Source organism: Schistocerca piceifrons, chromosome X (genome assembly GCF_021461385.2).
Source record: "Schistocerca piceifrons isolate TAMUIC-IGC-003096 chromosome X, iqSchPice1.1, whole genome shotgun sequence".
Lineage (NCBI taxonomy): Eukaryota > Metazoa > Arthropoda > Insecta > Orthoptera > Acrididae > Schistocerca > Schistocerca piceifrons.
In genome coordinates, this window is record NC_060149.1 from 507,243,776 (window position 1) to 507,532,133 (window position 288,358).

The window sequence follows — 288,358 nt, forward strand, 5'->3', positions numbered from 1 at the left end:
CCATTCACATCTCAACCCACTTGGTATTCCCCCTAATACCAAGTGGGGCTGGGAAAATACCAACTAGGCTGATGCGTGAATGGGAACTTGGATCCAGGAGGGAGATATGCTAGGGTAGTCTGTGCAGTTGCGCAATACCATCGTGTCAGGGTGGCATCGCAGGGTTCGGATCCCGACCTTGGTACAAATTTTCATTCATGTACATGTACATGAATTGTACTGATACTGAAATGAATAGGATAGCTGGGAAATGAAACGAACGAAGAACTGCGCAAAACCAACCATGGGATGAAAAACATACTGAATTCCACGATCAGGCCCCGAACGTAAAGCGACATCGACCGGCCGCCGCGTCATTCTCTGACATGTAGCTTCATGCGAATGCGTAATACTCGTAGATGGACATCGAGTCAGCATATCGTTCTCCCACCCGCTGTAAAATTTTGAAACCTCGGAGTCGCCACTTTTCATTCAATTGTGTCGTCATCTGGCATCACCAGGTTTGCACCACCCCATTCCAGTCCTCCCAACAAGGAAAAATTCCTGGAAGTACCGGAAATTCATCCCTGTTCAGGCGTGCCGACTACTCGGCGACGGAGGTGGATCAACCTCGAGATTATTGACAGAAATCAGATGTCAGTATCAGGTAAAATACCTTATTATGAAGATCAGTCAATAAATGATCCACTATCTACTATAGGATTTCGTTGTCATATGTTAGAGAAACAATATTTGTTTGCCAGGGATGGAGAGATGGGGGGCGGATTTCTGACCAGTTAGAGTTTGTAAACGCCACTCGATCGAAAGTTCAGAGATTTCACTAAACTACAGTTTCTTTTCTGAGCAATATGTAAAACAGCGGTGACAAGTTCTGGAGTTTTGATAGCGTTCTTCTTAAAATACCAAGATTGGAATTAGTAACGCTCTCCCAAATATATGGTCCTTAAAACTATCAAATAAATAAGCATCTGACGGTTCTATGTCAGGACTGTACACTGGTTGGGGTAAATTTCGTCAAATGAGACGTATTTTGTGCTTCAAAATCTTGGAGGTTTCATCACAATTTATCGATTTATTTGAGCAACGCTGAGAGATCTGGACATCAGTGTTCCTTAAGGAACTCCCACATTGGGACAAAAGAGGACAACATGGTGTGACGTCACTAAAGATGAAAGTAGTCTCTCTCAACAATACAGGTCGCTGTGGAGGAAGTTTTGTATTTTAAGCAGAATATTTGAGTTTTAAATACCTTGACAAACGCAATCTGTTCAATATACAATCGCGTCAAAAAATGTAATGCAGCAGTACCATCATCAAGGCGTGGATTGATCCTTTTCCCAGTGGAGCGCTCAGATGAACCGTTACATACGTGGTACATATTACTAGTATTGTCTTATTGTAAGACAACTTTGCATACGTGTATTCGAAAATGAGACTGCATGAGAACTATTAGTTTCCAAACTGCTGTTAGAAAACGAGATTTTAGTGTAATTTTGATTTCAGCCTTGACAATTTCCAGAGCAACACAGTAGCCGGCCGGAGTGGCCGTGCGGTTCTAGGCGCTACAGTCTGGAACCGAGCGAACGCTACGGTCGTAGGTTCGAATCCTGCCTCGGGCATGGATGTGTGTGATGTACTTAGGTTAGTTAGATAAAATTAGTTCTAAGATCTAGGCGACTGATGACCTCAGAAGTTAAGTCGCATAGTGCACAGAGCCATTTGAACCATTTTCGAGCAACACAGAATACATGTCATATCCGTATGGAAAATGTGTCATGTGAATATTATTAGTAACACAATATCTACCAAGCGATGGCTTTTCGTGTACATACATAGGTTTCATGTACGCAGGGGAAACAAAATGACCGCAACAGTGTGATCTTTTCTGACGAGTACTTGCCACAGTTTGGTGCAGCACACCATCCCATTTCGGATTTTCAGACACCACAGATTTACTCCCAGGCAACCAATAGCACAAAACACTATTTGTTTGAATCGCATAAAGTACGAATGTGGTTACATCGCGAAGGATGAAAGCACCGTGATCTGACCTTTATAATTAACTTTGGTTTGGAAGATTGCCACCCTTATTTTCCATTTTTATTCACTTCTTTGCCAGTAGACTAGCAATCCAATATGAGCAGATATTTTAAACGGACATGTTTTTATTTTTTTTATTTTTTAGCACAGTCACTTCGACACGAAGTGTTCTCCATAAATTGCCGTAGTTTGACGAATCATCGATTATCTGTGAAATAATAAATTATTTCTTTTCATTCTTCTTAACAGTTATTGGTCCCTTCATACAGTTCTGTGAAACTGATTAACCTTTGAAGTCGACATTTGCCGAGTTTGCTTGTTTCCAAAGCGATACACCAGCCTCTGGGCAAAATTTTCTTTGTTTAAAATCTGTAATCTCAGTGACATTTTTAATTAATGTGTTCTCTTTCCTCCCTCTATCTTAAGCCATCAACACAGCAAGACTCTTACTAACATGGAACAAATACCAAAAGTGTACGTGAAGGTCAATTTTTCAGCTCCTAGACTAAGTATTTTCGTTATTCCCCGGTACACTGGACATCGTCCGCACACGTAATGTGGGAAAATAATGAACTGAATGAAATAACTGTTTTTGCCAGAAATTAATTGGCAATCATTCGTTCTGTTCGGCCGCCAGACAGTAAGTGCTCGCGCATAGCTTGACAACGACAGGCCATTATGAATGCAGCTCCTCCGGACACATCGCACCTGTGCAGGAGAAATTGCTCTTTGTTCGCTCATTTGTGCCTCCGCCCTCCGTCCTCCGCCACGGTAGTCGGCAGAGAACGCACCACGCCCACGGTCGGTGTGGGCGCCAGCCAAGTGGACGCGTGGATGTGGGAATTATTATACACATCTCATCCTCAAGCTCCTGCCAGCACGCACGAGTCCCTTATCCGCAACTGCAGATGTTAAAATCTTGTAACCCACCTTTACCCGTTAGGACCGCTATATCTCTGACGATTTGATTACCCACGGCTTGAGTTTTCGTCAGCTGGATTCGGACCCCGTAATTTACAGTGCGCCAAAGGGTTAAAGGGTCGCTTCTTGAAATCACGGCATTTCCCCATTGCGACACAGAAAGTTGGACTTTGGCTCAGAGGTGCCTACAACCTTTCTCTGCAAAGGCACAAAAGCGTGGCGCCCTACGGCGTCCCCCTCGAGCTCAGATATGTTATAAATAGTAAGGTATCTACACATGCGAAAAAAGAAACGCTAGAGATCAGACATTCATTTGTCATGTAAGGAGGGTTAATGATGATACATTGGTACCAAATTTCACCACATTCCTCCCACCGCCTACGTGGACGTGTTACATGATGAGAAGGTCGTCACACAGTTTTACCCACATCTTACCTCTTCTTTTGATTCCTGTGTGGTGAAGGTCAGAAACGCGACGCACAGTGGTGAAATCACACGGTTTTCATATACGTGGCTGAGAGAAACATATGAAACACACCGACACTCAGAATCGACACGAAAAGGCCTCAGAAATTGGCATAATGGGCGTCAACGAAAAACCCCTTACCTTGGGGCGTTCATTTCACACCTTTCGCGGCCGAAAACGACGGCTTGTAGTGCGATGTGCAACAGAAAGGCGTTCTTGACAAACTTTGACACTGCCGCCACCCCCCAGGCGATTCAACTTTTCTCTAAGGACACTGTGGGGCTGCAGGTTCATTGAACGTGATCCGACCCCTTTTTGGTGTAGTGCGACAGTAATTTTTGCTCTGGTGCAAAAGGTGGAACCACTAGGGACCGTTCAAGACCGTATGACGAAATTTGAACGTCATTCAAAGCAGAAAATGGTGTTTGTGCTTTCTCAGCCCTGCTGTTACGCACTCTCTTGTGGTGAGGACAAGGCGGTGGGGGTTGGGGGGAGGGGAGGGGAGAGGGGAGGATGCGACAGACCCATGCGTGAATAAAAAAGGAAAGACACCTCGTCCCTCCGGCCCTTTCCAGTTCGACAACATACCTTGGTGCCACTCATTCACCTTTATTGAGCACTGGAAAAATCTACCTGTACAGAGGCAAATTTTGACCGATTCCTAGGCGCCTACGTACAGGTAACCCTTTCGAGCACCCTCAGATTCTGCGTGCCCAGGAGCAAGCACTAGAGGAATGGCCTAGCGCCACTCAGCTGAAAGATGTCGAAGGGGTTGCCTGCAGACATCTAGGTACCAGTCAAGGGTTGTCCTTCTATAGACGCATTTTTAGAGTGCTTAACAAAAGTCTGTGGGTGGCACCGATGGTGTTGTCAAAGTTGGGGTATTAGAAGGATCCTTTGGCAATTTATTTTTTCACACGTGCCACTGTCGCCTCTCCCCTTCAACACGCAAAAGGACGGCGCAAAACAGGAGCGCTGAGAAAGCAAACACAATTAGCTGCTTCGGATCACTTTCAGATTTAGTCGAATTGTTTTCAACAGTTCCTAGCGGTTCCACGCTATATACCTGAGCAAAAATTATGGTCATGCTACACTCCAAAGGAGTCAGATTACGTACAGTGGAGTTGCAGCCCCACGATGCCCTTAAAAGTAGGGTTGAAACGTCTGTGAGATGTCAGTAGGGTCAAAGGCTATCAAGAACGTCTTCCTGCTGCACATCTCATTGCAAACTGTCATTTTCGGCCCAGAAATGTGTGTAAATGAAAGCTCCAAGGGAATAAGATGTTTTATTGACACTCTTTAAGATACCGTCTGAGGCCTTGTCCGTATCGATTCTGAACGGCGGTGTGACTGATATTTTTCTTTCGGCCAGCCATAGGAAAGCCTTATGATTTCACTGCTGGGGGTCGTGGTTCTGAAATCGATCACCGAGGAGTTAAGAGAAGGGGAGTGATGTGGGAAAGGGGTGTGTGACGACACATTTCCATCGTGTGACACGTCCGAGGTGACGTTGGGCACAATTGTGGTTAAATTTGTCGTTCGTTCGTATCGTCATTAACACACCTTACATATCACATGAACTTCAGAACTCAGGCTTCTTTTTTTTTTTCGCATGAGTGGGAATCTCTTTATTTGAAGCATCGCTGAGCCCGAGGGTGACGTGAAGCACGCCACGTTTGTGCACAATTGCTCGTACAAAGGGGGGTTGCAGATGCCTTTGAGCCAAATTTTAAACTTCAGCGTCGCAAAGCAGGAAAATGAGGGGATTTAAACAAAATGTCAGTTTAATTCAGTTGCGCAGTGTATATATCACTGACTAAGAAGGAAAAAGGGCGATAATGACCTCATATTCTTGATGCGTTCTTTAAGCTACTACTTTCTTCCGTGATTACTGAAAAAGAGTTTGTGAAGTGTTTTGTAAAATATTTGGGAAGTCAAATGAAGTCTTGTTACAAGCTATCAATTTTTTCGTAGTTTTATTAGTTATTCAAATGTTCTGTTTATGAAATTGACCATAATGTTAAATCATGTTAACTTGTTACGCTTCCCAGTGTGTTAAGCATTCCATTGCGTACTTGTAAATATGTTTAAGAGAAAAGTTGATAGACTGACTTATTTTACACTGAACCTGATTAACATCGTATGTGACACACAAACTGGATTCCTGCTATGATGCACCTATTCCAGTGGATGGAGTGTCTTAAAACAGCTTTTCTCTCACTGTGTGGCAACTTTCGATAATTACGTTAGTGAAAGAGAAATGGTTCAGACGTAAGGCAGCAGCTGGTATCAAGGATGTACCCGTAATTTTGCGAGAAACCAGAAAGATGGGCTCGTCGCCATCTTTAGCCATTACATACGCTATCCGATCAAATGTATCCAGACACCCCTACGTAATACGAAACTGACCACTAGATGTCACTAGAGGCGGACCCGCTAGTATAAAAGATGTGGGGAGTACTGTGTTAAATGTCAGTACAGAAGCAGGAACAGCTCCTGCCTCCTCCTCAGGGCTCCCTCTCCTCCCCCTCCCTCCTTCTGAGCGGATTTCCCCTCCTACTCCCCCTCCATCTCTTGTGCGTTCTTTCAGTGTCTCTGCGCTCCCTCCTGCCCTGTCTCCCCTTTTTCTCTCCCGCCCCATGTGTCTCCTGCCTCTTCGTGAACCCACGGTTGCCCCTCCTCTCTTCATCCCGCCGCTTCCCCAGCTGCCCCATGCTCTCCCCTCCTTTTCCATCCTCTCTGACCTTTCCCTCGGCAGGTCTCACCTGGTAGTTTTATTCTTCGTTGTGTGTGCTCCAAGTGGGTTTTAAGTGTGTTGTTTCGGAGTGTTTTTAATACTGTGGCCAACTTTTAACCTGTGCATGCGCATCCAGTGTCTTCTCTGTGTTTTAAGAATCGCCAACTGTGTTTTTTAACTTTCTGGTGACTTTTTTAACTGTCCCCAATGAACGTCTACATGTCGGTGTATTTTTACTTCCATTTTCTCCCCTTACTCTGTTTTATGTTCCCCTTTATTATCTCCTTATGTATGTATTATTTTATTCTTATTTTAGTTGTCGTGTCACTCGGCTGAAGAGCGGCGGATTGTGCTGCTGACAGCCCTCCCCTGCCCATATGGGGCAGAGGAATGAAATCACAATAAAGAAAAAAAAAAAAAAACAGGAACAGCAGGCTGAAGAGCGGCGTACTAAGCTGCTGCCAGCCCGCCATCCTCGGGGGAATCGAATCTCAAAAAAGGGGGTAAAAAACCAGGAACAGCAGAATGGGTCGGTCAGGAGAACTCAGTGACATCGAGCGTGGCCTGGTTACTTAATGCCATATGAGTATCAAATCCGTCAGAGTCTTTTCAAAACTCTTCTAAAGCTGTACAAGTCCACTGTTGGTGTTGTGACTATGAACTGGAAACGCGGAGGAACAATCACAGCTAACCCAAGACCAGGCATACGTATGTACTGACGGCAAACAAGCGTCGAGCATTGTGGAGGGAAGTTGTAAAATGTCGTATAAAGTCAGTGAAAGGAAGCAATTGCGAGTTCCTAAGTGCTACCAGCAGTACGGGTAGCACAATGACTGTGCGATAGGGAATTAAAAACGATGGAGTAGAATAACAGTTCCCCATAAGCCGCAAATTTCATAGTCACTGCTAAGTCACACTTGAAGTAGGGTAAAGAGCGACGACACTGGACAGTGGATGACTCTAAACGAGTTATTTGTAACGCTGAATCATGCTATACCCCTTAGCAATCCGATGGAAAGGTTTGGGTTTCACGAATTCCTGGAGAACTTTACCTTCCATTATGGGTAGTGCCAACATTGAAGTACGGAGGTGGTGCTGTTACGATAAGGCGGTGTTTTTCGTGGTTAGGATGTAGTCCCCTTATTGGGCTTAAAACGCTAGAGATCAGAAATGCGGAAGGATACGAACGCATCTTACAGCTTTGTGTACTGTGAACAGTAGAGGAACAGTTCCGAAACATTGATTGTATCAGCACGACAATGCACCCTTTAATAAAACAGCAAGTGGGAGGTAATGTTTGTAGACAATAACATTCCTGATGTGGTCTGATCTGCCCAAAATTCCGACCTGAACCCAATGGAACACTTTGGGATACGTTAGAACGTCGACTTCACTCCAGAACCCAGTGTCCAACATTACTACCTTCTCTGGTTTCGGCTCCTGGGGAAGCATGGGCTGCCATTCCTCCACAGACATTCAGAAACATGGTTGTAAACATCCCAAACAGAGCTGAAACCATCAAAAATTCGAAGGGTGGACATACTCCATATTAACGTTCACTAATAGGTATCCGGATACTTTTGGTCCAATAGTGTACGGCGTCCAGAACACTGCACTCTCAAGCAAATATAATGACACTTAGAATAGGTAATAATATTGATATATTCAATAATAATCGTTATTGTTGATCATTTGTAAGGTGAGTAGATGAAAATCGTTGTATTAACACCGACTCTTAAGTTTTAACCGCAGAGTAATTATCATTGCGGACTTCCGCAGATTTGATCGTGGATATCCACACTAGTTCTAACCATGACATTCCGTATGCACCATGTCCATCCCACAAAACGCTCACCGTTACCTATTTTATACGTAACCATATTTGTGAAGGCCATTCCCGTATTTGCAAGTTTCAACGTAATAGCGTAAATACATTCACTAAAATTTATATTTGTTAATAACGGTGAGTTTCGGAGTAACTTCTTCGTCTACACGAGACAAATATAGATTTTTAGCTTGTGAACATATTTCTCAAAAATAATGTCGTTAGACGTTGTAGAGTGTCGTCCAATTTTCGCTATGTATTATTCTGGTGAGATCTGCGTCAGAGGTGAACGGCTGAAGTGAGCGATGTGGCACGGTTGGAAGACAGTGGACTCACATTAGGGAACGTCTTGATGTATATTTTCCGTGGTTTCTCACAGTCGCTTAAAGCAATCGCCGTGATGGTTCCTTTCACAATGACACGACCGATTTTCTTCCGCATCCTTCCCCAGTCTGAGCTTCTACTCGGTCCCTAACTACCACGTCGTAGACGGGCTGTAAACCCTAATCTTCCATCCTTTTAAACGGTTTAAAGGATCCATATCGTGTGTGACGACATGATCAATGCTTGTGTATTATAGAAAGGAAATAATGGCGTGGTTGAATCCAGGTCGTACTCTTTTTTGCTATAGACTAATACCGTTCTAACTAGTTGACGCCACTGACGATATGTCATAACATATGACGCTGAACCATGATTACAATGAAAAAGTAACCAACTTTCCCAACGGAAACTTCATTAAGAACGAAAACCGAAGGAAACATTACACATTCGATTGAAAATCAACTTCCTCCCCACTGGTTTCATCGGTGCCGACACTAACACTGTTGAGGACCGTCGTATAAAAAGTCAAATTTAGGAAACTGATCAATCGCTGTTCCACGTAACATCATCTCCTCCTATTTCACACTGCCAGGTCTCTTCCAGATGTCTCCATGCATTACGTACTTCTGCCATGTGCCTTCATGCCGCTCCTTTGCGTTTTCTAGTGTTATACACTTATATTCAGTTGGCTCGTCGTATCGGTATTATATCTGGGAATCCATTCATTTTCATTACAGTCACAAACACGCCTAGCATTCCAGTCTCTTCACTATTGCATTTCTTTGTGTTCTTCTCACTCTTAGGTAGTATCTTGGTTTTGCGTCACAGGAAGTTTTTACTCTTGAGTTTATTTCTCTTACTGTGTATCGAGTCGTCGCACTAAACTGCCATAAATCCAAAAACTCCTCAATTGCTTGTATGGCTTCATTGTTAATCTGTTCTATTTTCCCTTGTCGCTTGGTGCTGTTTTATTGGACAAAGATTAATGTTCGTTTTAGGAAAAGTATGATGCTTCTTTTTAGAAGAGGAGTCTTCTTTGTTACAAAAGACGAGACTTGTTTGCTCTAGAAGAAGAATTTCCGGGAGTTACTGCAACCAGACGACTTTTATTTTACTCTTCAATTTTTATTTTCCATCACCGGTTTCGTGTCGTCTAGCGATTCATCATCAGGTGGTACATATTTATTGCATGTTTGCAGCATTGTGGGGGTCATGAAGCTGTGGCAAAACGTGTGAACGGTAACTTTTAAGCACTGAATATGGCAAGAATTATTCACCGTATGAGATCGATTTCGTTGCGTAACTTACATTTATTAGTATCTGTTGGTTTGCTCTTGGTGCACACGTTGTTTTGTAAACGTAACGTATGATTTCTAGGGGCATTAATTTTACACCACTTCACAAATTTAGCCACAGGTAGCAACTTCCATGTGCTTTACAAAACGTAAATAAAGAAAAGGGCATGATTAAAATAATATTCTTAGAGTCTGTGCTGGAGCAGAGAATTTCTTTGTTCAGGACTTACATTGCATATTGGCGACAGTAAGGATATACCTACTTATATTATATTCATTATTGCAAAAGTAACAAAAACTCGTATTTACATTCCAGACGTGATATGTACTGTTTAAAAATGTATTGAACTACGAGTTTGGATGGTATCTGACCTACAGTTTTAGTGCTTAAATTACGTTTGACATTTATCTTTCTGTTTAACGAACATTGATCATCACTTATGAAATAAACATTAGAGCTCTGCATGAAGTTTGTGTGTGGGTGTTGGGGGGGGGGGGGATTTCTCTGGGTCGTCTAGTTTTTCAAGTTTAAAGATTCTTTGAAATTTCAAAAGCAGTGGGTTGTTTGCTAAATCACTTTCTTCGTTTATGATGGTGTGAGGTGATTTATTGTTATGGGTGAAAATCTGTAACTGTTCAAGGAGATACGTCTTTAATTCTTTGTCTGTAGTGTGTAGGAAATTTAGGTTTGTTTTGATGTTTGTAATTGAATGACTGTTGTGTGCTAGATGGACTGCAAAACTTCATTTATTTAAATTTTTTAAACGGAGTGTGTTTGTGTGCTCTTTGTATCAAATTGCAAAGTCACTTCCTGTTTGCCCTATGCAGTAGCAGGAGCAGCTGCCACAGGCTAATTTATATAACCCAGATTTGTGGAAAGGTCGGTTGGCTGTTTTAGTACTGTGAACTATTTGTTGTACTATGTTGTTTCTTATGTTGAAACTTATTTTGTCTTTGTGTGGTTTAAATAGTTCTGGATGTTGATATGAGATGTTACCGAGAAAAGGCATGGAGATACATTTAGATTCTTCTACTAGTGAGGACTGTGTTGTGGATGCTGTTTGCTTGGTTTTTATTTCTTCATCTAAAAAAATGGTTCAAATGGCTCTGAGCACTATGGGACTTAACATCTGAGGTCATCAGTCCCCTAGAACTTAGAACTACTTAAACCTAACTAATCTAAGGACATCACACACATCCATGCCCGAGGCAGGATTCGAACCTGCGACCGTAGCAGTTGCGCGGCTCCGGACTGAGCGCCTAGAACCGCGAGACCACCGCGGCCGGCTTCTTCATCTAATTTGCCAACTTTGGATGGGTCATAAACATTGTTGTGGGCTACTGGAAATTTCTGGAACCCTTTATTCATCACAGTCGCAGTGTTCTACATTCATAATGGACAAAAATCTTAAAATTTGCTTTGGAAAAAGAATCCCGTTTGTTTTTTGAAAAAAATTATCCTGTTTGATATTTCGAATGTAAATCGTGGTTGTTATCTTACGTTACAAATGAGTACTACCCGTCAAACTTGAGAAACTAGCTATACAGGGAATATTCGTAAAGAGGCAGTATGAACTATAAAAGGAGATGAGAGGACTATAAAACGATAAAAGGCGGTAAAATGCCAGACTGAGAATCCAAAGGTCTCGGGTTCAAGCACCAATTAGCTGTAAAAATTTTATGAGTCACTTTTCACTTATTTCAGGTCTGAAAATATTTGTGAAAAATGCCAAGCTAGACCATGGTTGGGAGCTCACATTAAACTGTAAGTTACCGAACAACTGGCCAGGTAATTTCATTCAAAAGTCGGAGGAAAGCAACAGCATCTAACCTCTTATGGGACCATGCCTAATAGAGCACTGTGATGTTCAAACCAACTTCGAGTTGATGGCAGTTTTACTTTTTGCTTATATTGCTTATAAGTTACTGTAGTCTTATTATATTTGATTTTATGGTCTATTGTCAGACTTGCTCTGTTATAGTCGTACGTGAGTTGTAATTTATCGGAGCTGGATATAAACAGTGTATGTCATCAGCAAAATGAAGCTGCTTCAGCTACGCGACGTGAGTCGCAGCTTTATGATACACGCAGGACTAAAGCAACGTTTAGTGGCCAGATGCGCTCTTTGCAGGACACTAGTGTTAGCATATGCAGCCTCGTCCTTAAATTTATGCGTTTGCGCAACGTCTTAATCAGGATTGCATTATGGTAACGCGGTTTCCTGCGTACGAGATGAGGCAGTTCCGGAAAGGCGACTATTGCGAGCGCGATTCTCATTTCCATGAGCCCCGGCTGCAGTGGCGCATTGTGGACTGCGTGGCGCAGCGCGCGCGTGGGAAGCACGCTTCGACAGCGCCTCGTATATTTGATCTCACCTTTAGCCGCGGAAACCGGGGGGGCCTCGGTGCATACTGCATGCGGCGCAGATTAACCATCAGTTGCTGCGTCCTGGCGCCGTTATTGATGATCCCGCGGACGCGCCCATAAATTCGTTTTGGCCGGCGTACTTTACGATCTCGCGGTCTCCCGCCGATTGCTCTATAAATTTAGGATGCACCGTCGAGCGTGTCTTCTGCCATACAGCTCTATATAAAAGTCCATGTCGAAAGTTATAATACAATAAATATGGTTATGAAGTGAAATTGATTTTCAAGAGTGATCTAACTAAATATAAAACGGCGGGAAGAAATACGTGCGCGCAGTCTGATGTTTACGATACCCTAAAAACACATAGTCTCTCTCGACTGCAGAAGAAATTTCTTTGTTTTGAGACAGCCTTCCGAGTCGAGAATTCTTTTCTTCTGTTGCATTTAATGCCTCTTTACTTCCTTCGGGGGAGTTCATGATTGTAGATACATATACGTAGAATATCTATGGTGGCCTTCAAACCACATTTCAGTATAGACAGGAGAAATGGCTATATACGAATACTGGAGGGAGAGGATCAAATTTGAGATAACCGAGAATAGTAGACACCTGTCTTATATCATACTTTTCGACTTCATGCTATATCTGTATGAGCCATTACGTTGGGACTATACTTCCTCTTCCATATCTCATCTCTGATGGACATAAGAAACATATCGGTTACCAAAGAGCTCGAATTTTTATTCGACAATACAAAGCTAATAATCTCGTGTTACTTTTTACGTTTTTTCTGTTTACCTGTGTCCACAGACCAGCAATATCATAGAAAGGACGTTTTACGCCTGGACTTTTATTGAAAGCGTTTATTCACCACGATCGCGATTTCGTTTTGTTTTGCCATTTTGAATTGATAGCTCACTATAAAGCGAGTCAATGTATCGTTCGTTGGACACTGTCCTTGTGTCAACCACATTTAAATGTGCCATTTTTATAAAAAGATAGAGGTCATAATTTATATAACGGAACGTAGCACTTCATGCAATAATTGCTGTAGAATTCATGTCCCTCCACCACATAATTTCCACTGTGCGTTTACAACGTGAGACGTTTGTCAAATACCGCACTAGGGCTAACTGATGGAGTATAAATATTTTATTATTTATTATATATAGCCAACGGCTTTGCCGCAGTGGGCGCACTTGTGAGGCTAACTGAGGAGCTACTTGATTGAGAAGTAGCGGCTCCGGTCTCGTAAACTGACATACGGCCGGGAGAGCGGTTTGCTGACCATGTGCCCCTCCATATCCGCATCCAGTGACGACTGTGGTCTGAGGATGACACGGCGGCCGGTCGGTACCGTTGGGCCTTCATAGCATGTTCGGAAGTAGTTTAGTTCTCTCTCTCTCTCTCTCTCTCTCTCTCTCTCTCTCTCTCTATATATATATATATATATATATATATATATATATATATATATATATATATATTTATTGTTTTCAACTTAGTTCTGATCGTTCACAAGGATGAATCGCCAGAAACTTTCATCTTTTTTATTTTGTGAATGGTTCAAGATATCGAGACGAGTTTTTCGCCAAATGATGGTACGGAAAAGGCCTCGTAGTCTGATGCGTGAGTAATACTTCTTAACTCTTGGATCAAATGCGATATTGACGCAGGCATGTGTTTGAAACTTGAACGATACATTATTTAATGGCATTTTAAGACTCTTGAAAAGACGTTGGCGGTGACAATTTTCATTAAAATATCTGAGAAATGCGCTAAAATTTAAAAAGCAAGTTAGTCGGAACCGGTTATTGCCTTGTAAACCCTGCTGAATGTGGCTCTCATTCAACGATCCGTCGTTATACGCAGCAAGAAGCTGGGCCAGCATTACTAAAATAAAACATATTCCTTCTTGGTCCTAATTTATATGAGATATAATGTCCGAGACTGATTTTATTCTTGGAGTATAAGTGACGTCAGTGCAGTTACTACGGCGGCAACTTGAACTAACAACAACTGTAAACAACAGGCAGTGTTATGCAGTCGACGTGCGGCTATGGTATGTAAGCATTGTTGTGTCACAGACCGCAATGATGCCACTTCTCATGGTCAAGACATTCTTCATAATGTTTTGAAGAAGGGAAAAGTGGGTGCAGAATTTGTCCTGCACATCTTGACTCCCGAACAAAAGCAATGACGCGTAGACGACTATTGCGACATGATTGAAGTACAAGATGCAGACAGTTATTTTCTAAAAATAATAATCACGGGTGACGAGACTTGGTGTTACCAATAGTAACCTGCCACAAACCTAGAAAGTGCAGAAGGTCACATAAAAGCCAACGCTTTGACATAACCGACAGTGAAGCCATTGCGGCAAGCGAGTTGAGCAACTTCTCAGAAAAGAACTTTTGTGAAAGTTTCACATGGTTGTACGAACTTTCTGGGAGTTGTACTCAAGGGGTGGTGGTGGGGGAGACACACTAGGTTTTCTATTACTCCTGTCTTGAAACTTTTTGGACTGATGGTGTAGACACAGTGGCAACTACAATTACTGTAACTGGAACTATTTGCTAACTTCTATTTTAAATGTTTGTACATGATGTTGCTTACATGAACAGCTTTCGTGGAAAAAAGTAAACAACTGAAAGACTTAATATTGTTGGGGAGTTTACAGGACAGCCCAACTTGGCGTTCTTTACACCGCAACAGCCGATTTTGGTCTCCTAACCTTTCAATTTTAGCATATTTCGCGGATATTATCCGGAAATTTTCAACTACAACATCACTGTACTTGTTTTCAAGAGCTTTAGAATGTCGTTCAGAAATGTTTATTTACAAAAACCATACTTCCTTTCGGTTGATACAAGTGTTAAGAGTACTACTCACGCAACGAAACCGAAAACCTCATTTCGATATGCTGAACCGTTCACGAAATAGAAGCGGTGCAGATGTTAGCAGCATGTAAAATTTAGCGTTGAGAATGGTCGGTGCTTGGCAGAACATGATAATAATATTAAAAAGGACAGCACTTCCTAATGTTCGGCAAAATTATATTTATTTCGTCACGAGCCGGTTTTCTGCTTCTCAGGCCATCTTCAGGTGTTGCGACATTCATTTGTCACAGGAAGATAGCCTGAGTTGCCGAAAGCTGGTTCGTAACCAAATAAATATAATTTTGCAAAGCATTAGGAAGTGTTTCCCATTTTAATAATGGAAAGATCGTTCCTCATGTTTAAAATAGCTCGATTTAAATTAGCAGACATTATTAGTGGGTTTATCACGTTAATTTAATTAATTTAGCATCAGTTAAAATGCACGCATTTGATTATATTCAGATGGGATGTTTTGACACGCTTCTGATGCGCGATATGTAAAAATTATGACCTGAGTCATGCAAATCGCCATATCTCAGAAGTGATTAAGTACCTTAATGAAGCAATCCTCCAAACAGTTCATTAGCTCTCTGTGATTGTTGTATTAGTCTGCTTTCTAATTTATGGTTCGAAAATCTAGTTTGAACGCCAAACAGAGATCAAACATACTTAGTTTGGATTCATTCGCTGATATTTATACATGCAAATGCATTTAGGGTGTATGATGTTAAAGAGCTCAGAACTTCATGGGTAATAATATGCTGAGTATTAAGGATACGTTCTGTACCGTGAAAATAAAGTCTAAATGTGAAGTATATATAGGTAGAAGTAGGGTGATTCTGGTTTGCAGATTTCTGTCGTTAATCAGCCATATGCATGCAATCGATCTTAGCGAATGCCGATACTGCACCACTTAAATCGTACCACAGGTTGCATTGAGTTTTGAGAACCCCCTATAATAGCGAGCTTATAGTTAATTAAACACTATGTAGAAACTGAAAAAAGAGAAATCGGAATACGGAAAAAATTAACAAAACTGGATCTTAGTATCATCTACCACATTGCGTATTGTGGTACCTGGAGGCTAGATGTGCAAGTGGATACTGCTTTTATCCGATGTCTGCTCGTTTAGGGTGTCATGACTAGGTAAGCCACGTGAATGGGAGGCCCTACATCCTCTTCCCCAGGTTTATTATATGTACGTCCCTTGGTACTGCGCTTTATGTATTCAACACCTGTAACCAAACATCAATTAGAAAAAAAAGGTCATAGCCTCATGATTTTCTGAGTTTGTTTACACGTGAAATAAAAACGTGCCGGACCTCCTACTCGATTACTGCTATTCCTTTCAGGGGCAAACCACAAACCAGTCTACGTGAGACCTAGCTTTTACATAGGGTCTGAAACAGGCTCCCATATAAGCACGGTGGCTTTTCAGGCGATAATCGCATAGCGACTATTTCTCCCGGTCCATTCTCCTTTTTCTTTGCCCTGGTTTGTGTACTTATAGATTTTAATCACTCGTCTCATCTGTTTTCCTATTTTTTCTCCTTTCCCCCCAGTTTTTCTCTCTTCCTTCGTGTCGACTGTAGTCCCCACAATCCAAATACACACTGATACTTCATACTGTTTTCTTGGCTCTAACGAAATGTAACTTTTCCCTTATCGCGGTGATACTATCGCTAGTATACCCGCATCTTTTTTCCGTTTTTATTCTCATTATAACCGTTGTTACCGTTATATACGCGTTCCTCCTGCAAGAACAAAATTTCTATAGATTTTGTCGGGTTCAATTAGAAATTGTCGTCTCTGGATATTACATAAAATGTTTCCAAGCCTAGGTCAAGTCGTCCCACTCATTGCCAAAGACTTTTAACATCATATTTGGCCACACAGAGCGCATATCGGTCTTTGCAGATGTCCATAACATTATCGCTAGCTATACAGCAAAATTAAAGTTACAAAGATTACAAGAAACATGCGGATGGTCTAAAAGATTACTTTCTTTGCCGGGGCAACTGAACATAAATCGATAAAACGGCGCAAGAGTTAACGGTTTAATGCCACCTCATCTTCGAGAACAAGTTGCCTTAAACAGTTTTCCAACATGTATTTTGCTTTTTATTACTTATTTAACGACATTTTAGCCTGCTTGCGCTTCATACATCGTGTAATGTAGTAAATACTGACGTATTTTTCACAGAGAGTATATTCGAAAAACAGTACGGTTGGTAACGAAGATCTCAGTTTCATTTTTACAGTGTGACACATTAACTTTGGTATTTATTGTAATATTCAGTTGCAACAGCAGGAGGCGAGTCCTGTGATACCACCTTACATTGAGAGTCTTTGGCAACCGCGCTGTCGGTGGTGCTTCAGATATTGAAAGAAAGAAGTGTGCGTGATACAAATGTTACGATACGTTAAGTTTCAGGTCAAGAATGGATCACGAACCTGCTTCATGAAGTTTCTAACACACTGTTCTCAATACGAATATGTGGTTTGTTTGCTCTGCAATCAGTGGATCGCATGCGCTTAATTGTTGCTGTTTACAGAAAATGTAGTATATATTTACTTTTTCTATGTCTCTAGAGAAAATTGTAACATTTATTTTCGTGCGATACCTTTATTTACATATCCTTCATAAAACTCTTGAGTGAGGTGTGAAATTTTCCAGTGTAGAAGTCCTCAATTTAGAACGCGTCGCAGCAATTGAACTGATATCTTTAAGAGAACTAATGACATGTTTTATTCACAGCGTGGCTTATTCTCAGAAAATTTGCAAATTAATGTGTTTTTTCTTTGCTTTGATCCTCAGGTTTGAAATTAAAGTAATTTTAAGCCATCCTCAACCCGAAGGTTAGTTTCAATACTGCAGTACTTTGTACTTAAGGAAGTCGTATGCCTTCGCTTTCCTCTGACATTCCAAGTGACGTATCTTGCTAATTGTAGGGGGAACAAATATTTAATGTGAACTAATAATAGCTGTCTTTTGATCATATTACAAATACTTATGCCAGTTGTAGTCCAGAACGCTCATCTTTCATCACGTGCTTTTGAGAATGCCACAGGAAACTTCGATGTCCTATGGTAAAGTTTTTCTCCACTTCCAACGTAGAACTAAAAATAGTAAATTGCCCAGTATATCATGTAGAAGGACGGCTACAGCCTTTGCCACCGGACGGAGCAGAAGAGGTGAAATTCCTTCGGTATCAGATTGAAGCTCGTAACTTTCCGTTCCTCTTGTCCGGCGTCGGGTGCCTATCGGCAGGCACTTCAGCGTCAACAGCTTCACTGAGGAGCTATCTGAACGAAGGGTCCGTAGTTGCGCCATCGTACACGCTACACGCCGTTAAGCAGGAGCGCAATGCCTGTTAGCTCATCGGCTGGGAGGACGGAACGCAAAGGTCGCGTGTTCAGATCCGCTCGGCTGCACGCATTTTAATAGCGGACGAGATGTGATCAGCAACAGAGCAGAGAAAGTACCCCGCGAGTGGACAACGGCCGAGATCGGGAAGATGTGTGCTGCAGGGGCGGGGCCGTGTGCAGACTGCTTCTTACGGACCTCAAGGCCGAACCTCTCTGCTGACGGCACAAACATAATTCCAGAAATTTAAAACTTTGATTTACTTAGAAAAAGTTTTTTCCTAGTACCAATCGCATTTGCTGTTTTACTGTGTCTGTGTGTGTATTGCGAATTTTGTTAGTAAATCACTACATAAATGTCATGCAACACATACAAAGTCTTCTATATAGTGCCCGATTAGTCCTAGGATTTTTATTTCGGACGCTACGAAAATGAGCTCTAAACTGGTGAAAAGTGAAAAATAGATTAATTAATTTATTTTCACCTATTATTATCAAAGGGTCACCTACCTACACTGTTCTTTCAGAAAATGTCAAGACTGATTTTATTTTTTGGCCTGTAAGCGACATAGCACAGCAACTACGATGGTAGCTTGAAGCATGAATTGTAAACAACAGACGTTCATTGAAACGGCAGGCCGGCAACGTTAAGTAGTGAACGTGCAACAGTAGTGCGTAAACGTCGTTGTTACGTATCGTGATTGAGCAACAGCTCTAAGTCAAGTGTACAAGACTTTTTCCAGTGTGCCTTGGAGAAGAGAAAGATGAGTGCAAGGTTTGTCCGGCACACGTTGACTCGCGAAGAAAAACAACGACGCATGGACGCCTGCCACGACTTAATTTAAATGCAAAACACGGACAATTCTTTTCTGGAAATCATCATCACGAGTGACGAGACTTTGTGTTATCAATACGAACCTACCACAAAACAAAAAATTGCAGAAATTCACATGAAACGTCAACGCTTTGAAGTTATAATCGACATTCAAGACAATATGAGGCTCGAGTTGGACATCGTCGTGTTGGGTGGGAGACAGGGTAGAACACTTGAAGCACTGAAACTACCATCTTAACTTTTTTTGTTCTTTGTTGAACCAGACTCTAAACTTTTTGATCTGACGGGGACACGAACATGTCATGGAGAACAAGTACAAATTGTCGCAAAATTTTCTCTAATTACAATGTGATCCTTCAATCCTGCACAGAGACAAACACAGAAGGTTCAGATTTCACCTTCTGCTGATGTGTCTAATTGATCAAGAAATGTTGTCAGTAATTATCAGCGCCCGTACGAATTCCCAATCTTTTCGCTGTCCAGTTTCTCCACTTTCCCGACTGATGATGATATGATGAGGACAACACAAACACCCAGTCCCCGGGCGGAGAAAATCCCCTACCTGGCCGGGAATCGAACCCGGCACCCCCATGATCCAAAGCCACTAGACCACAAGCTGCAGACACATCGTGTTAGATAACGGACTTACAGAATGTCTTGAAAAAGTAGTTTACTCGTGAAGCGTGTGTGGAAATTGTCCTGCAAGTAGAGTATATCTCCCTGACAACATTGGATTGACAGAAGAATGGGTGTATCTTCTAATATTCATTGTTTCCTCGACACTGACCACAGCGATGGTTTGCCATACCATGTAGTCCGAAGTTGGGCTCTGTCTGTCTCCGCCTAATGCACTGTTGTAGTTGCCACTGCGTTGACAGCCGATGAACTTGCAAACGAGCGTCACCGGAGCAAAGGCAGAATCTACTCTCAGCGTGATATACACCCATGCATATTTCATACCATCAGTTCCCTTTTTCGCTGCTCCATTGTAGTTGGGCTGCACGGTAATAAGGCATGTGTGGTAGTCCAGCGAGAGGCACCACTGTTGATGTCCCAGTTTACAGCTAAAAATTTGAGGGTCCTAGCTGACGCTCAGCGTGAAATGTTGTCGTTAATGTGTTTCGACGGCGTCGTGCGATCTGCAGTGGCTGGCCCCAACGCAGATACACGACTGACACATTGTATCCACTGTGCTGAGTAATTCAACAAGGATCATCGGGAAAACTATAAGCCCACGACATGATATCACTGAAATTCAATTCATCGCGTGAATTGGGCTCGTTTTTGCAAAGTACGTTAACAAGGCTACTCTGCAAATCACACCTAGGTGCCTGCAGAGAGTTCATTGAATCACATGATGCCTGAAACAACAGATGTCTGTTTCAGCGAGTCAAATACCGCTGTTACAGTCTCAATGTTTTCTACATCTACCTCTACATCTATATACTGCGAATCACTGAGAAGTGTGTGGTAGAGGATACTGTTCGTGGTATTACATTTTACGGCGTCTTCCCTTTTACGCTTGTGTCCAAGCTATTATTTACCTCTATTTTGGTCTGTGTGATCTCTGTGGGATACATTATCTGATCAATAAGTATCCAGACATCTTCTAATGAATAATAATACTGGATGTGTCCATCCTATGCGATTCTGACTGTTTAAAATGGGAATTCCTTATATGAGATTTCTGAATGTTTGTGGATGAACTGGATTCCATTCTTCCCCAGAAACCGACACCAGAGAAGGTGATGACGTTGGACACTGGAATCTGGAGTGATGCCGACGTTCCAGCCAATCTGAAAGTTGTTCCATTGGGTTCAAGAGGGACTCTAGGCAGTAAAGTCCATTTCGGAAGTGATGTCCATAAACCGCTGCCTCCCCGATGCTGCTTTGTAACAGGGTGTATTGTCGTGGTAATATAGTCTTCGTCTCCGAACTGTTCCTAGACTTTACGAAGTACACAATGCTGTAAAATGTGTTCATATCCTTCCGCATTTAGCGTTTTCTTAAACACAATAAGAGAGCCACACCCTAACCACGAAAAAAAAACCCACACCGTAACATCATCTCCTTCGTACTTCTGTGTATGCACTATACATGAGGGCTGATAGCGACCTCCAGGCTTTCTCCAAACCCAAACCCTTCCATCGGATTGCCAGGGGGTACAGCGTGATTTATCATTCCAAATCACTCGTTTCCAGTCATACAGAGTCCAGTGGCGTCGCCCATGACACCATCTAAACCCTTGTTTAGCATTAACTGTAGTAGTGTATCGCTTATGATGAGGTGCTCTACCGCTGTACCCTTTTCTTTTTAACTCTTTGCGCACAGTCTTTGTGACAACTCAACTGTTGGTAGCACTTAGGGACCCACAAATGACTCCTACCACTGATTTCATGTCAGTTTTTACAACCACTCTCCACAATGCTCAACAGCTGTAGTTCGTCCGTACATGAAGTCTGCACGAACTTAGCTGTATTTGTCCCTTCGCATTTCCACTTAAAAGAAAGTTCAAATGGGTTTGAAATCTTATGGGACTTAATTGTTAAGGTCATCAGTCCCTAAGCTTACACACTACTTAACCTAAATTAGCCTAAGGACAAACACACACACCCATGCCCGATGGAGAAATCGAACCTACGCCGAGATCAGCTGCACAGTCCATTTCCACTTCGCAATCACATCACTAATGATTAACTTGGACAGCTTTAAAGAGACTGAAATGTCCCGTATGTATCTGTTACACGGGTCACAGCCAGTAACTGGTCCACGTTCGGTTGCTGACCGACCCAATCTCCTGTTACTGTTTCTACCTGCTTTTATACGGGGGGGGGGGGGGGGGTTACGTGTATTTTTGATCAGACAGTGTAGATATTTAGTTGGCTGTAGAATATTCGTAGTTCCTCCTCAAGGAGACAGTTCTTGAAAATTTCTGAGTACTTTTTCGCGAGATAGACGGCATTTTTCTTCGAGTATCGGCTAGTTAAGGTGTTTCAACATTTAGTTTCCACTCAAACAACCCTGTGACTGTGCGCAACCTTCCTACGTTTCGTATGGAATTTCTTTTGTTGATAAACTGCAGTTTTCCAGTTTCCTACCAGTAAATTGTAGCCCGGCATTTGCTTTACTCACAACTGTGTACACGTGGTCGTCGCACTTCACAGCTCCACAGACTGTTAATCGCAAATAATGTATGACATGACTAGTTACAGCAGTCACATATTGACACTTTTATGATACCAACAGTTTTCGTTTCGTTTAGTGCACAACTTTTCATTTCTCTACAATAAGACTCAGTTACCAGTCTTTCCTCCAGTATGATATTACTGAATTTTTACCACAAAGAATTTCGAAATACGTAAGTGAATCATATTCGAAAAGCCAGCGACACAACTTAACACAAACTGTAAAGTCGTTAACGTAGAACTTGGGGAGCAGCGGTATTACACGAGTGTCCTTGGATGACTCTCCATGCAGAATAACGCGCAACTTCGTCCTTGAACGGAATCTGTCCATTCGCAAACTTGGTAAAAAGGGTCGCTGGAACATTTTTTCCTTACGAAAACGTCGATCTGGTACAGAGTAAAAGGTTTTCCGATGTTACTTTCGTTTCTATGGGACATTCGCCGATTGAAGTAAGGTACTGGATTCTGGTAGTCAAATATTTCTCGAGACACATATTTGCGAAGATACTCAATATTTTTGTTTCTTCGTTAGTAGTCGAATATATGACACAGCGTCGGAAATCTAGGAAGACGGAATCTACGCATTCATCTGCATCTTTTGTTTGCAAGATGTCGCGTATGGAAGCTGTGTTTCACACGACCGGTTTCTCCTGAATCCGTACTGGTCCTGTCAGAGAAGCTAATTTTCCTCCAGGAATGCTATAACGTTCAAGCCTAGAATACTTTCAAGGATTCTACAACAGGCGGACGCCATCAATATTGATCTGTAATTCTATGCGTCCCTTTTTTTAAAACGGAAGTGTCCTGCGCTCTTTTCCGGTCACAAGGGACTATTTGATGCGCCAGAGTATTTCTGTTAATATAAGTGGGGATCAAAAAGTTTTTATCCGAAGGCGTTGCTGAGGGATATATGCAGAGTAGCGCGAATTCGACGCAGGTACGTAGTCACCGACTTGTAGGCAAGGAATTAGCATTCGTGTCCTTCCGACGTGCATGCGGTAAAAGCGCAAACTTGAACTATGGAGACGTTATTACTAAATGGGTCCATACAGGACCAACATGCTGTTATTCTTTACTTGGCAGCCGAAGGACACACACCGGTAGACATTCATCGGAGAGTGAAGAATGCGTGTAATTAAGCCGAAACGTCCGGGAAAACTACGACAAATAGTGCTGCTGCCTCATGATAACGCACGTCCCGAGATCGCAAATGTCATAACTCAGAAATCACGCATATGTAAACTTTAACTGGAATTTATCATGGCTTGTTGCGTTGATCACTTTATGTAGACTTTATTGTTTTTCAGAAATGGGGTATCTAATATCGATATATCTCATTTTTAGTCTAAGGCGCGATGAAACGTTGTAACCACAGTATCCTCTTGCGTGACTAGATGAGGAATTTAAAATTTTTGGGTTTTGTCTGCTTTCTTCAGTTTTAAAACTAGACGGATCCGTGAGAGAGTGAACAGAAGTTTTTGATATGTTCATTGACTGTAAGTGTGACCAAAACTTCCTAGGTTTTTTGAATCGGTCTCCCATATGGATTGTAAGCTACACGCTTATCCTTTCTTGTGGATGAACGAGTTGCTATTAGTTTTTCTCTGTCTGTTTCCATGCAGTGCCTTTTATTACGTGACTGTAGTAGACTCTGTTTTAGCAACATTCTACGAAAAGTACCTTTAAACTGGGGTGGCTCTTTACTGCCTTTTTTATTTCACTTGGAATGTACTTATCAGACTGTAGTTTTTAACGTTTTTCTGCATGAACCACAAATGTTCTGTGTTTACCAGATCTTAAGTAAATACTGCCATATCATCTGTTAAATAAGTCGTTACAGACGGGGGACAGTTTCAGATAGGGAAAGAATGAGGAAGGAAATCGAATGTATCAATTTAAAAGCAACCATCCCAGAATCTACCAAAATTGAAAACAAAAAGCGTAAACGTGTATGGCCACAGGAGATTAGAACTGCCGAGATCCCCGTGATCCCGAATCCAGTGACCTTGCTACGTCCCAAGAGATGACGGATGAGACCGAGAAGCTCTAGGCGTGAATCAAAGGAGATAGATGGCATAGTGGATGAAGAAACCAGGAGTTCTGAGATACAAAAGAAGAAAATCAGAAAGAAAGACTTTGAGCCCCGAGGATCTTACCATTCGAGTAGACGTCTCCTGTGTTACTGAAAAAGGGTAGTTGTGGGCAATTATAAGCTCACTGGAAAGTGAAAAATTCTGGCCACCACGTTAAAAGAGCACACCGATCGATAATAAACTCTGTTGATTAGCGTTTCTAAGCCTTTAAGTATTCGCGACCTGGATGTCGATCATAACTTCGTCGCGCCGCTCCCTCCCTCCCCCCTTCACTGCTTCCTCATACGTTAACAGTATTGACATAATAATGTATTTTGATGCTAAATCCAGAAAGTTACAAACCTTACAAATTATCAGTAATCAAGAATAAGTACATTTTTACTATTTTGCAACATCGATGGCTCTCTATTCCTCTCTGTCTTAGAGGTAGCGCGCGTGAAGTTGATGAATACGTCATGGGAGTGCCGACTGCAGAGGGAAAGTAGAACGCCCACTGTCATCGAAAAACTTTGCGCTGCAAGTCACGCCCAAGGAAATCATTATTAAATATTAAACTTAGTAATTTATTATTGAAAAGCTAATGATCAAGTGTATTCTGCAGTACTGACACTGTTCTATTTATAAGTGCATCATATCAGTGTAAATGTGAATTTCTATGCGTCATTATGTTACAATGTATCTTTTTTGCTCCGCTTTCACTAAATTAATCAAATTTTGAATTTATATCTTTCTTTTCAATGGGCTCGCGCCCCCATTTAGTGTTATCATACCCTCATAGGGGGGCACGTCCCACAGGTTGACAATCGCTGCTGTAGGTGCTTTACCAGTAGTACTGGCACCAGGCTACCATGTGATCCTCCACCATAACAGCGAAATGGTGTGAATGCGCCAGTCGGTTACGTACACATTTTTTCAAGGTCTTTGCGTCAAATGCTTAGGGAGCGGCTTTTGCTTGAGACAAAATTTTCGCTGACGCTTCCCGTTGACGGTGGGCGTCTTTAGTTATTGGTTACTCTCTTGAGAGGCGGCGGGGCAGACACACTTTGAAGCGCGCGTATGCAATGCGTGTTGCCTATAATCCAGTCATCTGATCCTCATGAAAGGTGGTAGGCCGAGCAAACTTAAGTTTCGCTTCTAAATATCTGTCTTTTCTTAGAGAAACTCAATGTCAAGGTTTTCTTGTTGAGAATCACAATGTCTATTTACTGGGAAGATAGTATGCAGCACACCTGGTTAGTAAACGCTGCTAGTCTTATGAAATATCCTCGACCCAGGGCTGCCGAACTCAATAAAGAGACGCCAAGTGCTGCGGGGAAGCATTTAACAAAAGTTGTTCTCCATAACTTGATCTATCGCCCCTGTACAACACACTGTAAAATCAATACAAAGAGACGGGTAGGCGTAGAGACGTGAGAGATCGGTACAGAAGAGTTATCGTGGTTCGACCTGTCCATGACGGCACTGTGAATGAAGTTGCCCGATTTGTTGCTGAATGAACGTGGTCTGCCCAGCATATCTTCAAGAAACACTTTGCTGCTCTCAGCCAGGTTACACGGCGTAATAAAAGTTGTCTCAAGAGTGTCCTAAGTGACAGGAGACCGGAGAACATCGACCTCACAAAAGACCATTGCTCACGGCGACATACAAAACCGTTCGTATTCAGTGGATCAAACAACAAAGGAAATGTACAGCAGCTGAATGAAGGCTTGTATGGAGCTCGGAAAAGCAGAAATTTTGCCACATTTCAAATGATGCGAGGTATGGAGTCCACCGACGGCACTGTGAGGCGTTTAACCTGTAGTGTGTGTGGCGAGTGTAGTTCAAGTCGGAGATGGTTCTCTATATTCTTATTTTTTTGTGGTGGTGGTGGTGGGGTGGGGGGTGGCGGGGTGTTTCGCGTACGAAAATTTGGGCCCAAATATTCCACTTACGTGAAAGTGAAACACGACGTTTATTTCACCATTCTCAGGGACGAAATGTTGTCCTTCCTTCGTCGTCTTCATCATGAGTGTGCTGTGGGCACTCCATTCTTCCAAAGTTACAACAATCGCTTTCTCAGGGCTGCATGCAAACGCCCCAAGTTTGAAGACCTCAACTGGCCCGCTAAATTAACCCATCTAAATCTCGTAGATAATGTTTAGGATTATTTGTAACATCGAGTGAAACGCAGCAGTCAGTATCCTTAGAACTTGGTCGTTGTATGGGATGTAATGATCAATCGGTGGTTTGAGGTGGATGTGGGTTACCTTAAAATCTTTTGACTCAGTTCCTCGCCAAACTAAGTGCAGTATCAAGGCTAGAGGCTGTATTACACGTTTTTCCGTGATGACTCTTGGGGATGTAAATTTTTTTTCCGTTGTGCTTAACTTCGCAGAACCAAGACTCGGTCCAAGCTGTAATCTGTCGATGCGTCTTGTGAATCTACATTTCAGCCATCTTTAACTCGGTAGATGCACGCAAGCACTGAGAAGTTTGCACCACATGAGCGGGAGAAATGTTACGGTTTGGGGCAGCAGAAGCGCGCCGGCCATATTTCACGAGTCGCGGGTTCAGTGGCAGGGGCGGTGCGCCGGTCACGACGGACGCGGGCTGCGCAGGTATTTCGGGCCGATCACGAAGCTGCAACGGACATCCGGGCAGTAAAACATGACTGGCTGCACTCCGCATCGCCAATGAGTGCCTAATGCACTCCCGCGCATGCCCTTAACATGCACGCTGCTGCCGCTGCGTCTTTGTCGCAAAGCTCGCTTCTGCACAGATGTTCCCGACGAGAGGAAGTGGACGCCGCCACCACTGTCCGTGGAACTCAAATTTCACTCCCGTTTACGAGTAGATGCTGCTTCTGTACCATTAATTTCCTTCACCCAACGACTGTAATCACTTAAATATCCATATTATACTGCGGTTCACTTGCACGAAGTTAATAATAACGAAGGGCAACGAAAAAATTAAGCTTTTTGTTTCATAACAGCATAATATTATGGGCATTTTGGTAATGAATCCATATCTGACTTATGTTTCCGGTGTCCCATATAGTTTTTCAGCAATACGACTTCGTTAAAATGCAGAATATAAGGAAAATGGCTGTAACTTAATGAAAAGTCATTTAATTTTTCAGTATTAACTGACGAAGAAACACGAAAACACCCATCCATTACATGGGAATAATTTTCCCATTGAATTAATTTTGTTTTTCTCTTTTATTCAAAGCATCTAATATTGGTTTTCTCCAGTGGATCACATGCTGTATGTGACTTTGAAGCTACAGTAGTCTCCTATCATATAGATTTTCCAGCGATCCTGATACTGTCTGTCCTTCATTTTGATGTCTATATGAAAGCGCTCGCCTTATTCGTCATTTGTTTAGGAAAAAAATCACTGCAACTGTTGAAAAAGTATCTTGAGGTTCATTAAGGGACCTAACTTCTTTAACTTTTCCTGCACGATGGCTGCAACGGTAACATAACGTGGATGTCTTTTGTTGTCTAAAACCCCTAGACACACTATCCCCCCACCCCCCCGCCACCCCCTCCCCACAGCTCTGCACTCAGTTCACCACCACACTCGCAGTTACTTTTGATTCAGAGCCGTAATCGAACGTCATTTATCGAATATCTAATCCAACAATAACGTTTTTTTATTTTTTTATTTTTTATTTTTAATTCCGCTTTTGACAGATGAGAGAACATCTTGTAAAGGTGCTTGAAACATTATCCATCTTTGGATAGGGCATTCAGAAAGTATTTTATTAGGACTTAATGTGTGTAACTGCTTATAGAATTTTTTCGGATGCAACTAGGTTCTTGGGAAATAAGGAAGAGGAGCCAAAGAGCTTATCACAGTAGCTACAACGTGTATCTGTACTAAACAGTACAATCACTGACAACGAAATTGTAACTTCATGTTACTATTATTATTAAAATAGAATGCGAAATACATTTAATTAAAATATTTAAAATGCCTTTTTTTAAATGTTCATCGTTAATTGTATAAAAATGTGAGTGAAAAGACTTCTCTGTATCATATAAGGTTAAGTACATTAAAAACAGAGGATGAAGCCACTTCCATTAAATAAATTTGCCGGCCGACGTGGCCGAGCGGTTCTAGGCGCTTCAGTCCGGAACCGCGCGACCGCTATGGTCACAGGTTCGAATTCTGCCTCGGGCATGGATGTGTGTGATGTCCTTTGGTTGGTTAGGTTTAAGTAGTTCTAAGTTATAGGGGACTGATGACCTCAGATGTTAAGTCCCGTAGTGCTCAGAGCCATTTCAACCATTAAATAAATTTATTTTCCTATGTAAGCACAACAGGAAAAATAGAAATGGAATGATTCTCAAAATTACGGTACGAATGGCAATTGGGCTGTCTGCTGTATATAGGAAAGAGTAATTCAGTATTTCGTATGAGTCAAAGCTGTTAACAAGCGGTACTTATATCCTCCGTCACTGTAAATACAGAATCAATCTAACAGAAAATACAATGCAAGCCAAGAGTATTTTTCGTCAATATCAGCCGCATCCCTTATTTTTTCCTACGGGGGCCGAGGTAATAACGACTATTATGGTGGCACTAATGTTTCAGCGTCATGATCGGCCCCATCTTAATGCTGCTGTTGGGCGTGTTAACACGGGCTGGAGGAGGCGCTGATGGCGGAGGGCATGGCTCACGCTGCAGTGGTACCGGTTGAGCCTGTTAGTAGATCGATGACAGTATAGTGGGCGGTACTGAGATCACTCACGGTAAAATTACTGAGGTAGTCTTCAGGGACCTTGAAAATGGCGTCAGTGCAACGGGTTTTCAACACGTCTGAAATAATCAGCGCTTTTGCTGGACCTCCTACATTCTAGCGGTGCTTTTCTGAAGTACATTACCTCCTCCTTCAGACCGCCTTTGTGAGAATCCAACACCCTCTAGAAGTGCTCAAGCTTGCAAGACACTTGTGTGCGTAGATACACGATTCCTTACGTGACAGTTGCAACCCACGTACCTTTTAATAGACGAGGTGGAGCCTGCTCACATGTGTAACAAATGTTATAATTTAATACTCCGTGATTTTTTACGTTTACGTGCTGCAATTCACGAAATGATTATTTTCGGTGAGTGTCTACACAATCTGAGATTCGTTGTAGCTCACAGAATGCAGCTCAGAGGTTTACTATTAGATTCATCAGTATGAAATTCCAAATTATGAAAGGCGCATCTGTGTTCGTGTTTTAAAACCTAATCTGCTCATAACGTCATACGAACCATTTATACAACATACTGAGGTACTTAGCTACTATGAGTAAGAGACCTTTGGAAGAACACTGCAAGTGGTTCGATAAAAGTAAATCCAAAATGACCTTACGGATTTAGGAAGAAGCATTTGATTGAAGCAGTTTGCTCTCATCATGTGCGATATATTGTGAATCGTGGTGGCAGGCAAACAGATTTCCGAAAGCAAACTGGTGGCACTAATGTTTCAGCGTCATGATCGGCCCCATCTTAATGCTGCTGTTGGGCGTGTTAACACGGGCTGGAGGAGGCGCTGATGGCGGAGGGCATGGCTCACGCTGCAGTGGTACCAGTTGAGCCTGTTAGTAGATCGATGACAGTATAGTGGGCGGTACTGAGATCACTCACGGTAAAATTACTGAGGTAGTTGGTGTTAGAGCTGCACCTTTTTATGGACTGAATTCAGTTGAAAAGTATCCCTGCGTAAGGGATGTCCCACTAACAAAAAAATCACCTTGAAAGGTCAGGTATCGAACTAGTGAAAGAATTAGAATATTTCATCAAAAAATAAAAGGTATTAGAGATAAAGTTAGTGAACTGGTTATAGATGTTGAGTCTGATATTGTTGGTGCATCGGAGCACCACTTAAATAATTTGACAATGCAGAGGCTTTCTTTACCAGGATACAGATTAGCTGGCTGCTTTTCAAGGAGTTCTTTGCGGGATGGGGGAGTGGCCATGTACGTAAAAAATAGTATTTCATTTGAGTCCGTAGACGTATCAAAGCACTGCATTGAACGGGTATTTGAATGTTGTTTGTAGGTTCCATCACTCTGACTTCAGAGCATTTGTGCTCAAGCTAGAGAAGGTTCTCAGTTCTCTTTATAGGAAGTACCAAAAATTAGTTATATGTGGTTACTTCAGTATTAATTTTGTATGTGACTGCTCAAGAAAAAGGATGCTGGAAGATCTCCTAAATTCATTTGATCTGATTGAGATAGTGTTTAATCCAACCAGGGTACAGGGGAACGGTAGCACAGCCATAGACAATATTTTTATTCATTCTTCATTACTAGATGGGCATTCTGTTAGTGAAAGGGTGAATGAGCTTTCAGACTATGTCACGCAAATTTTAACGCTAAAAGGTTTTTGTACTCAAACAAATGTTATATATAATTCCAAACTACGTAGAAAAGGTAATCCATCAGCAATTGATAGTTTTTTAAGCCTCGTTAATGAACAAGAATGGCATGAGTTTTATCGTGCCGATAACATGGATGACAAATATAATGCTTTACGTTAACACATTTCTCATGCTCTTTGAATGTTGCTTTCCATTAGAACGTTCTAAACAGGGTAGCAGCAGTAAAAGGCAGCCTGTTTGGCTGACTAGTGGGATAAGGATACCATGTAGATAGAAAAAAGTGGGAATTATGTTAAAATGTTAGAAGTAGTCACAATCTAGCTACACTAGCCGATTACAAATAGTATTGTAAGGTTCTTAAAAATGTTATTAGGAAGGCAAAGAGTGTCTGGTACGCAGATGGAATAGATAATTTACAGTATAAAATTAAGTCATATGGTCGGTCGTGAAGGACGTGTCTGGTCAGCAGTACAAGGTCGACGATATAAAGTAAAAATATTTGTGTTACTGATACGTCAGATATATGTACAGTATTTAACAATCACTTTCTGAGTATTGCTTGAAATTAACTAAAAACTTTGTTCCTACAGGGAATCATGCAACTCTCTTGGAAAATACCTTTCTGAGACCGATGTCTGTAATACCCTTCTGTGATACTGACAAGGGGGAAATTGAGCCAATAATTAAATCACTGAAGACTAAGAACTCTCATGGATATAATGGAGTACGTAGCAGAATATTAAAGTACTGTGATGCACATGTTAGCCCTGTACTTAGCCACATTTGTAATTATTCCTTTAAGAATGGTCAGTTTTCTGAACGATTAAAGTATTCAGTAGTAAAGCCGCTTTATAGAAAGTAAGAAAGAGATAATGTGGACAAGTTTAGACCTATTTCTACGCCATCAGTGTTTGCTAAAGTTATTGAAAAGATTGTGTATGTAAGGATAGTTGATCATTTTATTTCACATAACTTGGTATCAAATGCAAAAGTGGTTTAACAACTGAAAATGCCATATTATCTTTTCCTGTGATGTACTGGATGTATTAAACAAAAGGTTTCGAAAGCTAGGCATCTTTTTTGATTTAACTAAAGCGTCTGACTGTCTTGATCACAAAGTATTGCTCCAGAAGTTGGACCATTGTGGAGTACAGGGAGTAGCTCACAGTTGGTTCACCTCTTACTTTAACAACAGACTGCAAAAGGTCATTATCTACAGTGTTGAGAATGGTTGTGATGTGAAATCTGAGTGTAGCGCAGTGAAATGGGCGAGTGGGGGCGGGGGGGGGGGGGGGGGGCAGGGATCAGTGCTGGGGCCACTCCTGCTCCATATTTATATAAATGATATGCCCTCTAATATTACAGGCGATCCTAAAATATTTCTGTTTGCTGATGACACTGGCTTGGTAGTAAAGGATGTTGTGTTTAACACTGGCACTGTTTCAAATACTGCATTTCATGACACAAATTCATGGCTTGTAGAAGATAAACTAACGCCAAATCACAGTAACACTCAGTTTTTACAGTTTCTAAACCACAATTCAACAAACCTCAACGTTTTAATTTCACGGAATGGGCATCTGATTAGTGAAACTGAACAGTTCAAATTTCTAGGTGTTCAGATAGATAGTAAACTGTCGTGGAAAGCCCACGTTCAGGAACTTGTTCGAAGACTTAATGCTGTCATTTTTACTATCCGAACGGTATCTGAACTGATTGATAGTTCGACACGAAAAGTAATGTTCTTCGCTTATTTTCATTCGCTTATGACGTGTGGTATTATGTTTTGGGGTAACTCTTCTCATTCTAAAAGGATATTTTTGGCTCAGAAACGGGGAGTTCGGACAAAAAGTGGTGTAATTTCGCGAACTTCATGTTGACCCCTGTTCACTAGTCTGGGTTTTCTGACATTGGCCTCTTGTTAACAATATCAGCTTATTCCCAAGAATCATGAGCTTTCACTCAGTTAATACTCGGCAGAAATCAAATCTGCATTTGGATCGCACTTCCTTGACTCTTGTGCAGAAACGTGTGCAGTATACTGCTGCATCCATTTTCAGTAGTCTACCACAAAATTCAAAATTCTTAGCAGTAATTCACGTGATTTCAAATCGAAACTGAAGAGTTTCCTCATGTGTCTCTTCTTCTATTCTGTTAAGGAGTCCTTGAAAAATTAAGCTGATTCGTGTGTCATATTGCTGATTGCATTTACGTAAGCTTATGGCTTGTCATTTTGTGGTTCATAACATTTTGTTTTATCTGTTATTACTTTTGTGTTGTAATTTCATGTACTGACACGTTCCATGACCTGGAAGATTTTCTCCTCAATATGGTCCTACGGATCTAGACGTGTAAAGTAAAAACAAATAAAAATAAATAAATATCACAATCTACTAGAAACAAAATGCAGTGGGAAGAAAGGAAAGTGCCGAATGAACAGGCAACTTTCAATCTGTCTTAGGAGAGAGGGGGAGGATTAGTCCGAAAGAAATACTCAGTTGAGAAGACTGCGGTAATCGGTATTGGCTTCGCTGGGAAAATAGTTTAAAAATTTGGCTAAAGTCTTTAAGAAAATTAGAAGAAGCTACAGAAAGGTGTCTTGGTGCTGTTAAAATTCCGCTTCTCCAGAGTAATAATCTTTTGCTTGAACTACTGGACTACCTCACTCTTCACCTAAGCATCACTCAGTGGGGAGAATACACCGTACGTTCTTACTTTACTCATGACATCTTATGACAAAGATACTGTTTGCTAAATGTTAGTAAACAGTACGACTTTCCAGTGTATTTATGTTCATGTTTCCACACCTTTAAGGAAAGGAAAGCTCCAAGAGAGTGTAATGAAAGAGAGAGAGAGGGAGATAGCAGAGTGTGTGAGTCACACGACGAAAGGATTTGTGAGAGATACGAGCAGCTACTACGATGGAAAATTTTCCTGGCTCACGATTTGGCATCCGTCCCATCCCTGAAACACAGTGCTTCCTGCCAAGTGGCAAACGTACGATAGCGTGCTACACGCTGCGCCACGTGAGACATTAAGTGACTGCGAGAACACAATGGTGACTATATGAGCTCACGCGCGAGAGGACTTACCGTGTCAGAGTTCTCTCAAGACCTGCAAATGTCGCCTAAAGATTAATTGGAGGGTGCATTTCGTACAATATCTGTACAGTCTAGTGATGTGTGTTCGTGGAATCAGATACAGACTGGATTATTTTTCACTGTTGCTAGGAAATATTAACAAATAGTGCGGGTAACAGATCAAGTACAAGCATCGCCTAGGTAACGAACACACAGCCCATGTATGTGTCCAGGACCACGGTGGCGCTGTGTGGAGGTAGCTTCTGATTTGGAGGAAGCTGTTTCCACTCTACGCCTTGAAGGAAACTTTTTCTCCAAAAGTTGGCCAGAAATTAGATGAGAGGTTTGGCTTATCATCATATTGTGTCTCGGCATAGCTAAGGGATTACACGTAAAATTCAGTTCATACTCAGTTGCGAGCATTGAGAGTGGCAGTCCTCTTCATACTTTACGTGTTGAACGGTGAAGATACATTTCAATGATAGATTTAATATACTCTATTGCATCCTATGCACCAATACGAAAGTAATACTATAGACGGGATGCATTCCTCGTTCGTCGACGTTCGGCAGCTGCACTAGAAATATACACCATGAAGGACAAGGGCAAACGTCGCGAGAAACAATAATCCAGTTTCTTGTCAGTCGGGCCTGTAGCATGAATCAGACGAAATACGGTATTTCATAAGAAGTTAATTCCAGTAGCTGCAATGTAATTTTTGTATTCGTTTTATCTGAAGTAGTGCACAAATCTCTAAATACAAGCAAATAAAAAATTACATTGCAGCTATTGGAATTCAGTTGTTATAACAATAATCCCTTCTAGCCACTGACATAACAATTTAGCCGGCCGCTGTGACAGAGCGGTTCTGGGTGCTTCAGGCCGGAACCGCGCTGCTGCTACGGTCGCAGGTTCGAATCCTTCCTGAGGCATGGATGTGTGTGATGTCCTTAGGTTACTTAGTTCTAAGTCTAGGGGACAGATGACCTCCTATGTTAAGTCCCATAGTGCTTAGATCCATCCACAGAACAGTTTCAAAGCTCTTCAAGCCAATAGTTTAGAGACAATACGCAGCCTCTTTTATAAAGCACGATAGTTGAGGAATGACGAGAAAGTGGAATAAGAGAAATTCTTGATACCACAGGCCTCCATTGCCACAGTCACCAAGCGATTAGATGACTACTCACCGTGTATCATGTGTTTGGCTTCTGTCACTTCGTATCTGTAAATACGATATACGACAATTTTCAATCCTTTTTTGCGAGACACAATAAAACAGCATAGTGCTAAGATTCCTGACAGAAAAAGTAAACCATACCAGCGACAACAGATGATGTGAAATGTCCTCTGGAAAGATTCAAGCAGGTTTCAACTACCACGTGCGCAATATTGGGCTGTTACCTGCTCAAACGAACATTTCACAAGATCAATCACAGATAAGTTTCGCCAGTGAAGGATGGACGGATATACCTATAACAGGTTAAACAAAGAAGTCAGGAACAGCGAAGGGAGAAACATAATTCAATAAATAAAACAAACTGAAAACTGCACTAACTATAATGCGTAGCTTGAGAAGCAGCAAATGATGGCCAGCACGGAGTTAGATAAAGTACTCATCATGTCGCAACCGAGGCACGACAGCCTGCACTGTACCCTGTACTCTGTGCCATCTTAAACCTACTAGTGGATTTCTTATTAATCTAAGTCTCCCTAGCCTTCATTATAAAGCTTTTCCATTCCATTGTTAGTCGGTATTTTCAGCATTATCTTCCCTACTATAGCACAGATCCTTCAGGGAAATGAAGCACAGAAACTTGTAGCAATAAGAACCACAATCTGTAAGGAGTGTCATGAATTTGTTTGCAATTCCTATTTTTCAAAAACACGCAAATTGTAAGAAAAACAATTTTTGTTCCTATGTTTGTATACATACACCTAATAAATAAGTCAATTGGATGAGTTTTTATATAATTTTCACTGTTTCTTTATCATCTCCTGTCAGAAAGTGAGGTAGTCCTCACGGCTCACAATAACAACCTCTTTGAAGATGGTTTCACTTCTGTTGAAGCATTTAGACCTTTCATACATTCGGGACGCACTTCACAACATAAGAACTTATTCAATACGTGGTCAGAAAAAAAATTGTTTGCTTTTTTGGCCAGGGGCGACAACAGCCCCATAAGCCGCATGGCAGCGAAAGTGTTAATGCCAGACTGCGCAGCAGCTGTCGAACGGTTTTACATCCCAAATTGTTTTCTGCTGTAATTTCACGCAGTGTTGCTCGTCTGTCGGCGCTGACAACTCCATGCCGCCGCTCTACGTCGTTAAGTGAAAGCAGTCGGCCACTGCTTTGTCCGTAGGGAAAGGTAATCCATGAAATTTGGCATTCCCAGCACATTCTTCCTCGGTGGATCTATGAATTTGAATTCCCTACCGATTTCTAAAATGGAATATGCCGCACATCTGGCTCCAACTATCATAGCTACCACTACGCGTTCAAAGTCTGTTAGTTCCCGTCGTGCGGCCATAGCCACGTCGGAAAACTTTTCATATGAATTACCTCACTACAAATGATACTTCCACCAACTTGTGTGTGCATATCGCTAGCCCATGACTTGTCACCGCGGTGTACTGTCACGCTGTCCTCTAGCGTTTATTTTGCTCATCGCATCTGTGACGACTTCCCTCATTGTTTCTCTATTTCGTTCTGCTCGGAATTTTCTACGAGTTTCGTGTTAGTACGAGCGAGAGAGAAGCTGTTGGACGGCCAGTAGAACCGACCGAGGGCACGCGCGGGCGGCGAAGTCGGCATTGACCGTGGAATTAAATGCTGGCGCAGAGAAATGGGCTACATCCGCTAGCGACACGCGGCGCCTACTGGTGACTTGGCGCGTTATACGAGTGGCCGGCGCTCATTCACGCTAGCTGCTGGCTGCTAGCCGGCCGCTCTGAGGCCAACCGGTTGCAGGCGCCCAGACCGCGCTATCTCTCTACACGTGTGTCTGTCTGTCTGCACCCGGACCAGCGGGCGCCTACTTACAATTTTGCTTACTGCTGAACACCTCAGTGACGTGCAAAACGGCGCATGCACTCTCCTAAACATGGTTTTTGTACATGATATTACGACGGGTTACAAAAGGAAATCAGAATGCCAGTTTTGTTTTTTAAGTAACGCAAATATGAATCAATAGCATATTGCAAAACTAAAGTACCGAAAGTCGGTGGTAACCTTCTAGCGCCTGGCGGAGGTCAGGAAATTAGTATAGTACGAACTATACAAATTATTAAAAGTCGATTGTCGTTTAGCGCAGCCTTATCAGAATAACTGCGTGGTCGTTGAAGGGCGAGTATTTGAGGAAATTATACAGTAGCACGTATACTCCGCAAGCTACTATACAGTACATGAACGAGAGAACTTTGTAGCATAGCTCGTTATTCCTCTCCCATTTCGACTCGCAAATGGAGAGGCGGAAAGATGACGGGCCTTAAGCCTCTGAACGACCCCTAATCCCCTTTAGTTAGTCCTTGCTAATCCTACTCGAGATGAATGGTGAAAGCAGTAGAATCGGTCTGCAGTCTGTCGCAAATACTGCTTCTTTAAACTTCCTTGTGCCACCAAAAGCTGCTATTAATAATTTATTTTGCTGTGACAAGTATTGACGTAGTGTCATCATCCCGCTGACTATAACGAAACTAGGAACAGCAGAATAAAATACAAATTAATAATAGCCTTTTTAGTATGAAAATGACTTTCGTACAACGTATTGAAGCTGATAGGAACAAAATTTTAAAAAGGCCCCTTAGCAGTTTTTCGCAAAAAAATCGTCCTCTTCCCTCCAACTATTCCCGTTACAAAATATTACTGTAAAACCGTTATACTGATCGACACTACCGATAAAAAGTCTGGCGGCACGCTCCTAAATTGCACCAATGTTTTCTTTTAATGCGGTTTGCTGAAGATCTCAAACACCCGAGAAATACACAAGAATGTGTCACAGAGGCGTCCTGTATCGGATCTGCTTTATAGGTACGTTACACTTTTCCAAAGGTCTCCCGATAAAACCTAGTCGATCACTCGCCTTCACTGCAGGTGGTCTGCTCGTTCTGTTGCGTCGCGTTTCGCAATGTTAAGCATGGATATATAATCGCCATGACTCAGCCAAGCAACACACGATGAATAGTAAGATTATATTCCTAAATTATAGGAATTTTTGTTAAACACTCTCCTATTAACTCACATTTAATCCATATTTAAAGCAAACAGTCATTAACCGTATCAAATAGAAATTTTGGCCAGGTCATCCTCAGTCCCTCCCTATAGTCGCCCAACGACATTTGCCGGTACACAACAGTGTCGTCAGTAGCCTCTGATTGCTGCTCACCCTATCCAGCTGATCGTTTATGTACAGCTAGAGGTCCTGTCACCCGTCACTGGGCACCTCTGTCGTTATCGTTGCCATCTTCAGTGATATCACGAAGGCTACCGATTGTGTACGTTTCTAGGTTTCAGAGTACTCTGCAGTTCTGCAGCGAACGAAGTGGACACCGTGATGGGCACATAGTGGAAGTGATGCTGTGACGAATTATTCTGGATGTACTCCCAGTTCGAAAAACGCTGCATTTTCGAAGAAGCTTCGAACTGTAGAGTTTCGTGTGTCTCCCAATAAATAATATTCCGCGCTCGAGCTCTAGTATTTCGCGATGTCATTCAGTGAAGTGGTGCACTGTTTGAAATATTGAACTTTTATGGAAGAATGTTGCCGAAGCTCCATCTGACAACCCAGTTTAGAATTTCGAGATATTCGTTTCAAGTGAATGCGAGGCGGTTGTTTAAAGGGAGGGCCACGGTCTATTCCTACCTTAATCATCCTCTCCGAATGATGGTTCCATCTCCTAATTACCTTGATATTTATGGGGCATTATTTTGCAACAGGTTTCTTTTCTCGTCTTTGAGTGGCAAACACAGTCGAAGACGTATCCAAACGCATTAGTGAGGGAAACAGAAAAAAAACCGTTTCTTTGGTGTCTGTTACATGCATGTGAGTCGCATGTTGAGAACTGCTAATCTATGACTTTTGCCACATCACTGTATCATCTCAGGGCCTTCCTGTATAAAGAAACGCTATAGATATGAATTTAATACGCCAAGGGAAGTAACACGATCACACGACGCCTTGAGACTGAGTTATCTAAGTCGAACACCGGAAGTGTTCTTTTCGGAAGGACACAGCCGTTTTCTGCTCCGTCCTGTTCGTATTCGAGTTTGTGTCCCACCTCAAATGACTACGTCGCCATGTTCCTTCCTTCGTTTCTTGCTTAAAAAAAAAATGGTTCAAATGGCTCTGAGCACTATGGGACTTAACTGCTGAGGTCATCAGTCCCCTAGAACTTAGAACTAATTAAACCTAACTAACCTAAGGACATCACAAACATCCATGCCCGAGGCAGGCTTCAAACCTGCGGCCGTAGCGGTCGCGCGGTTCCGGACTGTAGCGCCTAGAACCGCTCGGCCACTCAAGCCGGCTCTTACTTTCACATAGCTACGATAACACACGTGTTAACATCACATCAGCAGAGGCCTCGTGTCACAAGTTAACTCACATAACGTAAGAATAAGTGGATACTGGCAAACCGATGCGAAATTTTAAATGCAGTGCAAGAAATAAATCACTTAACGATAACTAAGTAAACTGACACACGAAGAGCAAATCTAGTTAAAAAATACAGTAAGAGTAACAGTAGCCCTTTTTATTTTACAACAGGCAATTGATGATTCAATGCAGTACATGTGGTATCACTTCAGCTGCAGCACTGAGCACTCGATTCGAAGGAGAAAAGGTCGAGTTTGAATATCTTCCCGAATACATCCCAGAGACTGCTAAAGGTCACCGGTACGAGCATCAAAATTTAGCCGTAACCATATATTTGGCTATAAATGTGGTATTAACAGTGTTTTTATTGTGAATGCCAGTTCCGCACTGGATGTCTCCGTTGAATCATTCTTCGTTGCCCATATGCTCCGCCTATCGATACTGAATAGGTACTTGTACGGTATTAATTGCTAGACTCTATGGAACGAGTGGTAAGAGAAACGACTCGGCGAACTGTAATCAATTCCGTTAACAGCACACTTTATAGCGCTGCACTCAACTACATGGCAGTGTCAATGGGCGGCCGTTTAGAACGAAAGGTTTCTCGTTATTGCGAGGTCGAAATTTAAAATCTGTAACTCATTTAAAATCAGACACTGAACTAATGTATCGATGAAGGAAAATGTAAGGAGATATCTTCAGGCCTTTGTGCGTCAATTTAGGATGTGCATTCTTCATGGTGCCCCACGTACTCCAGTGTTTTCTGCCACGAAGAGATATACGTTTCATACCACGATGGCTGTTATTTCCAAGGTTAGACACAACGGCGATATACTCCAGGAGGCTCTCTGAGAGCCTAGTTCAATCAGCATTCTTCGTGTCGGTATCCCCGATGTCCTCATATATGTTTCCGGAACGTTTTCATAGTTCCAGTGGCCTATAGTTTACAGTGCCGCAATTATAGGGAGCTTTGAGCCCCTTTTGCGCTGTTGCCATGGTTAGAGCATCGTGAATTGGCGAACGAGCAAGTAAAGAATATTAAGACAAGGAAATTAATAGAATATGAATTTCAGAACTTATTAATGGCCTAAGATATTGGGTCACGATTAGATATGCGTTCCATATTTTATTTACTGTTTATGGTTAAATGCAGTTTTTCTAGCCATTTCAGGTAATTTATGTCTATCATAGTTGTGGAAAACTGTTTACCAAATTTGTGTCAATTAGTTGCAGACCAAGTGCAACCCTCGACAAGTGAGTATGAATACGCAAACCTTGTCTTGTAAACATGTAGCGTGAGAAACTAAACGAGAATGGCGGAAGCTCGATGTTCCTTTGACGAGGCGTTACAAGAAGTAGATACGAGTTTGTCTCCATACGCAAGAAAGATTTATTGAGATATAAGAAAGAGATCTAACGAGAAATTTCGAACTTGGATAAGCGCGGGACTATCGACTAGTGTCTTTTGGTCAAGCGAGGAGACGTAGAGACAATGTGACTCGAAGACATACTGACTGAGGGTTGCAAGTGCAACGCACAAGTGTACGGTGGATAGTGATTATAGATGAAGCATTTCTTTGCCTTGGCCGGATGATTTCGAGCAAAGACGTCGATTTGCTCTTGCACATTATAAAGTTTTATAAAATGATATGAACTGTTATATCAATCGTTTGCTGTCACTACAACAACAACAACTACAACAATAATAAAAATGGTTCAGATGGCTCAGGTCATCAGTCCCCTAGACTTAGAATTACTTAAACCTAACTAACCTAAGGGCATCACACACTTCCATGCCCGACCCAAGATTCGAACCTGCGACCGTAACAGCAGCGCGGTTCCGGACAGAAGCGCCTAGAACCGCTCGGTCACAGCGGGCGGCACATTAATAGTAATTATTATTATTACTGTAAGCGTAATGACATGTTCCATGATCAAGCAACATAGACACTGATCTCTTACAAAACAAAAATAAATATACGGTTAGTGATCGAAAATTCGATTGGTGTATTGCCGGTTCATAGTGGGCAGCAGGTATAATACTTCGGCAATCAGACATGTCCCATGTCAGCCCATCTGCCGATGGCGACAATGACTCGGCACTGCACTGGTGAACTGTTCGATCAGCTAATACGCTGCGAGAAACTGAAGAACCATAAATAAATAGTTGATGTTTCACTTAAATATATTTCGTAATTTTAGCACTTCTCACCAGATCAGCACGACGAGAAAGATCGCACTAAATGATGTACATGACGTATAATTGTTGTGTTGCAGGGCAAACGAAGCTAATGCCAAGGCGAACAGAATAGTTCAGCGTGCCAGGTAACTGAAATGTTGTCACACTTTGTACTGGTGCCAGGCGTGGCAACCAGGCGAAAGGATGGTCAGCAGAGCGTCGTGTGTGCCCTACACATGGTACCTTCCATCTCCAAGGTTTCAAAGACACTGTGCTTTTTATGTGCCGCTTTGTGAATGGTGTGCCGCGAATACCTCGATTCGACGAAATCCGCACCCGCCAGTTTGAAATGATGCGGTAAACAAAGTGTTGGCAATAAGGGGGTTACCGTGTACTGGCGAGGTCTGTGAGAGAAGATATATGGGCAACAGTGTAGCAAGTAACTTAAAAATTCAAGGACATTAACAGCCAGTGACATATTAAAAATAGCTACCTCCTCGTTTCCGGGTATAAAGCTGTCGTTCCTATACGTCTGCCCGTCGTGGGGCACGGAGATTGGACTGGGCTACAGAACACTACTGTTGGACTTCCAAATGATTCATAATGTTCACCTGGAGCGCTGAGATACCGTACACGTTGGTATGTGCTAATTGCAGACTAATAATACACCCAAAACCACATGAAGGGGTGATTCTTGCTTAGGTTGTGGAGCTATTCTCGAGTAGGGGATGTATAGCCTGCATGTGATGAAACAGGACTCTGTGTACAGGAAGGCAATGGTCCTATCTCATTGCTCCCGGATTTTATCTGAATAGTTTGACGTGCATCTTTATTCCACATGCCATTTTACAATGCGTGCCAGAGGGTACGATTAGAACCACTATCATTTCTCCCTTTCCAATTCTATTCGCAAATGGTGCTTGAGAGGAACGACTGTAGATCAGTCTCTGTATGGTTTCTAATTTATCTGACATGTTCTTCGTGGTCATTTCACAATATGTGAGTGGGAGCAATACATATTTACTTTCCTTGGAACGTAGGCACTCGAAATTTTAACAGTTACCCTCTGCATAATTCACAACGCCTCTCTAACTTCTGCCACTGGAGTTGACAAGCATTTGTGTAATGCTCTTGGGATTACTAAACGCCCCGCGACAAAACGTAACGGTTTTCTTCGCATCTTTCCTATCTGTTCTACTGATTGTGCTTGATAAGGGTCCCAGACTGACCAGCAATATTCAGGAATCAATCGTACGAGATATTTGTAAGCAACTTTGCCTCGTAAGTCATAGAGGGAGATGTGTGCGCGTTGGACACAGCTCAGGCCGTCCTCCGGAATTTGTTGGGGGACACTGAGCGGTGAGAGATCACGATAACTTCCTAGCGCTTTTGGTGTCTCTTGCAGCCCATGCCAGTAGATGAAGGTTTCTACACGCTACTATGAAGATTGATGATGTACACTGCTGGCCAATATAATTGCAACACCATGAACGCAGGATGCAAAAAACGCCTAACTGGCGTGAACTGCACACATGCTTGGATGAGCAAATGGTCATCATTTCGGCGCAACAGCACAAAGTAGATAGGATAACGCCTTCTACATTCCGTATATAAGGAAAGATTACGCAACGGGTTTCTCGTTCATACAATAGCATTTGTATATTGATCGGTTTGAGAAGATTGTGTTGTGTCTCGTGTGAGAACAGGAACGTCTACCAGCATATGTCAGAATTTGGCAGCGGCGGCAGTGTCGTGGCCTTCCGAGACTGCGATTCATCGTTCCACGATGTCGCTGTTCGCACTGGCCGGGATCCCGCGATTTACATGCCACTATGGAATAGATAATATCAGGAGGGCTATTATCAACAATGTGCAGGATCTCAACGGTCCCTTGTGACTACCGCCAAGAAGGGCGAACACACAGTTCGCTCGACCATGCGGGATCGTAGAGCTACGCCTCATACCTTGAGATAGGAAATGGGCTTGTTTGCAGCACAAGAAGCATCCGCACGGAGAGTATGACAACGTAAGGAGCAGTTTGTACTTTTTGCAGGGCGGGCACTGTCGCGGTTTCACTTGACGCGACAGCAGAGCGGCGCGCCAGCGAAACGACAGCATTGAACACGTAGGTGGTACCAGGTCATCTTTTCAGACAATTATTCGTTCTGCATACAGAATCGAGATGGTCTTATTAGGTTGTGAAGGCTCCGAGTAGAACGAACGTTGCGAGATTATAATGGACAATCAAAAAGTTTCCGTTCGAACTCCGTGCAGGCCAGAATCGCTATGCGACTCAGGCAAAATCACCGTGAGCATTGAGGCAACCATCCTACCAACGCACCAGACCGAAGATACCCTTCTGATAAAATACCATGACCTGCTGTGTGAAGGAGTCCGTCACTGCCTGGTGCACATACCTCGTTAGATGGGAATCGTTGACCCTTCGAGGTTTTTCCCAAGCGACCGAAGACGTGATAATCGCATGGGAAGAGATACGGATTATAGGACTGTTGCTAGAGTGTCTCCCACAAGAGTCGGTACGTAATGGATGAGGCTGGCCTCCCAGATCGATTTGTGTCATGTGTCGAATCGTGAGCAGCACTGAACTTGGCACACCATTCCAGAACAGTTTTCGACAGACCACTGCCCCATACACAGTCTTCATTCTCTGATGGTTGTCTACCGATGTTTGTCTTTCGGCAGCCAAGAAAAGCATAACTGCACATCTGTCCTGTTTGGCTGCATTTGATAATGACGTCGCAACAATTCACGTTTCCGCATTTACAACAAGCACGTCGGAAAGCCACGATTTCCGCACTGATCCCTTGCCTGCATGTCGGTGCTTATATACCTGCTACGGAGTCGCTCTGCGTTGCATATACACTGCAGCAACGCTCTCCAACAGAGACATTTTGATTGCTCCCTATACATTATTCATCTTCATACGGGCTCGGCACCTGGCATGGTTTGCCATTTGGTACACAAAAAGATCAAATCTGGTTCTCGTAGCTTGCAATTAGGACGTAGCCGTTACATTTATGACGTGTTAAGACTGCTGTCTTTTCTATTTTCGGAGTCATTATGGCGTCATCTTTCAACGAGATAATGCAAGACCGTATGTTGCCCTTCCTGTCCTAATCTACTTGGATACAGAGAGTAATTGAATGTTGCTCTGGCTAGCACGTTCTCGAGACCTCCCACCCACTGAAAAATTTGATCATGGGTTGCCGCGAGTAGGGTTCACCAGTAATCGTCAGCCACTACGGCTGATGAACTCCGCCAGAGAACTGAAACAGCACAGAATGACTTACTTTTCTGTCATGTAGGCTCAGTTCGACTCGATACTCAGTTGGATTAGAATCATTGCTGCTGCCAGAGTTGACAGCTCTGTGTACTTAAGTTCGCACCCTCTAGGCCTAAATCCTCAAATCATCTACTAGTTTCGTCATGTGTTTTTAGGACTGTGTTTTTCATTCACTATGAGTAACATTTCGTTTTTTGCTACACTTACCGGTGTAGCAGATTCGATGACCAGCAGCGTATGAAGCCAATGTCGTGGTGTTCCAGGTGGTGCTGGTGCAGGGGCACTACCTGTCGTTCCTGCCGCTGTGCTCTCGCAACGAGCCCGTCTTCCTGGCCACGTGTACGCCAGTCGCCATGCCCGAGACACGCGAGTGCGTCGTCCAGGGTGCCACCAACGTCTTCACCTCCATCCACGCCATGGACATGAAGTTCATGCACATCGATAAGAAGTGAGTACCCTCACCACCTCTTCACGTAGGATCTCTCCGCAACGCTTTTCGGCAAACGACGTGCTGCTTGACGATACAGAGATGCTGGCTTCTGACTATACAGGGTGATATAGCTAAATGGGGACACACAGCAGGAAACGATTCCTGAGTTGATAAGAAGCCAAAAGGTCATATGGATATAAGGCTAGAAAAGCGTTCCATGGTAATTTCACCCACTTGAAGGTGAAGATAAAAGATCGCTGACAGTGTAGGTTTCAGTGATTGAAAGTTCACGCAGCCAAGTGCAAATTTTCTGTCTTTGATAGTGCTTTAATGGTATGGAGGCAGCGAACCATCAGCATCGATTCAGCCTCAATGTGTGACCGCGTCGTTGGGGGAGTGAGCCTTCCACTACCTGTGGTTGAACTTGTCTCCCATGCTGGAAGACGTGCCTTTGGTTTTAGGAAGGGTAAAATGGCTACTACATGGTAGAGCTCCGGTTCTCTTCCGCATTTCCGCGCGGAGACATCTCGATACCATCTTCGATGACCACACATTGAGAGAGAACCTGTGCTGATGGTTCGCTGCAACCATACCACTAAAACACTTATGCAGACAGAACATACCCACGTGCCTAGTGTGTTTTCATGTGTGCTTTCAATCACTGAAACCTTTATTGTCACAATCTTTTGTTCCCACCTACAGGTGGGTGTACCTCCCTTCTAATTTATTTCTGTTAATACACCCAGATCACGTTTTCAGCTTATTATTCTGTCAAGGACCGTTTCCTGCTGTTTGTTCCCATTCAGAAAAATCAACCTGTATAGGGTTTAGGGGCATTCAATTTCGAGACTTAACACGAAGAAGGGTCTCCTACAGCGCAATGTTTTGGGGCACGTGATAGGACCTCGAAATTTGTCTCATATTAATGTACTTATAAATAGCTGAAACATCCTAGTTAATATAGTAATTGCTTGCTTTTAATATAAGTCGAAGACACAAACTTTGAATAAGAGAACGTGGTCATTCTTATAGCACTTTATAATAATCCATATCCAAGGCAACAATTATATTGCGCAACGTCCAGAATAGCTAGATTCGGCCTGTGGTCACCATAAGATTCGAGGTGTTATTATCTTCGCATATAAAATGTCACTAGAAAATATGTCACGTTATTATGATACTGAAGAAACCTACCGGAGTAGTATTGGGCACAAGCCGGTCATCAACGGATACTTATATGCAGGGTAGTCCGAAACACTTTGAAAAGCTTGTTAATGTGTTGCTGGGTATGTTGCGATAAGAAATAATTGTTAAGGAAAAAATTTAGTACGTTGCGCCGTTTCCGACTCAATTAATACTGAAGTTAGCCAATCAGGCGGTTGCGTGCGCAAATTCAAGCGGCCCGTCGGATACAAATTAGTGTCATGTCCCCATAGCGTAGATGATAGCGCACGAGACTCAGCCTTTGGCTCGGGTTCGATCCTCACTACCGTCCCAATCCCAATTTTTGTATCACCCTCTTGTTCAATTTTAGGAAACCAAACGAAGAACACGTTTAGCGACACCATCGGGGCGCTAGAATTTGCACGTGCAGCCGCCTGATTGGCTAACCTAAATGCTAATTTACTCGGAAACGGCGCAACGCGTCGAATTTTTTCCTTAACTATCATTTCTCAGCACAGTACAGATTAGCCGGTAATAAACAGAATCTTGAAAACGGTGATGATGTTTTGGATTTAACAAGTCCTTCATTGTTGTTGTGATCCTTAATTTGAGAACTGTGTGTAATGCAGTTCTTAATGCTGATCTCTTCTGTGTAAGTCTCTTGGTCTCTGTATAACTACTGCAAACTTCATGTATTTGATCCTGCTTACTGTATTTACGCTTCGGTCTCCCTTCCGCCAAAAAAAAAAAAAAAAAAAAAAAAAACAATCTTTCTTTTTCGTCACATGGAAGCAAAAGCTCTCTTCTCTCTAACTCAGTTCAGTAGTTTATCAGTTACCCGGTGTACTCAAAATAGTTCAAATGGCTCTGAGCACTATGGGACTTAACAGCTGTGGTCATCAGTCCCCTAGAACTTAGAACTACTTAAACCTAACTAACCTAAGGACATCACACACATCCATGCCCGAGGCAGGATTCGAACCTGCGACCGTAGCAGTCGCGCGGTTCCGGACTGCGCGCCTAGAACCGCGAGACCACCGCGGCCGGCCCGGTCTACTCATCTAATATTAAATATTCCTCTAAAGCAATACTTTTCAAAATCTTCTATCACCTTTTTTTGTCTGCAGTGTTCATCATACGTGTCTCACTTCCATGTAAGAGTACACCCCAAACAAATATTTTCAGAAAATATCGTATGTTAACATATTATTGTATCGATGCCTAGGTCTCCCTCTACAACTGTACCCCGTACAGTCCCTTCCACTACCAAAGCCCTTGATACCTGAGGATGTCATCTTTTAGTCAGATTGTGCCATGAGTTTCTTTTTCTCCTTAATTCGTTGCAGTACCTCCTCATTTGTTATTCGAGATACACATCTAATCTTCAACGTTCTTCTATAGTACCACATTTCTAAAGCTTCCATTCTCTTCTTGTATGGACTGCTTATCGTTCACGTTTCACTTCCATACAAGGCTACGTTCCAGACATATACCATCGTAAATGATTTCTTAACGCTTCAGCTGATATTGGATGTTAACAGATTCTTCTTTTTTTAAAACATCCCTTTCTTGCTATAGCGAATCTGCATTTCATGTCCTCTCAACTTTCGCCATCATTAACTATGTTTCTGCCCCAGTAGTAAAACTCATTTGCCATTTTTAGTGTCTCATTTACTAATATACATCCCTCAGCAACACTTGATTTAATTTGACTACATTCCATTACGCTTGTTTTATTTTTGTGTATCACGAGCGATCTGCCCCGGCTTTGCATGGGGAACTCCCCATCGCATCCCCCTTAGATTTGGTTGTAAGATGGCCCAGTGGATAGCTCGTCCAAAACCGAACACAAATCAAGCATTATAACAGGAAGAATGTGTTCTGAACAGTGAAAACAGAAACAAAATGGAAACAGTGAACGGTCCAGGCGTTAAGATGTGCGACATAGAGCGAACTGCAACAACCACGGCGTCGTCGTTATGTCGTCGCGGTGTTGGACTGCGATGTGGGACATCCGTGTCCAGATTTCTCTCGTGCCCCATATTTTTGTCTTCATAAAATTAAGAACTGTCCGTCCGGTCATTAACGTGTCTGTTCGCTGTATTCAAATTTTTGTCTGTGTCGTGATGTAACGTTCGTTTCCAGTAACGAGGTACAACGAAGGAATCTCCAGACGTACAAACCTCCTATTTGTTCTACAGAAGTGCCACACATTATGACTCTTGCGTTTAGTTTTGGAATTTTGATTCTTAAATTCACTTGTTGTATCATAGTTCACACCCGTTTACTTGCTGTTTTCATTTCTGTGAAGGGTCTATGCGGCGTCCCGCCTGCTCTCACTATTCATCACATTTACTTGTGACAGTAATATGTTCTTATTATGTGACTCACATTAACCAGTGTATACTATGACAATTTCCAAGAAGACAGAAGGAGAACAGACAGGTCAATGGCCGGACGCACAGTTCATAAATTTACGAAGAAAAGGGGCACGAGGGAGACCTGAACGTGGATCTCCCGCTCTGCAGTCCAACACCGTGACCACACAACCACTACACCGTGGTTGTGGCAACACGCTCTATGTTACACATCGTAAGCTGGACCGTTCACTGTTTCTATTTTGCTTCTTTTTTCACAGTTCAATACATCTTCTGCCCGTTTTCATCCTGGATCTGTGTTCAGTTTTTGGCGGGCTATCCACTGGGCCATTTTAGAAATAAATCTTAGTTGGGTGCGATGGGAGGTTTTCCTTGTAAGACGACTTGTATGGCGTAGTGGTAGTAAACTATACACTGAAACATTCCTCGTGAATCAAACTGCTAGTGAACCATTCTACAGTAGTTCCTGACATTACCCTTCAAATACAGCCACAAAAAGGCGTCGCGGGACTTCAAGTAGCTCCAGACAGGTTGAAGTCTTGAGTTTTTCAATTTTTGTTCTTTTTATTGACCTTAATCTACGGAATTTCTGCTCTGAAATGATATAAAATACATTTACATTACTGCCTTATTTCTTGTTTATGAATTCGTTTAAACAAACCACTGTGCTGACTTGACGACGAACGTTTGTCAGTTTTCAGACCGGAATTTGATTTTTTGAATCACCCGCCTCCGAGGGCAATTATTTAGGAGATGGAGACTCAAAAGCTTTCAGATCGGTTGAGGAAGAGAAACCATATACAGAAAATGTAACTATCACTAAATTGGAGTGCAAAGATCATATACAAAAGCGAATGGACACGAGACTGCAATGACTGAAAACTGCAAACAAGGGTAAGAAACTGGAAGATGGGAGACGATAAGATGATAGGAACAGACTCACAGAATTTTTCAGGATAAAATCAAAAATTATTGTAGCATAGTCATCAGGAAAAATGTTAGTAGTGTAGAAGATATGAGAACAGTTATATTGGCAGTTTTGTTTCACCTCTCTTTAACAGACGATACACCTGTTCATCGCCTGTGCCCTCCAGGAAGGAATTTCTAGTACAAATACAACAGAGCACAGCAAAATGTTGAAAAATTTGTTCACAAACCAGGTACGTCTTTTGCCATAGTAGGGTTCTTGAAAGAAACTTTCAAAGATTTGTCATATGACAGGCTATTGAAAAACTCTCTTCACGGCCACACCCAGACTCCTAAGTCCATCAACAGCATAATCTGGATCGTAATTCTCAATACAGTGTTTGTGTCAATTAGTAAACTGAATTTTTGTGTCCTCGATGCAGTAGTAACGTTCATTGAGGGAAATGCTGCAAGGTGTGAAGTCTGAAAAAAACTGATAAAAACTATTGGTTGTTTAGCAGTGAAACAAAAGGTAAATTTTGGTAAAGAAAGATTTAGGCAGTCAGAGGGAGCTTTTGGAGACCGCGGAACAAAATGAAGACAGCGCAGATGATCAGGAAAAAGGAAATTGGAAGATGAGATGGAAGAGGCAGTAGACTGCCGATCATATAGAGCAGATGTGCAGAGACCACTTTAATAGTTGTTTCCCGTAAATTTTATTTTTTAAGGATAAACTACACTTTTTCTCTGCTCCTGTTTGCTACAATATGTTGGCACTTACAGGGAATACGCTTTGGAGTATTATGATTATTTTAACACAGGGGTTTTCTTGTGTTGTAAATCTCCCAGAAGTTAGAGCCATACATACAAAGAAAAGTGTAGACAGTTTTTTATTTGTATGACTACTTTTTACAATAATAAGGATTATCTTTAAACTTCTGAAATCCCTCTGTTAAAGTAGTTATAAATGTGTAGCCTATAAGGCACATTTTTCAAATTTTTATTCCCAATGTTTTGTGAGAAATAAATATTACATTGGTTAAGGTAGAGATTTCCTACCTGTCTAGAGCTCCTTAATTTATAATATATGTAGATTATGACGTTAAATCTGGTAATTACTGAACGAGATGCCACTTCACACATAGGTACGTCACGGGTCTTTAGGTGTGTGTGTATACCGTCCAACAAACAAAGGTAATTTACAGTGAAAGTAGTGTAATGAAAAGAACATATTTTCCCGCACAGTTATGTGAATTCCTTACTTGAGTACCACAGGACACTGGATCCTGGTAGCCACATCCGCTGTGTCCATCTGGCGGGCGGGCAACTGCAGCTCGGACTGCCCAAATTTGTTTCTGTCAGCGAAGCGGCCTTTCCTACGAGAATATTCATTAACAGTGATAAACTGCGCGTTCATGCGAAACCTTAAATATAAGGTTACGCCGCGCACGCCGGCACGACTGGCCGCTAATAACGCGCGACCACACGCTGCTCCGGACGCGCGCTGCGCCAAACTTAAATCAGGGCGACGCGCCGCTCCAATTTAATACCCGGCAGCTCCAGCAAAATAGAATCACGTCACAAACAGTAGACTTTATCAACTTTCTAAAGCAGCTGCTAATATTCTTTTCATCTGGCTCGTTTGTTTGTTCCCGTACACTGATCGCACGCGCTAACGCAATTAGCGGACGCGCATCCGCGTCTTTCGGCGTTTTTTTATTGCTCGTAATATTAATGATCGCGCAAGTCGCAACTTAGCCTCAGTCTTATGCATCTAGTAGCAATACGTATGTTCTTGTCCAGTATCTCAGATACTTGTCGTTTTTCACGATCAAAACAAGTCCGGTAGCGACGAGCGTCTGAGGTTTCCAGGACAATTTATGGATTGAATTATTCTCGCACGTGTGCTAAAAGACGAGACTACTAACTAGGTCATAATTTTAGGGAATTTGTATCTCATCAGCCAATTCAGTTTTCCTGCTGGTCTTATTGGGGAACTGGAATGGATCTGTTTATTTTGTACAGTAGTTTGGTAACAGGCGGTGCCTTGCAAACGCAAGCGTGTAATTAGCTGATGCCGCTAAAGCATATTTTGTGCTGTAGTCCTTTGTGATACATATAGTTATTGGCATGAGGCGTTTCGGCAGCATGCTGACATCCAAAAGGTTTCTGCGGATCCTATTTCATCATTTAAATTTGATTTTTCCTTGTGTTTGCCGCTCACTGATCTCACTGAAAGAAACGTGATGTGCGAGTTGAAAAATTCGGACTACTTTCTATTGAGTTGCTGATATTATGTTACATTCAGTTACATGGATCTGATAATTTGTAACATTGTACAGTGCAGAAGTACAAGTTATTTAACCAGACAATCATGAAAAAAGTACAGCTACATAGATCTTCGCGAAAAAAACTTGAATAGTGCAGGTACAAGAAATGTTCGGAAATTCCCGTTACAAACTTCTATGACTTGTTGAGGAGAGTGAGTATAAAATATTTTGAATTGAAAACCCATGTCCAGAGACATATGGTTTCCGTTCTACGACAGTTTCAATTCAGATGTTTAAATCATCCACTTCTGCATCTAAAATTGAATTAGGCGTGATGTAGTGCAGCTATTAGATAACAGTTGTAAAGGAAACATAACGAAACATCCGTTCATCACTTAAGAACATTTGTTTGTATTGACACTTAAGCATTACATGTTATTACAAAACAAAAAAGAAATCAGCATACTGTAAGTACGGAACGGTACTGACGCATTGCAACATCAGGTGACCGTATGACGTAATACACGTCATCCTGTCTGCTCTGCTGCATACCAGGACAAGTAACTCTGAAACCTTTCTCTTACCTTCAGAAAACGTGGACCCGTAACACATCTTAAATGAAACCTTCGTAGAACGGAAACGTTACGTTTCCGGACGTGGGTTCCAATTCAATATGTTATGCACTCAGTCCCCTCCACTAGTCCTAGAAGTTGTAACGAGAATTTTCGAACACCCTATATAAAATGGTGACATATGCACATATTTTATCCCTAGGACGGTAGCGTGCTAGTGAAATGCATCCTACCAACTTATCTGAAGAATAAAAATTGACCGGAGCAGAATGAATGCGCTATTTTTTAGCGAAGTTCGAAAGTGAAATTTCGGATCTGAACGACTGGAATGTGTCACACGGAAAAAATGAAGTTATAGCCATTCTGTCGCCTGAATATGTACGATAATTCCTTCCAGATTCAGGAATAGATGACGCAATGTAGCTAACCAACCGAGCACCTTTTCGGAGAAACATAGTTCGTTTCCTATTCTCAACACTCTCGCGCTAAGCCTTCACTGCAAACTCATTAAGAGCCAGAGGCAATGCTGCTTCCTTACTAGCGTTCGCTACTTGTTCGACCGTAACATTCATACAGATATTCTGCGCCTCGTGATAATGACACAAATAAAGCAATAAGAATACACACCAGTACCTGGAAGTAAACAGTGTGCAAGCCCACGTCACTGGGTGCTACTGTGATGCCGGAAGTATCTCTTTCTCCTTGTTTCACTTGTTATTATTTTATAAGGCTTCCAAGGGGGACAAATATTTAATTTTATCTATAATTCGCAGTTAAGGATGTTATTGTATTCAATATACGCGAATAATGCATTCTTTCATTCCCAAATATTCATAATAATTATTTCCACACGGAGTCACATTTGTATTCTAAAGTATAAACATAATTATTTGTGGAAATAAAATTAAATTTAGTGTTTATACACCAATAAAAACAAAAATTATTAAAGAAATATAATAATTGCAGTCGTTTCCATAGAACAAACATTTCTTACAAATATTTGTCTTTTATTATAGTACACAAGATTTTTCTGTCCCTCTGCGTCTCTCATTAGTTCCCTTGATTTTGAGACAGATGATGTAGGAAATAGTTTTGGTCCGTACATGCACATGTGCGTCATGATCGTACTGGTGCGCAATTGGGAAGTAGGTTTACATTGTGTAACGGTTAATGTGAATAACTCTTCATAGCTTTTCTGGAGCGTACTTCTCTACATCCCTTCCCTCGAGAGCAAAGTAAGTTTCATAAGAACAAAATTTCACTTCACAATAAGGCCACAGGCACTGAAGTGCATTGTGCAGCACAGTAAATCACGAGTTAAAAAAATGGTTCAAATGGCTCTGAGCACTATGGGACTTAGCGGCTGAGGTCATCAGTCCCCTAGAACTTAGAACTACTTAAACCTAACTAACCTAAGGACATCACACACATCCATGGCCGGCCGGAGTGGCCATGCGGTTCTAGGCGCTAGAGTCTGGAACCGAGCGACCGCCACGGTCGCGGGTTCGAATCCTGTCTCGGGCATGGATGTGTGTGATGTCCTTAGGATAGTTAGGTTTAATTAGTTCTAAGTTCTAGGCGACTGATGATCTCAGAAGTTAAGTCGCATGGTGCTCAGAGCCATTTGAACCACATTGAACACATCCATGTCCGAGGCAGGAATCGAACCTGCGACCGTAGCGGTGGCGTGGTTCCAGACTGAAGCGCCTAGAACCGCTCGGCCACTCCGACCGGCAAATCACGAGTAATTCACACTGAAAGCAGAGGCTACGTCTTACACATCCTGCGAAAATTACCAATTTATTCAGTTTTGTTTAAGTAGCATTATGCATTATGCACTAGCCGTTCTGTAATTTTATCATGACTGTTGACACTTGCATCAGAGGCTTAATAATGAGAACTGGTAGGCTGGCAAAATCGTAATGTAATATACAATGTTGATAATGACTGTTAAGAAATTGACGTCTAGTAGAGCCCTCGTAGTATCAGTATTTTGGCTGCTTTTTGAACTATAGCCATACAATTCATTAAAAAACGATATTTAGTAAAAAGTGAATGTTACTGGGCAAACGTCTGAGCTTTGGGGCATTCTGAATCCTTTTCAGGCAGAATATTTGAAGCATGTGTGGACGGACGTTGATACCAGTTTGTGTGTCCCTTGTACCTCCAAGATCTTTTGCTACTATATCACTAAAAGTAGAGTGCCGTTCTGATATCTGCTTTTATTGTGTCGTGTCGACAATAAGAGCTGTATAGAACGTGTATTGGTTAATTGTTTCTAACATTATGTCACAAGAACTATTTTCTCTCACTACGATTTCCAATTTGCAATAATCTTTTCTTCGTGTAGCCGAACCTACAAAATAATTCGTAAGCAACAACGCTAGAGTTCGCTATAAAAACTGATAAATATATTTCTACTTCGACAAGAATTCGTTAGACGTAAACTAGATATAAAACTTACTGATAGTAGCGTTGAATCTCTCCTCCACACAACACATAACTAAATGAAGATCGTAGATTCTGGAATGTTTCGAGGCAACTTGTTTTACATGGGTGAAAGACGCGGTTATAGGCACATCAAGAAGGCTCATTGTCCAGAGAACTGCCGCGTGTTCCATGTAAATAAAGTCACCGTTATAGTAACAGCCTGAGAAAGGAGAAAATTTCGAAATGTGTTGGTCAGCTAACCTACTGGGCGAAGGCAGTGGGGAACGAGTTGCGTCTGGCGCCAGCTGAGGTTGGCACGGTTCCCGTACACAAGTTAATTGGCAAATAAATGCTTCAGGATGTAGTTTAGGCAAGGATTGTGGCTACCCTTGACTACCGTAGCGGAGGAACCGGAGCGCCAACTCACGTTACGGAACTTTACTCTCAAACTTTACGACGCTCTTTGGTTTTTACCTGCTCGTCGCCAGACACAGCTGCTCAGCAATGAAATTTGGCGAAGAAGATGTTATTTCTGGCCGGCTGATTAGAATGTCAGCCTGTTTAGTAGCTCCCGTGCCCTCTGTAAGCAGCTGTTCCGCGACTTCAAGTGGAAAGTTAGTTCCGTGGATGGAGATATTTTCGCAGTTACTGGCCGGAAATTATAGCACGCTAGACCTGCACAATGTATTCTTGGCAATGCTAAAATAACTTTTTGCGTTTTCAGTAATCTGTGATGTACTCCGGGTGGCTCTGACAAGCACAGAAAAAGTCTGAATTGAAGACATTTCCCATCTGAACTGTAAATTTCTCAATTTACATCAGAAGTAGCCTAGTTTCCACCTTGTACAGTATAGGGTTGGGAAGAAGGCTTAAGGAATGTATCTAAAGTTATATTACTATCAAAAATATTTTCAGTTACATCCGCGTATTAGCATTGTCTACAGCATTAATGCTTTCTTTTTGCAACCACTCTGTATTATTTCCACCCATGTAAAGCACGTAGTGGACCTTCCAATTAAAGACCCAGCGGCAGACTTTTTCGCTAACTAAAATGATCATTAAATATTCTCCGAATCTTGGAGGTGCCATGTTCCCCAGAACATTCGTGTGTACTTGCTACTGAAATAGCCGAATCTACCATCTATACTAAGAATGTTTCATGCTTGTTCCGGTAGCGCCTGAACACTCAGAACAGATCTTCTAGGATCTTCTTTGTAGCCTTAGCTACTGTCTAGTTGGGTAAACAACTTGTCGTATGACGTGTTGCTGATCCTAATTATGATTACAAGAAACAGATACTATCAGTGGAACAGCCCATCATTCACCAGCAGTCGTTTGAAGATGTCTAGTCTCGTTATTAAAAATGCGTGCAGATCGTACAGTTCTATCTGGAGAAACCGTCCAAAAACAATATACCGTATCTGTCAGAAAGTCGCTTGAAAGTAAAGAGCGGTAAATATTTTAAGGACATCTGTAACTGACATGTTACAGTACAAAACAAATTTAAAAATTTATCTGCTTCATTCACATTTTTATTAGCATCAACGACGCCTTTCTACAGTTTTGACCCTCATCTTCAATCGAAAAAAGGGTTTACGTGTGTATTTTCACTTGCTGTAACCAATCGTCGTCTTCGCGTTTTATTCTGAAACTGTTCCTGTAACCTGCAGACAGCAGGGTGTTATCCACACATAGAAAAATCTACGTATGTGATGTTACTGGAACAATATCAAAGTAGAATGCAAAGCAGATGACCGGTGACAGAACGCAAAAATGTACATGTAAACTCATTTTTCACCTGACGATTAAGGCTAAAACCCTTGAGACGCGTCCTGGATGTTACTAAAAATGTGACTGACGGAAATAGCTTTTTTAATTTTTCCCAGATTCGATCTCAGTACAGTCAAGAATTTTCCATCGATGTGGGGATTGGAACAAGAATCATTCAACCTCTTGAGAATACCAGAGGAGCCACTTCAAAAAGAAGTAGTGGAGAGAGTGATGAGTTCTCCACGTGTTCATCCAGAGAGGGCATGAGAGGGACGGAATATGCTACAGCACGATAGCGTAGCTTAGTTTAGAGTATCTCATGTAGACCGCTACTGAGCGCACGGAAGCTTGCAGTTTGCAGGAACAGGAACCTGGCCACAGCACCGCTCACTGTGCCTGGAGAAACCCACCACTAACGTGTTATGGCTGCTTATTGATCAGTCCGCTAAATTACGTCTCCAAATACGCTTTCAGATACCCTTTGTATGTTAAGCTGTTCCCGTTGTAGCCGACAAGTTGCTTTGAGTAATGAGTATCTTGCATCCGGGATTTTTCCGCTTTTAAATGCAGCAACGTGACACTGAACGTTTCCAATGTAGGTGTTCCAGTCTTTCTCATTTTGCACATTGTAGGCACTTACTTTCTTTGGGCTTTTATAAGGAGACTTTCGACTTACCTACGATGCATACATTTTTATTACAATGCGGTGCCAATATTCTGTTTAGAAATAAACTCGTCTCAGTTGTCAGTTTTTTCCAATTAAGCTTCACAAACAATGTCATAATTTCTGTTGGAGACAGTAATGATTAATTGTTAATTAACTCCGTCCGAACGGGCCATGAAGGCGCAACGGTACCGACCGCCGTGTCATTCTCAGCCCCTAAGCGCTACTGGATGTGGGTGTGGAGGGGCCTTTGGTCAGCAGACCTATCCCCTTGTCATTGTCAGCTTTTCTGACTGTTAAATTTTCCAGTAATTTTATTAACTGTCTAGGCCGTATTACCAGGAGAGGTGAAGCAGCGGTTAACAGCCTGAACTCATATCCCGGAGGACGATAGTTTAAATCCGTGTCAGGCCATCCGGATTTAGATTTCCCATGATATCCGTAAATCGCTCCAAGTGAATGCTGGGGTGGTTTCTTTGAAAGGAAACGGACAATCCGAGCTTGTGTTCCGTCTCTAATGACCTTGATGATGTCGACAGGCTGTAAATCTTCTTTCCTTCTTCTTTCTAGTGTATCACTGATACTTTATCATTGCGATCCACGCGGTTAATAAAGTTATTGAAAGTAACTGAGAAACCAAAAGCAGACAGTTAGAAATTAAGTATTGCTAGTTCCTAAGACACTATGGCCACAGTATAGAGTCTTAAGCAGAAAAATTGTTAGAAAATTTTATTGTCTTCCCCAAGATACTTAATGACAACGAAAACACACGTATGGGAAAGACGCAACAAAACTATTTAAACTTTTAAACTGAAAACATCTGTTGTGGTTTTTTAAACGATATCATTACCGTCATTTGACCTTTCTTATTTCTAATTTATTTCACTATCGCGATTCAGGCTGTAAAGCCAGTTTCAAGGGCAGGATGAAAAAAAGCCAGTAACAGAAATTTCTGAATGACATTTTGTCACCACCTTGCACTTGAAAATGTTTCTATAGCCGAAATCACGTTAATAAAATAAATAAATAAGTAATAAAAACTTACAGTCGAGAGGCGGCAATGATGTCATTTAAGAAGTACATTATATGTGTGGTCCCTAACTAAGAAAAAATCGCCTTGTGTTTTTCCTTACTGGTGGTATCTTTCTTTACGACGTCTGCATCTGATGAGTGTATTCATTGTGAATCTGGTGTTAGTTTCAGTCGATGCGCGTCTGTCCAAGTGTCAAGAAGGCTGTTTAGTGTAAGGCAAGATATGTCGCGCATACTGTCATGTTTTTATGTTTTAACTGTTGGTGAATTTTGTGTCAAATACAGAGGTGGAAAACTAGCTGAAACGTAAACTTCATGTACATCACACCAAAACAGACCGCTATATCTGATCAAACGGTGGTTAAACCAATGCGAATCCTGTCTCGCATCCTAATATATACAGGAGGCTGACAGAAGGATGGGAACACAAAAATGAACTTCGGGTTGACATTCAACAAAGCTTCCAGTCCCTTCGGAATGGATTAATTCAAGTCCTGTATGGTTTTAAAGGGAATCTTATGCAACTATTCCTGCAAAATAGTGGCAAGTTGAAGTAACAGGGTTGGAGGTGGTCAGCGATCACATATCCTTCCCTATAAAGCAGACCACAAAGTCTCAATAATACTGAGATCTGGTGCCATGGAAGAAACAGCATTTCTATCTCGTATTCACAAAGCCAGTCCTGGACGATGCAAGCAGTGTCAACCAGGACCCTGCCGTCTTGTAATACAGCATCACAATTGGGCAACAAACATTGTACCTTCGGACGGATCTGATCAACCAAAATGGTAACATAATCCTTAGTAGTAATGCGGTCTTGGAGAGCAACATAGAGCCCATGGAATATCAGGATGTATGGTAGCTGCCCAAATCATCACCTATCCGCCGGCCCCTATGGCCGAGCGGTTCTAGGCACTTCAGTCCGGAACCGCGCGACTGCTACGGTCGCAGGTTCGAATCCTGTCTCGGGTATGGATGTGTGTGATGTCCTTAGGTTAGTTAGGTTTAAGTAGTTCTAAGTTATAGGCGACTGACGACCTCAGATGTTAAGTCCCGTAGTGCTCAGAGCCATCACCTATCCACCGCTATGTTTCACTATGCCAGAAGTTGGAAAGAGTGTGTAACAAGACTCAGCGGACAAAATGACGTTGTTAGATTGCTCTATAGCGCAAGTTTTCTGGCTTTGGCACCTTGTTTCTCTGTCACGAACATTTGAATCACTGATTAGTAGTTCTGGAATTGTATTTCGCCCTGCAAGTCTATGTCTTCGTGTTGTTTACATGCTGACGGAGTCCGCGAGTGCGACATTCAGATCTGCAGTGACTTTTGCAGCTGTCGTCGTCTTATATTTCGTCACAATTATCTTCAATCACTCTCTGACACGAACACTTAACGCACACTTACTTCCAAGTTGTGACTTAGTGAACGAACGTTTTCCTCTTTCCCTGTATGCGGTATAAATCTTCGACACGATGGCCCAAAACTTCGGCTGCCTTGATTATGGAAGCACCCAACATACGAGCGCCAACAATTTGCCCACGTTTTAAGTCATTTAGCCCCGACATAATGCACTCACAACTACACTGAACACTGTTCTGACCACGAGTGACACCTGCAACATACCGAGGACATCCTGCAGATGCCGTTCGTGGCCAATTACAACAGTGTAAGCTACAGACTAGGTTAGTGTCCGCATTTATGTTCAAGAATGCATTTCGCGTGGTGTCTCCATATTTTTGTCCAACCTTTGTACGCCCTGTCCTGTAGAGCAGAACAAATTCCATTAACTGTAAACTTCAAACGATGTATCCCTCTGTGCACACTCTATTTTACACTTGTATTTTAACCATAGTCAGTTGTTTCGTTAGTACCTTTAAAGGGGCTTTTGAAAGCCATATAAGATGGGACAAATTCAGAAGTTGGGGTATTCGGACGATTCCGAGGCAAGGTTTTTTTACTTGTAAGAAATATAGTTTATAAAATGCTAGTGGGGTCCATGGTTGATTAGAGGCTCTCTGGAATATATATCATGTCGAAATGATAGACGAAATTGAAAATGTTGCATGAAAAGTTGAGCGATTTTTATAGCGCTTGCATTTGGAAGACACCGGAAAGCTGTAGTGAAAATGAAAAGTGTATGATTCTGCTGATACTTTAGAACTTCCTATGTTTAGAGACGTAGTAGGATTTAATGTGTGTTCGGAATAATAAAAGCACTCTTACAAAAGTGTAAGCTACAGACTAGGTTAGTGTCCGCATTTACGTTCAAGAATGCATTTCGCGTGGTATCTCCATATTTTTGTCCAACCTCTGTACGCCCTGTCCTGTAGAACAGAACAAATTCCATTAACTGTAAACTTCAAACGATGTATCCCTCTGTGCACACTCTATTTTACACTTGTATTTTAACCATAGTCAGTTGTTTCGTTAGTACCTTTAAAGGGGCTTTTGAAAGCCATATAAGATGGGACAAATTCAGAAGTTGGGGTATTCGGACGATTCCGAAGCAATGTTTTTTACTTGTAAGAAATATAGTTTATAAAATGCTAGTGGGGTCCATGGTTGATTAGAGGCTCTCTGGAATATATATCACGTCGAAATGATAGACGAAATTGAAAATGTTGCATGAAAAGTTGAGCGATTTTTATAGCGCTTGCATTTGGAAGACACCGGAAAGCTGTAGTGAAAATGAAAAGTGTATGATTCTGCTGATACTTTAGAACTTCCTATGTTTAGAGACGTAGTAGGATTTAATGTGTGTTCGGAATAATAAAAGCACTCTTTTCCATGAGGCATCCAGGAGTGGAACAATACTTGTTGATCGTACGTTTCATTGTATGCTTTGCGAGATGCATAGTGTGGATCATAATGAACAGAAAAAACGGACACGGGTGTAAGTATGCATTAACAGAAGCAAAAACTTTGCAGCAAATGTGGATCCGCAAACGCCACTAACTTATTTTTTTTTAATTTACTCATTCCCATCAAGCCCCCATAGAACTGGGGTCAAGTTTCATCTAGGAACCATGGCTGGGGAATGTGGTAAATGCATGATAAGGCACCTGCACATCTAATGCGGCTATATGATCGGAGATGGTGAAGCGTGAGTCCAATTAGATGAAGACTTGGTAGAAATAGTACATATGAAATACCTTTGTACTAACTAGGTTAATACTTCATACTGAGCACAGTGGCGGTTTGTAACACATATTCGCATAATTATCTCTCAAATACCTCGTTTCAGAACCCATGTTCGTTTGAACGTTTGTTTATGCTATCGTATATATTCGGCTGTGTCAGTATTTGGTAGTAATTCTTGTGTACCGTGTTCATATAAATGTAATTATTTAATGTCGGTTAGCCATAGTTGTTTCAAATTCGTATATTAAATTACCAAGTGACTATATACAATAAAATAAGCCCGAACATAGTTGCATGAAGATACTGCATGCTTACATAAAAGAAAGTCATAGTCTCTTTAGCTGTATGAAGATCATCTGTCTTTTTTTTTCTCTGTGTTTATGCATGTAAATAAGGCTCAGTAGATACCAAGTAAAATGTTGTATGTAATTAAAATACACCGATGAATGGAGTATCTCTGTCGTGTGGATGACTATGATGGGTGTCTGTACAGTGTACAGTGTGCGTGCTGTTTAAGATGGCATGCCACCGAGCAATGTGTGGTGGAGGCTACTTCTGGTACTACTGACTGATCTCCCTTCCATTTTCCACTCGTAAACTGCGACTGGCAAGAATGATAGTTGTTAAGACTCGGTGTTAGCTCTAACGTCTCAGATTTTCTCGTAGTGGTCATTTCGCGAGAGGCATGTAGGAGGAAGTAGTATGTTGTCCGACTCTTCCCGGAAAACGCTCTCTCGAAATCTGAATAGCAAACCTCTTCGTGATACACAACGCCTCTCTTGTAACGTCTGCCACTGGAGTTTGTTGAGCGTCTCTGTAACGCTCTCTCCGGACTAAACGATCTTGTGACGAAATGTGTCGCTCTTCTTTGGCTCTTCTCTCTCTCTCTCTCTCTCTCTCTCTCTCTCTCTCTCTCTCTCTCTCTCACACACACACACACACACACACACACACACACACACACCTCAGTCCTACCTGGGAGGGATCTCAGACTGATGAACAATACTCAAAAATCGGTCGAACAAGCGCCTTATAACCCACTTCTTTCGTGGATAAGTTACACTTCCTTAAGATGCTTCCTTGAATCTCAGTCTGTTACCTACTTTTGCTATTCTTTGTTTTATATCGTCAGTCCACGTAAGGTCGCTCTGAATTGTTACTCCTAGATATTTTCCGGTAGATACTGTTTCCAGTAATTTGTCATCAATAATGTAGTTGAACAGTAGTGGGTTCCTTTTCCTATGTATGCTCAATATGTTGCTTTTATTAACGTTCAGGGTCAACTGTCAAAGCCTGCACCACTCAGCAATCCTCTGCAGATCATTCTGCAACTCGATATTGTCTTCTGGCGTTACTACTTTATTACAGACAACGGTATCATCTACGAACAGTTTTGAAGGATTTCTGACGCTTTTCGCTGAATCATTAGTATACATTGTAAACAGTAACGGTCCTATCACACTTCCTTCAGGCACTCTGGAAATTATCTTTACATTTGTCGATTTTGTTCCATTAACAGAGACAGATAGAAATAACTTTATAAATGCTGCCAGTGGTGCCACCTCACCATGAACTTTTTTTTGACGTGGTTGTTCATCTGAAACCAGCTTCGAATAACGGTTGTAGAACGACTTTGAGTGTTTCGAGATCCGTTCAGGATGAAATAAATGTATGATTTGATTAAGCGTTCAGTCTTTAACCAACTGGCAACTGAAACCTACAGGGAGACGAAGAGAGAAGACGGAGGCAGGCATTTAATCGGCACGGCACACAGCGTTGGTCAGCTCATGAGGCGACGGGACAAGCATAAGGCAGCAGTCGCGGGATGCGTGGCAACGAGGGAGGGCTGACCAGATCCGGTATTACGTGTGTTATGTCACTGATTCAAATGCAGCGCGCCTCCCGGTTGCTCAGTAACGCGAGGCTGAACCAAGGCTGGCCGGGTTCACCGCCAAACCCACGACGTTTCCGGCTGCCTTAAGGTCGCCCCGGTACCGGGAGTATTTATAGAGGTTTCGCCTTCTTACTTAAATATTAATTATAGTCTGCGCGTACTCCCCTTCAAGCGTCGCTATGCATTCATAAAGAAGCGTAATCCGACGCGTTATATCACGTCGCAGACACCGTGGGCGTGACCCGCGCCACAGTTCCGTCAGACAACCGAAAAGTGGTATTCCAGGTTTTATTTGTTACACCATTAGTTCGCGACCAGAAAGATTTATTTACGCTTACGACCGCAGTGGTGATCCGTCTGAGCTTTGTTACAGAGCAAGGTGGTGCCGTGGATAACACGCTGAACCCGAAATTGAGGGAAACGGGTTCCAGACGTCTTTTCGACAAAGATAGCATCAAAACCGCAACACGAGCTAGGATTGGATGGGGATGAGACGACTTTGACTATTTCAGAGTATCTGTTCTGATACTTAAACTTCTTATTTTATGAACAAGACAGTCTAGATCAGAGTTTTATTTACTGTTGTGACAGATTTCGGCTGAATTACACCATCTTCAAATTTAAAACTAGAATAAAGAGAAATAAAAACATTAGTTATTCTCTTTTATCTAAGCTATTCATAATAATCCATAGGAGAGAAAAGTACTTAAATGTACGAAGTGACCAAAGATACAGAAGGATTGTTGCTACCGCCGTCGTCAGCTTGTAAACGTCATTACAACTGAGAAGATGCAACTGATTTCCTCCTGTAGAGATATATAGTGTGTCTAGAGCCTAGAGGTCTAAGTTGTAAAGATGGTAGAGGTTCCTAAATTGAGTTCTTCGCGGCAAAGAGCTAATATTTGGAATTTCATGTTAAGTTTTTTATTGGAATCAAAAAGACGTACACCGTACATTGGAAACCCAGGTATTACTGTGGTGTCACCGCCAGACACCACACTTGCTAGGTGGTAGCCTTTAAATCGGCCGCGGTCCGGTAGTATACGTCGGACCCGCGTGTCGCCACTATCAGTGATTGCAGACCGAGCACCGCCACACGGCAGGTCTAGAGAGACTTCCTAGCACTCGCCCCAGTTGTACAGCCGACTTTGCTAGCGATGGTTCACTGACAAATTACGCTCTCATTTGCCGAGACGATAGTTAGCATAGCCTTCAGCTACGTCATTTGCTACGACCTAGCAAGGCGCCATTATCAATTGCTATTTATCTTGTGATGCATGTAACGTCAGACCGATGTTCACCAATTATGGATTAAAGTTAAGTATTCCAGAAGCTACATACTATTTTTGCTACTATAAGGCCTTGACCTGTTCCAGACCTCACGTCAGCCTGCGTGAGCTTAAACGCGTGCCTTTCGGCCTCCCGTCCTAGTGGATTGGCTGTCTTGCCAGTCCACAAAAATTACCATCTGTTCAAAGCGACGCCCGTCAGTTTCACTGTATGTATTACAACATAACTTAGTAACAAGTCTGCGTTCTGTGCTTAAAGTAATTTTACGCTCGAGTTTCTGTATGTTCCTATAGGATCCAAAACATCGTCCTGGAGTCCACTGTGTGGACAGTTCTTTATTTAGAGCCTTGACCAGCACTCTGTAACACAAACGACCCAGTTTCTCGTATTTTTAACAACGGTGATAAATTTGTTTCAGTTAGCATGATCTCTGTTGCGAGACGCTTCTCTGTATTAGTTCAGCTATTCGGGAACCAAATCGTACAGTGCTATACTTAAAATGCATGCTTGCTAGTTATCATAACGATTAATGCCTCATCTTCTGATAGCTGATCATGAACTATAGGTGCCTAAACAGTGGTTAATTCCACTGTAGACGCATCTCAGACGATTATGTAATTTTATTAACGTAAAGACTCTAGGGTCGATGTGGTAGTGAATTGTTTGTTATCATCTTCATCTACATGATACGTACGTAACTGATTTACAAAGCCGTACTTCTCACGACTTGCTCATTTAAGGCGTCATACGTTTTGAAATATTTATTTCCGAGGTTGGTTCCACGTCTCAAAGCACTGTATAAGTCTGATCCTACAGTATTGAGACACCTTCTGCAGGAATCACGAGAAACTTTATTACATCTCCCGGATGGAGGTTTGAACGTCACTCCTCTGGAATACAAGTGAAGCATCATGGCCACTGTGCCACTACGTTCAGTTCAATAATTCACCCAGCTATTTGGAATGACTCTTACTGTGCCTTCCTTAATCAGTTTGTGTAAATCTCGTGGTAAATCGTTCAACAAGACTTTGTCACGTTATTCCCCGTTGCTGTCTAAAGTTAACTAGCGCTTCGACTGAAATGACGTGAAGATAAATTAAACGTTAAACTGTAAACGTCGTTCCTTAAATACGTAGGGACTTCAGAAAGTGAGTTACACCTATTATCCCACGCTAAGACCACCGCGTAACAACAGTGGTGCATTGTCAGGAGAGATTACATGTTCCTGGTTTCCGGCAGAGGCAGTTCTGCTGTGGTAAGGCTACTACGTGTATCACAGTGGGCGACTGAAATGGCCCGACAACTGGAAACGTATTGCAACGTTGAAGTACGCAGGACAGGATGATTCTGTTGGGCGAAACGTTTAAATTGCATACAAATGCACCACAAAATTCTGGCGGTTTGTGGACCAAATGCAATGTCACGTCAAGCCGTATTGCAGTGGTGCCAAAAATTTGGCAAAAGCCACAGTGACATGAGTGATACAGATCCGCCATACAGTCCTGATTTAGCATCATGCGATTTCCGTCTTTTCAGCAAGCTGCAATTTTGTCTTGGGGGGGGCGGGGGATTTTCCACGGATGAGGATTTCACATAGCGCTTCTCGAATGGCTTCGTGACCAAGAAACGGATTTCTATAATCGAGGAACTGAACGACTAGGGGGACGTTCCTACCATTGTTTGCAGAGTCTTGATGACTATATTGAAAAATAGTGTCACGTATCTGTGTCACTTTGAAGTGTAATGCAGCATTCAATAAAAGTTACTTAGCCTACTATAATAATGCAGTATACAATTTTTCGTGTCCCCTGGTACCTGATCGATCGATTAAATTTGAGTTATCCACCTATCAAATACCGTGCATCTTCATTCTCGTCGTTGTCATAGGCAGTCGAATATCGAGAGCTGTTTGACTTGTAGCTCGCTCCTATTCATTTTCTGTGTTTAACTATTGCAGGTGTATAGCCCCTGCTAGTGTTAAACGCCTAAGAAGGGTAAACTAAAAATTCTCGTCGTTAATGAGTTTATTAGAGACGGTGCACTAACTCAGATTGGGGAAAACTGGGGAAGTAATCTGCCGTGCCCATCCAAAGGAACCTTCCAACCATTTGCCTTAAGTGATTTAGGGTAATCACGGAAAACTTAAATCCCGATTGTCAGACAGCGATTCGAATAAGGGTCTAGTGTTTTACCGCTGTGACACCTCGTTCGGTATGTGGCATTCTTGACTGGGTGACACAGAGGAACAAAAAAATATTACGTCCGTTCTACACATTAGTAGTTCTTATTTTCTATATGCATGTACTTGTTAGGGAAGCTCAATGTGACTAGTGTGTACAGACATTAGTATTTTTTTCGATGCCGAAATATGAGTCTGTAACAAGACCGCGTTACATAGCTTAGTGGACTCTCTTAGCACAAAACGGTTTTCAGAGAGTAACGTTCCCATCCGACGGACGGATCGCAATGCACAGTCACCGTGGCTTTAGTCGATGTGTCACTACGAACAATTTTGGCGTTTAATGCAGACCAACGGATCTTTTCACCAAAAAGTCTCTTGTCAGTGGTGGCCTAATAACAAACAGTAAGACTTTTTCTACCATGGGGATTAAGTTGGGTAGATAGAAACAGTGTTGTAGCAAGTTAGAAATTTCTTGTCAGCGGTAAGAGTACAGAGCAGAAAATGTATATATTTGCACTGAGTAATAAAATTCAAAAATTGGTCTGAATGATTGAGAATATAGCAAAATCAAGTACGTGACCTATTTCAGCATGCAACTGTGGTTATCTTCCGTTGCTTGTGCACTGTCAGTATAGCGAAATTGAATACTGAAATCTGTAAGCACCTAACTCCTGTTACCATGCTGCAGATGCGAAGAAAAATAAACAATAGTGTTTCGAGATCACCATGTACATAATTTGTTATAAAATCTTCTTCTTCTTCTTCTTAACATCCTCTTCCACTGCCATGGTCAAGTGTCCCTGTTTTTGCTTTCCACACGACATGAATTCTCAAAATTCATTGTTTTATCCTCATTTCAGTTAATCTACAAATGTACTCTTGCCAGCATAGATACCTTTTAACCTCTCTTCTCTTCCATAATCAGGGCAGTAATCGTATACACTCAGACCAACAAATACATAACAATTACCAACACTCATTTTAATTTCATAATATTCAGTCTAAAGGCTACTGGCTGAGCCCGTTAACTAAAATTGTCATACGTAAAACATTCGTTTACATATTTTAAGAATACGGAAGTTCACAGGATGGGGTCAATAGTCAGTTCAGCAACAATTATGTCACTGCACAAGGATTTCGACCTTTTTCCAAAACCCCAAAAAATTAATATCCCTGCCGCGCTCAAATAAGATTTTGAAATTTTGTGGTGTGAAGTAAAACAATTAAGATCCGGTAATAGGTGCCATTAGCCAAGCTAAAGGGTCGTCTATAGCTCGTCTAGAATTACTCAGGAGGCGCAAGGAGAGCGTGCTTCGTAATAGTACTGAAGTACGTAGATTAGTCACTGTTGTTTCAGAGTCATGAGTTAGAAGCTATCCTCACGACGTGCAATGAATCTGAAAGAAGTTTCATTCAGAAAGATGCGCTCCGGACCGTCACCTTGGCGCTCTGCATGAGTCATAAGACTCTTCAGAAATGAAGGCCGCATATTATGATGCATTCCTCCTCCAGCAATAAACGATGGAAGGACAAGGATACCCTGTCGAAAATCCCAGGTGGGTGTGGAGCTCACCACTGGGCTGCATGTTCTGCATGCATAGCGACTTCTAAGACGCAGTATCGTTTTCGAGTTCCGCTTCTAATGTAGATTAGCTTTTAGTGATGTTGAAATTTTGTCGATAAATCGAACAGTGCGAATGAAACGTAGCTTTCCAGATTTTGCCTCGAGTACGTTTTATGTTGGGGTCATCCGTGGCTCACATTTCTTTTGAATGTTGATTAAAATTAATTGATTTCTGGTTAGGAATTTGCACAGAAAACGCGATAAAGGTCACTGTCATTGCAACAAAACGAGTACGAAATATTAATTTTACTTTTTATGTTTCCTTATAGGTTTCTTCTTAAGTGAGGTACGGGGTGACAATTATTGAACTACAGGAAATAAAACCGTTATCACTTCTGAACGGTTTGCGTTAGGACGTTCAAACTGCAAGGTTGGCCGCGGGGCATGATGGCAATTAGTATGGTTTGGTTTAGCGACGAAGCCCACTTTCATTTGTATGCGTTGGTCAGTAAGCGAAATTGGCGCATTTGGGGGACTGAGAATCCGCATTTCGCAATCGAGAAGTCTCCTTACCCTCAGTGTTCAGTCACGGAATAATCGCAGCGATATTCCTTGACGTTACGGTGTCTACCGAACGGTATGTGAAGGTTTTGGAAGATGATTTCATCCCCACTGTCCCAAATGACCCTTATTTCGACAAGATGTGGTTCATGCAAGACGTAGATCGATCCCATCGAAGCAGGAGAGTGTTTGGTGTCCTGGAGGAGCACTTTGGGAACCTCATTCTGGCTCTGGTGTACCCAGAGGCCACTTGCAAGGGGCTCGATTGACTACCATATTCTCCGGATCTGAAGTCATGCGACTCCGTTTTGTGTGGCTATATTAAAGTCAAGGTGTACAGTAATATCCTCAGACCATTGCTGATCTGAAAACAGCCATTCAGGAAGTCATCGACAGCGTCGATGTTCCGACACTTCAGTGGGTCATGCAGAATTTCGCTATTCATCTGCGCCACATCGTCGCCAGTGGTGGCAGACATATCGAACATGTGATAACCTAAATCCCAATATCTTTAATGACGTTTACATGGTGAATAAAGTGTGTGCACGACGTAATTTGTAAGTAATTTACATTTTTTTCACATAGTACAATAACTGTCACCCTGTATTTCATATCATGAAAAAACTAGCGCGTGCAATGCGACAGCCTACGGGCAAAATACAGCTTGGATACTCTTCTGCAACAATCAGTTCTGATCGACACAGGCATGAGTCAGAATTAATAACTGATTAAGACTGTTAATCCGACCAGGAACCTGGTAATTTTCTGTGAGTATAAATTGGCATCGGAAGTACGATCAGCAAAAATTTTTAGTTCATCTTATTTACTTCGGCGGGGTTTAGTACTCTACAGTTTAACACTGACACTATAATATCATTTCGCCTAAAAATACACATTATTGATTCTGCATAAAATATGAGCTTCAGTTCTTTTTCACCCCAAACCAAGAATCCATAAGGATCTGTGGAACCAGACATGGGAAATTTTGGAATCGGGTACGATATGCGAGATAAGTTCGCCACTCTGATGAGCGTGAGTTTTCGTTACTTGCATCGCACAACATTGAATCAGACGAGTTTTGATATCTTTTCTTTGGAGATGCAGCAACAGACCTCTTGGAAGCTCGAGCAGAGTGTCGATAGTTTACTCGAACTATAACGATCACCTTTTGTTGATACACGCCTTATATCACTGTTATGCAAAAGTATTAAGTGTTTTACTGGTTTAATAATAAACTGTTATTAATAATAATTATTGTAGGAATACTGTCCCACGATAATAGATCTGAAATACTAATGAACAGGAAGATGTATTTACACATGAAGAGAGTTCTTTTGGATAATATATGCCAATAAGAACATATTCCCGGAGAGTCCATGTTTCCCAGACTCAGCGGCTGGTGAAGCGGATCAGTTTCACGAATCCAGTGTTATTCGATCCTTTTACCATTCTCCGGATATCGGGAAAGAGTTTTCGTATTTTCTGCACGGCACTGGCCTCGTTTACATGTTAAGTTTGTCCTGCGGCACAACAGTGTAGCATACGGATTCACAGATAACTGCACCTCTGGTGTGGCTAGGTTCCAGCGCCTTTATGGACTTAAGCCAATGTAGGTCGTAACTCCCACGAGCCGGATTCTGCGCGCCAGAAGTTGTGGAGGCTGCGCCCGCCAGCCTGACGGAATATTCTAACAGTCACAGCAGTTAACACACCGCGCCCACTTTAGCAGTTGTGTGCTTCAGGCTGGTAGTTAATACACGACCGAATACTACCTCTACGGCCGTGCGGTTCTAGGCGCTACAGTCTGGAGCCGAGCGACCGCTACGGTTGCCAGGTTCGAATCCTGCCTCGGGCATGGATGTGTGCGATGTCTTTGTTAGTTAGGTTTAATTAGTTCTTCGTTCTAGGCGATTGATGACCTCAGAAGTTAAGTCGCATAGTGCTCAGAGCCATTTGAACCATTTGAACTACCTCTACGCCGGCACCGCTAGACTAAGAGTATTCCCAGCGCTTCGTTGTTGTTGTTGTGGTCTTCAGTCCTGAGACTGGTTTGATGCAGCTCTCCATGCTACTCTATCCTGTGCAAGCTTTTTCATCTCCCAGTACTTACTGCAACCTACATCCTTCTGAATCTGCTTAGTGTATTCATCTCTTGGTCTCCCTCTACGATTTTTACCCTCCACGCTGCCCTCCAATACTAAATTGGTGATCCCTTGATGCCTCAGAACATGTCCTACCAACCGATCCCTTCTTCTGGTCAAGTTGTGCCACAAACTTCTCTTCTCCCCAATCCTATTCAATACTTCCTCATTAGTTATGTGATCTACCCATCTAATCTTCAGCATTCTTCTGTAGCACCACATTTCGAAAGCTTCTATTCTCTTCTTGTCCAAACTATTTATCGTCCATGTTTCACTTCCATACATGGCTACACTCCACACGAATACTTTCAGAAATGACTTCCTGACACTTAAATCAATACTGGATGTTAACAAATTTCTCTTCTTCAGAAACGCTTTCCTTGCCATTGCCAGCCTACATTTTATATCCTCTCTACTTCGACCATCATCAGTTATTTTGCTCCCCAAATAGCAAAACTCCTTTACTACTTTAAGTGCCTCATTTCCTAATCTAATTCCCTCAGCATCACCCGACTTAATTAGACTACATTCCATTATCCTTGTTTTGCTTTTGTTGATGTTCATCTTATATCCTCCTTTCAAGACACTGTCCATTCCATTCAACTGCTCTTGCAAGTCCTTTGCTGTCTCTGACAGAATTACAATGTCATCGGCGAACCTCAAAGTTTTTATTTCTTCTCCATGAATTTTAATACCTACTCCGAATTTTTCTTTTGTTTCCATTACTGCTTGCTCAATATACAGATTGAACAACATCGGGGAGAGGCTACAACCCTGTCTTACTCCCTTCCCAACCACTGCTTCCCTTTCATGTCCCTCGACTCTTATAACTGCCATCTGGTTTCTGTACAAATTGTAAATAGCCTTTCGCTCCCTGTATTTTACCCCTGCCACCTTTAAAATATGAAAGAGAGTATTCCAGTCAACATTGTCAAAAGCTTTCTCTAAGTCTACAAATGCTAGAAACGTAGGTTTGCCTTTCCTTAATCTTTCTTCTAAGATAAGTCGTAAGGTCAGTATTGCCTCACGTGTTCCAGTGTTTCTACGGAATCCAAACTGATCTTCCCCGAGGTTGGCTTCTACTAGTTTTTCCATTCGTCTGTAAAGAATTCGTGTTAGTATTTTGCAGCTGTGACTTATTAAGCTGATAGTTCGGTAATTTTCACATCTGTCAACACCTGCTTTCTTTGGGATTGGAATTATAATATTCTTCTTGAAGTCTGAGGGTATTTCGCCTGTTTCATACATCTTGCTCACCAGATGGTAGAGTTTTGTCAGGACTGGCTCTCCCACGGCCGTCAGTAGTTCCAATGGAATATTGTCTACTCCGGGGGCCTTGTTTCGACTCAGGTCTTTCAGTGCTCTGTCAAACTCTTCACGCAGTATCATATCTCCCATTTCATCTTCATCTACATCCTCTTCCATTTCCATAATATTGTCCTCAAGTACATCGCCCTTGTATAGACCCTCTATATACTCCTTCCACCTTTCTGCTTTCCCTTCTTTGCTTAGAACTGGGTTTCCATCTGAGCTCTTGATATTCATACAAGTTGTTCTCTTATCTCCAAAGGTCTCTTTAATTTTCCTGTAGGCGGTATCTATCTTACCCCTAGTGAGATAGGCCTCTACATCCTTACATTTGTCCTCTAGCCATCCCTGTTTAGCCATTTTGCACTTGCTGTCGATATCATTTTTGAGACGTTTGTATTCCTTTTTGCCTGTTTCACTTACTGCATTTTTATATTTTCTCCTTTCATCAATTAAATTCAATATTTCTTCTGTTACCCAAGGATTTCTACTAGCCCTCGTCTTTTTACCTACTTGATCCTCTGCTGCCTTCACTACTTCATCCCTCAAAGCTACCCATTCTTCTTCTACTGTATTTATTTCCCCCATTCCTGTCAATTGCTCCCTTATGCTCTCCCTGAATCTCTGTACAACCTCTGGTTCTTTTAGTTTATCCAGGTCCCATCTCCTTAAATTCCCACCTTTTTGAAGTTTCTTCAGTTTTAATCTACAGGTCATAACCAATAGATTGTGGTCAGAGTCCACATCTGCCCCTGGAAATGTCTTACAATTTAAAACCTGGTTCCTAAATCTCTGTCTTACCATTATATAATCTATCTGAAACCTTTTAGTATCTCCAGGGTTCTTCCATGTATACAACCTTCTTTCATGATTCTTAAACCAAGTGTTAGTTATGATTATGTTGTGCTCTGTGCAAAATTCGACCAGGCGGCTTCCTCTTTCATTTCTGTCCCCCAATCCATATTCACCTACTATGTTTCCTTCTCTCCCTTTTCCTACACTCGAATTCCAGTCACCCATGACTATTAAATTTTCGTCTCCCTTCACAATCTGAATAATTTCTTTTATTTCATCATACATTTCTTCAATTTCTTCGTCATCTGCAGAGCTAGTTGGCATATAAACTTGTACTACTGTAGTAGGCGTGGGCTTCGTATCTATCTTGGCCACAATAATGCGTTCACTATGCTGTTTGTAGTAGCTTACCCGCATTCCTATTTTCCTATTCATTATTAAACCTACTCCTGCATTACCCCTATTTGATTTTGTGTTTATAACCCTGTAGTCACCTGACCAGAAGTCTTGTTCCTCCTGCCACCGAACTTCACTAATTCCCACTATATCTAACTTCAACCTATCCATTTCCCTTTTTAAATTTTCTAACCTACCTGCCCGATTAAGGGATCTGACATTCCACGCTCCGATCCGTAGAACGCCAGTTTTCTTTCTCCTGATAACGACATCCTCTTGAGTAGTCCCCGCCCCAGCGCTTCGAGTATTGGTATTATGGTGAGGCTGTTCATCGAGGCTTTACGAGTATACAGCGTGGACCCGATCTCCACCTAAAAAATTTTGAAGGGCCTTCAGGGATATTTCCTGACAGTTTTGGTATAAAGAATTCGTGATCAATGGTTATCCCAAGTACTATTGTTTCTGTGAATATACCTTCCCAACAATTAATAAGCCTGTAACATAAAATTGCCAAAAACTAACAACACAAAAAACAGCGCACATATGCAAAAGTGCAGTGATGCCGTCGCTAGGAAAACAGCTCAACATTGCGGCGTCGTGCCACTCTTCCATTACATTCACGAGGAGAACACGGCAAGTATCCTAACTCGATTCACCGGAAAATTCGCTCAGTGGAGGACGAGTCAAAATAAGCGAAAACGTGCCTCGGCTTATCTATAGATCCGCGACAATTTCTGAGAAAACGACCGTCAAAGTTTGCGACGAACTTTAGATGGCTTTTAGCGTTGGGTAGTCTCAGCCGACATGGTGGCACAGTGGGTAGCGTCGTATCCCATCAGTTTTGCGCCCCGTGTTGAAACCCTATTATTTTATTTATTTTTTTCGTTATCTACTCATGCCCATAGAAGCTTACTAAACGAATGTTTCTCATCAAGTTAGGTCTTATATTACTTGTAAAATTGCAACTGGGTTTCACAAAAGTATAATACATGTATTACACAATAAATGTGTGCTTGGTATTTTCAGGGATTACGATCTTTCAAAATTACTTTACTCTTATATTTCATATTTATATCAATTATTATATTTTACTCTTAAGTTTATGCTTCAGGAAGACTTGATACATTCCTTTGGTCCATACCGATCATAGAAACATTCGAAACAGAAATTCCGAGCACCACGAGCATCGCGTGAAGGCATGGTTACCACAGCTACGTTTCTTCGTATGAATCTCACTCGGAAAAGAAATGTCGGTAACACTGCTGAAAGTTTCACGCGTAGGCAATAATTTCGCGGAAAACAACGCATAATGGATGACTTTACCGAAAACTGACGCTTGAAACTGCTTATAAATGAAGATACACTGCAGGAATTTCACCGAAGATAGTAATTTTAATAATTTTCTCATTCATTTTTTAAATTCATTCACCAGACATACAAATGGTACACGGATAAGGACAACGTTGATTCGGTATACACTGGGGAAACACTTGTGTAGTAATCTTCTAGGGACATGGGTAAATAAATGAAAAAAAGTAAAAATAATAATCTTGTTTCGAACATAGGGCGCAAAAGTGCGAAACCGCGAGACAAGGTATAGTACCAGCTCTTCGGTTGATCAGACGCATAAAGTTTCTCGAAGAATGTTACTGTCGTTCTCTCAGAAAGGGTCGGTTATCTAAAATAAACCAAGACAAGTGTTCGCTTATTTTCACTCTTCATCGACTGAGCGAAGTTTCTGAAACACACTCCTTTTCGGTGAAGCAGTACATAAGGACCATATCGGCTAATAAACCTAACCATACTGCTGTATATGTACAACTAACAATGACGGAAAAAGAAAACCGAGATAGAAACAATCAATACTGAATACATATTTGTAAAGCGTCCGTTACTATTGTCAACAGCAAGGAGGTTAAAAGGAAGGTTAGGATTTAACGTCCCGTCGTCATCGGGTCATTACGGACGGAGCACAAGTTCAGATTGTTTCATGAATGGGGAAGAATATCGGCCTTGCCATTTCAAAGAAATCATCCCATGTGTTGCTTGGAGCGATTTAGGGAAATCGTGGAAAACTTAATGCTGGATGGCCAGACGCGGATTTCACGTCATCCTTCCGAATGCGAGCCCAGTGTGTTACCACTGCACCATCTCGCCCGGTGCAATACGTCAAGTAAATGGAACAAACTTCTTTCCATACCAGACACACGTCACACACCTTCGATATTTGCACCATTTTGTTCATGTTTCCAGTAGAGTAAAGATAAATGGGGTTATGAAATTTAACGATGTCTGATTACTGTGCAACGAGCCACCAGAGGCCAAAAGTCCCTTGTACCAGAATACACATGAAATGTCCCTGGACAATCTCCGAAATTCTGTCCGTGGTAATCACCCTATACAGGAAGGAATGATCCAGAATTTCTTCGCACTGTTCTAACGGAAATGCAGAAAATGCTGATTAGCGAATCAGAACTGAGATCCGGCTGCGCAATACACAAAGAGAACTATCATTTAACACTGCCCAACTAACTTCACGAGCGACAGCGTAGTTGGATCGTGTTCAGAAATAATCAGGATGCCTCCGTAAACGCAGTGATCGGTATTTCAATTATGCTGTTGTGTCAGGTCTGAGTATGAAAACCATTCATATTGACAGTGAATAAAAGGCAAAATAATTTCAGTCAGTAAGCTCTCCGAGCTCTTTAGGATTTTCCAATAAACCTAGAATAAAGAGTAAGCAAGCAACATTGTCTACATTTCTAAACTCTGCAGATACAACAACTGCATGGAATTTGCTACTGAAATATCTATGAAAAACCTGCATCGGGATTTTTATTAGTACTTACGTTTGAGGTGGAACTTATTTTAATGACTTACAATGAACCACTGTTTCTAGCGAGTGTTTGGGCTGTAACGAAACATCCACTTGTACAACAGCGTGGAATAACCGGATTCTAAAAGCACCCAGTTCTCTCTTTAGCACAATATGAGCTTCCACATTCAGATTTTCTAGCTCTGACCTATAGCCAATATTAATTACAAGCGATCTTTGGGAAATCAAATTCTTTTGAAAAGGAAAGTTTAGCATAATTCCAAAATTACGGGACAGTTCCAGCATTTAACGAAAACTAAAATCATATATATTAAAAGACAGTTTTACAGACTTCTTCTCAAATACGTTTTAGAATATATTTCAACAGCTATCCTTTTTGTTTTCGATCTTGATGCGAGAAATTTGGTTGTTTGTTCGTTTTCTGGACTCCAGCAAGCAATATGATTATTAATACCGTATCACACTCCGAAGAATATATGAGGACAATATGTTCTTCAAAAGCACGTCTTGAATGTGCACTTCATAGATCTTAATTCTCACGATTTCCGACCATTGCTGATTTAAACTTTCAACAAAGCATGTATTTTTAGATATTGCCTTTGATTTTAGGTTAGAAGTAAAAGATTTCCGAACAGTCTTTGATTCCGATGTGGTGTAAAAAGTAGCATCTTGAGAGGCCGTGGATATCAGTTATTATGCGAAAGATTGACGTCATCAGTTTATTTAGAACGGGTCATTTTGCAGAAGAATATAACGTGTCTTTGTCTGTTAGAGACGTACCATTGTGACATGGAAGGTGAACCAATACAACTTTCGCATCTTTAAAAGTTCTGCAGCTTAAAAGAGAGTAATTTGGCAGGAAAAAATATAGTTAACGTTCAAGGCTTTACTTTCCAAGTACGAGGAGTGTCTGGATACAAAGCAACAATGGAATGCTAATGGAACTATCCCAACTTTCGTCTGAAGCAGTTTAGAGAAATCTCGCAAAAAGATTAACAGAGACGGCCGGGCGGGTTTTCACTCCACATCTCCCAAATACAAGACGGATAACTTATCAACTGCGCTGTCGCTCTGGGAATGTTTATTAGAGAATATGGTGGGAACATTTCAGTTTCTGGGTAACTGTAGTTATAGATTTAGCAGGCTGGCTGAAAACCCTCATTCTTCACGGAAAAAGCTTGCACGGGCGCTGAAGTTATAGTTCGAATGGAAATCCAGCTGATTTGTGCAGCACCAGCGAACACAAGTCCGTAGTGGAGAGTGTTGGCAGTGACCGCTCTGTGCGGCTGAAGCAGGCACTTCCCGGAAGGCGTAGGCATTCGCCGTTTTCTTCACCAAGAGGGAAGAAATTTGGCTCGATTCTATGTAGTATCTGACAGCACTGCACGAGGTGTTCAAAGATATTTTACGATTTCTGACAATTGCCACACTGAGGAAGATACACGTGAATGAAACTAACTTCACATCGCAGATTAGGTACGCTGCAACACACAAAAAATTAGGTTTACAGTACTGTGCATGATCTCAGCCTTTGAGAAGTCAAGACGATATCAGTAGACTACGCAGTCCGTACCAATAGGCAGATGACGTCATCGACATGGAGGAGACACGACCCACGAGAAAAGACCAACAGATGACATCTTTAACAACATGTCAACTCTGACACAACAAAAGCCAACAAATTAGCTGGACGTCCACGGATATAGGGAATTTTTGGCAGGGATGCTCTTTTTACTAACTCTTTCAAACATATTAAAAACGTGACAATAGCAGACCATAGTGGGAAAAGTAAGGACTTCCATTGGGGAGGCATTTGTAAGTATGGAATAGGCAATGTGTACAAAAATAAGATTGTAATGATATGTTTGCTGACCGTTGGATTCGACAGTTGACAGCCAAACTGTCCATTAACCTGAACCTCGAGCTGCACTATAGACCAATCCCTCAGAAAAACCCTCATTAAAAGAAAAAAAAAAGTTGGTGTGGTGATACATTCGTTGGTTTTACTTATTCACAGCCAGACTGTCAGCTTCCAACCTAGAGTAAGCCTTGGGCTACGCTACAGATCTGTCCGTTACCACAACCGTTGGTCGTATCACGATCTCAAATATGCGCGACATCTCCACTAGGCCTACGTAGGTTTAGTAAGCAAAACGATCCAAATTATCGACCCCTCAGTGGATCGTCATCTCCGCTAGACCAATATTGGTTTAGTGAACAACACGGTTCAAACCACAACCAACGACGAATAAACAAAATGTTTCAAACAAAACGTACGAATATCTACAACTAAAGCATGCAGATACAAACATTGTGTACGCCATCTGCATAAAATATGACATTACGCGTCAAAGAATAGGGCAATGGTTGGCGTTATTTACTAGACCAGAAACACCTTCATTATGTAATCTGAGACTCTAAGCCTTGTGACATGTAACTGCAATGACCTACATACGTTCCTGAGGAACATCCCCCGCGTGACCTGTATGCAGGTCTTCAGAGCATCAAAAGTGTTTGCTGAAGAACAATGATGAAAACTTTGCCTGTCAATAATAACTAAGATATATTCGAAAGTGCAACCATAGGCAAGCTGTGATACCGTCATTCTTCGAAGGTTTGCTCGTCCCTCGTCACGTGGGACAGAACGTTCCCTTGCTGAACTATAAACTCGGGAGTTGCTAGCTGGACGAAGTCCCTTGATACAACGTTTACTCTTCTGATTGTTGTCAGTTCTCACAAACCGAGATTACACGTTGCATCTGAACACGCTCCAAATTATCAAATGCGACGTTTTCCCGCTATTCCACTCAACAAACGAAGTTGCCTAATGGTAGTCGTAACGTTAGCGTCTAACACGCATGCAATCATCATCTTAGATCATTTTCGAATGGGAGTCATGTGAAATCACGGCTTAGAAATCCAACGTCATCTACGTGTCCATTACATTATGAAAATGAAAACCGACAAGTTGACACTTTTTGCCGTATATCCGTGTTTAGTCAGCAGTGTGAACGAAGAAATGTTTGGAAAGAAAATTAACATTTAACGCTTACTCAACGACGAGGTCTGAGAGACGGATCACACGCTCGAATCGGGGAAGGGTATGGAAGGAAATTAGCTATGTCCTTTTCACAGTAAATATCCTGAAATCGCCTTAAGTACTTTAAGGAAAGCGTGGAAAATTTAAAGCTGGATGACTGGCCAGGGATTTGAACCTCCATCCTCCTAAAGGCGAATTCAGTCTTAACCAATGCACCATCCCGTTCAGTAATCTGCACGTAACTTCATGGTCATTTAGGCCAGATTGTGGTCATCTCACGTTGTGATCAGATGCGTGATGTAGTAGCGACTCGGTGTTGTCTACGATCCGCGTCTTTTAAGTGGCTCTGTAAATGCATCATGTAGCAGTATGTCCAGTATTACCCGGAATGTCTCCGAATGACATATCCATTTCCCGGAGACCAACTCTTCTGTCCCACTCGAAATAATCACAGGCGCTTATTGCGCCTTTTGACATCGACGAGAGATACTGGCACGTTGCCACCTCATTTTCTAGGGATTCGTTGAATTGACTTGTAACGCCTAGATTCACGATGACATAAAAAAGGCAACGATTGGAAATATGTGTATACCAGGTTCCTGCAGTTTTAGTTACTTATTGCTGATAACGAGGCACTGTTTCTGCACGTCCCCTGAGGGTGGGCTATTCTTTCTTGGCGCTGTAGCTTTCACGAATGTTAGTCATTTCTGCAGAAATTTTACAGCAGAAGCTTTCCTTTGAGTTGCATTCTCATCTGCTCTATGTTCGATGTGCCCACATTCAATAGTTTTCTACGATTTACCAAGCACTCCTTTCTTACTGTTACAGCCAGCCATAGTATTAGAATTTCCTGTATACTTCTCTGTTTCAGATGTAGAATAGCAGAATTTGTTTCCCAGATGGCACTGTGGTCATTGATACCAGCAGGAGTTTGCCGAACGCCTTCTTTATTCTATTAAATCTCAAAATTTCTTGTTTCTTTTCAGCCAAAAAATAAGTGCCGTTGATGAACCTTAACGTTGCTGTGATATATTCATCTGTGGAATAAAATGGTCTTAACGCTGGACATAGATTATAGGGATGAGGCACCAGAGCAATGTAGATGTAATTAGTACTTTTAAGAAATGGTGAGATGACAAATGGTTGATACGAGAAATCTCGTGGTGTCTCGTGAACAAAACAAAGGGTTTTACTCCTCCTTAATTGAACGTATTAGTGAAAAAACTGCAAAGCGTTTTTTGCAGATGTTAATGATTTTGAAGGTTTGTACATCTGTTGTCTGTGGCTCACCAGAGACATTATTTTAACGACAATTACTTGATAAATTTCTTTTTGTTTTACTATCAAGGAGTTGCAGACAACAAAAGCTACGAACTTCACATCCAGCATCCAAATCGATAATGATAATTTGTAGGACTATTAGATACATGTATGGAGCACGGGGCTAAAGCATATTGGTCGCTGACGCCGTTCATCTAACCAACAAACTAGTTTCACTCTCTAAGGCGTGTGCTGACTGAGTGAGCAGGTCTTAAAATACGTTCATATAGAAATATTTAGGATTTCATCACCAGTCCGTCAATTTTACTTTCCGTGACTTATTTGGATTCATCTTTGAGAGTGCTTTGTGCCTATGAAAATGTCAAGTGGATCGTGATGTGACTTCTGAAATAAACTACACACGCCCATACAACTTGCGAAGTAAATTATAGCCCGGACGAAGGCAATAGGCTAATAAAGCACTGTGGGGCTACAAGTTAAAATAAAGAAAGTAAAAGACAAGATCTGGTTGATGACAGATCCACTAATTACTAAACTATTGGATAGCTTGGCCTGTGACTTCAGAAGAGACACAGATTTCCACAGACTAAAAAATTAACTATTACTATTTCTGTCGAAATAATGTGACCTCATTGTCTACGTCTGATTGCAAAAATACACCACAACTTGTAGTTTGCCAATACTGCCTCTAAGTCTTAGAAACTTTTTAACTCCATTTACTTTTCTTGTGAGGGAAGCGCTAAAGGATGTACTCTTACGTAAACAAATGAACAAATAGGTAAATGTCGTTCTGTCGACCGCGAAATCGGAATAGTTGGATGCTAAGTGACAAATGTGTGGGAGTTACCCAATTAAACCATGCTGAAGTACTACCATATCGTATACTGGCAATGATGTAGGGAAACGTAAGAAAACCACAAACTAGGATTACTCAACTCACATTAGTAGGGAGTTACAATGACTGGAAAAAATGACATCACCAAAAATCGCACCCAGACCGAAACTGCAGGTGTAGGTGAAGTGTGTGTAGCACGCAGACAGGTTGGCTGCAGGCTGTCAGCTGGCCCCCTCATAACCAACACACGGCCATCGTTAGCACCGAAGCAGAACCAGCTCCTGTTTCATCAGAAAACACAAGAGACCTTCACCCTGCCCGCCAGTGAGCTCAAACTTGACAGGAGCTGTCCTTGCAGTAACCGATTTGTAACAGTTTGTTGTGTCACTGTCGTGGCAGCTTCTGCTCATATCGCTGCCGCACTTGCAGTACGACGCACCAGAGCCGTACGCCGAACACAATGGTCGTCCCTCTCGGTAGTGTCGCGTGGTCGTCAACAGCCCGGTCTTCTTTCGACCGTAGGTTCCCGTGACTACCGCTGCCAGCAGTCATGTACATTCCTGCCAAGTCTTACAGTAGTACCGCAAAAGGAACATCCACCTTCTCGTAGTCCTATTACATGATCTCGTTCAGACAAAGTGGGATGTTAATAATGGCGTCTATGTCGCCTTAAAGGCATTATTGAGTAATATCAACTTACCACGTCGAATCACAAAGGCAACGAACGTCCACGATCGTTACAGTGTGTGTTTAAAGCAAAATTGATTTTCATCCTCATAGTAGCGCTATCAGCGCTACTCGTATGCAACTGGTGCTAAATTTGAACAGACATCATCCATCAGATGTAGAAATACGCCTACCAACTTTCGTGTATGTCACATAACTGCTTCTTGATATTGCACTTTTTTGCTTCGATGTCTTTCCTAACGCGATGTCATCGTTGGCTGCAGCAGCTACGTCTTCGAAGGAAATTGGTCCTTAACGCTTTGGCTAGACAGCGCATAGAAAAAGTAGATGACTGTGGACACACCTTTGCATTATCTTGGGGGGGGGGGGGGCGTTTAAGGCGACTACAGGCGGACGATTGCAGGCCGTGGCCGGCCGCCCACGCACGCCGGCCTTGCTGCTGGAAGGCCTCCGAATCCGTCTCCGGATTTGACAATGGGCTCGCGGGGCTTTTTGCGGCTTTACTCACTCGTAGGCCACGGCCGCTGCCAAATCCTGGAGCCGTTGTCCGGCTCGGACGCTTTGGAAATACCGCTGGCCGCTGCTGGCGCCTGCGCGCTCACGCGCTGCGAGGCCTTCCAGCAACACTCCACACTGCTACGATTGTTTCTACACCAGCGGCTTCACTACTTTGATCACCAATCAGGCGAGTCAGTCGCAGAAGCAGCAGTTCTAATTTATGACGACTGCAGTAAAGAAAGGTCAAATCAGAGATTTTTGTTGCCGGGCTCTAGTACCGACTTTCTCCTAATGTACACTGATGTGACAAAAGTCATGGAATGCCTCCTAATATCGTGTCGGACCTCCTTTTGCTCGGCATAGTGCAGCTACTCGACGTGGTATGGACTTAATAAGTCGTTGAAAGTCCCCTGCACAAATATTGAGTCGTGCTCTCTCTACAGCCATCCATAATAGCGAAAGTGCTGCCGGTAAAGTATTTTGTTCACGAACTGACATTTCGATTCTGTTCTATAAATGTTTGATGGCTTTCACGTCGGGTAATTTGTATGGCCAAATCATTGTCTTGAATTTGCCGAGAATGTTCTTCAAACCAATCGCGAACTTTGTGGCTCAGTGACATGGCACGTTGCCATCCATAAAAATTCCATCATTGTTTGGGAAAAGGAAGTCCATGAATGGCTGCAGTTGGTCTGCAGGTGGCGGAACATAACCATTCCCAGTCAGTGGTCGGTTCAGATGGACCAAAGGACCCAGCCACCCCATGTAAACACAGACTACACCATTATGGAGCCACCACTAGCTTGCACAAAGCCTTGTTGCAACTTGGGTCCGTGGCTTCGTGTGGTTTGTGCCACATTAGAACCCTGTCATCAGCTCTCACCAACTGATATCGGGACTTGTCAGACCAGCCCACGGTCGTCTACCATCCAACAAATGTCACGAGATCAGGAGAGGCGCTGCCGGCGATGTCAATGCTTTTAGCAAAGCACTCGCGTCGGTCGTCTGCTGCCATAGAACGTTAAAGCAAAAATTTTCAGCATTTTTCCAACGGATACGCTCGTCGTACGTGCCACATTGATCTCTGCGGTTATGTCTCGCAGTGATGCTATCCTATTAGCAGTGAAGCACTGCTCTCGGTCATCAAGTGAAGGCCGTTGGCCAGTTGTCCGTGGTTGGAGGTAATGCCTGAAATTTGGTATTCTTGGCACAATTGACAATATGGATCTCTGAATGTTGAATTCCCTAACGATTTCCGAAGTGGAATATCCCTTGCGCCTATCTCCTACAACCATTCCGCGTTCAAAGTCTGTTAATTCCCCTCGTGCACCTCTAACCACATCAGAAACCTTTTCATATCAATCACGTGAGTACAATCGACAGCTCCGCCAATGTACTGTCCTTTTATACCTTGTGAACCCGATAGTACCGCCATCTGTATATGTGCATGTCACTGTCCTATGAGCTTTGTCGCCTCAGTGTATGTTAAAAGATTTCTGTGTTCTGTAGTTTACTGTGACATGACGAGTCGTACGTAGTTTACAAATGTACATACAAAACTCGTTATATCTGTTATTTAGCTTCTGTGGCTGTAGGTTTCGGCCACTTGTTAGGCAAATTATTATACACTGGATGAATTTTAGGCTGGTTTCTTATGTGCTATACCTTAAGAACTACCAACCACCTATGTTATTGGCATTTCAGTCGTCGTGGTCTTCCTTTCAAGGATTAGGTTATTGCCTGTTCAGAACTCACAAAAAGAATCATTTCCATTTTTCTGCTGCCTTCCAATATCTCTTTTCCAACTCCGCTTGTAGTTCAGTATCGTCTGGAGAATTCTGTGACCTGGTATTTTCATGAGGTGTTGTCTCTAGTTTTCACGACTCCTTAGAATTTTTGCGTTCGCGTTGAAAATATTTAATTCTGGTCATATATCGTCGTCTCTAATCATGACTGTTCTTGTGCAGACCTGTATCCTCCTCAAGAACCTCATGTATACGGTTAGATTATTATTATTTTTTTATTTGTGTTTTTATTTGTGTTTTCACTTCAATAGGATAAGACAGGAAGGGCCATCACTTTATCGAATTTCATGGTTGTCTCTTTCTGTACTTTATGGTCCAATCTTCTGCCGATGGCACCAAAGACAGCTTGGAATGTGTGTATATTTTTTCAGTGTCGGAGTAAAAATTAAAACTTATATCGCAGCCGAAGTAAGAGATTCGAGAGACTTGTTCTAAAACGGAATTGACTAAAACAACTGGTGAACGACATTTTGTTTGCCTATAAAGACAAGTATGCTCACTTTTTATATTTTTTAATTTACTGGACCCCTATTGAGATACGACCATATGTTTTACTTTCAAGCATTCAGATAAGTTTTGAAGATGTTCTGTTAATTTCATCTGGTTGGCAGACATTATCATATTAGTATCGATAAGGCTAATCGTACTTGATACACCGATATTATGAAGCACGATCAGTTAAATTTATCCTAAAATAAGAATGTGCTAGAAACCATCTGAAGAAACAAAGAATCTCCGAAAATCTCTATGAAGGCTTAAAAATAAAATGTAAGACCACTGATGATGAGCATGTGCTTTATACCGGTGCGGTAAATTAAAAAATAAAGAAAGCAAGCAGCCTTGTTTTTATATGAAAATAAAAATGTCGTTTATCGGCTACATGAAGGCTGCAACAAACCTTGAATACGAAACATTTAAAACAGTTTTTATTTGACTGAATACTTATCTCGGAATGCAGTTAGTTGCGTTTTATCACTAGAAACTTTTAAATTGTATTCCTTTCATACTTCGTTCTGCTGGTACATCAATTTTTGGAAGTAATTTTTATTCTTTTGAATCATAACGATATCATTTGCAGGTAGAAACACTCATCATTTGCTGTCTTAATTCGTTTGTTTGCTTTATATTTTTATTTGCGAAGTATGGCGTCAACGTAAATATTAAAAAGAGTAGCCATAGCCTTACACCTTGATTGATAACTATTTCTTATAATTGATTCCTAACTGTGTTTATTACAGTGCGTGCATTTTTATAAACACTTTTCACTGCCTCTATTAGGTGGTAAGAATATTCGCATTCAGGCATAGTCTGCCAAATGCCGTCATGGCTAACACGATAGAAAACCTTCTCAAGGTCGATAAAGACCATATGGTTTTCAAGATGAAATTCTTCGTTTTTTTTCTATAATGTTCTTAATTACAAACACATAGTCTGCTCACGACATGATCTAAATCAGTTTTGTTCCTCCAAAGTAATAGCTTCTTTGATAATATTCTCCATGCAGTTAGTGACTGTCTTTGAGTATAGTTTGTAGCCAGTGCTTAGAAGACAAGGCGAGACATTTTGTACGATCACTGCGTTTCTCTTCCTTGAAGAGCTTACTTCTGCTGTGTACCAAGATCTTGGGAACTTGCAACTCCTCCAACATTCACTTATTAACTGTAAAAGTCATTTTCGTAGTGATAATCCTCCATGTGCAATTAGTTGTGCATTTATTAGATTCAGCCCGAAAGCTATCCTGTTCTTCATACCTTTCAAAACCTCTTGAAGCTCGTACAGTGTAAATGGATCTGCTGTCTCGTTGTGTTAATACATGTTTTCGCCAGCATTAATCTTCGGCATTCTGTGTGCTCCGTAATTTCGTATAATGATACGTCCATTGTTCATTGGGTATAATGTTCAGTGGGGCAGTATCTTTTTCTTCCTTGTTTAGCGCTTTCATGAATTTGTATGAGAATACATCGTATTTTAGGACACATACGAACGTATCTCATGAAACTTGGTGTGCCTTGCGCGCTGTTTGTTTCGAAGATTCCGTTTTACTTTGCACGTTTCCCATTTCTCCGATGTTACTGTCTATAAAAACTTCAAATAAAGTACATGCTTTGTTTCCTTAATGGCCTCTTTAATTTTATTATTCCACATTATGAATCATATTTTCCCATCGGTTTTCTACCTTTTACCAAGAGCTTTTGATGCTACTTCGATGATGCAGGTTTTAATATTATTCCATTCTATATCGATGTCTTGATATACTGGTTGTGATGCAAGCTTCTCTTGCATTCTGTGCATTTAAAGTTTCTAATATCATGTTCCAAAAAGAGACGTACGTTGAACTATTCACGTTGTGACTTCTATTGAAGCTTCTTTGTTTTCTTCTCTTTTAATAGTAGCTCTATCTTACCTACTAAAGGAAATGGTCATTACCAATGTCACTTACTCATCAAACACTTACAACTTTCATAAGATTCTTCACTTTTTCAGTAATTACTGCATAACAAATCACAGACCTCGATCTTACTGCATTCATTGTAAACTTGTGAACTTTTAAATGTCTTTCTTTTTGTAAAACGTGTTATTCAGTTTAAAGTTATTAAAAGAGGGAAACTAACATGGCTCGTCGTTTCTCCAAATGACGCTACTATTCCTGGCACAGATAGATTTCAAACTTACGCATTAAAACCACCGGCGGTAACAACAAGGTTTATCTTGTTAATTTTGTTCACGCTTTTCTGGATATCGTCATAGAAAGTACAAATATCACCCTCCTTTCACACATCATTTCCGTATACAGCTCTAACTTTTTGATAACCTCTTGAAATTTTAAATATGACTGTCATCTTTCATTTATGATGGTGTGTTCACCAGCATTTCCTATCCATTTATCATCCAGTAGCCCGCAAATCCTTTGTTCATTTTAGTCTTGGCTAATTTTCTTTTATTATAGATCAATGTCTGTCTACCTTCGTCTACTTTCCCTTCTTTGAGTACTTAATTGTAACTCGCTCTCAACGTTTGTGAGTCAACGAACGTTCCACGTTGCCAAAGGTATATAATCTGTAATGCCAAATCGTTTATCATTTAAGATTTACCAATTGTTACCATTTCATCTCGCCCTGTATCCAAGGTTGTGTGTGAGTTTGCCAGTAATTTCACAATCCATCGGCTGCCTCACGAGCACTGCGCAGGTTAAGTCACGTGATGGGCCTGCCACCACTAGGTACCGTGACCTGCTTGTTGGCAGTTCAATAATTAGTATCATCAATAAAGTCAGCTTTTTCAGCTGCGAATTGCACCTTTCTTTCTGCTTCTTATATCGGAAGACTTGAGAGCCTTCCCACATTAGGAAGGTAGTTTTACTGATTGCATCTTTCCCATCCATGGAAAGAATTGATTTTAACATAATTGTTGTTTTATAATTAAACATAATAAATCGAGAAAAAATACTTTTCACTATCATTTATTTACGAAATGTATATCTGTTTATCTACGACGATGCCAGATTCATGTTCAACAATGTCCAATTTATGAGAACGTATGACAACATCCTGAGAGATTCCAGTCTTATGCATGTTATCTCTAGTAGCACCTATTCTTCTTTAAGTGCGATCTCCATAAATAGGATAGAGACTATCATGGAGCATCTTCTATTCTAACCTATGAGCCAATATCTGAGAAGTCTGACTAATCCTACAGAATATACGATCATGAAAGTCTCCTCTATCCAAGTCCTCGTTTTCCATCAGTAGTTCCTTCCACAAAGCTGTAGTTCTCGATTCAGAAGTTTTAAGCAAAATACGATGCTTTCCTGCCTTTGACTGAGGTTACGATTCCAGTATTTTTGGATAAAGTGAAAATAGTGATACTAGGCGCTGGCTTTGACACGTAACGTAGTAAACATTCTTCAAACGACGTAAACAACATAGCAACTATAACGTTATATCATTGGCCACATTTTGAAACCTAAGTAAAACGTGGCACTTTTGCTTACGAGAATTTATTGCATCAGGTAAAGAAATATTTCCATTTAGAAATGCGGTGCTAAGTAGCGGATTAATAAGAGATACATTATAGGGAAGAAAACGAATCAAGTGCTGTACAAAGAGCTCTACATCTGTAATGGGTACCATGACACACGCACTAAAAGAAAAATGCGTGCTAAGTAAATCGAAACCAGCATCGCAAAGTACACTTTAGACATACTTTTCAGGTGGAGGCTGCGATACGCAGTTACGGATTTGCGTAATAGGAGGAAATCGGAATGGTTATCAGAAGAATAATTTTCATTATTTATCGGAAAGAAAACGAACTGAGTACCGCGGAAAAAGCTCTAGGGCGGTAGAAGTAGTAGTAGGAGTTCCCGGCCAAAAAGAAAAGAGTATTTTATTTCTCATACCCAGCAAAGATAGAAAAGATATAATTACTCCCTAAACTATTGAAAATATGGCAATGAATATCCTATAAAGAAACTAAATCAAAATACACATAAAGAAGGGACATCAGAGCAGGATAGTTGCTATACTAGCAATAGCTGCGCAGTAATGTACCTCATCATTCGCAAGATGGTTTATCGATGGGCAATTTAGGATTCTCTCCATACATCACTACCGGTAACACACCGCATTTTGAATTCACCATCGTGTACTACATCTAAGAACGCAGTTACGTGTCATATGTTTAAGGGTTTGAAGTACTGTCCGTACAGTGTGATTTCTATTTTCTATCTCTTCATTGCAATACAATTTCCCTGTTAGACAGTATCCTAGGTATTTGATTTTACTCTTTCTAGCAATTATATCCGACCCAAGTCGACAATCATGTTGACTGTTCTCTTCTTGTTAATGCTTTTGGAAGTTGATATTAGGGTCAAACTCATTACTAGCGATGCTATTACGGTTTAGAATGGGCTGAAGGTATTCTATGTTATCAGCCTTTGCGTAATAGATGTTGCTTAAAAGCCTGTCATCTAATCTGATTCAACTGCATTGTCGTCGAATTCCTTCCCAGAAATAGCTTCAGAATATTAGTTGAAGGGTGTTGGAAATAATATAGTCTTTGTCTGACAATTGCTGCATTTCTCAGTTACGTACAGCGTACACCGATTTAATTAATATTACTTTTCCCAGTAGGCATGCATTTCATTGTATTCTACCTCCCTCCCGAACTGCGATTAGATACCAAAACGTACACCAAATGGAAATAAAAAAAACAGTACAGAAATCGGGAGGCACCCACATGTTTATTTCAAGAGATTGTCGGGAGTTGAAAATTTGTCTGCTTTGTGCCATGGAAGCTGTTCGCAGGAGTCACATCCTACTGATTAAAGCATGGCAATAAATTCGTTGAAATTAAACGAACTGATGATGGGAATGAAATCAGTAAAGACGCAGTGTCATGACATGGTGTTAGCGAAAACCGAACAGAAATGCTATGTACTGCGATGAACGTCAAGAGAAATGAAAATGTGTACCATAGCAGGACTCGAACCTCGATTTATTGGATGTGTGCCACAGCAGGTCTTGATTTGCTGGTTTCCGTGAATGGTCGCATTATTTGTTACACCATCTGAGCATACCTCCAGGCCTGACCGGTTTCTGTTGATATTATTTCATGTTAATGCATCTTCGCTGATGTAATCCCCATAATGTGTTCAGTTCATTTCAGCGGCTCTAATTGCGTTGATAAACATCCCTTGTGGCAAGGCTATACAAGATCCTCCACCGACACTGTTCCCGCACCATTCGTGGAAGAGTCTCTGGTAGTATTGTTCAGAAATCAGTGGTGCAAACATCATTAATAAAACTGATTTGAGTCAGGCCTGGAGACGAACTAATATAGCCGAATCGTTAAACTGACTGCTCGTGAAAATCAACCAGTTCCACCTTTCGTCCTGATGTGACTCAAATTTTCATTATTCACGACATAACCCCTACGTGTGACTCCCTAAAGTGGATTTCTTAATCCAATTTCCCAATACCGCTTCTGGTTTGTCGTGTAAACATTCCAATATCGATTCCGGAAATGTGCTTGTACCTTCCGGGTTTATTCTTCCACACTCGACTACGGCCCATAATAACGCACAACGGGTTTTGAAACGTACGTGAGTTATCAGATTATGTCTTGTTTTTAAAACCATTTGTGCAGTGAACAAGAAGTAGAAATATTAAACTGAGGACGAAGTTGTCTACCTCCGATGTTTGACTGAAGAGAAACAACCATGGCGCTGATTAAATCGGAAACGGCTACAACTAATTTCCAGACGCCATTTGTGCAAAACAACTGACGATCAGAAAACTGATCTTTCACCTGCCTAGCAAAACCACTTCGTGTCTTAACATCTAATTACGACCGCCAAAAACGGTTTCCAAAATTCGGTTTCGTCACCCGGAAGCTGTGTCTCATGTCAACGTAACAATTCAATGCTGACAAACTCCAAGCCATGCCGTACGTGAGATACGATGCAATGGTACTGGACCGTTGTCCGCCTCCGCAATTGTGTTCACTCCTGCAATCTAACCTTGATTGGTGGCGGTCGACAAAGAAGTAGCTGGCTCAAATGGCCCTGATGGAAGACCTCAGTAAAGACAGAATACTTTGTGACGGTTAGGTCGTGAGCACCAGATTGTACGCTATGCGGGGCTAAATGGTTCAAATGGCTCTAAGCACGACGGGACTTAACATCTGAGGTCATCAGTCCCCTAGACTTAGAACTACTTAAACCTAACTAACCTAAGGACATCACACACATCCATTCCCGAGGCAGGATTCGAACCTGCGACAGTAGCAGCAGCGCGGTTTGCGTGACTAAATTGCAACGGTCGCATCAGTGTGTCTGGAAGAGAGGGCATGTTGCACTTTAGGGTAACTCGTACTTCACGAACGTACGTCAGACTTTACGAATCCCTTGGCACTAAGTCTGACACTTGGGTTTCCATTCTCTCCATATCATTAAAATGGAATAATCTGCACATAGTTATCACAGTTGCCTATACTTCATAGCTGCTCTCACACGGTACGTGCGAAGGAAGAAGTAGTTGTCAACATGGCGCTGATAACTGTTCGGTGTCTCAAAGCCAGCAGTGTAATATGACCGTGTCCTACATCATCGTGGAACAGTTGAAACACTCATTTCTGCATGACGAGGTTTAATTTTATACCCTGACCACTTCCTCATTGGCTAACATCGAATTTTTCCGAAATCAACATTAGCACACTCATTTTTCCTTTATGCATTTTATGAATCGGAATAGTTTCAAGACCTGTTTGAAACCGATGAAATACTTATCGAACAGTTATAAACTCCAAATTCACACCAGATAGCAAAGTGTCTCATTAGCGTCTGCCTTTACACCAGAACGCTGCTAATTATGAACACCTGCCAAACAAAAACGATTTTTCAAAGCGGTAGTTTTAATGTTTTCGACTATGGAAGCTGAAATTAAGGAAAAGGGGGACTGAAATTCTGTTAAGTGCCCCACAAATCATGTACGGATAAGTTTAATACAATGAAGTCGTCATAAATCAGAATGGAATACTAATCCCTGTCCTAACTATCTGATTCGGGTTTTTCGCCGGTACCATATGAAAGTTTAGGCCAATGGTTCCTTCCAAATGCCCATAGCCAGTTTCATACCGGATTCTTATCAAACTGAGCTTCTGTACTCTCGTCCTCGATCTCTAAATTTTTTATGTCGTTTTCAATTTGAAAGTGTTTGCAGCATACTTTTTCCATCCCGTACCCTACTTTGTTCTTTTGAGTTCCGTTTTGGACACCGTCTCCCTTAACTATGCTAGTATGCGTCGTTTCCAGCCTTCCTGTTGACATTTGAAAACCTCTCTAATACTGCCTTTAATAGACCCCCATACCAAAATCCACCTACCAATGTTCCATGTGAATTAGCAGCTCTCTGTTCGCTGAAGGATCTTTTTATTCGTTCTTTTCGCTATTAATGTTAACTGTTCGGCAAAAATACAACATCGCAAAATGATCCGTTCTTCTTTATCACTCTTGCATTATTTTTCATGTTTCGCCTCCGATAACCAAAACAGTTTATACACAATTTATAATAAGCTGTTTCCTTAACTCCATATTAATGTTGATTGAGTTGAATATACTCGTCCTTTTGTTGAAAGCTGTCTTCACCTTGTTTAATTGTTTAATCTGTAGTTCGGATTCCAGACTGCGTTCATCTTTAGTAGAGAATGTTATGGTAAAGTAATCGTCCAGGCATCAGTTTTACATTGATCTGGGATTTCTCAGGTTAATACAAGGAAAAACGTAGTTATATATATATATATATATATATATATATATATATATATATATATATATATAATTTAGATATTTCGTGATTTTCGTAAATCGTTTCAGGCAAACGCCGCGTTAGTTGCTTCAACATTGCCACTGAAGACCACGAGCTCTATCCTCGATTTAATATATATATATATATATATATATATATATATATATATATATACTCCTGGAAATTGAAATAAGAACACCGTGAATTCATTGTCCCAGGAAGGGGAAACTTTATTGACACATTCCTGGGGTCAGATACATCACATGATCACACTGACAGAACCACAGGCACATAGACACAGGCAACAGAGCATGCACAATGTCGGCACTAGTACAGTGTATATCCACCTTTCGCAGCAATGCAGGCTGCTATTCTCCCATGGAGACGATCGTAGAGATGCTGGATGTAGTCCTGTGGAACGGCTTGCCATGCCATTTCCACCTGGCGCCTCAGTTGGACCAGCGTTCGTGCTGGACGTGCAGACCGCGTGAGACGACGCTTCATCCAGTCCCAAACATGCTCAATGGGGGACAGATCCGGAGATCTTGCTGGCCAGGGTAGTTGACTTACACCTTCTAGAGCACGTTGGGTGGCACGGGATACATGCGGACGTGCATTGTCCTGTTGGAACAGCAAGTTCCCTTGCCGGTCTAGGAATGGTAGAACGATGGGTTCGATGACGGTTTGGATGTACCGTGCACTATTCAGTGTCCCCTCGACGATCACCAGTGGTGTACGGCCAGTGTAGGAGATCGCTCCCCACACCATGATGCCGGGTGTTGGCCCTGTGTGCCTCGGTCGTATGCAGTCCTGATTGTGGCGCTCACCTGCACGGCGCCAAACACGCATACGACCATCATTGGCACCAAGGCAGAAGCGACTCTCATCGCTGAAGACGACACGTCTCCATTCGTCCCTCCATTCACGCCTGTCGCGACACCACTGGAGGCGGGCTGCACGATGTTGGGGCGTGAGCGGAAGACGGCCTAACGGTGTGCGGGACCGTAGCCCAGCTTCATGGAGACGGTTGCGAATGGTCCTCGCCGATACCCCAGGAGCAACAGTGTCCCTAATTTGCTGGGAAGTGGCGGTGCGGTCCCCTACGGCACTGCGTAGGATCCTACGGTCTTGGCGTGCATCCGTGCGTCGCTGCGGTCCGGTCCCAGGTCGACGGGCACGTGCACCTTCCGCCGACCACTAGCGACAACATCGATGTACTGTGGAGACCTCACGCCCCACGTGTTGAGCAATTCGGCGGTACGTCCACCCGGCCTCTCGCATGCCCACTATACGCCCTCGCTCAAAGTCCGTCAACTGCACATACGGTTCACTTCCACGCTGTCGCGGCATGCTACCAGTGTTAAAGACTGCGATGGAGCTCCGTATGCCACGGCAAACTGGCTGACACTGACGGCGGCGGTGCACAAATGCTGCGCAGCTAGCGCCATTCGACGGCCAACACCGCGGTTCCTGGTGTGTCCGCTGTGCCGTGCGTGTGATCATTGCTTGTACAGCCCTCTCGCAGTGTCCGGAGCAAGTATGGTGTGTCTGACACACCGGTGTCAATGTGTTCTTTTTTCCATTTCCAGGAGTGTATATATATATATCCCGTCGTTTGCCTGAAATAATTTACGAAAATCACGAAAAAACTAAATCAGGATGGCCTAACAGAGCGTAAACCTTCACATTTCTTAATTTGAGTTCAGTGTTCTAACAAATGAATTGCCCATTTGGTTCATGTCTAGTGTACGATACTCTTTTGTTTAAACATCATTTGCACAAGGTGGCTTGATAACATGAAAAATAATTAAATATTCTTCGCTACGTCTCTGAAGACATATGACAGCACACACCATATATACCGCACACTCACCTGCAAATTATTTCAGTTACACGACAACGCTACAACGCCTATTACTCGATTTTAAAATTCCTCTCCTTCCGAAAAAGGAGAAACCCTCTGCATTATTCAGCTGCTCTAAGTCTACAGCTGTATCAGTCTTTTGTCAAAATTACTCCCTACAAGTAAAATGTAACTTTCGTCATGTTTTCATGTTGTAATTAGTGCCGACATCAGGTACGTTGCACTCAACGTTCCTGTTAGGTTTCTTTCACTTACAACGAGAGCTGATATATCTGCGATAAAACGTAACATCTTTATTCTTTCACAATGGAATTGTAAGCTTTTTCATGTGCTTTCATAAAACAGCAATGATTCAAGAAGTATCTGTTTTCTTGCAAGAACACAGTATTATATTTCGTGTGATTCTAAACATGTTTCACCACAGTGCTGGCAGCTTCATTGGGTTGTGTCTTTTATTGTTTCTGGAATATACACACACAAATTTTGTGTAGTTTAGGAATATGTTGATATCATGTTTTCTTGTTGCTTAGATTGCATATTTACTACACCTTCTTTAACAATATGCCCAACAGAAATCCCGCGTGGGGTAGCCCCGCTGTCCAGGGTGCCTTGCCACGGTTCGCGCGGCTCTCCCCGTCGGAGGTTCGATTCCTGCCTCAGGCGTGGGTGTGTGTGTTGTCCTTAGCGCAAGTCTCTATTAATACAGCGTGAAATTTGCAACACTGCAGTGATGGAACAACGCCTGAATTCAAGTTTTGTTTAGAACATAATCTCTAAACAATGTATTCCGATAAAATAGTACCATATGTACCATTTTTATGCCTACCATTGCTATAGTTGACCTGTCCTGAACTGTACGTAGTTATTACTTCCAGTCTGAATGTGTTGTTATTGTTTTTACTTTAAAAGTTACCAGTTGCATCGGTGTAATTTCATATGCTGAACTAATTGGTGCGGTCTGTTATTCAGAGTTTCTGTTGTGGACTTGTAACAGCGATTACTTACTTTTTATCGTACTCATTGTCTAATTGTGGATATTACTATGCTGATGTGGCTTACATTGATTTTTCACTGCACCTGCATATAGGAAAAAAGGTCATCAATCATGAGACAGTACTCAGCAACAGAACCCTTGCACATAAGTTTTCCTCTAAAAGCAAACAGACTGGTTGCACTGATTCCGTCCTGCGGTTGGGGGGGGGGGGCTGAAAAGGAGACCGATGACCTTAGATATATAGTCTTTAAACCCATATCCAGGAGCATCAGCACTTCAACGTCCTAAGCGAACTACCAAACAAGCGCAATAACGTCGCGGTCGCGTTCACGCTCTCTCTCTCTCTCTCTCTCTCTCTCTCTCTCTCTCTCTCTGTCACACACACACACACACTCACACACACACACACACACACACACACACACACACACACACACACACACAAAATTAAAACGTATCTAAAGAAATTTAAACTTCATGTCCACATACTGAAAATAAAACAGTGACCGTGAAACATAAAAAATTAACGTTAAGTGCTAGTAAGACACACCGCCATATTGACATTCAGAATTCGCTACTGGGCACGAGAAAACGCCAGTAATAGCTATTATAAATCAACAAAACTATCTATAAATAGCAAACCACAGAAAATAGTTTTCCAAATCATACCTCACGAAATTCTACCAAAGCCCACAGGTCACTTTAAAAATAAAAATACAGTAACTCCTTTAGCAGGCAAATTATAGCCAAGTACAGCTCAGAATTACAGAAATGGTTGGCGTCAAAAAGGTGCATATGCCACTATTTTATGGAAATAAATGGTTCAGAAGTTATCTCTTAAACAAAAATTCAATTCAGACGTCGCCCTAACATCACTGGTTTGTAGATAACACGCTGTATTAATTTAGACCTGTAGCTGATTTCTGTTGGCAGCCGCAGGTCACAGTTACTGTGAATAAAGATTAAGTACGTACGTTAGCTAATCAACAACAAATCTGATGCCAAAATATCTCCAACCTACATAACATCTGTACAGTAATATTTCAGAAACAATAAATGGACAAAAAAAAAAGAACACTGAAAATGCCACAGCTGTGATGAAACATGTTTGAGTATTAAACAAATTAAAATATTGTGTTCGTGCAGGACGGCAGCCCACCTTTAATTGTCATTTCTTTTTCCTCTAATATTCTCACTCTTTCTGCACGTCACTGATTATCTCTGGCTTTATCTAATAGAAACGTCATCAGCACCTCTGTGTAGATGTCTGGATACTTGTGGCTAAATTCGACGACGTTGCAGTAAGCCCAAATCCTGATGGAGTAATAGACTACATTAAATAATTACATATTGATCTCTCCACTTTTGAAACGAAACATCTACCGCGTCATGTCTCGATAAAAGCAATGGAGATTCAGACGGCAGAGTATACGCTTGGAATGACACCGCGGAGAAGCGCATTGTCTTCTATATGAACGTTACGGCCTCCTCTAAAGGGAGTCAACAAATTACGAGAACTGATCGCTAGCATTCAGAGCACATTATCCTATGTGCAATTGCGCAGAAGGCTCTATTAACAGTCCGGCTGCTCAAGACCAATAATTGTTACGAAAGTAACTATTACCAACAAACGACATCGCATGGTGGTACTGGCCCATTGGTTTGCTAACGTAATAAGAGACTTTCTGCTGTTCGAAATATGGCTTCTACTATTGCAGTATGTTTTATTCATGTTCTTAGATATAATAATGCAGGAGGCAAGATGGAGCAGAATGTCATTATGCAGCCGTAGAGGGTAATTTGCGATTGGCTTTCTAGCTCATAAACCTACCGCATCGGCCGAGATAATAAATAAATATTACAGATGATAATAAGTGTAATGATAGGCTGGTAACGGCAGCTGGGAGATCTCGATACGATTCCCACGGAGGAATGTAAATGGCGGCCATCCGCGGCCGCGGGTTAAAGTTCCATCAGTCCGCCGGCTCTTGTTCTCAAAGGTCAGCGCCGTTGCTCCCGCAACTTTCACCGCACGCTGCCGCTTCCTGTATCACTGCACACACCGTCCGTACTCACCCCCCTCCAGTTTCTGCACCCCCATTCGTCTACTCGGACACCAAGAATAAAGTCCAGCTGCAGTTAACTTGACCGTTGGTTCGGAGTGATGAACCAAGCACTCAGGGCACAAAATTAATCACCCCCAGGAGCCAAGGCGGTTATCTACATCTACATAGATACTCCGCAAGCCACAATACGGTGCGTGGCGGAGGGTACTTCTACTAGTCGTTTCCTTTCCTGTTCCACTGGCAAATAGAGCGAGGTAAAAACGACTCTTTATGTTCCTCCTTATGAGTCCTAATTTCTCGTATCTTATCTTCGTGGTCCTCACGCACATTGTATGTTGGCGGCAGTAGAATCGTTCGATAGTCTAAATTTTCTAGAAAGTGTTTCTAAAAATAAATAAATAAATAAAAATAAAAAATAAAAAGAAACGTCTCCTTCCCTGCAGTGATTCACATCTGAGTTCCCGAACCGTCTCTGTAACACTTATGTGTTCTTCAAACCTACCGGTAACAAATCTAGTATCCCGCCTCTGAATTGCTTCGATGTCTTCTTTCAATCCGACCTGTTACGGATCCCAAACACTGGAGCAGTACTCAACAATAGGTCACACCAGTGTCCTATATGGGGACTCCTTTACAGGTGAACCGCTCTTTCCTAAAAGTCTTATATCGTGCAAAACACCTGTGAACTTGACAACGGGCTCAATTCGGCGAGAAAGGAGAGTCCACAAATTTCTTAAGGTATTTCATATCCAACAGAAGCCACTCACTAATGATTAAATCTGACAGAGATGCCGAACTGCGGGGATGTTGCTACATTTCTCCCGCTGTTCCCATTAGTTCCTGAGATTTTCTGTGAGAGTAAGATTGAGTGGTTTAGTGACAACTTGAGGTGTGACAGGGAGCGTCAGTGCTCGTCAATCAGTAACGTACGAGGTGTAGCTATAAAATAACGGGACTATTGCCATAAAACCTTTTCTTTAATAACATACATATTTAGGTTTTGTTAACCTCAACATACTCCCCCTCGTCTTTTGAGTTGTGTCTTCCGACTGTTTGATGTGGCCTGCCAAGAATTTCTCTCCTATGCCAACGTTTTCGTCTCGGAGTAGCAATTGCAACCTACGTCCTCAAATATTTGCTGGATTTATTCAAGTCTCTGTCTTACTCTACAGATTTTACACACTCTATTTCTGTCCTCGCCGATTCTTTGGAGAATCTCCTCGTTTCCTACCTTATCAGTCCATCAAATTTTCAACATTTTTCTGTAGCACCACATCTCAAATGCTTTGATTCTCGTCTTTTCCGGTTTTCCCACAGTCCATGTTTCACTATCATACAATGCTGTGCCCAAAACATGATAGGTAAGGCGATAAAGGTAGGTGGTCTAATACTGGGGTTGTACTTTGCTAGAAAACTCATAACAGACAATGCGGTATGAGTCAGTGCGTTGTCTTGTTGCAGAACCAAATTCGGTTAGTTCTTTTTCTTATTTTGTCATGGAGTTGGGCAAAAATCTCAAGGCAGTAACGCTGATTATTAGTTTGACCTTCACGAGCCCAGTGAAAATACACAATTGCATGAATATTTAAAAAAAAAAACGAAACATCATCGCTTTGAAACTTGCTCATTCCAGATTTTTCGTTCTAGGACTTTTCCAGTGCCTGGATGGGCTCTTTGTTTCTGGACCATAGGTGAGAAACCAAGATACGTCACATGTTATCACTCTTTCCAAGAGATTAGGATAATTATGAATGAAACACTCAAAGCTCTGGTCTAATATTACACAATATTTGTTACATGAACCGATTTTAGGCTGTTACGCCATCATCAGGTACAAAAGTAAATATGCTGTGCAGTGAAATTTTTTTGGACCAAAGATTTAAAACTAGTGCATGTACAGAGTATCTCCATTTCCAGAGATGAAAAATGTTAATGTTAGAATTAGGAATAAAACAAGTGGGATTATTTCAGTGTAAATGCGATGTAAGATTCAAGAATGAGACTTTCACTCTGCAGCGGAGTGTGCGCTGATATGAAACTTCCTGGCAGATAAAAACTGTGTGCCCGACCGACACTCGAGCTCGGGACCTTTGCGTGCAAGTTTCGCAGGAGAGCTTCTGTAAAGTTTGGAAAGTAGGAGACGAGATACTGGCAGAAGTAAAGCTGTGAGCACCGGCCGTGAGTCGTGCTTCGGTAGCTCAGTTGGTAGAGCACTTGCCCGCGGAAGGCAAAGGTCGCGAGTTCGAGTCTCGGTCGGGCACACAGTTTTAATCTGCCAGGAAGTTTCATATTTGCGATGTAAGATTATTTAACTAAGATAAAATACGTGACGCATTAACTAATGAACTATAGACAAATTATGACAGTTGTTCATAGAACATAATTGAACAATAAACTTCCACGACATATTCCATAGACGTGGCTGAAAAAAAATCGTGTTTTAATATATCCTAAATTACAAACAGATAAGATATAAGAGTGATATTAAGCAGGTGAGAGATGAATCTGTGATTAAACAAAGTAAAATTTTTGTAACACAACGAAAGAAATTATAGTAAATGAAATAAAGCAGATAGGGCATGTCAGTAAGAGGGGTAATTTACAACATAGCCTGGATGTGATTATGACTACCATCTACAGTTGCAAGTGGTGAGTAAGGGAACTGTGTCTGGTCGTTCAGTACTAAGCTTTGGTTGATGGACATGCATTTATTAATTTTCACTATTTTTTAAGGTAGTACATCTTCCATCCTTTGTGGATGTGATGTAATACTTCATGAATCACCGTTTAACTATGGCTTTCTTCAAGCAGGTATTCTACAAAAGTAGAGTCTTCTTTTCTAAGTTTCCAACATTTGTGGCGTTCCTTCAAGTGAGTACATATTGCCCTGCCAGACTGACCTATACAGAATTTGTCGTTGTTACAAGCAATTTTATGTATTCCACTCTTTCGCAAGGCTGAAATGTTGTCATTACCATTGGGAAAAAGTGTCCATCAATATTTTGCGCGGAAAATGTTTTTACATTCGTGGATTTAAGCTTTTTGGCTACATCCAGTGAGACAGGTACGAGCAGAAACTTCAAAAATTCTTCAAGCTACTAAATTCTAAACACAACTGTGTAAAATTCACAGTGGAGTTTGGGGGTAACTGCATACATTATTGAGATCTAACCATAGACATCAGTAACTGTATTCATTCTTCCAAGATTTATAGGAAACCTACCAACACAGATATAGTTATACCGACCAATTATTAACACCAAGTGACCCATAAACATGCTGCCTTTAATTCTATGATTCTTCATATAATATCCGTTCCCATGAGTGAAGATAATTTCCAACTAGAATTAAATGTCATCAAACAATGGCTATCCTCCTACCTTAGCGGACTCCATAATGGAGAAGCGGCAGAAACAACAGGTGTACTCTCTTCTTTACCCAGTCCTTGACACACCACCTCAAGAATGCAGTAAATGGTGCACAATGCCATACATAGGAAAAGTCTCACTGGATGTAGCCAAAACGCTTTAATCAAGCCACGTAAAAATCATTTTATGTGCACAACAGTGTTGGGAACTTTTTGCCCAATGGTAAAGACTACACTCCAACTTCTGAAATCAATGGAATATATAAAATTACTTGTAACTATAAAAAATTCTATATAGGTCAGTCTTGCAGGGCAATATATACGAACTTGAAGGAACACTACAGAAGCTGGAAACCTAGAGCAGCAGGCTCTACTTTTGCAAACCAGCTGATTAAAGAAGGCCATAGCTAGAAGGAGGAATGTGAAGTATTACGTCACATCCACAAAGAAAGAAAGGTGAACTGTCTTGAAATAGTGGAAATTAAGAAACACATGTCCATCAACCAAAGATTAACATTGAACGACTAGACACAATTCCCTTACTCATCACTTACGACTGTAGATATTAGTCATGATCCCATCCAGGCCATGTTGTAAAAGATCCCTCTTATTCACATGCCTCATTTCCTCTGTATAAGTTATTGTAATTGCTTTCGTTTTATTAAAAATTTATATTTTGTATAATCACAGGTGCTACACTCACCTCCTTAATATCCCTATTATATCTTATCTGTTTGTAACTTAGTATCTATTAAAGACATGATTATTTTCTTGAGCTACATCTATGGAATGAGTCGTGAAAGTTTATTGTTCAATTATGTTCTGTATTCAACTGTTTTAATTTGTCCAGAGTTCATTAGTTAATGTGTCATGTATTTTATACTACTTAAATGATCTTACAACGCATTTATACTGAAATGAACCTTCTTGTTTTATTCCTAATTTTAACATTATCATTTTTCATGAATGGAAATGGAGATACTCTGTACACGTACTAGTTTAAAATCTTTGAGCCAACAAAATTTCACGGCACCACATACTTATCTTTGTATCTGTTGATGTCATAAAAGCCGAAAATCGCTTTGTGTAACAAATAATAAATACTGTAGAATAGTATTGTGTGTATTTTCATTCATAATGCATAAAATATTCTACCAAGAACCGACGGAATAGTCAAGCAATGCAAATTAGGATGATTTTGAATGGTATTCGAAGTGTCGTATAAACATTTTCACAAGATTCTTTTTATTCGATCTTGAGAATTTTCTGCTCCATTTGCGCACACACTGATCTCATGTTAAACTATTTAAGTAAAATTTGCCTTACGCTTTATTTGTCAATTTTTACAGTTTCAGCAGTGGATCGAATACTGAACCGACGGTCAAATCGAATCAGATTACCTACTTTTTAAACATTTTTCATCAGTTTTTGGTATTAAAGGGCGTCTCGGGCGTGAGTCACCTTCAACGTCTTCTCGGCCATCTCGGAAACGCTTGAACCACACAAAAACTCGTGTGCGAGGTAAACAGTCTTAGCCATTTTCTTCTTTTAGTAAAATATAGGTTTCAGTAACCGCTTTTCCAAGTTTCATGTGAAAATCCACGACAGTTCGTTGCTCTATTGTTACAACTTACAATTTGTCTGGCAAAACAAAATAACAGCTCTTACACAAACGAAGGCCATGGCCACATTGACTTTACTACAAAATCAGCGATGCAGCATTCGACTTACGAGGCTTCGCGCTTCACAGCTGCTGGTCGTTCATCTTTGGCGCTTGCCTACTTACTTTGTGACAGCATCAGTCCTATTATTTTGTAGCCACGCCTCGTATGCAGGCAGCCCTGTCAACGAGGCTGTTTGTCTTCGTACAAGATGGGAATGTCCACAGCACATTCGTCATGAAAATATAGAAGAAAGGGCAGGACTTTTTCACTGAGAATGTCCGTATAAACGTATGGTTTATGTTAACGGAAAACTGACTGAGTAATCCAAGATGTCGTACGAAAAGCACTCCAAAAACATCGTAGAACCACCTACCGCTTGACCAACAACCTGCACAAATTGCAAGTTAAAAGCTTCATTGTGTCAACGGTGTACTCGAGGGCTTGCATCGTTTGAAAAGAGGCAATATCACGTCTCATCGGACCACTCTACACGCTTCTAATAACATATTGTCCGCCTCTGTGTTGTTTGACGGGAAAATCTATTCCTTCCCTTAATTTGAAGAAGGACGTTGTTCTACCAAGCTGAATTTCAAACTATTTTATTGTGCAGTACCGTTATTGAGCACGACTCATTCTCAAGTACGTCTTAGAACATAAAAACACACCATAGTGAAAGAAGAGGGTAATAGCATCAAAAACAGCACAAATATATTGGATGTAGCGCTACGCACATAGTAATAAGTATTGCAACAGATGTGGTTACATCGTCCTTGCCTCGTCAAAAAATCACGTACCATGCATTTTCGTCAGTGTTCATCATATAAAATATAAGGTGCATGACACGACAGTGCTTACGACAACAGTGGCATTAGCACACTGTTAGAACTCCACACGTAACCAGAAGTACCAAGAAGTATAACACAAAGAAATTTTTAGAAATTTTTATTATACTTATTATTATGTTTTAGATGATGAATGTTGACGATCGTGTGATGCACAGATACACGACATGTGACTTTTTGATGAGACGAGAGCTCAGATGCACTTGAGAGAAACCGGTAGCGCACAATAATCTAACTTAAAATACAGCCTAGTGGAAAATGTCCTTCTTAAAATGTCCACTGAGAATAGAATAATTTCCTTATTTTGATTGAAAAACAGAGGATGAAAAAATTTTCGAGTCCACCCCGTTGCCGTCTACGAACTCAGTGCAACGTCATGTAGGGATGGGAAAAATCGACCGGTTAAAACCGATACCGGTATTTTAGTTCTGGATAAACTGTATTTTTCGGTATTTGTTTGATATCATTTACTAATAACCGGATAAAAAGAACAGCAGAGTGTGGACATGAGCGACGACTGATGATTATTCGATAGATAGGTCGCAAATGTCAAAGTAAGAAAGCAGAGTAGTCTTGATTTTACCCTCACATCGACATCAAGGCTCATTACAGACACACCAGAGCCAAAAAATACGTAAATAATGGTAGAAGAAAATGTTTGCGTCCTTGTTGAAAGAGAATCCGGACATAACCCTGAAATAATTTAAGGTAACTAGTGTGTATATCAGATGAGTCTTAAAACTTGTCAATCGTCGTGTTTCAATTTCAGATGTGGAACCTATGTGCCAGCACAGGGTTTCACGATCTTTCAAATCATTTACAGCTCCAAGGCAATAGATTGTGCACGAGAAAGATACACACTACTTAAAAGAGGAAAAAGAAGTCCAAGATTTTCTTTTCTTAAACGTAACAGCTATCTCATAGGGTTAGGAAAGCAGCCATCTTTGAATACACTCACACACCCGCTCATGCATACACACATTGTATTTTCTTACTGCAACTAATTTCATTGTTTTTCGTATCCCATACGAATGTGGAACAAATAATAAAGGGCACATGTCAAATCCTCATTCGTGTTCGAAGCGGGACTCGAAGCCGTTACTTCTGCTTTATGAGCCTACAACGGTCAGGACACTGCTTCGTCCTCTGCCTGACATTAAAGAGGGGCAAGTGCTGAGTACATCGATCTCGCGCCCATTGATGTTAGCTTTCAAACCGCTGCCTTTCCTTGTCGTTCAAGTGGGCCTTCAGTTGCTATTACCTTTACTGAATGGACTCCTTTTCAAGCCTTCCATCGTGGAAAATACTTGAAAATAGGAACTCCATTATAATTGTGATGAAGGATAGTCCAATGTCAAGGACTTAGCCACTGGGCGACGTGACATTTGGGACTGTCCCATCTCCTACGTTCGAGATGAATCATGATCTAACTATTATTCTTAACGAACATTTATTTGTCCCTACTGTTCAGTATCATGCCCTTTTCTTACATGTTCCTCAACATAGGACAACCTGTCGAGGGTCCTATTGACAACAGTGGGACTTAAAGAACCAGGAACAAAAGCCTTGCGCAGTAGGGATCTAATCGAAAAGTCTGGGGAGAAACCTTGATAGAAATTCCCACTCTAAATCGTGGCTAATAACTAGTTCTTATAAAAGCACTGACACTTCCACTTAATTTTATACATACTTTGCAGCTATGAATGTGAATGTATTCAAAACACAGAAAGTTTAAATAAAAACGCCTTCAGTTGCAATTTCCGTCGTGCATAAATTAAATAATGAAATTTAATAAAACATGAAAAAATTGTGTCTTAAAGCGTTTTTATTCAAACTTTCTGTGTACTGATACTTCAGGTTCGCAGTCTTGTTATATAAAACAAGATGGATCCGCGATGTACGAGACACTGTAAGATCGAAGAAAAGGTAAATGGAAGAAACAAAATTATCTGAGAGCTAACCCAGATAGTTGGTAGTGGTGTAGCGTATGAGACACTGGACTCGCATTCGGAAGGAGTGGGGTTTAAATCACTGTCCGGCGATCCTTGTGGAGGATCTTTTTCCCTATAGGAAAGGCATATCACAAATGTTGACTTTAATGCGGCTCATTTATCGACCTGTTTCGGTCCAGGACCACGTTCGCGATAGTCAGATAGGTGCTTATGAAACCAATATTACATGTCATACTTTTTCGAAATCCAATGTACATAAAGTCAAACAGAAAACTTCTAAACACAATAAAAATGTGAAATGCAGACGCTAATCGCTACAAGTGAGGAAATTAAACCTGCCCAAGATAGTTAATAACAGAATCACATTTCCTACGGTGTATATATGTCGATACCTTCCTAGACAAGATGATTTATTTTCCATCCTCGTCCATTTCGAATTTATAGTTCCGTCTAATGATTTCGTTGTCTATAGAGTGTTAAGCCGTATCCTACTTTTTCTACCTCTATGGGCCATCCATTTTTCAGTCACCCACGCTTACCACTCAGTTACGGTGGCGAATGTGATAATATTTCTTGGTGTGTCCCAGGGACACACAAAAATGTATTATAGCCTTCTGGATACAGGGAATGTCTAGGTACCCTCGGTATTTGTTTGGTAGTATAAATTTCCACTGCAGTGCGAATAGTACTATCTGCAGAGACGCGGGCGAGGGAGACGTATGCAGAGCCGGGCTCTGCCTGGGAGCTGAGAGAGCGGCTGAGAATATAGTCCGAGGCTCGACTAGCTGTCGGCGATACAGGCGTGCAGATAGGCCGCAGCTCGTCTGCTCACCAGGCCTCTGTGTTTCCCTTCCGCGTATGCGCCGCCAGTAAATAGCGTCTCGCTGTCAAGATAAACGGCGAATTAAATAAACATTAGGTGAGCTCATCAGCGCTCTGGTTGCGCGGGTCAGGGTTGACTTCCTTTTGCGGCGGGTCACGCGGCAGGCAGCTCTGCTCCACTTCCCGATGCCTTACCGGAACCTGACGTACGCACGGCCTGCCCGGGTAATGAACCCGCTCGCACACGTGTGCGCCCTTTCCCAGCACCCTGCGCTCTGCATTCCGAGCCGACGCGTCCACCGCGCGGCCCAGACACATTGCCCAAAGTACAAAACACAACCCGAACCGAGAGTATGGAGAGAAATGCAGAACCAACTAGTGAAAGGGAAACGCTGATAGCTGCCGCATCATTGAGGTTCAGTGTCAGTCCACGAAGTAGCATTCTCTCAACTGTTCTAAGCGAATGTTGCTGGCCCACTCCTATAGGTTAGGTCGTAGAATTCTACTGCGAGAAACAGGGAGATGAGCCGTATCCGGTTCGAATGAACGAGCCGGCTGAACGACCGTTGGTTTGGTAACCCGAACAGCTGTGTGGGTGGTATAGGTCAGTTCCCACGACCGTTTAAGAAATTGCGACCTGCTTCCCACTCGCTGTCTCAAAAACTCAAATCATAGTCAGAAAAAGTACGGAAACACTGCATGAACGAGCCGGCTGAACGACCGTTGGTTTGGTAACCCGAACAGCTGTGTGGGTGGTATAGGCCAGTTCCCACGACCGTTTAAGAAATTGCGACCTGCTTCCCACTCGCTGTCTCAAAAACTCAAATCATAGTCAGAAAAAGTACGGAAACACTGCATGTATACGGTTCGCAAGCAGATGGCGAACACGTTTAAAATGATAAATTGGCGAAAGGCAATGCTTTCGCCTTGAAAGTAAAATATTGCCCAATTCACAATTGTAGGGTCCGTGAAAGCACGTTCAGCACAAAAGCGGATATTTATAGTTGAATTGAACCATGACTTCTGTTGAATACTGTCTGAAAATACGCGTTTCATTGGACAGTCAGAATAACTTACTGGTACTCTCTTGCGCAATGGGATTCGAGGAGTATCTATCATGTTGAGCTGTATGGCACAGAACATTCTGTTCGGAGAATATGAAGCCTTGGATTTTTCACTGTCATGGGGACCAGCTAAATCACTCCACTCTATTCTACTGCCATTACAACCGCCTAGCCAAATTCCGGACCAATAACTTGTTCAAATGGCACTAACGCTCCATGTCAAACCATTTGCCTATCGACAGTACTTCAAACGACACAAAAAGGAAAACGGCGAGGTACGGTACTTTGTTTTAGCACGTGACTCCACCTAGATGAAGGCTGTAATCATAAGCGTAAACGTACACGATCTGAATGATATTTAGGAAGAGTGAAAGTTATAGTATCAAACTGGTACCTTTCGGAGCAGAGAGGATAGTCACAAAATAATTGTACTTTTCACACAACATAAAAAGTTGGATGTTTGCGGGGATACTTACTTCTTGGGCAACTGCAGCATATATAATTGGAAGCGTGAATTTATTCCTGCAATTGACGAAGAGAGGCAGTAGTTGTACTAGTTCAGCATAGTGGATAGCGACACGAGACATATTTAACAGTAAAAATACTACCCTTTCAGATCTGTGTATGAGTTTCGAGTGGAGTTAAACGAAAGTACCTATTTAGTGTCTTGAATATGTCGAGTTTTGCAAGTACGAAACAGCATTTGCAGGAAGTGTTACTCTTTTGCTTTCATCTCAAGAAATCTGCTGCGGAAAGTCACCGTTATGGTGTGAACGTGCTGTGTCTGAACAACGTGCACAGCTTGGTTTTGACAATTCAAAGACAAAGAGTTTGAGGTGAGTGACAAAATGCGTCCTGGTCGATATGGTGTCCCATGAGCTGCTGCAGACAGTGAGTACTGAACGCTGTGAAGCACTATTACTAAATCTGAATCGCCCACTTAAAGACAAATGCCCGCAATATGCCAGAGACATGACAAACCCGTTCTGCTTCATGACAGGGCCAAACAACATGTTGCAAAATGAGTGACGTAAACCGTGAAAGGACTTCTATGGGATACTCTTACCACCCACATCATGTTCACCAGACATTGCCCCTTCCGGTTGCCATTTGTTTCAGTCCATGCAATATGACCTTTCTGAACAACACGTCACATTTTTTCACCATGGCGAAAACTGGTTCCATGACTTGATCACCTGAAAAGAACCTGAATATTTTTATCGCGGATCCATTCGTTGCCCGAAAATTGGGAAAAATCTATAGCTGCCGGCGGACACTACTTTCAGTAAATTATTTTACATAATGTTATTAAAACAATCATATGTTTTGTGTGCAGCTAAAAACGAGAATTCAAGTGCCCAATAAATAAGTAAATTAGTTTCTGGTTTCAAAATTACGTGATACCACCATAGCTCCGATAAATAATTTCAAGGACTGTGTGTAGTAGGAAATGTTTCGACCTCAGCCAACCATTCCTTTTCCGGAAAAAAATTATTGCAATTAAGACCTACAGTCCTTCTGGAATCCTCATTCCAGTATTATAATAGGTAATATATGATAATATACATAGCAATAGGATTTATTCTAGTTACAAGAACTGCGAGGCCTGTCGCGAATGGCGTTGCCAACTTCATCATAACCAATTCCTTCGCAACCCGTGAAAAGTACCTGTAGTGGTTATAATGGTACCAGGGAAAGGTGGGTTTCATGCTAGAATTTTCATTCCGATTATTTACAGAAGCTTGGCTAGTGAGAGTTTTTACACAAACGCAAGAAAAATCTTTGGGAATCTTAGTCAGACGAAAATATGATCAAAATATTTTGCCGCATTCTCCTACCTGGTTTTCAAGGCAAGACAAGTCATGTCACGGCAATGCTGACTACACTATTCATGAAAGGCATGTGAAATAAAGCTGGAAGTACCTTTATTTTTAACCTACAGTAATTTAACAGTATTAAGATGCATTAATTCCAACGATTTAATTAAATTTTCCTTCAAGAAAATATTGTACACTATTTTTGCGGAGATCGATTTCTTTCTCTGGGATTTAAGTGCCTTCGCTTATTCAAATATTACAGGAACTACCTGCGTAAGTGCATTAGATTCTCTATGTTGCAATAGTTCTTGAATGTTAATCTTATAAAAAAGATAGACTGAGAATGAATTTGTCACGTAATTTGTTTAGAGTTCTATAATTAAATTTCACGTAATGTGCTCTTCACATTTTACCGTAATTTTCCTGTAAATAAATTCACATGTGATATGAAACTTAACGCTAATCGATATATGACCTTAAAAATATACTATTAATAGGAAACTAGTTCCAATCGCTTTATCCATTTCTTTTAAGTTTTAGTAACGAATTAAAGGTCGGCACACCAATATCTCTTCCTTCTTCACAGCCCGTTGTTGGTTTTCATCCACCAGTGTAAAACGAATGTGTATCGGTGCATATTTTTCAATGCTATTTCACGGATAACGATTTACGTCCCTCAAGATTTGTTGCTTATAAAAGGTTGGGGCAGTGGCGTTCTGATATTCATTTTTATCTTACTCTTCTCCGAGCCACTGGTATCCCTTTGGCTCTTCCTGAGGATTGCGCGCGTTGTATAAGACACCAATCTACTACTGATGACGAGGACTAAATGACCAATATAATCTGTATCGGACACGACAACTTCCAAAGCATAATAGGCCACGAAACACACAAGAAATCATGCTTCATTAGTTTGCGCGATAAAATGGCGAATTTAAAGTGATATCGTGTCTCAGGTTCGACCATTGTCAGGACATTTTATACCACCAAGTGCCAGCTCAATAATTATCTTGTTAAAACACATAGAAGATTTTTGTCGTAACTAATAACTTATAGATCCTTCTTGCTATCTTAGATAAAATATTCCAGGTTTTCAGAAAACGTCGGACCAACGCCAGCTTTTCTTCTGTGTAATAACTACAGGCACATCTGCTGAGCGTGATCTCTAGCAGTATTAATAGTCACGAATATTTATTACACCTCACAGCGTGCTACTCTAACCAGCGTAGATCTGTTAGTAACATTTCCATCTGAGAAAACACGGATTTACTATTTTTTGTTCCACTACTTTTATAATAGCCAGCTTTATAGACTGCTTGGGATACGTTTCTTCCACCTCAATCTGGTGCTCTGCGGCCCCTCATATTTATTATTTTTTATAATTACCCTCCCGCTATACGCTCTGGCCGTGTAGTGAAATATTAATGGTTATCCTCAAACCGGACTGCTCCTATTGTAGTTTAACTGCCGACCTGTGCTTAAAATATATCTACGATTTACGAAGGACAGAATTGAGATAACAGATCAGAGATGCAATGGGTCGAAGTCGGTGTAAGAAGGGCAACGAAGTGCCACGATTCGTACTCGTCCAATATGTTAGGTTCCCGGCAAAGAGAGAGCGAAACTACATTTATAACGAGCGATATCATCTGTTCGGATTAAAAGCGATGCATCTTCGCGTATTACGTAAACCGCACTCTCTTTCCTCGCTTCACGCAACATTTATGCCTTGTGTCAACATACATAACACGACTACAAATATATAATTCCCACTGTGCAACCTAACACTCAGTTCTAGACCCATGTGTTACTCAACACGTTAATTTAATTGGGCCGTTGCGTAACCTCGCAAGCAGCACGGCCCTTGAAGTAACTGCCAGTCGTAAGTGGAAACTAGCTACCACTGGCAGATATTAATTTTTATTTCCACCTCCTTATGTAGCGTTAAAATTACAGATACTAGAACCGGGCACAAAGGCGAATTAACAATGGAACTGGATCTCACGTTCCGAGACATTGAAATTCTGAGATTTATGTGAGGCAAGAGCACAGTTGTACCATTTGATACAGTTTCATGACTCACTCGTGAACTTGTAGTAGGCCAGAAAGAGAGAGCGAGAGACGAAGGTATAATTTAGTGGCATTGTTCTAGAAACATTTTTCTCATGTCGACTGATATTATTTTCTGTTTACTCTCCTCCACACACGCTACCTGACTCTGTATCCCTCCCGCCCAGGTCATAACTTTTTACTTTAATACGTTTGTGCAATGAGCGCGCCGTATCAGGAGTTAAGGGATATCCAGAACGAAAATGCGATGCGTCTCGTAACATATCTTCTATTGACTCACTATATATGCGTAACCATGAACTATCGCGAAACATTAAGAGACAGACATTAAAATACACGAGCAAGTTTCACGTGCGACATGTCAGTATCTCAGCAATATAGTGCCGTACGTTTAGTTTAGCTCTTGCTAAGCTCTCTAATTGCAGAACAGTGCATTACTTGCAGCTACCGTGTAAATGCTAAAGTTCGTCAGCTCTATGAGCACGCGCTCCTAAAGGGCAACTCTGTGTATCCTTGTTAATTATCGAACTTGGCAACGATGTGTTCTGATAGTTGCTCCGTTCTGTAATGACCCATAATTGCACTCAGATGTCTTCCCTTGATATAATGCACTCGTTGAAGCCTACGGCTACACTGAGAAATCATATAAAACAGTTTTATCTTCATGTGCGGTAATGAAGAAACAAGGACACAAACAAATCGGCGTGTCTATTACAATACATCAATACCTATAGATGTAGACTAACGAAACCATGCCGAACAAAAGAGTGAGACAAGGTTGTTATTTATCTTTCACACATTTTAATATTTATGATGGCGACCTTCAGGGAGACGAAGAAACGAATAACGACCGGATTCTATTTGAATACAGACAGAACCCTAAATTATGCTTTACATGCCGACGACATAATTTACAAGGAATTGAAAATGACATGCAAAGCCAAGTGTACACATTACATTTACTCTGGCAAGCTTATGGACAATCAACTTCTAAAAGTAAAACGAAAGTTTTGCGATCCTGTGTACAGACGCTGTATGATAAAATCACTACTAGAAGATCACATGTTCAGACAATACCATCATCAAATATTTAGGAAAGTTGTTAATAGACATACTAGCACCATTAAAGCTTTAAGGTCAATAAAAATAAAAATTATTGTAGGAGTAAGACAAGAAAGTAAACAAAGATCAAGGTTTACAAAACAATGGCTATTTAGATCCTGCAATACGGAAGCGAAAGTGGAATCTCACAAAAAGATTAACGTCGACACTGCAGTCCACTGAAATTAGTTTCTTTTGAGGTTTAAAGTGATACACTTTGGAAGTAATGATCCCAAATGAAGACGTATGCAAGGAATTCAAGTCTGCAACGTACTGAGTAAAGTATAAGAGAACACGGAGCGTCAAGCCAAGTTCATTTTGAGGACGTAAAGAAATGGAACTACCAGCTGGAACTTAGAAAACTGAAGAAATAATGGACACCGCAGCATGTTAACTAACCTAATCTTTGAGGGAAGATGACGAATATTTGTACCAGCAAACGAGTTGGCGCATTGCTAAAACACTAGACTTGCAGTCGGGAGGACGTTTCAAATACCCGTCCGGCTATCCAGATTTGGGTGACATTGTATGCGTACATCGTTTGAGACAAGTGCCAGGATGATAGCTTTTCAGAAGGATGCTGACGAAGTGCTTCTCCATTCTCCCTCAGTCCTTCCTTTTCTTATTTATCGTGTTAGTGATTACAGTTTATATCACATGAACAACTATATCGTCAGATGTAAAGGAAGTTACTGTATAGGTTGGAATATTAATCGGTAAAATGGTTCAAATGGCTCTGAGCACTATGGGACTTAACATCTATGGTCATCAGTCCCCTAGAACTTAGAACTACTTAAACCTAACTAACCTAAGGACAGCACACAACACCCTAATCGGTAAATGTGTTAACTCTAGCTTCTGTTTAAAATATCTATAACACTGATCTTATGTATCGCAGGGAAGCAATTAACGACGTGTAATTGGATGACAAAAAAGTGAATTTCCTTCCTTTTCATTAGTAGTCCCTTTAGAATACACAGCCTTACGCGAAACATTGATGTGTCACAACCGGAAACAAATTTTGGCAGTAGTTCTATTTATATCTCAAACGGTTTTAAAGCTATTTTAAGAAACTCTTCATAATTTTCTTGATATTACTGATAATTTTGTGCTGCTTCACTAATTTAAATGAGACACAACAGTAACGCACGTTTTGTTTGCGCTTAAATAACAGCTAAATCTTCAGCTCTGTGCAAACGCACTTCTATAGGACAGCTCTGTTCATACCTCTAAAGTACATGTACGTCCTTGTGGCATTGACATTTGGGGACGGTTAATACCTTCAGTCGAAGCTGTGGAACTTAACATCTTGGCACTTAAGGAACTTAAGAATGGAGCTGAACTGATGATATTCTCTTAATACACCAACACACAGTTTCATGACTATTTAATGGCAAACGAGCGAAGTTCGCGCAGGAATTTACTCTTTCGGATGGTTAGTCGTTTATCTAGTTACCTTTACGATGCAGGAGTGATATAAGCGATACGTTTGCTGTGAAAGGATCGAACCCGTCACTTTTCCTTCGATGCATCGATTTATTTCTCTGTAACCAATATTAATTTGAGTTCGTTGGCGGAAGATATAAATTACGAGTTTAACATAGGACGCAGACTTTCCTATATGATTACTTACCTCGTTTCTTAGATGTATTTCCGGCCGTGGTGACCTAGCAGTTCTAGGCGCTTCAGCCCGGAACCGCGCTATTGCTACGGTCGTAGGTTCGAATCCTGCCTCGGGAATGGATGTGTCTGATGTCCTTAGGTTAGTTAGGTTTACGTAGTTCTAAGTTCTAGGGGACTGATGACCTCAGCTGTTACGTCCCATAGTGCTCAGAGCCATTTGAACCATTTTCATAGATGTATTCCATACTTAATGATCACCTTTTGATATTGTAGTTCTTCTTAATTTACATGCTTGCATGAAGAATGGACAAAACTGCCATCATATACAAGGAAAAATAATGTGGGTGTAATAATAAAAAAATCGATAGTTAACGAAATAGGATCATTAATACATCTACTAATACAGTAAACAAGCCGATAGCGCCAGAAATTATGGCAACTTGTTTAAGGTATTATGTTTAATGTGACATTGCTGCACAAAATAGCTAATAGGGGTGTGTAACGCAGAATCATACAAGAAACACTGGAGACAGCACATAGTACTAAAAAACGAATGAGTGAATTGAAATCAGTAATGCAGCACTGTTGTATAACGTGGAAAATTTTTCCAGCGTTTATAAATTGTAATATTATGTGCTGAAACATTCTTCTTTACTTTGCTCCATTTGATAGAAGGCACACTTAAAACATCTTAGCGTTTATGATACTATCTGAGGCTGGGATTTATCCCGAAGCGGTGTGGCAAAATAAACCATCATGTCACAGAAAATTAATTTGTTTACTAGCACATATTGTCATTTCACAGTATAAATGTCCAAGGAGGTCTGTACCTCTCGTTCTTTAAGATGGTAAACTTACTGCCACTTGTCTACAAATCTCATGAGATCTGTAACCACATTTGCTGACTCCTATAGCTTGAGAATTTTTTTCTTGTCTCTGTCAAGAATGAAATATCCTTGAACGAAATATCTGTGACCGTTTGGGGAACATCCCTTCATAAACGGCAGCTCTTAATAAAATCTGCATTCTGATATTCGTGCCATCTTTTTACACAAGACGTCCCACGTATTTTGCTTCGCGTCACAAATCTAGTCGCAATCGACTAACGAATCATAACGCAGAAAACGAACACCGTATTGCGTAAGGTACGTTCTTCCCCTTAACTGTTTGATACTATTACCAAAGCATAAATTTTATGTTGTACGAGACACTCAACAAAGTTTAGCACCAGAACTCTGTTATAGTATGTCACAGCAAACAGAATTTAGTGCTTATAAAACCCTTCTGGCAAGTACCCTTGAATTTCAAGTACGTGCCGTAAGCAATATATGTTAATAAGTTAAAATTTATTCACTGAGAAAATATCTAAGATATGATGACCAAGTTCAAAAGTATGCTTAACGTGGAAAAAACACTCTTACGACAGCGGTCCACTGTCAACAACTTTGGTTAATTTAGAGATATACAGAATATGCCCTTCAGAAATAACACATTATAGCGCCGGAATAGCACCACGGATGGAAAATATTCATAAACGAGCATTTATCGCTGACAAAAATCTCTCTGGCGTAGCAGAAAACCAGGAGTCTTATGTTTTAATACGTTTTATAATTTTTTGTATTCCGTAATCCTGTACTGGAACCGGATTAGCATTGGAATGCGTGTAGCCGTTGCGCTTTGTGGGATGTTTACCACGGGTTCATTATAATTTTCTGCAACGACGATGCAGTAAATAACGGAGACAGCAGACAGCGAAGGAACTGCATTGGGAAGTAGAGTTAGATCAATCCAAATCTCATAATACGTAATGAGGACAGTCTCGTTTACAGGCAGATGCACTGCAGCGTTTCAGTATCGCAGCGACAAGAGAAAAATCGTGCTCGCCTATAGCAATCCACTAGACGGCAGAGAATCTATTAATCGATGGAGATCTAAGATTCTTCGGTGTTCAACAGTACGAATTTGAGTGAAAGGGTTGCATTTTCTTGGTAATGTTATTGTAATCCGGCGTATAGCGAGTCATAGGTGACTGTAAGTGGTCAGTCACGGCGTGAAGTAGCAAATACTAATGATGCAAAATTGCAGAGCCTGTTGTGTTCAGATGGACGATGCAAATTTCGTTCGGACGTGCGTGCATGTCTGAAGATACATGCACTGCATCGATTGCAGCCGTTATGAAATACATTAAATGTTCTCTCAGTACTGTATATGGACAACCATAGACTGTATAACAGAATGGCGACAGCGAAAATTTGTGCCGGACCGGCTCCCGAACCCAGATTTACCGCTTATCACGAGCGGGAGATCCGGATTCGAGTTCCTGTCCGCTACGAATTGTCACTGTCGTTATTCCATTATACAACCGATGGTTGTCCATTCTCGCAAATGCGAATGTGTTTCAAATAACAGTGAAGTGTGTGAACTGCGGTGTTGCTTTCAGACAATGATAGACATTCAAAAAATAGGGAGGATCGTGTGTGGGCATATACACCAATACAGGACCGCTATTATTTGCACATAAACAGTCTAAGTAGGTGGCAGAATACAACAAAGCTGTAGCGAGCCGTAAAACAGCAGCAGGGTGCATAACATCAACGCAAACTGTCCGCAGTCGTCTTCGTGAGGAGGTGTCACCCGCAAGGTCCTTTGACAAGGGACCATTAAGAAGACGCGGAGTGGAGGAACATCATGGGTGGCGCAAAATGCATCAACTGCTATTTAGTTCTCTGACGTGTCGTGATTTAATATAAAGTCTAACATTCCTCTTGTTTGTATCAGGAAGGAGCATCTAACTCGAAAACTGGGAATAAGTACAGAAAAATGTGCAGTTCAAATGGCTCTGCGCACTATGGGACTTAACATCTGAGGTCATCAGTCCCCTAGAACTTAGAACTACTTAAACCTAACTAACCTAAGGACATCACACACATCCATGCCCGAGGCAGGATTCGAACCTGCGACCGTAGTGGTCGCGCGGTTCCAGACTGTAGCGCCTAGAACCGCTCTGCCACTACGGCCGGCCAAATGTGCAGTCTTCGACGTCGTCTAAAATAGGTCTACACTGTTTGAACGAATAGTGACGAGATCCTGCTATCTATTAGTGTGCCCCATGCTAGGAACTTTGGTGACTCATTAACTTTATTTACCATAGAGCTCAGTTTAGACATACTAATCTGGAATGACTAAACACTGCCTTTGAACTTTAATCCCATGAAACACGTTTGGGATTCGCTCGGGAGACGCACTGTACCTGGGCCAATACGTTCCATAACACCAGTAGAGTGTAAATCTGCTCTCTCTCTCTCTCTCTCTCTCTCTCTCTCTCTCTCACACACACACACACACACACACACACACACACACACACACACAATGACCAAAAACTGTAATACGGTACACTTACCGTCGTTGTCTCCTTGCTTTCAGGGCTGCTTTGCTTTACAGATCACTTACTCCTACTTGTTATTAGGTTACAAAAACGTAAGTGATAGTATTCATCGGGGAAGCCTTTTAGACTTTCTAAATGAGTTTGGATTGCCTAAGAAACAGGTCAGCCAGCTGAAAGACAGCGTGATACAGACGAAGGGTAAAATGAAACTTGGAAATAAATTAAAGTTCATACTGGTCACAATTTCTGGTCTGAGACAAGGACATGTATCACGTATGATACAATGAAGAAGATTATACTAGAAAACTATAATGTAAATTTTGCTGGAAGGGAAATTGGAGACGAAAACGTCGTACATTTGGCATATATTGACGATGTAACCTTACTTTGCAGAAGGAGGTAAAGGTAATACAACTGCGAGGAGTAAAGGGGAGTGTGAAAGACCAGATCTGGCTACTTGTTAACGAAGCCAAGGCTGAGTATCGCCCAGTCAGTCGCCGACGAAACAATGATGTAGGGTGGCTCCTGATGATGTCAGTCGGGAAGACGTAAAAGAACAGGCTTCAGTGACGACGTATCATTCGCAACAGAGACAGAAGTGAGGATCCATGAGGAAACCATAGTTACTGCATTCTCAACTAAATTGTAAAGTGACACAGGATGACGAGACAATTCAAACTCCGACTAGAAAGCCTATAATCCAACCTGTAGTGTTATATGTATTTGAAACTGGACTATAAACGTCTACTCACATTTGAACGGGAGATTTCAAAGCAAATACTCGAACCAGTGCAGGACATAATTACGGCCGAATGGTATATCGGGCATAATTAAGAACCTGAGAAACAAGATGAAGAACCAGACACAGTGGATCCAATGAGGAGTAAACGCTGTAGGTAGCCATGTCATGTCGTTAGAATCACTGTCTTGCATTGGCCTCTAGTAGAGCGTCGATTATCCGAAGTAATTGGAGGACATGGGTGTTCGGAAAACTGGTTTGTTCGGCTAATCGAACCGTACATGTTTATTTGCCAAAAAGAAGTACTGTACAGTAAATTTATTCATAAAAATAGGCATCTCTTTTAGTATTCAAATGGCTCTGAGCACTATGCGACTTAACTTCTGAGGTCATCAGTCGCCTAGAACTTAGAACTAATTAAACCTAACTAACCTAAGGACATCAGACACATCCATGCCCGAGGCAGGATTCGAACCTGCGACCGTAGCGGTCACGCGGTTCCAGACTGAAGCGCCTTTAACCGCACGGCCACACCGGCCGGCCTCTTTTAGTATTAGAAAGTAACAGACAAAGGTGGTGGTGATGGTTGTTGGGATGTTTAAGGGGGACTAAAACATACAAAGGCACATATAGTATGTGGCATAGTTTATTAAACAAAAATTAATAAAGTGGTTGCAGATTCACCTTCTTTTAACCTTTCAATAATCTCGTACTTGTCCCTCATAGAAAGGACAACACGTTTACGTTTAAACATTTTGTATCGTCAAGTTCACTTCTTCACGCAGCAGTACACAAGTGGTCGTAACAGAGAACAGGTGACTGCACAGTGAGAAGCTCTTCTTGGGGGCGCGCAATCCTGCAAACTGCGCGGAGCGGCACGCCTCAGCTCTAAGCTGGCGCAGCTGTTGCTGTGAACAGCTTTGATACTGCCGCTACTTCTACTGCCAGTGCCAAGCCGACAGAAGTGTGCTGATTGTTGACACACAGCGACTGGCGGCCTAGCCGGTCAGCAGCGCCTTGTGAAGGCCTCATTAGAAGCAATGTTCCTCTAGCGGTGGCCCAGTGCGGCGACTACTGTGGGAAACTTGGTTTGGGAGTGAGGGGGATGATGGACAGTAGGGTGGGAGAGTAACAGGTGCGAGCGAGTACACAGTTCGGTTAAGCGGTCTTCGGTTGACCGACGTTCGGATAATCGACGCTCTACTGTACTAGATTTCATGCCACATGGAAGGAGACCGCCTGGCAGTACAAGAAAAAAATTGAGTAATATAATGCAGGACAGTTTGAGAAGAATGAAAGAATCAAAGGGGAGAAACGATGTAACTGCTTGTAGTACCGTTGATCTAATCGAGGAACGATCGTAATGACAGCTTTACTGGTGCAAAAGTTGTCCCGTCCTATCTTCGACCATTTACACTGTAATTAATGAACTCCTAAATCGCTAAATCCAATACACTGTACTATCTCTGAAATGGCATCTTGTCAGGTATGTTTTCGGAGTGATTAAACATATGCAAGGTGTAATAGGTATGAGTACAGATATTTATACTGGTGACTGAGGACAGTGTAATGAACAACTTTACAACACTACCTACGTCATTTGCAGACTGATAACTATAGCTATTAGAAGTCGTACGTTTTCAGATTAGTTAGTACCTCCAAGTACATGTGGCAAGAACAAGCCATCAATGCTTATTTTCCACTTGCCAGTAGGTAAGATGTTGAAAAGTGGACACGTGGGCGCAAAGCGGTAAGTCTAAACTGAAAGGCATAGTACATCTAGTCGTGCGGTTAAGACAGTGCAGAAAACGTCAAATCGTAAAGCTTGTAGCGTGTTTTTGGGAAGACTGTTCGATGCACAGAAGAAACAACCAACACACCGATATGTGTAAATATTAAGGTATTACATACAGAAATATCTGCACTTACACCTGTTGCGCCCTTTGTTTACATGTAATGACTGAAATATCGTTTGATCATCTACATATTTTGATCATCGTAGCTGTGGGATTCTGTTTTCTACACCCCCAACCGATGACCATTTCTTTCATTATGAAAACAAGAACTGATTAACTTGAGATAAAGAGTCTCTGAAGTAATTACAATGAGTTTCTGATTAACCAACAGATACCGTAGCGACAGCATAAAAGAGAGAACACAACAATAATATCCACAACAGAAGGACACAATTTCAAAGGCCGGCCGGTGTGGCCGTGCGGTTCTAAGCGCGTCAGTTTGGAATCGCGTGACCGCTGCGGTCACAGGTTCGAATCCTGCCTCGGGCATGGATGTGTGTGCTGTCCTTAGGTTAGTTAGGTTTAAGTAGTTCTAAGTTCTAGGGGACTGATGACCTCAGTAGTTAAGTCCCATAGTGATCAGAGCCATTGCCAATTTCAAAAAAATGGTTCAAATGGCTCTGAGCACTGTGGGACTCAACTGCTGAGGTCATTAGTCCCCTAGAACTTTAGTTAAACCTAACTAACCTAAGGACATCACAAACATCCATGCCCGAGGCAGGATTCGAACCTGCGACGTAGCGGTATTGCGGTTCCAGACTGCAGCGCCTTTAACCGCACGGCCACTTCGGCCGGCGACACAATTTCGCTGTCGTTTGAAACAAATGGGCGGCAGCAAGTTAACTAAAGGGATGTCAGGTTTGTAGAGAAAACACCAAAACCACGATATCCTAGCTTATAAGCATTAAAGAAAACCTCCAAACATTAGGAAACGAATTAGGTGATAACTCAGTAGAGAACCCTTCCTAGTAAGTTATTCAACGGAATTAATCCAGATGAACGACCAACAAAAATACTATACAAACAGAGGAGCTCAAGACGTAGATAGTAGAATACCAACAGTAAGTAGTCATTACAGTAGTGGGTAAAGTAACTGTTTTGCCAAACAACTTTTCTTCCATCCACTTACTTTTTGTGTGAATGAATTGTAAATGTACCCTAAATAATACACACATCAAAAAAAGTTTTGCTTCATTCCGGTTCGCAGAACTCCTGCAGACAGACGTTGACTGTGGATATCGTATCACAGACACAGTCCCTTTGACGGTTCAGAGGTGCCGCTAAACCTACCCAAAGATGTAAACAACCACGCATGAGCAGCTCCTATTAGACGTAGGGGGTCCGACAACCGATCAGTTGCAGTCATTCCACCAGGAAGGAGGTACACGGCTCTTGCTGTCTGTAGTTGAACCATGCCTAGACGGTCAATACCACGGTTCAATCGCGTCCGCATTGTTACTTTGTGCCAGGAAGGGCTCTCAACAAGGGAAGCGTCCAGGTGTCTCTGAATGAACCAAAGCGATGTTTTTCGGACATGAGGGAGATACAGAGAGACAGGAACTGTCGATGACATTCCTCGCTCAGGCCGCTCAAGGGCAACTACTGCAGTGGATGGGCGCGCTACCTACGGATTACGGCTAGAAGGAACCCTGACAGCAATGCCACTGTGTTGAATAATACTCTTCATGCAGCCACAGGACGTCGTGTTACGACTCAAGCTGTGCGCAATAGGCTGCATGATGCGTAACTTCACTCCCGACGTCCATGGCGAAGTCCACCTTTGCAGCCACGACACCATGCAGCGCGGGACATATGGGCCCAACAACTTGCCGACTGGACCACGTAGGATTGGCATCACGTTCTCTCCACTGATGAGTGTCGCATATGCCTTCAACCAGACAATCGTCGCAGACATGTCTGGAGGCAACCCAGTGAGGCTAAACTCCTTAGACACGCTGTCCAGCGAGTGCAGCAAGGTGGAAGTCCCAGCTGTTTTGAGGTGGCATTATGTGGGGCCGACGTACGCCGCTGGTGGTCATGGAAGGCGCCGTAACGGCTGTACGATACGTGAATACCATCTTTCGACCGATAGTGATACCATACCGGCAGCATATTGGCGAGGTATTCGTCTTCATGGACGACAATTCGCTCCCCAATCGCGCACATCTTATGAATGACTTCCTTCAGGATAACGACATCGCTCGACTAGAGTGGCCAGCATTTTCTCCAGAAATGAACCCTGGATTGAAAATGGCTGTTTATGGACGACGAGACCCACCAACCACTCTGAGTTATCTACGCCGAATCGCCGTTGAGGAGTCGGACAATCTGGACCAACAGTGCCTTGATCAACTTGTGGATAGTATGGTACGACGAATACAGACATGCAGCAATGCCATAGGACGTGCTACTGGGTATTAGAGGTACCGGTGTGTACAGCAATCTGGACCACCATATCTGAAGGTCTCGCTGTGTGGTGGCACAACATGCAATGTTTGGTTTTCATGAGGAATGAAAAGGGTGGAAATGATGTTTGTGTTGACCTCTATTCTAATTTTCTGTACAGGCTCCAGAACTCTCGGGACCGAGGTGATGCCAAACTTTTTTTTTATGTTTATATATCATTTTGCGTGTTAAGGTTTTCATTCATTCCTCTTACACTGTCTTCGTTAAAATTACTCGAAATCTAATAGACGATAGACGTCGGCCGTGTGTGATGTTTTTGTCTAGAGAGCATTAGGTATTTTCATACCTTCCTGTTTCGTTTTTATTTAACATGCTCGTACATGCAAGGATAAACAGCCATTCGGAAATAGTGCGATACGTACGGAGAGCATCACCAACCAAGATGTCTACCGAGAGTGGAGAGAATGTGTGACCAAGTGATGATGAGACGGTCGCGACAAAGCCGACTGTATACCAGCATTTGCAGTACATAATGACGTAAAGATATAGCTAATTTTCTAGTACAGCACCTACTAAAACATGAACACACCCTTTCATGGCGAGAATGCAAGTACATATTCTAGTATTGCTGGGGTTGCTACTAAAAATAAGAAGCAGGTATATTTGGAACTCAAACAGTTCGTGCAAATACTCTCGTATTTCCAAAATCTTAGCTAAATCAGAGTGAGGAACAAAATGGTTAATGGGCTATGTTGTAAAACGTTTAGTTCCGAGACAAGGAATCTCTTTAACTTGGGGGAATAAATTTAATGTAGAAATAACAGTGACTTTTAAATGCTGATCAACATCACCCACCTAGGTGGCACTCTGGTTAGTGTTAATCTTCCTTATTTCTTCAACGTGTACAATTTTACATCACAGTCCACCGTGTATGACGGACGCATTTTATATTTTACTCCTGTGTTACAATCGTCAAGAGGTTGAGGATGACTGTCTTTACCCTACGATATAAGCCTGAATCGTCAAAATATTCCCGTCTTCGTCAGGAAATTTTAAGAAGAAACATTCTCGACAAACATAACTCTTTTCTTTTTTTGTAACGTATCTGACTGGAGTCTGTTGAGCATTTTTATGACGTACTGACTAAACAAATCCGACGAAACACGGGAAATTCTTTTGTGACTGCTCTCTATCTTTCAGGTTAATCAGATCTGGTAAGGTTCCCCCACTCTCCATCATGCTCTAGAATCGGTCGGTGGAGAGTTTTGTATGTAATCTTCACTGGATTCTTCCAGAGAATCTATATATCATTTATCATCGCCACAATTTTAATAATACTGTTGTTCCACATCAAACAACTCCGGACGGATGTAGCCGGACATCTGGCGGTTTTCCGTAGATCTAGCGATACATCGGTAATGATGTAATCGAACAGCATCAAGTATTCTCCTTTATTTACGCCGTTTAGTTAATTAACACGTCAACTGTAGAGTCACACGGCCCACCAGTGTTTTAGCAGGACAGTTTATGGCAGCAGCCAGTATATAATTTTAAGATGTACCTCCAATAAGTGACCGAGTCAGGTGGTGAAGTGGTGAGACATTGGATTCGCATCCAGCAGAATGGCGGTTCAGTCACCGTCCCATCCACATTTAGGTTTTTCGTGATTCCTCAGAATTGCTTAAGGCAAATGCCACAATGGTCCTTCGGAAAGGATATGGCCAATTTTATTCCCTCGTCCTTCGCAGTCCAAACTTGTGACCATCTCTAATGACCTTGCAGTCGACAGGACACTTGACCATAATGTCCCTTCTTTACTTCGAAAATGTGGGCAATGTGCCAGTACGAATTAGCACTTTTTCTTCGCCCTCGGTTCTATCCGTGAAGTTACGCATTCTTCAAAAACACACACTAGTAACCGTGAATGATTGTATCGCGCTTTATTTAAAATATATTTAGAAAGACTCTCCAGTTATCCAAATTCTGTGTATTAGCGAGGGTCTGAGGTCACATTACGCGTAATCATGATACTAACAAGCTCTGACATCATAAGACATCGTTTCAGATCAACACGATGCCGGTGGTAACATGTGTGAAGGTAGTACCGCGAGGCCACGGAGAAGCGCACACGCGCCTATATATTTACGTTCCGTAGAATCTAGCCGCGAGTTAAGCAATTCTCGAGGGAGACGAGAGAGCCGATTTGAAGTCCTTACAAGGAAGGTAATCAGGCCTCGAAGGCAGCGTGCGGTCGCATGTTTAGGGGCGGTAATGCGACGGAACCACATAAAGTGTCTGGCCGCGAATCTGGGCACCCATCGCTTGAGGGCGCTTCGTTAGCGTGGGCCGCGCCGGCCTTCAGAAGTGGACTCTCTCTTCCTCAAATCACCTTCGCTGCCGGCTTCTTCGCCCCTCGTCGATATTCTCCGGCCGCGTATGAGCGCCTTTATTTTCGCCGCCTGCAGAAAATGTTGCCTAATGATGCGCGGCAGGCTGCGTTTGCGTGCTCGCGCGATGCTATCAGCCGGTCCCGTTAAGACTACCGGCAACGCACAGCGCCGTGCTCGTCCTGGCATATTTTCCCTCCGCCTGCGGACAGCCTCGTCAATGGGCTGATGAGCTGCAGGCGGAGATGGCCATCTCGCCACTAATTAGGTGGCTTTCTGCTAGAGAATACAGACGTTTACGATTCAAACATTGATCAGTTTCACTCCTACAAGATTCGCGCTGGTATGCAGTGTGGGAAAATAGTGCGCGGCTGTTGGTATAACGTTGGCCACATGGCTAGAGGCGACGTTCAAGTAAGGGAGGCAATGAGAGTAACCTTAGTAGCATGTAGCCCCTCTAAAACCACCTGACTTCATATCGAATCGTCTGAAGCACTAAAAACTATACAGTGAGTAGAAGTGCAACGCCGACCTTTAGAAACATCAAAATCTTAAAGACAATAATCACTGCAAAGCTAGATACCCTCTGTGGTCCACGGAAGTAGCACTAGAGAACATTAGGCCAACCTACATCTACTGCCGGAAAAAAAAGTACACCTGGAAAGACGATATCGATTTCGACCCGATGATGGCTTGTGATACCTGGGGGATAGTAGATGTACTGATAATGGTTTAAACGTCATCCGCCAACTTTTAGCGTAGTGGCATAGCTACCAGAGCGCCGTCTGTGTCTACCCTTTACTGTGGATTGGAATGCCCACAGCCAGAAGGCTCAGTGTGGTGGAAACGTGTGAAGTAAGCGGGCAACCATGGCATGGAGATGTACTCGTGCTTCCTACAGGCTATTGAGCGAGTTTAAAAAGATCAAATTGTGGCCTTCCGAGTGGCTGAATGATCCTTTCGGAGAATTTACACACAAGTCGGACGTGCTGCGTCAGTTGTGCAACGATGCTGGTATCAGTGGTCACGTGAACATTCTCACACCTGTACAAGAGGTTCTGGACGCCCACGCAGCACGGACGCCCACCAGGATCGTCGTATTGTAAGGGCTGCAGTGGCAGCTAATACAGCACGGATAAGAGGGCTTGTGAGCCTAGTCGTGTCAGCACGAACTGTTGCGAAATGGTTTCCAGCATTGGGCTTACAGGCAGGCAACGTCTAGCCCGTCCTGCACTCACACCCACCATCGACGTGCACGGCTCGACTGGTGCCGTCAGAGGATCACTTGGAAAATGGAATAGCGCGTTGCGGTCTGTAGCGATGAAAGCAGATTGTGCCTTCAGGCAAGTGATGGTCGTTTTCATGTGTCATGTGCACTACTGGCCATTAAAATTGCTACACCACGATTATGGCGTGATACAGCCTCGAAATTTAACCGACCGGAAGAAGATGCTGTGATATGCAATGATTAGCTTTTCGGACCATTCACACAAGTTTGGCGCCGATGGCGACACCTACAACGTGCTGACACGAGAGAAGTTTCCAACCGATTTCTCATACACAAACAGCAATTGACCGGCGTTGCCTGGTGAAACGTTGTTGTGATGCCTCGTGTAAGAAGGAGAAATGCATACCATCACGTTTCCGACTTTGATAAAGGTCAGACTGTAGCCTATCGCGATTGCCGTTTATCGTATCGCGACATTGCTGCTCGCGTTGGTCGATATCCAGTACCTGTTAGCAGAATATGGAATCGGTGGGTTCAGGAGGGTAATACGGAACACCGTGCTGGATCCCAACGGCCTCGTATCACTAGCAGTCGAGATAACAGGCATCTTATCCACATGGTTGTAACGGATCGTGGAGCCACGTCTCGATCCCTGAGTCAACAGATGGGGACGTTTGCAAGACAACAACCATCTGCACGAACAGTTCGGCGACGTTTGCAGCAGCATGGACTATCAGCTCGGAGACCATGGCTGCGGTTACCTTTGACGCTGCATCTCAGACAGGAGCGCCTGCGATGGTGTACTCAACGACGAACCTGGGTGCACGAATGGCAAAACGTCATTTTTTCGTATGAATCCAGGTTCTGTTTACAGCATCATGATGATCGCATTCGTGTTTGGCGACATCGCGGTGAACGCACATTGGAAGCGTGTATTCGTCATCGCCATGCTGGCGTATCACCGTGCCTGATGGTATAGGGTGCCATTGGTTACACGTCTCGGTCACCTCTTGTTCGCATTGACAGCACTTTGAACAGTGGACGTTACATTTTAGATGTGTTACGACCCGTGGCTCTACCCTTCATTCGATCCCTGCGAAACCCTACATTTCAGCAGGATAATGCACGACCGCATGTTGCAGGTCCTGTACGGGCCTTTCTGGATACAGAAAATGTTCGACTGCTGCCATGGCCAGCACATTCTCCAGATCTCTCACCAATTGAAAACGTCTGGTCAATGGTGGCCGAGCAACTGGCTCGTCACAATACGCCAGTCACTACTGTTGATGAACTGTGGTATCGTGTTGAAGCTGCATGGGCAGCTGTACCTTTACACGCCGTCCAAGCTTTGTTTGACTCAATGCCCAGGCGCATCAAGGCCGTTATTACGGCCAGAGGTGGTTGTTCTGGGTACTGATTTCTCAGGATCTGTGCACCCCAATTGCGTGAAAATGTAATCACATGTCAGTTCTAGTATAATATATTTGTCCAATGAATACCCGTTTATCATCTGCATTTCTTCTTGGTGTAGCAATTTTAATGGCCAGTAGTGTAGACCTGGTGAGCGCTGTCTCGTAGAGTGCAATCGTCCGAGACACACTGGCCCCACTCCAGATTTCATGGACTGAGGTGAGATAAGCTACAGCTCTCGTTCACCTTTGGTGTTTCTGGAGAGGACGCCAACCAGCGCTCGGTACTTGCAGAATGTTGTCTGACTCATTCTTTTGCCGTTCTTGAAACAGGAAGGTGATGTGTTGTTCCGACACGATAATGCTCGCCCACACACTTCATGTGAAACTCAACGTGCTCTGCAAGAGGTGCAGGAACTTCCCTGGCCTGCACGATCTTCAGGCTTGTCTCCAATCGAGCACGTGTCGGATGTGACTGGTTGATAAAGTACTCATGCGAGTCATCAATCAACAACTGTTACAGATCTACGTGAATAGGTCGCGCAAGAGAGGAATAATGTGTCCAGGACAATACTCGCCGATCGACTGGATGTCAGAGGCAGCGGCAACATTTGCGCACATGGAGGCTACGTCACACTACACGTGTTTCAGCATGGCTCGATACATAGTACCTCAGAACATGTGCTATTGATCTCTAAATACAATCATCTCATGTACTCCACATGCACTGTTGCGAGAATGAACCTTGAGTGAATTGTAAATCTCTAAAATGGTGTTCTAATTTCTTTTCTCGGTAGTGTATATGCTCTCCAAACCACTGTCAAGACTGTGACAGTTGCAACTTCTCCCTGTACCACTTTTAAGGGCTTTTCCCAATCAATTCGAACATGGAGCGCGTACAGAATGATGGCTTAAGCGCCTCTGTGACAGTGTAATCAGTCTAGTCTCGTCTTCACGGATCATACGGGAGTCATTCGTTGGGGACTGTAGTATATCTGTAGTTTCCTAACTTGACAATAGTTCCTGAATCCTTTTAAGTAATGTCATGAGATTGTTGACGTCTATCTTCAAGTGTCTGCCACTTCAGGTTTTTCAGCATCGCCGTTACACTCTCAAACGGCGCAAAAAAATCTGTGCCATTCTTTGTATACGTCCAGTATTTCCCCTCTGCTATGGGCGCCATACACTTGAGAAATATTCTAGGATGTGTCGCACGAGTGTTCTGTAAAAAAAATCTCCTTTGTTGACTAACTGCATTTTCCGAGTATGTTACCTCATCAGAGTCTGAAATTTACTTTATCGACGACTCTGAGTACATATAATATATATAACTGGCGATCAAAAAGTTTCCGTTTAGTAGGGGGGGGGGGGGGGGGGAGAGCGGTAACTGGGTTGCTGCAGCGTACATGCAACCTACTGCGACTCCGATGGGGGTATATTAGCAACGACGTGTAGGAAAGGGATTCGTGTGGACTTCGGACGGAAACTGTCTGATCGCCTCTTATACTATCGTTCAATTCCATTTTATATTCCTACAAAGTGTTACATCCAGATATTTGTCTTATGAGGAGAGCACAGCAAGTGCCACAACACGATTTCCCAGAAACTTCACCAAGTGGAAGAGGAGTCAAACTAAGCAAACACTTCTGTCGGCTGCTCCATAGATACTCGACCGATTCTGAGAAAAACGGCGGTCAAAATTTTCGGCGTAATTTAGTTGCCCTTTCGAACACAATTCACTGCAAGCGCCAATTTTCGGTAAAATGATCCGTTATGCGCAGTTTCTTTCGATTTTTGCCAACATCTGACTATTTTAGCAATATTAACGACCTTTCTTTTTCGTGTGAGATTCATTCGAAGAAATGTCACAGTGACAAACCTGTCTTCACGTGATGCTCGTGGTCATTCGGAATTTCTGTGATTCCAATGTTTGTTCGATCGGTATTGTTCAAGGGAATGCACCAAATCTTCCTGAAGAATGAACATAAGAATAAAACGTAAGCAATAATATAAGAAATGACACAAGAGTGAAATATAAGAATATGAGAATTTCAGAAGATTGTATCCCCAAAATGCAATACAGTCGGTTCCCGGTTTCGATTCCCGGCAGGGTCAGGGATTTTCTCTGCCTCGTGATGACTGGGCGTTGTGTGATGCCCTTAGGTTAGTTAGGTTTAAGTAGTTCTAAGTTCTAGGGGACTGATGACCATAGATGTTAAGTCCCATAGTGCTCAGAGCCATTTGAACCAATACAGTCGTATATGAGTATAATAAACGTATAACACTGTGAAATCTTGTTGTAATTCCACGCCCTTGAAACCCCTAACTTGATAAGAAACTTTCGTGTAGTAACCTTCTACGGACAGGAGTAGATAAATAACACAATAAAACATAAAAAAAATAAATTCAATAATCGGGTTTAGAACATGTGGTGCAAACCCGGGAGGTACACTAAAGACTTTATACCGAAAGCAATTTCGAATAATTTTCTCACTCATTTATCGATTTAAAAAAACCATTCATCAGACATACAATTAGTAGACAAATATGACAACAATATTGCAGTATACAGTGAAAAACATTCGTGGGTAGATAAAAATGTTAAAATGTGTGTGAAATCTTATGGGATCTAACTGCTAAGGTCATCAGTCCCTAAGCTTACACTGTACTTAACCTAAATTATCCTAAGGACAAACACACACACTCATGCCCGAGGGAGGTCTCGATCCTCCGCCTGGACCAGCTGCACAGTCTATGACTGCAGCGCCCTAGGCCACTCGGCTAATCCCGCGCGGCAAAATATTTTGCTGTCACTTCCTGTAAACTTCAGGCAAACTGAACCAAAATTTAGTATTCACAACTTAGTAAGCTTGTGTCGCGAGACAGTTACGTCACACAAAGAACCAAGAAGGAAACTTAATTAATTAATAAGTCGCTAATGAGCAAAGATTCGCATAGATATGATAAATTAGTAAGTTGGCTTATGAAGATCAGTGTGCCATATAATAATGCTGTTCTTCGTCACATGTTTTCTCTGTCATCCAAGAGTGGTGTATTTCTGGATAGATTAAAACATTGTTTGTAAAACTAAGTCGTAAAAAGTGGATTGAGTCACTACCGTCATAGGAATTTTATTCCCAAAAATATACCGTAGCATTGGTAGAAGTGTGCACTATCTCTTTTTTTATGGACGAGTGTGTAAGCAAGCACAGCTCACTTGGCCAGCATTCGGAAAATGTTGGAAATGAACTGCAGGAAATTGTTCCGAGAACTGTTCATACATAGACTGGAAGGAGGAAATGAGCGTAACAAACTAGACAGTTTTTTGTTTTGTTTAGAATCCACCGATTTTAAGTTCCAAAATACTGTAGCAGCTCAAGAAAGACTTTTATAGTTTTGCACTCTAGGGAATTCGGAGGTGTGCTAAGGACGCATATATCTATGGTGAAGTTTAGCGTGCGCACATTGATGCGCAGTGGATTTCCGAGAAGTCGCCACCGCCCACTCAGTGCCGGTAGAAATTTAAACAGCGCTGCGAAATGGCCCGCGTTCATTGTTATTCGAATGTAGCGCTTCTGCGCGAGTTTTGATATAAGCCCGTGCCGACCAGGAGCGGCTTTCAAGGAACTTGCCCAGAGACGCTGCCAGACAGCGAACGCTGCATTTCAAGCATCTGCCTTTTGCAAAAATATGTTCAAGCACATTTGTCAACGATTTCTTGTGGAGAAAAGTACTCGTAATGGTAATCCATTTATTATTTTAAATCTCCCCGTCACTATTGCACAATGTAAATATTCTACTTGTTCTCTGTATTTACTTATGAGCTCAAACTGCTCGTAATTTATGTTACCAAACTGTGAACGGAAACTAATGACTGTGGCGGGAATCCGGATTCCAGTACCAGTTAAGGATTTTTTAGTTATATTTCCTGTTTTTCTTATAGATCAGTCCAGGTTAAGCAATTCATTGTGCAACACAACAGAGATAACTCTTTGGTCGACACAACCCTGGTTTTAAATATTACTCGGTTTTATTAAAACAACAGAAGTCTAATTTATAAGAAGGTACAGAAACATTAAAATGTAGCCAGAAGTATTTGTATCACTCAGTATGTAAAAATTTCTTTCATTCAGTGCGGATTTCTCGATGAAAGTAAGCCCATGTTAAGCGTCAGTTATTCACACAGGTCTTCCCTATTTATCATTGGCTATGAACAGATGATGCAGTGGAACCTCCGCTTTGTGAAAAATCTTATACCTTGTCATTTAACGAAGGCAAGCGACTTTCATTTTCAATTTTATGCTCTGGTCTCATTTCCGCGGGTGCGATCCACCTTTATATGGTACTGACGTAACATCAGTGCTAGGCCATTGACTGCAGACATTAACGCCATATTTTCGGACACTGGCTTAACGCAATATTTCATTGTAAGTAAATAAATTAAATGTGTAGCTGTCCTGAAACCAGATATTAAGAAGTTACGTTAACTGATTCTCCCATCGATTGTTTCTAGAACAACTTCATAATTACAAATGAAAAGCACAGTACTGTGTATCTCCTACATAATTAATGTATTTTGTTAACCGATTTTAGACATACAAATCATCATTACACTTTAACTGACTGTCATCGTCAAAGAAGGTACAATATTCGTGAACAGCATTGAAAAGACGGTACACATTAAGAATGAGATTCAAACACAGGTTAAATGTCATCTTTGACAATAACGTGATAAGGCAACTAAAAGTGTTAAAATTAAATATTAAGTAAATATAAAGCGAACAAATCAGAAAGCATCAACACTAAACTCGAAAAATCAGTGCCTATGTAACAATTTAAACTAAATTAACAGTGCTGATAAAATAAAATTACTATGTGAGAAGAGTATCGAAGAGTAGCTAGAAGAGACATTATATATGGAAGGTGATACAGAAACAGATTAAAAGAATTGACACTTGTATCAACAGAATATATGGAGTACATAGACAGTCGCAACAAAATGAATAAATATAGGATAAATGGAGGAATAGAGTGGAACGGGCAGTGTGGGAAGCATTTGAAAACCTCGAGGATTATATGAAGTTTAGGAGAGGGGAACTATTTAGATGTATTTGGTGATTTAATGCTAAATTGGGACTGTGGGCCAGATGATTTTCGATATTCAGGGCTTCCAAGAAATTAAATTTTTGGCCTTTGTTTGCTGTGTAGAGGACATGAGACTGTGGCTCAGAATACGCTCGGTGGTCATAATTCTGAAACCTCCAGCTATGTTCATGTTCAGGCAGCCTAGTTGCTATGTATTTGACTGATTGACCAACATAAAACTTACTACAACAAGGACAAGTCATTTTCTATACCCAACTATTGCCTTGTGTTGGGTCTTACTTTTACTATTGAAAATACACTGCACTGTGCGTTTCTCACATAATAGGAAATACTACAATTTTAGGATTTCACTAATTTGGCTACACTTTCTGGTACATGCATAGGTACGTATTACATGTATATGTAGTACAATTTTCATTTTATTGTTTTGGTGAGCGCTACACCTTAAAGAGTATGGATTTCCAGATCCTCAAGGTCTTTAAAAAGCAACTTTAGCAGTAAGATACATTTGCGACAAAATCAGATAAAGGGAGCAATGTTATGCTTTTGTACAAGATTGATAATTTGAAAAAAATCAATGATTTTCTGACTCTCAATTTCTTCCAAGTCCTTCCGAAGGACTCTGCTAATTTTTTCAAAGATGAGACTAAATTTTTAACTAATTCTGGCAAAATAATAGTTTTTCTTTAAATTTTGAAACAACGCTATGAACAAATATGAACCCTCTGCCTTCTAGGGCTTCCAAAACAACGTAAGCAAGGTGTACCCATCTGTCAATTTATATACTCATTCAAGGCTCCACCCTACAAACCAATAAGTCAGACAAAATTGAAACCAAAGTATGCGTTTAAAACTCAGTTGACACTGAAAATAAAATAGGTTTAATTAACTCACACGGCACTAAATTACGATCTTCTGGCATCTACAGCTTGTTTTCCAGCATACCAGTAGGAGAATGTGTTGATTTTCTAACAAAACTGATGTACAGGTCTAATATCAACCATCTGAAAGTGGATGACTTGAGATTGGCCACTCAGACATGCTTGGCACTAAACTGTTCTCAGCTCGAAGGAACTCTATATAAACAGTTCGATTTAGTTATGGGGTCTCCTCTTATTGTTCTTTTGGCTTAAATATTCATAAAGAGTTTTGAGCAACATTTGTTGAATAAATAATCTTTGAGTATAAACATTAAGAAACTGTTTCAGGTATGTAGATATTGAGTGTGTATGTGTATATGTGAACAGGCACTAAAAGACAGCTCAACATCCTTTTTAATAACAGCAACAATGAACATGTTGATTGCTGAAGTTATTAAAAAGAATGTTGAGCTGTCTTGTAGTGCCTGTCCACATATGCACGTTCACACACACAACATCTACATACCTGTCCACAATGGAGATCTAACCATTGTAACCAGTACACAGAAACGTTGTTTCTAAATTTATAGACAAACTAAAACTACATACACAGCAATGCCTTCTTGCTCACAACGCCCAGTAACCCACAAACATGCAACATTCTTCTAAATGGCGCAACATATTTAAGCTGTTCTAATGTCAGAAGATTTGAAAAAACTTTGTGAAGTAATAAAATTTATTGCCTCAACCAGTAGCTATAATCTTGTTCAGACTGGCCGTATGTTACACAAGAAACAAAAATTGGAATTATACCCTCGTCTATGCTCTCTCTACTGTTCCTTCCAGTGCTACAGGAAGTAATAAACAATCCAAGAACAGGTGTCAGAGAGTGTAACCAAAACAATGAAATTCTAAAACTGTAGGATATCCTACTATGTCAGTAACATCATTGCTCAGTTTATTTTCTTTTGTGTTAGCAGAAGAGCCAACACCGTGTTACGAGTGGAGGCCGAAATGCACGCGTTTTAGTTCACGCAGGGAAGAACTATACTGACGTGAGTCTGGAACATGACAAGGAATGAGAATTCAGAAAGCGGACGTAATTAGTTTGATACTTAACTTTAATCCATTAATGATGAACGCCGCTCTTGACGGTACATGATTCACAATATTATCTGTTCAGAATACATTCTTGACAATAGTAATTATAGTAACTGAATATGGCGCCTTGCTAGGTCGTAGCAAATGACGTAGCTGAAGGCTATGCTAAACTGTCGTCTCTGCAAATGAGAGCGTCTGTAGACAGTGAACCATCGTTGGCAAAGTCGGCTGTACAACTGGGCGAGTGCTAGGGAGTCTCTTTAGACTAGACCTGCCGTGTGACGGCGCTCGGTCTGCAATCACTGATAGTGGCGGCACGCGGGTCCGACGTATACTAATGGACCGCGGCCGATTTAAAGGCTACCACCTAGCAAGTGTGGTGTCTCGCGATGACACCACATTTTCAATAGTAAGGATAAGACCCAATTAGTAGCCAGCAGTGGTGTATACTAAATTACTTGTCCTGCTTGTCATAAGGTTTATTTTGATGAGTCACACATATAAAACTAGGTTTGCTGATCATGAACGTAGCTGGAGGTTACAGAATTATGATTACTTATATGCTAAGCATGTGTTGAGCCACAATCCAGTGTTTCCAACATAGCAAACAAAGACCAAAAACTTAATTTGTTGTAAGCCCTGGAAATCAACAAGCATGTGGCCCACACTTCTGATTTAACATTAAATGACCAAACATAGCTCAATATCTCGCTATTCTAAACTTCATACTCTTCCCACTATGTCGCTTCCAGTTTATTCCTCATTTCTCCTGTATTTATTCATTTTGTTGTGATCGTCTATATATTCCATATAGTCTAATGTTACAAATGTCAGTAAATGTAATACCAGTTCAAGCTACTCTTCAGAACTGTTCTCAGATATAAAATTTATTTTGTTATGAGTGTTAATTTAACTTACTATAGAGGCACTTTCTTTCGAGTCTAGTGTTAATATTTTTATGGTTCGTCTCTTTATATTTATTTGCTGTTTAAAGTTTTTAATTTCATTACCACTGCATTGTTAAAAGTGACATTTACTCTTCGCTTGAACCTCACTCTTGATGTGTATCATCTTTCTCAATGCTGTTCACCAATATTGCACTTTATTTGACGATGCTAGTCAGTTAAAATCTAATGATGGCCTTGTATGTCGAAAAACGTTTAACAAAATTAATTAATTCTGTAGCACATACAGAAAATCGTGCTTTTCTATAATTATGAAGTTACTATACAATTCTCAGCATGAGGCTCTCACTTGGAAAAAATAGTTGACCTTTCGTTACTTCTTTTCTGATAGTATTTAATATATACTTTTTGTATTCTGCCGTGTGTCTGTAGACAGTTTGAGATAAGCATATTTTTCACAGTTTAACATACAGAGATTAAATATATTGTCGATGTATGCAAATTAATGTTAACTCAAATCTGTATATGATATACTGATATTTTTTATGTTCCTTACTTTCAAGTATTTCCTATTTTCTTTTGTGCCTCCTTTGAGGAAGTTCCAGCTATATGGCCTCTCGTGAGGTAGGTCACATGAAATATGTAATTTTGCTTCTCACAGCGTAGTATTTGAGCTTGTCTAGTTGGACTAATGGAGATAATAGTTCTTGCATCTTGGTTCTGATTAATATATCATAATTTTCGTTATGTTCGATATAGATGCTGAAAATGTTTCAATAAAATTTTTCTATAGGTTGCTGTGACAAATTCTCTCACGCTCATACTTTCCGTCTTGTTGTTAAGTGTTTTTCAAGACACTAGATTACTACTCCATAGTAATCATTTGCTTTCAGTGTCTCTTCCTTCTCCATTTCTGTTGCATTCTGTGAGTAATTATTGGTGCTCTTATTGCTTTAACACGTTTTGTATTGTTATGTAGGACAATTTATTTATTTGTTTGTTATGTGTGTATGTAGGAACCTTATATTTTATGATTTATTCTTCTTGAGCAATGGAATAACATAGCATAACAATGAGATTTCATGACTTATTTTCCCGAAAATACAGTAAAATACATTTGTTTGTAAAATATAACTGAGTGATGGAGAAAGATCATCTTTGATGTTATTTGATTTTCGTTTCATGAGTAAGAAAAGCCGGCTGGAGTGGCTGAGCCGTTCTAGGCGCTACAGTCTGGAACCGCTCGACCGCTACGGTCGCAGGTTCGAATCCTGCCTAGGGCATGGATGTGTGTGATGTCCTTAGGTTAGTTAGGTTTAAGTAGTTCTAAGTTCTAGGGGACTGATGACCTCAGAAGTTAAGTCCCATAGTGCTTAGAGCCATTTGAGTAAGAAGAAAACACTTATTAACTGGAAATTTTGTTTATTTAACACAGTCTCGGGGTAGCTGTAGCTGTGTCATAGGCTTGGCTTTCCGCGCTGTGTGGACAGTCTCAGTCAACCAATTATTATAAATGCACTTAACAGAGTAATTGCAGCCACTGTGTGATTTGAAATTCTTCATGTTATTAAAGTTCTAGTCCAGGCGAATGCCACGTCAAGTATTAGACAAGAAAAGAAGTAGGATCAACTTGTGATTTCCAGTACCACTATTTATTCTCCTGAAACACTAAAACACGACATATATCTTCGTCATTCTTAGTTACGTCTTAAATGAAAATGCTTAACACATGTTCCATGCTATTTCGTGTATGATGGCTTTGTAAATTATGCTATCTGGACAGTATCGTAGTTACCTTCCAAACTATTTGCATTACGCAAGAAGTAGATTATTGTAGTAACTCCTATTCACTACATATGCCCTCATTGCAGATTGAGAAAGGTATTGTAGTGCTTGTTCTAAGAACTCTAAAATTTCGTTTTAAAGGGCATTAAATATCAGAGACATGAGATAGATTTGTCAAATTTATGGTTCCTGCTACAATGTTTGCACGTGGAAATAGTTTGGACTAAGGAAAGGTTTTGCTTCACAACCTGTAGCGCGAGAGTTTTGCCTTTCTGAAGTGTAGTAAGTAGCTTGTCTTCAGCTGACTTGAACTTCTCTGCAAAATTTAGACGATCCATCTTTAAATAAAATTTTGACCATACTGCGCGCTCCCCATAGCCTGAATTCCACTGAACTTAGGAACAAGACCTCGGTAAATATGTATTACTACATCAACATACGTGTAAATCTCAATTTTAGGAAACATACGTATAACTGAATTGAACTTTATGCCAAAGATTAGGTACACGATAAAAAGGGATAGGTCATAAACGTATAAATGATCATCCTAGAAAACTTTATTTCGAATTCTGTGTCTCTAGCCACCTATTTACTCACACTACACACCCCTGAGTATCAACTCAATTATCACCCTACTTCCCTCAGTACAACTTAATCCTCCCGTTCAAACCGAACGAGGTGCAGTGGTAACACGCTGGACTCGTTTTCGAGAGAACGGTGGTTCCAATTCCAGAACAATCATCCAAGTTTAGTGTTTCCGAGGTTTCGCAAATCATCTACGGTATATTCCAGGACGGTTCCTTCGAAAAGAAGACGATTGATTTCCTTCCCTACCCTTCGCCAGTTGGTGCTCCGTCTCTAATGACTTGGTGGTCAATGGGACGTTAAACCCTAATATTCCTTCTTACTCCCAGTTTATTATTTTATAATGCGGAACTTACAGTGTAGTGAACTTCAGCGAGAAAATGCCCTCAGTATTTGTGTTTTTAAAAAACAACCAGTTTTAAAAACTTTCGTTGCACAATTGCAATTTTAATAATTTAGTACACATGTAAATATTGGGTCGTTCAAAATTTTAAAACTATTCTTGTGTATTTGATAAATGATTTCAACTGAAAAGTAGTAACTGTAACACTTATAGGCTGTCCCTTAGAAGTTGTAGCTAAGATTATCGTATTCTTCATGTTTGGCGATCGGACCTTCGAAAGGAACTACTTACAACAGACGGCTTCTGAAAAAGAAAATAAACCGAGCGCGTAACTGTTCGTGACGTGTCCATAATTAAATGTCACGTAAAAGAAAGGATGAGATAATCTTCGGTAATAGAAGACGATGTCCGTTTACTTGGTTTATTGAACTTCAAACAATACAACACGCCTCTGTTCTACTCATTCACACTGATATAATTCACTTGTAATGTACATTTATTCAGAAGAAGCCACAGTCCATTCGTGTTAGCGAAGTACAAACCTGATAACAAGTCTCGTTAGTTCGTCTATAATTTATTCCACGCGGCGATGTATACGTTAACATTGACTGTTCACATGAATCTTGTAAGGTCACATCTGGTCCCGTAAATCCACTTTTGTTCGGCTCGAAACACTCTGTAATTCACGTCTCCTCATTCATCTTTACATATCGTCTAAATATAGTCCTCGCCACTACTGATAGGTACTTCCCACTTTAATTTCACGTGCACATTTTCGGCGACTCTTTCCGCAGATTTCGATCGAAAACGACTTCTGACTCACGTACGCTACTGCAAACATTGTCGAAGTGACACGACAATCCACCGCCCGCCAGTAAAAGGCGCATGACAGAAAATTCTGGAAAGTAAGGATCACCGGCAAGCACATGCTGCTAGGTATAAGCACTGTTCAATAAGTAATACAATACAGTTTTTCTCAGCCAGTTTCGGTTGAAAAAGGTGGAATTTTTAGTTTGATGTTGTGGATTGGCAAGAGAGCCAATCCACTATCAGAGGAAGCCGAAAGGCACGCGTTTTAGCTCACGCAGGCTGGCGTGAGGTCTGGAACAGGACAAGGAAGTTAGACTTTAGCAAAAAAGGACGTAGCTGTTGGAATACTTAACTTTAATCCGTAAATGGTGAACATCGCTCTTGACGGTACATGTTTTACAGCATCAATAGTAACTGGTAATGGCGCTTTGATAGGTCGTGGCAAATGACGTAGCTGAAGGCTATGCTAACTATCATCTCGGCAAATGAGAGCGTAATTTGTCAGTGAACCATCGCTAGCAAAGTCGGCTGTACAACTGGGGCGAGTGCCAGGAAGTCTCTCTAGACCTGCCGTGTGGCGGCGCTCGGTCTGCAATCACTGATAGTGGCGACACGCGGGTCCGACGTATACTAACGGACCGCGGCCGATTTAAAGGCTACCACCCAGCAAGTGTGGTGTCTGGCGGTGACACCACATTTGACATCGTGGAATAGTTTAGTTTCAGTCCCTATAGTTTCTTGAAGTTCCGTTAGGTGACGGCGCTCTAATAGTCTTTAAAGTGGGGTCTGTAACCGAGGTGCGTTCCAAGCAGACAGCCGTCATTCAGTTTCTTTCGAAGGACAACCAGAGCATCGCAGCTATTCGTAGCTACTTTCAGAATATCTAGGGAGATCTAGCAGTGAACAAAACCACCATTACTCGTTGGCCGAGGCGTCTGTCATCATTGCAACAAGGTCGTGCAAACATGTCCGATTATCTGCGTGCCGGCCGCCGGCACACAGCTGTGACTTCTGCAATATTGGAACGTGCGGACACTCTTACTCGAGGTAATCAGCGGATCACAATCAAACACTTCGCTGCACGACTGGAAGTCTCTTTTGGTAGTGCTGACACACTCGTTCACCAGTTGGAGTACTCGAAATTGTGTGCCTGCTGGTTCCTCTCCGCCTAACGAAGTCCATAAAGAGCAACGAAGGACCATCTTTGCGGAATTGCTTGCGTGTTACGAGGCTGATCGTGACTGTTTTTCTATCGAAGATCGCCACATGCTATGAAACATAGGTTCGTCACTTCGAACCGAAAAAAAGGGCAATCCACGGAGTGGCGTCACACCATCTCTCCTCGGAAGAAAATGTTAAAAGCCGTACGCTCTGCCGGTAAAGTTACGGCACCAATCTTCTGGGGCTCCAAAGGGGTTTTTCTGTTTGATGTACTCCCTTATGGTGCAACCATAAACTCTACTGTGCTATCCTCAGGAAACTGAAGAAAGGATATCGGCGTGTTTGTCGTAAAAAAAATAAAAAATAAATAAAAAATGAAAAAAAAGAGGAAATACTAACTGCTCCTTCTCCATGGCAACGCTTGGTCTCACACAAGTCCATGCAACCGAGAGAAGCTCACAAAATGCCAGTGGAGTGCTCTTCCTCATCCACCCTACATCCCGGATCACCCACTTCCCGACTTCCATTTGTGTGACCTAATGAAGGATGCAGTCCGTGGGAAGCAGTACGTGGAAGATGGGGGAGTTATTTATACAGCGAGACGTCGGCTCGGACATCGACCAGTAGAGTGGTACCATGTGGGGATACAGGCCCTCCCTGTAACATGGCGTAAGGCTCTCGCATTGAACGGAGGGTATGTTGAAAAATAGTGTTTTGTAGCCAAAAGAGTGAGGAATAACATGACGTAGTGGAATCCAGAATAAAACCAACACGCTTTCAGAAAAAAGTGTTGCATTTCTTATCGAACGCCCCTCGTAAATCGTTGATAAGGATATCGTTAATGGTAGCCTTACACACTGTCAGCCCAAAGTACAATATAGGAAAGAAAAAGAAATGCTGATGAAATACGGTTTTGGAGTTGCTTGAAGGGAAGGTTGTACCTCGGGCACGTCATGTTGCGACTTGTTCAGTTCTTCCCCTCATTTCCGCACTTTTCTTTTATTCACTACGTCGCTCAGCAGTTACAAACTACCTGGATGGCATTAGCACGATAGTGAGGATATGTAAGACAACATCACATTTGACCTCCTAGCCGTCACTGCCTGAACAGTGGGAGCCGATGCAACGTCGTGTGAGCCACCATCCCAGCTCGCAGCGGACAGTGGCCACTACTGTGCACCAAGTTTGGAGATCCTTAAGTCCGTTCGTACGTGATGGCGGTCAAATCGCATTGTGATAACGCTGCATGGCCTAGTACCCTCTTGTCCCACTGTAACTCTTTCAAACTCACGCCAAGGAAGGTTATATGGCATTTCCACATCGTTTTTGAAAGCTCTTCGGTGCGTTAGAGTGGCATAACGGGAGGATGAGGAAGGAAATCGTCAAAAAAATGTTCAAATGTGTGTGAAAACTTATGGGACTTAACTGCTAAGGTCATCAGTCCCTAAGCTTACACACTACTTAACCTAAATTATCCTAAGGACCAATATACACACCCATGCCAGAGGGAGGACTTGAACCTCCGCCGGGACTAGCTGCACAGTCCAGGACTGCAGCGCCATAGACCGCTCGGCTAATCCCGCGCAACGGAAATCGTCAGTGTCCTTTCATCCCAGCATTTATGTTAAGCGATTCCGGGAAATTAAGGGAAACCGAACTGTCAAATGTGGATTTCAACAGCCATCCACCCGAATATGTCCCGTTGTTTACCACTGCACCGCCTTGCCTGGTGCTAGTCGAGCGAAGACGTTTCTTTGTCTATGCCATCAGTCTGCGCTTGTAATAATTCATTACTCATAGACAGTAGTAGTCATTCTCTGTTTATTACGCATTCTGGTCATTATTTCAACCCGATTCCGTTTTACAGCCATTAATATGTTTACTCTTAAAAACAAGTTATTCTGTAAAAAAAAAAAAAAAAAAAAAACCTAGAAGGTTGGGCTTAACTTCATCACAGTGTCTTGCAAGGTGCGGTTGTGTTGTAGCACTGTGTCCCTACTTTCTTCTCGTTGGTAGGCCTATGTGGCCGAGCGGTTCTAGGCGCTACAGTCTGGAACCGCGTGACCGCTACGGTCGCAGTTTCGAGTCTTGCCTCGGGCATGGATGTGTGTGATGTCCTTAGGTTAGTTAGGTTTAAGTAGTTCTAAGTTCTAGGGGACTGATGACCTCACATGTTAAGTCCCATAGCGCTCAGAGCCATTTGAACCATCTTCTGATTGTTGAATCAGTTCCTCCAAACCTGTGACAAACAAGACGTATTGTTGAAAACAAGAAAATGTTTATTTCTGACGTCTATTCAAAAATGCCAGAGACAGACTGAATTAATTAAAAGACTTCGTTCGTTCAGTCCGTACGTTAAAAACTGGTCATGTTTAGATTAAAGTGACGGCTAAGGTGAAATTTTAAGCTACTGCTGCTCTGAAGGAATGAAATTTGTGACAAGTTTTTGCCGTGGAAAACTTACCCGTCAGTCCAAACAATTTCGAAACTGGACTAATAAAGGAGACAGAAAAGTTATGATGGTCGTTTTAAAGTTTCAAGTATTGTACATAGTCTGCCACCGCTGGAGTAAAATGTACAGGATGTCCATCCAATCTTTTTAACCTGTGAGAAAAGTCCTTGTTTGGTAGATTTTTCAACTCGTGCATCACGTTGGCTTGAATGGCGTCAAAACGTTGACAATTTATGTGAATTTCTACACATTTTTGTTTTGTGGTAGGTTCGTATTGATAACACCAAGTCTTGTCATCCGTGATAATTTTTTCCAGAAAAGTCGCCGTTCACGTCCACGCGTCATTTTTTTTTTTTTTTTTTTTTTCGAGCGTCAAGGTGTGCGAGGAAAACTTCGCACACACTTTTCTCGTCTTGAAAACAGCCTGGAGAACATCTTTAACACTTTATTTAGAGACGTCGCTCCACTGAAATTGTGCGCTACTTAACACTGCCTGATCACAGCTTACTGGGGAATGGACATTGTTTACAGTTGTTAGTTCAGATTGCCACCGTGGTTACTGCTCTTACGTCTCTTACACGCCAGAAAGAAATTCAGTCTCGGAACTTTTGGACCTACGATGTGCATCTCTGATGGCTCATCTAGTCGATCTTGCTCACTTTGGGCGTTCAGTCAAACGCCGAAGATGACGCCAGCGAAATATTTGAGGAATAACGCTTGATTTACGCGAAGTGTGCTCAGGGAGATGCAGAACAATGGGAGTTAATGAAGCGTGGAGAGCTGCGGCTACAAACGACCTAATTGCCAGCGCAATGACAGCCGAATAAGTCACCAGCCCTCACGATTAGAGACTACCTCACAGCCCGCGTCACATTGTCTTGTCACCGGGCGCTCGCGCTAATCGTAAATTCCTCCGCTCCGAAAATTAAGATTTTTCCTGGATACGTTTCCACCGGCCAGAAGTAGCTTTAATGGTATGCGCATAATTCCGATGCAAATACCGCTTATGTGGAGCGGGAAGCTCATTGTATATCGGAGCCGGGCTGCGGACTGCCCCTTTTTGGTAAGCTTCCTCTCCCTGTCGCAATTTTTATTCTCGGCAGCTCCGGCCGTGTTGTATTAATCACGGAATTCGTGAAATAGCACATAGCGGCTCTCGGTGGCACTGCGCAGGCCGTGAGTCATGCGACAGCTCAACATGACGAACTGTTTGTAACCGTCCGGCACGTACACGTGGCAAATGGCGCCTTGAATAATGCAGAGAGGCCGTTTTCGGTATGTGGCAGATGGTTCGCTCCGTCGGGCCGGGGCGGTACTCGGCGTCACAACAGTGCGTGCGGTACCGCTGCAGACGTGGCGGAGGACAGCTTCTGTGCCGTCGATGATGTGGCTTGCCCTTAAAATACGATTTCGCTGCAGTAAGCAAACCATTCGCCTTCCAAATGCACCTTGGTTTTAATTAATATTCTGAGTTTTGTTCACATTAGCCTGGTCCGCTTCTGAAGTTCTTCAGATCCACTTTTCCGTATTTATTGTTCCCTCTGCAAAGATGACAATGTTCATCACGCCATTTTTTAGTGTTTTTCGTCGTAACCTACCGAAGATTAATTTTTTGGCTTCCAGTGTACCGGCCAATTCCATTTTTGCGCATAATAATTCGACCACTGTCCTATGTGGTAACTGTAGATTGTACACCGTACCGTGTGGAGCGGAGGGTATACAGTATATCAGTCTCATTCCCTTCCCAAGCCCCACTGACCATTCCTATTCCATTCACGAATGGTACCCGGGGAAGAATGACTTTCTGTATCATCCTATAGGCCTGAATTTCTCTAATCCTAGTGCCGTAGTATGTATCCACGTTGGTTGTTAGACGAAGTAATATATTTCTGGCTCATTCTGAAACATGGATTCCGGCCTTCTTTCTTTATTCATGTCAGAAGTACCAAACAAAATAGATGTTGACAATAAAGTATAGAGAAAAATGGCTCTGAGCACTACGGGACTTAACTTCTGAGGTCATCAGTCCCCTAGAACTGAGAACTACTTAAACCTAACTAACCTAAGGACATCACACACATCCATGACCGAGGCAGGATTCGAACCTGCGATCGTAGCGGTCTCGTGGTTCCAGACTGTAGCGCCAAGAACAGCTCGGCCACTCCGGCCGGCTATAGAAAAATATACATGGACAAATTAACCAACCGAATATTCATAAACAAAGAAATTAAAACAGAAAGATATAAACTATTGTACGGGACATAAATGTAAATAATTAAATATTTACCCTGTACACAATACTTATACTAGTTGTGACAAGCATTTGACTACATCGAAACCATAGCCTTTAGTCAGTTCCGTTTCCAACACTGTGCACGAATACTGATAAAGACAGCACTACAAGAGATGAATAGAAATGTTTTCCTCCCCATATTCGCACTGCGAGTCTAACAAATTAACAAGGACTGAACAGCAGAAATAAAACAAGTTTGTTAAAATAAAAGTGAAATAGTTAAGCTTAAGAGCCACAACATACCTTTGGTACAGAATCAATAAAACTGAGTGACGTTGCTAGAAGTATATGATATGTACGATGAGTTACAAACAACGAACTGTCAAATAGCCAGTCGTACTCAGGATGTGCCACGAAAGTCAACTAAAATGCTGGTGACATGAATGGCATTGTACACGCTTATATATAAAACGAGAACACTGGTGTACGTATAAAATGTAATAAAGTCTGCAACAGTTGAAGCTCAAGTATGCATTAATCGTAAAAACCATACAAAATTATTAACAAAAGTATACTGTTCTGTTTCCTAGGAATTTAGATTCCCGGTACATTCTACAGGGTGGCAATTATTGAACTACACGAAAAGAAAGGTAAATTAGTTGCAAACTACGGAATGCACACACTTTATTCAACATTTAAATGTCATTACAGATATTCGAACTTGGGTTAAGACATGTTCGATATGCCTGCCATCATTAGCAATGATGTGGCGCAGACGAACAGCGAAATTCTGCATGACCTGCTGAAGTATCGGAACATCGATGCTGTCGATGGCCTCCTGAATGGATGTTGTCATCTCAGCAATGGTTTTTGGCTTATTGCTGTACACCATTTCTTTAATATGGCCCCACAAAAAGGAGTCTCATGTGTTCAGATCCAGAAAACATGGCGGCCAATCGAGGCCCATGCACTGACCTCTGGGTACCCCGTAGCCAGAATGCGGTCCCCAAAGTGCTCCTCCAGGACATCAAACACTCTCCTGCTTCGAGGGGGTCGAGCTCCGTCTTGCATGAATCACATCTTGATCGCGAAATAGGGATTCTCAGTCCCCCAAATGCGAAAATTTTGCTTATTGACCAACCCACCAAATGATAGTGGGCTGGTTCGCTAAACCAAACCACACTTCTCATACTAATTGCCATCATAACCAGCGGCCAACCTTGCAGTTTGAAAGTCCTAGCGCAAACCGTTCAGACGTTGTGACGATTTTATTTCATATAGTTCAATAATTGTCACCCTGTATATTCATAAGAAATACAAAACAATCATAGTTGATTGTCCTAGAAGCATACTTGGCACAATATTGTAAATATATATTTTCGCTCTAAATATGCCACACGGACAATTAAATACGACTGTTTTATATTTTATACGAATATTAAATGGATTAGTATCTTGAATTCTTAGGAAACGGGACATTATTCAGATATGAAGACGCTCATTATGGACCGAAATCGATACTTCGACGACACTGAATGAAATTAAAGAAACTAATTCTGCATTTCCAGGATTAATGACTTTATTCGGGGCTATGTAATGCCACTTTCCAGCAGTTCACGACTAGGATTCGTGATATCACTCCAAACACGAATTTTTATGCCCAACTGCGTAATTACATGGGGCCATGGACACAAGAACCAGCTACTGCTTGTTGACGATTGAAAAAAAAATTGTCCAAATGGCTCTGAGCAGTATGGGACTTAACATCTGAAGTCATCAGTCTCCTACAACTTAGAACTACTTAAACCTAACTAACCTAAGGACGTCACACACATCCATGCCAGAGGCAGGATTCGAACCTGCGACCGTAGTGGTCGCGCGGTTCCAGACTGAAGCCCCTAGAACCGCTCAGCCACACAGGCCGGCGATGACAGCTGATTGAGGAGACGTTGTACGATATAGAACTCAGTAATCATCACGAAGAAAGAATATATAATGATTCTAAGTCCCTTAGATATTAATTTCATTAGATAATAAACATTAGCTTAGTTGCAGTGGGAACAAGAAACCTTTCTTACACTCGTTTGTGGGAAAGCAGAAAAGGCATGTCAAGATCTTTCTTAGTAAATTAACTGCTGAAAGTTGAATTTCAGTTAATATATTCGAAATTTCTGTACCGACGTCATATTAAACTACGACCAACCGGACAGAATTTTGCGCTTCACCATGTGACCATTTAATAGTACAGTATTTCGTGAAGGGATGCAAATTGTCATACTGTTCGTATAGATCATGCAGTCGCCAAACTTAATGCTGTCGGTGAAGTAGTAAGATTCTGACATGATAAAGAGTAAAGCGTTTGTGACCCTGTAACGATTAGTGGTTTGTTGGTTTGCAGCGGAGAGTTCCACCTGGGGTACCCACGCGCCGAGCTGCAGGGAGCGTCGTGGTATCAGCTGCTGCACTGGGACTGCATGCGGGAGGCGCAGACCAAGCACCGCCTCAGTGAGTATTCACACTCTAAGTAGCTTCTGTCTTCGAGTATGTGTGTTTCACTTCTTTATTACTGGCATCGTCAGTTGGTTCCCGTTCGCATGAATATACAGTTATTAATCTCAGCTCATTCTCTGTTCCATTCCATATCCTAGGTGGAAAGCTCAAGACACCTCTCTCTCTCTCTCTCTCTCTCTCTCTCTCTCTCACACACACACACACACACACACACACACACACAAACCCGGTAAAAAAATGACGGCACGTAGCTGTTCCATTCCACAAGATATGATGGGTGGAAACAAACAACTAGCTCAAGGACGACCATGCATTGCATGTCTTGGACTGGAGCGTGCACAGGATCCGTCTGTGGCACTTTGAATCTTCTCTGTCTCTTCTATTCTAATAATTAGAATTTATGAGTGTCCCGGCCTGAAGAACTGTGTGAGCTTATAGGTTGCACGATTGTTTTGAAGCGACTTATTTTCTTAACATCGCTCGGAGGATTGAGTTGGATGAGATTAAGAACTGAAAAAAGAAAAAAATCACTTTCATTCCGAGTAACGTCATTACTGATGAGCACTTTCTCTGATCTGTTACAAATTTTGAAGGAAAAATATTTTGTAAAGAATAAATAACAGGACAGTTTTCACAGTTATTAACGGGTAGCGCTAAGTTTAAATGGAGATAATGGGGCATCTTTTGCAACAGAAATATCCTTTATTTGAGTAGTTTATGAGCTTTGGGAAAAATAGTTACCCATACTTGCCGTTATCTATTGGAGATGCAGGGTTGTAGTGTAATATCATTCAGTGTTTCCAATAAACAATGCCAGTAATATGACGAAAATATGAATGAAGGTTTCTCTCTGGAAACAACCCTTGGTCTGTGATTACGCCATTCTTCCTTCTTCCCAGGGACCGTTGAAGTACACATAAGAGGGAGGGGGGGGGGGCAACAATCCCCTTCTCCAGTCTTAGCAGTGGTGTTTCAGTATAATGGAAATTCAGCTACCCGACTAAGGTCAATCATCAAATGTTGTCACACGTGGACGGCCATGGGTTAGTGACCTGAAGTGTAAACAAGGAGCCATCCGTTACCTAAAGCTTCGAGTTGTTCCAAAGAACGCATCATATACTACTAATGGGGCAGTGAAACCGAACAAGTGACCAGTTATAAAAGGCAATAAACTCTGCTGAGAGCGGTGAAGTGGGATGGAAGATAAACATGGCTCCGTCTCACGGGCATCACTTCTGTTTATGTTCAGTCTTCTGACGGAAACATGTAAATAACATATGCGGTAAGTGCTCATAAACTGGTGAAAAAGGATCAGAAGCGAAATTCCGCTGAGTTTTAGAGCTCTGGTGACCATAAAGCGTGAATCTTGCGACAGAGCGGTGCTGTCCCCTTGCAAAGGCGACAAATATCCGCACAGCGGAAGCTCACCCGCTATTACGATGATATGGGCTACGTAGACCCTAACTTGTCGAGAAGTCCCTCTCAAACAAAAGGAAGGCGTTGGGAAACTCGTAAGAAGACTGTAAAGACACCTGAAGCCACGGTTATAAGTGTCCAGGAAGACCAGAATAACTGACTTACGTCGACAGGGCTCTTAAAGTATCGGCCATGCACAACTTGATACGTCTGCTGAGAGCTCTCAGTTGGTAGTCTCGCTTTGTTCTCCGATACACTATACTGCCAACTGCGGTTACTTTTCGTGCGATAAAATCTTCAAAGCATGATAACATTTGTTATATGTAAACCTTTTCGAAAATGATTTTAACGTTACTGTCGACCTTGCAAGAGAACTTACATGAGAGATCGTGCCTTAAACGAAGGGAAACTGAATGAGATTTCAAAGAATAGTAACATCGTTCTGTATTGTGCTCAGATAGTAGGCAAAATTGGCCGAACTATATGGATACACAACGTAACTTTTATGTCAAATAATAGGACGAAAAGTGTAGCTACTTCTTGTGCTGAAAATAGGAAGTAGAACTTTTCTCCTCTGTGGCAAGAAAGAGGAAACAAATTTGAAAGTGAATAGGTGTTCTAAAGTGGGTTGTGCCGCTGGGTCCTGTTCTCGGTCCACTAGTTTTCTTGATATCTGTGATTGATCTATTGCGAAATGTGACAGATGATTCTAAATTTTATCTTTTTTTCGGTGAAGAGGTGCCGTTGTGAAAGGATTAGATTGTAATCTAAATGATTTGCGCAGTAGGGTAGTTGGTAATCTCAGCACACAGAGAGAAAGATATCGCTTAACTGTAACAAAACGCAGTGCGCAAAATATCGACTCAAAACATTCCCAAAAACGATATTTCACTGTCACAGAATGATCCCATAGCCAGCATAGTCGAACAATTTGAATTCATGTTACTGAATATTACTTAATGAGCTTTCTTGACACTATTATAGTCAGTGTCTTCACTATAAAAATAATACCCGTTGTCACCGACACTGAAACGCAAAAGCTTCCTTTGCCTATATCCTTTCTATCATATTTGACAGAATTATATTTTGGAGCAACAATGTTCATTCATAAATAATATTCAGAACTCCGAAAACGACCATCAAAACAAAGTGCAGTTTCAGTTAACGAACTTCATATTGCCTCTTTGTCAACTCAAACAGAGGCTGTATCTGTAGCTAGACCTAAGGCTACTGTCGCTTTGGAATAGAAACTAGGCTGAAATAAAAGCTGACGTACTGAATTTAGTACGTCACAAGTAACGCACCCTGAGCAATTCATGTGTTATAAACCTGTACTTTAAATGACAAAGCGGCCTCCCTCCAGCTGCGTAAGTGGAAAGACGCCGACTGTGGCAGAACGTAGGAATAAACTGCTGTTGCTGATTTCGAGCCTCCGGCGACTCATTCACCCACTGACAAGTAGATTTCTTCTCAACAGCTAACTGATAACCTCAAACGGCCAATACATGGTAGTACATTTTGTCCATTCTGGTAACCCCTTTCAGTTGGGTCTGCTTGCTCATTGAATTGTTACTTAACAGAATGATACTTTCTTCCCTTGCCGGTTTTGTATGTGGAGAGTTTTTTTGTTTTTATGCACCGTCTATTCTGTTGAGTCCATACCGAACCACAAAGGCACTGAAAGAAACGGAGCAGTTGAGAAGATTTGTCCGAGTATCACATTTCGTTCGCTCCAGTGTCCTGAGGATAGTACGGGCATGAGTGTCAACGTGACTCCTGCAGATACTAGCAGGAAACTTACCCTGATGTTGAAAATGTTTCCTTTCCAATACTTACAAGCGTGAATAATGGTAAAAATTCAGTAGTCATCAAAGAATACGTTAAAAAACGCGCTCAAAGAGCACACCGGATCGCAGACAGTTCAGAAGATGAATTACGTCGAATGCTCATTAACCATGTGGTATAGTTGTCCACTGCAGCCGACAGCTCTTAATGTCGCTTCTTTGGCGCTTTTAATCAGTCCTGAGGCTGAAAATGCATGGAGGCACAGCACCAGTAGGAAGTATCCACTGGAGTGGACTCCGTGTATTTGCAGCCTCAGGGGTGATTAAAAACACCAAAGAGGCAACATTAACAGCTGTCCACTCCATAAAATGTAAATAACCCATGTGTTCTTATTAGGGGTATAAGGTTATCGGACAATAAACCAGAAAAAAAATAAGAAACATGGAGTTTGTATAGCAAGAATCACAAGCCATCTCCTCTGCTTATAATTGTAAATATCAAATTGCTCTTCTGTTTATTCAGATCTTGCCTTGCCGAGACAGTGCCTATTCGTTTTGGTAAGCGTTTTATGCCATTCAGCAGTTGGACGCCCTTCCTTTTCCCACAGTAGTCTGTTGACCAAATGGTGGTATGTTGTGTGTGTCATCTGTCTACATCGTGTTTTCTGAGTCTAAGATCGGGAATGTTTATGGCATTTGCCTTGCCGTGGACCTTAGAACCCCACCCTGGTTGTCTGGCGCTCTGCTTCAAGCCGGATCCGTTTAACCTCCAGTCTCACAAACAAGAGTGCTGCGTTATTCGCTGTAACAGTATTTCTGATGTAAATGTCGTATTAATCACGTCAATGTAGAGAGAAACTCTAGCGTCGGCCTTTTCTCCAATTACCATTACGAAAGAAAGAAATGCGCGTGTTGATAGCAAGACAGCAAAAACTATTTATTAAATTTGAAACGATATCGCAGCACCCGGTTGTATTTGATTCTCATTGGGATTGTATCCGCAGTGTAATGCGTGAATCGTGATCTATGGATATACGTTTTCGGGGTAAATAAACACTCCTCAGAAGAAATGGACGCAGCTAAATGTTTTGAAGGGATTCTGGTTACAGTTATGGTCGCGAATTAATCTCACTGGCTCACAAGCTTGAATGGCGTGTGCCTGCACTCCTTTAATAGAAATACTGAGCCATTCAACGGGAAGCATTGGCCCATGAAATTGATCGGCGTGAATCAGACTGTGACCCAGTTATAGCAAAGGGTACCTATCTGCGCGCGCACACTCTTTCACAAAAATCGCGGCTACCTGTAAGCAAGAGACCAAAGCATCTTACACCTTCGATGAGTTGTGACGAGTGCGTTCTGCAGTGCCGTCAGAGCGATACTATTATTTGCAAGTAGTAATTGCTTTAAATGTTACGTTGCAAAATACTAAATACCACCGTTGTCGATCCTAATCGAAGATGTAACCATAGGTTACGGAATGTACCAACTAGTTCCAGCTAGTTGGCGGAACTGGGATGCTGTTGAAGGAGTAATTACACGCAGATTGCCTAACAAAGGATCTAAGTATACGAACTAAGCCGACAGACAGTCCTCTAAAACCAACAACTGAATGACTGCGAACTAAAATAGTCACCTCTCGGCACAATGACACATCTTAATGTAAAACAGTAAGCCTTATTACTGCATGCAACCACGCACCTAGATGGGTTGCCTTCCTACGTCCTTTCTTGATAATACGCGAGGACTGGCGTACAGCGAACGCATCCGGGATCAGTGCACACTCATTCTTTGTTCTCATTCTTCATTTGTGGAGCAATATAGGTAGAGTAAAAATTCAAACAATTACTAGACACTACAAGCCTGACTGTTCAATGGCAATGCTATTTGATGTCTTCGTATATGTCCGGTTATTCCTGTTTATTCTCAGACACGACAGATTTCGCAATATTTGATTGCACAGGCTTGAAAAAAATTGCCGAAGTAAATGTTTCCATCTTCCCTAAGAGAGCGTGCCAAGACGTTCGCGTGAAGAGTCCAGAAAACCAAAGAGATTCTGGTCTACTAAACGCACTTACAGCTTAGCACCTCTATATTTATCGTTTGATGTAGACTTCATATTATAGTTACAGCAGACTTTTGAATATGCTGGACGTATTTTAATGTTACCACTTGTTTTCCCTTTAAAACATTACGGATACTATGTGTTAAAGTATATTTCCTGAAAAAATAATTGCAAATATAGACAACAATCAGAAAAATAAAGTAATGCGTTTCAAGAAACAAAAAAAAAAAAAAAATGGTTCAAATGGCTCTGAGCACTATGGGACTCAACTGCTGAGGTCATTAGTCCCCTAGAACTTAGAACTAGTTAAACCTAACTAACCTAAGGACATCACAAACATCCATGCCCGAGGCAGGATTCGAACCTGCGACCGTAGCGGTCTTGCGGTTCCAGACTGCAGCGCCTTTAACCGCACGTCCACTTCGGCCGGCTTTCGAGAAACAAGAGCTTATCCATACAACAGGTATAAAAACATTTACGTGATTATAAAAACATGAACTAAATTAAAATAAATTGTGGTTGTTGTGATAACTGTGGTGCCGTTTTAATGAGATATAACAGAATACGCGAATAAGAATGTTTTAAATATTAATGTAACGAATTGTAGCTTGGAACAAGCTGTTAACAAAGATATGATTTATAGTGATTCGTATTATCGGTTGCAGGAAATACATGTAATTCTTCACTTTGGTGATATGAGAAATCTTTGAAAGGAATACAATCAATGGGGCTCAGGTTACCTTTTGGTGGAAGCAAACTGTGTTATTACTTCATGTAAATTTTCTTCAGTTGTTATGACTGTGTTTGCTGCTACTGTTACAGCTGTTATCATATGATTACATCAAGCTGAGTTTCAATCTTTGGGTAAAAGCGAATATCACAGATATAGTGCATACCAAATACGTCATCCGGATAACATTAAAAAATTAAAATGTCTCAAAACATTAATAATGATGTAGTAATCCCATATGAAAATACTACTGGCAGTAATAGTTACTGAAAATACAATAAAAAACGTAACTGAAAATACGATCATGTAAAATACTGCTGCAAACTACACTGAGAGTTTTCGTTACTGTTATTGATGTAGCAATGTGTGGGCCTTGACAAGACGAAGCATTTGTTTTTTTCTCGTACATACACGTTTTATTCAATACTGGCTAATTTTCTCGTGTTTCCACATTATCAACTGGAGTCTTTTCTTGTACAAGGAAATGAAATAAACCTTTCTGCGGCATAAAACCGTAACATTTCTACATTATTTGTACAATATACCATTTATATAAGACAATATTTAAAAACCTATTCTAATATAATTTTACATAGTAGTTAACAACTTTTTTGTTTTCCCTGCAGGAGTAAATGTAAACAAAATGTTGGTGCACACGCCTCTTAGTTAGCAACATTGTTCTATATCGAAGACTTGACTATCTCATACCCACTCAGCAGCACTTTATAGATTGCCCCCATCGCTTGTGGATCTTGATCGGGAATGTAAGTCCCAACAATAACTGTAAACTCTTAAACTCGAGGTCGAACAGACTCACCTTCTCCTGTTAATTCTAAAATAGTTGCTTCTATTACAGTATCCTTATAAAGACCATTTAGGAATTCTGTTAAGAAATTTATGAACCTATCTAAGTGTACTCTGGTGCCAGTATACCATCATTCTGCTTACCTAAACGTCCTGCCCGCATTCAGTTCGGTTTCATTACGTCTGGCGCTCCAGATTGTTCACTGACCAATTTGTTTGATTTTCTGTCTCTGATAACCACTACCAGCATGCATCTCTCCTTTACTCACTAAGCAACCATCAAACGTTTTTAAAATTCTCTTCTTCCACATTTTCGTTTTTGTTGGTTTTTGTCTGCATTATATCTTAGTTCTGTCGCTGTTGGTGTTACTATTACTGGTGATTTTAAACAGATATAATTCGTCTGACGAATCGTTACTAATGGCAACGTACCGAGAGTGGTAGTTACTATTTGTTGAACTTTTGTAGGTCGCTTGGTTCTCAAGAACTGAGCTCATAGAAGCTGGAAGGCTTGGGATAGATAATCTCTTGCGCCTAACAATCTTACAGATCCAACAATAACAAAATTGTTCGAAGGACTGCAGTAGCTTCGATGTAGGGAATGCTGTACTGTGGTGTCAGTTTCTTCCTCAGACGCCTCGGGTATCGTTATCTCAGTCTGTTCGTTACGAAGCACATGTTTTCAGGGGTAGTTCCAGAATTCCGTTAAGAAGGCAGAGAATGTTATATAGTCTCCTTATGGAAGTCTATGCACTGGGCGGAGCCAACTTCCTCCACATAACGCGCTGTCTCCTGTTAGCAGTCAACATAAGTTTGACAAATGTATGTACTGCAAGATTGAATATGACACACTGGGAACACTGTTTGTTTCAACATTAACATTTACAGAGAAATATAAGAATGTATGTAGTATTTACTAAGGACTGCTGGGAAAAAATACCACCGTGTTAACGCCTAACCAGCATTTTTAAGCCATTATCAACAATGGCTGCTGTCACTGTTCCGTGTTAAATAATCATCAGACGGTTTATAGCTTATGGCTTTCACATTAATGTGTAAGCTTGTTCCTGTGTTTCTCTGCAGACTGAAGATATTGAAAACATGTCCTGTTATTTTGTATGCAATAAAGCAAACTGCCCAGTAGTGCGTATTCATTGATTTTTATGTTATTGCTGGACTAGTGTTGGACAAATAACTATCTTCAGCGGCATCCCATGTACAGGGTGCTTGTTTTAACTTGAGGCAACTAACTGCCTTGGAAACGACGCATTAGACGAAAAATGTCTTAGGTGAAAATTTGAAATTGGTAAAGGGGACCTCTATCTGTCTATGCTACAACTAGCCTCCTCCTAAACATCCCTCCTGCGTGGGAAGAGTCAATTTTGTATTTTCAAATAGGAAGGCCCCCCCTCTTTTTATTGCATATTCAGTTCCTACACCAAAAATGCGTTCTGTTTACTCTAACCAATGTTTCCCATTCGTGGTAGATGGCGATGTAATCGACAAATACAAGTGTGCCTGCTTTTGAAATTAAGAACGGATGAATTTGATACTTCGTTTAAGATGTAAATGTAAGCCTTTGTGCTCTCACGGCTCATATGGATGTTCAAACGTTACTTGAGTGTTATAAATATGACTGTACAGTGGAAATGATATGGCTACACATTAACATTTCTGGCAAAAAGCCACCTGTACAATAACACAGTTTTCTGTCCCCTGCTGGGTTGATTGTGATGGGTCCCCAAATTATCGGAATACTTGATTTCGATGGTCGTCCTTGAACCCCGTCATCGAGTTGACTGATTTCGGTGTATCTAATCGCTGTAACGCTGGCGCTGGCCGCTGCACATCTACCGGCGGAATACGAATCACTAGCACTGCAATGCATTGTAGTAATGCGAAATAGCCATGAAGTGATAGTGACAGGGCCACCAGTCAAGGACACTCTGCGAAATCTAGCCCCGCCATATGGAGACGCAAGGGGACTCACCGAAATCAAACACTTCAATTGTGAGAGGCACGGGGAGTCAGCGATATCAAGCATTGCGACGGCAGGAGAAAACTGCTACATCCACGTCGTTGTTCTCAGATCACATAGTTTCTAACGAGGCACCGAAGTGGTTAATCATATTGTAATGTACAATCAAATTTGCAACACTAAAGTAAATTTCGAACACAAATATAAAGCGTTAGAAAACAAACGTTTACATTTACATCATGATGAAATGTACAATCAAATGTGTCGGTTCTTAATTGCAAAAACAGTCACATTTGACGTTTGTCAGTAACAGCGCTATGTACCACTAATGGAAAACAATTGTTTCAGTAAAACGTACGTATTTTGTGGCGTAGAATCCGAATATGCTATAACAATGGGTAGATTCCCATTTGAAAATACAAAGTTGACCCCCCCCCCCCCCCCGCATGGTTGAGGTTGTAAGGATGGGCCCAGTTGTACAACAGGCAGATGTTCCCCTGACTAATATTAACTTTACACCTAAACCTTTTATTTTTTTGCGATCGATGCATCGTTTTGGAGATATTTACTGTCTCAAGTTAACACGAACACCCTGTGTATTCAACATATTACACCTTATACATATTTTTAAAATTGTATATATGGTTATTTTAGCTGATGGCAAAGACATTTATTAATAACATTCATATAATGATCCTATTGTATGGCAATAGTACTCGGCATATGAATTTTGGTGTTGTGCAGCTGTATAGTAACATAAAATGTTATCGGCAAATGTCTTTGGCGCGTGTGTTAAAATAGTAATATTAATAGTAATAATATATGGATGTAAAGCACATCGTCATTGCCAACTTACGAATAATGCTGATTGCCATTGCCATTTGGATAATTACATGAATGTTAGCAGCAAATGTCTTCGACATGTGCTAAATAAACTACATGTATAGGATGCGATTAGAGATGAGCCTGTGCTCTATATTATTCCATCAATAAAGTAAGATATATGAAGTTCACTCTATTGAGCATCTTAAGTCGGTATGTGTAAAACACATAACATGTTTTCAGTTAATGTGTAGTGTTTTAATAAGTGTAAAATCGGTTTACGAAGATATGACTTTGGGCCTGACACAAATAGCTAAGTATGGACGGAGGGTGGGAGTGGTGGTGTGTGACGCGTAGCGTTGTGTCGGCAGTCACGCAGTCGGAGCAGGACCGGTCGTGCATCCTGCTGCTGCGGCTGCAGCGGCGCGCCGGCGACTGGCTGTGGGTGCACTGCGTGCTGCAGGTGAAGGACAGCGTCGACAGCAGCCAGCAGCCCGTCATCGTCTGCACCAACCAGGTCCTCAGGTAAAGCCAGCACTAGCTTTAGTCCCAGCATCAGCCTTCCGCCACTTGAAAACGCCATTCATTTACAGAGGTTGTTCAAAAATACGGAAACACCGCGAGAAATGCACGCTTGAACGCGGATGCTAGCCAAGCCTGCAAGTTATGCCGTTGTATTTGACCACGCATGGCGTCTTCAATACGCTTCAAGTGACACTTGGTGACGCCTCGGTCAGAACAGTGTTATGTGTAGTCACGAGTGCGTTATGTTGGAGCCAAGTGAATTCGAATGTGGGCAGATCAATGGTACTAGTGTGGTGGGTGCTTCCGTAACCGAGATAGCCGTCTGGTGTTTCTAGAGGCATCACATGGAGTATTTATGTTGTGAACAGGGATAGCGGAAGAATATCATTACCTAACCAGGGAATGGTCCAGTTCGACATGTCGAAGCCTACTCTGAAATTTTTCACTCAGGAAGAATGCACAGAAACAAATACTCTGTAAAAATTTTAGGTTTCAAGGCGCGCGGAAAGTATTATTATAAGAAATTTAAAGTTACTCAGTCTTCCCATATAACAATGGTTTTTACAGCCATTCTTGCCTAGCGCGCGACCCGCCGAATAAGAAGACAGAGCGATGACAAGAGAACATTGCACGGCATAACGCGAAGTCGACAGTGCGCACATGCTAATTGTACGTACTTAAACCATACCAGAAATGTCTCAAATCGTTAATATTTTGAATGACTTGCAGTTCATATAGACAGCTAAACTGTTGCCGATGTAATTGTTACACAAATGACTGGAAGAGGAAACAAAATCAAGGCGTATATCATATTACATTACACACGTCTTCCATCAATTGGGCCTTTCATTTGATAGAGTGAAACATTTTGTAAAAATTCTTTTAGCGTGGTTCTTACAATAATCTTTGAATAATGCGTTTATTACTGACAATGGAACATTTCCTTGCTTATTTCCCGTAGTCATCACAAAAATGCGACGTGTGTATTGGATGACGAAAACAAACGTTTTCCTTACACAAGGTACACTTGATATAAAGATTTGTGCATTCAGGCGTTTCACAATAAGTTATAGTTTTATTCAGACAGAATTTGGATGGGGATAAGAAATGGTCGTGACCGTTCATCTAAATATTGTGTTGCATACCAGTCATACATGATCAAATTCGGAGGGAGTTATGATGCAAACTGACGATGCACAAATGACTGAAGTTTAACAATATTGTTACGTTGATAAACTTGAAATGAAAAAGAGCTTTCGCAAATTTTTTTCTCTGATAGATTGCTGGAAAGTGCTTTACACTGTTGAAAAGTTTCTTCATTGACTGGCTGATACATACTATTAATTCTTGGTGAAATCCAAATTATATTAACAATCATTCAGTCTTCTCCTAAAGACAGAGGTGTTTTTATGTTCAGACCGAGAGTCCAGTGAAAGTAATACATTATTTTCTGCAACTCGTAAGAAGACATTTCGGATGTAGTACTGAAAAATATTCTCTCCCATTATTTCAGATTTTGCTACGTCGATTACAACATTTGTGAGATTAGACGGTCCTTTTTTTAATTTTTAGCTCTAATCTGCCTTGGTGTTCCTGAAGACAGATATAAAGTAGCGGTAATCGTTATCGACTGATACTTACCATTGGAATTGTTGTATGCGAATGTGTCACAGCATTCATCGACTACACAAGCAACTGCCTTTTTCGCTCAAAATGATATAATGCGGTTTGCATGCAGCTCTTGCTCAAAACCTGTCAGGCTGGCTTTCTATACAGAATTTTAACAGATAACAAGACGCTGGAGACTGGTCCAGAGTCCTACCTATTAATGATACTCCTTTATTTGAAGTAAACGTTGCAGTTTTACGAAATTTCCTGAACATGTTTCACCAGGTTGAAGAACCAGGAAATCAGTAATGTCCAGCTCCTTTGCAATTCAGAGGCCCTAGTGTCGTAGATTTCCCTCCGTAATGGTGCATTGACTCTCAAGAGCAGTTCTAAGTCTTTCGAATAGTTTTTCTTTCACACTTTCGGGAGTTTCATTTTGTGCCTATTTCGTACTGCGTTCAAGTCTTTCTCCCATATATACAATTCACGTTCAGATTTTTCGGAACGTAACCGGCTTTGCAGACAGCTTAACATTACGCATGTTCTCCCTCCATCGTTTGACCAAAAAAATTTACAGGCTTTTCTTTGTTACTGAAAAACTCCTGCTCTCCATGTATTCTATGGACTAGATAGGTACTGTATTTCTGCCCCGTACTTTGATTAGCACAATAATGACTGTTCGAACCACAATTCGTACATTCTTCAGAGTTACTTCCTCTTTCTTCCAATGTTTCCGCAATTTCTAACGAAATGTCGACATTATTCGAATAAATGTCCAAGAAATTAACAAATAAAGTAGGTGATTTCAGTTGCATACCACGTTCTTCTCATTTTTTCATACGAAGATGACAACATTAATTGGATACCTTAATACTGTGAAACTCAGGAACCTACGCAAAGAAAGATGCTTTTAGAAAACATAGCCGGCCTCTGTGACCGAGCGGTTCTAGGGGCCTCAGTTTGGAACCGCGCTGCTGCTACGGTCGCAGGTTCGAATCCTGCCTCGGGCATGGATGTGTGTGATGTCCTTAGGTTAGTTAGGTTTAAGTATTTCTAAGTCTCAGGGACTGATGACCTCAGATGTTAATTACCATACAGCTTAGAGCCATTTGAACCATTTAGAAAGCATATACAAAGAAACTACAATGGAAATTAATTCAGTTTTTCGTCCATTTTTAAAACTTAGCGATATTGGAGAGAGAACTGCTGATATGGATATTAAATGAGCTGCAAATTCGAGCAAATAATATCTGTTAACAACTGTGTCAATTAAACTATCAATGTAAACTGAAATTTCTTTTACAAATAACGATCACGTTGTGGCGTGTTATATGTTTACCAATGTGCCGTCAATCACGGATGTGTCCCTGACGTGTTCCGCATGCACCGCGTGCTACAGCTACAATAGGGGTGTACATTACGCCGGCCGCCTGGATAGCTACGAATTTGGCGATTTTAACTTTTTCAAAAAATACTTGTACTGCGTCTTAACAGCTAAAATTTTGACACTCTGTTTCTTTCAGTGTATACTTCCAGAGTAAAGATTCGACCGTTGCCTTGTAAGTCACATCGAGCACGAAAGTGTGTGCAGAGTGATAGTGATGGATGCTCATTGATGAGGATTGTGACGAAGAATAGGAGGACGGTAAATGGAAAAGTCACTGTAGAACTGAATGTCACACTTGCGAACGCTGACAACACCAAAAACAGCACAAAGGCAGCTCCAAAAGCAGGGAATTGCAGGGGGAGCTGGAATTACAAAACTGGTCATCAGTGACGCAAACGCTCGTAACAGGAAAACAGGGTGACGAAGTCATAAAACCTGGACTGTCGACCAAAGGAAGAATGTCCTTTGGTCGGACGTGTCTTTTTATCACACTGTTTCTGCCACAGTTCACGTCCCAAGAGTGAAACATGGCGGCAGTTCTGTGATGATTCTGGTGGCCGTATCGTGCCATTCCATGAGCGCATGGTTAATCTGCAAGTTCGCATTACTACCAAGGATTATGTGACCACTGTATTGTTCGGGTCCATCCTGTGATACAGTGTTTGTCCCCCAATGGCAAGGCTTTGTTCCAAGACCTCAGAGCCCCCAATAACAATGTCGTTCAAATGGCTCTGAGCACTATGGGACTCAACTTCTGAGGTCATCAGTCCCCTAGAACTTAGAACTACTTAAACCTAACTAACCTAAGGACATCACACACATCCATGCCGGAGGCAGGATTCGAACCTGCGACCGTAGTGGTCTCGTGGTTCGACTGTAGCGCCTAGAACCGCACGGCCACTCCGGCCAGTCCCCAATTACACAGTTTGCTTTTTCCATTACTGGGTTTGTGAGAATGAGGATTAATCGTCGCATCTCCCAGGCCGCCATAGTCATCAGATCTCAATATTATTGGGCCTTTGTGATCTGCTTTGGAGAGAATGGTTCGTGATTGCTATCCACCAGTATGATCGTTACGTGAACCTGCTACTATTTTGCAGAAAGTATGGTATAAGATTCCCTTGAAAACCCTATAGGACGTGTACTTATCCAGTCCGAGACGACTGGAATCTGTTTTGAACGCCAACGGTTTCCCTATACCGTATTATGCATGGTAATGTTTTGTGTTCGTGGTGTTTCCATATTTTTCTCCACTCCCTGCACACACATATCTACATACATACTCCGACAGTCACCGTATGGTGCATGGCGGAAAGTACCTTGTACCACTACCAGACTCTACATTTGTCGCAGACTGCAGAACGATTCTGCAGCCTCTAGCCTTCATGCAGCCTGAGGACCATAATGGCGTAATATGGGTGTGAGGGGCAAGTACAGAGGCTTAACATGTAATAATTTCTTCCTCGCTGCGTTTGTCAGTGGGAAAATGACAAGCAATGGTAGAAATTAACTTACGACATACTGTGACCAGAAACTGTGGGGTACATACCTAGCTTCAGATCTACAACAGTCACGTACTGAACGTGACTGAGCCCACGTGAAAAGAAAACGAGGTTATTTAATTGAATTTCTCTTATTAGACGCAAGCTATAGGCCTTTTTCAGAATTTATGAAACTAGTGCTGCTCTGTTGTGTTTAATTGCAGAATAAGTGAATCAGTGACCAAATAGAGACGAGTAATATGCTACTAATTCATCATTTTACTGATTGAGGTGGCACAGTGTTCAGATAATGAACTCTCATTCAGGAGGACAACGGTTCAAATCCCCATCCGGCCATCGAGCTTAAGGTTATGTGTGGTTCATCAAGAAGCTTGAGGTAAATGCCAGGATGCTTCCTTTGGGAAGGATTCGGTCAATTTCCTTCTCAGTCCTTCACAAATCCGAGTGCGTTCTCTGTCTGTAATTACGCGGTTGATAGGACAATGTGTTTAATTTTCCTCTTCAACGCACGTAAAAAAAATGAAGGTGGATGCCACACCATTATTAAGAGAGTATCGCACTGAGTAAAAAGTAGGTGTTTAAATATAATTTTCTCTACGTTTAAATCAGTTCAAACCCTTGTGAAACATAACTGACAGCACTATATACTTCTGTCTGTACATCAGTTTTAGTTAATAAAAATGTGTGTACCTTCAACACTTTAGTGGAGCGAGATAGCTTCTATCTAAGCAAAAATTTATTTGTTTGTAATTCAGGCAGATGGATTTTACTTGTACTAACAGTATTCTTGCAATAAAGTGTGTGAAAAACGTCTCAGGTAGGAGCGCACTTTCATCCCATGCAGTTAACAGAGCACCACAAGAAGTAGCCTCAAACACTCCCTTACCACACATTCGCATTAGGAGATAAGTGTTAGCTGTCCTCCAGTGAAACTAAACCTTCAAATTTATGTCTCACTGCGCTGGAGAGAATGAGGCCCTCATGGTCACAAGACGAGGCCTGATTATACACAGACAAAACGAAAAGAGAATTTTCACCACTTAAAATGTAATTGCAATATACGTTCAGCAGAGACATCAGTTTTAGCTTCGCACTTGGTCGTCATTCACGGTGTCCGAAAATTCCCGTTACAAATTTCTAGAACTTGTAGAGGGATGTGAGTACATAATATTTTGAATGGGGACCCATGTCCGGAAACGTACCGGTGCCGTTCTACGACTGTTTCATTTCAGATGTTTAACTCGTTCACTTCTACTTGAGAAATTGAAGTAGGCGTGTCGCAGTACAATTATTAGGTAACAATTCGAAAGGAAACGTAACGAAACATCCATTTACCACTTAAGCAAATTTGTTTGTATTAACACTTAAAACATCACGTGTTTACATTATTCCAAAACGAAAGAAAAGCCAGCATACTGTACGTACAGGACAGTACAGATGCAGTACAACAGCTGCTCGATGATCGACCATTAACGTCGTTACAGAAATTGTACCTAAGAAGCATGTGCTGGTACACACTCTCCATCGCCGCCTGGTGTCTCTCCAATTTCTTGTGCAGCGGCCAGAACTCGTGCCAGCAAATCTTCCTCAGTCTCTGATGAAGTCTGGTAAATTAAATTTCGCATACTTTAAGTGACACCAGGTGACCGTCTGACGTAGTGCACGTCACCCTGTTTAATCTACTGCATATCAGGATATCAGGACAAGCAGCTCTGAGACTTTTCTCTTTCTCTCAACAGACGTGGACGCGTTACACATCCGAACTGGAACCATCGTAGAACGGAAACGGCACGTTTCCGGACATGGATTTCTATGCAAATTATTACGTAGTCACTCCTCTCTACAAGTCCTAGAAGTTTGTAACGGGAATTTCGGACATCCTGTATAGACACTTGTTTAAGAAATTCTCTTTTGGACGGCACTGACATGTGAATAATAGTTGATTTCATTCGTAGAACTTCCGCCTCTGTTTCTGAGTGGCCAGCACAGCTTACTACTGTGCGGAAGACCCGGAACTAGTTCCCGGTACTGCCAGGGAACTTTCCTCGGTGGGAGGACTCGAACGGGGCCCACTCAGCTTCGTGATGCCAGTAGAGGAGCTACCTGAATAAGAAGCAGCGGCTCCAACGTTACCAAAACTGACAAAGACCTGGAGAGCCTTGTGCTGACCCCATGCGCCTACATACGGTATCCAAATGACGCCATTGACTGAGGACGACTCGGCTGTCGATCGGTTCCAAATGGCCTGTCTGAGACCAGAATGGCCGAGTTCATTTCTATAACGCTGGATGGTTAAAAATCAAGGGAAAGCACTGGATATGGTGTCGGATGTTGGCTGCTGAAGTTCATGTGGTATACTTGATTCTGTACACTTCTGGTAGAAATGGGTTCCTGACGCCGTATATTCAAATCGATGGCGACCTGTCTCTGAGTGGACCGGTCATCGTCCCGTACGTCTCTGCGGAGGCGATGTTACAGCCCTTCGTCAGACACTAGTGGTGGTCCTGTGCGACACTGAAGAGACACCCTAGACACCGTTGACCTCGGAAGCACGCAGTAGAGTGCAATCTCGGACATACTGTACTTTGACCCATGCTTCTCCTGTTATCATCTCACTTTCAGTCTCGGTTAACTTGTGATATGCTGCCTTGTTCAATACCTGTCGCCTGTAACAGCCTGCTCAGATATCGAGATACTAGTCACGGTATTCGGGTCTCGAAAACGGCACACGTGCAAATGGGAAAATACTTTCCGTGGCTTTGGGCACTCAGTTTAAAGCAAGCACTGCTGTCCTTTTAAGTCTATGAGCAGCTCTTGACATTCTGTATCGAGATAGATAGTGAAATGTTATCAAATTGTGTATATGAGTAGGAAGTTTATTCTATCCACACTTATATGAATTTTATCCTATAGAACATCCTCTTTCGGCATATTTTCTCTCGAGCCCAAATGCCTACAAACACAGTTTCAATGATACCAAGAATGCAATACAAAGGACCCTCAGTACAAATCAGCATCGGCAGTTCGTATTCAGAATTTGGTACTTTTCGAATATATTGCAACCTGTAGCCACATGACCGTACTGCTCGCACTCACAGTGAAGAACGAAACTACTGGCTCCTTCATGATCGAGGAAATACTAGGGGCGTTCAATAAGTAATGCAACACGTTTTTGTCTCGACCAATGTCGGTAAAAAAAAATGCAGAATTTGTTGTGGGACGTCATGGAATATTCTTACTTCAGGTCCCGCAGTTTCATGAAGTTCTGATCGGTGGCGTCCCTATGCATTGCCGTCAAAATGGCGTCTGTAATGGAGGTGCGTTCCAAGCAGAGAGCTGTTATTAAGTTTCTTTCAGCGGAAATATAGAGCATCGCATATATCATAGGGGCTTGGAGAATGTCTCGCTCCGCAACTCGTGGTCGTGCGGTAGCGTTCTCGCTTCCCACGTCCAGGTTCCCGGTTTCGATTCCCGGCGGGGTCAGGGATTTTCTCTGCCTCGTGATGACTGGGCGTTGTGTGATGCCCTTAGGTTAGTTAGGTTTAAGTAGTTCTAAGTTCTAGGGGACTGACGACCATGGATGTTAAGTCTCATAGTGCTCAGAGCCATTTGAACCATTTTTTTGAAAGAATGTCTCGGAGGCCTGGTAGTGAACAAAAGCAAGGTAAGCTGTCTGTCATCATCGCAACAAGATCACGCAAACCTGTCCCATCTCTCTCGTGCCGGCCGGCCTCATTCAGGTGTGGCTTCTGCAGTGTTGGAACGTGCGGAAATACTAATTCGAGGTGCTCGACGGATCACAGACAAACACCTCGCTGCACAACTAGATATCTCTATTGGTACTACTGACATACTCATTCACCAGCTGGGATACTCAAAGATGTTTGTCCGCTGTATTCCGCGTTGCCTAACGGAAGACCATAAAGAGCAACAACGGACCATCTGTGTGGAACTGCTTGAGCTTTCTGAGGCTGACTGTGACAAGTTTTTGTCGATCATCGTCACAGGAAGCGTGGGTTCTTTACTTCCAACCGGACACAGACCGGCAGTCGATGGGGTGGCGCCACACCACTTCTCCGAGCAAAATGTGGAAAGCTGCAGCCTCAGCTGGTAAAGTCATATCAAAGGTCTTATCAACTTTGAAGAAACGAGTTCAGAGTGTTCGTCGCCACAAAAATCCAAACAAACTTCTCCATCTCCATCACAACGCAAGGCCTCACACAGGTTTGCGCGCCCGAGAGGAGCCCATAAAACCTCATTGGACTGTTCTTCCTCTTCCCCCCTAGAGCCATGGGAAGCAGTACATGGATGATGGGGGGGGGGGGGGGTTATAGATGCAGCAAGACGTTGGCTTGGACGTCGGACCACGCGCTGTAGTAGCGTGGTCTTAGGCGCCTTGCCACGGTTCGCGCGGCTCTCCCCCCGTCGGAGGTTCAAGTCCTCGCTCAGGCATGGGTGTGTGTATTGTCTTTGGCGTAAGTTAGTTTAAGTTAGATTAAGTAGTGTGTAAGCCTAAGGGCCGACGTCCTCAGCAGTTTGGTCCCATAGGAACTTACCACCAATATCGGACGTCGGCCAGTGGGGTGGTACCATGTGGGCATACAGGCCCTCTGTGTAAGGTGGCGTAAGGCCGTCGCATTGAAGGAGATTATGTTCAAAAATAGGGTTTTATAGAGAAAATAGTGGAGAATAGTGTGGTCTATTGGAATCGTGAATAAAACCAACCTGGTTTCAGAAAAAAAAGTGTTACATATTACTTTTTGGACGTCCCTCGTCGTACTAATAATGCAGCATTAGTGCCTATTGCTCCCAGATTTATTCTTTAAACATATTGCCGTGTCGAAGACAAATATTTCAATGACGCACAAGCAAAGTCGTTATCATCAGTAATTTCCCAAATTTAGTCTGCTAATTTGGCTATACTAGGAACATGCTCGGACCTCGCACGGATACCACTAAATAACTACTGCCGGACGACGTGTCCTTTGTAGCAGTAATTATGTTTAGGGACCACTCCGTAGCGTTACAGGTACCTGGGCCAGAATGGAAAAGAGTGATTGAGTAGGTACAACCCTAACACTTTAAACATTTATTTAAAATCACGAAGACGCACTAAATTTACTCACTGATAACTCAACACCTGTACTCAATTCAGTTATCCTATAAAGCGTAAACACTTTCAATGAAATTGTTTCCTTAAGGAAACCAATATTTAAATACCATATTACTGCTATACCAATTCCGATAATAATATTTACAATAAAAAATTTAGGAAATTGGACGTTTTATGCAAGTCTCTCAATTGTGGTTCTTCCTTAGTAATTTCAGTTACTCTTAAATAAACCAATAATCAGCAGCCTATTTCCACACTTACTCACGAGGCAAGAATAATCATAACTAAATAGACTGCACGAAGTTAACCGCTCTTGGCAGCGTAGCATCCATCAAGTAAAACCGGCGCACTCGCTTGGCGCCCGTTTTCCGCACAAACTCAGCTTCCTTCCGTCTCCGAGGGTCCGCCCACTCTTCTCACATCAATTGATCTTCCTCCTTTCGAAACCTGCCCATTCCACAGATAAACCCCTTCCAACCTCAGAGAAGTTCCATGTACACAGGCAGGGCAGTCCGGCCAACCCAGATAGCCAGTACCAGCCTAAATCATCGTGTTGAACACGGCACAGTAGAGTTATGATAAAAATTCAGAGAACAGCGTGATGTAACCCGCCACACAACAATTTGCCAAGAGAGACAGAAGCGCCAGGCCGCACGAGCTACTGCGATTACACATAGTTCTCCGACAGATAACATTGTCACCATTTTCACAGCGACTGGGAAATTTATTTCATCATAGTGCAGCCAGTTTGTACTAAATATTTGTAAATTATATACACATACCTTCTCGTAAAGAAATCTGCCTATTAGTGAAAACCGCTTCAAAATCAATATGGTAGTTCCTGAGATTAGAGTGAACATAAAGACAGAAAAGCAGCGGCGGACTATCATTTATATAAAATGGTTCAAATGGCTCTAAGCACAAAGGGACTTAACATTTGAGGTCATCAGTCCCCTAGTCTTAGAACTACTTAAACCTGACTAACCTAAGGACGTCACACACATCCATGCCCAAGACAGGATTCAAACCTGCGGCCGCATCAGCAGCGCGGTTCCGGACTGAAGCACCTGGAACCGCTCGGCCACAGCGGCCGGCTATCGTTTATATGTTTATAGAATAGATAGATATATGTAGGTAGAATATGTATTTTTTTGAACAGACGCTTGAAGATAGTTTAGACTAGGGACACGTTGACACTTATTAAAAATTGTGCATCCACAGTACATTTTTTTTTCCTTTATTGTTATTTTCAAACCCGTACAAACAGGCAGGCTGTCAGCAGCATGGTACGCCGCTCTTCAGCCGTAGAGGAGATAAAGAAAGAACAGAAAGAATACACAAATGTGACATAACGGTGGGTAATAAAACAGTAGACACATAAAGACAAACACGGAGCCGTTCACACTCGACGATAATTCACTACAAACTGTTGTCACGACGCACTGACACTGAAGATGGCGATGGCACAGGTGAACGACGGAGTATGACGGGAACACTGAACACTAAACATGACGGCACTCACGAGACACTGATGGCGATGATCACCGGCGCGCGAATGTCCACTCAGCGTGTACGAGTCCGGGGACCTGCCAAGAGAGGAGGTGGAGGAGGAGGAAGGAGAAATGGGAGAGGGGAGAGCAGAGATGCCATGGGCAAAGGAGAGAGGGGGAGGGAGGAAGGGGGAGGGAAGCCCGGAGGAGAGGGTAGGAGGGAGGGGGGAAAGGAAAGAGAAGGGAAGGGAAAGGGGGGGAGGGAGGGTGCCTGAAGGAAAGGACACAGGAGGTGGGGGGGGGAGGATCAAAGTTAATAGGAGGGGTAGATGCAGGGGAGGAGGACATCATCAGGGAGGGGGAGCTGGCGGAAGCCACCTAGGGAGAGGGTAAGGAGGGTGGAGAGATGGAGACCGGGTGGGACGTGGGAATACAGGCGCGGCAGCGGGCGGGGGTGGGAGAGGATCGGGGACACGAGCGGGTGAGGAGGATCAAGTTTACGGGAGGTGTACAGTATCCGTATCCTTTCAAGGAAAAGGAGGAGGTGGGGAAAGGGGATGAGATCATACAGGATCCGCGTGGGGGAGGGGAGACGGATGCGATAGGCAAGGCGGAGAGCATGGCGTTCAAGGATTTGGAGGGATTTATAGAAGGTAGGGGGGGGCGGAGATCCAGGCTGGATGGGCGTAACAAAGGAATCCACAGTACAGAAGCTCGTATCATGGTAGGTAAAAATTCCCGTAGTTGACTGATGAGTGATATAAAAAAACTCGGCCTTGCAAAAGTCAACAATGCCTCCTCTTTTTACTGGCCAGAGGAAAAGAAATGTTAGCGTAAATGAAAGGGAAAAAATATATACAGGGTGGTCCATTGATCGTCACCGGGCCAAATATCTCACTAAATAAGCGTCAAACAAAAAACTGCAAAGAACGAAACTTGTCTAGCTTGAAGGGGGAAACCAGATGGCGCTATGGTTGGCCCGCTAGATGGCGCTGCCATAGGTAAAACTGGTATCAACAGCATTTTTTGTAAATGGGAACCCCCATTTTTTATCACATATTCGTTAGTACTTAAGGAAATGTCAATGTTTTAGTTGGACCACTTTTTTCGCTTTGTGATAGATAGCGCTGTAATAGTCACAAACATATGGCTCACAATTTTAGACGAACAGTTGGTAACAGGTAGGTTTTTTAAATTAAAATACAGAACGTAGGTACATTTAAACATTTTATTTCGGTTGATCCAATGTGATAAATGTACCTTTGTGAACTTATCATTTCTGAGAACGCATGCTGTTACAGCGTGATTACCTGTAAACACCACATTAATGCAATAAATGCTCAAAATTATGTCCGTGAACCTCAATGCATTTGGCAATACGTGTAACGACATTCCTCTCAACAGCGAGTAGTTCGCCTTCCGTAATGTTCGCACATGCATTGACAATTTGCTGACGCATGCTGTCAGGCGTTGTCGGTGGATCACGATAGCAAATATTCTTGAAATTTTCCCACAGAAAGAAATCCGGGGACTTCAGATCCGGTGAACGTTCGGGCCATGGTATGGTGTTTCGATGACTAATCCACCTGTCATGAAATATGCTATTCAACACCGCTTCAACCGCACGCGAGCTATGTGCCGGACATCCATCATCATGGAAGTACATCGCCATTCTGTCATGCAGTGCAACGTCTTGTAGCAACATCGGTAGAACACTACATAGGAAATCAGCATATATTGCACCATTTAGATTTCCATCGATAAAATGGGGGCCAGTTATCCTTCCTCCCATAATGCCGCACCATACATTAACCCGCCAAGGTCGCTGAAGTTCCACATGTCGCAGCCATCGTGGATTTTCCATTGCCCAATAGTGCATATTATGCCGGTTATGTTACCGCTGTTAGTGAATGACGCTTCGTTGCTAAATAGAACGCGTGCAAAAAATCTGTCATCGTCCCGTAATTTCTCTTGTGCCCAGTGGCAGAACTGTACACGACGTTAAAAGTCGTCGCCATGCAATTCCTGGTGCACAGAAATATTTTACGGGTGCAATCGATGTTGATGTAGCATTCTCAACACCGACGTTTTTGAGATTCCTGATTCTCGCGCAATTTGCCTGCTACTGATGTGTGGATTAGCCTTGACAGCAGCTAAAACACATACTTGGGCATCATCATTTGTTGCACGTCGTGGTTGACGTTTCACATGTTACTGAACACTTCCTGTTTCCTTAAATAATGTAACTAACCGGTGAACGATTCGGACACTTGGATGATGTCGTCCAGGATACCAAGCAGCATACATAGCACACGCGCGTTGGGCATTTTGATCACAATAGCCATACATCAACACGATATCGACTTTTTCCGCTGTTGGTAAACAGTCTATTTTAACACGGGTAATGTATCACGAAGCAAATACCGTCCGTACTGGCGGAATGTTACGTGATACCACGTACTTATACGTTTGTGATTATTACATCGCCATCAATCACAAAGCGAAAAAAAGTGGTCCAACTAAAACATTCATGTTTCTATACATACTACACGAATATGTAATAAAAATAGGGGTACCTATTTAAAAGCCGGCCGCGGTGGTCTAGCGGTTCTAGGCGCGCAGTCCGGAACCGCGAGACTGCTACGGTCGCAGGTTCGAATCCTGCCTCGGGCATGGATGTGTGTGATGTCCTTAGGTTAGTTAGGTTTAAGTAGTTCTAAGTTCTAGGGGACTGATGACCATAGATGTTAAGTCCCATAGTGCTCAGAGCCAGCCACCTATTTAAAAAAAAACGCAGTTGATATCCGTTTGACCTATGGCAGCGCCATCTAGCGGGCAAACCATAGCGCTATCTGGTTTCCCCCTACAAGCTAGACGAGTTCCGTTCGTTGTAGATTTTTCGTTTGATGCTTATTTTATGAGATATTTGGCCCGGACACTATCAATGGACCACCCTGTATATTGCGGAGTATTGGATAGATATCTTCCGTTTGTATGTTTAATGAAAATATTAAGAATCGATACTCGCAATGGTATAAACACAGAATGACGGAGCCGAGAGTATCCGAAAGCAGTGTTAGTAGCACGCAGCTCGCGACCTTAGGCAAGGTTGCTACCGGCTGCGGAAGCCAAATGACTGCCAACGATTCCATTCCGTGACGGGAAGACCGGCCATATAATTTGAGTTGCGCCGGTTTCATCCAGCACTCCGTCGTTTCCGACTTGGAAATGGTGCCGTTCCCCTCCTCCGTGCTGATAATAACTTCGGACCAATTTGGAGCCAAAACTAAAAGCAGTAATTACCGAGTGCACAGTAGGTGGCGGGCTGTTTGAGTGTATGTAATCAGGCTCAAAAGCTTGCGACCCAGCTGCTCATTATGACACGGCATTCTCCATCTGCTGCGCTTCACAATGTCCCACAGAGATTAAAATGCGAATTTCCATCAACGTGTGCCAAGCCGAGTGTGAAATGGTAACCGCAGAAGCTAAGCACGCTGTGGGCACGATTTGTTTTGGGGTTAAGGGCGTCGTCTTTGTAATTGCTGAAATTGTATTCCCCGCTCGGGCTGAGACAGATGCGGCAGTTGTACATTAGGCCTTGTTTTGTACCATTTCACGGCTGCCTCATTACGCATCACGGCATAAAAATGTATCGTTCGCGCAGGACACTGCAAAAAACAATGAAGCAATTTTCGAGGTTTACTTCAATCTCGGCTCTGCAAAGTTCTAGTACGTTGTTATTTCGTAAAATTTTGAATTATAATAAACAGTCCACGCACACAGCAGCTGCGTACAGTTTGTGATGAATGGTACCGATTCACCAGCCTAAATTTCGTATGTTGTGCCTAAAATACTCACTCAACTATATGGTAACTTACATAAGAGAAAATGTCAGATTATTGTTTGTGGAAGTAGTCAAAAAATAGCCATCCAAAAAAGTGTCTCGGGATATTGTCACAACTTAATGTAACCTGCATAGAGATTATTAGCAAAATATCCGAAAGGAGCCCCAACATACAAAACATTGTTCTTCTGAAGGGAAGCCTGCAGATCAGATCATTTGGTTATAACTATGTCAAAAGGGACCTGCTTCCTTATACTTAGACTTCTCGATCATGTTTAAGTTACAGCTTGTAAATTTTTATCGGAAAGTGAAATAAACTCATACTCATAGAAGTAAACGATCTAAAGCAGAAGAAACTTATACATTACCGGCAAGCCACGTCATGTTAAAAATATGAAATAAAATATTTTGGAATACTACTCTTCGTTTGTGTTTCTGCACACACTCTATTGCATGATACACGTTTCTGGATCGTTCAAAAAATTGGTTGGTTGCTGAGAAGTTGAGTATTTAATTCTCACGCTGCAACGAGGTTTTTAGGCATTATATCAGTAACACAACTAGTTTTGAAACTGTATAGACTTTTACTTGCCATAAAATTCTGTAACTGAGGGATAAAAAGTATATTCTAAGTAGCTTTAATATATTATACAGCACTTAAATATTAGAACTCGAAGTATTAATTAACAAACGCTGCACAAATCACAACCTCATGATTAGCAATAACAAAAACTGTATAAAATATCGGTAACTGCTTATGGCGATCTTTAGTGCGCGCACCTTTGTGTGTGTAAGTAGACTGAAATAGCGATCAAAAATCATTACGTGTTTCTAGGTACACTATCTTCCAGGTACAACACCCTCTCCCACTAGACCTCAGATATTTCTCCCGTTGTCCAATCTGGGAGTAGAATCCTGGTTGTTCAACAGTACTAAAAACTATCTCCTCAATATTTAGCAAATACAAGAGTTAGTTCCATTTCCATCGTCCAGGCCTCAAAATCAAACAGCTGGTTGCTTCTGATGTCTGCTGCATCGGGACGCTGCTAGAGGGACCGGCCCTTGGACCGTTGCAGGCCTAATGCAGAAATGCACCTGCCGCCGCTCCATTGTAGATCATCTTGGGCGGGCCTGCTCTCCGCACGAGCATGCGGAGACGAATCGATTACCACGTCTAGTCAGCATAATGGGCCGCAGCGATCGGAGTTATGTTAATAATTCTACCGCTTTTAATTGTTGTATCAACAACGTATTGTTGCGTTAATGCGGGCAATTTGGATGCGCGTGGCCCAAGTCACGCCCTGAGCGCCTACAGCATAATTACGGCGGCCGTCCGCAGCTGGAGGCTTCCATCAGCGCTGACGCTATCTGACATCTCGGCAACTGCCGCCAAAGCGAGCTTAGCGCTCTTCGCCCGTCTTCACACTTACAAGTAATTAACGAGGACAGCTAAATCTCCAACTGGACGTAAGTGGAAATCTTCTTACAGAACAACTGAAAAAGACGTAAATGTATCGTTAAAAGCTGGATGTGTCGCCTCAGCGGATCGCAGCTACATTCGTCACTCGTCTCTGCGACCGTACCAAGGCCCCATAACCCCGTAAGTGGCTACTGAGAACAGCGTACAGTTTGAAAGGCGTCTCGGTGGCCACTGTGGTAGTAAACTTAGGTGCTATCGATTATAACACAGCTTCCTTTGAGTTCTGTCACAAAAATAATGTCTCATTTAAGCACGTAACCACAAGATAGCAATTTCATTTATGAATCAGTGGCAAGCAGTCACTGTACACCGATTTTTTGTTTTGTTTCTTTGACGTACTACGCAAAATTTTCCACAACAGTTCATTCACAGCTAAATGCAGCTTACTACGTTAGCACGAGAGTGTATTTGTTATTTAGTGCTTCAAATTTTTTAAGTGAAATGTATTTAGGATCAAATGATTTTCCGATATCTGGTGCACTGTTTTATTACCGTTTCGTACCATGTGCAGTATGCAGGTGAATTCTATGACATGACAATTTGGTGTCCTCACCAACATCTGAGCTACTGTATTTCACAGCACCACAGAATGAAACGTTTTGAGTCTCATGTCCACCAGTACAATCAAAAAGTCAGTTCAGTATCCCTTCTGAAAATGAAAGTGCTATCACTGAAGCATTATTCGTGTCAATAAATGCTGCACAGATTTGCACCATTGTTCTTCATGTTCACTGTGATGTGTAGACAACACAGTTACATACTGTATGTATGCACCAGTATGGTCCGATCTGACTCCTTAAAGGCCACAATACATTTCAACTTACCAGACTTTTACCAGTATGATGACGTGCAGCCGCAGGTTCAAAATATCTCGTGCCTGCAGCGCTTTCGAGAAGTCTACTAACTTTTACGAAGTCTACAGATTTAGTATTTCCGAAATCTCCAAAACACGATTAACGTATATGTGAGGAGAAAGAACACGCTCGAATTCCTCTCTCATTTATCCCAGACCGAGTAGTGCTCCATCTCAAATGCTACGATAATTCATGGATGAATAAATCCTAATCTTCCTCGTTATTCTCAAAGACTCATTTCTGTACCCAGTCACCAATAGTTGTAGTTTAAGCTGTTCTATGGCTTACTTTTACATATCTTCTCTATCACTTATCTAAATAAATTGAGGTCGCTTACTTGTGTCGGACTGTACATAAAGGCTAATGTCAGAAACTTTTGTTGGGATTTTGATCTGGTTTTAAATAATAGATACACTGATTCACACGGAAGATTTTTGCATATAATTAACATCATAAATATTTCGTACATATTGCCTGAATTATGATGAATTCAAGTTAAGATGTGAAAACGATGCCATTACCACCTAGCGAACAGACACCATTGTATTCAAAAATGATTGGCTCTGCGCACTATGAGACTCAACTGCTGAGGTCATTAGTCCCCTAGAACTTAGAACTAGTTAAACCTAACTAGCCTAAGGACATCACAAACATCCATGCCCGAGGCAGGATTCGAACCTGCGACCGTAGCGGTCTTGCGGTTCCAGACTGCAGCGCCTTTAACCGCACGGCCACTTCGGCCGGCTACACCATTGTATTGTCTTGTATTGAACTGGGGACCTAGAAACGACGGAGAGGCTTCGTCCCCGCCGTAGCCTTCAGTGGTACACAACCCCACAACAGGCTGCACCAGTCCACTCACCCCACAACCACCCCACACCGAACCCAGGGTTATTGTGCGGTTCGGCCTCCAGTGGACCCACGCCCTCCCCGCACACTACTTTGATGTTTTAAGCACCTTCTTGCTTCTCACTGTTGAAGAGCAATTCAGGGATGGCGATTGCATCTTTCAACACGATCTGTTCATAATGCACGGCCTGTGGCAGAGTGGTTACACTAACAATAATTGCATGTGCTGCACTATATAAGAAAATTTCCGTAAAAAATTTACTCGGGCAAAACATAATCTCTTTACAACAGAGATCCATAATAAGCCAAGAATAATGGAGCGTACTATTCAACACCTAATTGATTACATTACAGTTTAATGATTTCGGTATTATTGTCTTTTAAATGCTAATTTGCAATATTATTCCAGATTCTACCACTATTGCTATAAAAATTGATTCGTTAGCACGTAGTCGTAAAAATGAAAGTATTAGTACTACAGTTGTCAACAATTTACTATTTAGAAAGCTCATATTTCTTCTACTTGTCGTTTTTCCTTTTTTTACAAATGTCAGCCATTTTTCGGACAAGTCTACTCTCTGTACATGAAAGTAATTTCAATTCAGGAAAGTTACATAATTAAATGAAAGCAGAATTCCACGTCACAGAGCTGTTTTGAAGCCTTTTCAAAACAACATCTGTCGCTCAGTATTTAATGAAACTTCGGGATTTTTAATTCGGTGATCAGTTTTAAGAAGATAACAATCAATTGCTGCGCTTCTACAAAACTAATTTTTCATAAGATCATTGTCACAAATATTCCATGGTAGGAGTAAAACGGCTCGTGTACAGAAAGGAAAACTTTATGAACTGAATTAGATTATATGGACATCTTAAATTTCTACGCACTGGTGGATTTTTGTTTTATTGGCTTCCGGCTGTGGTTCAAGGACGTTCGCCCGCGAGAGCCTGCGTTGTATGGTTAAGTTTCTGTTTCTGTTTAACTGGAAAAAATCTGAAGGCAATGCAGTAAGAAAAAAAGTAGTATTAATAGACTTTAAAATGTGGTGCAACGCCCCAAGGTTTCCAGAGTTAGTTTGTTTCACGCTCCTTTAAAAACAAAATACTTTATATATAAAATATTACATTTCGTGAACTTAGAGATACCAGAAGTAACTTACTTTGAGAGCCCGTTTAAGCGGTTACGAACGTGATCTACTAAGCACGGACACGCAGGAAAATTTTAAAAGCGGAATGCACTCTACAGAGTAACACATTTACAAAAGAAGTGCAAATTTTTTGGTGCATGGGTTCAATTAGGAAACTGTAGTGTGTACAAATCCCAGTGGCCTGAAGAGCCGAAACAACTTGTCGAAGCTGAATCCCTTATATCACTGACTGTTCGCCATCCGATTAACATGGATTCGCGTGTACTGTCTCGCGTAAGTCATGTGTTGAACTAAACAGTTGCGGTTTTTCAGCTTTTGCTCTCATCGGGACGCCAAGCCGTAGGCTCTGTACGGAGACAATTAATTAGTCAATCATTCCACGTGTGCGTAGAGCGTGGACTGGATAAGAGACCGCATATCAATGAGCGACCGGTTCATTGCTCCACGCGCTGGGGCCACATTACACAACACTACCGCGCCGACGTACGTCGCACCGTATACCGGTCACTTATCTTCGCTGCTCACCTCAAATCATTACTGCCTCATTGAAGATATCATTTTGTGGTTTTTACCTCGATGAACAGTAACGAAGTCTTCATCAAAGGTCGTTGAGATTACTACCATTGCTTTATTAACTGCTGGGACACCGATGTGAACTTCTTTTTGTGGGTAGTAGCAATAGTTGAAGGTAGTCATTTTCCTGCATAAGGTGTTCCATTATTTTGAAATAAAGAGTTTATTTCATTAGTTCGAAATCAGCTAATTTTACCCCCTTGAGCATTATCAAGCTAAATTACAACAAAAATTCGTTATGTGTATAGCATTACATATTCCGCACATCTGTGATGGTGTCCTTAATAGCTGTTACGGACAACAATTCCAAACACGTTTTCCATATGAATTATGGAAAAAGCGCAACCGTTGTGTGAGTTTTACCATTCTGCCTGTATGGATAAGACATTAAAATATGTTAGTGTAATTATTAAAGTAAAAACTTATGGCGTGCCGAGCGTCTTAAAAACAAGTGCGATACATGTTAGCACGCACACAAATAAGAATAGTAGCACTAATGAATGTTGACACTGCTTAACGTCTCTCAGCGACAGTAATTTCACGGGAAGGACTCCTTCAGCTCCTGATGACACAGGACAAAATTACTAATATTTTTTGTGAACTGGAATAAGTTGAATGCTATTTCACGCAATAATTTTCGAAACACACAAGGAAAAGCTGTGAATATTTGTCTAACGACACCATTTCTTTTGTAAAATATTGGAGGGAATCCTCGTCCCTGTAACGGGGGTGGTTAATGCAGGCCTGGGAAACCTGTTGGAGCCGGGGGGGGAGGGGGGATGGGATGTGATGGGTATGAACCCTAGTCACGGACGAAAGTTTGACTGTCAGTAAGAGACGGTTCCTTAAAGTTTTGGTCGCCAGACTTTCTGTTAATGTCTCCAAATAATTTCCAAGCTTTTCCGCAATGACACGTGTTTGCTCACTGTTGATATGATCCAGGCGTTAAGCTAGTTGTGCTACTCGAAAGGAATCGGTTTTGTACCACTACAGGCATCTACCCTTCGTCTCCTCTTTTATCGTCATAGATAACACAAATATAACACTCTATTCTCTATGCACACCCATCAAAGGCCCCTACACCAAACAGTTATACTTACAACACAAAACTCACGCTCCTCAGAGGAAAGACGGTACTAGGGCGACAATAAAGTTAGCTTTTCAGACTTAATAGTATGAAGCGCTCGGTGAGATGTCAGCCAATATTGCCATACTGTTTTTACACTATTTACAAGATTTTGTGCTAACATCTGTGGCATCTGCTCGACGTTGTCTGTCGTGAATAATACTGATAGCTAAAAATCAACAACATCCTTCCCACCCCGAGACTGTTTGAAAAAGACATAAACCCAGTTTCAAATCACGGCTACTATCCTGTACACTTGTACCAGTATGACGTACACCTCCATACCCATTTTGCATGACTTTTAACAAACGTTAATTGATATGCACTGAGGTACGAGGTTACTCTATCACTATACTCGATGTTCTGGTAAACAAAACTGTTTCAGCTCAGTATACAACACTATGAGACGCTTTTCGACATGCCTCTTTATGTGCACGTGGCCGTTTTTAACTTACGTTGGTGTGTACGTATCTATCCATTATTCGAAGATTCTAGACGAACGCTGTATACTGGGTGAAGTGGCTAACTTTCTCATCTCAAATCACCTTTGAGTCGTTAAAAATATTTTACAATCTCTTTTCACCTCGGTGAATACTGACCTCGGGCTCATCAAACAAAGACTAGTTTATTTCGTTACCTTGTTAATCACCGAGATAAGTGCATCAAAATTAATCACCGAGATAAGTGCATCAACTTCTTTTTGAGCGAGGATAGCAGATTTGTATGAGACAAATTCAAAGATATAATTCTTTTGTAGGTCTGACTGAAAGTTCTGGAGTAAAATACATAGAATATGTATTGATTGTAGCTTCGACAACTTGAATGACGCGCCGCCCGGGAATTTACATCGCTCTCTTCCGAGAGTGCTGTAATTATCGCATATCGCATGCCTCGGAGGGGTTAGTTTCCCTGGCGACCGGCGTAGACAACCGTAGAGCAAAAATCTGAACAGCCAAAAATAAATCATACTAGATCTCGTATTCGATGTACTCTGTTATCAACTCCTCACTGAGTTTGAAAGAGGTCATGTAATAGCGGCTACGAGAAGCTATATATTCCTTCTGCGATAAGGCAGAAAGACTTGGCAGGAAAGTAGTCACTGTACATGTCGGCTGGCAGTGATGGTCACGGAAATGTACGGTGGCAAGAAGACTGGGCTCCGGACGGCCATGTGGGACGACCGAGAGGGAAGACCATCATATTTGGCGTATAACTCTGGCGCGTCGTCCTGCATCTGCAGCAGCAATTTGAGCAGCAGTTTACACCACAGTGACGCAAAGGCCTGTTGCAAATCGGTTATTTCAACGACAGCACCGATGCAGAAGCCCTGCCATTTGTGACTTCAGTGATAACAAGCGAGAGCTCATTGGAGAGCAGGGTGGAGGTGTGTTGTGTTTTCTGATGAAAGCTGGTTCGGCCTCTGTGCAACTTATGGCCATGTGTTTTTTAGACGGAGACCAGACGAGGGTCTGCAACAGGATAACAGTCGCCCCTATACCGCTGCTGTACCCCAACATGATCTACCGAGTGTCGAGTTGTTGCCTTAGCCTGCTCGATCACCAAATCTGTCTCCAATCGAGAACATTTGGCGCACGATCGGACGACAAATCCAGTGTCTTCCAAAATCAGGATTAACTGTCCCTGTATTAACTGACCAAGTGGAACGGCGTGGAGCACTACATCACAAACTGATATCCGGCACCTGTACAACACAATGCATGCACGTTTGCACGCTTGCGTTCAACATTCTGACGGCTACACTAGTTATTAAATGCGCCAGCAGTTAACATATGCAATGGCTTATTCCGCGCTTACATTAACCTGTGATCTCCCATTGTTAATCATTTAAATATGTTACCTAGACAAATGCATCCCCAGAATTTCATCATTCTACATTAATTATTTTTCGGTGTCGCGATCTTTTACCATTCGTGTAAATTAATTCTGTATATAATAAACAATACTGTGCTTTTCATTTACAGTATCGTAATTGTCTGAGCCTAAGTTCAAAATGTTCGAATGTGTGTGAATTCCTAAGGGACCAAACTGCTGAGGTCATCGGTCCCTAGACTTACACACCACTTAAACTAACTTATGCTAAGAACAACACACACACCCATGCCCGATGGAGGACTCGAACCTCCGGCGCGAGGGGCCGCACATTTCGTGGCATGGAGCCTCTAACCGCGCGGCCACTCCGCGCGGCTGAGCCTAGGTAATCAATAAAGTTACGGAAAGGTATGAGCTTCTCTTTCGTGAGCCTTTGATCTCTACTCGTCGTGTTAAAAATAAGATTGCAAATATTGTTAACGAATCAAAGGTTATTAGAAGTGAGAAATATAGGTACCTCATTCTTTATATGGCGTAAACGAATGGTGCTATCACAACGGAAGTGGTAGTGCACTGTAGAAAGCAATGTGGTAGTGCATTTGCTAAGACACTCGTCTCAGTTTCGGGAGGATGGATGTTCGTGCTCTGTCCGGTCATTCTCTTCAGGTTTTCCGTGGTTTTCCGATATCACTTCTAGCAAACGTAGGGATGTTTCCATCAACAAGGTCACGGCCTATCAGCTGTCCTCTCCCCATTAAACAAGTGTGAGTATTCATATGTCCGTATATAGATGAGTTGCGATGGCCAGCCGGGGTGGCCGAGCGGTTCTAGGCGCTACAGTCTGGAACCACGCTACCGCTACGGTCGCAGGTTCGAATCCTGCCTCGGGCATGGATGTTTGTGATGTCCTTAGGTTAGTTAGGTTTAAGTAGTTGTAAGTTCTAGGGGACTGATGACCACAGCAGTTAAGTCCCATAGTGCTCAGAGCCATTTGAACCATTTTTTTTTTTTTTTTTTGAGTTGCGATTGTCCTTGTATTTAGCTGACAAACATTGTTTGTAAAGTAATCCTTAGACGAACATAGAAGAGAGACTAATACTAGTATTTCTCTATAGTGAGCCCGACACTTATTCTCTTCTGATAATGTCTCCCTAGTGAGAACGACATACTACCTGTGGTATAGGAGGTTATCCATCTAGTATTATGCCTGGTCTAATATTCTACAAGCATGTGTTTTAACGTAAATACCAAATACCGACAAGACAGAAGTGGCGCAGTGTGTATGTGTGTGTGTGTGTGTGTGTGTATGTGACCGCCGCGCGCTGTGTCTGACAGGCTGGCTGTGGAATCCCGCGAAACGCGTTCATGCAGCCCGCCACCCACCTCGCGGAACAAATAATTACACATCTGCCGAGTACTGCTCCACCGGCCGGCTAGTTACACAGACCTGGCCCGCAGCGCCTAGCTGCGCACGCAGAAGGCACGTCCTGCCCCTACAATCGCGACTTGCTCGCCTTATTACAACCGTCCGCGCCTTAGAGACTGAAATGAAACCAGTCGTCGATGATATGATGCTCATATCGCATTCGTGTATCATCTTGCTATTTATGCATTTGTGCAAGGTTTAACTTGATTAATTTTTAAAATAGACACAGGTGGATGTATAAGATAATAAAAGCACAAACGCTCATGTGAGCATGGGTCCGCAAACGAGCCTTCTGCCAGATGCAGTGCTCAAAAGAATTAGGGGAATATGATCTTGGGCATCTGCCACATCCCATTGAGCAATAATTGAGAGTTGGGTACGTTACCAGATTATACCTTTACCTTTCACGAATTAGTTGCCGCTTTACATCCCTGAAAATTTAAATAAAAATAACTGAAATTTCCGACAGGTGTCGAAATCAAAGTGGAAGCTATCTTTCCTTCCGTCATGCTAGGTGCTTTTCATTGGACTTCAGAGTTTCAACATGTATGTCCTAAGCGGGCATTTGTCACTGCCTGACACCTACGTGACCTGGTCCGTGCGAGTCTACGGATGTATCCCGCGGCATCCTTTCTCATTCTTCATGAGAGCTCATGAGAATTCTAGAAGCATCTGCGGTGGACAGGAAGGCCACGAACATGTTTGTCAAACATGACCCACATATGAACGATGCGGTTCAGGTCGGGACTCACCGCCGGCCATTCTACAGTAGTACAGATGTTCACGCTTCGTAAGACACTTCTACCCCTGCTGACGACCTCCACATAGGCCCTGGGATTAGAAGGAATTCAGGGCCACCACCGTTTGTAGCAGCCATGGCATGGTCCAACATGACCTGTTCGGTGTACAGCCTGGCGGAAAGCCGACATGGCCAACGACAAGACCAGCATGGCTCTCAATACTGCAGCCTCCCCACACCATCACAAAACTTTCGAAACCACTCGATTTCCTGAACAACAATTGGCAGGTACCTCTCACCATGTATCTCTGTACACGAACACCACCCTCATCTTGCTTCAGAGGATATCTGGACTCGTCTGTGAATAATGCGTTTCGCCAGCGACGAGGTTGCCGGTTGACATGGGAGTGGCAGACCTAAAGGTGGGTTGCAAGATGTAGTGTCAAGCAGGGTACCCAAACAGGACGCCTGGATCATAAGGTCCTTTTCATAACCTGTTCATTACATACTGCTCGGACACAACTACTCCAAGTGGCCCTTCTGAGATAGTCTTGCAACAGTCTGGCGGTATCAGTACGACGCCGCAATACAGAGATGGCCAGATATCGGTCTTCATGTGGAGCTGTAATGCGTCGACGACCTTGTTCAGCTCATCTTCTCTATGACCAGTTTTCCAGAAGCGTATCCACAACCTATGGATGACACACAGAGTGGCGTTGGCACCTACAGCAACACGGCGGAAAGTCCTTCGTTTCTGGATCATCAGACCGCCCTTGCAACTTGCACTGCATTAAGATGTCGTACTGCATGTGGTTGGTTGAATACAACGTCCATAAATGACAACTGCCAACTGTGTAACTGAATAAAAAACATTCGGACACTAGTACTCACTTTCTTCCGACACTGTAAGGCATTACACAGCCAATAGATAGCGGATGGTTTTAATTGCTGCCTACATTAAAAGCGAAGATCTCAAGATACGCAATAAAACCACAGGTACTGCCTGTATCAAAATACACACATCAAAAAAAGTTTTGCATCACCCCAGTTACCAGAACTCCTGAAGATAGACGTTGACTGTGGATACTGTATCACAGACACACTCACTTTGACTGTTGAGAGATGTCACTAAACCCGCCCAAGATGTAGACAACCATGCATGAGCAGCGCCTATTAGACGGAAGGGGTCCGACAGCCAATCAGTTCCAGTCATTCCAACAGGAAGGAGGTACACGGCTCGTGTTGTCTGTAGTTCAACCGTGCCTAGACGGTAAATACCGCGGTTCGATCACGTCTGCATTGTTAATTTGTGCCAGGGAGGGCTCTCAACAATGGAAGTGACCAGGCGTCTCGGAGTGAACCAAACTGATGTTGTTCGGACATGGAGGAGATACAGAGAGCAGGAACTGTCGATGAGATGCCTCGCTCAGCCCACCCAAGGACTACTACTGCAGTGGATGACTGCTACCTACATATCATGGCTTGGAGAAACCCTGACAGCAACGCCACCATGTGGAATAATGCTTTTCGTGCAGCCACAGGACGTCGTGTTACGACTCGAACTGTGCGCAATAGGCTACATGATGCGCAACTTCACTCCCGACGCCCATGGCGGGGTCCATCTCTGCAACCACGACACCACGCAGCGCGGTACAGACGGGCCCAACAACATGCCGAATGGACCGATAAGAACTGGCATCACGTTCTCTTCACCGATGAGTGTCACATATGACTTCAACCAGACAATCGTCGGAGACGTGTTTGGAGGCAACCCCGTCAGGCTGAACGCCTTAGACACACTGTCCAGGGAGTGCAGCAAGGTGGAGTTTCCCTGCTGCTTTGGGGTGGCATTACGTGGGGCCAATGTACACCACTGGTGGTCATGGAAGGCGGCGTAATGGCTGTACGATACGTGGACGCCTTCCTGTGACCGATGGTGCAACCATTTCAGCAGCATATTAGCGAGGCATTCGTTTTCATGTACGACAATTTGCGCACCCATTGTGCACATCTTGTGAATGTCTTCCTTCAGGATAACGACGTCGCTCAACTAGAGTGACTAGCACGTTCTCCAAACATGAACCCTGTCGAACATGCCTGGGATACATTGAAAAGGGCTGTTTATGGAGGACGAGACCCACCAACCACTGTGAGGGATCTATGCCAAATTGCCATTAAGGAGTGGGACAATCTGGACCAACAGTGCCTTGATGAACTTGTAGATAGTATGCCACGAAGAATACAGGCATGCATCAATGCAAGAGGACGTGCTACTGGGTATTAGAGGTACCGGTGTGTACAGAAATCTGGACCACCACCTCTGAAGGTCTCACTGTATGGTGGTACAACATGCAATGTGTGGTTTTCATGAGCAATAAAACGGACGGAAATGATGTTTATGTTGATCTCTATTCCAATTTTCTGTACAGGTTTCGGAAGTCTCGGAACCGAGGTGATGCAAAACTTTTGTTGATGTGTGTAGATTCAGCGTACCGGACGTTGATACACGTGTTTCTCTATTTCTTTTGAACAGAGGATCGTTAGCTGTTGTCCTACATCAGCAACAAAATGTGTGCCAACGCCCCACCAGGTATGTTCTATATTCCCCAACGTTTCTCAGTGGGCATTGGTGAAAACTAAGACGCATTAGATGAAGATGTCTTAGAAAAGTTTACATTTCAAATAAACAAAACGTTATACTAAAGTCAGTGGTGGTTTATAGCCAACCATTGCAAACGCTCTCGCAAATGGCTTCCTTGCGGACCCATGGTAACTGGAAAATTTTTGCCTGTGTTACTGTAATTGTTGCTCGAGGTTTTCCCAATGAACTAATTGTAGGAACGGTTCTCAGGAGGAGTGTCTGATGTATTCGTGAAAGTCCCGCAATTTCATCTTCAGGTGCGACGAATACAATTGTGAGCTGCTGCTGCTGCTGAGATGACTTGCTGGGAAACTGCTGCCTGTAGTGTGACGAAAGTTTAATTTGTAGGTTGTTCCTCCATTCGCCGGGTAGGAGTGTGGTATAATTACAGATGACCATCAATGCTGTTCTTATCTAACTGCTGAGCTGTGACTGAAGCCTCCTGTTTAAAACTTGCTGGCGAAAAGGCGCCAAATTCGTCGGCCAATAACGAGGATTTCCTGATCGGCAGCGGGAAAGACAGCTACGCCATCCACTGGACGGTGAACCAAGAGCTTCGGCGCACTTGCAATGGCCGTCGTTCATAGTGTGCGCTGCCTTCGGCCGCCCCAGCGCCATGTCGCGGGAGCCGCATGCCAGTATACGCGTCCACATTGGCGAGTGGCCATCGTCGCCGTTGTCAACCGAATGTACACCCTAGGAAGAAAATAAGGCGCATCACCAAGGAATTATGCGAATGGGATCGAAATCGAAAGATTTGATGTACATGCACAGACGTACAAATGATTAGAATTTTAGAAAAAACTGAATGATTCATTCAAGAGAAAGTGCTTCACAAATTGAGCAACTCAATAACCCGTTGGTACACCTCTGGTGCTTACGCAAGTAGTTATTCGCCTTGGCATTGACTGAGAGAGTTGTTGGATCTCTTCTTGAGGAACAAATTCTGCCCAACTGGCGCGTTGGAAAGTGAAAATCCCGAGAGGAGTGGAGTGACCTGGCCATAATGCTCAAAAAGTACACGATCGGAGAGAGATCCGGCGAACGAGCTGGCCAAGATAGGATTTGGCAAGCACGAAGACAAACAGCAGAAACTCTCGCTGTAGGCGAGTGGTGGTTATATTGCTCAAATATAAGCTCAGGATGGCTTGCCATGAAGGGCAACGACGGGGCGTAGAATATCGTTGACGTACCGCTGAGTTGTAAGGGGTCCTGTTATGAAGAGAAATGGCACCTCAGACCATCCTTCCTGGTTTCCAGGCCGTATGGCGGGCTGCAGTCAGATTGGTATCGCACCGATATACTGGGCGCCTTGACTGGAATAGAATTGTCTTCAGTAATTAGTCCCGATGGCCAGCGAAGACATGTTTCGAGGTGCTCCGGGCAGTGATGGAATACCAACCTTTGCTTGTCATCCACGGCATTCTTGCAGCACAGCGGCACATCGACGATATTTTACGCCGCGTTTTATTGCCTTTCCTGGGAAACCACACTAGGTTTATATTTTAGCAAGATAATGTACGACCACACACGGCGAGAGCTTCTATTGCTTGTATTCGTGCTTGCCAAACCTTACCTTGGCTAGCAAGATCGCCGGATCTCTCCCCAATTGAGAACGTTTGGAGCATTATGGGCAGGATCCATAATCATCTTTGGATTTTGACGACGTAATGCGCAAATTGGACGGGATTTGGCACGATATCATTCAGGAGGATATTCAACAACTTTATCAATAAATGTCAAGCCGAAAAACTGCTTGAGGCCCAGAAGTGGACCAACACGTTATTGAATTACTCAATTTGTGAAGTTCTTTTTCTTGAAGAAACCATCCAATTTTTCTGAAATTATAATTTTTTGTTTGTCTGCACATATGCGTCACATCTACCGATTTCCGTCCATTTCAAATAATACCCTTTATGGTGTGTCGTTTTTCATCGATGACACACACGTCAGCAAAATTTGCAGTGACTGAATATTGTCTTAGTGTGGGAGACAATACGGGCTACTGAAATACTAGACGTCTTCTCACTGGGACAACCTTATTAAAGAAGCGATGGAAATTCACAACTCGACAAATCTGATGCACAGATACACAGGGTGCCAGCTTAACATTGCATGGGATCCAGCACTGGCCATCTTAAAATCATAGTGAGCACAAGAGGAAACTAGTGGTCACACAGGGAACGACGTTTCGGTGTCGACAAAGATATTCGCATGTAAACGTCGAGGGTGGTCACACTCCAGCGCGGACAAATACGAGCGGCTCCCAACAGAGGGAGCTGTAGGGGGCGCCGGCAACGCACGGTACGAACGAGTGCTTTGCGCTTGCCCAAAAGCTATTGATTCATCGTCCGACAGGTAGCGTAGCAGTGTTTTCCGCTACCGATCAGGAAATATTCATCATTGGCGACCGAATTTAGCGCCTGCATTCCTGCTAGTTGTCTGCTTGCACTGGCATAAACAGGAGGATTCATTCGGCACCTAAGGTGTGAATCTGTCACGCCTAAACATGTCGCTCTGCTGCGCCGATGAAATATTGTGGCGAAACCTTTCTATTATTATCGTAAGCCGTCATATATCACCCGTGTCAAATTTAACTATGAATTGTGATTCACTGCGGTATATACAAATGGCTCATCACCTAGTTTACAAAAAATTGCCCTTCCTCATGCTGCACAATTTACTATGTACTGTACATTACTCGAACACCGTGATCTTTTACAATTTTGATACTAATCTCTGAGATTTGACAACTATTTTCCAGTCTGTCTGTCAGGCTAATCTTGAAGAGTTAGGGTTCCTGGCAACCTAGCCGCCATTAACTACACTACAACTATGACATCCATACATATTATAAAAATTGAGGTACGTATGTACGTATGTTTCACATTTCCTCCTAAACCACTGGACTGATTTCAATGAAGCTTGATACACTTGTCACCTACTGTCTAGAAATACTCGCTACGGGGGTAAGAAACACCTATTATCGAAGTGGTGAATGTGAAAAAGAAGTGTAGCCCACGACGCGCAAATACCCAGAGACCGCAAGGGGTGTTTGAGAATGAGAGAACATAATTGGTTGTAACGAACTTTATGCATAATTTCAAACCCTTATGAAATTTTTTTCGCGCTGGCAACCCCCACAAAATTGTCAAGTGTAAAAAATCTATCGCTTACTACATTTTCAGTGCTCATGCAGTTAAACTGTCGCTTCATGCATCATGTTTTAAAGTATTTCTTCTTTAATAATAACTGGATTCGCAGTGTACTTTGCAGACGGTATTCACATATACCACTGAATGTAATAGCAAGTTTGTATCATTGTACCACACATATGTCACGAGATATGACGTCATAAACAGTGAGATGCGTGAAAATGAAACTGCAATGAGAAATTCGCTAGAGATGTAGGTTAACTATGTATACAAATATCTGTGAAATATATTAAATATTTGTGAAATATATGTGAGTGTGCGTACGCGGGAAAAGCCAAGGGTAAAAAGCTCCTCCTAAACCCCCCATCGATTTCAGCTTAACATGGTATACGCACTACTTTGGGGTAGGGATGATAACGAAGTGAGTGAAGGGGTGGGGGATGTACAAAGAGGTGCATGGAGGAGATGGACAGAGAGAGGGTAAATGGCCAGAGAAAGGAAAGAGTTAGAGATGGTTCAAAAAAATGGTTCAAATGGCTCTGAGCACTATGGGACTTAACATCTGAGGTCATCAGTCCCCTAGAACTTAGAACTACTTAAACCTAACTAACCTAAGGACATCACACACAACCATGCCCGAGGCAGGATTCGAACCTGCGACCGTAGCAGTCACGCGGTTCCGGACTGAAGCGCCTAGAGCCGCACGGCCACCGCGGCCGGCAGTTAGAGATGAATAGAGAGAGAGGAGAAGAAGGAAATGGACAGAGATAGGTGGGAGGAGGGGATGGATAGAGAGATGGGGGAGGAGAGGGTGGGCTTAGAGGGCGGAGGGGAGATGAACGGGGAGGAAGGGAGCAGAGGGACAGAGGAAGGAAAGAGGGGGTGGACAGAGAGAGGGGGGAAGAGACGGTTAGAGAGTGAGAGGAGGACAGACAAATAGAAGATTGGAAGAAATGAGTACCCGGGTACTCGGCTAGTAATTAATGATTTTTCCGATAGCAAAGAAATCTAACATCGCACCAATTGACACTGATAAAAAGTAGTAACTCCCTCATTCAGTTTTTACCAGATTACAAAATGACGAATAGTGCTCTGAACAAATATCTTTTCCCGTCTGAACACATACACTTTCGCAACGTTTTGCAACATTTTAATATTATATACGTAATTTGATAATCGTATTTCAAAAAAGAATCACTCTGCCAAAAAATCTGTCAAAATGATGGAAAACAGCTTTGTTCATAATCTCACGAAGAAGAAAAACTGCACGAATACGGTATAGTGACGATTGTTGCTCCGCATCGCATTTCAAATGGTTCAAATGACTCTGAGCACTATGGGACTCAACTGCTGTGGTCATAAGTCCCCTAGAACTTAGAACTACTTAAACCTAACTAACCTAAGGACATCACACACATCCATGCCCGAGGCAGGATTCAAACCTGCGACCATAGCGGTCGTGCGGTTCCAGACTGTAGCGCCTTTAACCGCTCGGCCACTCCGGCCGGCTCGCTTCGCATTTACTCAGTGTAAGAGAGAGCATGTGGTTGTTGAGTGAAAGGGTATAAGTGAAGATCACCCACAAGGTACCATAATGTCATGACAGAAACGCAAACGACGTAAAGGCAGCTAGTATTAACGGGACACAGGAAACCAGATTTCGTCAGTATCACGCATGGATCTTATTGGGAATGTAAGGGAAAGGGGTGATTTAAAGGAATCTGCGAACAAAGAACAAGTTTATAACTAAAGCTTTCACCAGAATTAAAATTAAGCTCTGCGATCAGGCCCAGATGACCATGTGATGCCAATCGTCTATTGCGTCGTCATCTTCGTATGGCGCCACTGAAAGTCAGTCTGGAGGATCAGGTGGTCAACTCACCTCTCTCACAAACCACAGCCATCACTTCTCCTTCAAGTAGATGGTCGGTGTCCCCACAAGGCTGAGAACACCCGGGAATCAAACCAGGCTCCTGCACGTGAACAGGCAGATATGCTTACTGCACTGCTGACGAGACGAACCCGTTAGATAAAGAGAAAAATAAAATTCTACTGAGAAATGATGCGATGCTTAAGATGACGCGCTCTAACGTTCGGTAGAATATCTCTTGTCTTTCTGTTGGTGGCCCGTCGAATGCAAGCAAATGAAAATAGAGAACTACGTTTCATGAGAGTATGAAGTGAAATAATACATCCGTCTAGCTCGCTAGTGAAGGCCACCAGTCGCCTGGAGGAACATCTCGACCTTTCTGCTGATCCTCGGAAAGCGGGAAAGAAAACAGCGACTGTTAGACGTTACCCAGTGGACCGAGAATGGTTAAAAAGAGAAGGGAAGGGACTCAGCGAGGGATGTGGAGGAGGGCTCGCCAGTATTTATGGGACCAGTCAATCAACTTTGCGCCTCGACCCACAGCGTGAATCATGATGCAGCGTCTCGGGAATGGCTAGCTAACTGTAACGGACTCTCCCCGTTGCCAAAGAGATCCGCCGATATGGCCCTGGGCCGCTCGTACTAGAACGTGGCCAAGTGTTTTTCAATAATGGTGAGCCTAAGTCACAAGCGACAAAATCGCACTCTATCCTGGGAAAAATGGAAATTCCGTGACGTAAACAAATGTCATTTATCAAGCAAAAGGAACCTTGTGATGAAGCCATTATTCACGGGAAAAGAAATAGGAGTAATCCACTGATTTACAAACCCCTGCCACTAACGTCGATTTGTAGAGGGATTTTGGAACGTATTGTGTTCAAACATTATGAATTATCTCGAAGGAAAGTATTTATTGACAAATAGTCAACTCGGATTCAGAAAATATCGTTGTTGTAAATCACAATTAGCTCTTTATTCACGCGAAGAAATATGTGCTATCGACAGGGAATGTGGAATAGATTTCCTATTTTTAGATTTCCTCACAAGTGACATCAAATCAACCTGCGTGTCTATGGAGTATCATCTCAGTTGAACGACTATATTCGTCACTCCCTGTCAGAAAAGTCTCAGTTCATAGTAATTGACGGAAAGTAGTCGAGTAAAACAGAAGTAATAACTGCCGTTCCACAAGGCAAGGAAGTGTTACAGGCCCTCCGATCTTCCTCATCTACATAAACGATTTAGGGGATAACCTGAGAAGCCCCCTTAGATTGTCTGCAGAGGATCCTGTCATTTTCTGTCTTGTGGAGTCATCAGAACATCAAATCCAATTGCAAAATTATTTAGACAAGATTACTGTATGGTGCGAAAAGTGGCAATTGACCAAATAATGAAGGGTATGAAGTCATCCACTTGAGTATTAAAAGGAATCCGCTTAATTTTAGTTACACTGTAAATCATTCAAATCTAAAGGCTGTAAATTCAACCAAATACTTAGTGATTACAATTACGAATAACTTAAAATGTGACGATCACATTGATAATATTGAGGGGAAAGCAAACCAAAGACTTAGAGTTATTGTCAGAGTACTTAGAAAATGCAACAGGTTTGCTGTAGAGACTGTTTACCCAGCGTTTGTGCACCCTCTTCCGGTGTATTGTTGTGCGGCTTGGGATACGTATCAGATAGGATTGACGGAGGACATCGAAGAAGTTCAAAGACGGGGAGAGAGTGTCACGGATATGATATGCGAAGTGGGGTGGCAATCATTAAAACTAAGGCATTTTCATTGCGGCAGGCCCTTGTTATGAAATTTCAATCACCATCTTTCTCCTCAGACTGTGAAAATATTTTGTTGACCCCTACCTAAATAGGGAGAAATTATCATCATCATCATCTGAGCTCGCAAGGAGTGATTTAGGTATTGATTTTTCCTGCTCATTGTTCGAGAGTGGGACGGTAGAGAAATAGTTTGAAGGTGGTTCGACGAACCCTCTGCCAAATACTTAATTGTGAATGTTAGAGGTAATTATGAACTGAACTTGACATCAGTTCTGCAATAAAAGTGACCGAGCTGTTAATTAACGTCGGCTATTCTCAATAGTGACTCGGCTTTTGACTTCCTGACCACTTTCTCTCTATTCATTGCTTGGCAAGTAACAATCATATTTTGAAATTATTTGTCAACATGTGTAATGGAGCATCAATAAACGACGTGAACATAAATGGAATATATCTAATTCATTACCATGCAACGACAAGAATTGATGATGGAAAACTTTCTTTCTTTTAAGATTAGGATTGTTTTGTGGTCGACATTGCTTCAAGCTTGTCCAGTAGTGTTCTTGATACAGACTGTCGCACATGTACGCGCAGTATCTATCACAATCCAGCAGGTTTTATGGAATTGGATAAATGCCTGCCATATCATTGGCTAATGTTGATTATATATGATTAAATGCTCTATAAATTCCGTTCGCCGATTTACATGCAAACCATATGGGAAAGTACGCTTGGACAAGCGGGTAAAGCGCTTCACTAGGGGCCCTGGAAGCCCCGGTCAACTCGCCCTGTTATGAAATTGAGTGCCGGGAGTAAAAGGCAGTCGGGGCAATGGACTGCCATCCTCCTCCTCGTAACGTCGCGGCGAACGAAAAGTTGCACTCTTCCTGCACTCAGGTCAGAAGAACGTTCACAGGTTGAACACAGCAGACCTTATGTTTTATCTGTTTACAGTAACCGATATTTCGTATGTGTATTCGTTGGAAAATGATGCGTGATTAAATCAGGTCCGAATTATGGAACTCATAAAAAATTTCGATTAATTAAGTGGAACCAGAAGTTAGGATTATTAGGCTGTATTTGTCTATAATACAAAGTGTGTCTCATGCGTTCGGTGAATGGTCTCGGAAAGTTAAGCAAAGAAGCGTTACCAACATAATACCTTTATTGTCCTATGAAGTAACCACTACTAGCTACAACACACTTCTGACGTCGGCTGTAAAACTGTTGGAAACTGTCCGTAAAAGCTAATTGTGGAATCGCTTGCAGCACTGTGCTCATACTTTTTGGATATCCGCACCATTACAGGGGATGAGATCTAGTGCTACAGAAACGATCCAGAGACCAAGCGACAGACAATGGGGTGGCTTTAGTCACTTCCTTCGGACAGAAATTCGTGATGGATCACGTCTTTGCTGTCGAAAAAGACAGTCAGCATCGTCTTAATCTTGGATTTTGTCAGATGAGTGTTTTGGGAGGCGAGAAAACGATGAACACAGTGTCATTGGCTGTAACTTGGTCTCCGGATCGTCCTGGTAGTAGCAGGTCTCAGCTCCTGTAATGATGCCGGTATCCAACAATGCGTGACCACAGTGCTTCGAACGATTCCACAAGAAATGTCTGCTGAAAGATTCAAGCAGCTGAACTAACGTCTAAAGAAGTGTATTGTAGCAAATGGTGAGTACTTTGATGGGCAGGTATTTTGTTCGGAACTCTTGTTTCCTTTATTTTCTGAGATCCTTCACTGAACTTTTCTGACGAATCTTGTATTTCCCTTTCCTAATTTTTGATTCGTGGTGTTCTTCTCATCGTTGTATTGTCCTTCAGTGTAAAACATTATTTCTTAAAAGGGTATATCTTCCATTTTCATGCAGCGTTCATGAACAGCATGATCTCCAGTCTCACTATTGTTACCCGAAGTCTTAGTAACATTTTATTTCCGTTTTCCCCTTTCGTTTTCTTCTGTTCTTCTTGTTTCTGTCTATATTTTGAAGTTGAAATCAAGGTAGTTATTGCAATATTTACCATTGCTGCTACATTTCATTATCACAAATCAATAAGTATGTTTACATTGTAAAATCTACATCTACATCTACATCGATACTCCGCAAGCCACCCAACGGTGTGTGGCGGAGGGCACTTTACGTGACACTGTCATTACCTCCCTTTCCTGTTCCAGTCGCGTATGGTTCGCGAGAAGAACGACTGTCAGAAAGCCTCCGTGCGCGCTCTAATCTCTCTAATTTTACATTCGTGATCTCCTCGGGAGGTATAAGTAGGGGGAAGCAATATATTCGATACCTCATCCAGAAACGCACCCTCTCGAAACCTGGCGAGCAAGCTACACCGCGATGCAGAGCGCCTCTCTTGCAGAGTCTGCCACTTGAGTTTATTAAACATCTCCGTAACGCTATCACGGTTACCAAATAACCCTGTGACGAAACGCCCTGCTCTTCTTTGGATCTTCTCTATCTCCTCCGTCAGACCGATCTGGTACGGATCCCACACTGATGAGCAATACTCAAGCATAGGTCGAACGAGTGTTTTGTAAGCCACCTCCTTTGTTGATGGACTACATTTTCTAAGCACTCTCCCAATGAATCTCAACCTGGTACCCGCCTTACCAACAATTAATTTTATATGATCATTCCACTTCAAATCGTTCCGCACGCATACTCCCAGATATTTTACAGAAGTAACTGCTACCAGTGTTTGTTCCGCTATCATATAATCATACAATAAAGGATACTTCTTTCTATGTATTCGCAATATATTACATTTGTCTATACTAAGGGTCAGTTGCCACTCCCTGCACCAAGTGACTATCCGCTGCAGATCTTCCTGCATTTCGCTACAATTTTCTAATGCTGCAACTTCTCTGTATACTACAGCATCATCCGCGAAAAGACGCATGGAACTTCCGACACTATCTACTAGGTCATTTATATATATTGTGAAAAGTAATGGTCCCATAACACTCCCCTGTGGCACGCCAGAGTTTACTTTAACGTCTGTAGACGTCTCTCCATTGATAACAACATGCTGTGTTCTGTTTGCTAAAAACTCTTCAATCCAGCCACACAGCTGGTCTGATATTCCGTAGGCTCTTACTTTGTTTATCAGGCGACAGTGCGGAACTGTATCGAACGCCTTCCGGAAGTCAAGAAAAATAGCATGTACCTGGGAGCCTGTATCTAATATTTTCTAGGTTTCATGAACAAATAAAGCGAGTTGGGTCTCACACGATCGCTGTTTCCGGAATCCATGTTGATTCCTACATAGTAGATTCTGGGTTTCCAGAAATGACATGATACGCGAGCAAAAAACATGTTCTAAAATTCTACAACAGATCGACGTCAGAGATATAGGTCTATAGTTTTGCGCATCTGCTCGACGACCCTTCTTGAAGACTGGGACTATCTGTGCTCTTTTCCAATCATTTGGAACCCTCCGTTCCTCTAGAGACCTGCGGTACACGGCTGTTAGAAGGGGGGCAAGTTCTTTCGCGTACTCTGTGTAGAATCGAATTGGTATCCCGTCAGGTCCAGTGGACTTTCCTCTATTGAGTGATTCCAGTTGCTTTTCTATTCCTTGGACACTTATTTCGATGTCAGCCATTTTTTCGTTTGTGCGAGGATTTAGAGAAGGAACTGCAGTGCGGTCTTCCTCTGTGAAACAGCTTTGGAAAAAGGTGTTTAGTATTTCGGCTTTACGCGTGTCATCCTCTGTTTCAATGCCATCATCATCCCGTAGTGTCTGGATATGCTGTTTCGAGCCACTTACTGATTTAACGTAAGACCAGAACTTCCTAGGATTTTCTGTCAAGTCGGTACATAGAATTTTACTTTCGAATTCAATGAACGCTTCACGCATAGCCCTCCTTACGCTAACTTTGACATCGTTGAGCTTCTGTTTGTCTGAGAGGTTTTGGCTGCGTTTAAACTTGGAGTGGAGCTCTCTTTGCTTTCGCAGTAGTTTCCTAACTTTGTTGTTGTACCACGGCGGGTTTTTCCCGTCCCTCACAGTTTTACTCGGCACGTACCTGTCTAAAACGCATTTTACGATTGCCTTGAACTTTTTGCATAAACACTCAACATTGTCAGTGTCGGAACAGAAATTTTCGTTTTGATCTGTTAGGTAGTCTGAAATCTGCCTTCTATTACTCTTGCTAAACAGATAAACCTTCCTCCCTTTTTTCATATTCCTATTAACTTCCATATTCAGGGATGCTGCAACGGCCTTATGATCACTGATTCCCTGTTCTGTACATACAGAGTCGAAAAGTTCGGGCCTGTTTGTTATCAGTAGGTCCAAGATGTTATCTCCACGAGTCGGTTCTCTGTTTAATTGCTCGAGGTAATATAGGGCGTCTGATTTGATGTAAGAGAGGACATGAAGCTCCTTATCTGGTCAGGGTAAACACAGGTGCAAAATTGAATAAACAGCCAAGTCTCATTTGAGGTAAGTACCTTTACTGAAAATGAACATGTCAATGAGGCATTCATTATTACACGGTTTCACTTCTACTTTCGTATCAATGATAAATACGAAAACAGCACAAATGCACTTTCAACTCTGCGTGAGATAGGTGGAGTTTGTTCACGCTCTAACACCCCTCTCACACGATAGTCTGTGTGGGCGGGGCTCACTTTCTCCGCTCCGTACATCCCTCTCCGTAAAAGAGAGGGAAATGTCTGACAAATGCATTGGCTGAAAGGTATGGACTGTTAGCGAGTTAAGTCTCATCATTTTCACCGATAAATATCGGCTCTGTGCTAAATACTATGATCATTGTTCGTTAGACAGGTGGCGTCGAGGACAGAGGACCCATTTTGTCAACGTTTAGGAGAGACACGCTGATGTCATGTTTTGTGGTCCATATCACAGCTAGCCATTCAAGGAACTCTATCGGTACAGCGGTATGTCGTAGACATCTCGCGTCCTCATATGTTATCTCTTATGAGGCAGTATCCTACTACCACCATGCAATAGGACAATGCTCGTTTGACACACTTCTGAATAATGTTGACGTGTTCCCTTCTTTGAAATAAATGCGCATTACCGGCTACGCGCGATTTTTAATTTCACTTGCTCCTCTACATGTAGGTGCTCAAGGTTCGTTGTCAGTGTGTGTAGTACTCAGCGACAGATGTGGAAATGTTGCTACTTAGCAACTGTGAAAGAAGTTTTTAATGGGTGACTTTGGTGGAATGAGAGAGCAGGAAGTGTTGTGATGTTGCAGCGACCGTGAGGCGGCGGTGATGCGCGCGAACGGCTGGCTGTACCACTACTACATGGTGCAGAGCAAGCTGCAGTACGGCCTCGCGCTGGAGGCTCACGCCGCTTCGCGCATGGCGGCCGCAGCCTACTACCACCACGGCGCCCCGCAGCCGCCGCCCGCGCCGGGACCACAGGTAACTTCCTGTACAACTTAATACTCTCTAAGCACAGTTAAGGAATTTTTTTATCAATATATAACAAATTCACCGACGGGATTAGTTCGATATTTATGAAACTTTGTGGAGATGTTTATAACATACAGGGTGTAACTGGTATAAGTGGAGATATTTTTATATGTGGCACCTTAATATATACACACAGTCTTGACACAAACACGTCACAAGCCTTACGAAGTGACGTTTTCTGCACAGCCGTACCTGGACTGCGATGTGAATACTGCCTGGCAGAATAGACTCACCGTTTTGCATCCTCATGTCTACACTTCAACTCCTGGAATATTGCACAGGGGAAAATAAGAATTAATGGCTTCCGTGAGCCACATGTACTTGGAGGTACTACCCAGTCTAAAAACATGCGAATTGTAATAGCTATAATTATTCGTCAGCAAATGACGTAAATAATGACGTAATGTTGTTCAGTAAACTGTCCTCAATCAACAACCGAAATACCTGCACTTATTCCCAATACAGCCTGTATAACGAGTACTGAATGATTAAACTTGCATACCATCTGGAAATGGTGTCCATCCTCAACATAACTATGAGATGAGATCCAGATGGACACAAATATACACTTGCATTTGTTATGGCGTGGATGTGTGAAGCCTCCGAATGTCATATTGGAGTTATTTCTTACCAGTCCTGGGGCACGCGCTGTATCAACTCATGGCTATTTCTGGTTATAGGCTGAAATGAAAGTATATGCCTTCCTACTGTATCCCTACATGATCTATGGGCGATAAATCGGGGACTCGGTCAAGTCAGTCAACGAACCGTAGAATCCTGAAGGTGTTTGTGGTCTGAACTGTAGTCTGGGATGTTGCAGTATCCTGTCGGCCTATGACATTTGGCACGTTGGTAATGAAGAGTATAACAACAGGGTTTATCATTCTTGCCACATAGTGGCAAGCGTTTAGCCTTTCTCCAACAGTGACATAATCAATCATGTTGTCATATTCAGTAGCTCCCCACGCCATGATATTAGGAATTGGAAAGGAATAGGTTTCGAGAATCGCAAGTTCCTCTGATCTTTCATCAGGTCGTCAGCAGACATGTTGGCGTCGATGTGAATGCTACAGAATGAAGCGAGTTTCATCGCTGAACACCACAGAATGCCACTCAATATCCCACTGGACTCTGGCTCTACACCATGTGTCCTCCAGAGAGATATCGAAGTGAGCTACTTGGTGGACTATGCCCATAATGCTCCAAACGTTCTCAGTTGGAGAGAGATCCGACGACTTTGCGCGAAGACAAACAGCAGAAACTCTGGCCGTGTGTGGGGGAGCATTATCTTGCTGAAATGTAAGCCCAGGACTGCTTGCCATGACGGGCTAAAATTGGGGCGTAGAATATCGTTATCGTACCGCTGTGCCGTAAGGATGCCCTTGGATAACTACAAAAGGAGTCATGGTATGAAAAGAAATGACCATAAGTCCTGATTGTCGGGCCATATGGAGGGTGATAGTCAGGTTGGTATCCCACAGCTGTCCGCGGCGTCTCCAGATACATCTTCGCCGGTCATCGGGGCTCAGTTCAAAAAATGGCTCTAAGCACTATGGGACTTAACATCTGAGGTCATCAGTCCCCTAGAGCTTAGAACTACTTAAACCTAACTAACCTAAGGACATCACATACATCCACGTCCGGGCAGGATTCGAACCTGCGACCATAGCGGTCGCGCGGTTCCAGACTGAAGCGCCTAGAACCACTCGGCCACTTCGGCCGGCCAGGCTCAGTTCAAAGCGGGTCTCGTCACTGAAGCGATTTCTACTCTAGACAATGAGGTTCCAAGCAGAAAATGTATCTAGGTGGTTGGAGACGTCTGACTGTCGAAGACCCCAGCAAATCGTGCTGTGTGGGATGTGGCGTATCGCTGTTCAATGTGGCATCCGAAATAAGTTCGAGAAATCGTTGCGAATTTTAACATCTGATGCTGGTACATTAGTAGCAACTTGTGTGGGCACAGCAAACTCCAACTGAAGCCTTACAAAACAATCTCTCTAAAAAACAACTTAGATACTGTTTTTTGACGTCAATACTGCAACGGGCTACTTCAGTCTGTGGTAGCTGCATTTATGGAGCCAGATGAACGCGCAGAACTCATCAAGAGCTACAGCAAGAGCTTCTGCATGATATGAAAATCAGGCGTATGAAGTGCAATTACTGCAACACTAATTGCTGTATCGATCTTTTCCCACCAAAACATAGCTTCTGATGGGTGTGAGAACAATATACTACAATCTTTTATCAGAGAATGTGAGACTACGTGTATGTTATAAAGGATACGTATTATAATGAAGAGGCGAGAATATGACAGAAATCACTTAACATTATCCCTTCTCTACAGAAATAATTTTGGGTCAGGTTAATTTTAGGGCAACGCCTTGTAAACTGTAGTTGTGGCTGGTCACCAATATGTCGGCGACAGCAAGTCGTCTTGGTTTGAAGAAGGATGCGAGGGGTGTAGGGGCACATTCAAATGGCTCTGAGCACTATGAGACTTAACTTCTAAGGTCATCAGTCCCCTAGAACTTAGAACTACTTAAACCTAACTAACCTAAGGACATCACACACATCCATGCCCGAGGCAGGATTCGAACCTGCAACCGTAGCGGTCGCGCGGTTCCAGACTGTAGCGCCTAGAACCTCTCGGCCACCCCGGCCAGCAGGGCACATTCCTGGGAGGCAGTTGACGAATATGACCAGACAAGTAATAGCTACATAACAGGTACGGAGAATTACCCCAGAACACGCTGGTAAGACAGTCATAGCTTTTCGTAGACATGGCCATATATGGTGACAATAGAAAATAGTGCCTAACCTGACAGTCTTATAACAAGGGCCGAGGTGGAGACCCACTTTTGACGGTAATTGTAACTGGATGTCAGGGATGGTTGAGTGTCACCCGATGTTCTCTGCTGAATATGGATGCAGCTGCGGCAGGAGAAGATAGATCGCAGATACAAGTACTTCTTCATTACTGTTTGATTACAAACGTTGAGTAACCGAAGTTAATGATGATTATGTGGGTGAAATGAGAGTACCTCAAGAGCAGGGAAGATTCCAAATTAGACTCCTTCCCTGTGATACATTCTGCATTTAAGATTTACAAAGCAACTGAAAACGAATATTAAGCTCTGAAATCGGGAGGAAAGATTACACTAGTGTTTAATGAGAAATTCACGTGTTATCAAGCATCAGATCAATTAAAGGTTACAAAAATGTAAGCAGTGAATCTCCTATAAGGTAGAGATGAGCGAGAGAGAGAAATGCTAGCAATGAGGAACAACAATGGCGCATGATGGCTCATTACGTAGCTTGTAGGCCCAAATCTGATCGTGCTGTGCTGACGGCGGGTGCCGGATGTCCACAAGGTCTTGTGTGACCAACACGGTCACTACGTGTTGACTGCTCCATGACACCAACTAAAGTGAAGCCTAGAGACCCAGCTGCGTCACCAAACGAGGTGGCGCTGTGGTTACCACAGTAGACTCGCATTCGGAAGGACGACGGTTCAATCCCGCGTCCGGCCATCCTGATTTAGGCTTTCCGTGATTTTCCTAAATCCCTCCAGGCATATGCCGGGATGGTTCCTTTGAAAGGGCACGGCCGACTTCCTTCCTCGCCCTTTCCTAGTCCGATGAGACCGATGACCTCGCTATTTGGTCTCTTCCCCCCTAACAACCCAACCCAACCCTGCTGCGTCTTATTTTAAAAACACGACCCAAGTAAGAAATAAGCAGTCTTGGGACTGTAACAGAGCTTGGAGCCAAGAACAGCGCACCAGGAAACAGACATCGACCGTCACCGGTCGATGCCTCTGCCTGCTCGGCATCCCTCAGCAGCAAAAGTTGTCGCTCCCGAATCGTCAGAGTTTTGCTTGTCAATGCACTGGACCCAGTCCTCAAGAAACTTCCACGAGTTGACCGAGTGCTGCATTACCGTTGCCCATTCGATCATTGCCTGTGTTCCAGAACATTTCCGCGTGACACACGAATAAAATTACTTACGCAAAGGCAGCTGGGAGCAGCCACGTTTAAACCCCTCTTGGACAAGCCATCGTCTGTCGAGCAGCTGGGTAGTTGTTTTTCTTTATACGAAGTATCCTATCATAATACTGTATAGGAATTATGTCACCTGTAACGAACTAACACATTCGGGCTTTTTTTTCTTTTTTGGTACTACTACTACTACTACTACTACTACTACTACTATTACTACTACTACTATTTTCCTTCTTCTTCTTCTTATTCCTCTTCCTCTTCCTACTCCTACTCCTTCTCCTCCTTCTCTTCCTCCTCCTCCTCCTCGGCTAACACATACACTACCTGGCATGAAGTCCGAGCAACGGCCTGTCTACGAGGGTTTTGGTTCCTGCGGAATGCCAGACACGTTGTGAGGATCGGTGGGATCGTACGTAAAACACCCTGTAAAATTTGGGATAAAATCCGTACATGGGTACGAGGCATGTGAAAGTAACAGTGACCGTAGATGAGCGGGTAACAATGAGTACAAATAAGACTCTGAACAACGGTAATCGCTTCCAGCATAGTGGCGATTGTAGATCGGCGGACTTGGATCGTATTCATGGCCCTACATGGCAAGCAGCCTTAGTTGGTTGTGTTGTGGGGACTGCTTGAGGCTAGTATCCGACGAGCTATAAAGCATATATTAGAAATTCTTTTACAAAATTTGGGAGCGTATTCGATTGAAATGTGAGGGTAGCGTCCTAAACATAACTTTTCTTACACGTGACTGTGATGATCCTCCGCAGAATGTAATGTTGTTGATGATAATAAAAGAAAAGGTAATGGTGGAACTCCTGGTCCCATCCGAGGAATGGGTCACCTCAACGCTATTGCATGCCCCCAGTACATGAAACAACGTGGAGTGGTTTGAAATGTACCTCAAGACATTGATAAATTTTTTGGTGATCAGGAAGTTCACGCCATTATATTATATCCCATTGTGAGACAAATGCTTGTAGTGTAAATTTTTCCATTGCCAGGATTCTAAATGGCTAGCAACGGACACTAGAGGCGTCACACAAGGACGTGCAACGAGACTACTAATGAGGCTGCTTGGTTAATTCGTAGGAGCGATTCGTTTTGAGCCGTTGGCGAGACCCTAGGGTAAAATTTTCTCTGTTGTCGGTCTTTCATTCTAAATCATAGCCAGAGACAGCGTTCACGACGATCAACACGAGTATTGTTGAAGTGTAATACGTGTTGCTTGCCAAAGATTCTGGCGCTCGATCCAAGGGCAACGAGTGCAGTTAGTCAAAAGTGGTCGCCGGCCGAAACGTTTCGCCTAGCGATACCAACCGCATGTAACCAAATTAAATTTCACCCATTTATTTACGAAATGAAGCACAGTCTGACCTGTTGACCCTCATTATATTTCCAGGAATGTCTCCATCCGCCTCTTCCATGCGGTGCGCGGAGGACAGCTGCTCTTTCTTTCTTTCTCTGTCTCTATCTCTCTCTGTCCTTCCTCCCTCACCCCTCCTCTCTCCGTCTCTCTCTTTCTCTTTCTTCCCGCCTTTCAGCTGTACAGCCAGGCAGTAAACTGCACTCATAACAGGCCAAGGTACTAGACATGGACATAACAAGATTAAGGTTTAACGTCCAGGCGTCGACGAGGTCACTGGAAACTGACGGAGCTCCGAATTTATGAAGTAACAGTACCGACAAGACAGAGGAGCATCTGGAGTCACATAAATGAGAATAACTGTTAACACATTAACAAAAGCTAAATCATTTAGAGGGAGCACTAGTTCATTCAGAAAACAACTTATTTTCTCGTCTTTGATATTTTTAACAAGCGAGCACAAGGGTGATTTTTGAGTGGTCCTACGATAGAATTTTACTACTGTAGTTATGGAAAGTTTTGTGCATTCATTGTCTGATAGGCAATTACGATTCGAGCCTATCTACACTTCAATGATTCGTTTTGCACGTATTGCGCAGCAGCGCTGTTTCTTATGAAACTTTCCGGTATGGTTTGTATAGTAGAAGAAATCTCTGCTACCTTTAAGTATTCTGCTAAGTACATATTTTTGTAGACGTTCAGCTGCTATTCGCTAGAAATTGGTCCAGAGACCTCTACATGTTAATTGTCTCAATCGAGGAACTCTTATTCTTGTCTGAGAAGTGAGGCAGTCTACTGCTCATAAAATTTACTGAGCATGGTGAAGTTTCTGCTTGTTTATGTCGTTCCTTGCATCTTAGTGAGCTTGTTGCTACAGCTAATTCACAATCGCTGTTCGCAGTCTCTATACGAATGCCATTAAAAAAGCCAGGATTGTTTGCCGCCAATTAACATACACACAGTTTAGTGTTGCGATTTATCAGAAGTATCTGTTACGGGTAAATTTGTTTACAACGGAGTTCATCACGCAGCAGGACACGGTGTTTTACCAAGCGAATATCTTCAAGCCGGTGCGAAGGCGGGGCAATTGCCTCAATGCTCTCTGTGATTTTGCCTGACTGGCATATTGATTCTGAACTGTACAGCCTTCGAACGGGAACATTTTGATCACCCCTTATATTATGTAGTACCAGACAGATACAGTACATGTAGATGTTAAATCTTGGTTTAAATATTTCACATGCTGACTCCGTCCAACCTGTGTGAATTTAAGTGTGTCGCTTAATGTTACGAATAACCCACCTCCCGTCCATTTTCAGTAAGCACTTAGGTAGGTGAGTCCCAACTATCTCACTGCTGTCATTGTCTACTTCTAGCCAAATTTCGCCACGCGTGTTATTAGACTAGCTGATTTTAAGATGTGTTTCACACTCTGCCACATTTTTTCCTACAGCACATTCATCATGATGGACGGGGATCTAAAACACTCTGTTTTCTCTTGTAAGGAATCTTCTGTGCGTATCTCCGAGCTGCAGTAACTCACATTTCAGCTATTGCTTCGTTTGTTAGATAAGCGCCAGAAAAATCCTTAGTAAAAACAGCATCGGAATTCTGCTCACTATGGAGATAAATATACTGTAGTAGACTGAGCGTTTACATAACCACAGAAAAGTTTGTGAAAAACCTCTGTTTTCAGTCTCTCGAGCAGTATCACACAAGATCCTCGCCATTTCGAGTCACTGACTGGGTATTATCCTGAGACAAGGGTCCCAGGTTGGTGGTATCAAATCATATACATGTTTTGCTGACAGAAGCAATCAAATGGGGCCCTTGTATCTACGGAAGCCATCGATAACTGGGTACTGTTTCTATCGTCGAAACATCTCTGATGCGTTGTTAATTGCTACCAATCTGCGGGACAGAGGTCGCTAAACCACTTCAAGGAGACAGTTAACGACCAAGATGTAGCCTGTTACTATACTGATAGTGATAGAAGTATTTCATGGAGTTTGAGCATAAGATACTAACGTTAAGCTCGCAGTGCTGTTGGTGCTATTCGAATGGAGTAGATAACGTGTCGGCACCTGGTTTCACAATCTCTCGTTATTGCATCTGCATTCGCAAGAGCTCAATTGCATCATTCGAGATAGGAGTGTAGCAAGCCATAGCAGATCACTTGTCCTATAACTTTGCCCAACATGAACTATATCCGATTTAAACTACCCTTAAGTAAATTAATTTACTAGATCGTTGGTCGTACTAGAGTTAAGCTATTTTATTTCAGGAGAGGCCAATAAGTGTCTTAATGTTAGCATTACATTAACATCAAACGTAGAGGAATGCTACATTAAGATCGAACGTGGAGTAAGGATAACTATTCCAGATCTTCGATTCTAGGAGTTTCTCCTTTTTCCCTTCACTGAATATGTACTTAATTTGGTATGCTGAAACAAGACTTGTGGAAGAAAGGCTGCTGATATAGATCATGCTCTTGCATAAACACTACTCTTCCTTGCAATTCTGCTGTCTGTGGTTTAAAATCGATATCCCCGATTAAAGGGCGTAACGAGAAGAGCTATCTACAGTAGCATGTGTCACTGTTGCTATCAGTCCTTCTGACAGTATCATAACAGCGCTGTTACACCAAGTCATCGGAGAGAGTTTATGAGAGTCATATAGTAGATGAGCCATTCCCCCTTCACAACGACAAGATTTAGAAATGATTTACATCCCGAGCAGCACAGTGAAGTCATGTACGGGTCACACGCCACGTGCATCTTATGGTAGCGTACTTCTGGCTCCCTGACATCTATAACATATTTGAACAAACTATTCCTAAAAGAACGACATAGAACTGTCAAGAAGTTTGGTGAACAAATTTCCTGAAAATCATTGTAGAAGGTTTACTGAACAAGATAAGGCTGCATCACAAAACATTTAGCACGCAACAATGCCCAAAATATGCAATTCGGAACACTCAGAAACCGATTTACACGTTCTGCACAATATAGTTCATTTGATAGTGACACTGTTAACGTGGTTGTGAGGAAGTGGAGAATCGTTATTGGTGATGTCCAACAGACAGCAGATGATCACTCAAAGATGCAGAGAGCACATTCCATGGAATTAAAATTTATATCTGTCTCTGAACAGACCATACGATGGATGTCATAGTGTATACAAAAAATTAACCACGAGAACCGCTCAAAGCGGACAGATACACGGTCCAGCCACATTAATGTGACCACCACCTATGTTCGACATCAACGTGCAATAACCACTCACAGACGGCAGGTGGGAGCGCTAGCAGGGAGGAGGGGAGGGGTGTGTGTGTTATACAAACCTTGTCGGAGGAACGCGGAAGACAGTGCTGTCGTTGTCATAATGCGGAAACAGAATGATATATCTGACGTCCACAAGGGCATGATCATTGACTTTCGGACGAAGGCTACAACCATTTCCGAACCGGCTAAGTCTGTGAGCTGTTTGCCTGCCGCCGTCATTAAAGTATAAAGCGCGTTCCAAAATGAAGCTATCCAAAACGGGCGCCGAAACAACCATGGTGCACCACAGACCATAGATGACAAGGGTGAACGACGGCTGTGGAGATGGGTACTGACGAACAGACTTGCAACTGTTGAGCAACTGACCGCCCAGACCAACCAAGGAGCTACAAACAGTGTGTTCTCAACTACCGTTCACCAAACATTGCTGCATATGGGCCACCACAACAGGCGCCTGATTCATGCACCCGTGCTGACTGTTGTTAATCGGCGACGAATGTTGGAATTTGCAAGCCCATACTGCAATTGGAGTGGCAACAGGCATCAGGCTGATGACCGTCGCCATGCACGGTGTGAAACGTCTGAAAGCAAACACTCTGCAACAATCGTCGCAAGTTTCCAGGCCGGAGGAGAGAGCGTTATGGTCTGGAGAATGTTTCGGTGGCATTTTGTGGATGATCTCGTCATTCTGAGAGGCAGAATGGTTCAACACAAATGAGCATCTACCCTTGGGGACCATGTTCAGCCTTGCTTGCAGTTTGTTATTCCTCGGCACTATGCCGTCCACCACCACGACAATGCAGCACCAGAATGAGTTTACTGTACCGCCTTGGCCAGCAAACTCTCCAGATCTAATCTCAATCGAGAATCTGTGAGACCACCTCTATTGGGCTGCATGCGCCACGGATCTTCAACCGAGACATCTAGCGTAACTGGCCTCGACAATGGAGTTGACATGGTTCGACATCCCTGACGGTACCTACCAGAACATTATTGACTCTCTTCCTGCACGTCGAGCAACCGTCCGCGCTGCGAAAGGTGGTTATTCATGCTTTTGACAGGTGGTCACATTAATGTGACTCGACATGAAGAAGTTCTCACTGACTGCATCTCTGGTAGACGCATACAGCTGTTAACAGCAGTCCAGTGACCTACAGCAAAGATGTGGAACACCATAAGTAATAAAAATTCATGCCACCCGACTCAAAAAAATTGTTCAAATGGCTCTGAGCACTATGGGACTTAACTTCTGAGGTCATCAGTGCCCTAGAACTTAGAACTACTCAAACCTAACTAACCTAAAGACATCACGCACACCCATGCCCGTGGCAAGATTCCAACCCGCGACCGTAGCGGTCGCGCGGTTCCAGGTTGTAGCGCCTAGAACCGCTCGGCCACCCCGGCCGGCCACCCGACTTAGGGATCCAACCATCACTACTCTGGTTTCTTCATACCATGGTCCTGTGGCTACACCGACTTCCTCTAATCATTCTGGAAACTGAAGTGGAATCCTCCTGTGAAGAACACTTTAGATTAAACAAGCCTGCAGCTGTACTTCTTAACGTCAGGCATCCAGACCAAGGCTCTGAGCCCCTGGAACGCGGTCTACATCTACATCTACATTTATACTCCGCAAGCCACCCAACGGTGTGTGGCGGAGGGCACTTTACGTACCACTGTCATTACCTCCCTTTCCTGTTCCAGTCGCGTATGGTTCGCGGGAAGAACGACTGTCTGAAAGCCTCCGTGCGCGCTCTAATCTCTCTAATTTTACATTCGTGATCTCCTCGGGAGGTATAAGTAGGAGGAAGCAATATATTCGATACCTCATCCAGAAACGCACCCTCTCGAAACCTGGCGAGCAAGCTACACCGCGATGCAGAGCGCCTCTCTTGCAGAGTCTGCCACTTGAGTTTGTTAAACATCTCCGTAACGCTATCACGGTTACCAAATAAGCCTGTGAGGAAACGCGCTGCTCTTCTTTGGATCTTCTCTATCTCCTCCGTCAACCCGATCTGGTACGGATCCCACACTGGTGAGCAATACTCAAGTATAGGTCGAACGAGTGTTTTGTAAGCCACCTCCTTTGTTGATGGACTACATTTTCTAAGGACTCTCCCAATGAATCTCAACCTGGTACCCGCCTTACCAACAATTAATTTTATATGATCATTCCACTTCAAATCGTTCCGCACGCATACTCCCAGATATTTTACAGAAGTAACTGCTACCAGTGTTTGTCCCGCTATCATATAATCATATAATAAAGGATCCTTCTTTCTATGTATTGGCAATACATTACATTTGTCTATGTTAAGGGTCAGTTGCCACTCCCTGCACCAAGTGCCTATCCGCTGCAGATCTTCCTGCATTTCGCTACAATTTTCTAATGCTGCAACTTCTCTGTATACTACAGCATCATCCGCGAAAAGCCACATGGGACTTCCGACACTATCTACTAGGTCATTTATATATATTGTGAAAAGCAATGGTCCCATAACACTCCCCTGTGGCACGCCAGAGGTTACTTTAACGTCTGTAGACGTCTCTTCATTGATAACAACATGCTGTGTTCTGTTTGCTAAAAACTCTTCAAACCAGCCACACAGCTGGTCTGATATTCCGTAGGCTCTTACTTTGTTTATCAGGCGACAGTGCGGAACTGTATCGAACGCCTTCTGGAAGTCAAGAAAAATAGCATCTACCTGGGAGCCTGTATCTAATATTTTCTGGGTCTCATGAACAAATAAAGCGAGTTGGGTCTCACACGATCGCTGTTTCCGGAATCCATGTTGATTCCTACATAGTAGATTCTGGGTTTCCAAAAACGACATGATACTCGAGCAAAACACATGTTCTAAAATTCTACAACAGATCGACGTCAGAGATATAGGTCTATAGTTTTGCGCATCTGCTCGACGACCCTTCTTGAAGACTGGGACTATCTGTGCTCTTTTCCAATCATTTGGAACCTTCCGTTCCTCTAGAGACTTGAGGTACACGGCTGATAGAAGGGGGGCAAGTTCTTTCGCGTACTCTGTGTAGAATCGAATTGGTATCCCGTCAGGTCCAGTGGACTTTCCTCTATTGAGTGATTCCAGTTGCTTTTCTATTCCTTGGACACTTATTTCGATGTCAGCCATTTTTTCGTTTGTGCGAGGATTTAGAGAAGGAACTGCAGTGCGGTCTTTCTCTGTGAAACAGCTTTGGAAAAAGGTGTTTAGTATTTCAGTTTTACGCGTGTCATCCTCTGTTTCAATGCCATCATCATCCCGGAGTGTCTGGATATGCTGTTTCGAGCCACTTACTGATTTAACGTAGACCAGAACTTCCTAGGATTTTCTGTCAAGTCGGTATATAGAATTTTACTTTCGAATTCACTGAACGCTTCACGCATAGCCCTCCTTACGCTAACTTTGACATCGTTTAGCTTCTGTTTGTCTGAGAGGTTTTGGCTGCGTTTAAACTTAGAGTGAAGCTCTCTTTGCTTTCGCAGTAGTTTCCTAACTTTGTTGTTGTACCACGGCGGGTTTTTCCCGTCCCTCACAGTTTTACTCGGCACGTACCTGGCTAAAACGCATTTTACGATTGCCTTGAACTTTTTGCATAAACACTCAACATTGTCAGTGTCGGAACAGAAATTTTCGTTTTGATCTGTTAGGTAGTCTGAAATCTGCCTTCTATTACTCTTGCTAAACAGATAAACCTTCCTTCCTTGTTTTATATTCCTACTAAGTTCCATATTCAGGGATGCTGCAACGGCCTTATGATCACTGATTCCCTGTTCTGTACATACAGAGTCGAAAAGTTCGAGCCTGTTTGTTATCAGTAGGTCCAAGATGTTATCTCCACGAGTCGGTTCTCTGTTTAATTGCTCGAGGTAATTTTCGGATAGTGCACTCAATATAATGTCACTCGATGCTCTTTCCCTACCACCCGTCCTAAACATCTGAGTGTCCCAGTCTATATATGGTAAATTGAAATCTCCACCTAAAACTATAACATGCTGAGGAAATTTATGTGAAATGTATTCCAAATTTTCTCTCAGTTGTTCTGCCACTAATGCTACTGAGTCGGGAGGTCGGTAAAAGGAGCCAATTATTAACCTAGCTCAGTTGTTGAGTGTAACCTCCACCCATAATAATTCACAGGAGCTATCCACTTCTATTTCACTACAGGATAAACTACTACTAACAGCGACGAACACTCCACCACCGGTTGCATGCAATCTATACTTTCTAAACACCGTCTGTACCTTTGTAAAAATTTCGGCAGAATTTATCTCCGTCGAGATACTACAATTCTTGATGTAGTTGTAAGCTTTACAAATGAAAGTCTACCAGGGTTCGTAGGATTTCATCGTCCATGTAAAGCAAGATGTCGCCCCTTTTGTTAACTGATTAATGTCGGTAATTCTTGGTGCTGCCTATGACGAAAATATCCTGTATCTAAGAACAATTGTCAAACACTTGAAAATAAGTTTTATGTTACATTCTACGCTTCTGATACTGCAGTCTCTGTTGAACCTACTTCAAGGCGTTCCTAAATTCCGTGGTTTTAGCTATGGATCGCGTACGCCTTCAAAGCAAGTAACTCTGCTTCTCTAGAGAGACAGCACAATTACGATTTATCAATAAATGTTGACAGTCATTTACAGTGATTGCTCCTCTTTCCTTTTCCTCACTTTTCCTCCTTTCCACTTTTGGCCGCTTGTGTCTGGTGTGATTGAGAAGTAGCTAACGGACAGCCAAGTGAATACTGGCACATTATGTGGGCACTAGAAACCTAGACGGAGGGCAGAGTGGAGTGTCTCGTGATGAGGATGATGTGCTCGAACAGGTGGTGTATCTTTTGATGACAAAGCTGCACTTGCACTGTGACAATGGCCCGTGGTGATGAGAGAGCTCTTATGTAGATGGGGAGACCCTGGTAGAGGTGCCGTGGTTGCCAAAGTTGTGGGTAGGCTCCGCTTGCGAAGGTAGAATGTTGCTTAGCTTGGTGAGGAGATAGTGCTTATGCAGATGGAGAATGCTATGGTGAGGAGGGTGTGCTTACGCAGGTTGTGTCGCCGTACCAGCAGCCAGTGCAGCATCAGCCGCCGCCGCAGCAGCACGAGGCAGGGGTGGCGCCGCCGCATCCACACGCCGCCTACCTGCACCACCATCACCACCACCATCACCACCACCACCACTTGTCCGCCGATACCAGGGGTGAGCCAGCGTGCTGCGCACCACACACGTATCCTCATCCATCCTCCTACTATGTGGCCTAACTATGCTGATTTCATTGTTGAAAGCACGTTAAACTCCGAACCTCCTGCTCCACTCGCCCCCTTCTCTACGTCTGTCCATTTCTTTTCTCCTTGGCGTTTGCTCGTACCGAATATTATTTTGCTCGTCCGTTCAGTTTCTTCCCTGGAAGCTATATGCAGGTCACTAACCGCGCGAGGTTCAATAAACATCCTTTCCTCACTCGTTGCCGAGTGTGGACATGCTACTGTAGTACGCGTTTCAGCAAACATTGTCAGAACAGTATTGTAATATAGGCTGTATCAGGTGCCAGACAAATAATAGTTGACACTTCATGAGGCTCTTACCATTACCGGAGCAGAAGGATGCTGAAGTGGCTCAAAACCCTTTTCCATCGTTTACAACACGAAGTTGACATTCATAGTGTCGAACTAAAATGTGTGGTTTATTTGAGAAAGTAGTGTCAATTTTCATAGATTGTGTAAGCAAACGCAGTCACCTGAAAACATTTGCTGGAACACATAGTAAAGCAGTTGTTAGGTTTCTTTTCAATATATTCACTAGAAGAATATACTAGTCTCACCAAGGGTCCAACTTTACTACTGTTGTGACGTAAAAGTCTGTGATAGGATCAGTTTGTGAAAGTCATGCACAGGGAATCGTAGTTAAACACGTCCTAGTAGACAATGTGTACTGCAATGAGCAGTGTGTGAGGGAGCGTTGAGAATCAACGTAACACCAGTACTGGTCATTCCGAGCCTCTTGTTCTCAGTGGTTTCTACAGAACGATATGACCAGAGTTTAAAGCAATGGTCTCCCATTTGGCAGGAACGAGGTTCAAATCCCTGTCCGATCATCCATTTTAGTTTTTCTTTCGTTTCTTTCAAGGAGAATGCCCAGATTGGCTCCCTCGAAAAGTACTGCGCTGACTACCTATCCAATCTTTGATCTGTCCAAGTCTGTGCATCGTTTCCAGTCTACTCGTTGTCGGCTGATACTAAATCATAATCTTGGGACGTAAAGTTCCAATAACATTACTGTAACCATCCCTACATCGAAACATGGGGATACAAAAGATGATCAGTGACAACGTGAACTAGAAAATGCCACTGGAGTGTCATTGCTGAATGAGAGGGATTCGAAAAATGAGGGAGAGAGGATTGTCGACGATCATCTACAATCAGAATCAAACGTTGCATCTCGCAGAATCGAGTCTAAATAAGTATGAGAATATTAATCTACTGTAGGAAGCCTCACAAACTTCAATGTAAGCTATTCGAAATCGTTATCGTAATTATAGCAGGATACAGGCCTGCACGTTTCTACACCTCTCATGTGCAGACACTCTTCTGCAGTGCTGTTATACACTATGTGATGAAAAGTATCCGAACACCCCCCCAAAAACTTAAGTTTTTCATATTAGGTGCATTGTCCTGCCACCTACTGCCAGGTACTCCATATTAGCGACCTCAGTAGTCATTAGACATCGTGAGAGAGCAGAATGGGGCGCGGAACACACGAGCTTACAACGTGGTCAGGTGATTAAGTGTCATTTGCGTCGTACGTCTCTACACAAGATTTCCACACTACTAAACATCCCTAGGTCCACTGTTTCCGATGACTGACAGAGACCGCCGACAATTGAAGAGGGTCGTAATGTGTAATAGGCAAACCTCTATCCAAGCCATTACATAGGAAATCCGAACTGCTGCAGGATCCACTGCAAGTACTGTGACAGCCAGGCGGGAGATGAGAAAACTTGGATTTCATGGTCATAAGTCACACATCACGCCGGTAAATGCCAAACGACGCCTCGCTTGGTGTAAGAATCGTAAACATTGGACGATTTAACAGTGGAAAAACGTTTGTGGAGTGACGAATCACGGTACACAATGTGGCGATCCGATGGCAGGGTGTGGGTATGGCGAATGCTGGGTGAACGTCATCTGCCAGCGTGTGTAGTGCTAACAGTAAAATTCGGAGGCAGTGGTGTTGTGGTGTGGCCGTGTTTTTCATGGATGGGGCTTGCACCCCATTTTGCTTTGCGTTGCACTATCACAACACAGGCCTACATTGTTGTTTTAAGCACTTTCTTGCTTCCCACCGTTGAAGAGCAATTCGGGGATAGCGACTGCATCTCTCAAAACGATCGAGCACCTGTTCGTAATGCACGGCCTGTGGCAGAGTGGTTACATGACAGTAGCATCCCTGTAATGGACTGGCCTGCACAGAGACCTGACCTGAATCCTACAGAACGCCTTTGGGATGTTTTTGAACGCTACCTCGTGCCAGGCCTCACCGACCGACATCGATACCTCTCCTCAGTGCAGCACTCATTGAAGAATGGGCTGCCAATTCCCAAGAAAACTTCCAGCACCTGATTGAACGTATGCCTGCGAGAGCGGAAGCTGTCATCAAGGTTAAGGGTGGGCCAACACGATACTGAATTTCAGCATTACCGATGGAGGGCGCCACGAATTTGTAAGTAATTTTCAGCAAGGTGTCTGGATACTTTTGATCACACATTGTATTTTGGCACTGTGGAAAATTTGATTTCTGGACAGATTTCGAATTTGTATTATCCGACCTTCTCTCATCATAACCGGAATCATTATCCGACCTTCTCTCATCATAACCGGAATCATTATCCGACCTTCTCTCATCATAACCGGAATCATTTTTTTAATTTTTCCTTTTAATTAAGGAGAGAATGTAGTGAAACTTAAGAAACGCTCATAACCAAAGACAAAGAACCCGTTAGTGTCCGATTACAAGATAAGTGGTGAATATCTAGTCCACGTGACATACATTGCCAGATAAAAATGTGAAATGCCGTAAGACAAGGTCGGGTGTCAATGTAACTTCGTAGAAGTGGACACCGTCGGCGGGTATCTAAATGATTAAAGTTGCAGTTGTCTGTGACAGGTGGAGTGGCCACCACCGGAGTGCGTTAGTATTGTTCGTGTTGTATTGTTACCAGGCCTGCTTGGGTATATAAGTGGAGTGAACAGTCAGGTGTTGAGTGATCACTGTGGGGGTCACGGAGATTCCGTGTAGTCGTGTGAGACAGCTTTATTAGCACCTCAGGGCCCTCATTGTGGATCTCCACTTCTTCGGTTGATCGAATCGTCCAATATCCGGATTTGTGTGGTACTCAGATGTGACAGTGGTCCGATGTTGGACCGTATCCGGACGTAAAGGCAGACATACTCGTCGTCAAGTTTCTGAACAACCGTGTCTAATTGTCTCCTTGTAACATTCATAGCTGTTCATTTTTTGAACACGACCTACGACCAGCTTAGAGACAGAAGTGATGACACTTTCTGCAGGACCTGACCATCATTTTGCAGGACAATGCTCAAGCACGTACAGTGCAAGTTCTTACTGATTTTTTTGACTGATGGGGCTGCTAAGTGTTATACCACCTACTGCAAAATGGTTCAAATGGCTCTAAGCCCTATGGAACTTAACATCTGAGGTCATCAGTCCCCTAGACTTAGAACTACTTAAACCTAACTAACCTAAGGACATCACACACATCCATGCCCGAGGCGGGATTCGAACCTACTGCACTCCCCTGACTTAAGCCCTCGTAAGCTCAACTTTATTTCTAAACTGAAAGAAACACTTCACGGCATTCGCTTCAGAACTGCTACTAATCCGTCGGGCAATGAGACCGCGCCGCTCGAGCTGTCAACAAAACTGGCACTGCTAAGAGTATTCTACGACTTCCACATCGCTGGCAACGGGTTATATACAATGCTGGTGAATAATTTGAAGGTCAGTAAAACTTTGAAACACGTATCTCTTTTGAACGAGCTGTAAATAAATAGTTGCCGCTATTAAAAGTTCCAACCCTCGTAATAAATGTGTGACAGTCATTGTGAAACCTAGTTGTAATTTTACAATTATTATTACGCCCTTGTATTCCCTAATTTGATATGAAACATTTATCTAGTAACCCTCTGCGAACATGGGTAGATAAATAAAATAAAATAAAAAAGAATGGGGTTTTGAACACAGGGCGCAAAAGTGCGAAGGTGCGTCGCTACCTTTTGTGCCTCCGCTTCGGTTCAGCTTACTGAGTGCTAAGAAGCATATAAATTACGGCGAAAGTTTTGAGCCTCGTTTTCTCAGAAACGGTCGAGTAGCTGCGGATAATCTGAGACACGTGTTTGCTTATTTTGACTCCTCTTCCACTTGGCGAAGTTGCTGGGAAATCAGGTGATGGTACTTGACGTGTTCTACCCGTTAGATAATTTTTTTCTGGCAGTCTCTCCTCATTCTGGTTTTACAATAGCTATTGTCGTACCCTCCATACTGCTTCCCACAATCACTATCAGCATTTCAGAAGTAAAGCAGTTGCGAGCTGATTTTAGTCCCCAGGACGTGTCCTACTTTATTCTACGTGAAGAACAAACGAATGAAACGTAGCAACTTGTGGCGATTATCGATCGGTGAGCACCCACTAGATTAACCTTCGGCAGCAATTTCTAACCTTTGTTTCTGATTTTAGCCATCAAGACATCGAATACGATCGGCTCTCTCGTTTGTCGTTGTCTGGCGGTCATATTTAAAGGTGAGCGGTGCCTTAAATCAGGCCGTGCTTGGCTTTGTAATTACCGGTGTGCTGACACCGACGCGAGATGCAACGTCTCATCAAAGCGGTGCCGTCCCCTGCTCTCTCTCTTGGGTTTTAGCGGACACGCTCCACGAAACACGCTCTTTTATTTGCCGTTCAAACGACGTTACCGATATGGCCGCCCACGATAGATCGCCGTTGATGGCGTTTGAGATATATTTAACGAACGGAACGTCTTTCAAGGGTTCCCATCCCGAAAGTAGATTAGCGGTAGTTGGCTTTCTTGTGGCGCGCGGTCTCCTCCCTCTGCAACGAGCCGGGTGTCGTGAAGATGGGTGCGGGGGCGATATCCAGGTCATTAGCGACTGCCTTCAAATTATTCAGAAACGCGCTGAGCTCTGACCCTGCTGTACCGGCCGGTGCAGTCTTGGAATGCTCACAGGGCACGAGATACGAATCTAATGAAGGCTTTTTCTCAGCCTAGCTGTTATGAAAATCGTGTTTTATGCGGCTGTTAATGTCAGCGTTCCGAGGGGTCTGAATACCCAAGATATGACTACAGTGCATTCATTTTATGTTGCTTAACAGCTAAAAATGTGTAGTTTTGTAGCAGTCCCAATTCAATCAGCCAGAAGGTGATATTGAGCAAATTACACTTCATTCACAACGAGCAACCGGAACTCAGAGTTTAATACCAAAATGCAAAAATATTAGTAGAACTTCAAAGACTTTTTCGTTTATTAGTATATTATATATATCATACGTTACGTTTTTTTAGAGCTTTCACAGTGCTTCGTGAAAGCAGCCACGAGTTTTCATCTTCCAGACATCGTATAAGTACTTCACTTACCGCGGTAATGAAGGAGAAACTCATTTAGAGAACAACACTCATTATTTCATTAAATTTCATCAGAATTTTGCATTAAGTTTTTTTTCTGGTTACACCACTGGATATATTTTGTTCCAAGCAAAATTGAAGTACAGCGTTTACCGTATAATTTTCTTAATACTGTAACTGTAATGGTAAAACTTTAAGAACGCTAAGAGTCATGAATATCTACACTCCCTTAATCTGGTGTGGAAACCACTGAGGGAATAAATCCTTAAATTCTCCACCAAGTTTTATGAACAGGCAGCTTATTGAAAACATGGAATTATTTCCAACCTCGCTTTTTCGCATAAGCAGTATTAATTCTAATACGAAATAATCTTTCTACGCAGAAAGCAAATTTTTTAGCGGGAACTACGACCATGTATGATCTATAATGAAAGCAAAATATTTCATAAGCGTTTTTTTACTAGCTGTGCACAATGTACGTATAAGCCACTGTTGATGGCTGCACGTTTCAGAACGTAGATAACCGTTCACAATAATTTCCATCAATCATTATAAGTATTTACGCATCTTCAAATAGCGTGTGGGAGAATGTTTTATGATCAATGCTCTTCTGCTTTTAGTAACTTTAGTGGAAGATTATGGCGGACAGATCTTGAGTTAAATTAATATGACGTATAAATAGTTAAAACCTTCCTGAACATAATTTGTACAATTCAGTTTCTGACACCTACGCCTCTCTCAGAATCAGAGATCAACGAATCACATGTATTTGAAAATGTGAAATTCTTTTATTTCAATAAGCCATCCGTATACGTGACATTAATTTTAACATGACTTTATTAGGAACGGAAGCAACTTCACTGTACGAAATACACTGAGAAATTTGATTAAAGATACATAATAGACTAATTATTAAGCCGACTTTGTTTAAATCATTGTGAAGTTAAAAGACGGAAATAAAGAAACTAAAGTTTGAAAAATTATCTTATTTACGAGAAAATTCTTATAATGTACACCGATCTCTGGTATACAAATCACATGGAGATATGATGAACTTTTGTTTTATTTAATGTTAATATTCATTTGGGCTCCATAACTCGTTTCACACGACACATTTCATTTATTCTCAGTAATTGGTTTGAAACGAAGTCGTGAACAGATTCAGGCAATCCGGCATACGCAGTAAAACCCTGTACTCGCGTAACGTATAATAATTTTGAACTAACAACAGGAGACTTCACCATTGTGAAGCAGCCGACAGTATACATAATTAAATAGACTGAAATGGCCTTCTCCTTCTAGCATTTTGTTTCGTGGATCTGCAGGCAGTGACATAAATGCTATTATCGATCACGCCTTGGAAGAGAAATAAAGGTGAATCTAGTCCTCACTACACTTTACCGTACACGATACAATGAGCTTTACCCACGGGGTAGACGGTGTACGCTAGATTATTTTTGTCGTTTTTATGAGGGCATTATTTGTTGTGACTGTGCTATGAGTATCTTACTGGTGTGTACCATCACTGACAACTTTAAAATTAATATACTGCACCGCTCAGCAAGATCAAAATTAACAGCATATCCTAGTCGACGAATAGAGGGTATAAGAAACGAACGTGAATATTAACTCATAGAGACACCACTGAATTCCCACTTTTTCATCTTCAAAACTATTGTAACTAAGCAAAGCGAGATTCCCTTTATATAATTCTTTAGCAGTGGCAGAATTTCAATACAAGACGCTCAAAAAGCTGTGTATGAACTTTACCTCGCTAGCAGAAAAGCGAAAGAAGCATGTTACATATCGTTGATAAATAATTTACTCAGTTTTATACCTAAGAAAACCTTTACGATTTGCATTGTGTGCTAGGAAAAGTAGCTCTTGGGAAACTCATATTCTTGGATAAACCACTTTCGTGTAATGAATGCCTGCCCTATTTCTGAACTAGAATTCCTACATCGACGTGTGGAATGCGTATCTAAGAAGTAAAATCCCAACTGGACAAGTGCAGTCGTCCGAGAACGCTTGAGTTTAATGAAGCTGCATCAGAAACACCTTCGCGTTGGGAAAAAGGTAAAAGGAAATTGCGTGTATGACGCTGTTAGCTGGAAGGCCGCGTCACTGAAGGAGATAGCGCGTAATTTTAGTTCTGAAACATATACTGAGACCCCCAACTAATCTCTATCAATGAACACAAAACAAAGGCATAGAAATCTCAGAAAAGGAAAGGTTTTTTTACTCTTGACAATGCCCGTCTGAGCCAGGTGGGTATCCAGTGAGAAAAAAAAAGGAGGGGATATCAAGGAAACATTAAAATAGGAAGGGAACGTAGAAAAATAGAAGATATGTTATACATAGATGCATAGATGTGTGTTCACAGTTGTCCACAATGTGTTCATAGACAACAGTTATCCTCCGGAACCAGTCGTATCAGAATAGACTTCGGTTCTTTCAGACTGTGTTAATAGCTCACAGATACCCGAAACGACTGACTTGCGCCTGTGCAGCACTCCATAGGAAACAAGCACTCCCCTTTACGGAAGGAACGGGGCTGGTACAGTCTGTCTGTAAATTGAAGTGCCATCGGCGATCGAGGTTAGGTCATTGAAATTTCCGTAGTAGTGTACGTAGATTCTACTTGTGTGCGATTCATGAGTCAGTTATGTTAGTTGCTAGCATAATTTAGTTTTATGTATTTACGGAATGGCTTAATGAATCAGTTGGTGCCGGCCGACGTGGCCGTGCGGTTCTAGGCGCTCCATTCTGGAGCCGAGCGACCGCTACGGTCGCAGGTTCGAATCCTGCCTCGGGCATGGATGTGTGTGATGTCCTTAGGTTAGTTAGGTTTAATTAGATCTAAGTTCTAGGCTACTGATGACCTCAGAAGTTAAGTCGCATAGTGCTCATAGCCATTTTGAATCAGTTGGTCAATTCCTAATACCTCTGGTATTGTTCTTGTGGTCTTCAGTCCTGAGACTGGTTTGATGCAGCTCTCCATGCTACACTATCCTGTGCAAGCTTCTTCATCTCCCAGTACCTACTGCAATCTACATCCTTCTGAATCTGCTTAGCGTATTCATCTCTTGGTCTCCCTCTACGATTTTTACCCTCCACGCTGCCCTCCAATACTAAATTGGTGATCCCTTGATGCCTCAGAACTGTCCTACCAACAGATCCCGTCTTCTGGTCAAGTTGTGCCACAAACTTCTCTTTTCCCCAATCCTATTCAATACTTCCTCATTAGTTATGTGATCTACCCATCTAATCCTCAGCATTCTTCTGTAACACCACATTTCGAATGCTTCTATTCTCTTCTTGTCCAAACTATTTATCGTCCATGTTTCACTTCCATACATGGCTACACTCCATACAAATACTTTCAGAAATGGCTTCCTGACGCTTAAATCTATACTCGATGTTAACAAATTTCTCTTCTTCTGAAACGCTTTCCTTGCCATTGCCAGTCTACATTTTATATCCTCTCTACTTCGACCATCATCAGTTATTTTGCTCCCCAAATAGCAAAACTGCTTTACTACTTTAAGTGTCTCATTTCCTAATCTAATTCCCTCAACAATTCGACTACATTCCATTATCCTCGTTTTGCTTTTGTTGATGTTCATCTTATATCCTCCTTTCAAGATACTGTCCATTCCATTCAACTGCTCTTCCAAGTCCTTTGCTGTCTCTGACAGAATTACAATGTCATCGGCGAACCTCAAAGTTTGTATTTCTTCTTCATGGATTTTAATACCTACTCCGAATTTTTCTTTTGTTTCCTTTACTGCTTGCTCAATATACAGATTGAGCAACATCGGGGAGAGGCTACAACCCTGTCTTACTCCCTTCCCAACCACTGCTTCCCTTTCATGTCCCTCGACTCTTATAACTGCCATCTGGTTTCTGTACAAATTGTAAATAGCCTTTTGCTCCCTGTATTTTACCCCTGCCACCTTTAGAATTTGAAAGAGAGTATTCCAGTCAACATTATCAAAAGCTTTCTCTAAGTCTACAAATGCTAGAAACGTAGGTTTGCCTTTCCTTAATCTATCTTCTAAGATAAGTCGTAAGTTCAGTATTGCCTCACGTGTTCCAGTGTTTCTACGGAATCCAAACTGATTTTCCCCAAGGTTGGCTCCTACTAGTTTTTCCATTCGTCTGTAAAGAATTCGTGTTAGTATTTTGCAGCGGTGACTTATTAAACTGATAGTTCGGTAATTTTCACATCTGTCAACACCTGCTTTCTTTAGGATTATAATTATTATATTCTTCTTGAAATCTGGTAGGCGTCTACTAATTATAGGTTAATAGAGACTTAACATCTGAGGTCATCTGTCTCCAAACTGTCCTCCGTGACGGAATCAGTGGACCACAGGGATGTGGGTACCAGCCTAAGAACCACTTCCCGGCTAGCCGCACAGCGGCCCTCGTCGTTAATGCGTCGGGTTTTTTGGAACCAGGTCAACGGCACCTCCCCGTACCGGATACGGACATTTTAACGCGCACGGCTATCCGGAAGGGTAATTTTGGTAGGAAGCCCGTCGTCCAAAGGGTTTCGACAAAGCGGACGTTCACCAAAAAATGAATTATCGTGAAATTTACAGTGCTGTAGGGAGACAAATAATTGTTCCAGGTACTGTTATATTAGAGGCGGTAAAGTTAAGATTATATATCTTTTTGCTGAAAAATCAGAACTAAAACTCAATGACAGCTCTCTGCTTGGAACGCACCTCCGTTAGAGACACCATCTTGAAGGTTTCGCATAGCGCCGCCACCTATCGTAACTTCATGAAACAATACGGGCTGAAGCGGGAATATTAAAAAATGTCTCAACAAATTCCGCATTTTTTCCTTATTTTTTTTACATTCTGACCCAAACAGATTAGAGAAACGATGGACTGGTTATTTGGGGGCGAGAGGAAGTGTACGACTGGGAGACGCAATGAGGCTAACGTTTAAATGAGCTGAGAAAGGGAGCAGTCGCTACGGAGAGGGAGAGGAGCTCACTTTAGGTACGAGGGGCGTTCTAGAAATGATGGAACAAATTTATTTTTCTCGAAAAATTTCAGTTGAAAAAATGAGGAGTTTGTTGTGGGACATTCTTGAATATTCCCGCGTTAGCCCATATAGTTTCACGAAGTTCCGGTAGCTGGCGACGCTATGGGTAACCCTCAAGATGGTGTCTGTAACGGAGGTGCGTTCCAAGCAGAGAGCATTTAGTTTCTATTTGCAGAAAACCAGAGTATCTCAGATATTTATGAGCGCTCCCATAATGTCTATGGAGACCTGGTAGTGGACAAAAGCATGGTGAGTCGTTGGGTGAGGCGTCTGTCATCATCGTAACAAGGTAGAGCAAACATGTCCGATCGCCCGCCAACCTGCCGGCCGTATACAGCGAATACTCTCATTGAAGGCGATCGACAGATCGTAATCAATCACCTTGCTTCATAACTGGATGTATCTGTTGGTAGTGCTGACACACTCGTCCACCAGCTGGGACACTCGGAGTTGTGAGCCCACTGTTTTCCTCGCCGCCTAACAGAACACCATAAAGAGCTTCCATCTCTTTGGCTCAGTGAAGGATGCACTCCGCGGGAAGCTGTGCGTGGGTGATGGGAGGGTTATTGGTGTAGGAAAACGTTGGCTCCGACGTCGACCAGTAGAGTGGTACCATGTGGGCATAGGTGCCCTCCCAGTAAGCTTGTGTAAGGCTGTGACATTGAACGGAGATTATGTTGAGAAGTGGGGTTTTGTAGGCAAAAGGTTGGGAAATAATTTGATGGTTTGGAATGCTGACTAAAACCAACCTTCTTTTTAAAAAAATGTGTTGCATTACTTATTGAATACTCCTCTTACCTGCCGCGGGTCCTCAACGACTGTAGTTACACCTCTGGTCCACACACTGCTCAACACACTGAATATCTTATCGCATCATATGTGCGGGAACAGCTTCATCAGCCTCCATATAGTCCTCATCTAGTGTCCCTTCCCCTCCACCCCCCACACTCACCCCTCCCCCAAAAAATTCCGTGTTAGCGCTATGAAAACGAAGGTGCCGTGAAAACGGCTGCCCAACCAGGTGGCAGGGTTTTATGAGAGTAAAATTCAGAAGATGGTTGTGCGCTAAATGCATTAATACTGGTTGAAATTTTGTTGGAAAGTATATTATGGTATAGGCTCTCGTGTAATAACAAAATTAGGTTTGAAAAATGCATTTGTGCTCTTTTATTATAAAAACTGTAGTTAAAAAAAACGCCTTGTATTTTAACAAAAATTCTTAGGGACTTCGAAAAGCTCTTGCTATACAGGGTGTTACAAAAAGGTACGGCCAAACTTTCAGGAAACATTCCCCACACACGAAGAAAGAAAATATGTTATGTGGACATGTGTTCGGAAACGCTTACTTTCCATGTTAGAGCTCATTTTATTACTTCTCTTCAAATCACATTAATCATGGAGTGGAAACACACAGCAACAGAACGTACCAGCGTGACTTCAAACACTTTGTTACAGGAAATGTTCAAAATGTCCTCCGTTAGCGAGGATACATGCATCCACCCTCCGTCGCATGGAATCCCTGATGCAGCCCTGGAGAACGGCGTATTGTATCACAGCCGTCCACAATACGAGTACGAAGAGTCTCTACATTTGGTACCGGGGTTGCGTAGACATGAGCTTTCAAATGCCCCCATAAATGAAAGTCAAAAGGGTTGAGGTCAGGAGAGCGTGGAGGACATGGAATTGCTCCGCCTCTACCAATCCATCGGTCACCGAATCTGTTGTTGAGAAGCGTACGAACACTTCGACTGAAATGTGCAGGAGCTACCTCGTGCATGAACCACTTGTTGTGTCGTACTTGTAAAGGCACATGTTCTAGCAGCACAGGTAGAGTATCCCGTATGAAATCATGGCGGTGAATCGAGGAAGTACAGTACACACTGACGAAACTAAAATGAGCTCCAACATGGAAATTAAGCGTTTCCGGACACATGTCCACATAACATTTTTTCTTTATTTGTGTGTGAGGAATGTTTCCTGAAAGTTTGGCCGTACCTTTTTGTAATACCCTGTATAATTTCGGTACAGTAGCTGTCTTCCTGGCACCGAAACATTTCGTTTAACATCTGCCCATCTGTGATTTATGATTCGGTTTGTACGTATTATTCATCAGATATGGGACGTAGGGGTTTTACTAACCGCTGAAGCAAGGTTGTCCATGTTGGATCAGGTTGCGGCGTGCAGCAGTGATAGTGAAGTGCGCGTGTTGCAGTGGAGAGCCCGGTGCCCGTGGACTACTCGCGACACGCCCACCACGAGCCGCCGCCCGCAGACGACGTGCACCGGCGGAAGCTGCCGCGCCTGCTGAAGCCCGTCTCGCCGGAGGTGGCCGTCGAGCTGGATCGGGGCGGCGGGGGCGGCGGCGGGGGCGGCGCGGGGGCGGCGCTGCTGGCGGCGGCGGCGGGACGTGCCCGCGCTCACGTCAAGGCGGCCGCCGCCGACCCGGCGGACCTCATGGAGCAGTGGAACCCCAGCCCGCCCTGGTCCGACACGGCGCTGCAGAAGGTGCCCGACATCAGCCACCAGGTCAGCGTCCTCCGCAGTCCCACTCGCTCTGTCGGCTAGCCATTATACAGTCTCTGTGGTGGTGGATCTCAGTTCCTGATCACCGCAGTCTGCGCCAATAGTTCGGGTTAAATTATTAACCTCTGCTCTCCTTATTCAGCGTTTGACACTGTGACGGTGTTCCATCTTTAGTGTCAAGCAGCCCACTACTAAAGCTGCTATCGAACATTATGGTTTTTTTTCCTACTCATCTGGATTAACTTACATTTTTCTATGTTTAGAGCTAGCTGCCATTCATCACTCCAACTAGAAAGTTTGACTGAATCATCTTGTGTTGTCCTACAGTCACTCAACCACGACACCTTCCCATGCAACACAGCATCATCAGCTAACAGCTGCTTACACTGTCTGCCAGGTCATTTATGTATATAGAAAATAACATCAGTCCTATCAAACTTCCGTGAGGCACTCATGACGATACCTTTACCTTTGATGAACATTTGCGGACGTGAACACTAATTTCGGTGGGCCCTTTGGCGATTTTATCAGACACAAAGAAAGAATGAAAGAAAAACTAGACAACGTTGTCATTGACGACGTAGAATGTGGTTGGACTGGAAAGAAAGGAAAAGGAAATCTGCTGTGCTCTTTCCAGTGTATCTTGTCAGCATTTGATCAAGTATTTAAAAAAACAACGGAAAACCTAAACCGGATTGACAAGGATTGAATTTGAACCACCGTCCTCGTAAAATGCAAATCGCGTGTCTTACGTAGCAGGAGCTATTTGAGAGGAGTAGGATATGTTCCCGAGGCTGGTTCCACCCTCTAGCTTCTCTATCATCCTCATCAGCAACACAAACAAGACACTAAAGCTCCATACTCACCCGTCTCAGTCTGCTATACTTGCAACACAACAGTTACATTTCGCTATGGAAAGATGCCAACTTGAACTGAGAAAGGAAACTTGCTCCCAATTAGCCAACAACGTCATACGAGTTTGCTTTACTTCACTCTGTTCGTATACGAATTAGTCGTAATGAGGTAGTGGTGTCAAGAGATTCGCTTTCGCAACGTTATCGAAGTCTTCTGCAGAGAGTGGACCTTTAAAAGTTTTTTCTGTTGTGTCTTTTGAAACATTAAAAATATTGGTGTATCATGTGGTATAGGTTATATCTAGAACTTTTCTCGTTGTTATCCATTCCAAAGACGTCATTCAACAAACTAATACAGTAAATGACTCTTTTATTATTACCGCTTTTACTCATGGGCAAAGCTGTCAACTAAATTCTTGTGCCACTGGAAGTTTCCATTCGGCATGAAGTACGGTATTTAGTTGTACATGGATTTTTGATTGAATTTTGGTCTGATATGCAGCCGAAACATAGTTTAACACAAAGTTCATAAGTAAGCCAGCTGTCTGCGAGAAAGCATTGTTTTTAACGAAAACGTAACTTTTGCCTATTTCGCCCCAACCTTCACAGTCCACTCATATAGCCAGTTTACCTGCCCCTGTATTTTCAGCCCGATCCGAACACTAGATAAGAATATTTTCGCAGTTACTGCAAGTGTAACTAAACGTTTCTGGAAGGGGGTCAAAATTTTAAGGTAACACAACTGATTTTTCACGCATCAGACATTTATTCTTTCGTTTACACCATGAACATTGACCACGGAAGCTCCATAAAACAGTAATATCACTCAGCTGCGTTGAGAACGTCTGCAGCACCAACACAGGTGTCTTTCGACTATGTTAAGTAGCATTACAATGTCCTTGAATGAAAAGATTTCTTGTTGTCTCAGTTTTCCTTTCATCGAATGTCAGAATTAACATAGCCTTACACAGTAAATGCGAGGATGCAGTATTAAAAACACTCCTAGGGACATACAATTGTACTTCTGTGTCAGATGAAGACCAAGATACGAGTGCTTACAGCAGCAGCTGCCTGAGAAAAATAAATCTAATTGAGTTGATAGAGATAAATATACAATTTGAAAACTGTGGGGAGAATACACGGATGTGTCAGATTAATAATAAGAAAAGAGAAGATGGAAATACTAAAACATGGACAGAAGCGGCGCTTCACATCCTTGTAGCTATTTTTGCATGTGTGGTTATGCCAGAGAATGTCCAAGGAAAATCAACGAGTAGTTATGACATATTTCCCTTCTAGCTTTAATGATGCATAATATCCGAGAAAAAGAAAGGAGCGCTGAATGCTGAAGATCGTAACTCGAAAGCAGATCTAGTATTTTTTTTTCAGTATATGGTCATACATCATGCTGTCGTAACTTCCTATTCGGTCTCACAGGATTTAAATATCTTAATAAAAGTCGAAAATGTTTGTTGTACATTATTATGATGAGAAGCTGTGTGCGGTCAACTATTCCCCTCTTCCTGGCGATAGAAACGCGTGCCATCACTGAGATTCTCGCTGGATATTTCTGTATCAGATAACACTATCTAACGCTTCATTTGCTTGAAGTGAGTTAAGAAGAGCACGGAAAATCTGGCCGAGGATGGTCAACCAGTTATCTGGACGTTCTTCCCGACTATCAATAAAGTTCCTTAACCGCTGTGAAAAATTACTCGATGTTGCTCATGGGATTGAGTGATCTTGGCCTTCGACCCCGTGAAAAAGATGAATATGAATATGGTGCTTCTTTCGGTGGGTTGCTGTGGTGTATGGGCAAAAGTACCAGATTATTGATCAGCAAGGGATTACAGACTAACTGCGTGAAATGTAGTCTGAATTTATTTGTGAAGCAGTAAACAAAGAAAAAATTGCTACAGGAAAGAAGTAACAATAATGAACTGGCTGCAGAGAGATAATATTCAATATGAGTGTGAGAAATGTAAGTCTAGTTATCCGTACATTTAACTACACTGATTAAAAAAATTCTAAGCAGCAGAAAGACTGTAGGATAGGAATTATCATAGGTAATGACGGAAGCCATGAAATGCAGTACTTACGTAGTAGAGGTGCAGTGGTATATTCATAATGAAAATTGGTACAGATTTCACCACGTGGGGAAGCAGGATAACAGACATAAGCAACGTTCACATTTTACAGAAGTCAGCCTCCCAACATAAAGGTCGATATCGGACTCGCAATATTGAATATGTCCTCCTCTGGCACCAATGCACATTTTGCAGCTGTTATTCGTGTTGGCTACCAAATTGTTTAGCGGTCCTTTGGCGATATTGCCCCATGCCTCTCTCAAGGCGGTTTTCAGTTATTGCACGGTTCAGGGAGGGCAGTTAGTTGAGAAACACGTCTGATAAGAGCATCCCAGGCCTTTTCTATAGGGATTAAGTCTTTGAGTATGGAGGCCATACAATACGTTGAATATCTTCACTTTCCTTTGAACGACTCTTCGTCCCTCCTGTATGGGCGGAATTGTCGTCCAAAAACAGAAGGTTGCTACCCATCGCAACCCTAAACAGACGGACACCATCGAGAATAAACTCCCAGCAGTACCGCTGTGCTGTAACGGTACCTTACACAAAGACAAGCAGCAGTTTTCGGCCGTCGTGCACAATGCCTGACAATTAACGTGGACTTGGCGCAACTGATTCGCATGTCTACCACAACCAATCACGTTATACGATTTTATATACGTTTTTACAGCAACGTCTGAGTGTTGCCACATTATAATGGAGCTACGAATTTCCATCGTGTCGCGATAAAGGGTTGTACTTTGAAGTTGAAAGCTGGCAACAGCGTAACCAACTTTTAGGGATCGCCCCTCGCCATACGAAACATGGAATTTACACCGACGGTAACGGAAACGTTACACTATGAATCACCACTCCTATATTTTCTGAACTTTGTGGACATGTTTTCACATCATGAGTATTAATGAATAAATTATCGTTTTATTCGCAACTGATACCCTGTGTCGACGTCAGTATCAGGTGTGACCCCTGCGGGCATGAACACACTTTAATAATCGTTGGGCATGGAAGTAAACAGCCTTCAGAAGTCATGCCGAGGAACGTTTTGCCACGCCTGAAACCTACTGTGTCAGTTCGTGAAGGTACAGACTCGTACATAAATGTACATCTTCCCATTGCATCCCAGACGTCCCCTGTTGGTCTCTAAGCAGTGAAACGAGCAGACCACTCAAGGATCCATGCATGACCCAATGAGCTTGTAGTGTGAACTCCAGAGTGGAGTCTTGGATTATCCTGCTGGAAAATGCCATTGGTACTCTGGTTATGGAGGATACGACGACAAAGTTTACCATTACTGCTATGTGCCGACAAGCATTCAGCCTCCTTGCAGTAACCACGAAGTTGGAAAGGTGTAGGTCTCTACAATCGCAGCTTCGTATGAGTTATCACCCGATAGTCTACGGACAAGTTAATATCGACCAGACCGCCAGAGACTGAAGCCAGACTTATCGCTCAACACCACAGAATGTAACTCGACGTCCCAGCTGACTCTGCACCATGCAAGTCTTTATTGTCACAAATGGGAACTCGAAGTCTGATCCCATCTTCCAGTAATCTGTTCCCGACAGTTCGTGGTGAAACGTGGCTGTAATCTATCTTCGGTTTCAGCTGTCGTCATCCGTCTTTTCGTCAGTCATTCGTGCAATTTTATGACCTTCTCGTGGTGTAGTTCTTCAGGAAGGATTCGCACCTACTTTTCTCGTCACACTGTTGCCTTCAGTCGATCTCGCCACTACCCGTCTGCAGTCATTGCACTATAGCCTTTTGTGTGATCTGTGGGTATTGTGCTCCCATCTCCCTTATGCTAATAATTCGACCTATCTCAGAATAAAGAAGATTGCGACAAGCTGCACTAGTACGTCATCTGACCATACTGTGTTTCGCTCTCCACGTGTAAAATGTGCAGTAACATTACACACACACAATAGCCAAGAATCTTCATCAGTAGGAATGGCTTTTTCCTGTAGTGAAAATAATTTCGCCTTAGGATAAAATTTAAATCAATATATTCCACGTTAATGGATATACAGGATTAACCTCCCTCCCCCCCCCCCCCTCCCATACAGCCGCCCGAGTTAGCACACCGCTTCCGTGATTGGGGGAGGAGCGCTGGATCTGTAACAAATACGCCCATAGATTGACGACGCGGACTAGTGTGTCGGCCAGCCTGGCTGTGGTTTTTAGGCGGTTTCTCACGTCCACTTAGGTGGATACCGGGCTTTTACCCGTGTCCCACTATGATTCGTGAAAATTTCTCATACTTTTACACGTGTGGGACTAGACGCAGTCATGTGGGGTACAGAAATTCGGTCTCGGGGAGCGGGGCGGAGGGGGGGGGGGGGGACGACCATCGACCACCCTCTACCACTAAACTAACGGTGCCAAAATGAGATCTAACACGCCGTTCCAGTGTCGTTAATGCGAAGGAAAAGTAGATGGAAATTCTGTATTATCATTTTGCTCGCGCTCGGTCAAAGTGTATATGGTGTAATACTTTCCATTAACATTTTTAGGATAAAATTAAGTCATCAGTTGTAAATAGATTTTATTATGCTTGCCCAGTTTCAACAAATTAATTTCGCGTCTTCAGAAGCTTAGAAAATTAGGGATATTATAAATCCTTAGATGTTGGTTATAAATTTATGTGAAGCATAAAAAGTATATTACAGAAACGTACTTAGTCCTAGTTTCTAAGAAGTCACTATCTTCTTGATAGAAGCATAATGTCGTGGTATGTCCATATTGTATTCGATTACTTTAAACTCTGATTGACAATTTACAGTAAGGAATATATATATATATATATATATATATATATATATATATATATATATATATATATAATCATATATAAAAATATAAGAAAGATATGTAATTAAGTGATATATAATTCATTTGAAAATATGACACACAGTTCTAATATACAATGGGCTAATTTTGACATTTTACAAGAGATGATATGCAATTAGAATTTTGTCTGTTTTTTAATGCAAGTTTATCATTCAAAATTTTTTCTTGAATTTAGGAGAGAATGTCAGTATATTTCAAATTCTTGTAAAATGTTCATTTTGTAGCCCTTGTCAACCATACGTCAAATTTCCATGTTCAGCAAGGATGCAGAAATTGACTTATATGAATTCGCACCATCTTTGTTGAGTAAGTACTCACGAATGCGGTTCTTAAATGCCCTCCCTGTCTATCCTATATAAAAATTCGGACATATGTTAGATTATAGTTTATATACTTCATAGTTGAGAAATTTGTCAGTTGGAGGTATCTCATTACGTATAAAGAGCAACTTGCTGGCATTATTGGTGGTAAAGGGCATAATGATGTCATATTTTTTAGATAAATTGGCTATACGATATGAAATGTCACCTATAAATGGGACTGTAGTGTATTTCTTGATAGTAAGGCCACTTTTAGGCTTTTTAAGATGACAAAGTAATTTGTCGAAACTCGTAAACCATAACAAAATTGATCCTAAAAAATAATACAACAGCTACTAATATTACAGCCTTGAATAAAACTTTCCATTATCCTCAGGACGTGTTCTGTAACCGGACTCATATTCGGAGGACAAATCCTCCAAAGCACAATGCACTTTGCTTATGTCAACATTCATCTGTAGCTAACAAGTTGCAGTACGCTAAGCAATGGCCGCAACGCAGGACTCTGCTCCGCGCCACCGCCAATCTTCCAGTGCTATCCCACATAGCTTTAGCGTAAGCTCGGAGGAGGCAGAGCTGTGAGCGCTGTGTGGCGGTGTGTGGCAGGAGCTGAGCCCGTACACGACGTGCACGCCGCCGACGCCGAGCGGCACCCCGGCGCACCCGTCGGCGAGCGCGTTCACGTTCGAGTGGTCGGCGGCGGGCGAGCAGTACGTGCCGAGCGTGGGGGCGGGAGCGCTTCCGCCGCTGGCCGCCGCCCCCGCGCCACCCCCTCACGAGGAGCCGCCGCCCTGGCATCAGCTGCACCAGCCGCACCACCACCGCCTCTTCCCTCTGCAGCCGCCCCCGCACCCGCAGAGGCCGGCGCACTCGCCAGACGACACGACACCCGCCAAAGGTGTGACACTTACTTCCTATCTCTGCAAACTCAATCCTTCAGTTACAATGAGCCGGGCGGGATTAGCCGAACGGTCTATGGCGCTGCAGTTATGGACTGTGCGGCTGGTCCCGGCGGAGGTTCGAGTCCTCCCTTGGGCATGTGTGTGTGTGTGTTTGTCCTTAGGATAATTAGGGTTAAGTAGTATGTAAGCTTAGGGACTGATGACCTTAGCAATTAAGTCCCATTAGATTCCACACACATTTGAACATTTTTTTTAGTTTCAATGACGGTCAAACAGAGTGCTCTGCATAATATGACGCAGGATTGGCCACTGCTATGCGCGCTTCTTCATTCTACTTCCTTTTTTCTTCTTTATTGTACCTGACTTCGCCAAGTTGGAACTGTAGGCTCTCTATCGAGTCCTGTTCTGAACAACTTCCTTCACCTGTCTGTATAGTCATCCATTTTTAATGTCGCCCATCATTCCAGTTCTCTTCCTACCTCTTCCTCTACCTTAATCATTGTCCTCCATAGCCACATTTTAAAACTTTGTTAATATGTTTCCTCTTTCTTTTTAACTGCCCGTGATTCACTGTTGTGTAACACTATACTCCAGACATAACATTCAGCAAATCTTAGCCCCATGGGAACTTTTCTAGCTGTTCCAATGTCTCTTGAGTCGTCTATGGCCTAGCCTAACAATTCTTCTCCGTATTATATAATACATGAAACGTATTCGCAGTTGCGAATACGAACTACCATAAATTGTACAAGGGAGTGACGACTGTGAAAATTTGTGCCGTACCGGGCTTCGAACCCGGATTTCCCGCTTTATGCGAGCGGCCGCCTGAACCACTTTGGCTATCCGTGCACGACTCCATGCACACATGTCCGAAGGAACATTGCTCCGTTCTTCGTAACAACACACGAACTCCAATTATCCTGAATGAGATTTTCAGTCTGCAGCGGAGTGTGCGCTGATATGAAACTTCCTGGCAGATTAAAACTGTGTGCCCGACCGAGACTCGAACTCGGGACCTTTGCCTTTCGCGGGCAGGTGCTCTACCACCTGAGCTACCGAAGCACGACTCACGCCCGGTACTCACAGCTTTACTTCTGCCAATATCTCGTCTCCTACCTTCCAAACTTTACAGAAGCTCTCCTGCGAACCTTGGAGGACTAGCACTCCTGAAAGAAAGGATATTGCGGAGACATGGCTTAGCCACAGCCTGGGGGAGGTATCCAGAATGAGATTTTCACTCTGCAGCGGAGTGTGCGCTGATATGAAACTTCCTGGCAGATTGCCGGCCGGTGTGGCCGTGCGATTCTAAGCGCGTCAGTTTGGAACCGCGTGACCGCTACGGTCGCAGGTTCGAATCCTGCCTCGGGCATGGATGTGTGTGATGTCCGTAGCTTAGTTAGGTTTAAGTACTTCTAAGTTCTAGGGGACTGATGACCTCAGTAGTTTAGTCCCATAGTGCTCAGAGCCATTTGAACCATTTGAACTTCCTGGCAGATTAAAACTGTGTGCCCGACCGAGACTCGAACTCGGGACCTTTGCCTGTTCGAGTCTCGGTCGGGCACACAGTTTTAATCTGCCAGGAAGTTCCAATTATCCTATTTATCCGCCGATACCAGGCAGCACCTTTCAATTATAATGTTCTCCCGTGTACGGGAATTACATAATGTGCATAAGAGTACGGGTTGTGACACAGAAACGACGACTTATGAAAGTCTGTACCTGGCCGTGAGACGTGCATGGATAGCCAAAGCGGTTAAGGCAACCGCTCGCGTAAAGCGAGAAATCCTGGGTCGTGTTCCAGTCCGGAAAAAATTTTCACAGTCGTCATTCCCTTATAGAGCTGGTCGTTGTTCAGTTAGCAACTGCAGAAACATTTCACGTATTTCATAACGGCTGTGGTCACCGCACTGCCTGTTCATTCGGACATGCATGCATGTCCGAAGGAACGTTGCATCGTTCTTTTTAACAACACAGGCACTGCAGTTATCGTACTTCTCCATATTTGCTGACCAGCTCTGGTGACAATGAGCATCTTTACACTTACACCCATTCCAATGCTCAGCTCTTCCGTTTCCACGTTCTCTACTCTGCCACTTTCTGCTTTGCATGCATATCTTTTATTTACCGTCTATCTTTCCTATCTACATCAACATTTGGCAATATCAAATGATGCACAGTAGAAATTAATGTTTTATGAAAAAGTCTGTATAGTTTTGCTTTCATTGTCTTCTATTTGTAGTCACTATTTAAATCAATAATTTGCTGATTGTAGATGGAACCTCATAAAAACTGAGAAAGGCAGTTTTGGAACGCTTTACTCCAGTGTAAGTGTCTATTATTACAAGTTAAAAGAAAATCGTGACTACGACAAAATTGCGTATGATTTGTGTGTAAACCATCAACAGATACTCTATATTGCTTTAAAACTTTTTATTGTCCCATTATTAAGCTTTCGATACACTGCATGCTCATGAGATGGTGTGTCTTTACACTAAATTTGTATTGTATATCATGTAAAGCTAGTCACTGGGATTGTGGTGCTACTGTAATATTTCCAGCGTAGTTGAGTGTTCATTTGTTATCTGTAATTTGGCCCCTATCTGTGTCCAACGCTGTTAGCTAATTCTTTTTAATCGTAAACTTCCGCTTGGCCATCTTTAAATCAGATTTAGTTTTAAAACTTGTTTTCAGTGTTCCTTTTTCATACTTCTAGAGGTCTTCTTTCATGCTCTTTCTCAGGGACTTGTACAGTTATGTGTATTCTATCTTATCATAGTTTGTTTCCACTTTCATTTTTCTTCTCTTTTTCCGTTAAATTTATCGTTTTATTTGTGAGTTTCTTGGGTTAGTTTTGAGAATTACATAAGCCAACCATTTCTCTGGTTGTCGTGGTTAGTATCTTTGTTACGTCTTCTGCTTTACATTCTTTTAAGTTTCCCTTAATTTTTTATTGGAAGTCTTGTTATAGTTATTCGAGGGTTTTGAGATAAAATATTTTTATTTTTCCTTCAGTTAGTTGCATTCATTCATCTTTTGTATGCACTTCAAATCTTGCTCTTATTAGTCGATGGTCACTGTTTGTATTGAACCTGTTCAGCACGGAGATATCTTTAAAATTCAGATTCACATATTCACAGTATGTGGTATCATGCATTCTGCAAACTGAGTAATCTCTTATCTCCGTCATCTTTCATCTAGTCTATATTTGCCAAAAACTGGATCAACTTCTTTCTGGGTTTTAACTTTCGCATTAAAGTCATCAGTTATGAATCTATAAAATCAATTTCTCCCTTTTTCAAAGTCCTCTTTGATGCATTCCTAGAAGGATTTCATCTCGTGATCAGAATGACTAGGTGCATATGCTTGAACTCTTTGGGCTTTATACTTTTTGATATTTTTTGGGACAGCACGTGTTGTTATTCTTGAAGTACCTTCTAGTACTGCTGTCTTATCTATAATGGTTTGTTTACTAAAAATCCGACTGCCTTTAGTTTTCCATTTGATTAACCACACTAATGACGAGGTTCCCTGAATTTAGGCGACGGCAGTTTTCACCTTTAGAACGTATTTCATTTAAGCCAACAATGCTCCAGTTTATTTTCTCTAATTACTCTTCTGGTCCTGTCAGACTGTCATTTCCCATTAGTGAACGACAACTGTATGTGCGTGTTTGAAAGAACTGTTTTTATCGTTCTGTAAAATTAAAATTTTGTGACCTTAAAGCAGCTTCCAACTGGAAATCCGAATGTGAGACTAATTTAAATCCGAAACATTTTACCTTCCTGCCGCACATCATACTTCGTAGGTGAGGAGCATAATCGCCACACATGCCTCAAAACGGATTAGCGATGTAATTTTCGAGGCTGCCAATAACAAGGGGTAAGAGACGCCTCTGACAGGCTGTCCCACTGGAATAGAGACGCCGTCCATGTTGCTAGTTTTAGTCCGCCCGGGTGTTTCATTTACCCGGAGCCACCCACACGTGGAAGGCTTTGCCCTTTCGCCACCCGGGGAGGTGCCCACGGAGCACTAGCAGCCCTGAACGGGGAAACTCTGAACAAATGAATAAAAACGTGTTAGCTAACGTAAATTCATCAATTATTCTACTGTATCTTCGGAACCTACGAATCTAGTATAAGCAGTTATTAGAACTGGATGACGTGGCTCCCATGATACAAAGCTAATGCGAACTTGTTTCTTTTCTTTTCTTTCCATTTCTTTCTTTTTCTTCTCTTAAAAAAGTAATATTAATATGAGACTGTATTATAGTGTGGATAATTTTTTCTCAAAATTGTTATTTAATTTCGGATTTATTCAGAACATAAGTTTTTCGAACTATTTCGGTATAATGCTGCCTTTCGAATAAATCTTATCTTTCAGTAACTGTTCTGCGATATGTGAGTTGTCGGTCGGCCACATTACATATGATGAAACGCAGAACACCAACATCATCATTCACTTAAGAATAGAATTATTGTTGAGAAACCTCTCTAGACTGCAACACAAACCGCCATACGCAACATATCAGTAAAAGCCCTACTGATGAAAAATTACGACGTGTTGGTCTCCTCTGAGCAAATAAAACTGCCAGGAGACTTGCGCTGAAACATTTCACTGTGATAGATTCCGATGTTTGCATTCTCTTCGTGTTGCCTTAATTGCGGTCTTAAGACAGAGCTCTGCTCCGATGACGCAGTGTGTGTGGAATGCGAGGGTAAATGGGCCGTCTCATGAGCACTTTGTTGCCTGCATTTAACTAGAGGTTGCGTTTAGAAAAAATGGATACATTGCATTTATCCAGGTAACAGTTTCCGACATCAAATTCACGACAAGCTATCAACCAGAACAATGGTAGGCAATAAAAAATTGTATTATACATTTTATCCCGTATGTACCGCTAGTTGCATTTCAAGAAACACACTACTGTAGCTACAGTAAGAGATCCAGAACAGAAACTAGTCTCACTCGCCATTACTGTATTATTTATAGTTCCGACTTCTGTAATAAAGCAACCTGCTGGTTAATTTCCAACTTGCTTCTCGTCTTCTTCCAGTCTGTCCCACATGTGTAGCGTTATTCTTCTTCGTGTCAATACATTTCCAGTGGCTGCTTTCTCTGTGTATGAAACTTCTACCATCTGACCCATAAAAAGCGTACTCTTGTTACCACATTATAGACAAACAATGCAAGTATATTAAGTTTGAAAACTAATGAGTTCTTAGTTTCAGCTCTGCTTACTAAAAAGTTTCTTTTCGTTTCTTGTACGGGATTAATCCTGACCAGCACATTCTTGAATTGTTTCCCACTTACTTCCAGGGCTGATACTTCAACTTCCAGGTCCAGAGTTTCGATTTTCTCTTCATGGGTATAACCACCTACCCTTAGAAAACCTTTCAGTGCCTGAAATAGGTTACGAGCTATACATGTACTTACTTTCTTCTTTACTAAGCGAGTAACATAATACACCAGTGTGCAAAACGTAAGGACGAAACTAACTTTCGCATGATGTGTAACTGCAAAGTACCATAACTCGACGAAACTTGAACCTAACATTGAAAGAACTACTATAGCACAGTAAAGAAGGTAAATGATACAAATACGCAAGGAGACGAACCGAAATGACACTTTTATTCTAAGACAATAATTACACTGTAGTCATTGCGATTCATGATGGTTCCCAGTGAATGTGAAAAGAGCACTAGCACTTGTTGCGAAGCAAAAGAAAACATCACTTCTCTGTTTTCCTCTTTCCATGGATATCAGTAATAAGAGTTACCACTGAGTACCACAAACCGTTGGCCATTCTTTCTAATAGATGAGAGTAACATCGCTTTTTTAGTGTAGGGACACCGGCGTCCGCCCATTGTCTCACTTGTGATGTGTAATGGGAGACCTCCTTCTCCTCCACAGTAACGATTCGGAGAATAAAGTTCGTAGAATTACTTCTAAAAGTCTTCAAACGCTTGTTGATAAAGTTGTTCTTGTAATTTTTTGGTCAGCGTTCAACAAATATGTCACCCACCCGACGTCAGATCTTTCAGACACTCTGTCACTGATACTCCAGTTCCGTGTTTAGCGCTTTCTCGAAGCTTTCGTCTGTGGTTCAGTTTCTGCACGTTCTTCACATGTGTCATCTTAAAAATGTCCGCCCCCGGTAGCTGAGTGGTCAGCGCGACAGAATGTCAATTCTAATAGCCCGGGTTCGATTCCCAGCTGGGTCGGAGATTTTCTCCGCTCAGGGGCTGGGTGTTGTGTTGTCCTAATCACCATCATTTCATCCCTATCAACTCGCAAGTCGCCGATGTGGTGTCAAATCGAAAGACTTGCTCCCGGCGAACGGTCTACCCGACGGGAGGCCCTAGTCACACGTCATTTACATCTTAAAAATAAGTTTGGCTGAGTTGAATTCGGCTGGCCGTTTCTTAACCGGTGAAGATGAAAGACCTCTCTTCTTATAAACCCTCAACAACTTCAAATTAATTCCTGTTGAGAATATGAAATACGCAACAAACACAACGTTACAGCTTCAAAGACTTTAAAAAATTACCTGTCCACGATTTTCCTTTAACAATGGGAAAACTCAGTCTTTAAAAATAAGACTTCACACTCTTTACCAAATTTGGAACCCTATGACTTCCACCTTTCGTCATCTAAAAGAAATCATCTGTGAGAGATGTTTCGAGTCTAAAGAAGAGATTTTGACAACTTTTGAAGAAATTTTGCCAACTTTTTAGAATCACACTTCAGGGATGGAATCAATTCACTGGAAAGGAATATTAAATATAGGGCACTGCCCTAAACTTGACTTTTGACCTGAAAATAAACCTTAACTGCCGGACCGGGAACTTGTCAACTTTGTAGTCTACTTCTCATGATATCTGTCAGTGAGTATTTCTTTGATATTCTCATTTTTGTCGTATATGAAGTTTTCTGCAGAGTTAATTCAGTTATTAACGGTAAATTATCATAGGTCCTTTGAAAAATGTAGATTACCTGGTGACTCGACGCGGGAACAATTCAGATCGTAGAGAGCCGGCCATATCCATAGATACATCCAGAAACCTTTCGCTATAACACTTCCGAAGTTTAGCTAGAGTCAGTAGTGCTATACTATTTCGAAAGCAAAATTCTTTAATAATATATATATATATACATATATATATATATATATATATATATATATATATATATATATATATATATATATATATATGAAATGTAATAAACTTATACGTCCAGTCATTGGGAAACCGATTGCCGTATAGAAGGATGCTATAAAAAATTCATATTGTCTACGATAGAGAATGCGTAATTCTTGTATCAGTTTAGACTAACAGATGGTAATGAGCGTATTCAGAGAAATGTAGAATGCACAATCACAAATGTGTTTGCTCCACGCAATGCCTAGTAGATAAGTTTAAAAAATTAAAATGGACATCACTAGAAGAAAGACGATAAATGTCTCATCAAAATGCAACACAGAAATTCTCGATTAGCAATCCATGAATAATCTCTATCTTCCGCAAACGTCAAAAGTAGGAATAGTAAAGATAACATTAGATTAATTACGACTCACCGAGAGGCATGTAATCAACCACTAATGCCAGGCGCTATCCGTTAATAGAACAGGAAGGGCCCTTGACGCTAGCTGTAATGGCACCTCTCTTACATACAACTCAGAATAATTTATGAATTACGAATATTAATATAACTGGAAAAGTCTTCTGCATTTACATATACCTTACAGGAATTTTCCATGTTAAACGTGCATTAATAGTGGAATTTCGTGCTTGCTCCATCTCTTGGAAGTGGTAGGAAAATTCATTCATAACGTCCCGTCGTCGACGAAAGAAAAACAATTTTGGATAATGATGTAAATAGGCCTTTCCCTTTTCAATGTCAGTAGCCTTGCACTCTCCTTAAGCCTATATCAAGACGTCCGGATGTGGATCTGAAGCCCCTTTCTCCAAATTGCAAGTCTAGTTCCTTAACCATAGCTGCATCTACCTCGAGCTGTCAGTTGAAGGCCAGACTTCGACAGTTCTTTCATCTACTTGTGAGTCACTTAAGTGGTACTACTGCGTGACATGCTGCAATAAGTACTTCATTTAGCTTAAGAAAGTGTTAAAGGAACCAAAATAAACAGGAATGTTCTCTTCAGCGACCTCCACTACGATACCTGTAAGGCTTAAACGCCTGAATCACGCTGACCACATGACCAGGATCTGCGATGCATCACTGCATTGACTCAGTCCTATGTGACTCTTCATGGATGATGTAACGGGTAGTTACGTTCGAAAGAACACCTGGCAAAAGCATAGTAATCGCATCGATTACTTTTTGTCGGATGAGAAAGCCTGTTGTACTAAAATGTGAATAGATATATAGAATCATGGTAAATATCTGGAATTCACATTGCTAAATATTCACTTTGTTAGGAAAGTCAAGAATTTCCGGTTATAACTTACTGGGGCAAAATTCTGCAATCTTTAATAATTTTAGGTGGTGTTCAGCCTGATATCGAAAGCAGGTTGTTGCATCCGATCTACGCTGTTGGTTCCACAAACGAAAGATTTTGATGTGATTTGAATAAAATTTGGGTAGGAAATTATCATATTTAAGTCAGCGAATAGCCACAAAAAGTTTCTGTCATTTGTGGCACTATAACACGGACGTCACACTCGTCGGTGTATAATCGATTACATCTATCGGAATTATTGATAACAAAATAATATTTCATAATGAAATGATATTCTGAACAACATGACCATTCCTACGTACGGTCACGTTAGCGACTACGTGCTTCTGTCTCAGACATACGATTTTAGAATCGTGTCATTTAAACATCCAACTGGGACACATGGCATGAGAGATGGTCAGAGGAGAAATGGTTCAAATGGCTCTGAGCACTATGGGACTTAACATCAATGGTCATCAGTCCCCTAGAACTTAGAACTACTTAAACCTAACTAACCTAAGGACATCACACAGCACCCAGCCATCACGAGGCAGAGAAAATCCCTGACCCCGCCGGGAATCGAACCCGGGAACCCGGGCGTGGGAAGCGAGAACGCTACCGCACGACCACGAGATGCGGGCGGTCAGAGGAGAGTTTAACCTAGGGTCTTACAAGAAATCTAACTATACTGGTACAAGAATGATTTCCAGTTATACACGAGTTACTGAGTCTTACACCTTCCAACTAATAGCATACTTAAAATGCTATCTGCTGAAATGAAGTCCCCATTTGGTGCTCTTTACACCTCAATAGCCAGTTCTGACCTCATTTAGTTTCAATCATATTTATCGGATATCTTTGTGAAAAGTCTCAGCGCCAACAGCACAACCTATATATCACTATACTTATCTTTTTAAGTGCTTTCGAATGCTATTAAAATGTATATCGTTCCACTAAAAAGAAACCCATATTTTCTTCAATATTTCACTTAATACAAGAGTTAAGAGGATAAAACATGTAAAAAACTGTGTCCCTCGGTGTACTACCATTTGGCGAAATCCTCGTTCGACATTTAGAATCATCACCAAATTGAAGCAGTAATACTTCTTATGCGATTCACTCCGCATATATCAGTGAATCGGGTGGATAATATTAATTGCAACCACAAACTTTTGATGGTGGGGTTAAGTTTTGTCCGACGCAAATTATAGCAAATACAAAGACGAACCTCGTAAAATACCGGCATGGTGCTCAGACTGGCAACTTGCCCTTGATGTAGATAAATGGAATGTTTTGTCCTTTGCGAAACATAAAAATGGATTAGCTTTTGACTGGTATGTTAATGATTCACAACTGCGCTGATCCAAGTGATATGAATACCTGGGAAGGAGAGTATGGGAGGCTATTAGTGATCACTCAAATAGGCACAGTTGTAAGTCAGGCAAAGCTTTCTTCTGAGACTACTGCTCCTCTTTGCAGTACCCATATCGGGTCGAGCTGACAGTTAAAACGGACCGTGTACGAAGAAAAGCAACATGATTGGTCAGAGGCTTGTATGCGTGATAAGAGGGGATGACGTCGATACTGAATAATTTAAATTGATCCAGAGTCGCAGAAAGAGGACAATAACTTAGAGAAAATTACTTCAAATGCATAAGAACCGGTTTTTAGGGTGGCGCCTACGAACAGTCATTTGTATACTCATGTAAAGAGCAACGTAATAAAATTAGATTAATAAGCAAACACACTCACACAACAAATAACCTCTCTTATGTGTCAGTAGAAACAGAGAAAGCCTAACATATGATGGAATAAAAAGTAGCCTCGTCATGCTGTCTACAATGATTCGAAAGCTACGTGTGTAGATGAACACGTAGATGTGAGCTGTGAAGTCGCTGAGTGACAGGCACATGCTTGCAAATGGTGTGCGTGTTATACGGCAGTGAGTCGAGTGATGCAGTGCGCGCGCTGGCAACTAAAACAGCAAGTGTGGCGTGCGATAGGCAAATGGCTTGCGATACTCTCGCTGTATTACAAATACCAGTGAAGGGGTTTGTGCAGAAGCACGCGACCGACGTGATGGCTCCAGTTTATAATGTCAAGCGGAGTTGTTTAAGAATCTGTTGGAGCAACATCTAGAGTCAGGTGCTGTCGTGTAAGTAGAACAGATACTATGGCATGATTGTGGAAAAAATAGAAATCTTACAGATTAACATGTTGTTGACAGCCAAGTCAGTGGAAACGGTGCACTAGCACTGTCGGTGAAGGATTGGGGGTGGGGACGGTAATGGCATTATCAAAGGACCAGTTCCAGCATTCACCTCAAGTGATTTAGACTTCAACGGCAAACTTAATTAACAGTTGCAAGATGGGAATCTGAATTCTGTTCTCACGAATACGTCTCTAGTGCGTTAACTGACTGAACGCTCCTGATCAACTTTCCATGTTATAGTAATTTATTTATGTTTCGAAAATCCATAGAGGGTGTGTGAAACAGTGCGAAAGATGTAAATAAAAGTTTTACAGCTATAACTATCTGAAAGTAGATACAACAATGAGGAAACTGACAGCGGGATGTGAACGTGAACACGTTATCGTGTAGGTTCCCGTGGTTTTTCTTGACCCATTCAACCGAATAGCCGACACGGGTGCGCAGTGGATAAGTCACTGGACTTGCATTACGGAGAAAGGAGTTTGAATCATCGTCCTATCATTCTTATTTACTTTAACCATGGTCCTCGTAAGTCGATTTTGGCAAATGTCGGGATGTTTTCTTTGGAAAGGATACACGCTTTGTCAGATATGGTGCTCCTTCTTACATGAATTTTCCGCCAACTGAACGTAACCTTCTAATTTTTCTTCCTTCTTTCTTTCAGGCGAGTTCTCGGATGACTTCTTCAACTATATTTACTGGTAATTTATTATCCCATCCTACTCCAATTCAAGAACTCCGTCTCTGACCATTTCGTCCTCCATGGGATGCGAATTCTAACATTTTTTCTTCATCCCTGTCTCATTTACACCTTTCTAAGTGTGTTGCAAACAGTAATTACTCTTAAAGGACGGTGCAGCCACACTCAAAGCAGGATCATATGACCAGAAAATCCATATCGATTCCCAGTTGACGCGTAATACGAGAAAGGAAATTCATTGCAGTATAATAAAAAAAAATAGTATTTTCTAGAACGAGTGTCCTCAATTTTAAAACCATGTTTTCTTTGTAATTTTAGTAGCCACTGTAGAACATTGCAGAGAAATATCATACGCTTCATTCCCTATTGGCATCTTTATCACGAACACAGCACAGAGAACAAAAGGTATGGAGCTTCCGCAGAGCAGTTCACGATCTATTTTAATTTCGATTCCGCTTATGTCAGTATGTTCTTCAACATGGATCAAACTGTCTATAAAAATTTGCTTACGTCAAACAGTACTTTATAAGGATTAAGGAGGTGATACTTGAAACTACGATGGCCTTTCGAGCTGATTCTCTCATAGGAAATGCAGGAAGGTTGAGTCTTACTATTCATCGATGACAAGCTCGTACGTAACACAGCACAGGGTAGGACTGGATAAGGATAAGCAAGGAGAAAGGCAAAAGTCTTTTCAAACCCACTATCCAGTTTTTCGGCTTACGTGCTTTAGGGAAACTACGGAAACAATTCCTGGGGAAAACATCTCTCTCTCTCTCTCTCTCTTACGTGTATGCTGCAAAACGTGATTGTGTGGGGCGCAATTCTGTGGTATTGCCTTGGTCCTTTTATTACTCTGCAAGAATCTATTACAAATAAAATGAAGGGAACATATAAAGTACCGAAATGCAAACTATTCCCGATCAGGGTGGTGCTTAAAACGCGAAATGGAGTGGATTTCAAATACCCTTCCGTCCACCCTGATTTTTCTTTTCCTCCCTCATAACCGTCCAGTCCGCCTCTAGCGACGTGGATGATACATTAATATTAATGTTTCTTCCATTTTTCCCTTTACGGGCATGTGAGTGAACTTTAACATCTCCCGGGATCCATCGATCAAAATGAACGTCACCGTGTATGTTTCATTAGCTTTGGAGTAGCAGATCTGGCGTAGACCATCCAATACACAGAATCCACTACAGCACCACAACCGAACGTCAAAGTTGTCGTACTACTTCAGCTGTTTCAGCGACCGTATGTACTATTCATCGTTTCAGTACTGCACATGTTGTAACCTGCCATATTACAGCGTTGATTAGATAGCTGTCGTCTAGTGTGAGGTACTCGCCCAGTAGTCGAGACGGCCAGCTAGAAGGTAGCAAATTTGAATCCTGTTGGTGTATAATTTTTCACGCCCCAGTATTTGACTGGCAACGTGAGGAGAGACAGTGGCTCAAAATTCGTGATCACCAGTTTGTGCGTCAATATCTTGTACTGAATTGCAAACATCTTGGAAGTGTCTAATACTAAATCTGACTCAACACGTTGAAGACTGTTTGGAAAGGAAATTAATAAGTACTACTTTCTTTGTCGACCTTTCAGTGGGATATGATACGGTAAACACCAACGACTCTACGCGAAAGTCTGTAAAATAACAAAGGACATACAACTAACTTTCATGTCAAGAGGCGTGCTGCAGAAACGAAGATGCTACATAGCCCTCCAAGGAAGGAAAAGTAAATGAAGAAACCAAAAGGATGGATTACCACAAGGGAGCGTTCTTACCCCTATTCTGCAAAATATGCACACAAATGACCAGCCACACCAGCCGGAAATAAAAAGATTCGTATGTGCAGACGACGTCGCCATTACCATGCAGCGGGGGGACATTTGAAGAGATAGAAAGGAAGCTAACAGAGGCTCTGTAAATCTTGGAGAACTACTATCACGAAAATCATGTGCGATCTAATCCAGAAAGAAATCAAGTACGTGCATTCGTCGTGCGTAATGGAGAAACCCAAACATAGTTGAAAAGAGAATGGGGAGGAATCTAGAGTGTACACTGCATTGGAAAAACACTATATTGAGCACAAGGGAAAAATATGGCCAAGGAACAATATTATACTTAAACTAACTGCATCATTATGGACAGCGCAGCCTTAAGTTCTTCGGTCATCAGCAATGCGACTCTGTCCTGCAGCCGGAGAACATGTGGCTCCAGTATGGGAGGCATCTTGCCATTCCAAACGAGTAGACGTCGCTTTAAAGGAGACTACCAGAATTTTCCCCGGATGTCTGAGGCCTACATTTGTCTGCGAATTTAGCCACTTACGACCATAGCACCACAGGCGTTGAAATAGAAAGGAGAAAACAACAAACCGACCCACGGCATGCATTGTATAACCACCAGGCGGTTCCAACTCGTCTTAAGTCGTGGAAATGTTTTATTAAACGGATAGTATCGCTAGCACACCGACGTGAGGCATACCACATATCTTTATGGTTGGACTCACTGCGAAATACAAAGCTGCAACCCAAAGAGGAAATCACCAAGAGCGACAACTACAGTGTCGTACTTTGAGAGCACTGAACGGATTAAGAACAGGAGTCACGAAACTTACAGTAAACATGGTTAAACCGGGCTACTCTGAAGATGCACACAAATGACCAGCCACACCACCCGGAAATAAAAAGATTCGTATGTGCAGACGACGTCGCCATTACCATGCAACGGGGCGACATTTGAAGAGATAGAAAGGAAGCTAACAGAGGCTTTGTAATGAGGAGAATCACAGACAACTGATCACTTGCTCATGTGCCCAATGATGGAGTTTCGCCAGGAATGGACTTGAACAAATCAATTTAGTTAAAGGAGATGGAAGACGTTAACTGTACATGTCACAGGAAAGAAAAATAGGATACAGAAACGTGAGATAATGTTGGATGAACTCTCCACCAACCCAAACCGGAAACTGAAACAAGGGAGTGGAGTGTTGGGGTTCCACACTTTTCATTGCTAGCCTCTTGTTTTAATTTAGCTGCTCTCCATGCTCCTGGCGATTTTACAATTGTCGAGGATTCTCATCCATTCTGGAAACGTTCTGCTGTTTTTGTAATTTATGTGCTGTTCTGTGTTAGAGTTAATCGCTGTTACTAGCTCAACGGTGTATTTGTGGTTATTCTATATTATTATTAGCGTATACCATTCATACTTTTACATAACTATGTGGTTAAATTACCAGTCGTTGTCTATGTTTACTTTTTACACATTCAACATGACCTAGCACCATCACACTAACTAGTCACGGTCTATTCTACGTACGTGTGGTGAATAATTGAATGTGTTTGAGTGTTTTTATCCTCGGGTTTTCATATGTTTACGTGTTGTAGTCAGAGTCACTATCTGCGTTGGTACCATCAGGTTGGGTTCTTACCACCGCGCGGGATTAGCAGAGCGGTATGGGGCCCTGCAGTCATGAACAGTGCGGCTGATCCCGGCGGAGGTTCGAGTCCTCCCTCGGGGATGGATGTGTGTGTTTGTCCTTAGGATAATTTAGGTTAAGTAGTGTGTAAGCTTAGGGACTGATGACCTTAGCAGTTAAGTCCCATAAGATTGAACACATATTTGAACATTTTTTTGGGTTCTTACCTGTGTTATTGTATGCAGGCGTGTTTGCCTGTAATGTTCGTGTAATGTGGTCGATACTTTGACACCAAATGCCTTGAAGTTAGTCCATTTGTTTTTATATTTTACCCTTTCATGAAGTGCGTCATGTAATTTGTCCAAGGTGCCTGTACAGTACACATTAAATGACAGTGTCTTCAGGGGATCCTAGTTCTCCACACGAGTAGTCCGATTCCTGTATGATATTCATGCGTGTTAGATACATGAGATACTAGCCACATCAAGTTAGGAAATGTACCGTGCCTAGTTCAGCCTGATATATATCATTCTTAGCGACTCCCTGACATCTGCGAAAAATTGTAAATCCCTTGCTCTTTATCGCACCGCACCGCATAATACAGACGAGACATCATTTAGTCGCCCGTTCATTATCCTCACCTACACTCAACAGATATACTTAAGACATAAGTTCCAAGCCGGCCGCGGTGGCTGTGCGGTTCTAGGCGCTGCAGTCCGGAACCGCGGGACTGCTACGGTCGCAGGTTCGAATCCTACCTCGGGCATGGATGTATGTGATGTCCTTAGGTTAGTTAGGTTTAAGTAGTTCTAAGTTCTAGGGGACTGATGACCTAAGATGTTAAGTCCCATAGTGCTCAGAGCCATTTGAACCATAAGTTTCATACACCGGGAGGAAAGCCATTCTGCTAGGAGGAATGAAACCTTTTCTAATTAGACGTCCAAGTATACTCCTCGGGGTCTCCCAGGCAACAATGGCATACGAGTCTTTCTTTATTTCTGTGAGGCCTGCACATCAAAGGTTGAGTTTGTTTTCTCCTTTTCTCGCACCATTTTATGTCTTGTAAACGAACTTCCTTGTTTCGCCCTCCCCTCTCCCCCGCCACCAACTTTTGGAAGAGGCAGCATTAGGCCTTCTGCCACGCCATGTCTCTACGTCACTCCTCACAAAGATAAGACACCAATCCTGCACAGCGTGTAATTCGCGCTTATTTTGTTTCCGCTCCGCGAATTCCTCACACTTGTCTGTGCAAGATTCCGAGAAGTAAAATCTTGTACGTCCGAACGGAGATAATAGAGGTCAGTGACTTGACAAGAAAACGAGAGCTTAATGTCTGTAGCCCGACCACCCGGCTGTGGTGAAACACTGGTTCCTGCAAGATCGCCCAAGTTAAGAAACAATGGGTGTGGCTAGCGCGCTGTCAACGTACGCCACGCGTCACCACGTGTAGGCGTAAGCGTCAACCACTCGCAGTCTATCATGGTGCCCCTTACAGTTCACAGCAATGTAGATCCCTTAAATAATGAGAGCTCGATATTAATTCTTCCATTATTTATTCGTAAGCTATCGTGCGTCACGAGAGCAGCCATTTCATCTGATAGTGTGTCCCTTGTTCACTGCGTCGTAACTCGGTAATACGAGAGCACAGAGTGAACGCCCTCGCCTCATTTCAGATAGAAGGGCGGCAAACACTCGTCTGTGGCCGCTGCGTACCCAGACTGCGGGCGTGTGCGTGTTACACGTCTGCCTGCGCTACTTATGAGCTGCCTAACGCCCACGCGCACCACTCTAATTATAGTGCCACAGCCACAGCGGACATGTGGCACATTGCTCTTTTAGCTATTACTATTATTTATGCTAGACTACAAACTTTGACTCTCCCGTGCCGTATTTCTGACGAGTCGTAGTCCTTGTTCCGAAAATAGATAGTAGGTTTTTTATTTATTTTAGTTCGGTGATTAGACAACTGCGGATCAAGACCAACGTCATATACATTCTGACATGTGTTCATTTTTCTTTCAATTCAGTTCGGCTTTCGTTGGGCCTAGCATGATTATTCATTTCACTCCAGTTGGCCGTTTGTCGTTTCTGAAATTGCCAAAGCTCATAACGGCTTGTTGTTGAAAACTTGGTATTATGCCCCTTTTTGACATATCATTTTTGTTATTCACGAACGAGGAATCTGTACAATTGTATCTTTGATATTTCTGTCTTGGAGTACATTTCTTGATGTTTTATTCTGTATGTGACACTCTTCGTAGTTTTAGGCACATAGTTTGGACAACATCGTTCTCGCTTTCCGTTCAAAGTACACAACCAAACATTCCTCGCGTAATTTCAGGCACTTGCGTAAACACAGAGTTATTAGCTTCATTGCTGTAATAATGGGGAATTGTGGGAGTTTGTCTCTGCATATATCTCGTGTGGCCTGCAATCCTACATCCATCTTCGCGATCTTTGCTGTAAAAACATCTCGTTATTAGAACAATTTGAGTAAATCCATTAGTAAAGAATTCGAGTCCGACATTACCTACTTCTTTTCAAAGGGTGCACGTTCACCAACATACTTGGGCATATTGCTTTACTCTGATGCAATTCGAAATTCCTCTGCCACCAGTGCCATAACTTTCGCAAACGCTAGGTGGTATAACTCCTTTCCCTTCTTCTTCGTCTCTGTTATTAACAAGTCCAAAATGACCAAGTTGTCAGTAGCATACGCCACAAATGTATCACTTTTTCTATCTCACAGCTCGCAGAAAAGCACATTTTTTCAATTTTTTAATATTAGATATATTTTCGTTTGAGAATCAGCATCGATGTTTCGCTTGAATTCCGAAAACAAAAATGGTAGTTATAAATCGATGCACTAAACTACTGCAATAATTTTTTTGAACCATTTGTGGTTAAAATCTTCATAACGAATATACTTTAAAGAGAAAACACTTAAAACATGACAGCAGCCAATAATGAAAATGTATGTTCGACATGAGTATCTTACATTTAGTTATTCTTAGCAGTTCTTAGAACCGTGTAGCTACGTATTTAAGAATTACTTGTTGTTGATACAGAAATAGAGCTTAATGAGAATGGCTTTGTGAAATAATTTACTTCAAAATAATGAGAAGTCAGATTCACTTGACTTAAAACTACAGATAATTTTGTGGTTTTATATGCCTTCGTAGCCGTTATACCTGACACATTCTATTGTAGTGATACCTGAACCGGATGCAGTAAACTCGAATCATGCTCGCGAACGAAATATTCGTATCCAGAGCCCACACTTCTTTAGAAAACCCTGCAAAAATAGCGAAGTGGGCACAAATGACTTATTGATGCACTAAGTGGGATAAACGTTAAAGAAAAGTTATTCTGAATGTTTCTTAGCATATGAAAGTTTGTGTCGGGTTGAGGTTCGTGGCCAGATATACAGTTTATCGAAAGCAGTTCCCTTAAGTATCATTTTTATCTGTTAGATACTGAACTTACAGAACTACACGTAAGTTGCAATATTAGTAGCTCCTCCTTCTCCTCCTCCTCCTACTCCTCCTACTCCTCCTTCACCACCACCACCACCACCACGATTGAGGCTATCTGAGCACTTAAATTTTCATTTTATTTGGAGTTTCTGCTTCGATAACTAAAATAAGCGTTTCTGTGACAGGTAGGTGGTAACAGTTCTTATAGAGGAACGTATATGGCGGAGGATTGTGTCTTACGCTGTCATAGGCTATTAAATTAAATTATCTGAAAACATATGAGTGAAACTGATGGATATGGAATGCAGTGACCTATTTTCTCCCCCTAATTCACCGTTTCAGCCATTACACTCTGGGACAAACTTGCCACTAAACAGTCTCTGATCCAGAACCACTGTGCACTGTTATCATCAATGTAGCTTCCCTGTCAGTATATTTCAGTCGTCTTATTTCTGTCCAGCTGCAGAAGAGTATTTCTATATCATGTTCATCGCTATCCCACATTCCTCATTCCTATTCTGTTATTCATTTCGTCAATCTCAAAACATAATTTTTCACATTATTTCTCGTTCTTCTCTAAACGAACCGACATCGTCTACAGAGGTGATTCATTTTTACATTTTTAATAAGGCGGATATTTCTGTAATACTGTATAGTAACTACTACAACTTTATCTTTTTGCTCACTCATTTTTAGACAGTACTAATATAATGCTAACGGCTTAAACAGAACATTTTCTCTAACTTAGAAATATTCTGTGAGAACTCGTCGAACTGTTCAGCGGGTGTTTAGTAAAACCGTCTTCTGCAGCTGTCGCCAAGTGAAGGACACAGCTTTAGGGTACTGCAAGGTCTTTAACAGTCCATTTTGAGATAATATCGATGTCACATATTGCCAGACGAATTATGTGTACAAACTTATGTTTTCACATGGCCTTTACTCTATCTGACAGATCTTCTCACTGCAGATCGTTTGCAAATTACCGATGTTCGGTACAGCGATGTGTATAAGGCATATGACTTGCTGAGCTTTATTGGTCATTGTAACGTCACGTCATTTGTAACGGATTACTGAATTGATTATCAATCTTCGGTTCCAGTAAATTCCGAGAAGATCGTGTCTGTAGCATCGAACAAAAATTTTCATTACTTGTGCAGTTGGACCAAAACTGAACTAAACTCCCTCCGAAAAGGCCTTGGAAGAACCAACGGTACGTACCGGCCGCCGTGTCATCGTCAGCCCACAGGCGTCACTGGATGCGGATGTAGAGAGGCATGTGACGAGCACACCGCTCTCCCGGTCGTATGTCAGTTTACGAGACCGGAGCCGCTACTTTCCAATCAAGTAGCTCCACAGTTTGCCTCACAAGGGCTGAGTGTCTCCCACTTGCCAACAGCGCTCGGCAGACCTGATGGTCACTCATCCAAGTGCTAGCCCAGCCCGGCAGCGCTTAACTTCGGTGATCTGACGGGAACCGGCGTTACTACTGCGGCAAGGCTGTTGGCAAAATCTGCAATCTGGCCGGGAACCGAACCCGGTCTCGCTACACGGGAGGCAAGGACGTTACCACGCAGCTAAGCAGGCGGACACAGTTGTACCAACTTCTGAATATATTCCCGAATGAGATTTACACTCTGCAACGGAGTGTACGCTGATATGAAACTTCCTGGCAGATTAAAACTGTGTGCCGGACCGAGACTCGAACTCGGGACCGTTACCTTTCGCGGGCAAGTGCTCTACCACCTGAGCTACCCAAGCACAACTCACGCCCCGTCTTCACGGCCTTACTTCTGCCAGTATCTCGCCTCCTACCTTCCAAACTTCACGGAAGCTCTCCTGCGAACCTTGCAGAACTAGCACGCCTGGAAGAAAGGATATTGCGGAGACATGGCTTAGCCACAGCCTGGGGGATGTTTCCAGAATGAGGTTTTCACTCTGCAGTGGAGTGTGCGCTGATATGAAACTCCCTGGCAGATTAAAACCGTGTGCCAGACCGAGACTCGAACTCGGGACCTTTGCCTTTCGCGGGCAAGTGCTCTACCATCTGAGCAACCCAAGCACGACTCACACCCCGTCCTCACAGCCTTACTTCTGCCAATATCTCGTCTCCTACCTTCCAAACTTCACAGAAGACCTCTTGCGAACCTTGCAGGACTCAGAGAAAGTAAAGTACCCAGAATACAGACACATTATGATGAATGATGATGAATTTTGGTATTTAGTGAAAAGTATCTATTCTTGTAAATTCTATCCAGCTCATCGACTGTAACCCATTCGCTCAGATTTAAGCTGTTCACGTAGTTTAATGTTCCGTGTCTTTTGTTAACTGGGTGGCACTATCCTTTATGTTTGACATTACTTCTGTTTTCCAAAAGATATTTGGAAGCCAGTTTGTTCTATTACTATTACTACTACAATTATTACTATTATCGTTATTAGATTTAGTATTACTACGAACATCTCGTGTAATGTGGACAGTGTCATATTAACACTGCACGGATGTCCGTTATATGTAAGAAAATCTGTAATCGTATTAGGTGATGTAAAAGTATAAACAAATGACTGTCTTGACACACTGCTGAAACTCCTGATATTGCAGGTTCAGCATTTCTGAACGTATTGTACTTATATCATTCCTTGTCAGTGACTTCATCCCCATTAATTGCATTCATTTCATGTCAGCGGATTTAATTCCGTTGGAAAAAATGGTAAGTAGGAATTCAAGCTCTATGTCCCATTTTGGCACCGTAGCGATATCCAACGCTCGCGAGAGCCCGTTGAGTAATCTGCGTCGCCTTCGACTTGTGTATCAGCGCCGAGACTCTCTGGCAACAATAGTAGAAGCGGTGAGCGGCCGGTGTCGCGCTGTCGCGGAGTCCTCCAATTACGCGCGTCCAATCACTGTGATTACGCGGCCGGATGTGCGCTCTTGTCATCAGCCCTAAATAGCCGCCGCAGCAATCTCCGCAGCTGTCATTACTCGGCGCTCGCGTATTTGCTTGGGCTGCGGCTGGCCGAGAAAACTAAGCGGCCATCTCCGCCTCAGTATAAGCATTCACAAATGACAATATTTCATTTTAAAATCATTTATTGTTCAGCATAATCGCATACAGTGTCAAATGTTCAGGGTAGGTGACCTGCAGTTTTACTTTTTTGTTAACTGCTAGACAAACTTCTGCATTATTGCTTGAAATCAACTGACCTGAAATCCTGTTCTTCTCGCCACTGCACTTGACTAATTTGTTGTATAACGGCCATAGCTTACGTCAGCGGTCAGGGTCACATGTTTATTTAGTACCCGTTCTAAACCATCTATACCGTTCCAAAGTGACCAGCGTGGTCTTTTAAGGGGCTCATTAATATTTTGTCCATTATTGATTTATTTACGCAGTGTTATCACCATTTCATCAGGTTGTCCTTAGATTTGCAAACGCTCCTTCGTAACCAATTTTGTGATCTCACTGTGGTACAGTCCTATTAAACATTCTGCTGACTTCACCACTGCTTGGAGATGACCATTTTGGCTGACTACGATTTTTCTCTGGCTTTCTTTGCTGACGTGTTTAGTGCAGATGACGACTGTAAAAAGATCTTCCTAGACTTCAACTTGGGTCTTGGTGGAGCATGTCCGTTACTGGGTATAACTAATTTTCTTCGTCTTTCGTCCTTTCAGAATTTGCGAGTACTTCCCAGCGTATGTCTGGAGAAGCAATGTCTGCCACGCAGTACATTTCATCAAAAAGAGCTGGTTTCAGACAGCTAATAATTTACCTTGCAGTGTCATTATTGGCTACGTCTATTTCTTTCATATGGGAGGATTTATACCATACTGGGCAGGCTATTGTCCACGCGAGAAACAGAATGCCGTAGCGAAGGTTGGGACCACCTTTACTGGGCACCCCAATTAATAGTGTTAGCTTTTCGAATGGTGTTGTTTCGGGCTGACACCTTATGTTTAATATTAAGGTAGTGCGTTCGGTGAGACAGTGATGTGTCTAGTGTAATAACTCCAATGCATGTGATGAGGAGAGCATGGTAAGTGCCATAGCTCGATCTCCCAGAAACTTCGCTCAGTGGAAGAGGGGTCAAAATAAGCGAACTCGTGTCTCGGTGTATACGTCGATACTCGACCGTTCTGAGAAACTATAGTCAAAGTTTTCGAGACACTTTATGTGCCTTTTAAATAGCAGATAGTTAAACCGAAGAGATGGCACAGTAGCTAGCGTCGCTGTTTCACACTTTTGCGACCAGTGTTCAAAACCACATCATCGTTTGTGTTTTGGTTTTTTATTTATCTACCCATGTCCGTAGAAAATTACTACACTGACATTTTCCGGTGTATATTGAAATAACATTGTCCTTATTTGCGCACTAATTGTATGTCTGCTGAATGAATTTAAAAAAAATGATGGGCAAAATTCTTTGAAATTGTTTTCGGTGAAATTCCTGTACTGTGTCTTGATTCATTATCAGTTGTAATATTTTCTAAAAGTTGATCCATTATGCGACCCTGAGCACGCATTTCCGACCAGCAAACGTGTGAGTGCTGACCAGGACCCTATACTACGGGTGAATTGTGTTTTATCAGTTTTATTATGTTCTTTCCATTTTTGAAGGTGCCTGTCTTTGCCAGAAGGTTATGTGGATTATTATTAGCTTAGGAACAGAGGCGCATGATGATCTCAGAGAACGGCAGTGCTCATAAAATAAAGAAAAAAATTGTGGTTAAAAACTGTTTTCCTATACTACAAACATGTGGAATCTGGTACTACTGCACTCCGTAGCTTCCCAAATTGCATGCAGTTTGTCCTGGACACAGTGAGAAAAAGAATAGAGCGGAGTAAACATGGCTCCAATAGTTTTATATGGGATGTTGAGTTTTTATTTTTATTTTTTTTTTTTATTTACACCTCAAGTACCGTAGGACCAAATTGACGAACAAATCTCCAAGGTCATGGAACGTGTCAGTACATGAAGTGACAACATAAAAGTAATAACAGATATAAATAAAATGCTTACGAACCCGAAAAAAGTCAAGCCATAAGTTTAAGTAAACGCAATCAATAATGCAACAAGAATCAGCTTAATTATTCAAGGAACTCCTCGACAGAATAGAAGGAGGGACCCATGAGGAAATTCTTCAATTTCGATTTGAAAGCGCATGGATTACTGCTAAGGTTTTTGAATTCGAGTGGTGGCTTATTGAAAATGGATGCAGCAGTATACTGCACACCTTTCTGCAAAAGGGTTAAGGAAGTCCGATCCAAATACAGGTTTAATTTATGCCAAGTAGTAACTGAGTGAAAGCTGCTTATTCTCGGGAATAAGCTAACATTGTTAACAAGAAGTGACCGTAAGCAATATATGTATTGAGAGGCTAATGTCAAAATACCCAGACTCCTGTTCAAGAGGTTGGTGAACTTACACCGCTTACTGCCCGAACCGCCCGTTTCTGAGCCAAAAATATCCTTTTAGAATGGGAAGACTTACCCCAAAGTATAATACTATACGACATAAGCGAATGACAATAAGCAAAGTAGACTAAGTTACGTGTCACTCAGTTCAGATACCTTCCGAATGGTAAGTCATTGAACAAGATCCTGAACGTGGGCTTTCCACGACAGTTTACTATCTATCTGAACACCTAGAAATTTCAGCTGTTCAGTTTCACTAATCATATGCCCATTCTATGAAGTTAAAACGTCAGGTTTTGTTGAATTATGTATTACAAACTGTAAAAACTGAGTCTCACTGTGATTTAGCGTTGCTTATTTTCTACAAGCCATGAACTTATGTCATTAACTGCACTATTTGGAACCGAGCCATTGTTCCACAACACATCCTTTACTACTAAGCTAGTGCCATCAGCAAACAGAAATATTTTAGAGTTACCCGTAATACTAGAGGGATTATCATTTATATAAATGTGCGTGGTCCAGTGAAGTGCACCAGACTGGTGGCAGGAAAATAAATGCCCGAGAAAGTTGGATGTCTGTTTTAGAGCTCCGCTGCTGTATATGGTTTTAGTGTTTCAGTGTTTGTGCGACTCGTTTCCGTGCTTAATGTGGAATGTGTTCCTGTCTGTTTCAGATGTTCGGGATTCCACGGGTAGCCTCTGAAGAAGAGAACATCGTCTATTTAAGTATGACATATTGTCAGCAACGACTGTGATGTAAACGCGAAAGCTGGCCCGAGCGACGCAACCCACCTTCTCCTGCCGCAGGTGCCATCTCCGTGGTGTAGCTGGCTGTCTGACTGAATCCTGGAGCACTTCCCAGTGTAACTGGTCATGCAGGACTCAAGAAATCAATCCAGTTATTAATGAAGTGATACTAGGGAAGACCTTGGAGGAAGACCCCTCATCGCTAATCCCTCCCCCCCCCCCCCCAACTCATCTTCCGAAGTGTTCCCTAGGCCTGTGACACGTAACAGTAACAGTGAGTTATACAGTAGAAAGACCAGCATGGACGAGTGTTAATGTACTTAAACCTCACCAAAGTGTCTGGGTACTGCCGTGCAGAAACGGCGCTTGTGTTTCTGAGCGAAGTAAAAACATTTTTTTAGTCGTCGGTGATCGGCTACCATCGGAGAAGTAGAAAAGGTTGCAATAGCCTCTACAGAGTGTAATGGCGTGAAACGCGGCTGCATTTGTTACCTCAAAACATGTACACTACAATTAACGAAATTTACTTTAAGATCAGTATTTTAATATGCAATTCTGAAATTTCCTACTTTGTAATGATCAGAATCCAGGAAAAGAATATCTGAGATTATTAATGTAGATACGTATATCTGTGTCCAGAGTCCCACAACTTCCTAGGAAGCAATGAAACTTGCATCTCTCCACAAGTCTTGATCTGACATTGTTTAACGTTATTGAAAGCGAGGACGTACAACTGGAGCGATTTTCACTAAAAAAAGTACCTATCAATTCACTTTCAGGCGCCTTTCCACATTCTTTGTCGTGATATTAGGTTCCGTTGTGTCCAAAGTTTCCGCTCATTGATACAACGTATGTTTTTAATTTCATACATTTCTTTGTGGTTAATACACCAACCATCGAAACAGAGATCTGGGAACTTCTCGTAAACCTAGTTTGGCTGGCCGGTTATCAGAGCTCTTAGCTCTCGCAAGCTTTCGTTATTGTGTTTTTGACTCCCCACTTCTGCGACCAGAACTTAATCTACACATTTTACTTGGGACTCTCCCAATAAGGTGAAATCACGAACAGTCTATTTTAAACTTTTACAGAAACTGAGATGAGCGACTTCCAAGGCAAGCAGTCCCGACTGGACGGAATGGGTTGTGGGAAGTTGATGCACGGCTCGAGGCAACGGCGAAGGCCGTCCATAAGTGTGAACCAGCCGGCCCGAGATAATCGCGTCAGATTATCTGCCATGGCACGCTCCCTCCCGCCCGATTTGTCCCACAGGATTGCTCCGCTAGATCCCATCACGAGATTCCTCTCATTTATTGGCGTGCTTTGCCCGACACCGTCCGTATCTCACTACGGACGACCCGCATATATATAGTCAGCCAACTGCGTTAAAAGACAGCTCCGAATACGTCGGACATCTCAGCTCTCGTCACTGAAGCTTTTATGAAACTAAGCATTTCCACAAAACATATCGTGGAAATGCTCAGACTGTATATACGCATTAGTATGAAAAAATATGACACAGTTTGTCATAAAATGAACGCGGAACAGTATTCGGCTGTTTGTCGTCCTGTTCTACGCAAATCGCCGTTGCTCTGGCCATTTTAAAATAAATCTTACTACACTGACAAAGTAAAGAGCGTGTGGACAAAAAATATGAGTAAACTAATGAATTATGTTTATTATCAAGACTTGTGGACACGTTTGTGCCGTCCGTTCACGTCGTCCGCCCTTTATTAAGTGCCTTACCAAAGCTAAGGGGAGTGACTGAGTGATGTGCATCCATAGCACAGCACGGCTTCCGTGCTGCTGCAACTCATAACGGCTAAGAGCCTTGTCATATTATCGTACAAATACTATTATTCCTTTCACAAGACCTCACGTGTTTTGTGCAATAATCTGTCGTTAGTCATAGGTTACTGTAACAGTACAGTTTAGACAACTGCATCCACGCATTGATAGTTACGTATACAATAAACTATTGGGTATGTACTGTCAGCGCCAACTACAGTGTACATGGATCTTGTGTGAAAGTTATTTGGAGAATCGTCAGTGTGTGTCATACCATCATGTGCAATGTGTAAATTATTTGTGTGACAAAACTTAAGATTACTTTATCGTAATAACTGTTGCATGTTTTGGTTGTGAACTGTACTTGCTTCGAAAGGCCTATAATAAGTATTTCAATGAAATTTACGTTTCAAACGGTACACATAGGGACGGCGGTTCTAGTTTTCATGTTGTCATGTTCTAGTTGACGTGTATCATCCAAAAGTAATTAAGCATAAAAAAGCTATTTACTGTAATATATTTTGTTGCAAGTACATTTCACAGTAAATGCACAGTTTAAATTGTTATGCATAGCAATCAATATCTGTTAAATTATTACAAAAACCATTATTTTATCGATCTAATAGTGTTAGATAATTATAGTTTATTTATAATGTTGCCATGCCCTATTCTCGTTCCAGTCTTAAATTATTCACCAATCAGAACAGCTACTTAGGAAATATGATCGACAACTGTATTGTGATGTTGTTCAGATGAATCTCTTATGAAGCGATCAAAGTGCCAAATAAAACTGTAGCCCTGTAAAATACAAAGTATTGTGTGGCTTGACTTTCAACGAATCAGCAGCTTAACTACTGGCAATACAGGTATTGTAGATGCAATGTATATGGGACTATGTAAAGGAAATGCAACAGGGAATGTTCCTCTTGTCTCGTTTAGACAATTCAAGAGAAAAGTTATTGTTACAGTCATAAGAAAACAATGTGATAGTGTCTGAGAACCGTTGCTCTGCTTTTGTAAAGAGCGCGGTGTGTTAGAAGTGATTTTGTTTGTGTCGTCGCTGTGACAGCCAGCAACTGCGAAGCAGCGATTATTCCAACAGCGTCCATAAAATCCCGTTAATCTCGTGCCGGGGTCACACCCAGCTTAAGTACACAGCTCCGGCTATGATTAGCAACTTCCCATTATTCCCGCACACGGGAATATTTTAGACACGACCCAAATACGTTGGACAGCAAATTGCCATCTGCGTAACATGGCCGTATTTCAAATAATAATAACGTGAAACTGTACCTGCTTATAAAAGAAAAGGATCGGATACGTAGATTAAGCTTCAGCCTCGAATACAGAGCGTGAAAAGGTTAAAGGTTTTAATCTCTACGGGAGTGTCGCTACTTTCGTCCAAACGAGCCAGTTAATGTCCTGGCAGCGTCAGGTAAGGCTACGAGAAATCGTTTCCAAGTTCTCAATCTCACATTTCTCTTAAAATCATTGATCAATCATCTGTTGTGTAATGTCACGTGATTAATAACTCGTGATAGTACCTCATGGAATTTATTAAAACAGTGACCAAGTTGTTTTAATTTTATTTCAATTTTTTTATTCACAAATGCAAACATTCAGCGATGTGAAGTGCGTTGCTAACTTGCCCATAAATAGGGAAACTTTGCCATGGTGGCCTAGGCTAATGCTGTTATGAATTTAAAATATTGCGCTAATTTGATATATTTAAGCTTAATAAATCTGCGTTTGACTGTGATGAACAATAGCGACACAGTGTAGTGGCCTCTCTCGACTACAAGTTTTTAACGGTCGTTGACTTCGACAGTTTGTTGGGAAACATGCATAACGCAGGAGTCACCGTAGTCATTCGGGAATCTGTGGAAATAAAGACTTCTTGGCACGAGACTAAAGGGAACATATATTTAATGGGCCAATAGTTCAACAAAAAATAAACATTCGGTAATAAGTTCCGACTGATCTTCCCCGTGTCTCTCCACAATATCCTCCAACCAACCCCGTGTGGGGTATAATATTTTTATCTTTTAAATTTCCAAATTAATATTTTGATATTTCTAGAAATTGCAGTGTTGCTGATTCCAAGAAAGTGGATGACCACATAGGAAACGTACAGATCTGCAAGAAAAACCTAGCCTGTTTGTCAAAGAATACTCCAGAAGGCTTTTCTGAAGAATCTATATACGTATAAAACAATCTTGCTTTTAAATAACAATTTGAGGCACGATTTTTCACTGCATGTATTGACTTACAATCTGTACATAGTTTCAAGCAGTATGGAAATCGTTTCAGAGATGATAGTCCTTATTAAAATGATCTCCCTGGTAATGACTATAAAGTACTTGTCAGAAATAGAGGATGATTCTGGCTGAAACAACAAACAGCCACGATTAGCTATCTGGAAATACTTGATTTCCTGTGAACTATCTTTCAAGCTTCTGCACAATCATTAGATGACAGTTTTTCGGGAAAATCAAATTCATATCGTCGTCAGGGCTGCAGCGGTGTGGTAGAATCCAGAGAGTTATGTGCAATTCTGAGGTCTCGAGTGAAAAGATACTTTGATACAACATTTTTTGTGACCCAGGATAGATCTACGGTACTTAAGACTCATTTAAAGCACAGCATACTATAATCGTGATGTTTTGTAACGGAAATTGTCATAGTGAATTTTTGTTCATTATCTTAAAATTCATTCAGCGTCTGCGATATTCTTACAGCTTTGGCTACAATCTGCACAAAGTTCACCAAATGATCTTTTCGTAGAAGTCATTGTCTAATGACGAACCAGGATGCAGCAATAAGTTCGACATCTAACTCACAGGATAATAGTGTATTCTCTTGAATGTTGACTTGTGGGATACTGTTTTTCTCCTGTTTTCTGGAAGGCAGCCGTTCAGCCTTTGTAAGTTTTTATGAAGTCTCATCCATTTCATATGACCATCTCTCAATATTCGAGCAACTGGTAATTATATAACTACAGTAACGTCATATTTAAGATCCAGAACCATGCCAGACGCAGGACTCGAATCTAAAATGTCCACTATACGCACTGTCGACTTCATATCGAGAAGGGAATAAATATTTCAAGACAATAAATCGTGAACGTTTGGCGTTGAACTACCAACTACTTTCACCATAGCCACCATAATGTACGAGATAAATCGAAGGGTAGACAGAACTGACATATCAGTAAAATTCAGTTGCGTGTGTGGTCTAAATAAATCTGCTACAGTTTCTGCTACTTTTTCAGGTGGCCTTCATCCGTAATTACTTGCAATGTGTCACCACCGTTACTGTGGTGCGCTGTTGCAGCGTGACAAAAAATTCACTCTTTAATCAGTGTTGCCCATTATTCCTTTACATTACAAAAGCAAGGAAATGAGGTGGCAGTAATGAGTTCAAAACTATACAGAGATGACATTGATATAGTCCTGAATCAGTAACGTTAATGGGTCATTAAAAGGTTTAGAGGTCAGATCTTTCAGTTCAACCGTTAAAATGACGCTGTTGATGCTACTATAACGTGCTGATGATTTGTGCTAATATGGGATGCTGGTGGTGTATTACAACTATCATGTTCGTGGTGCAGGTAGGATGATTGGTATAATGGTTCCATGAAACACCCTAAGAGGCAATTGACGGTAATTACGGATGTAGTGAAACAACAGGGTGCCTGGATTGGTGATTAGAAGGTAGATTATTGTGTGCCGGTATTGAATTTACCAGTTAATGTACTGACTTCGAAAGTGGTCCAGGAAGTGCAGAAGGTTTTGGAACTGGGAAAGCTAGTTTAGGATGCGTGTGGGAAGGAAGAGTGTATAGGTCAGTGTGAGACAACACAAGGTCGTTTTGGGATTTTCTTTGGAGGAGGAGAGATATAGTGCCTGTTTCTTTTTAAAGATTTTGGTTTTCATTTTGTTAGTTCTCATCTACAGGTCAAATGGAAGTTTTTTTTCGTTGTAATTCATGTGCTTGCACATTTGTTATTAGCTCCGAGAACCTGTCAGTTCTTGCTCTTCCCCGTTGTAGAAAGTTTTCTATTCTGCGCAGTGGGGAAGCTCTGCAGACACTCCGAACTTTGTTCGGCAATTGCAGTTGTGTGATATATTTAAATAATGAAGCGGTAACACACCTTAAAGAATTTGAGGTGGACTATCTCACATGAACCTGTGCTGAAAGACTGGCTGTGGTAGTCATAGGATGTAACTTGATAAAAGTACATTTCATTATGAAGTGAAGCGGACACATTTTTATTGCTTGCTCGTACTGTAGCGACAATTACTGCATGTTTGCCAAATAACAAAACGTGAACTGTTAAGTAGAATAATTTTCAATTAGCCACAAACTGCTGGAATCAAGATTTAGTGATTTTCTGTATTTTATCTTTAGTGCAAATACCATTTATTTATAGCTTTTTTGCATAGAAGTTCTAGTACATCTCGATATTTTAATGTCAGTGGTTTTGCTTCGTTGTCCTTTTCCCACATTACTGAGCGTAGGGCACCCAGAGTTTTATGAAAGGTTCTGTGCTTATAGCTGCATTTGAGCTAAACATTAGATTCACTTAATTTCTCTCAAAAATCGATCGATTCTGACTTAGGGTACGGTGTGAAAATGGGCGGTACAGTAAAGATCAAATGAAGATTGAGATAGCTGAGGACTTACAAGATACTTGTAAAATTTGCAACATTTCCTTCCGTATCGCGCTCGTCTCAGAATCGCGTGACTGAGTCCCACGGTTTCATTTGGATGTTTTTCGCAATACAAAGATGTCGCAACTTCAGTCCCTTAGACTTTGCAGGACCCGTGACGCGATGCGATGTGTTTCTTTGCTTTCTTTTATATGTTGTGCTAATTCTGTACAGTTATTTTCGAAAAAGCCAAGCTATATTTACGTAGCTGGGCTGGACAGTTGTATACTTTTACTTACTTTTGGTGACTGTTTTCGGTTAAATAATCATCGTCGGACTCTAAAACCCCTCAACACAGATTTGTCTTAACGTTTATTTTAATCTGAGTAGCCGGTGGGGAAGTTTGCCGATACTCAACGTACGGTCCCGCTTATGAATCTTATATGCTGAACGCCGTATCGTAGTATGTGGGAACACGCATCATTGGAATTACAATGAAATGAACACCCTTAGCTGCTTATAGGCGTTGACATACGTCAACGGGGACAGATGAAAATGTGTTCCCCGACCGGGACTCGAAGCCGGGATCTCCTGCTTACATGGCAGACGCTCTATCCATCTGAGCCACCGAGGACACAGAGAATAGCGCAATTGCAGGGATTTATCTCTGGCATGCCTCCCGCGAAACCCACATTTTCAACGTATTGTCCCGCACTACATTCGTAGTGCCCCCGCCCATTATACTCATTACTCGCGGCGCGTTGCCCATTCCCGTAAGAGTTCGAGCACTGTGCATTCGCACAGAAGAAGAAGATGGTCAAGTGGCCGGTGAGCCTTAACTATATATTTACTATGAGGGTTGTTCTTTCGGACCAGATACCATTTTAGTAAATATATAGTTAAGGCTCACCGGCCACTTGACCATCTTCTTCTTCTGTGCGAATGCACAAACAGTGCCCGAACCCTTACGGGAATCGGCAACGCGCCGCGAGTAATGAGTATAAAGGGCGGGGGCACTACCAATGTAGTGCGGGACAATACGCTGAGAATGTGGGTTTCGCGGGAGGCGTGCCCGAGATAAATCCCTGCAGTCGCGCTATCCTCTGTGTCCTCGGTGGCTCAGATGGATAGAGCGTCTGCCATGTAAGCAGGAGATCCCGGCTTCGAGTCAAAGTCGGGGTACACATTTTCATCTGTCCCCGTTGACGTATGTCAATACCTGTAAGCAGCTAAGGGTGTTCATTTCATTGTAATTTCATTCTAACGAGCTGCTTGGTCACCGATGGTATCTGTTCTTTCGGACGTGTTCGAAACAACAGATACCATCTTAGTAAACGCATCATTGGAAAGATGCATTATTTCTACTGGAATTTAAAACAATGTGAACGTGGATATTGGCAATATGGTTTTAAGTTCCGTTTTAACCAAAACTGGCAACAAGTGTCTTTAAATTTTGGATAATTAGTCGTTTTTTTCCGTAGGCACGGTGTCTAAAATTGTTGCCCCCGCTGATTTGTGAGAATTCTGCCTCGTGTACAACCATTCCTGGAACGCCTTATCTTTAATGAGACGGGTAAATAGCAAATTGGCGTACGGAGAAAGATGGCGCAGTTTTCTGAGGTAAGTTTAACGGTGGAAATGCTTGGCCCGGCGAGCTGTCAGGTCTGTCACGGGCCGGCTGTGTCCTCAGACGAGAATAAAAGCGTCGGCGGTGTGGGGGCGTGGGCGGGGGCGGGCAGTGGCGCCTGCGTGCGGCGAAACCGAGAGGCGGCACGTCGCCAGGCTAACGGGAGGCGAGCGCGAGGGCCCATACTGATGGCGCGCGCTTTGTATTCACGCCTAACTGCGATGCACTTACTATCTCGACCTTCAATAATGGACAATGGCAACAGCGGCCCGGGCACTAACTCCGGAACAATGGCCGCGCCGACTGTTTTGTGCAAATAAGGAAATAAGTCATCGGCGCGGCCCGTAGCTCGCGTCTCGTTCACGGTCGGCCGAGCGCGCTAGCCGCTGCGTGTTTACCGCGCTTCCAACACTCCTCGGCTAGCACTGAGGCTCCCCTTTCCCTCGATACCCCTCTTCATTCGACCGGAAAAAACCTTTGACATTTTCACCTTGTCCACTTGCTTATTTGATAACTCTGGTACACTATAGAATCTGTTCTCAAGCTATGCTATTCACGGCGAGTCTCACTGAAAAATCTCTAGTTATCAACCAAGTAGCATCTTCTTATTGACGAGTTTCTTACTCAGCTACCAGATGACATAAAGAAACACGTAACACGTCGAAATGTAATATCAACCCGAACTTTCGATATAGGTAAATTTTGGCCCCATTTCCGCCAGCTAAGTTTTGTTTGTGGGCAGTTATTGCTAACGCGTAAGGTCAACACGTATTTTTCTTAGTCCCGCGGGGGTCATCTTCCTGCTGGCAACATTTCAAGTATCTAGTGTATTGCCCGAGTATGATTCATAAGCGTGACGTATTGTGTCGATTTTACAATTCTTGAGCTGAAGTAGCTTGTTATACGGAAGATAGTGTCCAACATCGTCTCCCCCGCCGAACATACACTCTCATTATCGTCTAACTGCGCACATACAATGTCTACCGCAAATGATTCCTACAGTTACAGTTTTCTGAATAAGATCGCTAGGTTTTAAGTTTTTGACCAAAAACGAAGAGGCTTGGCTCCGTTGTAACGTCAAAAAGCGGCGCGTGTCCACTGACGGCATGTTATTTTAACCTTGGAATCCGTCACATTTCTTCACTCCTTTTGTCTCTGTAATTTTCGAAGTGTGTGTCACACGCGTAGTGAGAGATGCTTCAGTACGCAGTCTCTCAAGAACAAAACTGTTTTTTGCTTCTGCTTTCAATTTCTGCCTTACTATCCCCCTATTTCACCATAAAAAGTAAACAAATAAAGAATGTTTCGAAACGGGAGATGTTTCAGACCTGTCCTGTGAAGTACTAAACAAAAAGGAAAAAAATCAAAGCCCCATCCCCACGCTGCGAAGCATTCGTGACATGTTAGACTTCCAGTAATCTCTTTCTAATATATCCAGCTCGTGAATCCTCATTGTTCCTGTCTATCACCTCTCTGAAAGTCAGAGAAACGTTCGTATGTTACTCTGTTTGGATATTTCATCCATCCATGCTCAGACGCTCAGTTAATGTTAAATTAGAAATTAGGTCCCTCGAAAAAGAAGAAGGTCATGATGACAGAATGCTAGAAATTTTCTGATTCCACCCAAATAATCACACCTGTGGAAGATATATTTTCAACTCACTATTAGCAACCATAAGGAAACTTTTTGTGTTCTTACGTAGTCATTAATGGATTAAGGAGGTATCTGTTTATCTCAGTTTTCACCTTACACGATTGAATTACTGATTTCGTCAGACTTGGAGAATTTTTTCTTGTTTATCTAAAACCGACACTAAAGCGAAAGCGTATCGAAAACGGATAATTTTTGCTCTTGCAGAACGTTTGTAAAGTTCGTTGGAAGTCGATGTAATATCCCGTTGTTTTTATTTCAAAGGTCAACATCTAGAGGCGTATCTATTTTCTACTTAACTGACTGGTAGATACCGCTAACCTCTCTAGGGTGCTTATGATGTATTCATACCTCATTTTCAGAGAAATGTCCTTTCTGGACACCAAAAAGTATCTTACGTTCAGAGGGATCTTGTAGAATTTCTTTTAACTTCTCGGTGTGTATATTATAATCAAGTAACATCCTCAATGCTACAGGTGCAGGTAAACCGTTATATAAGAGTACAATCCGTTTAATTAGGAAGTTTTTCTTTTAGCTTCCTTAGATCTGGAGAGAAAAGAATACTATTCCTTACAGACTTCGTACAAGACCCGTTTAAAATTATTATGTGTATTTCACCATAAAACAAAAATAAAAATCCAACGCTGACTCAGCTTCTCGTCCTTCTTGTCTCTCTCTCTCTCTCTCTCTCTCTCTCTCTCTCTCTCTCTCTTGCTTCCTGCAACCGAGTCGCGTAACGAAAGAAATGGGGCATCGCATAAGTCTCAGTGCCTGCTACTCAAAAAGGAGAACAAGAGCTCCTACATTTCTCCCAACTACATGCACCAGTCTCTGACCCCCGACTTTTATTCTGGACCGAAACGACAGGTCTGTGGTTACAATAACACTTCCAGGTCGACATGCCGGTGGTCGCGCAGAAAATATGTAATAAAAAAAAATGTAAAGGATGGCCGGCGACCCCGCTTGTCCTTGAAACGTTCGTCGACGAGAGTCGAACCGAGGGACCCCATGGGGTGCAGGCCACCGGGGAAGATTCTCCGCTACTGTGATGTCATATGCGGTGTAATATGGTTATATATGTCGGCATTGTTCCCACCGCAGTTGTGGTGCGGCGTTTTGTTGTGTCTCGATCCGTGATTTACCGGGCACATAGCTCCAAGGCTGCGTCCCTGTACAGTCGCAGGCGGCCGCGCTTCCACTCTCGCACGCCGATCACTTTGCACGCTCTTATCAGCTTCTGCTTACCTCACCTGCTAAGGAAGCAGACTTCTCTTATCATTATGTGTACCAGTCCAAATACATTCCACGGAGAGAGAGTTTCTGATGTAACTTCTTTCCATGTCGTTATATACTATTGTTCTTTCCTGCTCTTATCTTTTGACATACTATCAACAACGATTTAAAATGGTGAAACGATTGTTTAAAATAGTTCCACTTCTTGTTGAGTATTTCTGGATATTTATTTTTATAATAAACGTTGTGGGTTTAACTAACGTGAAACTTAATTAAACCGTTCAGTCCACCTATTTGCGAGTTTCACGAAATTTTACACATCTACCATTACCCACACTTTCTTTTCTATTTTACCCTACAAAATCTGCTAATATTTTTAGTCAGTTAACGTATTTCCATAAGCAAATCGTACTTTTTCGTTGTCTCTAAATACCTTCAACACAAAACAGATTAGGTGTATAGACGTAATTTTACATTCGGAAAATTGAACTTTCACATTTGTTGCTGTACATTACACGAGCGGAAGATTATACTGTAGGTGAAATGCGAATAGCGGTAAAAAGAAATCCCGGAGTTTGTAACTGTAAAGAAAAAAAAGCTTACTAGCCCTTCTCCTGAGACGTCGAACAACACTTTATGTGTGAGAATGACGCCCCCGTGCTTTGTGTATTAATGCAGGTGAATTATTTGGGTGCGATTATACTTGCAGAACAAACCACTCGTACAAGACGGCAGGCGCTCACATGCAAACCGGCTCGCTCACTTGACTGTACGTAACGTATCGAACCGTGTTTGCATATCAGGTCCACTTCTTTTTTCGAGAAGCGGAGGAGCCCACCTACTGATTTTTGCCAGTACAAGAGCTCTTCTTCAGTAGACTGATGACGTCACAGTCACGAGTTGCTTGCACGCCAAGAGAACGGTACGGGATGAAACGGGAGCTATAAATACAATAGGTGTATTGAAATAAGAATATCTTCAACGTTGTCTGCGCTTACGTGGATGGCTAAACAGCGACACAACTGGTCATGTATACCCTCCAATCGTGCCTTGGTGTCTCCAATATTCCCTGAAACGATTTCCGGAATGAAATTCAGTACACATTAATTAAAGGCGGATATGGACAAAGCTTGCTTCAGATATATGAATTGGTTGAAAAAATTACAAAGAAACTAAAGACAGAAACAAAATTGTTTATGGGTTTACAGTTCGTAAGACATTTCACTGTTTATGAAAATTGGGATTCATTAATAGTACTCCTTTTTCTAAGTGATTTCCTGCTGCAGGTTTACTGCCAGCTCAAGTGTACAAACTGAAGGAAGGAGTCCCACAATTCATTTCGAAATTTTGTTCTTAAATCTACCTGTAAGTAACATACCACTGCTATTACCCCATCATGCTTTTCAAAATATAAGAGTGAATTTGAAATAACAGTTTTAGTCTAAGGAAATACGAAGTGGAAACTATCTTTCTCTTCTGTATTTGTCTCTGGAGGAATATACCCTGTTCAGGAGCATCCATATTACCTGCAGAAAATTATTTTGTGAATGGAATGGTAAACCACACACTCAAACATCGTGACCATCATGCTTAATGTAGCAGACTTTAATGTCAAAAAATTAACGTAAGCTGCTGATTTTGTTGAAAAATGAAAGGAGACGTCATGACAAAATTTCGTATACATTCTCCACCCAGGAGTTAAGAGATGAAAATCAGTATGTGTGTGTTAATCTATTGCAGGTGCATCAAGACGTTGTTCTGAGAGTTTAATATTGTTGAATATATTTTGTAAAAGTATAACTACTTACTAAGATTTACATAGATATATGTATCTAATTGTTTAGATTATTTAATGCACATGACGTTCAAGGTAAACACCTGAGCGCCTTGTTATCCCTCCGTGCAATTTAGAAATGGAATTGAGTGTGTTGTGAACATTGGTTAAGGGTTCGATAAGTATTACTGCGCTCGTTTCGTGTTGAGTTGTGTAAAACAGAAGAGTCGAATAATCATCTTTAATTAAGAAAATTCGTTGTTGTTTTCTTTACCTTTCCTATTTTCATCCTTAACATTCTGATAAGATGAAATGTTCGCAGAGAATAGATGTGTATTGTTAAAAAACGAGATTTTGGCTTCACTCACATACACGTGCCTAGAAGGTGGTAAGGAGATGGTACCGATTTTTATCCCATGATTGCCATGTACATTGAAAAATGTTACCTGTGCTTCTTGCACTATAGAGAAGAAAGCTTCTTTCTTTTGCGACGTAACTAAGGTAAGTCTTTGTTGAAAGTAATTGTGAATCCTTTATTTCTGACAGAAGATAATGTATCTCTGACCGCCAGAGCTTTCTGCCACGTGTTTCTCATCCTATCACTCGAATTTCATTCTGATTCAGTAGAGAACACTTTTATTCTACACTCAGTTCTGAGATTAACTTCAAAAGATCTTACCTGAAATCACATATCTCTTGGAATCACGTATCATGTGAATGTATGTTCTTTGCAAAATTGCTGCAAATTCCTGATCGATGTGGAAATGGGGATACAAAAGAACCAGAGTGTTTTGAAATTGCTTCTTTTGTCGTTAAATCAAAGACAAAAACAGAACCCACTTTCATTTCAAGCAAGTAAACAAAGGGATAAGCTATTCTCCAAATAAACTGATAAGAAATTCTATCATTCTTTGCTCACGTCAACCCGTTGTTCTGTAGGAAAAAACAGATACTAATTTTTTTACTATATTTATGACAATAGACAGTTAATCGTACGTTGCTTAACCACTAGCTACTGTCTACGACCCATTTTAAATATGTAACATTCTTTCAACCCACATATACTTCAATGGAGAATAGCGTTTGCCTAATATTGAGACCCAACAGAGAAGAAATTTTATTTTGTTGATTTTCACTAACATCGTTTATTCTAATATTTAGTGTAACTTTATGTAGAAGACTTTTGTTTCTAACTTACAGTACATAGTTCATTCCTCTCGTTAAACACGACGGTGATGGTGAACTTTTTTCGCCGCAGATATGCAATGAATCCAGTTGGAGAATAAACACACTATGTAGGTTCTCGACTACACATTGGGCACTATTCTCGACAATCATATATTTGATCTTTACGTGTGGGAAGAATTTTAATTGATATTTTTTCATAGAAACATCAAACAGATACGGCACATAGAAAATATTTGTGTAAGACGCTAAGTATTGTACACTATTCTGTGATCATTAACACGTAGGGGCAGGACACAATCAAATATATGAAATATAACTGTACACCACTTTCGCAATAGCATAGGAAAGAAATTATAATTACACAAATTGTCTTCACAGTTTACATAGCACCTTACTACAGATGAATGATAATGTAAAAGAATTTTCAAATAAACCAAAACTAGACGCCATTGCTCATAGCAGAAGGCCGAGCGCTTCAGTGTCAGTTATGAGAGTACGCTTTGAGGATAAAGCTTCCATCCGTTGAAATCCTTTCTGTCGATTTCTAGCGTTTCCGAAATTGAGCAGCAACAGCTGCTTAAGAAAAAAGAATGTGTCGCAGAATAGTCTTGCCACGGTCAAGTTATCTATCCTTGACCCAGTGACTCATGCTAGTGTTACGGTGATGGGTGAGACACAGAAAGATAGAAAATAATGACGATCGGTATGCAAACATCCCACAAAAACGGATGGAAACGTAAAAGTTTGCCACGGAAAAGCGTGAAGTGTATCTTGGAAAGGGTAAGAAAGTAGAAATTTTACATTTTGATTTATGATCAATGTTTTGAAAGCGTGCGTGAAATACTAACATGGGCAGAAAAACGCCTACAACTACTTTAGTTGATAATGAAGAAAAGTAACCCTCTAAACCAAAAGTTCCAAATGAATGAAGTTGTGTTTCCATATTGTACATCTTGGACATTGTCTTTGTATTGATTTACATCTGTTTTATTTTTGCAGTCTAGAGTATAGTAAATTATTTCGCGGGGTGTTTCCATTTCGGCTTATTGTAGTCATTATCAGATATATACCGAGGAAGAGAGACGTGTAAAGCGTGTAGCTAACTATCCAATAATTACATAAAAGAAGTTCTCGTATAATACAGTCTCAACGTGATTAAAACCATGTACTACAGTATGAAACGATTTACACAGAAAATTAAAGTGAAGCCATAGCTATTCCATTCCGAATATATGCACTCCGTCGTTATGTCTAAACACGTAGAACACGTTCGTCATTGTAAATCACCTCGAACGCTACTTTATTTTTCCTTGGGTCACTACAAAAACATGGCATTCACTTGCTCTATTCAAAATAGTTTTTACGAAAAGGATGAGTAGATAATGTAATGCCTATCACCAACATGGTACCACTAACCTAGTGAGGCAGTCCCAGTGGTATGACACTGGACTGGCACTCAGGAGGACGACGATTCAAATGCCCATCAGGCCATGTTGATTTAGGTTTTCTGTTGTTTCCCTAAATCCGTTAAGGTAGATACACAGACGGTTCGTTAGAAACACTTTCCCAATCCGAGTGAGTGCTCCGTCTCTAATAATTTTATCATCGACGAGACGGTAGACCCCAGTCTTCCTTCCTTCTCTATTTGCGTCATCAAACAACAGGAAGAAGAACCGTCTAATCGAGATCATCAGGGATGGACTAAGAGATCGGTTTGGAGAAGAATCGGGTAGGAAATCGGCCTCGTCCTGTTCAAAGGAATCATCTCTGTGTTTTCCTTAAGCGATTTGGGGAAACCACGGAAAATCTGGACGAGAATTTGAACTACATTCTCCCGAATTCTAGTCCAGTGCGTTACTACTGCACCACCTTTCTCATTGGTATTGTGCTACACGTCGCTTCATTTATGAAAGAATATAGCGCATTTTGTTTTCTTGGAAAATATTGCTAGATGGCTAGATTAAGCTGAAACGGATGATCGTTCGAATTAATTAATTTTGATCGAGACTGTAAAAACAAAGATTTACTAAGACTGACGCTACAGAGAATATGTCATCATTTATGTACCAACTATCTTGGACCACAGTACAAGTCTTCCTTAGCTAATATGCCCTTCCGTAGTAGTGCATACAGACGAATATCAGATCTCATCTAGGAAGATATTACTCCGGGCTATGCACAGATATGCAGATCTGTTCATTGTTGCCTTAACAAATATCGTAAACGGCAGGTCATTGTGTGCGATATCTGCACCCATCCATCACTTTCAATCGTTTTTACTCCAATTTTTCGGTGGCCTACCCAAATATTATGATACTATGTCCCCCATACAGAGATGTTCGTTTTATATTTCCACTGATGTATTTGAATGCCATACTAGAGGAATCTTTCATCACTACGTGAAAGAATACATCTATATTTAGGAATTTGTTGCTCATGCTAAAGGATTTTCATTTTGCTACGACTTGCTATCGGTCTCACTGCGATAGCATGGCTTTAAATTCCTTCTGAAAATAAGTGTTAGAATCGAGAAATGTACTGGCTGAAGTAATAGAGCAGATGCTACGTTTGATGGTGATACTTTAACAGTAACAGAAAATATCTCACGTATTCACTGAATTAGCTTCATGGAACTTTATTATGAGAAGAAACCAATTATGTGATACAAATTTAAGTACAACAGCAATTAAGTTAACGATTCCAGGTTTGCGTGTTGAGGCCAACTGCGGGGAACAGTTACAGTATTTACCGATTTGCAATACATGAACTAAGAATTACAGACCAAAGTAGATTACTGAGCAGGAGCTTTTGTGACCAGAGTCGGCTTTCGTTATGTCCTTCTGGACTGTGGACCACGTTATATTGTGCAATATTTGGTCCACTTCTGCGAAGAGCGACATATTGATTCTCCATTTTACGTTGTGACATGGTTTGCAGCCAAGAAGGAGTTATGAAAAAATCTGAAAACGTGTTCAAACGTGAAACTGATGGAAAAGAGTGCTGTTACTCTTATTTCCTGTTGCTTCCAGGGAAATAAATTAATAACCAGGTGTTACTACTTTCTGTTTAAACTCGGATGACACGATATACCGTCCACAGAATCCAAGGTCACACAATTGCCCTAAAATGCATACTACAACTAAGAGTACGATTATACAGAGTAATTTCCAAATCTACCTAATAGATGAATTCAGTTTTTTCTTCACAGTAATCTTAACTTACAAAACTGTCAGAGTAAAAGAACACACCCATTTTTCAGACTTCTGCAAGCCCAGATTCGGTGTGTGTATTTCAGCCTGACTGAAGGGTATTATTATTATTATTATTATTATTATTATTATTATTATTATTATGTAGGCAAGTAATATTGGCGTCCCATGGCTCTTTTGTAATGGTCTTTAATTTTCATAGAACAGAATAGGGTTGTCACGTCCGTCATCTTTTGTAATTAAAAGTTGTGGATATTTGTACAAAATGACAGAAATAACACAAACGGCCAGCTGAATCCTGGGGGTTCTTCTGGATCGAATGTAGTGTATCCTATGGTACTGAGGTAATGTCACGTAACCACAGTTCTACAGTTTTTGTTACAGAAACTAGAACAGTCTACAAATATGTTATTTTTTCATACCTAAGTAACGTCATAGGATCTAAAAGTTAATCTGCACACCGCGGAATGACGTTTTCAGGGGCAGGAAAGAAACGTTCGGTAACAATTTGTACATACGATCGTCACCTAAGGGAGAATGCTCAGTAGTAGCCTTGTAGAAAAGTGGTGTAAGCTAGCATTGTATGTTTCAGTAACTTTATGTCACCGCGATATCCTGACTTAAAGCTAAACCTAGCAACACGTTGATTTCGAAACAGGCCTTAAGGGTTTTGTTCTACGCTGTATCATGTCTTGACATAATTAGACTGGAGCCAGGTGAACAAAATTGTTATCTCTCGGTAGTCCTTTCTGTAAAGTGAGAGTTAATGATAATCTGGTCCATGTCATCGAAGATTGAATTAGGAAATCAAAATCTTATTCTGAATAATCATACTGGCTTTTGTCTGCATCTGTAGATTAATTTTAAAGGGGAAAATAATAACATTCTGATGGCATCCCTAAATCACTGGAAGCGAATTCTCGGGAACCTGCACTTTCCCCATCGTAACCCCGTGACTGTGGTATCCAGGTCTGGCTGCAGAACATTTTCCCACAAAACCGACTTATCATTTGGAGACCCCTCCCCGTCTACCTCATTTTCGCTCGTATAGTTTCACCCGTCTCAATTTCTGCTACTAATGGCCTTATGCACAGTACATAAATCTTGTAATTGGCGCCAGGGGCACTGAAGCGGCAGCTACTGATTTTGAGACGTCCCGTACAGAAATCTTACGGTAGCGGCGCCTCTGGCACCCCTCTGAGCTTGGCGAACCAAGCGGCACCTTGTATCGCTTGGGCCTAAAACCGGCCCTGGTGGTATATAAAGGCACATTTGCATGCCGAGCGTGAGTTTCCTCGGAAACGCGAAATACTAATTAAATAAATGATCAGTGACGAATAAATAAAGCCTATGGCACACAACTGCAGCGCTGTGTCGCTGATAAAACAAAAGCACAATTACGTTACTCTTATGTTTGAATAAAAAAGGAGAGCTCTGGTTGAAGTGGTGCGAGTAGCACGTATTTTTATTTTATTGTCTGGCACACCGCCATATTTCATGTTATAGAAGAATACTGCGAGTTGCAACCACACTAGGCACTCGATTCTGTAAAGAATATATATTTATAAAAGTAAGTAGGATTATGAACTGTAGGCTTATTCATTGAATATATCTGATTTAACTAACTGTGTAACTTTTTTATGTTTAGTAGACAATCACCTCTGTACGACGTATTGGCATGGCTGGCAAATTATTGTAATATTGAGATTTAGATTATGAGTCCGCACCTACCGCAGCAGTCTTTGGAAACGATTTAATTACGAAGTCCGACTATTCAGTTTTATTTCACGGTCAACTACGAGTAACGTTGCCTTTACGAAAAAGCCATTGTCAAGCGTCTGATAACGAATAATTAAACGTCCACGTTCCAGATAAGCAAAATATTAATTACAATTGCAATCACAATCACCATCATACAGATAGAATAATTAATATTTAAATAACAATATATCTTTTTATTTATTTTATATTGGCGACTGCGTGTCGGACTTGTTATTTTGTCATTTGTTACATTGTTCTCTTTGTTTCATGTAAAAAATCAACTTTCTGGACCTGGACGTCAATGTATGAGAGATAACAAAATCTGAAGATATTTTCCAATTCTGAAATTTTGCGGGAAGACGCAATGAAACTTCCAGCAAAATAAGGTAAGACGCAGCATCTTTGCATTGGTAGGCTTGACCAGACGTATAATTCAGTGTATTAGCTTTTCAGTAAATTCTGTAGTGTTTCTTTTCCGCATAACAGTGTCAGTGATAAATTTCATTCTCAGTACTTTTCCCTAAACAATGACGTATGCAACAATACCAATACACGAGTGTACAATATGGCCGACTTCTGTACGATATCATGTAACATGGCCAGCAGCCATTACCAATAATCTCAAATTCAGTTTACATTTTTAAATTAACAGACAGCCATTGTTGCTACGAGCGATTCATGCTCAACTACATTTTATTTTAAAATCAGTGTCAAAAATTTTCTTGAAACATATATCACGTGTGGCATGGTAATAACTAGAAAACAATACGCAAAAATGGAACAGCAAGGACGTACTATTCAGACGCAATCCGACTCGGACGTGAGACAAGTGTTAGAAAATGACTTTACGACAGCAACCGGTAGTGGCGATTCATCAAACATTGACGCAAGTGTTGACGAAAATTTTGACGATAGGCCGTCCACTACAAAAATTTCAAAATCTCAATCAGAGCCCATGTTAATGCATGACGTCACGTCTAATGACGCGGCGGGGGCAGAGACCTTGCAAACGGTAAACATTGCCGACATGTTACAAATGCTAATGAAACAAAACGCAGAAAATATGGCAACCATAAGGAAACAGAACGCCGAAAACATGGCAACCTTAAAGGCACAATTAGAGACACAAAATGAACAGTTAAAAACACAAAATGACGAAATCAAATCTGATCTCATAGCAATCAAGATAGGTAATGACACTTTGTGTAAACGTGTGGAACTTATAGACGCCACACTGACCAAACAGATGACCGAACTCAGTACTAAATTTTCCCAGCTCAATACGAGACAAGAAAAGACTACAACTGACGTAGCACTTTTACAGACACAAGTAAAAAACCTTAATGTCACGTGTGAAGTCCTTACTGAACAAATTCAAACATATCCTTCAGTACATGACAACCTTGAAAAACGAACTACTGACGTACAGAATAAATTTGAAAATGTTGAACAACACCTGACTGACATCTTACAATCTGATGCCACAGCTCATTTTCAAAATATTAATAAAGAATTTCATGATTGGGTTGAGAACAAAGACAAACATTTTGATAGATGCTTACGTGAAAATTTACCAACAATTGTGCACGACTCCGTAGCGCAATACATTACTAATAACAAACAGTTGATCAGTGACGCAGTACAATCCGTCACTGCACCCATGAGGCAATTCACCGATCAACTACAGTCTGAATGTAACGAAAATATCAGTCAAAATGTACAGTTCAGAAACCAATATACATTCGAGTATGATACACACATTCCGCACACGACAAATACACAAGAACAAAACACACCACGACTACAACACATACCACGATGTGGAAACACAAACACAAGCTATTATCATGGTAAACCACAGCAACATTATCGTAATTACTCGCCAGCTGAACATACCAGTAATTACAGTGGAATAAATCCATATCACAATGCGAAGGAAGACGAAAGCTTAATGAAACACAGGCAATTTCAGATTTTTATCCCAGAAAAACGAACCATTCATCCGGTAATTTTTCTTAAATCTTTTAGTAACGCATTTCCACGCACTTGGAGTGACCGGAAAAAGATTTCATATATTGTCGGTTACATCCAAGGCGATGCAGCTGTCTGGGCATACAGTCAAGCTGACGTATGTACCACGTACAGTGAGTTTGAGCGTGCTTTTCTGAACAAATTCTGGTCGCAATCCGTCCAGGAGCGACTCAGAAGACAAATTTTAGGACCTGAAACTTTTAACAGTAAAAATGGTAACTTACGCAGATATTTTGAAAAATACTTGAACATGGGACACTTTTTAGACGAACCAGTCGCAACGTGTGATATACTCCGAGCGTTGAAGGCCAAATTGCCTTTCAACATTAAGGAAAAACTTCTACATATCCCGGATGACGATTCAGATTATTTTTTAACAGCTTTAGATTCGGTTGACATGTTACTTGAAGATCAGCGCTTCGCGCGGCAAAACAGCAGCCACAATGTTTACACTAGTGGTATGCAAAACATGCAGGCTTGCCAACACAATTCTGGCGCGCCCACAGTTGGATACGCGGTACAACAAAAACAGCAAACTCACATGCCGTCTCAGTGCGGAAATCAAAATCAACACGCGTATTCCAATACAAACAATAGTTACAACAGTAATAACATTTCATGCGGCAATCCATACAAAAGGCACCGCGGTAATAACTACAACGGTAACAACGGATACAAAGGTAATAACAAAAACACAAACAGAAATAGAAATAATAATAACTACGAGCCAAGACAGCATCAAGGTTGGACTCGTAACGATCAGTACTTTCATTCAAACTCTGCTTTACCACAGCAGCCACCAGGTCAAAATTGGAGCATACCTTACGACCGACAGGTAAGTTATAATGCGCAACAGCAACAACAACCGCAAAAGTTTGGAGATCATAATAGGCAATATCCGAATGTGAATATAATAGAAATGACACCAGATGCACAACCTCAATCTGTGTCAGTACCTAGTACAAATGATAATCCAACAAACTAGAAACAGTCACTACTTTGCCCCAGGTCGTGGCTGAAGAATTCTTGGGGGGGCGACTTCAATGTTAATCAGTTATTTGACACCACACTTGAACAACAGAATAATGATATGCCGAATAATTCTAAACAAAAACTACCTGTTTTATTTATAAGATACAACCACAATAACAATATATCAGATGAACTTTTACAAGACAGTACACAATGTCGTTTAAACACAAATAAAATTGTTTTAGCATCTACTACTGGTGTAGTAGGTGGGATTCCAACTACTATTATCCTAGATACAGGTGCAGCTGTGAGCGTTTTGTCTTTTAATTTCTATAAAAAGATGTGTGAATAGGAACCTGTGCCTGAGTTTCCTGCCCAAAACTGTAAAATAACTACTGCACTAGGTAATAAGTCATGTAGGGTTACGAAGCAAGTTTTTGTAAACGTTAAAATAGGTAATGGAACCGTACAATGGCCATTCCTGGTTGTACAAAACCTTGTGACAAATTGCATATTAGGAATAGATATTATGAGCGAGAAGGACTGCATTATAGACTTCTCCAAAGGTAAATGTATTTTAAATGATAAAGGCAGTGTAATTATTATTGATTTGGACAGGAGAACTCTAAAGCATGACAAACACTGTACAGGGTACAAGGTTCAGTTAGTACTTGACAATGACATTCAAGACATGCAAACACACTCATCTGACACAGAGATAATGGACTTGAAAACATTGCTTGATCATAAGATAAGTGAAGCTACAGCTCTCAGTGTACATGAACGTATAAAACTACAGGAAGTGTTATCCAAATATTTACAAGTTTTTACCAAACGATTAGGTGTTATCAACACGTATGTGTACAAGATTGAAGTTAAGCCTCACAAGATCTTCTACCATAAGACATATAACGTACCGTTATCTCAACGACCTGCTGTGTGGCAAGAATTAAAACAAATGTTAGACTGGAAGGTCATTGAACCATCCACCTCACCTTATTGTAGTCCTCTACTTGTTGTCGAAAAATCAAATGGAAGCATTAGGTTAGTGTTAGACGCACGAGCTATTAATGAAATAATTTTACCGGTTCACACAAAACCTGAAAATTTAGAAGAGCAATTACAGAAATTTCTAGATGCAAAATATTTTTCCACAATAGATCTCGCTAATTCGTTTTGGCAGGTGGGTATCACTCCTGATTCTCGGAAATATACTGCATTTATGTTCGGGGGGCGAACCTATCAGTTTTGTGTTCTACCCTTCGGACTGAATGTCAGCTCTGGGGTATTCATTACAGCCCTGAATACCGTGCTTGGCGACGATTTAGTTGAGACAGTCACACACTATGTAGATGATATACTGATAGCTACACAATCTTGGAATGAACACGTTGACACACTTCAAAGAATTTTAGAAAAATTTGCACAAGCTGGAGTCACAGCCAACCTAAGAAAATCAAAGTTTGGTTGCAGTGAGATAAAGTATTTAGGACATATCATTAATTCACAGGGCATACGTCCGGATCCCAGTAAATTAGATGCTATCAGAAACTTTCCTAGCCCTCGAACTAAAAAGCAGTTAAAATCATTCCTTGGGCTATGTTCATTTTTCAGACGTTTTTTGCCACAACCACTTTTGAACAGTAAACATCTGCTAAATCTACTCAGAAAGAATCAAGTTTGGATCTGGTCGGAACAGTGCCAGAATGACTTTAATACAATTAAACATGCTTTAGTGGGTGCTAACATATTGAGCCATCCAGATTTCAATTTAGATTTTTGTATGACTTGTGACGCTTCACGTACTGACTTGGGCTGTTGCTTATTTCAAGTTGTAAAGAATAAAGAGGAGGAACAGATAAGAATTATTGGGTTTGCAAGTCGTACTCTAACTGAATGTGAGCGTACATACTCCACTACTGAGTTAGAAACACTTTCCGTAGTATGGGCATTCAAGAAATTCAATTATTATTTATTTGGAAAACATACAGTAATTTACACCGATCACCAGGCCCTGACATTTTTGTTAACTTGTAAACTTGTACATCCTACACTATCACGATGGGCAGTTACACTTCAGAACTACTCTTTTGAAATTAAGTACATAAGAGGTAAGGACAACACCATTGCAGACACTTTGTCTAGACTTCCACAAGGTATGAATGATACCAACAGTGACTTAGAAAATATAAATGACTACAGGATTCTCTTAATGCAAGACAAGCAGTATCACCAATATTATATTGATATGTGCAGAAACATGGCTGAATTACAAAAATCTGATCCTCACTGGTATAAGATAATAACATTACTGGTAGAAAAACACAATCATCCTTTGACTAAGTATTACAAGTTACACAATGATGTGTTATTTTACCGCCGACATCCAAATGCTACTAACTGGTGTGTATGCATTCCCAAAGAGTCTGAACGTAATCTAATTTGGCACACACACTTAGTTTGGGGTCATTATGGGACGAAAAAGTGTTTGGCAAAGCTCAGCACATACTGTTATTTTAGCAATATGAGATGAAAAATTTACAGGGAACTAAAAACATGTGTCATATGTCAAAAATCAAAACCTCAGAATTTATCCACAAAAACAGATTTACATTCTATTTTACCCAGTAAACCCCTGGAAATTCTGTGTACTGACATCAGTGGACCGCATCCAGCAAGCTCTGGAGGCGTCAAATATATCTTAGCTTTTTACGATATATTTTCTAAACATGTAAAACTTTATGCTTTAAAATCCGCCACTGCAAGTGCTATAATACGAAGATTCTCAAGTGATTACCTGACGCACGTGGGAAAACCTAAAGCAATTCTATCAGATAATGCAGCATACTACTCTGGGTACGAATGGAGAAATTTCTTGAAGGACAATAACATTAAAAGTATATTTATTTCGAGGTTTAGTCCACAATGTAACGCGACTGAGAGACTTTTCCGAGAATTAAATCGATTCATGAGGACCTATATTTCATCAAAACATACTAATTGGGTGTCCTACCTAAGTCTATTCAAAGACGTACACAATAACTTAAATATTTACGATACGAATTACACACCTAACGAGATCATGTTCAATTGCAAACAGAACGATCAGTGGATAGAACCATTACCTACGTTGTCAGACAAGGAAATCACACCTGAACAGAAAATAAAAGAAGTATTGACTACATTGACACATCACGCACAAATACGAAACAAACATCACAGAAACATAATAAAAAGAAAACAAAAATTCGAGGTAGGAATGCTTGTACTACTTCGTACTCATCATAAATCTGTAGCACTCAAACGACGCAACGCTAAGTGGCGTCTGCTATATGAAGGACCTTATATAATTGTTAACATACCGCATCCTGGTGCGTATCTGTTACAACATCCTAGAACTAACAAAATTATTGGGCTATACGCACACCGAGATCTTAGAGCATTTCATGCTGAATAATGTCAAAGTCATACCCATCAAAATATTGCTAAGCAACTCGAAAAACTCTGTTGTTACAACACAGATAATAAGTAGTATAGAAATTTTCATTTCAGCGGTTCCAGTGACGCAGTTGAAGACAGAAGAACTCTTCTTTCAGCGCGCGCCTCCACCTGAAAGACGGAATATTAAAGTAAAATTTATGATTACGTAGCAGTGGATGACATATTAATTTTTCACGGAACATTTGTTACTGAAGGTACCACTGACTTGGTGTGACACCTGACGAACTGACAGACGTCATCTGTGAAGCGATCTTTTACTTTGAGAAATAGATTAGACGCACATCTCTCAACACGAAAAGCATCTATCAGTAGTCAAGGCCACACAGACACTCTACACACACGCACAAAACGCAAGGAATCGAACATTTTCTCTCTCTTACTATTTTGAATATTTATTGAGTAGTGAAAACGCCCGGTCTTGCCTACTGATGTAATGAATGTTGTGTCTAACCTATCTTAATTTCAGATGACATCACAAAAAACATCGATAATATCCCAGCAAAACCGCTAAAGAGGATGTAAATATCTGCAATTCATGTAATCAAATATGACACAATGTAATAACCTATAGCGATGTAATGATGATGTAAACATGTTTATGTGCAACTATATTATGTTTATGCTAAGAAAATATGTGACGTGTGTATGTATAATTACTTATTTTTTTAACTGATGTATAGTGCAACTGTTACTATGTAAAAATTTGAACAAAACGAGTGCCAAAAAGACATTGTATAGTGAACCACTGTTCACGGACATTAACGAACATTACTAACTCTGCAACTACGTGGAAACCTATGTGAAAGAAACTGTTAATGCCATTCATTATGCAGCGTATCTATGTAAACGCGATGAACGATTTCCTTGATTAATAACTACGAACATTTAGGTGAGCTATATTCAGCAAAACACTGAAAATGTGAAGTGCATAATTCGTGCATCGTCTAGTGACATTACTACAGTACCCAACTTCAAGATGTTAACTGGATTAAATGGACACAAAGTGCCTGTCCAGAAAACAACACGACGGGTGGAAGAATTTTGGTTGGAACTTCAGGGAATGAAATGTTCTCGAAATGTGACGGACACTCTTACCTGGACTGTCCAAGGATCGACGCCAGCTATGTGCGGTCCGAGGTTCTGCAACCAAGCTTCCACGGAATGTAAAAAACGAACTGCACGTGGACCAATTACTCGACGGGTCACGTCTGATCTGTAATAAGCAATGCTTTTAGTCACAACGAACTGCATCACTACGACTATAATGGAAATGAGAAATGGACACGCTTATGTATTAATCACGTTGTTATACAACGATGTTACTGTGATCAAATAACTTTACCACGACGATACTAACCTGTAAAAAATTATTGTGCAGCGGATGAATATGAACTGTAATAACGACACGATGTGTATAGGTCAACGCACCTGAAAAATACGGACATTTTTCTTTGAAGTATTTCAAAACAATACTATGTAACTAAGAACATTCAACAATCTAAGTTGTATTGTGTTATAACAAATATTGTAAATTTAAAACTAAGTTACCTGTCATAGAATGTAGTCTTCATATGTAATCTTGGTTGAATATTTTCTTTGTGCAACGACTGAAAAACGCGCGCACACGAACAATATGATCTGCAATACTGTGCCGCGTGATCTAACTGTACGATATAACGGCAGTGCCGCAGTTACACAGACGCTTCTGCGCATGCGCGCACTCTATCTGCCAACATAAGAACTTTTACGGCGCACCCGCGTCATTCAAATTTTGTATATAATGTGTAATGTAAGTCATGTAAATAGTTATAGATAACTTAGATTTTCTTGTGCCTTTGGGTGAATTGCTCGCCTGCAGGTGTGTCCTTTCGCCTCGCAATTCAGGGGGCAATATAAAGGCACATTTGCATGCCGAGCGTGAGTTTCCTCGGAAACGCGAAATACTAATTAAATAAATGATCAGTGACGAATAAATAAAGCCTATGGCACACAACTGCAGCGCTGTGTCGCTGATAAAACAAAAGCACAATTACGTTACTCTTATGTTTGATTAAAAAAGGAGAGCTCTGGTTGAAGTGGTGCGAGTAGCACGTATTTTTATTTTATTGTCTGGCACACCGCCATATTTCATGTTATAGAAGAATACTGCGAGTTGCAGCCACACTAGGCACTCGATTCTGTAAAGAATTTATATTTATAAAAGTAAGTAGGATTATGAACTGTAGGCTTATTCATTGAATATATCTGATTTAACTAACTGTGTAACTTTTTTATGTTTAGTAGACAATCACCTCTGTACGACGTATTGGCATGGCTGGCAAATTATTGTAATATTGAGATTTAGATTATGAGTCCGCACCTACCGCAGCAGTCTTTGGAAACGATTTAATTACGAAGTCCGATTATTCAGTTTTATTTCACGGTCAACTACGAGTAACGTTGCCTTTACGAAAAAGCCATTGTCAAGCGTCTGATAACGAATAATTAAACGTCCACGTTCCAGATAAGCAAAATATTAATTACAATTGCAATCACAATCACCATCATACAGATAGAATAATTAATATTTAAATAACAATATCTCTTTTTATTTATTTTATTTATTTTATAGGTATCAACGGTACGTTAAGCTGAAGCCTGCTTTCCTTCTTTCCTGCAACAGTATGCTCTCAAAAAAACAGAAACCTTATTAGTTTTGTTACCGCTTGAAAATAAGCAAGATTTATTTCTTTTACTTCAAGAAAGGAATAAAAGGCCATGTGTGTTACAGCTAATAATTTCAGATAGACCACAGTAAGATTGTGCATAGGGAAAAGAAGTAGTCGCACTATCAATTATAAAAATCACAGATAAAATTACGTTTCTATTTTACCACTATTTCTGTTGCTACGAAGTTGTATCTATGTTTACTTACAGTGGTTATGGCTGCACAGAGAATGTCCTAGATATTTCATCTACCAAGCATTCCAAGAAATATGAAAAATAAGACTAAAGAATACATGTGAGTTTCTGCAGCTTGTGAAACTGGTTGCGGTTTGTCTCTGTGTAGTAGTCTGAAATATATTTCTTATAATTACTGTAAGTAAATTTTAAAATTATGTGTTAATTTTCCCCCATTTATTTCTCTAAGAAAATATCCATAGATAATTTGTTTTGAGTGTTACACAACCGTCTAGATACAAGGGATGGCTTGGATGCTCTCGTGTGGTCTACGGGCGTACAGTGTTCCCCCGGAGGAACGATGAGTATTCAAGGATATGACAGGAACGATCATTCGTACCAAAACGTCTAGTAAACATAGCCTGTAAAACGCATACCATAAGAGCTATGAACACTTCTTCATCTTCGATATTGTGAAACAAATCTCTCCTACTGCAAAACTCTTTACTTTCCGTATTTTGAGAGGTGGTAGTATAATTATTAGAAAACGAGGAAAATATATCCATAAAACATGTTACCTAATGTGCATATCTTAAGAGCTATGAGCACTTGATCAGTAGAAGAGATGTATTTCACGGTAAAGAAGATGAATAAGTGCTCATAGTTCTTAAGATATGCGCTTTAGAGTCCATATTTACTGGACTTTCCTTCCTGTTTTGATCCATAATAGCTCTTTCCAAAACGGGGAAAGTAAAGAGCTTGCTGTAGAAGAGATTTGTTTCACAGTATATAAGATGAAGTAGTGTTCATACCTCTTCAGGACTGCCTTTTAGAGCCTATGTTTACTAGACTTTTTTACTTCAAATGATCGTTCTTGTCATTTCCCTTAATACTGACCATTCCTCCCAGTACACCCTGCATGTATAAAACCCGAAACTGCAATGAGATCGGTTGCGCCAGGAACGGCATACAGCGTTAACAAGCGCGAAAATAAACATCCCTATCGTTCGTAGCTCAAACGTTGTGATTGCACTGCGGTTACGAGGAACTTCTATCCGACGTTTCCATTCGACATGTAAAGCATCTAAAGCCATCACTGTAGTCAGTCGCCGTAAAAAGTTGCTCCTTTCACAAAATATCCATCCTATCTAACCGGTAAAACCGTTAGAACGAAATTCTAAATCCTGTAAGTAGTAATCCTGGGATACAATCCATAAGTTCCTAGGCGGTCATAACAGCAGTTCAGTTTCTGTACCGAGCGTTCGAGAATAAAGAAGTCTTTTACGTCGTGGAACGTATTCACACGACCCGTGCGAGGAAATAAAAAGTACTGGGATGATACTTTGAACACTGAAAAATCGATTGACTGCGTATGGAGCGATAGACCAACATTTAAAGAAGATACATGCGGTTACCCAAGCATATTTCCGATCTTAGTGAATCCTTCATCTGTATATCGTGTTTCTTTCTTAGGGTGGGAATTAATTTCACTTAAACGTGACTGGTTATGGGTGAAGTAGGCTACTTCAGTGCATGCTGTACAATGTTTACACTTAAGAAATACCCAGACAAGACGGCCACGATGATAGCTCAATGTACAAGAGTCGCCGAAATCCTTCTTTCATAATACATCCACCCTCAGCAAGCAAAAGCACTTTTAAAAATCAGTATGATTCGGCAATAGAGTAAGTCGAATGAGTTATTGTGCACACAAGAGTAAGGCAATTTATAAACTTAATTACGCTGTTGATATCCAATATGCCAAGTTTGCAAACGTTTTTTTTTAGAAAAATCAACAATAGCACTTATTGCCAGTTACAAATATTAAATTTTTCCGAAAGCTTCACAAGAATATGCTGTCAACTATTTTATTATGACAATGAGCAACGCGAATGGAATAATAAACCAGTGTGAGTTACGCACGCTACACCGAAATTTTTTATTTACTCGAGTCAGGAACATACACACAGGATTTTATAAATTTATAATTTCACGTGGGGAAATAGAAGAAATTTATACGTATACAGACAAAATAAATAAAATCAAACAGTCTTTGCACGGAAACGAGCAACAGTTATAGAATTTTATTGTGCCTTGAACAAACCTTCCTCGTTGCAAGTATCAAGGTTACATAAACTATGGCACCTGTGTTTATTTGTCTGTACTTCTGCACTTTCACACAATGTTTGCCCTTGTGAGTATTCCCATTTCAATTACATTACCCTTAGATTAACCCACTCCCATTCATAACCTTTTCAGTTATACCCATGTTTTCTAGTCCTAGTTGCTTGGAGACGACTGATTTTTACTGCCCAAAGTTTTGCCCTGGTCTTCTTGACTGTTTTATTTAGTGCAGATATGGACTGAAAAAGCTCTTACAAGCTTCAACCCAGGTCTTGGTGGAGTACGTTAATCTGTGAGTTCAACTAATTTTTCCGACTTCCTCCCTTTCGGCATTAGCGACTACTTTTCGGGATATGTCAGGAGGAGCAATGACTGTCATGCAGCAAAATTTATCAACAGAAATTGGATTCAGACATCCTGTAATTAAACTTATAGTTTCATTATGGACTGCGCCTACTTCTTTCGTGGAGACAGATTTACATCACACTTGGCAGGCATATTCACCAGCCGAGAAACAGTGCCATAGCAGAACCTGTGGTTGGGTATCCCAATTATTCTCAACAAGTTTGGGGATGATGATGCTTGGGGCTTCAACATTCTGTTTGATATTAAGGCAGTGCCGTCGGTAAGTGAAACTTGTGTCTCAGGTAATTCCAAGGTGTTTGCATGTAAAACAATGCTCCAGCTCGATGGCTTCGCAAATCGCTTTCAGTTTTCTTTCTGCCTGTCTGTTTCATAGGTGAAAAGCATAGACCTGAATTTTGTGTGGATTTGGCTTGAGGTTGTTGTTGTTATAGTCGAACAGAAAACGTTGTCATAGCAATAGTAAGCAAATGTTCCGTTTCTCGAAAATCGTATATCTGTACTGTCAAAGCAGTGTCGTCAGCAGGATGGATTAAATCTTTGCTGATCATTTGTTTAAATGTTGACGAGCGCGGATGACAATACACTAGCTTGAGGCAGACAGTTTCTTTCGTTCCTTCAATGGCTGTGTCATGTTTAGAATTGAGCACAGAATATTCGACTGCGCAATTATTCTAGTGAAACAAAAGTTCTGGTTCAGAACGTAGATCTTGCGAAACATTATGCCCTGTTCGACTGTTGCCTAAGCTGATGAGAAGTAGATAAATACCAGTTCTCATAACTATCCTTTAAGTGCTACATTAGATGAGTTATTCGCGTTAAACAGTTTCTTTGAGATCTGAAATCGGCCTAATCAGGTGTAACTACGGAGTGGAACCTATGACTACGATTTTTACAAAGGATGTTAAGAAAAACGGGAAAGTATATTTGTCGAGTGAGAGTGAAAGGACACAAATTGCAGACTATCTGAGTATTAAACATCAAAAGTTCAGTGCTGAGGACGAAGATGTGAAGGACAAATAGAAAAAAATTCAAAACTATCGTTCAATATGTCTCGGACAAGTATGTTCCGTGCAAGATCTCAAGAGATGGGGAAATGGTTTAACAGCCGTGTCCTTGACTACGGGAAAGCGTGTTAGAAAACTGCTACGTAAACAGAGAGCTTGATCACAGATTCAAGAGAAGTCAAAACCTATCTGACAAACAAACGCTGGGCGAAGTGCGAATGAGCGTGAGGAAGGCAATGAGAGAAGCGTTCAGCTCTGTCAAACAATCTGACTAAAAAGCCTAAGTGATTTTGGTCTTATATCAAATCAGTAACCGATTCGAAATCATCTGTTCAGTCTCTTAGTGACCACGCTGGCACCGAAACGGAAGATAATAGAGAGGAGGCTGAAATACTGAACTCGGTCTTCCGATACTGTTTCACCGCGGAAGGTCGTAATGCGATGCTTCCTTTCAGTCACTGTACGAATGTAAAACTGCAAATACTGAGATGACCGATCTCGGAACAGAAGAGAAACTACAATCGCTTACTAGTAGAAAGGCATCAGGACCAGATAAGATACCTTCAAGATTCTATAAAGATTACGATAAAGAACTTGCTCCCCTTTCTAGCAGCAGTTTATCGTAGTTTTCTGGAGTAACGAAGGATATCTAGCGACTGATAAAAAAACGCCTGTCATTTCCGTATTTAAGAATTGTCGAAGGAGAGATGTTCATAATTGTAGGCCTACATCGTTGATATCAGTCTGTTGTAGAATTATGGAACACGTTTTATGAAGT

The 288,358-nt window shown here is 41.9% G+C and overlaps 1 protein-coding gene, 1 non-coding gene and 1 pseudogene across 2 annotated transcripts; 1 reads left to right on the plus strand and 2 right to left on the minus strand.

Annotated features, from left to right (window-relative positions):
• The first annotated feature begins 26,784 nt into the window (after window positions 1-26,784).
• On the plus strand, window positions 26,785-231,681 carry LOC124722465 (E3 ubiquitin-protein ligase Hakai). Its single transcript, XM_047247622.1, has 10 exons — window positions 26,785-26,931; window positions 45,110-45,294; window positions 147,358-147,464; window positions 157,441-157,594; window positions 197,255-197,426; window positions 211,188-211,338; window positions 224,071-224,183; window positions 224,238-224,384; window positions 231,096-231,387; window positions 231,668-231,681. Exons 1-10 carry the CDS (start codon window positions 26,785-26,787, stop codon window positions 231,679-231,681), a joined length of 1,482 nt encoding a protein of 493 aa, XP_047103578.1.
• A 19,365-nt stretch (window positions 231,682-251,046) lies between these two features.
• On the minus strand, window positions 251,047-251,164 carry LOC124723338 (annotated as a pseudogene).
• Window positions 251,165-262,819: 11,655 nt separating this feature from the next.
• On the minus strand, window positions 262,820-262,893 carry Trnat-ugu. Its single transcript has one exon. It is a non-coding gene; the product is annotated as a tRNA-Thr (tRNA).
• Window positions 262,894-288,358: the final 25,465 nt, after the last annotated feature.

What these genes read in the sequence shown, in the direction of transcription:
- LOC124722465 (XM_047247622.1), top strand. Translation starts at nt 26,785, where the DNA reads ATGCACGCAAGCACTGAGAAGTTTGCACCACATGAGCGGGAGAAATGT. An exon ending in TTCATGCACATCGATAAGAA is followed by an intron (nt 45,295 to 147,357) that starts GTGAGTACCCTC and finishes GTTGGTTTGCAG; the next exon opens with CGGAGAGTTCCACCTGGGGT. An exon ending in CGCCCGCGCCGGGACCACAG is followed by an intron (nt 197,427 to 211,187) that starts GTAACTTCCTGT and finishes GTGCTTACGCAG; the next exon opens with GTTGTGTCGCCGTACCAGCA.